General features: G+C 43.0%; 3 protein-coding genes and 1 long non-coding RNA gene across 8 annotated transcripts; 2 read left to right on the forward strand and 2 right to left on the reverse strand.

Moving 5' to 3' along the window:
* The first annotated feature begins 11,358 nt into the window (after positions 1-11,358).
* Positions 11,359-223,612, forward strand: TAF3 (TATA-box binding protein associated factor 3). Of its 2 annotated transcripts, none has more exons than XM_010389381.2 (7): positions 11,359-11,749; positions 17,207-17,449; positions 168,334-170,162; positions 182,170-182,252; positions 216,051-216,303; positions 220,761-220,867; positions 221,620-223,612. In XM_010389381.2, exons 1-7 carry the CDS (start codon positions 11,584-11,586, stop codon positions 221,732-221,734), a joined length of 2,796 nt encoding a protein of 931 aa, XP_010387683.1. In that variant the 5' UTR covers positions 11,359-11,583; the 3' UTR covers positions 221,735-223,612. The 2 variants fall into 2 exon arrangements, with proteins under 2 accessions (XP_010387683.1, XP_030797032.1); XM_030941172.1 differs by having other exon boundaries at positions 168,337-170,162.
* A 28,527-nt stretch (positions 223,613-252,139) lies between these two features.
* GATA3 (GATA binding protein 3) lies at positions 252,140-281,810 on the forward strand. Of its 4 annotated transcripts, none has more exons than XM_030940816.1 (6): positions 252,140-252,309; positions 262,100-262,709; positions 265,108-265,644; positions 270,816-270,961; positions 276,375-276,500; positions 280,651-281,810. In XM_030940816.1, the coding sequence occupies exons 2-6, from the start codon at positions 262,469-262,471 to the stop codon at positions 280,933-280,935; spliced, it is 1,335 nt and encodes a 444-aa protein (XP_030796676.1). In that variant the 5' UTR covers positions 252,140-252,309; positions 262,100-262,468; the 3' UTR covers positions 280,936-281,810. The 4 variants fall into 4 exon arrangements, with proteins under 4 accessions (XP_030796676.1, XP_030796675.1, XP_010387685.1 ...); XM_030940815.1 differs by lacking the exon at positions 252,140-252,309 and adding an exon at positions 260,422-260,596; XM_010389383.2 differs by lacking the exon at positions 252,140-252,309 and adding an exon at positions 261,482-261,706.
* Positions 253,899-258,738, reverse strand: LOC115900383. The gene is made up of 3 exons (XR_004060047.1): positions 258,079-258,738; positions 255,652-255,852; positions 253,899-255,428 (listed from the first exon to the last, which is right to left on the reverse strand). It is a non-coding gene; the product is annotated as an uncharacterized LOC115900383 (long non-coding RNA).
* LOC104682667 lies at positions 257,287-258,090 on the reverse strand. Its single transcript, XM_010389382.2, has one exon. It carries the CDS (start codon positions 258,069-258,071, stop codon positions 257,697-257,699), a length of 375 nt encoding a protein of 124 aa, XP_010387684.2. The 5' UTR covers positions 258,072-258,090; the 3' UTR covers positions 257,287-257,696.
* Positions 281,811-288,358: the final 6,548 nt, after the last annotated feature.

Raw genomic sequence — 288,358 nt, forward strand, 5'->3', positions numbered from 1 at the left:
AGACTAGCCTGGCCAACATGGTGAAACCCCGTTTCTACTAAAAACAAACAAATACAAAAATGGCACGCACCTGTAATCCCAGCGACTCAGGAGGCTGAGGCAGGAGAATCGCTTAAACCTGGGAGGCAGGGGTTGTAGTGAGCAGAAATCGCGCCACCGCACGGAATCTGAATACAAAATTCCAAGCGTATACTCTAAATAAAGTATTTAAAACATCTTTTCCAAACACTGAGAAAAGTACGATATTCACATTTAGATCACAATTAAGATTAGATGCCTGCGTTGATTCCACACTGGAAGTTTTGGCCATGCCAAAATTTCAGGCTTTTCTCTATTTGTTTAAAATCGAAAACTTAGGTTTTTTTTTTTTTTTTTAATTACAAAAGTAATATATAAATTCCAAAATACATAAAATTATAAACAATATAAAACCCATTCTTAAGCTCTTCTTGACTTTTAAAAACAAATGAATGCATGTATTTAGAATGGATTCTTTAAATATTTACAACTATATTCATAGTAATGAATAGAAAGATTTAGTGAACTGACCAGAGCTTCAAGGTCATTTTCTAACTCCCCTCAAAGTTTTCAGGAGCCACTTCTGAAGGGGTTGGTGGCAGAGGCTAGGAGAAAGAAACAGCTCACAACTGAGGAATCAGATGGAGGTGTAGTGTGAACCAGTACCAGATACCTTTTGGGGAACGTTAGCAATGAACCACATGCCTCTGGGGGCTTGTGTGTGTGTGTGTGTGTACACACGCCATTTCGCCCAGGCTTGTCTTGAACTCCTGGGCTCAAGTGATCCTCCTTAGCCCCGCAAAGTGCTGGAATTACAGGTGTGAGCCACCGTGCCCAGCCTGTTGTGTATTTTGCTTCTAAGCTTGGCTTGGCCCACCTCCAGTTTCCAGGACAGCAGAACACATCTGTGAGGGTGAACTGAGTGTTGTAGACACCATGGAAGAAGGAAAAGCAGGAATTTGAAATCAGTCAATATAAGAATAATCTGTGCCTGAACTGGAATACTAGCTCAGCCCTTACCAGCAGTGACCTTGGGCAAGTTACTTAATCTTTAAGTTTTATCATCTATAAGATGGAGATTAAAAGGTCGTTAGGATTAAATGAGCTAATATTTTAAAATACTGAGAATCTAACAGGGAATAAGTGCTATATTCTTGGTTAAATGTCTGCTGTATATAAAAGTAATTGTCAGCTCCATGTAGCATTTAGTGATGCTCTTCTGTGTACTGGCACTCTGACTCTCTGAAGATACAGTGATAACAAAACGCTTCCTTGCAGGAACTTACAGTCTAGAAGGAACACAAGCAAATGACAGAATGTGGTAAGTTACAACTGATGAGCCATAGGAGAGACACTGACTCAATTTGGGAACAGAGGAAGGGGAATGAGAAGGCCATCCAGCCTGGAGGAAGGGAGGTCTAAACAGTCCTGAAGGACCAGCGACCAACAGAAATTAAATTACTAGAGCTAACTGGTGGGGAGGGAAGGCATTTTAGGCCAAGGAAGCAGAAAAAGCAAAGTCCAAAATCTGTTCAAAAGCACATTCTGAAAACTGCGAATACAGAGAACGAGAAAGGCAAGATAAATCTGGAAATGTTGTGTGGTTTAGACATGTAGGAAGGAATCAGAGGAAGCTTGAAATTTTCCCCCAACTTCTGTCCTCTCCTTTTGCTAAGTAGCGTAACTGCAATTACAGTGATAAATGTCCACTGGTAAGGTTTATTACATAATTCAAACTGCTATCTTTTTTTTTTTTTTTTTTTTTTTTTTTTTTGAGATGGGGTCTGGCTCCATCGCCTAGGCTGGAGTGCAATGGCAGGATCTTGGCTCACTGCAACCTCCGCCTCCTGGGCTCAAGCCATCCTCCCACCTCGGCCTCCCAAGTAACTGGGACTACACCGTGCCTGGCTGATTTTTATATTTTTAGTAGGGACAGGATTTTGCCATGTTGCCCAGGCTGGTCTCGAGCTCCTGGCCTCAAGTGATCTGCCTGCCTCGGCCTTCTGAAGTGCTGGGATTACAGGCGGGGGCTACTGCTCCTGGCTATCCTATTTTCAGAAAACACGTACACGGTACCTAAAGGGCTAGGTCTGTTAATTTTAATATTCTAGGAGTGAGTTTCCATCATTACAACTGTTGTCTATAATGTGCCCTTTAGGAAACTTTCTGTGTGCTTTAATATGGAATAGTTGAAGCTTTCAGAAACTTTATTATCATTACTCAAAACTCTCTAAATGAAGCTTGAGAACTGTGCAGTCACTGAGCTCCTCCTGGTACCAACTGAAGGAAAAGTGCTGCTGTTGGCTGAAGCTGGGCTCACTGGTCCTCAACTGTAACCCTCGTCAGCCCTGACCGCTACGCCCCAGTACTCGCCTTTCCCACATTGTTCGTGGTTCTTTTCCTCGTCCCCCAAGACAGAATGATAAGGAGCAGGCCTCTTGGATGAGTCTGAGCTCTGATCTCTGGAAGAAATTTCGTTCTACAGATCTCGTGTCCCACTAAGCTCTGCAGTCTCACTGCTAAGGAAGCAGCTGCTCTCCATTTCTGCCGCTGCTGCTCTTGAACAGGTTCCTGATTCCTGGCCTCCACTGTTCACTTCTGATTACTCTCTTTAAATAGTGGCTTCATTGAGATATCATCCACATGCCATGAAATTCACCCTTCTAAACTCTACCACTCAATGGTTTTTCACATATTCACAGAGTTGTGCTCTAATCCACTCTATACTTCATTGTGAGATGAATTATTCAAAGGCATTATTGAAATATGACTAACCGCTAGGTACTATTTATTAGTGAATGAGATGAACACAGATCCTGCCCCCCCCCCCCGCCCCCTCAAAGTATACAGCAAAGAATAGAATGATTTTAGTTTTGGACAGCCCTCAAACGTTAATTACATTTGAGTTACATATTGGACGTCCAAGCAGACATTAATCATTAGATGCAGTTAGCTATGGTAGTATGGCACTCAGGAACAATCTGAGATAAAGTGTTTTATTAAGGAGTCATCTTTACATAGCTAATGATGAAACCACTGAGGTGAATCCTATGAAAAGAGAACAAACACTGTGAAAGCAGACAAAGGCTGCCAGGCATGGTGGCTCAGGCCTGTAATCCCAGCACTTTGGGAGGCTGAGGCGGGCAATCGCTTGAGCCCAGCAGTTTCAGACTAGCTTTGGCAACATAGCAAAACCTGTCTCTATAAAAAAGACAAAAATGAGCCAGGCATGGTGACGTGCCTGTAGTCTCAACTACTCAGGAGCCTGAGGTAGGAGGATTGCTTGAACCTGGGAGGTCGAGGCTGCAGTAAGCTATGACCGGGCATGATGGCGCGTGCCTGTAATCCCAGCTACTTGGGAGGCTGAGGCAGGAGTATCGCTTGAACCCGGGAGGCAAGAGGTTGCAGTAAGCTGAGATCATATCACTTCATTCCAGCTTGGGTGACAGAGAAAGACTCTATCTCTAAATAAATAAATAATAAAAGGAGGCAAAGACATTGCAGGATAAGTCAAAACTTTGATATTGAAGCCAGGTTTCTCACTTTGGGAGAGACAGGATATGCAAATAGGACATGGGAGGAGGAAAGGGATATGTAATTTTAGACTTGAATCAGAGGTATCTGCGTGTACTTTGCACTTCAAAAGTACACATATTGCTGGGTGCAGTGGCTCACACCTGTCATCTCAGCACTTTGGGAGGCCGAGGTGGGCGGATCACCTGAGGTTGGGAGTTAGAGACCAGCCTAGCCAACATGGTGAAATCACATCTCTATTAGAAATACAAAAGATTACCCAGGCGAGGTGGTGCACATCTGTAATCCCAGCTACTCTGTAGGCTGAGGCGGGAGAATTGCTTGAACCCGGGAGGCAGAGGTTGCGGTGAGCCGAGACTGGCCATCGCACTCCAGCCTGGGCGACAGAGCGAGACTCCATCTCAAAAAAAAGACACATATTTTTTAGTTCTTTCCACTACAAAGGCCCTGAAGCAATGATTTCCCTGTAGTAATGAAGATCAGCTAGCACACATCTTGGTTCTAAATAATATTCCTTTCTAAGAAGAACCAGGGCTGGGCGCGGTGGCTCACACCTGTAATCCCAGCACTTTGGGAGGCCGAGGCAGGTGGATCACCTGAGGTCGGGAGTTCAAGACCAGCCTGATCAACATGGAGAAACCCCGTCTCTACTAAAAATACAAAATTAGCCGGGGTGGTGGCGCATGCCTGTAATCCCAGCTACTTGGGAAGCTGAGGCAGGAGAATCGCTTGAACCTGGGAGGCGGAGGTTGCGGTGAGCCGAGATCGCGCCATTGCACTCCAGCCTGGGCAAAAAAAGAGCGAAACTCTGTCTCAAAAGAAAAGGAACCAGGACCCCTCAGAGAGATGGCTACTTCCAAGCTTAGAGCAAGGGAAGTACAAGGTGAGCCTGGAAAATCTACTGGCACCAAGTAGCAAGTCCTCCAAGAATGATGGTGACACAGTACAAGAATACAGTGGCCGGCTGGAAAGGGCTCCCACTGGCCAAATATGGGACAATTTAAGCAGCAAGAGAATCACGAAGGTAATGGATCATGACACACCAGCTAAAGAAAAGAATCCGTGCTGGACTCTGGCTCACGTCTTTTAATCCCAGCACTTTGGGAGGCCAAGGCAGGTGGATCATCTGAGATTGGGAGTTTGAGACCAGCCTGGCCAATATGGTGAAACCCCACCTCTACTAAAAAGACAAAAATTAGCCAGGCGTGGTGGTACAAGCCTATAATCCCAGCTACTTGGGAGGCTGAGGCAGGAGAATTGCTTGAACCCGAGAGGCAGAGGTTGTGGTGAGTCAAGAGCTCACCATTGTACTCCAGCCTGGGCAATAAGAGCAAAACTCTGTCTCAAAAAATAAATAAATAAAATTTAAAGCCATAAAAGGCATTTGGGGACGATGGGAAAATCTGAACATGCACTTTATCTTGTGGGATATTACTGTGTCAATCTTAATTTGCTGAGTGTGATCATGGTATTATGGGGAGGTGGGAGCTGTGATGCACCATCCAGGTCCCCCTTCAGAAGGACTTTCCACTGGGAATGGTGGAAGCACACAGCCCCCAGCTGCCAACCCTCGTTGGAATGGCCTCAGCTGGAGATCACCTTGCCCAAGGTCATGGCCCTCTCCAGAAGCACCCATATCCAGTGCCTGATCAGCATGAGAGTATAAAGACCCCTGCCTGGCTCAGGACCCTGAAAAGGGCCATTCCAGCCTTACAGCTCTCGGTGGGCTTGACTGAGGCCTTTGTGAGCTGCAGCCCAATGTCTCCCTATCCCAGTCCTGCTCTCTCCCCTTTCCCATCCCCCCTCCTCTCCCTTCCACCTTTCCTCCTCAACCTCTCCCCTAACACTTCCCCTCCCCAAGCCCCTCCCTTCTCAACACTACCCTTCCCTAGTCCTGCTTCCTGCCTGCCCTCCTCCTCTCCTCTCTGCCAGGTGATGACCCCAACAGCCCTCTTCTGAGGTTAATCTTCATCTCAGAGACAACCTCCTGGGGAGTCCAGCTTGGGACGTTTGGTGCCGAAGGGGTCTCAAGAGAGCAGATGCAAAGATGGGATTTTGGAGCTGGATTCCCCCACTGGCTGGCGGTGAGGACTTCAGCATGGGTGGTGGATGAAGCACAGAGGTACCACCTGACACAAGGTAGCAGCTCCTGAATGTGCAAGTCTTAAAACTTCCACCAGGGGTGAACAGGGTGGTACAACAGTGGAAGCAAGCTAGGACAACATATGAATATACCAGATATTTGAGAAATACGGAGCTCATGGGACCCCAAAGTCATAGAAACCAGGTGGCAATACTTAACTGTTTAGCAGTCAGAAGCCAAGTGAATGCAGTTATGCGTGAGAGCAATCAGAGGGGTGTGGGCTCACCTGGTGAGTTACGGGATGGTTCACAGACTAAGGGGTACCTGGGCAAAATGGATGGATGCCTACATGTGGGCTACTCAATCTGGACCATCAGAATAATTCAAGGATGGGCAGTCGGGGGGCTGAGGGCAGATACCCCTATAACCAGTCATGATTCCATGCCCAGTTCCTGGATCCAAGCCAGCTTTCAGACTGAAACCCTATTGACTGAAGAAGAGGCTGAGTCTTCAGGAAGAAGAATGCTGCAGCACCAAACAGTGAAGGTAATGATCCCCCGACTCCTTTTGCAAAAGAACCTACAGCCATTACTCAGGTGACTGTCCACTGCGGAAAGGTAAAACCAACACATTTTGAGGAAGCTGAGAATGAAACCAGGAGACGCAGAGTCATCGCGAGTCCCTTGTCAGAGTGGGAGCATCTGAGGCCAAGTGGCACCTGGAGTCTTGACCCAGGTTCAGCTCACACTTAGACCCACTCAGTGGCCAATTCCCTGGATCCTGAATGTGTCACTGGAACAGACATACGGGGATGTTGGCATAACCCCTATGCTGGTTCTTTGGCCCGTAGGTAAGAACTTTGGGCGTGGGAGGGCTGAGGAGATGACTCAGAAACTGCCCCTGCGGCTGGGGCGGGGTGGGCAGAAATCATGACCTAAAGGATGCTGAGGCAGTGGGTCACTACATTTTCATTTCATCTGACAGTCTGGCTCCTGCAAATATGAGATGCATCTTGAAGGGTGAGAGTGAACGGTTGTAAACTTAGCCGAGTAGTAACCCTGGTTGCAGTTGCTCTGCCAGATGTGGTGTCTTTGCTAGAACAGATAAACATTGTCTCAAGCATATGGCATGTGGTCATTGGCTGGTGAAAGTTGTCTTTTCCATCCCAAACAGAAAGGATCAGAAATAGTTTCTGTGCACTTGGAACAGACAACAGTATACATTTTGGTCTTGCCCTAGAGCTATGTTAATTCTCTCACCCTGTGTCATCATACACAGACGGTCCCCAACTTAACGATGGTTTAATTTATGATTTTCAACTTTGTGATGGTGCAAATGCAATATGCATTCAGTAGAAACCACACTTTGAATTTTGATCTTTTCTCAGGCTAGCAATATGTGGTACCATGCTCTCTCATGATGCTGGACAGAGGCTGTGAGCCACAATTCCTAGTCAGCCATGTGATAACGAGGGTAAACATTCATTGTGATAAGAAATATATATATATTCTGGGTATGGATTTGCCTTTCCTGCTTATCTTGTAGAGCCACTGGCTTCCCATATCACGCTACGTCAGCCTAAGGGGCGCATTTTACAATAAAGGAGATGTGGGAGTGGGCAGAAGGCTATGAAACCCACTGGTCATATCACACCCCACACCACTCAGAAGCTGTCAGCCTGGCAGAGCAATGGAACAGCCTTTTTTAGGCACAATGAAAGCACCAGCACACAGGCAATACCTTCTGAGGATGGGCCTGATCCCCTAGGCTGCTGTGCACTCTTTAAGCCAATGACCTTTTTTCTTTTGTAGACAGGGTCTCACTGTTGCCCAGGCTGGAGTGCAGTGGCTCGATCATAGCTCACCATAGCCTCAAACTCCTGGGCTCAAGTTATCTTCCGGCCTCTGCCTCCTGAGTAACTGGGGCTAATTTGTTTAAAAAAAAAAAAAAAAAACATATATATATACACACATAATAATAATAATAATTTTTTGTAGAGATGGGGGTTTCACTATGCTGCTAAGGCTTGTCTTGAACTCCTGGCCTCAAGCCATCTACTTGCCTTGGCCTCCCAAAGTATTGAGATTACAGGCATGAGCCACTGGGCCCCACCAAGTCAATGACTCTTCTGTGATGCTGGGTTTCCAATAAGTAGATGACACCGGGTGGAGACTGGGGTTTCTCCACTTACATCACTCCCAGGGACCCACCTGGGAAATTGTTCTTCCTGTCCTGCCACTCTGGGTTCTCCAGGTTTACAGATCCCATTTCCAAAAGGGGGAATGCTTTCACCAGAGGACCTAGCAGGAGTCCCACTGAAACATTAGCTACAGTTGCTGCCTGGGCTCTTCCACTGAGACTGCAGCTAAGAGAGGAGTCATCTTTAGGAGGGGGATGGGCTCCTATTACAGAGTGGGAGGCAAGGTGTAGTGTTTGGTTTCCAGATGGTCCGTTTGGGTGCCTCTTGCCCAATTGTGGGTATTCTCTTCCCCAATTTTGATGGTACAAGGACGAGTTCAGCAGCCACAGTATGAAAAGGGCCTGGAAACCAGGGGCTCAGACCTGCACAGGAGGGTCTGCATCATGCCACCAAGTAAGCACTGAGACCAGAAGTGAGAGAAATGTAGGCCTGAGGAGGAGAATACTGAGTATCAGCTGAGGCCTGGCTGCAGCAGTCGGGGCTCTAATTTGTCTCCTGACCTTCCTCTTTAACGTTTTCCCCAGGGAAAGGGCCCTGGAGGAGATGTTCCTCAAACCAAGATGTGTCTCTGAGGGTAAAAGAGATGAACTGTGGGCCGGGCGCGGTGGCTCACGCCTGTAATCCCAGCACTTTGGGAGGCCGAGGCGAGCGGATCACGAGGTCAGGAGATAGAGACCATCCTGGCTAACGTGGTGAAACCCCGTCTCTACTAAAAAAAAAAAATACAGGCCGGGCGCGGTGGCTCAAGCCTGTAATCCCAGCGCTTTGGGAGGCGGAGACGGGCGGATCACGAGGTCAGAAGATCGAGACCATCCTGGCTAACATGGTGAAACCCCGTCTCTACTAAAAAATACAAAAAACTAGCCGGGTGAGGTGGCGGGCGCCTGTAGTCCCAGCTACTCGGGAGGCTGAGGCAGGAGAATGGCGTGAACCCGGAAGGCGGAGCTTGCAGTGAGCTGAGATCCGGCCACTGCACTCCAGCCCGGGCGACAGAGCGAGACTCCGTCTGAAAAAAAAAAAAAAAAAAATACAAAAAATTAGCCAGCCGTGGTGGCAAGCGCCTGTAGTCCCAGCTACTCGGGAGGCTGAGACAGGAGAATGCAGTGAACCCGGGAGACTCCGTCTCAAAAAAAAAAAAAAAAAAAAAAAAAGATGAAGTGTGATGAATGCTGTAATGCACTGCTCAGAGCCCCTCAGGACTGAAGGACTTCAGCTGTCCTTGGAATTGAATGGACTGAGCTGCAGAGAGTTCCTTTGCCTGAGAGCACACACCCTTTCCCAGGTAGCCCTCATGCAGTGACCTGTTCGTATGGGAATATAAAGGTCCAGCCTTCTTTTTTTTTTTTTTTTTGAGACGGAGTTTTGCTCTGTCGCCCAGGATGAAGTGCAGTGGCGGGATCTCAGCTCACTGCAAGCTCCGCCTTCTTCTGCCTCAGCCTCCCAAGTAGCTGGGACCAAGGGCGCCCGCCACCACGCCCAGCTAATTTTTTGTATTTTTAGTAGGGACAGGGTTTCACCGTGTTAGCCAGGATGGTCTCGATCTCCTGACCTCGTGATTTGCCTGCCTCGGCCTCCCAAACTGCTGGAGTTACAGGCGTGAGCCACTGCGCCCGGCCAAAGTCCAGCCTTCTTGTTTGGATTCAGGGAAGCTCTGAAGGGCCACTCTAGCTTCTGCATACCATGGCATTGGCTTGGCTGAGGCTTTCCTTGCCAAGGCATTCACTGCACCCTGGCTTTCATTCCTTCCCCCAAGTCCCAGGAGGATTCCTCAATGAACTTTCTGCAAGCTCATCTCTATTTCAGAGTTGACTTCCCAGGGAACAAAGCCTGTGACATGTGATCTTCTATATAGTTATGTGGGGGAATGAATGTTCTTGTTTTGGGGTGATACATGTTGAGGTGTGGTGGGGTTAAGTGTCATGAAGTTTGCAGCTTATTTTCAAACTGCTGGAAAAAAATACCTGTGTGCACATATAAATACAAAAGATAGAGTAAATTGGCAATATGTTAACAATTGGTGAATCTAGATGAAGTGTATACTTGAGTGTATGATTTTGTTTCAACTTTTTCTGTAGGTTTGAAATGTTCCGAAATAAAACCCCCTCCCCTATACACAGAAAGGCAAATGAAGAGGAACAAACACCCAGGGTGGTGGTGGTAGCCGGGCAGACTTGTGAAATCCAAGGCCAAGAGAGTTTCAATGTTACAGAAGCATTCAACATTATCAAATAGCTACAAGATAATCAAGTAAGGCTAGGACTGAAAAATGTCTCACAAATTTAGCAACACAATGTTCCTGATAACTTGGGGACAGAGTGTCCACGGAGTAAATACAGGCACCTTGCCCTCTAGTACCTTGCTTCTCTGCAGATCGTCATTTAGCTGAAGAACCCAATTTCAGTTCTATTACTGAGTTTTCCAGACTTTCAAAAATGTGAATATCATGTTCAAAGTTCTGGAATAGTCCCTGTAGGAGGAATATAGAGCCACTCATAAACTCGGAATTTATTGAAGGAGCACATAAACTCTTATACTAAACAACTGTGATAGGTACAGAAGGGCATATTTAAGAAACCGCATAGTTCAGCCACTGCAGTTGGGCGACCTGCAGGCTGAATCTAGACTAACCGTGGGATGCGTTTGGCTTTTGAGATGTGTTCCCAGTTTTGTATTTAAAAATCAAGATATTTATCCCTAAATCCCGATTTCTGGCAATACTTGGCTGGAGCTGGAAGAAGGCTCTGGGGTAGGCAACCGTTCCCAAGACACTCGGCCTGCGACACCGGTTTAAGGCTCCGGTTTGGCCTCTGTAGGCAGCTGAGGTCCCCAACCCCCCACAGGTTACAGCCGCGATGCGCAAATCGCACACTACAGCCCACAGGCAGCTCACCTGGTTTGTAAAAAAAGAAAAGAAAAGAAAAGAAAAAAAAAAGTTTTATTGGAACCAGGGCTGGGATTAGAATGACATGAGTGAGTCAGGAGTTTATGGCATGGATTTGGATGTTTTCTCGATCTTGATGACTTGAGTTTTTTTGGGGCTCCCATTAATTTGGCACAGAGGCCTCCTCCTAGTCCCCGCCCTATTGCGAAGGGCTTTGAAGGGCATGCGGAACAGCTTGGACTTTATTTAATCTTTACAGTGGCAAGCAGCTCAATACACAGATTTTTAGCATAGGCAAGACCAGCGCTGGTCTGCGTTCCGCGAGCACCGTTAAGTTCCCACGCCCGGAACTTCTCTCTAGCACATAACCCTCTAATATGACTAACGTTATTAATGCTAACTCTCTAACCTGTCAATGTCGTATCCCAGACCCCTCGTTTGCCTCTACAACACTGGCGTTTTCGTCCCCGCTCTCCCCGAGCTGAGCACCCCAGCACCTGCCTCCCCGGGCGCCTCCTCCACCTGCGCGCCGCACGCCCGCTTCCGGCCGGCTTCCAGGCCTCAGAGGCGATCCCAAGGCTTCGCTCCGCTCCCAAGGGGCGGGGCTTTCTCATCGACGCGCTCAGCATTCGGCTCATGCTGCCTCGCTCCGGCGGCCGTCCAGCGGGAGGCGGAGCGAGTCCAAAATGGCGGCTCTCAGGCTGGCGCGTTCCGTGCTGCTGGGGCTTTGAGGTGGTCGCCGGGGGTCCGGGGGACCATTTCCCCGCCGCGGAAGCCCTAGAGGATGAATCGGGGGCCCTGCTAAGGTCTGGCGGCGGGGCTGGAGAGCAGTGGCAGCAAGGGCTGCGGTGGCGTCCACGCAGCGGGATGTGCGAGAGTTACTCCAGGTCGTTGTTGAGGGTCTCGGTGGCGCAGATCTGCCAGGCGCTGGGCTGGGACTCGGTGCAGCTCAGCGCCTGCCACCTCCTCACGGACGTGCTGCAGCGCTATCTGCAGCAACTGGGCCGGGGCTGCCATCGGTACTCTGAGCTCTGTGAGTACCGGGCTGGGTGCGGGAGGGCTGCCCCGGCAAGTCAAGGGTGACACCTCCGCTCTCCCTGTCCCTCCGCGTCCCCGGGGTGTGCATCCCGCACCCTGCCTCGAGATCTGCTGTCTCCTCGGCCTCCCACGTCCCTGGGCTTCCACTGCCCCTGCAAACTCTAGTCATCCTTCGGGTGCCTCTTCCTCATCCGCTAACTTCCCGCCACCAGCCCGGGAGCCGGGTCTTCGCTCCCAGCTCCACACCCTCCTACCGCTCCTCCGCCCTGAAATGTGCCTGGATCTCTCTCATTGTCTCCTGTTTGCTGCGGGTAGATCTCCCCCACCGTGCCCTACACCCTCTTTTACCTCGGTCCTTTTTCTCCCTTGCCCGCAAACTACTACAACTAGTTGTCACAGGCGCTCCGTCTACCGGCCGTTTCTTACAAGACTGGCCATTCCTGAGCTCCTAACTACATAGACTCGTTGACAGCTCTGCTCCGTTAGGGACATTGCCTCGTCTTTCTGTATCTGTTCGTTTCGTGGACGGCATCTCCATTTACTGTTTTCCCAAGGCTGACTTTGTCAGTTTCGCTGATGAGATGTACTTTCACTTACGTCTCGGTTACCAGTGAGATGTCAGTTGTTATCGAAGTAGGATAGAGGGACCGTGGGCAGTTGACAAGATTCTCCAGGTAATCTGGGCTACAGTACTTACGGGTTTTAAGTGAATGTCTGGTAATATCTATAACTAGTGGTATTTAATAATTTAATGGAAGAAATGGAATATTTTAATAGAAGCTCCACATTATCTTGTTGATGTGAAGCAATTGCATGTGTGTTTGTTGAGGAGAGGAAACTACCACTCATTTTAGTTTCAAGTCATGATGTTTAAGGTGATAAGCTGGAGAACTGAATGAAGTATCTCATAGGATATTTTGTTTTGTTAAAGTGGTTCCTATACTGAAAAATTGAGACTCACAGACACGCTGTATTTCCCAGGCCCCGAGTTTCGTTCCCTCTTTCACAGGGCTGCCAATCTAATCTGTCCATAACACAAATCTGATCCTGTCATTATTCTTAAAAATATTTTGACTGTACTTCGTTGGTTACAGGCTAAAAATCTAAACTCTTAGCAGTACACAGTTCCCTTTGTGAGCTAGCATTTTGCTTATCTTTTGCCAGCCTACCTAATCTGCGACCACGCTGAGCTACCTGCCTTTTCCAAAATGTTTTAAGCTATCCATTCTTACATACATGGTGTGTCTTACCTAGAGTGTCCTTTGCCCCTGGCCCACCGGTAGTACTACTTTTATTTTGAGATGCACTTATCACTTGCTCTAGGGAACTCATGTTATCTGCTTTCATAATTCTGTGCATATTTCTTTTATATTATTTGTCATCTTGTTTTGTAATCACCTGTGTATGTCTCTTTCCCCTCTCTAGGAGAAAAATTGATTATATTTGTATTCTGTAACCTATAGGGCCATTATGTAATAAGCACCTGAGAAATATTTGTTGAATAAATGAATGAACTGATAAACCACTACCCTAAAAGCCACTTACTGACTTTACATATTGAGTTCCAAAAATGTGTATGTTTTGAATGCTTGATTTCACTGATACTTCTATTATTCTTCTTCTTTTGAGACAGGGTCTCACTCTGTTGCCCAGTGTGGAGTGCAGTGGTGCGATCTTAGCTCTCTATAGCCTCGAACTTCAGGGCTCAAGTGATCCTCCTGCCTCAGCCTTCCAAGTAGCTGGGACTACAGGGATACGCCACCATGCCTAGCTAATTTTTTTATTTTTTTGTAGAGATGTGGTCTAGTTGTATTGCTCAGTCTGGTGTCAAACTCCTGGGCTCAGGTGATCCTCCTGCCTCAGCGTTTCAAAGTGCTGGGATTACAGGCGTGAGCCACCATGCCCAGCTCACTGATAAATCTGAATGTGGAACCACAAAGTAATATGCATGTGTTTTTATCTTGAAAGTGCATCACCAGCTGACTACTCTTTGGCTTTTGTTTCTTTTTCCTCTGGCCTGCTCTGCAGTGGTCCTTGAGTATACTGTTACTGATAGGATAGGATAGGCTAGGCTAGGCTAGGCATAGTCCAGATTATGTTTGCTACCATGTATCTTTAGCTATTCAAAATGTCTCCTGAATACTAGTTACCTTTCCTGCCTTTTATACAAAACAGAAGGGAGCTGGCACTCCATGTGACTAGGTATTCCAAAGTCACCCAGGGGTCATTGCAGCTCTTCAGTGTAAACCTTCTTCCTAATTACCTAATTTCCGTAGCCAGTTTCTTGGTTTCAGTGAGGATGAGATTGTCAGGTTCATTATTTCCCATCGTGATTTGATGACTTTTTTTTTAATGCTAATTTTGGTATACTTATTAGATATTTTTAGGTTCTTTTTTCTATACCAGTCTTATTCTAAAATCGAATTCTGTAACTCCAGGTTACCACTACAGAATCTTGTATTCCACTCCTTTAAATCCTTTCTGTTGTTTTAACAAACACTTATTGAGCACCACTTATGAACCAATCCCTGTACTAGGCATTGGAGACATAAAATTACTAAGATATAATCCCTGCCCATAAGGTGTGTTCAAGATTGCCAGAATGTCAGCAAAAACAAACTGATGGTGTTTGTTTCTTCTAAAATAAATGTTCTCAAGTTAAAGCAAGTATTAGAAGTTACCATTAATTCAAATAATGAACAAATAATGAACTTTAGAATTGCCTTAGGGTAACAATTTCTCCAAGCATTCAAGGGCAGATGTCTCTGTCTGTGTCACATTATATATTAAATATGTTGGCATGTGCTGAAAGCAGGTGCTAAATCTTTCAGACTAACTCTTCATCACTAGTACTATAATATTTTTTGTATGGTACAGGGAGTAAATGTAAAAGGAGTAAGAGGAGAGATGGTTGTAGGCTATGGATTCTGGGGTAGGATTACTTCACAGAAAAGATAAGATTTGAATTGAGCTATGAAGTATGGTTGTATAAAGGTATAGAGTATTCCAGGTTAGAGAATCACATAAACTAAGCTGTCCAGGTGAGATTAAGCATAATGAAAGTACCAGTAAGGTGTTCAGCTCCCTATGCAGCTAGTTCATTCCAAGGGTGTCTGAGGAAAATGTTCAACACAGTGAAATCAGGTTATGGAGGGACTTAAAAGCTAGACAAAAGAATAAAACATGTAGTAGAAAACATTGCATACTTCTAAGTAGGGGGACAGTATGATTAAAGTGGTATTTTAAGAAAATTGTACTGACAGTGATGTGCACAAGACATTGAAGTGGGCAGAACTTAAGACTATACTGAGACAGGGACAGTAAGAATAGAGAGAAAGGAAAAAAATCGTAAATCATCGTTAAGAAAAAAAAGGTGGCCGGGGAGGGGGAGGGGGACAGGGTTAGAAACAGTACCAGGTTTTGGTTTGAGGCTGCAAAGCATATGGAGGAATTTAAGATGATTGTATTTTTTAGACTGAGAGAATAATAATAGCTTTAATAGGAATAGAAGAGTTGAAATGCCTGTTTACGTTCAGTAAGAAGAAGAGTATTCATTTTATTTGTTTTCTCTTTTTTATACATCATTAGAAGTATACATTAGAAGTAACCCATGCTTATAGAAAAAAAAATCAAAGACTGCAGAAGTATGTAGAATTAAAAGTCAGTCTCCTGCTTCCACCACAGCCCTCCCCTCTACTGCAGCTTCCATCCCCTTGAACTGTTAACCATTGGCTGAATATCCTTCTAGACGTTTCTGTATGCATTACCACACATGCGTCCAATTCTAGCAAGATTTGGATTCTTTTGCATTTTACAGTGTGATTTAATTTCAGACATACTGAGTTTGAAGTGATCAAATTTCAAGATTTCAGGTAAAAAGTCAGGATTTCAGTTAAATCCTTTAGGCTATTGAAAATCGGAAACTGGAATTTTCATAGACATTTTTAAAGATGTAGAGACCTTAAGCTCTGCTAAGGATAGGCATAAGAAAAACTTGCTGTTGTAAAGAAAAAAACTCACTATATCTAACTTTTTATCTTTTTATCTCTGTTTTATGTGGTGTTTTCTAATTACATTTGAAAATTTATAGGTAAATTACCTTTATGGCTGGGCATGGTGGTAGTGCACTGGTAGTCCCAGCTACTCTGAAGGTTAAGGTGGGAGGACGGCTTGAGCCTGGGAAGTTAAGGTTGTAGTGAGCCATGATTGCCCTACTGCACTCCAGCCTGGGCAGCAGAGTGAGACCCTGTCTCAAAAAACAAACAAAAACCAAACTTTTATGATCTGAGCCTTCTTTGTAAATATTCTTAGATTTTAAAAATTCATTTAATGGTATAATTCATTCAGTAAGTATTTATTGAGTGCCAGCTATGTTCCAGCCACTGTTTAAGATTCCGCAGATGCATCAGGGAACAACAGAGGAAATGTAACAAACGTTGACTTTGTCAGCACAGCACACTACTTATTTGATGATTAAAAAAAAAAAAAGGCCAGGCACATTGGCTCATTCCTATTATCCCACCACTTTGCGAGGCAGAAGCAGGAGGATTGCTTGAGGCCAGGAGTTCAAAACCAGCCTGAGCAACAGCAAGAACTCATTTCTACAAAAAAAAAAAATAATAATAATAATAGCCAGGCATGGTGGCATGTGCTTATAGTCCCAGCTACTCAGGAGACTGAGAGGGGAAGATTGCTTGAGCCTAGGAGTTTGAGGCAGCAAGGAGCTATGATCATACTACTGCACTCCAGCCTGGGCAACAAGCAAGATGCCATCTCTTTTTTTTTTTTTTTCTGAGATGGAATCTTGCTCTGTTGCCCAGGCTAGAGTGTAGTGGCGTGATCTCAGCTCACTGCAACCTCTTCCTCCCAGGTTCGAACAGTTCTCCTGCCTCAGCCCCCCGAGTAGCTGGGATTACAGGCATGCACCACCATGCCCAGCTAATTTTTTTATTTTTAGTAGAGATGGTTTCATCATGTTGGCCAGGCTGGTCTCGAACTCCTGACCTTGTGATCTGCCCGCCTCAGCCTCTCAGTGCTGGGATTACAGGCGTGAGCCACCACACCCAGCCAAGATGCCATCTCAAAAAAAAAGACAAAACACTACTTTATTATTATTATTTTGGGGGCGTTTTCTGTGTGTCAGGCACTGTTCCAGGTGCTTTTGATCATCTGTAAACTACTTTGAAATTTGTTCTATAGTATATAAGCTGATCATGAGTGTGATTTTTCTGTGGTGGTCTGGCTAGTTGTCTGATCATATTTAAGCTTGACCTTAATAATCAGCTTAAACATGATTTTGTCATATTCTATTTAAAATATTAAATTCTTTCCAGTAACTAGGTTAAAATGTTTGATTCTGAGCTGCATATTTACTTACTGCCTTTTTTAATATTTAAAAATATATTCATGGGATTTCTTCAAATAATTTGATTTGCTTTTGACTTTGTTTCAGATGGCCGAACAGACCCAATTTTGGATGATGTTGGTGAAGCTTTCCAGCTGATGGGGGTTAGTCTACATGAATTAGAAGACTATATTCACAACATTGAACCTGTCACCTTCCCACACCAAATTCCATCATTTCCTGTTAGCAAGAACAATGTACTTCAGTTTCCTCAACCTGGAAGTAAAGATGCAGAGGAAAGAAAAGAATACATTCCTGATTACCTGCCACCCATTGTGTCTTCTCAAGAAGGTTTGTGAGTGTTTCTTCTTCATTTGTTAGGGACTATTTTAATGGATTTTTGATCCTCTTAGCTTTCCATGCTATGTCAACTTCATAAATTCTGGAAACACAATAGAAACATGTACTGTTATTTACAAATTATTCTAACCCCTAAACCAACAAACTTGCAACTGACATTACCAGGCCAAGCCATGGTGTAATCAAGGTTATGTCTGAAGCATTTATCTCCTTTGTAAAGTTCAAGTAGAGGAAAACGGTGAAGCCAAAGAGAAGCCTTTCAACAGCCCTCTTATATGAGAATGGGGTATTAAGTAAACTAGAAAACCTTTGAAACAAAAAGAAAAATTGGGGTAGCTCTTTCCTCCTCGCTTACTATTCAGGCCATGAGTTTGAATGCCATAGCTTTATACTGGAAACAGTGAGTGAATCGTGAATATTCACTGATATTGTGTAGACTTACTTCTGTTTTTTATGATGAGTAGAAATGTTTATTGTTTGATCATAATAGAACTTTTGATTATAAAATGATAGCTAATCAGATACAGTGGTCAGTCCCATTGCAGAGTTCCCTTTTTTCCTGTATAATTTTAGATGTTGATCATTAAGTTCACTAAGATTCTGAAGAGATATTTAAGTAATTTGTGGTCTCTAATACAAGTGCGCAGTATTTTTTCTTAGAAGACTTGGAAGGGGCTGGGCGCGGTGGCTCAAGCCTGTAATCCCAGCACTTTGGGAGGCCGAGACGGGCGGATCACGAGGTCAGGAGATGGAGACCATCCTGGCTAATACGGTGAAACCCTGTCTCTACTTAAAAATACAAAAAACTAGCCGGGCGACGAGGCGGGCGCCTGTAGTCCCAGCTACTGGGGAGGCTGAGGCAGGAGAATGGCATGAACCCGGGAGGCGGAGCTTGCAGTGACCTGAGATCCAGCCACTGTACTCCAGCCTGGGTGGCAGAGCAAGACTCCGTCTCAAAAAAAAAAAAAAAAAAAAAACTTGGAAAAGTTGCAATTAAGTTCTTTCATTTTGTAACAAATTCTAAAACCTGTATACTTCAGGACAGTGCAAATGATGCCAGCAATTACTTTTACTTACGATTTTCTATTGTAAAATATACATCACATAAATGGACCATTGTCACCATTTGTAGGTGTACAGTTCTGTGGCATTAAGTATACATTGTTATTCAACCATCATCCCCCTCCTTCTCCAGAACTTTTTTACCCTCCCAGATTGAAACACTGTTCCCATTAAACGTATCTCCCCATTCACCACCACTTCCAGCCCCTGCCAACCATTCCTTTTTTTGTGTGTCTATGAAATCTGTCTATTCTAGGTACCTTTTATAAGTGGAATTGTATAATATTTGTCTTTTTATGACTGTCTTATTTCCCTTAGTATGATGTCTTCAGGGTTCATTCATGTTGTAGCCTGTGTCAGGATTTCGTTGTGTGTGTGTGTGTTTTTAAGGCAGAATAATACGTTATGTATACGTTCCACATTTGTTTATCCATTCACTCACTGATGGACGTTTGGGTTGTTTCAACCTTTTGGCTCTTGTGATTAATGCTGCTATGAACATTGGTGTGCAAATATCTGTTCCAGTTCTTGCTTTCAAGTTTTTTTGGGGTCTGTACCCCGAAGTAGAATTGCTGGATCGTATAGTAATTGTCTACTTAATTTTTGAGGAAGCACCACACCGTTTTCCACAGTGGCTGCACCATCCTCACCTTCCTATCAGTGGTGCTCAAGGGTTCCAGTTTCTTGCAATTCATTTCTTATAATCGGTTCTACTTTAATAGCATTTTGAAGCGTTACCTACTTGTCTCAGTAACTATGTTTACATTTGGCATAAGTTGTTTTGCAGTCTGTGTGTCAGGGTTGCCGCATCTGAAAAACTGGACGGCGACTGGACCTAAGTGGTAGAGACTTGTTAATGCATTGCTGGCTCATCATTTAGGCGCTCTGGATCTTAGCTGCAGTGGGTTCTGTTGAATGATACTAACACACTGACAGCCCAGAACCAAAGCTAGGACTTTGATCATAATCTACACTTAACTGCTTGGTTCTTTTTGTCTTATTTTTATAGCATGCAAATATTCCATAATAAAATTCTCTTAAAGTGTTATGGTTATCATATTTAAATACCAGCAAGGAAATGTAGCTAAGATAGCAGATTTAGATTAGGTAGTGAAAAAGTATGAAAAACAATTTAGTGTGTTTTTTGTTTTGTTTTGTTTTGATACTGACTTTTGGCTGAAATTACTGTATTACCGTAAATTTTTGGGTTTCTTTTCTGGATTATTTGAAGCAGAAGAAGAATCTCATTTAGTTTTATGCAAACAATATAAATTATAAACATTTTAAAAGGAAAATAACATAAATCTTGAGAACACTACTTTTCATTTTTTATCTAACACGTGGATTAAGAAGGAAAAATATTGCTGGTTTGTAACATGCATATGGTTTATAAGGATGCAGTGAGTGGTAGGCAGTACAGTAGATGCTTGTCAAAACGTTGTCCTCTTCGTAAGAAAAGGATGTAAAATGCAATTCTTTGGTTGTCATTTAAAAATATGACCATACAAGACTATTTCATATCATTTAGAATCGGAAATATTTTTTTTTTCCTGGGTACAGCATGTTAGAAAGTTCCTGGTATTCTGATTAGTGGTGCAAAGTGAGGTATAGCGGTGAACCCCTTTGATAATGGTACTGTTCACCATGCTCTTTGTTTTCCTTTTACTTCCTTAAGGGCCACAGACAGGCTAGACTTTGGTCTTAAAATATTACTAGCAAGGTCCTGCCATGGGATTCCCTCTTATCAGCCACTCAACTTGGTTCGTGTCAAAAAAAGCCTGTGAATGTCTCCCTGCACAGCACCTGGAGCTGGCAAGTGTGTACTCATAGAAGGCCTGAAGTGGCAGCAGGCTGTGAGAGGCACAGCATGGACCTCACGGTGTCACTGAGACATGACTCAGCGAGTCACTGAGTTTCTAGTCTTCCCAAGTCACTTTACCTTTCTGAACTTTATATTCGTCATCTGTAAAATCAGTGTAATAACACCTACCACATTGGGGAAATGGGGAATCAAGTGATTTTTTTTTTTTTAACACATTTATATACAATTGGACAGTGTTTAACATATAAAATACGTAACAGTGGGCCAGGTGTGATGGCTTATGCACTTTGGGAGGCTGAAGCTTGAGCCCAGGCGTTTGATACCAGCCTGGGCAATGTCATGAGACCCTCATCTCTACTGAAAATAAAAATCTTAGCTGGGCATGGTGGTGCACACTTGTAGTCCCAGCTGTCGGGAGTCTGAGGTGGGAGGATCTCTTGAGCCCAGGGGTCAAGGCAGCAGTGAGTCACGATCACACCACAGCACTCCAGCCTGAGTGACAGCGAGAACCTGTCTCGAAAAAAATTAAACACATGACAGCGAATGTTAGTTCTCTTCCCTGTTTTCTTTTCTTGCTCTCAAAGAATTTACTTTTGCATTGAAATACAATATACGTTAGTGAAGTGATGCCATAAAGGGAATCAGTGTCAAGCCGCGTTCAGTGGCACACCCATAGTCCCGGCTACTTGGAAGGCTGAGGCAGGAGGATCGCTTGAGCCCAGGAGTTTGAGGCTGTAGTGTGCCGTGATTGAGCCTGTGAATGCCCATTGCACTTCAGCCTGGGCAACACAGCAGGACCCTGTCTCTGAAAAAAAGAGAAGAAAAAAAGTAGTGTTACCATCACATGCTGAGGAGCCGAGGAACAGACTTACTAGCTGGGCTGGATAGATACTTGACTGAGGAGCTCTGTGATTATCTGCAGTGTGAAGATGACAGAGGAGGAGATGATGTGGAAGGAGTTATTGCCTGCTGTATGAGATTATATGTTTAGAAGTGAGACCTCTTTGAAAATATTTGATACATGCATATTTTTGCTTGGACTGTTACAGTTCTGATGGCTGGTACCCAGTGTGTTTTATCCAAGAACATTCTCTCCCCAGTTTGCCATACATATTTTCAGATTCACACCAATACCATATTTTTTTGCTTCCTATTTTATTGTGCTGAGGAATGTCTGAAAATAGTACAGCGTACTATGCCAAAGTCATTGTTGGTTCTCACAATGTGGTCTCTAGATCAGTGGTCAATGAGGGTCTTCTGGGGCGGATATGTTGATTGGTTCAAAATATTTGCATAAGAGAGAAATATAGGCTGGGCACAGTGGCTCACACCTGTAATTCCAGCACTTTGGGAGGCCGAAGTTGGCGGATCACTTGAGGTCAGGAGTTCGAGACCAGCCTGGCCAACATGGTGAAACTCTGCCTCTACTGAAAATACAAAAATTAGCTGGGTGTGGTGGTGGATGCCTGTAGTCCCAGCTACTTGGGAGGCTGAAATGGGAGAATCACTTGAATCCGGGAGGCAGATGTTGCAGTGAGCTGAGATCGTGCCACTGCACTCCAGCCTGGGTGACAGAGTGAGACTCCATCTCAAAAAAAAAAAAACAAAAAAAACAAAAAGGAATATAAACCATGTACCCTGACTTATTGCAGGAAACTTACCAAGCTCAGCTTAAACTTGGTAAAGATACTGTGAGGTTGCCACTTTTAGAGTTTCTATTTTTTAAAAATTTAAAATAGACTATTTTTTAGAACAGTTTTGATTTACAGAAAAAATTGAGAAGTTAGTATGGAGAGTTCACTCACATCTGAACCATTTCTTCTGTTATTCACCTTTTACGTGACTGTGGTACGTGTATCACAATTAATGGACAATATTGACATGTTATTATTAAGTGACGCCCCACTGTATTGACATTTCCTTAGTTTTTACTGGATGTCCTTTTTCTGTTTCCAGATCCCATCCAGGGTATCATATTGTGTTTGGTTGTCACGTCTCCTTTGACTTTTCTTGGCTGTGACAGTTTTTCAGACTTCTTGTTTTGATGACCTTGACAGTTTTGAGGATTATTGGTTAGGTATATTGTAGGATGCCCCTCTAGTGGAATTTTTCTGATGTTTTCCTCATGATTAGACTGGGGTTATGAGATCTTAGGGAGAAAGACCACAGAGGCCAAGTGCCATTTTAATCACATCATATCACAAGTCTATCCTGTCAGCATAACTTATCACTGTTGATATTGATGGTGATCACGTGGCTGGGGTAATGTTTATCTGGTTTCTCCACAGTAAAGTTTTTCTTCTATCCCCTCTTCCCCTACTGTGCTCTTTGGAAAGAAGTCACTCCTCGTAGCCAGCACTTAAGGAATGGGAGTCATGCGTCCCGCTTGGAAGGTGGAATATCTGCATACGTTGTTAGGAACTCTTCTGCATGGGGATTTCTCTCTTTCCCCACTAAGATTTCTATTATTATGATGAAACCCTTTAAAAAGTAAACATTTTACATGTTTGAAAAAATTAACAAAAGTAATACAAACTTGCTGAAAAAATATATTGCCAAGTGAATTTGTTATGAAATGAAAGTGTCTCTTCACTTCCCTTCTTCCCCCTTCCCAAGAATAACCTAGTTCGGCAGATGGGGCTCCTCTGCTTCTTTCCGTGTGACCTTTTGCACTCCTTGGACTCAAGAATCTGTGTCCACTTCAATACCTGCCATTTCTTTCTCAAGCTCCTGCCATCCTTTTCTTGAAGCAGTTCTTGCTGTGAACACCAATTACTATCTAAATGGTTGATCTGAAGGAAATTTAAACCTTTTCTCCCAGTTCAAGAAACAGAACTTCACCAGCCGTCTCAGAATACCTTCTATGTGCCCAACCCCACCCTGGCCCCTTCCTCCTCCAAAAATAACCAACCACTGTCCTGACTTTATAGGAATTACTTCTTAGCTTTATGGTTTCATCAGCCAAATGCGTATCCCTAGACACATTAATGTTCTTCACACATGCACACCCTTTTTCACTTTGCAGGTCTTTTTTTTTTTTTTTTTTTTTTTTTGAGACGGAGTCTTGCTCTGTCATCCAGGCTGGAGCGCAGTGGCACGATCTCGGCTCACTGCAACCTCCGCCTCCCAGGGTCAAACGATTCTCCTGCCTCAGCCTCCCGAGGAGCTGGGATTACAGGTGCATGCCACCGTGGCTGGCTAATTTTTGTATTTTTTGATAGAGATGAGATTTCACTGTGTTGGCCAGGCTGGTCTCGAACTCCTGACCTCAAGTGATCCGCCAGCCTCGGCCTCCCAAAGTGCTGAGATTACAGGCATGAGCCACCCTGCCTAGTCATGTCATTTACCTTTTAGTTTGCGACTCTCCTTCCATTCCTTTCTTTGTCTTAGAGTTTATTTGTTAGAAATCTGGGTTGTTTGAGCTGCAGAGTGCCCCACAGTTGGATTTGCGCAGTGTGCATTCATAGTGCAGCTCAATGTGTTTCTCAAAATTGGCAGCAAGAACCCGAGGCTTGACCAGATTTAGGTTTGGCAAGATATCAGCTCATGATGTCCAGTTTTCACTTTTGTTGATGTTAGCAGTGCTGATGCTCAGTGCCTGGATCCATTAATTCATTAGGGGTTGCAAAGTAATGATAATACTAGCACTTTGTTTTTAGTTCATTCTTTAGTTGAAATAACTTTACAAGAAAATCCTTTTCCTCATCCGCTGTTTAGTAACTTAATGGCATAGTTTATGTAGGGAAAGCAGGGTTAATGCTTGATTTTTTTCATATGGTATACCCAGTTTTCATGAGAATAAATTGGTTCCTTGTCATCCTTAGAAAGTGACTAGTTTCGTTTAATACTCTATCATTATGAACTCACAGATTTAAACATACTTGACAGATTTCATTCATTACTTTTTTTTTCTTTTTTTGGAGACAGAGTCTCACTCTATCGCCCAGGCTGGAGTGCAGCGGCGCGACGTGCTCACTGCAGCCTCTGCCTCCTGGGTTCAAGCGATTCTCCTGCCTCAGCCTCCTGAGTCGCTGGGACTACAGGCGCCCGCCACCACGCCCAGCTAATTTTTCATTTTTAGTGGAGACAAGGTTGCACCATGTTGGCCAGGCTGGTCTTGATCTCCTGATCTTGTGATCCTCCTGCCTCGGCCTCCCAAAGTGCTGGGATTACAGGTGTGAGCTACCGTGCCTGGCCTCATTACAGTTTTTTACCTGTATTGTAGCTTCAATTGTTGCATCTTTGGCCAGTGGCAGCTTCTTCACCCTTGCTTCTGAGTGCTTTTGACATGACCCGAATTGGCTTTGGTGACGTCCTCCCACTCTGGTGTATCAAAATGTTCTCGACTCAGCATGTATAGTCATGTTCTGTGCTTGGTATAAGTTATCTGTCCAGGAAACCCTGGTTTCTTGGAAAGTAGTATTGCTTTTCTTTTTTTAATTTGAATTTTTTTAAATTATAAAATTTCAAGTTATATTTATGTATATTTGGGGGGTGCAAAGCGATATTATGTTTTATAAATACAATGTGGAATAATTAAGTCAAGCTAGTTAAAAATCTGTCACCTGAAATGCCTGGGGTTTTTTGTGGGGAGAACGTTTAAAACTTACTGTCTCAATGATTTTCAAATGTGTAATACATTATTATTTTTCTTTTTCACCATGCTGTGCAATATATCAAAAAAAGTGTTCCTCCTGTCTGATTGAGGCTTTGTACCCTTTGCCTCTCATCTCCGCATCCCCACATCCCCTGCCCCAGCCTCGTAACCACCACTCTACTCTCTCCTTCCTGGAATTTGGTTCTTTTCATCCACATATAAGTGAGAACATGTGGTATGTCTCCTTCTGTGCCTGGCTTACTCCACTTAGCAGAATTGTTTGAATTCCATCTATATTGTCACAAATGACAAAATTTCCTCTTTTTTTAAAGGCTGAATAATAATTTTTTAAATTTTTATGGATGCACAGTAAGTATAAATAAGGAGTAAATAAGATATTTTAATAAAAGCACGCAATATGTAATAATTACATCAGAGTAATTTGGGTATTTACCACCTGAAGCATTTATCATTTCTTATTTATTTATTTATTTATTTATGTATTTTTGAGACAGTCTCGCACTGTCACCCAGTGGGGTGCAGTGGTGTGATCTCGGCTCACTCAAGCTCCGTCTCCTGGGTTCAAGTTTAAGTATTCTTGTGCCTCATCCTCCCAGGTAGCTGTGATTACAGGCGTCCGCCACCATACCCAGCTAATTCTTGTGTTTTTAGTAGAGACGTGATTTCACCATGTTGGCCAGGCTGGTCTCAAACCCCTGGCCTCAAGTGATCTGCCCATCTCAACCTCCGAAAGTGCTGGGATTCCAGGCATGAGCCACTGCACCTGGTCCAGCATTTATCATTTCTTTGTACTACAAATATTCCAGTTATACTCTTTTCGTTATTTTTAAATGTACAGGGTGCAGTAGCTCACACTCGTAATCTTGACACTTTGGGAGTCCGAGGCAGGAAGATGACTTGAGGCCAAGAGTTCGAGATAAAATGTTCAATAAATTATTGTTGACTTTAGTCACCCTGTTGTGCTATTAAAGGCTGAATAGGATTTCATGGTGTATATATATTGCATTTTCTTTATCCACTCATCTGTTAATGGACACTTAGGTTATTTCTGTAACTTGGCTATTGGGAGCAGTGCTGCAGTGAACTTGGAAGAGCAGAATCTCTTCAACATCATCTTTTCCAAGTCGTTTGGGTAAATACTCAGGAGTGGGGTTGCTGGATTATATGGTAATTCTATTTTTAGTTGTTGGAGGAAACTCCACATAGTTTTCCATGACTACTAATCTAAATTCCCGCCAACAGTGTACAAGGGTTCCTTCCCCCTTTTCTCCACATCCCTGCTAGCGCTTGCTACCTTTCATCTTTCTTGTAGTAGCCACTCTAACAGGTGTGAGGTAATATCTCACTGTGGTTTTATTTCTCTAATGATTAGTGATGTTGGACATTTTTTCATATATTTGTTGGCAGTTTGTATGTCTTATTTTGAGGAATGTCTATTCATTTTTTATTGGAGTATTTCTTTCTATAGGGTTTTCTTTTTTGGGGACCCAGCATTACTGCTGATTTATTACAAGTCCTCAAGAGGTCTTTAGTTTTTCTTTTCAACATCCTGTTCTGTAGCTTCCATGCCTCTTTTTGTCCACAAGCGGAGGAGCCAGTCATTGGCACAGGCCATGCAGAGACTAGCAAAGGCTCTGAAATTCTTCTCAGTGATGACTTGAGCTTTCTCCTTCTCATAGACATTCTGGATGGCTATGACCGGTCCCGTCAGCTGAGTGGCCAATTGCAGTTCTTCAGCAGAACTGTCTCCCTTCCTGGGGGCCCAGGGCTTCCTGGGGAAGAGGGTGAGTTTGGAGCGGTGCCCCTTCAGCTGCTGCACAGTCCACGTGGAAGTGGGGCTTCAAGATCTTGCCATTCCCGCTGGGTACCATGGCTGCCTGCTGCCCTCTGGTGCAGGACAACAGCCAGACTGTTCTTTCTATAGAGTTACTTGGGTTCCTTATGTATTTTGTCTCCTTTTTTTTTTTTTTTTTTTTTTTTTGGTGGTTGTTGTGGCTGTTGTTGTTTTTGAGTTCCTTGTATGTTTTGGATGTGGGCCCCTTGTCAGACGTGTGGGTGCACGTGTTTTCTCCTAACCCGCAGGTCGCGCCTTCACTCTGATGTTGCCCTCACTGTGCCGAAGCTTTTTATTTTGGTGGAATCCCATTTGTTCAGTTTTGCTTTTGTCACCCTGTGCTTTTGGGGCCAAATGTAAAAAATAATTGGCCAGACCAATGTCTTATAGTTTTTCCCCTATGTTTTCTTTTAGCAGTTTCTTAGTTTCAAGTCTTACATTTAGGTCTTTATTCCATTTGGAGTTGATTTTTGTAAGTGGTATGAGATAAGGATCCAATTTCATTCTTCTGCATATGGATATCCAGTTGTCTCCACGCTGGGAAATAGCATTTCAAGTACACAGTCTTGGTGCTAAGGGATACTTATTATATATAACTCGGTTGTTCATTGTTTCTAGGCAATAAGGAAATAAATATTTATATACATGTAGATGTGTGTGAATAGATAGATAGGTGGATAGGGTTCCTCCTGAGTTCATGCAGATTTTCCAGTTCATATTTAGGACTACAAGGTTTTTATTTTTTATATTACATCCATAAATACTTTCATCCATACTGAGAATTCTGGTTCTCAGGAATAAAGAAGATGATAAAATTAGAATATTCCATAATTACTCATTTGCTTTATCCCAGATTACACATACAATATTGCTACTGATACTATCATTCATGATTACTGAAACAGGTAAAAAAAAAAATTTTTGCCCATTCTGCCCTAGGAAACCAATTTTCTGTAATTGTACCATATGTATCTTGTCAGATCATATAGCTACTGTCTTGAGTTCTGCTACCTAATTTCTGAGTTTTTTCTGATTTTGATTTATATTCTTTTATGTCTTTTAGATCATTTTCAGATAGAACATTATAGATTCATCTGTTTTTTTGAGTGTGCGTTTCTCTTGTACTTTCATTGTCTGGAGGGATGTTTTGCTATTTAGTCTTCTTTTCCTTATAGAAACTGTATGTGAGTTAGTTTTCTGAGCCTTTAGAAGATGGGTGTCCAATTTTTTGGCTTCCCTGGGCCACACTGGAAGAAAAAGGATTGTCTTTGGCCACACAGCAAATACACTAACAGCAACGATAGCTGATGAGTTAGAAAGAAAGTCGCAAAAAAAATCTCATAGAGTTTTAAGAAAGTTTACAACTTTGTGTTGGGCCGTGTTCAAAGCCGTCCTGGGCCACATATGGCCCGTGGGCCGTGAGTTGGACAAGCTTGCTTTAGAAGAAGATTCAGGGTAGCTCCTCTGACTTTGCAGTGCTCCCTCTTCTACGGTTTTTGTGGAATATTCCAAATATGGGAACTTCCTCACTGAGATTTTCTGTTTGTTTTCCTCCACCACTTTTACTTGGATGTTCTCTTTCCTTCATGTCGGTTTTCCTTTTTCTGGCCAACTGTGATTCCACTGCCAGCTGTGTCCTCTCGGCGAGGCTCTGTCCTGGCAGAGAGCAGCCAGGATCAGGTCTGAAAGCTCCTGGACTCGACTTCCAGCCCCATTGGATCTCACTCAGCCTGTTGTACTCCCTGTACTTGCAGTGGTCCCATCCTTCCCAGCCTCAGCCGCTCTTCTCGGCTTGGCCTGCCGGGCTTTCCAGCAGAGGCCTGGTAGCCCTTTTGGGGTTTTCCTGTTTCAGGTCAGTCTTCCCGTCGCTTCTCACTGTTTCCCCTGCATAGATGCCTCATACTCGGGTCTCATAGCTCTTGGTGGCATGTTCTTACGTGCTTGTATTTTGGTACTGATGGGTGTACTGTGTCATCTGGTTGTGTTACGTGTCCTATGATCATTTGGGAATTGGGGAAGATGCACAAACTACCTTGCCCCAGCTACCACTTTCTTCCCAGGATTCCCCTTATTGAAGCTTTTTGCTGCTTCCATCACTATTGGGCAATTCCTGAGGCTGCTTTTCTTCAGCACCATCATCTCTTAACTCTCCTTATACGATAAGCTCCGTCTTGGGGCCTTTCTTGGGCATATCTTCTCTTGCTCTCCTACCTCTAAAACATTGGTGCTTCCGACATTTTATCCTTCACCTACTATGTTTCTCACTTTACTTAGTTTCAGAGTTGACTTTCCTACTCTCACAGTTTGAGCCCCTATCTGTATGCTGATGCCTCCCCAAACTGCCCCCCACATCCACCTCTCAGACCCTGCAGCCGGTTGCAGTTGGCCATTTCCACGTTTTCTTTTTCTTTTTTTTTTTTTTTTTTTTGAGATGAGATTTCACTCTTGTTGCCCAGGCTGGAGTGCAATGGCGCAATCTTGGCTCACCGCAACCTCTGCCTCCTGGATTCAAGCGATTCTCCTGCCTCAGCCTCCTGAGTACCTGGGATTATAGGCATGAGCCACCATGTCCAGCTAATTTTGTATTTTTAGTAGAGATGGAATTTCTCAATGTTGGTCAAGCTGGTCTTGAACTCCTGACCTCAGGTGATCCGCCCGCCTCGGCCTCCCAAAGTGCTGGGATTACAGACGTGAGCCACTGTGCCCGGCCCATTTCCACATTTTCTTACCCTGAATACACCTGTGTTATCCATCTCAGTTGGTGGCACCATCTCTACTCAGTACCCAAACTGGAAACATGAGAATTAGCATTGACCTCTTCTCTCATTCTCCTTCATTCCTTATTTCTAATTCTGCTAATTTTCTTTCTTTCTTTTTTTTTTTTGAGACGGCGTTTCGCCCTTGTTGCCCAGGCTGGAGTGCAATGGCGCGATCTTGGCTCACCGCAACCTCCGCCTCCCAAGTTCAAGTGGTTCTTCTCCCTCAGCCTCCCTAGTAGCTGGGATTACAGGCATGCGCCACCATGCCTGGCTAATTTTGTATTTTTAGTAGAGATGGGGTTTCTCCATGTTGGTCAGGCTGGTCTCAAACTCGTGACCTCAGGTGATCCACCCGCCTTGGCCTCCCAAAGTGCTGGGATTACAGGCATGAGCCACCGTGCCCAGCATTTTCTTTCTTAAAAAATTTCCAAAATATTATTCCATCACTTCCTTTGTTTAAACCTTTATCTCTTGTCTGAACTGTCCTTATCCTCAAAACAAACTAAGACAAAAAATTAACACATCCCACGTTATAAAACACTTTATTGGCTCTCCAACTGCTTATAGTTACAGTGAGTGACTATTTTTCCTCAAAGAAAAACAAAAATATCTATGGAGAGGAGTTTTCTTTTTTGCATCAAAATAAAAAGAGCTTTGGTTGGGTGTGATGGCTCATGCCTGTAATCCCAGCACTTGGGAGGCCAAGGCAAGAGGATCGCTTGAGCCCAGGAGTTTGAGACCAGCTTGGGCAACATAGTGAGACCCTGTTTCTATAAAAAATTAAAAAATCTGGGCAGACGCGGTGGCTCACACCCATGATCCCAGCACTTTGGGAGGCCAAGGCGGGCAAATGGCTTTAAGTCAGGAGTTCAAGACCAGCCTGGCCAACATGGTGAAACCCTGTCTCTACTAAAAATACAAAATATAGCTGGACATGGTGGCATAGGCCTGTACTCCCAGCTACTCGGGAGGCTGAGGCAGAATTGCTTGAACTGGGGAGGTGGAGGTTGCAGTGAGCTGAGATTGTACCACTGTGCTCCAGTCTGGGCAAAAAAAAAAAAAAAAAAAAAAAAAAAGTCAGCTGGGTGTGGTGGCTCATGCCTGTAATTTCAGCACTTTGAGAGGTTGAGGCGGGTGGATCGCTTGAGGCCAGGAGTTCAAGACCAGCTTGGCCAACATGGCAAAACCTCGTCTCTACTAAAAATACAAAAATTATCTGGGCGTGGTGGTGCGTGCCTGTAATCTCATCTACTGGGGTGGCTGAGGCACAAGATTTGCTTGAACCTGGGAGGCAGAGGTTGCAGTGATCTGAGATTGCACCACTGCACTCCAGCCTGGGCCAAAGGGCAAGACTCTGTCTCAGAAAAAATAAAAAATAAAAAAATTAGCCAAGTGTGGTGGTGTAAGCTTATATAGTCCTAGTTACTCAGAGGCTGAGGGAGGAGGATTGATTGAGTCTGGGAGGTTGAGGCTGCAGTGAGCCACTGCACCGCAGCCTGGGTGACAGAGTGGGACCCTGTCTCAAAAAAATAAAAATAAAAAGGGAATAGCTGTAGTTATTCGAGAGAAAAGATGTTTATTCTTACAACTTAGATTACTTACTGATTTAATGGAGGAATGTTAATGAAGATATTTGCATGGCTTTCAGTTGCTAAAATAATGTTTGTATATGTAAAAGCAGCCATCAAATAATTTATCCTTGATATCACATAGTATATTCGTAAACATTATCTCATTTAATCTTGAAACAAGTCCTAAAGGCTAAAGGCAGATGCTGCTATCATTCCTATTTATGGAAGGAGAAATGGGAGTTTAAAAATCGTAGTTGAATTAACCTGCCTCGTGCTACACTGGGAATTGGGAGCAGAGCTGCATTAGGGTTTGACTCTGTTCAGTGCTGTGTGTATGGGTACCTGCCATGAGTCGGATCCTATACAAGGAACCGATGTTGAAGGTAGAGAGATGAGTGAGATATTCCTCTCTCCCCGTTTTGGCCTTCCTGCTGTTGTTTGGAAGTCTGCTTGGCCAGGACTTTCTTAAGCCTAAGATTACCTTTATCAAGCTAGTTTTCTTTCTTTTTTTTTTTTTTTTTGAGACAGAGTCTCACTCACTCTGTACTCTGTTGCCTAGGCCAGAGTGCAATGGTGTGATCTCGACTCACTGCAACGTCTGCCTCCTGGGTTTAAGTGATTCTTCTGCCTTAGCCTCCCGAGTAGCTGAAGTTACAGGTGTGCACCACCACACCTGGCTAATTTTTGTAATTTTTGTAGAGATAGGATTTCACCATGTTGGCCAGGCTGGTCTCAAACTCCTGACCTCAAGTGATCCACCCATCTAGGCCTCTCAAAGTTTTGGGATTATAGGTGTGAGCCACTGTGCCTAACCAAGCTGGTTTTCTTAATGGGCAGGCTTCTTGAATACCTTCTGGCCTCCTAACATCCAATGCTGCAAGCCTCCTCCACACCCAGCCTCCTGGTTAAGGATCTGACTGCCTCTCTCTTGGCCTTCTCAGATACCTTGGTGTTCATTACCTTGTCAGGCTGGAGTTCTAGGATCTGGAGGATGTTCCTTCTCTGTATCTAGGGAAGTTGTCTGGAGGCATTGCTTGTTTTTTTGTTTGTTTGTTTTTTGTTTTGTTTTTAAATCCAGCAGCATCTGAGCCAGAGGATTGCAGCTGAAATCATACCAAGGGCTGATGTCCGGATGTGCCTGTGGTGTTCTGCACACGTTTCGTAGCATAAACCTACAGGGCCCTATGTGATCAGACCCTGCCCACCTGACATGTTAGTTTCTTGCCCCTCATTGCTTCGTGCTTTACCTTCCAGAATCATTAAACTGATGAGGTTTCCCAAAAATAACCATGTACCTGTGTCAGCTCATGCTGGCATGGAGTTCTCCTCCATCGCCATGCCCACCCCAGCTTCTTTGAGCACCCATATAATACATATCTCTACCATCATACTTCATATATTTTGTTATAATTAGTGGTTTTGTTTGTCTCCGTAACTTATCCAGGTCTTGCTTTCTCTTTAAGTCCTACACTCATTCTCCATTTCCCCATTTTTTTGCAGAAAACCTATGGTCCTGCTACTCTATGAGAGTTAAATTCAAGAACGTGGAGAAACTTACTGACTCCTGTTCTTAGGGAAAGTTTTTCAGAATAATGGGGGAGCAGTCGCAAAAATTAGCTTGTCCGTAGTCACATGGCTGCGAAGTGATAGAGGTGACAGTGGGATCCCAGGTTTCATAGTCTCAGCCCCATTTCCTGTGTGTCATTCATGGCCCTGGCGTTGTTCTCAAGGGCACAGATAGAAGAACAAAGGCTTGTGTTGTGGCTCTTCGTTGGTTTCTTTTCCTTTCAAATTGGTTTCTTGAGTACAATTTTTTTTTAAATTGTGTTTTGTTAACATCTTATTCTTCTCTTTGGGTTACTTTTTCTGCTTATTCTTGTTATCCTTAGGAATGATTTTTTACTGACAGCATAAAGACTTTCTGCTTATTCTTGTTATCCTCAGGAATGATTTTTTACTGACAGCATAAAGATTGAAGTAGATTTTTTAGAAATCTGTGTGTCTTTTGCTTTGCATTCAGGCCAGCAAGATTTGGCGCCTCAGTGGAGGTGTGTACATGTCCGCAGTCAGCATAGAGAGGAAAAGTCCCAGCATACACAGATTGAGAGTGACTTTACAAATTTAGAGTGGACTTTACCAAAATTCTCTTCCTTGCAAAAAAGTTTTTCCCTTAATCGATCTGAATTTATAAAAACAAAAGCACATTTCCAATGTTATAGTAAGAGGTTTTTGGATAGGGGAGTATTTAAGGGATTGAAAAATTAAAAAAAAAAAGTTTTAATGTTTCTAAATTAATAAAGTAATTCTATGAAGTATCTTAGGAAAATGAGTGTTTTGATATTGACTATAAGCACCAAATTTGTTTACTTCTCTCTTCTAGGCATCCAGACCAAAAAAGAAAAGGTTTTTTTTTTTTTTTTTTTTTTGCTTCTAAATTTAGAATTTGCCAGAAATTTAACATTTCTTTATCTGCACTTATGATTTTTGGAAATTTTCCCACGTGTGTGAGGGGAAGGTGGGAATATCAAGGAGGAGCAGGCAATACATGCTTGTGGCTGGCTCAGTGTAAGACCCCAAAGTTAGTACTTTTCCTGTAAGTTAGGACTTACTTTGTCTTGCTTTCCTGAATTTGAATCTGAAATTGAACAGTGTACTCATTGCCTTTTATTTAACTGATGATTGCATACAGCTACATAGAACTTTCCTATTTCATGTTTTCTCTTCTTTTTTTTTTTTTTGAGATGGAGTTTCGCTCTTGTTGCCCAGGCTGGTGTGTAATGGCGCGATCTTGGCTCACTGCAACCTCTGCCTCCCAGGTTCAAGCTCTTCTCCTGCCTCAGCCTCCCAAGTAGCTGGGATTACAGGCACACGCTGCCTCGCCCGGCTAATTTTTGGTATTTTTTGGTAGAAACGGGTTTTCGCCATGTTGGCCAGGCTGGTCTTGAACTCCTGACCTCAGGTGATCTGCCCACCTCAGCCTCCCAAAGTGCTAGGATTACAGGCATGAGCCACCGTGCCTGGCCTAGAACTTTCCTATTTCAGATAAAATAATAGCAAGTTATTTGCTTCTTTTGCAGTGGTTATATACTGATGGTGTGGCATTGGTGCCAAAAGGAAATTCAAAATAATTGTTTCCTTCATTCATTCATCAAGGAGCTGTGGAGAGCCTGCTGTCTGCAGGCTCACTGCTTATTTCTGAAGAGAGAGTAAAGAAATAGAGGTCCTTCCCTGCTTTCCTAGAGCTTACAGTCTACTTGGGAAAAGAAGGGCTAGACTCATGTTTATATACTATTTAAAATTATAATTTTGGATACTTAAAGGAAAACAGAGTGCTCCAGTACTATAAACATCAGAGGTCTCTAACCTAGTGTGCTTACAGGAATAAGGGAATCAATGAATATTTTTTAGGTAGGGGGTTATGATGATTTCATTATAAATTTTGTTGGTATTGAGAAGGATGGATTAGAGAGGAGATGTCACTGGAAGAGTCCTGATAGAGCTTGTGGTGGTCACCCAAGGGACAGATGATAGGAAGTACCAAATTTGGGAGCTATTGGACGGTCAGGATTCAGTGATAGATAAATTGTAGAGGATGTGCTACACAGAGGAGCCTAGGTTTCAAGCTTGGGAGATTGGCTGGGTAGTCAGATATCTAAATATTCAGATCTTAAACAGACTGGCCAGATCTGGAGTGAGAATTTAGAATGGACCTTATAGTCTGCAGGCAATCTTCTAACAAAACTTTTAATTTTTTTAAAATAAGAATCAGGTAGAGCTCAGGATTGTAAAACATGACAGGAACCTGGTACCCAGGGCAGACTTGGTTGCTTACATTAAGGACAGCAGGTATACTTGCTTTAAATCAGGTGGATGGTGGGCTTTTACCAAATGACTGCCTATGTTGGCCAGGTACCATACCCCATGTGGGAGGCAGAGGTCCTCCTATCATTCACTGAGTTGTGTGAGTACCCTGTTTAAAGATGGCCCTGTTTGTCATTGTAGGATATTGAATTAACATTTTCTTTTCTTTTTTTTTTTTTTTTTGTGGAGGCAGTCTTCCTCTGTCACCCAGGCTGAAGTGCAGTGGCACAATCATAGTTCACTGCAACCTCTGCCTCCCAGGCTCAAGCAATCCTACCAACAGCTGGGATCACAGACATGCACCACCACACTCAACTAATTTTTAAATTTTTTGTAGAGATGAGGTTTCACTATGTTGCCCAGGCTAGTCTCAAACTAGCTCAACCAATCTTCCAGCCTTGACCTGCCAAAGTGCTGGGATTACAGATGTGTGCCACCACACCCAGGCTTGAATTAATACTCTTTGAGTTCCTAGAACAGAATTGCTGTAAAAGAAGAACTCAAATCAGTTTTGTTCTAAAAGATTAAACACTAACCTTAAATTTTTTAGATGAGGGCTTAAAGCTATATATATTTCATATATATATATATATATAAATATATAAATTTGTCCAGTGATATCTAATGGTCACTATTCTCATGTCATGTTTTTGACTACCAAAGGTTTAATAGCTTGGTAGGTCATTGAAGCGTGACAATTCAAAGCCATTTTTTAACTTTCTCCCCAATAAGGTATATCTGTTATTTCCTCTTCCAGGCCCTAATTCCATCATTTGTAAAATGAGAATAATGACCTCCATTGGATAATTATTATAATCAAATTAGATATAAATGTTTTATATATAAATGTTTTATATATTTTTACAGATCTTAGATATGATTTTCCGAGGGCAGGCCCACATTTACAGTCTGTTCCTGAAAACTCTCAGCACTGAGTATAATGGTTGTCATGCTATGTTTTCTGAAGAAATGCTTACAGTACAGTAAATATATGCATTTGTAATAATATCCACTAGAAGTCTTTCTAATCTGGGAATTCTGACGTGCTGTGCACCTGCTAGGGCGTAGTCTGTGTCTGTCTGGGGCTTTTACCTCATTCTGGTTAAGTGAGGCTCTGCTCTGCCTTTCCCATGGAACGGCGCAGAAGCTGCACAGGCCAGACCTTGCGAATATGTTCTTAAGACAGGATCTTGCCCTGTCACCCAGGCTGGAGTTCATGTAGCTCACTGCAGCCTCAAATTCGCAGGCTCAAGCAATCCTCCCACCTCAGTCTCCTTAATAGCTGGGACTACAGACTTATACCACCACGCCCAGCTAACTTTTTTTTTTTTTTTTTTTTGTAGAGATAGGCTCTTGCTGTGTTGCCTAGACTAGTCTTGAATTCCTGGGCTCAAGTGATCCTCCTCGCTCAGCCTCCTAAAGTGGTGGGATAACAGGCATGAGCCACAGTTCCCAGCCTACAGTCATCTTTTAAATGTCTGTATTTGTCTTCCATCATTTTTTGATCTGCTTTTAGTTGTAGTCATCTGCTTTTAAGTAACTTTTACTCTTTTTTGAACTCTTAGACATATTTAAGATGTTTTTAAAAATACTACTTAAATGTAGGTATTCGTATCTAGTTTTACCACAGGAAAAAAGTATAATAACATTTCTCTCTCCCTGTTGTGTGTCTCCCCTATGTCTTTCCCTCTTCTCTCTCTCTCTCTGTCTCTCTCTCTCGAGCACTGTGGTCAGTTCTTGGATAATTGTGTTGCTTAATTATTGATATTTTGTGCTTATGTCACATGTATGATTGACATGCATTAATTGATCATTTCTCTCACGTAATCAGACTTAGTTTAAATTTGTAATTCATTTTCACCATGTATTATGTAGTGAAAATATAATGGTTAAATACACTCTTCTGTTGTTAGTAATATTTTGTCATCTGTTTTACTCTTTGTGGACTTCACATTTTGCAGTGTAAATGAGAAAACGGACTCTTTTATATGGAAGTGATTACAGTTCAGTAGGTGGCACTCTTTCCGTTTCTGTTACTGTTTATGAATATCCAATTAAATGTCAAAGAATGTTCTAAAATCTTGAGAAAAAGCATACAACTTTAAGCCACTGATGGCTTGTTTTAGAAAGGATAGTAACAGTTTGTTCATAATTTAGCTTCTCTGGAACTTTGTGAGAACAGTTACACATGAATATACTTAATATTTATTTGCCTTGAGGAAATTTATCTATTTAAAACAGAATTTCTGTTAATAAAGGCTTTATGATATCCTATCTGGAACTTTAGATTTTCTATTCAGAAATTTAAATTACTGTCCATTATTACTCATTTTCCTTCCATGTTTTGATTTTTAAACATTATTGCTAGAGTCCCAGTACAACATACTTTAAAAACGTTAACACATTTCTCTCATTCTGACACAGCAGATTTCCTCCTCCTCCTCCTCCTCCTCCTCCTTCTTTCTTCTTCTTTCTTCTTTCTTCTTTCTTGTTCTTTCTTTTTTGAGATGGAGTCTTGCTCTGTCACCAGGCTGGAGTGCAATGGCGTGATCATGGCTCACTGCAACCTCTGCCTCCTGGGTTCAAGCGATTCCTCTGCCTCAGCCTCCTGAGTACCTGGGATTACAGATGTGTGCCACCACGCCCAGCTAATTTTTTTGTATTTTAGTGGAGTTGGGGTTTCACCATGTTGGCCAGGATGGTCTTGATCTCCTGAACTTGTGATCCTCCCGCCTCGGCCTTCCAAAGTGGTGGGATTACAGGCGTGAACCACCATACCCAGCCACCTTTTCTTCCTTTTAGTCTATGCCTCTCTTTTTCCATTATGAACATAACATTTACCTAGTTGGATCAGTTAACACAACCTAGTTTTGCTCTTTTTATTCAGCGTTATGTTCTGCTTTTTTTTTTTTAATGTATTATTTGTTATGTTTTCCTTGTTTCTGTGTCTTTTTTGTATTTCCTATTTTTAAAAGAATATGCCATTAGCTACTTAGCCAGTCTCTTTTATTGTTGGGCATTTTTAATATTTTAAAATATTGCAGAGTTGCATCAAATATCTTTGCACATGTTTTTCTTTTACATTATTTCTTTATGATAAATTCCCAGGGTAGAAGTTTTTAGGTCAAAGGTATAAACACATTTATGGTTTTTGACAGATATTACACATTGCTTTCCAGAAGAGTTGTATCAGTTTACAGTGCCGTAATGAATGTATGATTACACCGGTGTCCCAGCAGTCTCCCTGGAATAGCATTTCAAAGTGTATTGTTTTTTGACTAGCTTACATTCAGCAATTTGGGAGGTGTGTCATTTTGTTTTAAAATTTTTAGTTGAAATGTGGGAACTACCAAAAAATAATCCCACTGGAATATAACTGCTGTTATTTTTTGATGCCGCCCTCCAAGTCTTTGTGTGTGTGCGTGTGTGTGTGTGTGCACAGTTCCTGCTTTAGCATAGCTTCAGTGTAGTGTTGAATTTTATGTCCTTCATTTTTCATTTAATTAAGTCACTTGCTACATGCTAGTCATTAACTAATTTCTATTTTTGGGGCAGTGCTAGGGGTAGGGGTGAACCCAAACTGCATAAAATGCACTGCAATGATTTGGTTTGGGTGGTTCTGCTAGTCACCAAAGGGTATGTGGAAGCGAGAATGTGTTTGAGATAGGTGGTCATGTGGAAATATTTAAGTTTGTGGAATATTTTTATCTTAAATGCTTGCTGGGTGAATATCTGTGAAGATTATAGCAGTGTCTGATCAGATTTAGAGTGAAGGTGAGAGGTCTCATCTGAAATGAAGGTGAAGAGCCTTACTCCGTGTGGCTGTATAATCTCAGCATCATTTTCAGTTGGCTGTGTGAGAGGCCATTCCTTAGTGTTGAGCATCCTAGTTTTTTCTGATTTTTAACTTATATGAATACCATTGTTTTCCTGACATTCAGATTTTTTGTTCTAATTTTTATTTCTGTTTGTTTATTTTCAAATGCATTGAAGGCAGCAGATTACTTCTTATGGTTGAAAAAGTTTGACTTCTGAGTTTAAAAGGATGAAGCTTTTGTTGTTGTTGTTGTTGTTGTTTTGAGAAGATTGTCTTGTTCTGTTGCCCAGGCTGGAATGCAGTGGTGTGATCTCCTCACTGCAAGCTCCGCCTCCTGGGTTCACGCCGTTCTCCTGCCTCAGCCTGGCAAGTAGCTGGGACTACAGGCGCCTGCCACCATGCCCGGCTAATTTTTTGTGTTTTTGGTAGAGACAGAGTTTCACGATGTTGGCCAGGATGGTCTCAATCTCCTGACCTCGTGATCCACCCGCCTTGGCCTCCCAAAGGGCTGGGATTACTGGCGTGAGCCACCACGCCTGGCCAAAAGGATAAAGTTTTTAAAAATAGTTTTTGATAAAATTTCTTCAAAAAGTATTGTATTAATTTACAGTACTATTGGTAATATAGAATACTCATTATATTCTGTTCTTTCATTTAAAATAATGTTTCTAATTTGATAGTTGCTTTATTTGCATTTGTGATTTTTAGTTCTTCTGGTATCAACATTTAACGTAATTTGAGGAAACGTCTTCTTAACCCTTGGGGTACTGTTTGGGTCCATTGGCTCCAGTTTAGTTTTCAAGTTTTGTTTTTGAACAATTTTAACTATTACAGTTTTGAATGGTTTTGACTAGTTGAAAAGATTGGCATTTCATGATTTTTGTTCTTTCCTAGAGGCTAACAAAAAAACAAGGAGAAAACTGATCATTTAAAAAAAACTGAAAGAAACTCATTCTCTCTTGCTATCACCAAATGCCCACTGGACCTAAATCTAAGACATGGTGAGACTTCAGGGATCGTATTTCCTGCATCTTGAAACATTGTACTATTTTATAATTGTAGGAATTATTATTCATCATTATCATCAGTTATTTCCAAATATGCTTAAAAAGGCTAAAATAATAAGTGGAGGAATGATGAAATCACCTAAATAATAATGATACAATAGTGAAATAGATTATCATCCTTCATTTGCTTATTGTGTGAGACCCAGAACACTATATTTCAAGATTGTATTAAAAAGGACTGGAAACACCTTCTTTTTAGTCTGCTTTTAGCTTTCATTTGAATACAGTTGAAATTTAGAATTTTTCATTTCCCCCTTAAAATGGACAAGAAAAAAATTGACATGTTTCACAGTTATTAAACCAACCAAAATAAATACAAAGAGATAGCATTTCTGGCTGATGAGGATAATGATGGAGTTGGCCATATAAGTGAAATTTCAGACTCATTTTTCAGACTCATTTTTCAGACTCTCAAATTTCAGACTGTAAGTCTTCAGTTTACAACATCCTAGAGGAATTATAAGAAAATTCTTCTAGGACGACATCTGATATATTTCATATTTGTCAATATGAATTGACATATTTCTAAGAACAAACAAGAAATATGGTCTGTCATCTAGTCATGCGACAGAAAGGGCTTTATCATGCAATAATATTTTTGTGACAAGAACCTAGACAATCCTGTTCTGAAAGAACATATGATAGTTCAGAAATATTTTATGCTGTTAAACACCAAAATTTACCAGATACAAAAGGTTACATGTGTTTAAATTATTTTTTTTGAGACAGTCTTGCTCTGTCGTACAGGCTGGAGTGCAGTGGTACAGTCATAGCTCCCTGAAGCCCTGACTTCCTGGCCTCAAGTGATCCTCCGCCTCAGCCTTCTGGGTAGCTGGAACTACAGGCATGTGTTACCACATCCAGCTATTTTTTTTTTTTAGTTTTGTAGAGACAGAGTCTTGCTGTGTTGCCCTGGTTGGTCTCAAACTCCTGGGCTCAAGTGATCCTCCCGCCTTGGCCTCCCAAAGTGCTGGGATTACAGGTGTGAGCTACCATGCCTGGCATGTTTAGATTCTTGTTAAAACTTTTTTTTCTTAATTTTGAGACAGAGTCTTGCTCTGTCTCCCAGACTGGAGTGCACTGGCACAATCTGGGCCCACAGCAACCTCCACCTACTGGGTTCAAGTAATTCTCCTCAGCCTCCCGAGTAGCTGGGACTCCAGGCACCCATCACCACACCTGGCTAATTTTTGTGTTTTTAGTAGAGAGAGGGTTTCACCATGGTGTCCAGGCTGGTCTCAAACTTCTGATCTCAGGTGATCCACCCGTTTCGGCCTCCCAAAGTGCTAGGATTACAGGCGTGAGCCACCGTGCCCAGCCTATATTTCTAGTCAAACTGTTTTCACTATCTTTTTATTCATACTTCTATACATTCTTCATTAAATGGCTTAACAATATAAAGGCTCCATTGGAGCCAGATGTTAACTGGTACTGGCTGTTCTTCCTGATCTACTGAGGGTTAAAGTAAAAAATATTTCTCAGATTTAATGACATTATTACATTTTAACACTTCTCTTTAGTGTACAGTCCTAATTATGTCTGACATACACAATTGGGAATAGTTAGAAGGAAATCGTTCTGGACCAATCAGTAATGGAATGAAAACCTCAGAAAGTCCCAACGCCATGGTAAAGGAGAACTCCTTTTTCATTTCCTTTCATGTACGGTGTGTTCAGATTAACTTTAAAGGAGAATGACATGTAGGTCTTAAGATTTTGTTGCAATTGAGTATTACCTGTGTGTGGAGCCCATCTCAGCAGGCACCCAGTCATCAGCCAACAAACCCTTCCAGGTCCCTCGACATCTGCTAGATATCCTGTTGCAAATTAAATATGAAGCAGGGATGGACTTAGTTTTACATTTAAAGGATTTCTTAAAGTTCAGCCTCAAATGAAGTTGTTAGTGTTTTCATTTTTATTGAAGCTGGCTTTGTTGGAAAGGAAGGGGCAGTTAGAATTGTCCTCAGTGGTATTAAAGAAAAATGCTCTAAAAAAAATAAAGTTTATGCCTAAAATTTGGCATAAACTTTATGCTGATATGCCTTTACATATCTATATGCCACATTTCATCACTCTTCTTATAAATACTTCTCAGTTGTCAGGCCTGCCAAAGTGGTATGTAGCCTACTGTGTCAGTACAGCCTGTTAGTAAACATGTGTTTATAGTTTAATGTTTCCCGGTAGGGTGTTTTTGAGACTTTATTTTTTCAGCTTTGTCTTTCTGAATTGTAGTAACAAAAGGAAATAAAACATGGTGAGTTTATATCACACTTTGAGGGACAGGAGGCTAAATTCTAGAATTAATGAAACTTATGAACTGCAACAACACTTATACAACATTTCCTTAGGTACCAAGTGCTTTACACGTATTAACTCATTGAATCCTCATAATAATCCTGTGAAGGAAGTACTCTTATTATCTTTTTTTTTCTTACAGATGAGCGAAATAAGGTGTAGGGATAACTTTTAAGGTATGTTAGAAACTGGTAGATCTAGGATTTGAATTCAGGCAGTGAGACTCTAAAGAGCTTTTAAAAAAAAATTACTGAGCTATTTTTGTCTTTAGATTCTATTACTATAAGTGATATTCCCATTTGTAAGGCGTCATCCTAAAGGTTCAGTGATCCATAAGGAAGATTTGGGATACATTATGCCATTAGTGTCATCTTGTAGATCTTGCACTTATGGGATGACTTTGGGTTATTGCATGGGATGTGTGAATTTATGTTGCATAAGCATTGTATGTAGGCTGAATTTAAAAAAATTATATAATTGTGTTTTAAATGTTCATAATAGTTGTGACTTGGAAAATTAAACTTCATTTAGTATTGCTTAGTTCATAGCTTTCTGTTATTATGTATTGCCCCAATTAACATGTATTACAGTTGTAACAACTATTGGGGGGTTCATGTGAACCTTTTTTTTTTTTTTTGAGACAGTGTCTCTCACTCTGTCATTCAGGCTGGAGTGCAGTGGCATGATCTCGGCTCACTGCAACCCCTGCCTCCCAGGCTCAAGCGATCCTCCCACCTCAGCATCCCAAGTAGCAGGGACCACAGGTCTGCACCACCATGTCTGCCTAATTTTTGTATTTTTTGTAGATACCAGGTTTTCACCATGTTGCCCAGGCTGGTCTTGAAATCCTGAGCTCAAGCAATCTGCTCACCTTGGCCTCCCAAAGTACTGGGATTACAGGCGTGAGCCAGTATGCTGGGCCTCATGAAAACTTTTGATGTTAAAAAATAGGGAATATTATTTGTTAAAGAGATGGGCGGATCACAAGGTCAGGAGATCGAGACCATCCTGGCTAACACGGTGAAACCCCGTCTCTACTAAAAAAGAAAAACAAAAAACTAGCCGGGCGAGGTGGTGGGCGCCTGTAGTCCCAGCTACTCAGGAGGCTGAGGCAGGAGAATGGCGTAAACCCAGGAGGCGGAGCTTGCAGTGAGCTGAAATCCAGCCACTGCACTCCAGCCTGGGCTACAGAGCAAGACTCCGTCTCAAAAAAAAAAAAAATTGTTAGGATTCATTGAGTGACAAGTTACAGGCTTTGCCTAAAATATGGATCCCCCCATTTCCTGATAAATCCTCTCTATCTGGGCCAGGGTAAACTGCATAGCCAATAGCAACGAAACTCAGCATTATTTCCTATTCTTAGTGATGTGCCTGTGGATTAAATCTTTACTATGTTTTAATAAAGAAGCAAACTGGACAGTTACTACTGTTTTCGTTGATTTGCTTTCATGAATGAGAAAATGCTACATTCATTTTATTCTGCAATGGATAGGACAATTCATGATGTCCATTTGGGGAAGCCATATGTTGGAGGCAAAAGCTGTATCATGTGTAAATTTAAAATTAAAAACTAATACCATTTAAGGCTGGGAGCAGTGGCTCATGCCTGTAATCCCAGCACTTTGGGAGGCCGAGGCGGACAGACCACTTGAGGTCAGGAGTTTGAGACCAGCCTGGACAACATGGTGAAACCCTGTCTTTACTAAAAATACAAAAATTAGCTGGGCATAGTGGCACATGCATGTAATCCCAGCTACTTGGAAGACTGAGGCATAAGAATTGGTTGAAACCAGGAGGCAGAGGTTGCAGTGAGCTGAGATTGCACCACTGCACTCCAGCCTGGCAACAGAGCAAGACTCCATCTCAAAAAAGACAAAAAAAAAAAATACACACACACACTAATACTATTTAAAATATCAGCCTCACAATACATATTCTAATATTTAAGAGAGAAAAGTTTAGCTTTAAGATTTCAGGTTTGGCCGGGCGCGGTGGCTCAAGCCTGTAATCCCAGCACTTTGGGAGGCCGAGACGGGTGGATCACGAGGTCAGGAGATCGAGACCATCCTGGCTAACACGGTGAAACCCCGTCTCTACTAAAAAAAATACAAAAAAACTAGCCGGGCAAGGTAGCGGGCGCCTGTAGTCCCAGCTACTCCAGAGGCTGAGGCAGGAGAATGGTGTGAACCTGGGAGGCGGAGCTTGCAGTGAGCTGAGATCACGCCACTGCACTCCAGCCTGGGCGACAGAGCGAGACTCCGTCTCAAAAAAAAAAAAGATTTCAGGTTTATTTTCCAGTTGGCCTAAGCATCTAAGTTAGCTGTACTGTCATCTCTGTCTTTACGGTGCTTTGTACACGTTTGTGTTATGGTGCTTATTATAATTTTATTCAGCACATAGTTGTTCTCTGATTGTGTGTCCCAGTCACTATTATGAACACAGAAAATACATAAGTGAACAAAGCAGATTAAAAAGTCCCTGCTGTTGTGGAGCTTACACTTCTGTGGGTGGAACAGAAAGGAAATAATAAACATAATAAATAAGTAAATTCTATAGTATGTTTGGAAGAGGATGAGTACTATGAGAAAAAAAACAGAGCATTTTAAGGAGAAATAAAAATGCTGGAGTGTGGGAAAGGAAGTTGCAATCAAAAATGTGGTAGTCAGGGAAACTAGTGAGAAAGCAGCATTCTAGCAAAGACTTCAAAGAGGGGAGAGGGATAGCTCGGCAGGCCCTCTGGGGAATGAGCACTTCAAGCAGAGAGGATCTAGTGCAAGACCTACAAAGGGCACATGGCTGCAGTGTTTGGGCACAGTGTGGAGGTCGGCATGACTGGAGCAGGGGGTAGTTGGGGCAGAGTGTTAGGAGAGGAGGGATCAGGAGGTAGCACCAGAGATCATCACGGCAGGCCTTGTGGCAGGAGTTTGACTTTTGCTCTCAGTGGGAGGAATTGAAGCATTTTAATGTTAAAACAACATTTTTTATCATAGGAAAATTTCAAGCCTGTAAAAGTAAACAGACTACAACAGTTAACTTCCGTCATCACCCAGCTTCACCTGTATCTACTCATGGCCAGTCTTACTCATCTATACCCCTTTCCCTTCTCCCCTTTCATGTTGGCTTGACGAAAAGCCCTGATGACCTTATTTTATTTTACCCACAAATGTTTTAAGCATATAATTCTAAAAGATAACTATTTTTGGCATATCTACAATAGTATTATCACACCTGTAAAATTAATAATTATTTTTTCTTCCTTTTGTTTTCAAGACAGGGTCTCACTCTGGCACTCAGGCTGGACTGCAGTGGTGCAGTCCTGGCTCGCTGCAGCCTCAAACTCGCAGGCTTTAAGCAATCCTCCCACCTTCTGAGTAGCTGGGACTACAGGCGTGAGCCACCATGCCTGGCTTTTTTTTTTTTTTTTTAATTTTAGTAGAGATGAGGTCTCACCATGTTGCCCAGGTTGGTCTTGAACTCTCGGGCTCAAACAATCCTCCCACCTTGGCATCTCAAAGCACTGGGATTATAAGTCTGAGTCACCATGTCTGGCCTTTCCCCCACCGTCCCCCAGAGACGGGATCTCACTTTGTTGCCCAGGCTGGAGTGCAGTGGTGTGATCATAGCTTACTGCAGCCTCGAATTCCTGGGCTCAAGAGATCCTTTTGCCTCAGCATTCCAAAGTGCTGGGATTACAGATGCCTGGCACCTCGCCAGCCACTAATTCTTGAATGTCATCAAATAACCAGTCTTTTCACATTTTAAATTTTCTCTCAAATGTTATAAACGTTTGTTGGTTTATTATTTACTGTTTTTTGAATTAGGATCCAGATAACATCCACACATTGTAATTGGTTGATCTCTCTCCCTCTCTCATTCTTTCTCATTCTCTATCTCTTTCCCTTTTACATTTTCATATTTGTTGCAGAAACTGCATTGTTTGTCCTGTAGAGTTTTTTACAGTCTGAATTTTGCTTATGGCATCCTAAAGGTTTTGTTTCACGTGGTCCTGTTTATCCCATAAATTGGTATAGTCAGTTCTAAGAGCTTGATGAAATGTCATGTTCAATTGTTTTGGCAAGTCTCCTTCATAGTTGGGGATGTGTAACTCCATCAGAGTACATATAATATCATTTGTGAATGTGTGGCTGTGATTATAGCAAACATTGAACCATTAAGTCAATAGAAGTTGCAAATTCATAACAGTCTAATTCTATCCTTTTTCTTCACAAGCTGGAGTACTTCCATAAAGAGAAACTTCCCGTCATCTACTATTTGGTTTCCTGGTGGTAGAGTTTGTATATGAAAAGCTGGATAACTGCTTGATCTCTTTTCTTCATTTATCAGTTTTCAGTGAATTTGTTTCCTACCTTCCAATGGTCACTAACTAGTTGTGCATATGCTTTTTTAAGGTGTCATCATGATCTCATGGATTTAGACAGATTTGATAGATATTAGTTCATTTATTGTCCATTGATGTTCAGATGGTCCCATCTTTGGCATATGGGCCCAGTGGTGTGTTGGAGCTGGTTCATACCCATTTTTGAGAGTCAGTTGGCAAATATTGTTCAGTATTCAGGAAGTTTGTGGGCTGGTTGTTAAACACAGCCTTTATTAAAAACAAAATCATATAAACTTATAACTAAATAAATTTTATTAAAAGCAACGGTGCTCAAACTCCATCACTTTCTAGTTATCTTACTTTTGAGGTTAAGTTTATTGTATAGTTGGGTGAAAATACTACGTGACTGTGCCACTGAACACCTCCCAACTCCACATGCGGGACATTACATTGGCGGCTTGAAATTGGCCATTGTAGGAGTGTTTACCTCACAGCAGTCAGCAAATGCTACAGATCATGGCATGATTTATTGTCTTTTTTATTGTCTAGACATCAGGAGGTGGTGGTGAAAAATGTTAAAAATGTAGATTAAAGTTCAAAATGTATAGTATCTGTAGCTGTTCCATTGTAAGTAGTACCAAAAATGGTATAAAAATGAAATATTCTTCAACTGTTAGGTGATTCAGCAAAGAAGTTGCTCACATCATCAACAAGTGAAATTCTGACATACCCCTTCCTTGTTTTGCTTTACATTAAACTAGAGGTCGGCAAACTGCCTGGCCTGCAGCCTGATTCTGTAAATAAAGTTTTTTTGGAACACATATCTTTACATATTATTGGTGGCTGCTTTGGCACTATAATGGCGGAGATGAGATGCGACAGAGACTGTATATTCCAAAAGCCTAAAATAGTTACCATCTGGCCCTTTAGGTATAAGTGTGCTCTTCTGTAGTCTAAACCAACAGTCATGCCAAACTGCATTCATTCATCACTTGCAACCACAGGTTGGCCACTGATAGATAAGTTTTGGAAATATCAGTAAAAACATCTGTGAGAATCAATTGGCTGCATGGAATTTATAATAAAGAGTATTCTTTTTATTTGTAAATTATGTGCTGTGCATCCTTTATATCAATAAAACTTACAAGAAGCACACACAGTCATTCGCCCCACTCAGCCAGTTGTTAAACATTTACCAGCATCTCTCTCAATACACTTGCAGTCAGATCCAGTGACCAATTTCATTACTGAAATGATCCAACCCTTTAAATGAGGGAGTTGGAAATTGCATAAGAAGTAAGAACCGTCAGGTTTACAGGGATAATATATTCAAGGCTCATGAGAATTTAGTACTGCACAGGAATTCTGGTCAGCCAACACATATTCGCAAACATGCATAGAGTTTATATTTTAAGTTAGTTGTTGACTTCTAACAATAGCAGCCCCCAAACTGCCTACATAAGATAACTGGAAGGAAATATTTACCCCAAAACAATTTCTAGGTCCACACTGTTAGGTGAGGCACAGTAAGATGCACACATTGAAGTTCTATGTGATTTTTGGCTCTTAAGAAGTTAACGTACTAAAGAGACAAAACTAACATATACAAAACACTTTCATTACTGCAGTGAGTATAGTATGGATTCAGAATGGGGTAAGACTTCTGTGAGGTAACGCAACTGCAAGAAGCCTGTGGAGGAGGTAGGTCTTGACCTGAACCTGGACCTTGAAGGGTAAGATTTAAATTTCAGTGAAGAGAACTGAAAAGAGCCCTCTAATGGGGAGGGGAGCTTCACTAGGAAATCAGGAAGCCAGGGAAGAAAATGTGTGCATATGTCTGTGTGTATTCGAAGGGGGCTTCCTGGTTCATGAAGGACAGTAAGTATTCAGATCCATACATAGATCGTTAGTATATTACAGTAGCGTGGAAGCCATTTGGAAAATTTAGATTGTCATGTGAACTTTCGAACCACTGAGTGTTGTTGATGAACAGAATGAGACAGCAAAAGTTGTATTTGTAAAACACTTTTGACTGCTGGTTAAAGATGGAGAATTAAATCTGTGTATTCACCTAAGCTTCCTTACATCACCATGGTAAAATTACAGTGAAGGGGTTTTAAGTTGTTGTAGTTGTTACGTTTGTAAGTCTAAAAGAATGAATAGAATGGGATAAAGGGCAAGAGTAACACATTTTTTGAAAGTGGGAAGTCAAGGGTCAAATGGTAAAGAACTCAGCGGACCCAGTACAACTGAATCCAAAGTCAGCAATGAAGAAACCCAAGACCCATCCAGAGCCCCAGGCTTTGTGGCTCCAGGTACTTCTGGACGTGAGAGGGAGAAATGGTTGAAAATCTGTTTAAGAATCAAATGGATACATGGATTTCCTCCCTGGTTTGGTGCAGCTGAGCAACTGCCTCTACAAAAGACTGACTTCAAAGGGCCAAACAAAGGGACTGTGGGTTGAGGCCTGTGACGACACACCAGACCAGAAGGCAGGGATGGCATCCTGAAAACAAGGGGGAATTCATGGAATGTGAATACACCGGACGCCAAGATGTCCAGCCTTCTTGCATTTGAGATGCTGGTAGCCATTTCTTCATCCTTTGGGGAGGAGATTCGAGATTTCTCTAGACGTTCTGACCACACCAAGATAGAATACCTAAAGATATTGATGGTAGCATTTCCCAAAGAAATAGCTCAATCCGATTCCTCTACAGTGGAATCCCCACTTCCCAAGCCCTAAGTCCCAGTGACATACTCAGAACTCCCAGCCAGCTTTTTTAGTTCTCTTCTAAAGGATTACCAGACAGAGGAAGAAAACCTCTAATGTGAAAGAGAACAAAACCAACTAAAAAGCAACCTGGAGGAAGCAGTCATGCAAGAGGAATTAACTTGAAATCGTTCTTTACTAGTGTTCTAAGAGAGGACAAGAAAAGATAACCAGGAAACGAGAGCAGGGTGCTATGTTGAAGGAGGAAATGGGGCAAAAGAAGAAGGGGAAGCCACAGAAGAAGCATTCCCGGCCAAAATAGCTCTTGGAAATGGGAAATCATGTCAGCAGACTTTTTTTTTAAATGCAGTGGAGAACCAGAAGATAAAGGTAAGGAAATCCTAGGAAAAGCAGAATCAGAAAAGATTTTGGCTGCACGCAGTGGCTCACGCCAGCACTTTGGGAGGCGAAGGTGGGCGGATCACTTGAGGTCCGGAGTTCGAGACCAGCCTGGCCAACATGGTGAAACCCCGTCTCTACTAAAAATACAAAAATTAGCCAGGAGTGGTAGTGCGTGCATACCTGTAATCCCAGCTACTCGGGAAGCTGAGGCAGGAGAATCGCTTGAACCCAGTAGGTGGAAGTTGCAGTGAGCCAAGATCACGCCGTTGCACTCCAGCCTGGGCAGACAACACAGGAGTTCATCTCAAAATAAATAAATAAATAGATTTTAAAAGAGAAAAGATTTTTTTTTTAAATTATAGAACCAGTCCAGGAAGTCTAATATCTGAATAACGAAAGTTCAGAGCAGAAACCTCGGAACGGTGACCAGGTGACCAGCCGTGTAACACCGAGGACCAGTAAAGCCAGATTGTTGCCTTGAATTTATTTCCCTCTAAAAGGAACACGGGCTCCTTAGAAAAATGGCTGTTTCCAAATCTGGGGCAGAAAATCTGCAAAGTGAATTGGAACATTTTGTTACACCGAGTAGCAAGGAAGTTACCAAAGATTAGGGTTTTATCTGAAGGACTCCTAAGCCAGTTTAAAGAGCGTCCCACTCACTGGTGTTCTGGCAAATGTTTAACAACTGGTTCTAAGGAGAAAAAAACAAAACAAAACAAAACCGAAAGAATGCTTCAGAAGTTTATTTTACTAACATAAAAATGTGTAGTAAACCATTTACAAATACTAATGGGATAAACAATATCCTTTGTAGTAAATTCCATGTAGCCAACTGATACTCAGAGAATGCTTTTGTTAATTTTCCTAGCTCTCATGTCCATAAGCAAACCACTATTACAACTGACAGATGAATATAGTTCCAACTTGAACGTTGGTTGATATTTTCCTTTATGCTAATGAGGAAGACAAAAGTGAAACAACACGTATGAATGTCACAACTTCCCTCCTTGCTTAACGATATGAGTGACTTTTCTGCTGAATTGGATACTAGTTTCTGAATCCTGGAAGAATATTTCCTCAGCTGTTTGTGTTCTTCACAATGGAACAGCCACAGCTGACTTATAAATATAATCTACATTTTCAGCGTTTCTGAAACTTTGCCTTCCCTATCACAGGTACAGAGTTTTATCCCATTAACAAGTTAGAGCACTTTCTTCCCACTGCCCCCTTAGACAGTCTGCCCAGGAGAAAGTTCTCTGGAACTGGAGGAGAAGTTGGCGAGACGCCTGCAGAGTAGCCATGGGTACCCCCAGAGAGGAAGGGGGTTGGTGCCGTACAGTCTTTGGAGCGTGGAGGTGGACACTGGATAGCGTATCATTTGTGGATGTCACAGGACTCTACTCAGACTTGTTCTAATGTTTTAAAGGGCATTTTGATTTTATGTTGCTTGAATTCTTCATCCTATTTGTGAGTTATTTCGTGAAAGGATAATTGTATTTTGATTTGAGGGAAGTAATGACTTTTTTCTTTCACACGGGTATAAATATCTAAGAAAAGCTCTTAGCTTTCTCTCAGCTTTTTTTATGTGATTATTTACCTCAGTATCTTAAGTGATGTTTTTGTTAAGGTTAAGAAAGAGAAAGGTAGGGGAAATTAGAGAAGTTATGAAAGTACTGTTAGCTTTCTAAATTCATTGGGAAGGAACTCTCTTGATTTTCAGGTATGTCACACTCCAGGGTTCTTTTCAACATTTCAGATATATATATATTTTTTCTGCTAACCTTAGGGATTTCTCAGAAACTTTGCCAGTTGAATTATTTGGGGGAGGTAGGAGTAGGGAAGAGTGGAAATTGAGGATTTATGGAGTTGACAGCTTACAAAGAGGTTCGAATGGCCTCAGTAGCATATTAACATTTGGGCTCTGTTTTATTACATTTGGGCTCTGTTTTATTACAAGTAGGGACATGAAATCATATTGCTTTCTCTTATATCCCATAGTAAAAGAACTATAGGATATAGTTCAAAATATATAATCAAAATAACGACTGGCCTGGCTGTTAAGAGTCACTCTCTTTTCCCAAAGAATTTTTGTAATAGAATAGTAAGATCCTCCTCTTTATTCTAAAACCACTGGTCTGCAGGCCATCAAAGGAGTGAGTGATGTTACAAGCAATCGCCAGTAATATTGTATCATTTGGACTTGGCTTCTGGTTCTGTTCCTGAATTGTATGTTTAGTTTTTCTTCCTGGCGTTTGATCCTTTAGAACCTCCTAAACGATGGAATCGTTTATGTCAGCTAGGCTACAGTTATGATCATTAGCAGGGGTTGTTCTTGCATGTATACTTACCTAGTTTTTCACTAGTTCTGGTCCTTACTGATTAGGTACTTTCCGAACTGGGAGGCAGAAAAATCTCATTGATTGGCAAGTTCATATCTGTGTCATGTTGAACATTATCTCAGATTATTAACTAAATTCAGTCTTTTTGTTTGTTCTGCCTCTCAATACATCTACTGTTAATGAAAACTTACTATAGGATTGCAATGAGTTTAGTGTGTGTAACATGCTTAGAATCATGGCCAGGACGTATTCACTTGCTCAGCACATGTTAGCAGCTATGAATTACTTTAATGTCAATATTATCATCATCAGATTTCACTGGTACATTATAGGGTGTGTGTGTATGTGCGTGTGTGTTGTTTTTGCTTTTAAGTCATCCAGGATACTACTTTGCTTGTGGAAGAGTGAAATGAGAATGCTGGTGGAGCTGTGCTTTTGGCTCTGCTACTTATCTGAAACCAGTTCTCTTCAAAGTGGAGTGAAGTAGAAAACTGGGTATCCTCAGACAGGAAAGGAACGGAAAATAAACAGTCTCTTCCTCTACCTTGAAACATAATTAAAACAATTTGTGTTGCTATTCATATTATAAAGAAACAATTCGGCCGGGCGCGGTGGCTCAAGCCTGTAATCCCAGCACTTTGGGAGGCCGAGACGGGCGGATCACGAGGTCAGGAGGTCGAGACCATCCTGTCTAACACGGTGAAACCCCGTCTCTACTAAAAATACAAAAAACTAGCCGGGCGAGGTGGCGGGCGCCTGTAGTCCCAGCTACTCGGGAGGCTGAGGCAGGAGAATGGCGTAAACCCGGGAGGCGGAGCTTGCAGTGAGCTGAGATCCGGCCACTGCACTCCAGCCTGGGCGACAGAGCGAGACTCCGTCTCAAAACAAAAAAAAAAAAAAAAAAAAAAAGAAACAATTCTACCTTTCCCCTTTCTCTCTTTCTCTCTCTCCTCCTTCTTTTTTCTCCCCTCCCCTCCCCTCCCCTCCCCTCTCCTCCCCTCCCCTCCCCTCCCCTTCTCTTCTCTTCTCTTCTCTTCTCTTCTCTTCTCTTCTCTTCTCTTCTCTTCTCTTCTCTTCTCTTCCTGTTTTTGAGACGGAGTCTCACTCTGTCACCCAGGCTGCAGTGCAGTGGCATGATCTCGGCTCACTGCAACCGCCGCCTCCCAGGTTCAGGCAACTCACTTACCTCAGCCTCCCTGAGTAACTGGGATTACAGGCGCGTGCCACCATACCTGGCTGATTTTTGTATTTTTAGTGGAGATGAGGGTTCACCATGTTGGCCAGGCTGGTCTCAAACCTCTGACCTCAGCTGATCTGCCTGCCTCAGCCTCCCAAAGTGCTGGGATTACAGGCGTGCGCCACCACGCCAGGCCCTTTTCCCTTTCTTATGTCTTTCATTGACAATGCTGTCAGACCCAAAATAACCAAGCCCTTATAGCTCACTTGTTTCCAGAAATATGACATGGCAAAATAACAGTATAAGCAAAAAACTTAGTCTCTTGTAGTTGTAATAAAACTGACCCACAGTGCCTTCAGACAGCATTTGATTTCAAAGACCTGTTATCATCAGATTTCAAACAGATACAGCAGTTGACACTATTGCTATGGCCCTCGATTTCAACTCTGCGAGTGGGGCTTTGCGGGAGATGTCTTAGTATTGAAGTTTAGGAATGAACCAATTTTTTTTGAGCATCTACAGGGTATCATTCTGTATTTATCGCTTCATGTACATCAGCTACTTAATTTTCACAGCCACTCTGAGGCAGATACCGGTATCCTCACTTTAGGTGAAAACACTGAGGCACAGAGAACTTCCGCAAGTGTCTAAGGTCATATGTTTCCTACATGGGAGATCCGAGTTATAAAGCCAGGCTTGTGTGATGGCCCAGGTCCCTGATTTTACTGTTTCTTAATTAACCTTTCAGCAAAAGAGTATGAATGACAATTGAGGGTGCATAGAGGTTCTAAAAATTATCCTTTCTCTCCTGTTTAAGTTAGATGGCCAGAGACTTGGTGATGACACCAGAACCTTTTGCTGCAAGTGTGTGTGTGTGTGTATGCGTGTCTGTGTGTGAGTGTGCGTGCATGTCACTGAGTGTACGTGTGAGTGTGCGTGTGTGCATATGTACATGTGCATGCATCCTACATTACTGCTGGCTTCTTCAGTGTCTTCTGGGCTCTATTCATATGTCATCTCATCAAGGCTTTTCTAGAATACCTTATTGAAAAGTGTGATGGCCGGGCGCGGTGGCTCACTCCTGTAATCCCAGCACTTTGGGAGACCGAGGTGGGCAGATCACGAGGTCAGGAGATCGAGACCATCCTGGCTAACATGGTGAAACCCCATTTCTACTGAAAATACAAAAAATTAGCCAGGTGTGGTGGCGGGTGCCTGTAGTCACAGCTACTAGGGAGGCTGATCAGGCAAATGGCGTGAACCCAGGAGGTGGAGCTTGCTGTGAGCTGAGATCAGGCCACTGCACTCCAGCCTGGGTGACAGAGCGAGACTCCGTCTCAATAAATGAATGAATGAATAAATAAATAAATAAAATGCAAATGAAAAAAGAAGTGTGATGCCTCTTCTACATATACACATCCTGCCTTCAGATCCTGCCATGTGGATTCTGAGTTCCAGGAGGGCAGCAGGGATTTCTGAAATCATCTGACATGGGCCTTTTCTTCAGCCCATTCCAGATTGGGGGAGAATAATAGGGACCCATATTCCAACATCCCCATTTCCTGAAGTCAAGTCTGAGATAGGGTTGTCCACTGGGCACTGGCCTGGTTTCACCTCCTCCATTCCTACCCCCACGTCTTAGCTGTTGATAAAGAACCTTAGACACCCTCCATTTGCCCTTCATTTGAGAATGAAGCGAGGGAACAGGATACAGTTCATCTGCCCATTGTGTTGTATTCCACTTTTCCGCCAGGGCATTATGACTGCACTTTATTTTACTCATTTAGTTTGTTTTCTTCCTCTACTAGAATGTAATCCACGAGAAGAGATATTTTTGTCAATTTTATTCACTGTTTCATTCCTAGCACTTATAATGGTGTACAGTGCCTAGTAGGCACTTAGTAAATGTTGGGCAAATGGCTGTTTCCCAGATAACTTATTATTTATTTCATAATGATTATTACGCATCCTTGGTTTGTGCCTCCCAATCCATCTCATCCTAAATACGCCTACTAACGGCAGCTACATACATTGAAATTCACCTTTTGAAATTCTGGTTTGACCAGGAGTGGTGGCTCATGCCTGTAATCCCAGCAGTTTGGGAGGCCAAGGTGGGCAGATTGCTTGAGCTTAGGAGTTCAAGACTAGCCTGAGCAACATGGCCAAACCCTGTGTCTACAAAAAAATACAAAAGTTAGCTGGGTGTGATGGTGCGTGCCTATAGTCCCAGCTGCTTGGGAGGCTGAAGTGGGAGGATCGCTGAAGTCTGGGAGGCAGAGGTTGCAGTGAGCCAAGATCATGCCACTGCACTTCAGCCTGGGTAGATGAAAGAGCCAGACCCTGTCTGGAAAAAAAAAAAAAAGAAAATTTCAAGAAATGAATTTTTAAGTATTAAGCATTTGAAAATTAATTTTTATAAATGGTATGATAGGAGCATATGACCTATGATAGAATAAAGTTGTACCTTTGCCCCATCTTCATCACAGCCTCTTCTTTCCTCCAAAAGTAACCCCTACACTTTTGATGCACACATTATGTGTATTATTTTATGAATGTATTTGTACATTTTATGGAATTATTTCAAAATACTTCCCCTCATACACTACTTGGTTGCCCAGAGGTATAGTTCATATAGAAAAAAACAAAAAGGATAAATACTTGATTTCTTTTATCCATTGTTTTCAACTTAACAGAATGACTCATTGTCACCTACAAAAGGCACCAATTAAATTTTTATATCATTACAAACTTATTGATTTAAACATATTTAGTGGGTTTTAATCCATCTCAATTCTTGTCCCTGTTGGAGTCCAGTTGCCCAGTCTTTAGCTAGTAGGAGCCTTTTCTTTCTTTCTTTCTTTCTTTTTTTTTTTTTTTTTTTGAGACAGGGTCTCGCTCTGTCACCCAGACTGGAAGGCAGTGGTGTGATCTTGGCTCACTGCAACCTCTGCCTCCTGGGTTCAAGCAGTTCTCTGCTTCAGCCTCATAAGTAGCTGGGATGACTGCCATCCGCCACCATGCCCAGCTAATTTTTGTATTTTTAGTAGAGATGGGGTTTCACTATCTTGGCCAGGCTGATCTTGAACTCTTGACCTTGTGATCTGCGCACCTTTGCCTCCCAAAGTACTGGGATTACAGGCATGAGCCACCATGCCTGGCCAACAGGAGCCTTTTCATCTTTGCTTCTATTCCTTTTGACTTGATCCTAGTGATTGTTGATATAGGTTCCTTGTTATCTGATGGGACAAGTCAGGTTCATCTTGTATATGTCATGACTGAGATGTAAAATCAGGCATTTCTCAAGAAAGTCCATAAAATTTTATAGAATTCTGTACTGATTTTTTTTTCCTTTTAGCACTTTACAGATATTTTTCCACTGTCTCATAACCTCCATTGTTTCTGATAAGACGTCAGATGTCATTTGTCTATTGTTCCTTAGATCTCATGTGCTGTTTTTCTCTGGTTGCTTTCAGGCCTTCCTGTTTATGTTTGGCTTTTATCAGTTTAACTAGGATGTGCCTAGGTGTGGTTTTCTTTCTTTTTTTTTTTTTTTCTCAATGCTTGGAGGTTACTGAACTTCTTTAAGGTATATTTATATCTTTTGCCAAATTGGAAAGTTTTTAGCTGTTTATTTCTTTGAATATTTTTTCCCTATCCTGTCATCTCCTTCTGAGACTCCAATTAAACATGTGTTAGACCTTTTGATATTGTCCCATAGGGTCACTGATGTTCTGCTCATTTTGTTCAGTCTTTATTCTGTCCGTTCTTCCAATTTGATAATTTATGTTGATCTGTTTTCAGGGTCACTGAGCTTTCTGCTACACATGCTGTTAAGTTTGAATTTCAGATATAATATTTTTCAGTTGTAGAGTTACCATCTGATTTGTTTTTATAGTTCTATTTCTCTCCTGAGATTGCCAGTGAACATATTTTCCTTTATGTTCTTAAACATAGTAGTAATAGCTTCTTGGGCTCCTCTTACTGATGGTCTCAGTTGATTGCCTTTCTCTTCATTATGGATCAAAGTGTTCTGGCTTTTTCATATGTCTAATAATTTGGATTATGTTCTTGCATCGTAAATGTAGTTTGTGGAGAAGGTGGATTCTCCTGTTTTCCTGATGAGTGTTTGTTTTTTGTTTCAGCAGGAAGTTAACCTAGCTCGACTCCAACTCCAAACTGTTTTTCCTGTGCTGCGCAGCAGCAGAAATCTGTTTAGGTTTTGATTTGTGTGTGTATATATGTGTCTATTTTCTGGACTATTATCTTTATTTTTTTCTACCTTAATTGAGGCATAATTTATGTTCAGTAAATGCTACATGTTTAGAAAATTTGTAAGTTTTGACATATGTATATACTTGTGAAAGCGTTGTCACAGTCAAAATTATGAAAATATCCATCACCCTGTAAAGTTACCTCAAGCCCTTTGCAACCCCTCCTCCCCAGCTGAGTCGTCAGGCAACCACTGACCTATTTACTGTCACTGTAGATTAGTTTGCATTTTTCTAGAATTTTATATAAATGAAATCATGGTATGTACTGTTTTTTGATTTGGCCTTTTTTCACCAACATTATTATTTTGAGATTCATCCAAAATTTTGGATATTTTGCAAATATCCATAAGTTACTCCTTGTTATTGCTGAGTATTATTCCATTATGTGTATATGCCACAATTTGTTTACCCATTCATCTGTTAATTGACATTGGGATTGTTTACTGTTTTGGACTATTTCAAATAAAGTTGCTATGAACATTTATGCTTTCATTTATCTTGGATAAATACCCAGGAATGGAATGTCTGTGAACAATAAGCTATGCTTTATCTCTGACCTAGGAGTCTGATGTCTTCTGTGAAAATCCAGGAAACTGTGGCAGACTAACTTCTTGGAAGACAGCATTTCAGACCCTTTATAAGTTCTTGACACTGAGTCTTTTGCATTTCCATATAAAATTTCAAATCAATGTATCATCTACAAGAAAGACAGCAGAGATTTGTATTGGGACTGCATGGAATCCATAGACCAATTTGGAGAGAGTTGAGATCGTCACAATATTGAATTTTCTGATTAAAGAATATAAGGCTGGGCACGACAGGTCACAGCTGTAAATCCCAGCACTTTGGGAAGCTGAGGCAGGCAGGTCACCTAAGTTCAGGAGTTTGAGACCAGCCTGGCCAGCATGGAGAAACCCCATCTCTACTAAAAATTCAAAATTAGCTGGGTGCGGTGGTGCACACCTGTAATCCCAACTACTCAGGAGGCTAAGGCAGAAGAATTGCTTGAACCTGGGAGGCAGAGGTTGCAGTGAGCTGAGATCATCCCACTGCACTCCAGCCTGAAGACAAGAGCAAAACTCTGTCTAAAAAAAAAATAATAATATATATGGCACATCTCTCCATTTTTCAAAGATCTTTAATTTTTCTCAGTAATGTTTTATAGTTTTCAGTGCATCTCTTATACATAATTTATAAACTTTATCCATAAATATTTCATATTTTCAATGTTTTACATGGCATACATAGTTTTTTCTTTAATAATAGACTTAATATTTTTAAGAATAGTTTTAGATTCATAGCAAAATTGAGCAGAAAGTAGAGTTCCTAGATTCATCCTGCTCCTTCATACCCTTATCCTTCCCCACTGCCAATATCCTAAACCAGTGTGGTAGGCGCACTGATGAACCTGCCTTGACACATTATTATTACCCAGGGTCTGTAGTTTTCCTTAGGTTCAGTCTTGAACCTTGTACAATGGTGGTGTACATTCTGTGTGTTTTGACAAATGTGTAATGACAAATACAGAGAATGACAGTAGTTTCACTGCCTTAGAATTTTTCTGTGTTCTACCTATTCTTCCCTCCCTCACACCAACCTATGGCAACTACTGACCTTTTTACTGTCTCCATAGTTTTACTTTTTTCAGAAATTAATTGACAGATACCATCATTACATGTTATTACTGTGTACAACATGACATTTTGAAGAATATAGACATTGTGAAATGGTTAACTCTAACAAATGCATTAGGTCACATCGTTAACTCTTTATGGTAAGGGCACTTAACATCTACTCTCTACATTTTAAAAAAATACTACAGTATGTTATTCTTAACTGTAGTCACATTGCTGTACAACACATCTCTTGAAATGTGTTCCTCCTAACTGTAATGGTGTGTCCTTCATGTGCAGGTTTTTGTGTAGACTTGTGTTTTCATTTTTCTTGGATAAATGCCCAGGAGTAGAATGCTGGGGTTATACGGCTTGTTTGTCTTTTTATTATTCATCTGTGAGAGTTCCTTACCTACCCTGGTCATCAGTTTTTTATCATCTATGTGTTTTCCAAATATTTCTTCTCAGCCTGTGGTTTTTTCATTTTATTAACAGTATCTTTCAAGAAGTAGATGTTTTAGTTTTAATGAAATACAGTTTTATCTTTTTTTTCCTTTTTATGTTTTATACTCTTTGTGCCCTAAGAAATCCTTGCCTAGCCTACGATCACAAAGGTTTTTGTCCTGTGTTATCTTCTAGAAGTTTTATAGTTTTAGGTGTTGGGTGGCCGGGGGCGGGGGCGGGGAGAGTGAATGTCAAAGGATCCCTGCTCCATTTGTTGAATTCCATTGCTGTGGGAGGAGCTCCGTAGAAGTGCTGGTGGATTTGTGGATAGAGCGATGGCTTGAGGAGGGAGTCCTCATCAGTGCCATCTGATGGGAAGCTTCAGAGGGAAGTGAGTGAGTGGGGCTCAGGGTCAGGAGCTTCAGGAGTGGAGAGGCAGGGAATGGTAGATCAGAAAGTAGGGGAGCATGCTGCCTAGAAACCCGTGGTGCCTGCTGAGCCTTGTGAGGCCTCCCTGGAGGTGGGCAGTAGTAACAGGCCTGCTGTGTCACTGGCTTTAGCAGCCCCTGGCAGGGTGGATGCAGCCACATGGAAAGTAGCAACTAGGTTCATTGTTAGAGTTAGGCTTTCACAGGCAGGAGTGAAGGAGAAATAGAAAGATGCTTAGTACATGTGCTTCTCTTGAATGGACAGTACTTGCGCTGAGGTCAAAGCTAGAACACCAGCAGAGGACCCTGACAAGGGCTCTCCCGTCACCTCCCCTCTCCATTTCCTTCCTTTCTGCTCCTTCTAGCTGCTCCCTTTTATGTCTCTTGCATCTCGTCAGTGTTGATTTATGCAGAGGAAAGCAGCCATGACTGTACTTCATCCTTCCCGTCGTGTGTAACACAGACTGGAGCATGTGGTGCACTGTGTTTGGCACCTTGACTTTCGTTGTACCCAACAGCATATCCCGTAGCTCTTTACTGTTGGTAGGTAAGAATGTTTGAGAGTCATCTTAGGGGTGGATAAAGGAAATGCTTAATAGCAGTTTTTTTCTGGATCGTAATTTCTGAAACTCTCCTGTATTTTTAAAGTTCCTCCCGTGTGCATATGTTCCTTTTATCATTAGTAAACAGAGTGAAATTCCCTTCCTTCAGCATGGTTCACTCTGCGCCATCGCTGTTCTGGGCACTGGGAAGGGAGCAGTCAATAAATAGGTACGCTCTGCTTCCATGGCGCTCCCGTTCTCATGTGGGCTAATAGTCCATATAAGAAGATGGGAAATGAGACTGAGTGCGATGCACAAGGGAACGAACGTAGGGGCCTGTGATGATGACCGACCGTGGAATTTCAGGGCAGGCCTTCTCTGAGAAGGGATCACTTAAGCTGATAGCCCCGTGACGAGAGTCAGTCATCATGACCAGCGAAGGAGAGTGTGCTAGACAGAGAAGAGTGAGCGCAAAACCTCTGCAGTGAGAGTCAACTTGATATTTTCAAGCAACTGCAATAAGCCAACATGCCTAGAATCACTGAGGGAGAGCATGGCGTAAGATGAAGCAGAGGTCAGTGCTTATCTGGTAATCAGGGAGAAGAATGAGGATTTTGTTTTAAGTGCAATGGGAAATCATTGAAGAGTTTTAAGTTATTAGAAAGGAGAACTATAGAAAAAGCCACAGTTGTCAGGTGTTTTGAAAAAGACCCTAGAAAGCCCAGTGAGAGGTGAGTGTCAGGAAAACCCTGCAGTGTTAAACGCGTCAAGTTAAGTAAAGCTTAGGTTGAAAACGAAGGGAAGAGGTTTATTAATTTGTTTTTATGGTACACTCTAAAAAGTAATCTCCCTGAAATGGTAACTCCAAATTTAAAAGATAAGTTTTAGATCAATATGCAATTTAAATTCCAAACTGAGGAAAGCAGTTTTTAAAGATACGATTTCAGCGGGGGGTGGTGGCTCACACCTGTAATTCTAGCACTTTGGGAGGCCGAGACAGGCGGATCACCTGAGATCAGGAGTTTGAGACCAGCCTGGCCAACATCGCGAAACCCCATCTGTACTAAAAATACAAAAATTAGCCGGGCATGGTGGCATGCCCCTGTCATCCCAGCTACTTGGGAGGCTGAGGCAAGAGAATCGCTTGAACCCGGAAGGCAGAAGTTGCGGTGAGCTGAGATCACGCCACTGCACTCCAGCCTGGACAACAGAGTGAGACTCTGTCTCACAAAAAAAAAAAAAAAAAAAAAGAAAGAAAGAAAGATGTAATTTTTAAGTAGGCATTTAAAAATTATTTTGTATTTTAGAGGAAGAAATTAGTACTTAGTTACTTGTTTCTTACTAGAATTTTAATGCTAATGGTGAGATTTTAGGAAACCTAGTGTTTAAATTACAGCTCACAAATATTTCCTGACTCATTTAAAAATTATACCCTGGCTCTGAATTAGCCCATTTGTTTTTGTTTTACCTTTAGGAGATCCACAGTGTAGTTCTGAAGGATGTGTAGAATGTAAGGAACGTGCACTCTCATTCTGTCTGATGTCTCAATAGGAGGAGACAGGTACACACTCATCCTGTATGGTATTTCAATATTGTGGAGACAGGATGGCTACTGGCAGTTTTTGGTAGGGAGGATAGTTTGCACAGCTTTGAATAGGAAGCAAGATTAATGTATTTGTTAGCCAAAATGAACAGTTAGGTTTTTATTACAAAGTTGACCCTTGAACAGCATGGGAGTTGGGGGCACAGACCCCTGTGCAGAAATTCATGCGTAACTTTTGACTCCCCCAAAACTTAACTACTAATAGCTTACTGTTGACTGTAAGCCTTACCAATAACATAAACAGTCGGTTAACACATATTTCATATATTGTGTGTACTATGTGCTGTATTCTTACAATAAAGTAAGTTAGAGAGAATAAAATATTATTAAGAAAATCGGGCCGGGCGCGGTGGCTCACGCCTGTAATCCCAGCACTTTGGGAGGCCGAGACGGGCAGATCACGAGGTCAGGAGATCGAGACCATCCTGGCCAACACGGTGAAACCCCGTCTCTACTAAAAATACAAAAAATTAGCCGGGCGAGGTGGCGGGCGCCTGTAGTCCCAGCTACTTGGGAGGCTGAGGCAGGAGAATGGCGTGAACCCGGGAGGCGGAGCTTGCAGTGAGCTGAGATCCGGCCACTGCACTCCAGCCTGGGTGACAGAGCCAGACTCCGTCTCAAAAAAAAAGAAAATCATAAGGAAGAGAAAATATATTTACTATTCATTGAGTGGAAATGGATCACCATAAAGTTGTTGATCCTTATCATCTTCATGTTGAGTAGGCTGGTTGGGGGTTGGTCTTGCTGTCTCAGGGGTGGCAGAGGCGGGAGAAAATCCACAAATAAGAGGGCATGTGCAGTTCAAAGCCATGCTGTTCAAGGGTCAGCTATATTGTTTGACAAATGAGATGTTTTGAAATAAGAATAATAGAAAGTCGTCATCCAACAATAGTAATGACAACAAGAAGAACAAGAACAGCAGGCTCTGGTGACCATCAGGAGTGGAGGCAGTGCGACATAGTGTCTAAGCTCTGGTAATTCAGGAGTGGAGGCAGTGCGACATAGTGGCTAAGCTCTGGTAATTCAGGAGTGGAGGCAGTGCGACATAGTGGCCAAGCTCTGGTAATTCAGGAGTGGAGGCAGTGCGACATAGTGGCTAAGCTCTGGTGACCATCAGGAGTGGAGGCAGTGCGACATAGTGGCTAAGCTCTGGTAATTCAGGAGTGGAGGCAGTGCGACATAGTGGCTAAGCTCTGATGACCATCAGGAGTGGAGGCAGTGCGACATAGTGGCTAAGCTCTGGTAATTCAGGAGTGGAGGCAGTGCGACATAGTGGCTAAGCTCTGGTAATTCAGGAGTGGAGGCAGTGCGACATAGTGGCTAAGCTCTGGTGACCATCAGGAGTGGAGGCAGTGCGACATAGTGGCTAAGCTCTGGTAATTCAGGAGTGGAGGCAGTGCGACATAGTGGCTAAGCTCTGGTGACCATCAGGAGTGGAGGCAGTGCGACATAGTGGCTAAGCTCTGGTAATTCAGGAGTGGAGCAGTGCGACATAGTGGCTAAGCTCTGGTGACCATCAGGAGTGGAGGCAGTGCGACATAGTGGCTAAGCTCTGGTGACCATCAGGAGTGGAGGCAGTGCGACATAGTGGCTAAGCTCTGGTGACCATCAGGAGTGGAGGCAGTGCGACATACTGGCTAAGCTCTGGTGACCATCAGGAGTGGAGGCAGTGCGACATAGTGGCTAAGCTCTGGTAATTCAGGAGTGGAGGCAGTGCGACATAGTGGCTAAGCTCTGGTGACCATCAGGAGTGGAGGCAGTGCGACATAGTGGCTAAGCTCTGGTAATTCAGGAGTGGAGGCAGTGCGACATAGTGGCTAAGCTCTGGTAATTCAGGAGTGGAGGCAGTGCGACATAGTGGCTAAGCTCTGGTAATTCAGGAGTGGAGGCAGTGCGACATAGTGGCTAAGCTCTGGTGACCATCAGGAGTGGAGGCAGTGCGACATAGTGGCTAAGCTCTGGTAATTCAGGAGTGGAGGCAGTGCGACATAGTGGCTAAGCTCTGGTAATTCAGGAGTGGAGGCAGTGCGACATAGTGGCTAAGCTCTGGTGACCATCAGGAGTGGAGGCAGTGCGACATAGTGGCTAAGCTCTGGTAATTCAGGAGTGGAGGCAGTGCGACATAGTGGCTAAGCTCTGGTGACCATCAGGAGTGGAGGCAGTGCGACATAGTGGCTAAGCTCTGGTAATTCAGGAGTGGAGCAGTGCGACATAGTGGCTAAGCTCTGGTGACCATCAGGAGTGGAGGCAGTGCGACATAGTGGCTAAGCTCTGGTGACCATCAGGAGTGGAGGCAGTGCGACATAGTGGCTAAGCTCTGGTGACCATCAGGAGTGGAGGCAGTGCGACATAGTGGCTAAGCTCTGGTGACCATCAGGAGTGGAGGCAGTGCGACATAGTGGCTAAGCTCTGGTAATTCAGGAGTGGAGGCAGTGCGACATAGTGGCTAAGCTCTGGTGACCATCAGGAGTGGAGGCAGTGCGACATAGTGGCTAAGCTCTGGTAATTCAGGAGTGGAGGCAGTGCGACATAGTGGCTAAGCTCTGGTAATTCAGGAGTGGAGGCAGTGCGACATAGTGGCTAAGCTCTGGTAATTCAGGAGTGGAGGCAGTGCGACATAGTGGCTAAGCTCTGGTGACCATCAGGAGTGGAGGCAGTGCGACATAGTGGCTAAGCTCTGGTAATTCAGGAGTGGAGGCAGTGCGACATAGTGGCTAAGCTCTGGTGACCATCAGGAGTGGAGGCAGTGCGACATAGTGGCTAAGCTCTGGTAATTCAGGAGTGGAGGCAGTGCGACATAGTGGCTAAGCTCTGGTGACCATCAGGAGTGGAGGCAGTGCGACATAGTGGCTAAGCTCTGGTAATTCAGGAGTGGAGGCAGTGCGACATAGTGGCTAAGCTCTGGTGACCATCAGGAGTGGAGGCAGTGCGACATAGTGCCTAAGCTCTGGTAATTCAGGAGTGGAGGCAGTGCGACATAGTGGCTAAGCTCTGGTGACCATCAGGAGTGGAGGCAGTGCGACATAGTGGCTAAGCTCTGGTGACCATCAGGAGTGGAGGCAGTGCGACATAGTGGCTAAGCTCTGGTGACCATCAGGAGTGGAGGCAGTGCGACATAGTGGCTAAGCTCTGGTGACCATCAGGAGTGGAGGCAGTGCGACATAGTGGCTAAGCTCTGGTAATTCAGGAGTGGAGGCAGTGCGACATAGTGGCTAAGCTCTGGTGACCATCAGGAGTGGAGGCAGTGCGACATAGTGGCTAAGCTCTGGTAATTCAGGAGTGGAGGCAGTGCGACATAGTGGCTAAGCTCTGGTAATTCAGGAGTGGAGGCAGTGCGACATAGTGGCTAAGCTCTGGTAATTCAGGAGTGGAGGCAGTGCGACATAGTGGCTAAGCTCTGGTGACCATCAGGAGTGGAGGCAGTGCGACATAGTGGCTAAGCTCTGGTAATTCAGGAGTGGAGGCAGTGCGACATAGTGGCTAAGCTCTGGTGACCATCAGGAGTGGAGGCAGTGCGACATAGTGGCTAAGCTCTGGTAATTCAGGAGTGGAGGCAGTGCGACATAGTGGCTAAGCTCTGGTGACCATCAGGAGTGGAGGCAGTGCGACATAGTGGCTAAGCTCTGGTAATTCAGGAGTGGAGGCAGTGCGACATAGTGGCTAAGCTCTGGTAATTCAGGAGTGGAGGCAGTGCGACATAGTGGCTAAGCTCTGGTGACCATCAGGAATGGAGGCAGTGTGACATAGTGGCCAAGCTCTGGTAATTCAGGAATGGAGGCAGTGCGACATAGTGGCTAAGCTCTGGTAATTCAGGAGTGGAGGCAGTGCGACATAGCGGTCAAGCTCTGGTAATTCAGGAGTGGAGGCAGTGCGACATAGTGTCAAGCTCTGGTGACCATCAGGAATGGAGGCAGTGTGACATAGTGGCTAAGCTCTGGTAATTCAGGAGTGGAGGCAGTGCGACATAGTGGCTAAGCTCTGGTGACCATCAGGAGTGGAGGCAGTGCGACATAGTGGCTAAGCTCTGGTAATTCAGGAGTGGAGGCAGTGCGACATAGTGGCTAAGCTCTGGTGACCATCAGGAGTGGAGGCAGTGCGACATAGTGGCTAAGCTCTGGTGACCATCAGGAGTGGAGGCAGTGCGACATAGTGGCTAAGCTCTGGTGACCATCAGGAATGGAGGCAGTGTGACATAGTGGCTAAGCTCTGGTAATTCAGGAGTGGAGGCAGTGCGACATAGTGGCTAAGCTCTGGTGACCATCAGGAGTGGAGGCAGTGCGACATAGTGGCTAAGCTCTGGTATTCAGGAGTGGAGGCAGTGCGACATAGTGGCTAAGCTCTGGTGACCATCAGGAGTGGAGGCAGTGCGACATAGTGGCTAAGCTCTGGTAATTCAGGAGTGGAGGCAGTGCGACATAGTGGCTAAGCTCTGGTAATTCAGGAGTGGAGGCAGTGCGACATAGTGGCTAAGCTCTGGTGACCATCAGGAGTGGAGGCAGTGCGACATAGTGGCTAAGCTCTGGTAATTCAGGAGTGGAGGCAGTGCGACATAGTGGCTAAGCTCTGGTAATTCAGGAGTGGAGGCAGTGCGACATAGTGGCTAAGCTCTGGTAATTCAGGAGTGGAGGCAGTGCGACATAGTGGCTAAGCTCTGGTAATTCAGGAGTGGAGGCAGTGCGACATAGTGGCTAAGCTCTGGTAATTCAGGAGTGGAGGCAGTGCGACATAGTGGCTAAGCTCTGGTAATTCAGGAGTGGAGGCAGTGCGACATAGTGGCTAAGCTCTGGTAATTCAGGAGTGGAGGCAGTGCGACATAGTGGCTAAGCTCTGGTAATTCAGGAGTGGAGGCAGTGCGACATAGTGGCTAAGCTCTGGTAATTCAGGAGTGGAGGCAGTGCGACATAGCGGTCAAGCTCTGGTGACCATCAGGAATGGAGGCAGTGTGACATAGTGGTCAAGCTCTGGTGACAATCAGGAATGGAGGCAGTGTGACATAGTGTCAAGCTCTGGTGACCATCAGGAATGGAGGCAGTGCGACATAGCAGTCAAGCTCTAGTGACCATCAGGATTGGAGGCAGTGTGACATAGTGGTCAAGCTCTGGTGACCATCAGGAGTGGAGGCAGTGCGACATAGTGGCCAAACTCTGGTGACCAGCAGTGTGACATAGTGGCCAAACTCTAATGACCATTCAGGAGTAGAGGCAGTGCAACATAGTGGTCAAGCTCTAGTGACCAGGAGTGGAGGCAGTGTGACCTAGCAGTCAAGCTCTAGTGACCAGGAGTGGAGGCAGTGTGACATAGTGGTCAAGCTCTAGTGACCCATCAGGAGTGGAGGCAGTGTGACACAGCAGTCAAGCTCTAGTGACCATCAGGAGTGGAGGCAGTGTGACATAGTGGTCAAGCTCTGGTGACCATCAGGAGTGGAGGCAGTGTGACATAGTGGTCAAGCTCTGGTGACCATCAGGAGTGGAGGTAGTGTGACATAGTGGTCAAGCTCTGGTGACCATCAGGAGTGGAGGCAGTGTGTCATAGTGGCCAAGCTCTGGTGACCATCAGGAGTGGAGGCAGTGTGACATAGTGGTCAAGCTCTGGTGACCATCAGGAGTGGAGGCAGTGCGACATAGTGGCCAAACTCTGGTGACCAGCAGTGTGACATAGTGGCCAAACTCTAATGACCATTCAGGAGTAGAGGCAGTGCAACATAGTGGTCAAGCTCTAGTGACCAGGAGTGGAGGCAGTGTGACCTAGCAGTCAAGCTCTAGTGACCAGGAGTGGAGGCAGTGTGACATAGTGGTCAAGCTCTAGTGACCCATCAGGAGTGGAGGCAGTGTGACACAGCAGTCAAGCTCTAGTGACCATCAGGAGTGGAGGCAGTGTGACATAGCGGTCAAGCTCTGGTGACCATCAGGAGTGGAGGCAGTGTGACATAGTGGTCAAGCTCTGGTGACCATCAGGAGTGGAGGTAGTGTGACATAGTGGTCAAGCTCTGGTGACCATCAGGAGTGGAGGCAGTGTGTCATAGTGGCCAAGCTCTGGTGACCATCAGGAGTGGAGGCAGTGTGACATAGTGGTCAAGCTCTGGTGACCATCAGGAATGGAGGCAGTGTGACATAGTGGTCAAGCTCTGGTGACCATCAGGAATGGAGGCAGTGTGTCATAGTGGTCAACCTCTAGTGACCATTCAGGAGTGGACGCAGTGTGACATAGTGTCAAGCTCTGGTGACCATCAGGAGTGGAGGCAGTGCGACATAGTGGCTAAGCTCTGGTAATTCAGGAGTGGAGGCAGTGCGACATAGTGGCCAAGCTCTGGTAATTCAGGAGTGGAGGCAGTGCGACATAGTGGCTAAGCTCTGGTGTCCATCAGGAGTGGAGGCAGTGCGACATAGTGGCTAAGCTCTGGTAATTCAGGAGTGGAGGCAGTGCGACATAGTGGCCAAGCTCTGGTAATTCAGGAGTGGAGGCAGTGCGACATAGTGCCTAAGCTCTGGTAATTCAGGAGTGGAGGCAGTGCGACATAGTGGCTAAGCTCTGGTAATTCAGGAGTGGAGGCAGTGCGACATAGTGGCTAAGCTCTGGTAATTCAGGAGTGGAGGCAGTGCGACATAGTGGCTAAGCTCTGGTAATTCAGGAGTGGAGGCAGTGCGACATAGTGGCTAAGCTCTGGTAATTCAGGAGTGGAGGCAGTGCGACATAGTGGCTAAGCTCTGGTAATTCAGGAGTGGAGGCAGTGCGACATAGTGGCTAAGCTCTGGTAATTCAGGAGTGGAGGCAGTGCGACATAGTGGCTAAGCTCTGGTAATTCAGGAGTGGAGGCAGTGCGACATAGTGTCTAAGCTCTGGTAATTCAGGAGTGGAGGCAGTGCGACATAGTGGCTAAGCTCTGGTGACCATCAGGAGTGGAGGCAGTGCGACATAGTGGCTAAGCTCTGGTAATTCAGGAGTGGAGGCAGTGCGACATAGTGGCTAAGCTCTGGTAATTCAGGAGTGGAGGCAGTGCGACATAGTGGCTAAGCTCTGGTAATTCAGGAGTGGAGGCAGTGCGACATAGTGGCTAAGCTCTGGTGACCATCAGGAGTGGAGGCAGTGCGACATAGTGGCTAAGCTCTGGTGACCATCAGGAGTGGGGGCAGTGCGACATAGTGGCTAAGCTCTGGTGACCATCAGGAGTGGAGGCAGTGCGACATAGTGGCTAAGCTCTGGTAATTCAGGAGTGGAGGCAGTGCGACATAGTGGCTAAGCTCTGGTGACCGTCAGGAGTGGAGGCAGTGCGACATAGTGGCTATGCTCTGGTAATTCAGGAATGGAGGCAGTGTGACATAGTGGCTAAGCTCTGGTAATTCAGGAGTGGAGGCAGTGCGACATAGCGGTCAAGCTCTGGTAATTCAGGAGTGGAGGCAGTGCGACATAGTGTCAAGCTCTGGTGACCATCAGGAATGGAGGCAGTGCGACATAGTGGCTAAGCTCTGGTAATTCAGGAGTGGAGGCAGTGCGACATAGTGGCTAAGCTCTGGTGACCATCAGGAGTGGAGGCAGTGCGACATAGTGGCTAAGGTCTGGTAATTCAGGAGTGGAGGCAGTGCGACATAGTAGGTAAGCTCTGGTAATTCAGGAGTGGAGGCAGTGCGACATAGTGGCTAAGCTCTGGTGACCATCAGGAGTGGAGGCAGTGCGACATAGTGGCTAAGCTCTGGTAATTCAGGAGTGGAGGCAGTGCGACATAGTGGCTAAGCTCTGGTAATTCAGGAGTGGAGGCAGTGCGACATAGTGGCTAAGCTCTGGTGACCATCAGGAGTGGAGGCAGTGCGACATAGTGGCTAAGCTCTGGTGACCATCAGGAGTGGAGGCAGTGCGACATAGTGGCTAAGCTCTGGTAATTCAGGAGTGGAGGCAGTGCGACATAGTGGCTAAGCTCTGGTGACCATCAGGAATGGAGGCAGTGTGACATAGTGGCCAAGCTCTGGTAATTCAGGAATGGAGGCAGTGCGACATAGTGTCTAAGCTCTGGTAATTCAGGAATGGAGGCAGTGTGACATAGTGGCTAAGCTCTGGTAATTCAGGAGTGGAGGCAGTGCGACATAGCGGTCAAGCTCTGGTAATTCAGGAGTGGAGGCAGTGCGACATAGTGTCAAGCTCTGGTGACCATCAGGAATGGAGGCAGTGTGACATAGTGGCTAAGCTCTGGTAATTCAGGAGTGGAGGCAGTGCGACATAGTGGCTAAGCGCTGGTGACCATCAGGAGTGGAGGCAGTGCGACATAGTGGCTAAGCTCTGGTAATTCAGGAGTGGAGGCAGTGCGACATAGTGGCTAAGCGCTGGTGACCATCAGGAGTGGAGGCAGTGCGACATAGTGGCTAAGCTCTGGTAATTCAGGAGTGGAGGCAGTGCGACATAGTGGCTAAGCTCTGGTAATTCAGGAGTGGAGGCAGTGCGACATAGTGGCTAAGCGCTGGTGACCATCAGGAGTGGAGGCAGTGCGACATAGTGGCTAAGCTCTGGTAATTCAGGAGTGGAGGCAGTGCGACATAGTGGCTAAGCTCTGGTAATTCAGGAGTGGAGGCAGTGCGACATAGTGGCTAAGCTCTGGTAATTCAGGAGTGGAGGCAGTGCGACATAGTGGCTAAGCTCTGGTAATTCAGGAGTGGAGGCAGTGCGACATAGTGGCTAAGCTCTGGTAATTCAGGAGTGGAGGCAGTGCGACATAGTGGCTAAGCTCTGGTAATTCAGGAGTGGAGGCAGTGCGACATAGTGGCTAAGCTCTGGTAATTCAGGAGTGGAGGCAGTGCGACATAGTGGCTAAGCTCTGGTAATTCAGGAGTGGAGGCAGTGCGACATAGTGGCTAAGCTCTGGTAATTCAGGAGTGGAGGCAGTGCGACATAGTGGCTAAGCTCTGGTAATTCAGGAGTGGAGGCAGTGCGACATAGTGGCTAAGCTCTGGTAATTCAGGAGTGGAGGCAGTGCGACATAGTGGCTAAGCTCTGGTAATTCAGGAGTGGAGGCAGTGCGACATAGTGGCTAAGCTCTGGTAATTCAGGAGTGGAGGCAGTGCGACATAGTGGCTAAGCTCTGGTAATTCAGGAGTGGAGGCAGTGCGACATAGTGGCTAAGCTCTGGTAATTCAGGAGTGGAGGCAGTGCGACATAGTGGCTAAGCTCTGGTAATTCAGGAGTGGAGGCAGTGCGACATAGTGGCTAAGCTCTGGTAATTCAGGAGTGGAGGCAGTGCGACATAGTGGCTAAGCTCTGGTAATTCAGGAGTGGAGGCAGTGCGACATAGTGGCTAAGCTCTGGTAATTCAGGAGTGGAGGCAGTGCGACATAGTGGCTAAGCTCTGGTTATTCAGGAGTGGAGGCAGTGCGACATAGTGGCTAAGCTCTGGTAATTCAGGAGTGGAAGCAGTGCGACATAGCGGTCAAGCTCTGGTGACCATCAGGAATGGAGGCAGTGTGACATAGCGGTCAAGCTCTGGTGACAATCAGGAATGGAGGCAGTGTGACATAGTGTCAAGCTCTGGTGACCATCAGGAATGGAGGCAGTGCGACATAGCAGTCAAGCTCTAGTGACCATCAGGATTGGAGGCAGTGTGACATAGTTGTCAAGCTCTGGTGACCATCAGGAGTGGAGGCAGTGCGACATAGTGGCCAAACTCTGGTGACCAGCAGTGTGACATAGTGGCCAAACTCTAATGACCATTCAGGAGTAGAGGCAGTGCAACATAGTGGTCAAGCTCTAGTGACCAGGAGTGGCGGCAGTGTGACCTAGCAGTCAAGCTCTAGTGACCAGGAGTGGAGGCAGTGTGACATAGTGGTCAAGCTCTAGTGACCATCAGGAGTGGAGGCAGTGTGACACAGCAGTCAAGCTCTAGTGACCATCAGGAGTGGAGGCAGTGTGACATAGTGGTCAAGCTCTGGTGACCATCAGGAGTGGAGGCAGTGTGACATAGTGGTCAAGCTCTGGTGACCATCAGGAGTGGAGGCAGTGTGACATAGTGGTCAAGCTCTGGTGACCATCAGGAGTGGAGGCAGTGTGTCATAGTGGCCAAGCTCTGGTGACCATCAGGAGTGGAGGCAGTGTGACATAGTGGTCAAGCTCTGGTGACCATCAGGAATGGAGGCAGTGTGACATAGTGGTCAAGCTCTGGTGACCATCAGGAATGGAGGCAGTGTGTCATAGTGGTCAACCTCTAGTGACCATTCAGGAGTGGACGCAGTGTGACATAGTGTCAAGCTCTGGTGACCATCAGGAGTGGAGGCAGTGTGACAAAGTATCAATCTCTGGTGATTCAGGAGTGGAGGCAGTGTGACAAAGTATCAAGCCCTGGTGATTCAGGAGTGGAGGCAGTGTGACAAAGTATCAAGCTCTGGTGATTCAGGAGTGGAGGCAGTGTGACATAGTGGTCAAACTCTAGTGACCATCAGGAGTGGAGGTGGTGTGAAATAGTGGCTAATCCATTTGCCTTGTAGGCACACAATCTTGGATTCATATCCAGGAGCAGCCTGTTAGTAGCCGTGTTCTATTGGGTGGGAACATTCCAAATCTCGTTTCCTCTTATGGGAAATATAGATCATAAATATTACCCACATCACAGGGTAGTAGTGAAGATGAAGTGATCGTCTATATAAAGATCCTAGTGCCATGTCTTTTGGCACCTAAAAAGTGCCAAGTAAAGAAGAACAATAATACATTTAATATAATAATTATAATTTTGTTATCTGTTTTACTTATAAGGCAAGTATTCACATCACCATTTTTCAGATGAAAAACATACTTAGAGAACTCAATTTCCTAAGATCACAAAGCTAGGAAATGCAGTGGCAGGGTTTAAACTCACGAAGGTCTGACTCCAGAATTTATGATTTTAATCGTAACTCCGTGTTTTTTTCTAGCAAGGCCCTTCCAAGATTGGAAGTCAGATCATTGGATTTATAATTAATTCAGAGTGTAAAACAATACATCCTAGAACAGTTCCCTATTTTGCTTGTTAATCTAAAGATTTCACATTATATTTTACTTATTTTAAAAATGAAAACTTTATTCTAGAGGAAAGATAATAACTTTAGAAAAATTTTAAAATGTGGATAAAAAGTGTTTACAGAGAAGATAAAAGAAAGATGTCACATATAATCCCATGGAGAATAATCCTTCCTGATTTCTACCGTGTGTGTGTGTGTGTGTGTGTGTGTGTAGTGGAGGCAAGAGTGTAGAAACACACACAAACATTCACACACATAAATACATACATACATACATAGATGTTGATTTCTTTTTCCAGAATGAGATCACACCATATGTTCTGTGTTCTGATTTGGGTTTGCTCCCCGGCTTATTTCATTGCAAAGGTCTTTCCACGGTTGTTAACTTACCTCAGTGGGAGCACAGGGTTGCGTTACATGTGTGCCATCATGAATTTACCTAGTTCCCTGCTGTGACATTTAGATTGTTTAGAATTTTTCACTATTTTAACAGTGCTTTTATTAACATTCTTAATCACACACATCTATTTGCATTTTCTCATAATTTCCTTAAGAGAAATTTCTGGAAGAATTGCGGTGTTGATTGTCACCTTTTTAAGCTTTTGATACATATTTCAGTTGCCCTCCAGCTGTCCCAGCATGCACCCCTCCAGCAGCACAGACTGCCTTCTTCCCTATGCCTACATCTACAGTGCATAGTAGCCTTTTTTATCTTTGGCAGACTGGTGAAAAATAGTTATATCTTGCATGCCTTTGATTACCCATGAATATATTTATGTTTATAAACTGTACGTTTTCCATTATAAATTGCTCTTTAAAAATTCTTTGCCCATTTTATCATGCCTGACTCCTGGGTTTTGGTTGGCCCACAGAGGACTGGATTACCTTCGACCCCAAGTTTTGCACATTTAAATTTATTTTTAGGGATTTCAGGTGACCATCTTTAAAAAAAATTAGATAATGAGGGGAAATGAACAATGGCTTGTAATAGTATACACATATTAATATAGGTATCAGCATAAAACAAAACTTGCTTTAAGGACTCGCTCTGAAGACAGACGGGTCTTTCCCACTACATCACTGAATAGAGGTGTAACTTTGAACTCATTCTTATGAGTAGGAAATCGTAAAACTCTGACCCCAAGTCCATCATTCCTTCTTCTTTGAGCATGAAATTCTCATCAGTCATTGGTTGTACTTTGGAACTACTATATATTAGAAACCAATTCTCACTTTTCCGGGAGTATATCTTTTAAAAAACAAATTCAGATCCATCAGGATATGTTCTCTCCATTTTACTTATGGTTAATTCTCTGCTACTTTCCTAATTACTTTTGTTTCTTTTCTTCCAGTGGTCGGTAAGAATATAATTTATTTACATGGGTGTTGCCTGATTGAAGATACTTTCTGGAGGTTCATTATAAAATACATTTTGTAATGTGAACTTCATTTTTCTATTGATTTCCATTATAAAATTGGAAACTGTAACTGTTAGTGAAAAATGGGGGTCTGCTGTTGAAGAGTTAGGATGGTAACTTGTTTAACTTAATTCTGCAGACTCCTCACTTGAGTTTTGAGGCCTTAATGAGCGGCAGAACTCGACACACTTCTGAGTTCTCCTTCCTTCACTTCTTCTCTAAGTCCTTTCCTTGAGTGTCTTAACACCCATCCCTGCCCCCTCTTAACATTTTTCCCTGACAATTTTCTGCTGGGGCCATTTTGTTCTTGATCCCTTCTACCCTGCCACCCCTACTCCATGTTTAAGATGCTGAAAGAATGTATTCTAAGGCTTACCTTTCTTGAAGCTCAGAGTTTCTTGTAATATGAAAAAAATTGGTTTCCTATAAAGCTATTAAGTTCTTATATTGCTTTCAGAATTTTCATGACTTAGATTGTATGTATCTGTGATAAAAATTATTTTATATAAGGAAAGACAACAGAAAATTTTTAGTCTAGACATAACAAATAGTTTATTTTTGCTAGAGATTAAAAATAGTAATAGACTGTAGTCAGTTGTTTAATATACTTGTTCTTAAACTCTATTAGTTCACTTAAAAGTTTCCTATCATACAATATAAAATTCAAAGATTTTAAAGTACATGTAGCTGGAAGTCTTGTATTGTTATTTCTTGTAAATCAGACTTGCGTATGTGGTAGAATTTCCACTTCAAACAAAGGAAGTATTAGTAATGATAGTTATTTCATTATTGAGATCTGTGTGCTAAGCATACATTAATTGTTCCTAAAACCAAAGATATTCTTACAGAAATAGTTATCGGCTTAAAGAAATATTTACTGGTTATAATAAATTGAGAGTAAAATTTTGTCGGAATCTAAGTTGATGACAAATTAACTACTGCTTTTTTGTTTTGTTTTGTTTTGGAGACGGAGTTTCGCTCTTGTTGCCCAGGCTGGAGTGCAGTGGCATAATCTCTGCTCACCGCAACCTCCGCCTCCCGGGCTCAAGCGATTCTCCTGCCTCAGCCTCCCAAGTAGCTGGGATTATAGGCATGTGCCACCACGCCCGGCTAATTTTTGTATTTTTAGTAGAGACAGGGTTTCTTCATGTTGGTCAGGCTGGTCTTGAACTCCTGACCTCAGGTGATCTGCCCACTTCAGCCTCCCAAAACGCTGGGATTACAGGCATGAGCCACTGCTCCTGGCCAACTATTGCTATTTTGACATGACATTATATGCATGACAGCCTGAGAAGTAAAAATTCATCATGAATTAGATTTTAATTTCTTTTACTAAATATGTGAATTTTAGATTAAGAAATATTGATGAACTATCCAAATATTTCTAATATTTGTTCATCACTTAAAATAAACATGATTTGTCTTTTAGCCAGATGATATATAGTTGGAAACCACATTTCTGAAATCACAGTTATTTCAAAACTATAAATTTAATCGGGAAGCTTTTCACATGTCAAGTTAAATATTGATTTAGGTTTAAAGTGACACAAGTTGAATTTCATTATTTATATTAAAGAAAGTCAGCGAAATTTTCATAATTAAAGTTTGTTCTTCCTGGCTTTCTTTTCTACTTTTTTTAACCTGCAAAGTTTCCAATTTACCAGTAGAGGGCACTGTTGTAACATGGTAGAAGTGTTTGCTGCTTTCCCCCGCCCCCCCCCCCCCCCCCCCCCCCCCCCACTAGCTACCCGCCCCTCTGCCTTTGCAGTTTGGAAAGTGTTTTTAAAAGCAATGTTCTCTGTGTAATTAAAATCAGTTCCCTGTATAATTAGCAATGGAGCCTTATTCTTTGTGGCAGAGTTTGTGGATGGCGCTATTATTTAAGTCTGTGCTCGTCTATAGCCAATGCCAGAACTGTTACCTATTAAAATATAGGAAGTTATATTGCCGTTTATCAGCACTAAGCAATACTGTAGATGGAAATATATAAAATTACAGTATGTTTCATTTAGGTGCTCTGAGCAAATTACTCAATAGGGAACGTTTAAAATTCCTGGTTCTATCTTGAGAAATAGGAGAGCTAATGTGCCATAGTTACAATATCTGGCGTTCAGGTGCCCTGAATAATAATACAGGACAACTAATTCTTGCAGGGTTTTCAAAACTGTATCTGCATTAGTGTACTGCTTAAGAAAGCCACTGATCTACTTAGCAAATTCTCTATATAATTTCTTTTTCACGCTGCCTTAAAATCATACAATTTTGATATAGATAGCAAACTACTAAAATAGTATTAAAGAACAATTAAAGTTATTTCTTTCTTCTTTAAAAGACATATCCGTTATATAAAATGACACTAAATGTGCATTCATTGCCTGGCTGCCTTGGGAAATATTTGGGGGCAGGGTGTTTAGAGACAGTCCAAGCCTGAATTTTGAGTTGTCAGAAGTGTAATTCATGAAGTTATAATTTATCCGTAAATCCCAAAGTCTCCATAAGTAGTTTAAAAACAAACAGAAATCTTATTTCAAAACTAAATTTTAGATTATTTGCTATACAGTTTTTTGGAACTTAAAAAATTATAAGTAATAATTTAATATGTTTATAATTAATTCTGTGCTTTAATATTTATAAAAATATTTGAGAATCTGGAATCTTAATGGTTTATTTTTAATCTTTAATCGGTAGCCATATCAAATTAGAGAATTAGTATTTTCTTCAAGATTTTTTTTTTCTAACTATGAAATACTCTAGCTAAAAAGTTGGCTCTGTTGAAATTGTGTTTATCTCTAACAGACCTATTTTAAAAGGCAGAAAACGGCTTTCATTGGCTTACTTTGTATCCATAGACTTAGGAAAGCAGGTAATTTAATGTTTACTTAGTGATTTACTTTGACAATAAAAATGTAGGGTAAAATTTGAGAGATGAACAAGATGGTTGAGGAACCTGTCATGTAATTTAAGAAAAACATTTAGGAATATCTTTTATGCATTAGTCACTGTAGGTGCAATTTTAGAATATTTTAGTAGAACTGGAACAAAGTGTGGGATGAAAAATGTAAATGCACCTTAAGGACACTGTCATTTTTTTAATCTGAGTTTCTCTGGTGTTATGGATGTCCCCAAAGGAAGACATCCGAGTGCTCTCTCCCTCCTCCTATCAGGAGGGGGTATCTAATCTGAGGGGAGTCCCCCGCTCCTTTGTCTTTAGGGTGCATCATAAAGCAGATGGGACCAGGTGTTTTGAAGAATCAGCCAAATAACAGAAGGACATGACAGAAGCTGTCCTAGTTCCTTGATGAAAATGTGTAAGGTTGATTAGAGCAAAGAACTTAATGCTGTTTATAGATGGAAAACTGTTGCTTTCTCATTTCTTATTACCAAAGTGAGACTGAAACAAATGTTAATTCTGTTGGCACATTTGTATTGAGCACTTAGGTTCCCTGTATCATCTTGGTCATGATTACCGCTGTGTTTCCCCTCGAGAGGCCATCGCAGGTTTTAGTCTGGGCTGTTTGTATTCAGCAAGGTCAAGATAAGTTTTATCGTTACAGATAAGTCAAGTGGATTAGGATCAATAGGTAATAGTAGATGCACTGCAAATATTATTGCCAAGCTCTTAATGATTTTTTAAAGCTGTGAGTTTGTCATATAAAATATACCTCTTATTGTTTTATCTATCCGAATGGAGCTCAGGAGTCCCATTAATTTTGCAGACATTTTAAGAAAGAGTAAAGAAACTTAAGGGCAGATTAAAGCAACGTTTTTGGAAATCCTTAATTGCTCTGCATTTAAACTTGTACTGATGAAGTTTTAGAGGCTAATTATTTTTAAAGAAATGCAAAAGGACAGCTATTAGACAGCATTTATAAATTACAAATATAACTTGAGTTTACTTGTTAAGATAATCATTTTTTTGAAGTTATATATATATCTTACCCCTGGGCTTTCCTGCATAAATCAGATTTCTGCCTCCTCAGTTGGGGAGTAGTGGTGGAAAAAAAGATCTTTTATACTTACCAAGGGATGATGGTGAGTATTTCATTATTTTAGAATTTCTATTCTAGCCTAAATATATAAATAAGCTCTATATATTTAAAACCAAAAATATTCTAAATATTTTCATTGATTTTGTTTTCTTTTTTACTGAGAGGAATAGTTTTTATGGATTATAATTATGACTATATTAAAAATATGGACTCTAAAGGATATGTTTTGTCTTAGTTTTTTTTCAGTTAATTTTCTGTGGCCCAAAACATGACCATGACATTAGGTGAAATGTAGATTGAATTTATTTTCTTTTCTAGGTACAGATTACATGGGAAAGTTTTTTCATCGATCTCTTAGCTATATGTATCATGTAACTGTTCAAAACACATAAACTAAAGAAAGTATGTATTGAGCTTAGGTTTTTTTCCTTCTTCAGTACTGCCATTGAAAAAAATCCTTTCTAAACTTTTTGGACTTATAGTTTGGAATTTTGTGGTGCCTGCTTGCACTTATGCTTCTTGATTCTTCAAAATGTGCTGTTTTTCTTTTGATACTCAATTAGAGATAGCAGTTTGTAGGTTTTCCTTGTTTTAAGCGAAGCTTTCTTATCTTAGCTGATAATTGAAATAAGGAGACTGAAACCAGTCTTCATATTGATTTTATGTATTCTTTATCAGTCACTATTTATATGGTGGTAAATAATCACCATTGCTGTCATAATTGTTCCTCCTTGATATTTTTTTCTGTCTCCATACATTGTTTATTTAACGATTTAAATTGCAGGTAATATAAGCATGTGACATCCTTTCTGGAAATTGTAAACTTGTTTTTTGAAAGTCCTATAAATGATGTTCTTTGAGCCTTTGACTTATTAATCCTTATAATATTGGTCTAGTTTCCACCTACTTAGCCATTTCTCTTTCTGGCTGAAGAGTGATAATTTTTCCTCAACATTAGGTCAATTTATTTTATTGCTGGATTAGATTGATTGTGCTCTAAGGAAGAGAAAACCAAGAGGTACAGAGGGAAGTGTGGAAACCTCTACTGAAAACAGACGCTGTCCTTCCAGAGCCAGCGGCATGAAGGGGTTGCCGGCCTCCGGTTGAAAAGTAGCATGAAAGAGAAGTTGACTGCCCCTTTTCAAAAGTTATCTTTGTGTGGTGGTCCTAATGCAATATTAAGAAAATTAGAGCTTTAAAAACAGAACAATGGTCCTTTTAAAATATATCTAGTTTAGTGAATTTACCCGCCAAAGCCTCTGGTGTCTAATTACTCAAAAAAGAAAAGAAAAGAAAGAGGAGAAATCTTTACTAACAGAAAAATAAATTGCAAAAAGTGGCAAGTTTTTACTTTTTATGGAAAACATTTTAATTCTGTTTTAATCCAGAAGGCAATAAAAGAAGTAAATTTTAAGAGTATTCATTTTTTCCCTTGTACGACTAATTTTACTGAAAGAAAATAATTAAACTCCAAACAAGTGATAGTAATCTTATATTATTATTAAACTTTTATTTTATTTTTTCTTTTAAGTTTTTTTATTATACTATTAAACTTTTACATTTATATTTGTAAAAAGGGAGTTTGTTTTCCCCGATTTTGCTTATGGTTTGTCTTGTCTGTATAATAAAGGGAGATACTTAGTGACCAAAAGAACATATCTACACATAGATAAATTAGTTTTGTGCAGTGTTTTATATTTTTCTTTTCTTTGTTCCCAAATAGTTATAAAATCGACAATTCGAGTAAGAGAAAGACTGAATTATGATTTAGGGTTAATTTTCTGAAATATTGTGAAGCAGTTTTTAAATTTAACAAGATTAATTATTACCTGAAAGCAATACTTTAGCTTCACATTTAGAGGTCCTCGTATTTCAGACTGTGGGCCTGGTTTTCTTGAAAATTAATTAGGGACCCTTGTAAAGAGATATTTTCAATGAAATGGGCCATGAGCAGGTATTTTAAAGTACATATTGTTTTCTAAAAGTGTTCTTGTTGGTTTTATAAGAATCGAATATGGAAGAACAACTTATTTATTGTAGCAGGAGTTCCTGTAATGCTGTTATTGGAAATGAGTTTATTGTCCACCTAGGAGAAAGAGGAGAGGCAGTCTTACCTGTTCCTGTAGGTGAGCGCCGTATACAGAATCATGGGGGTCTCAGTTGTTCTGTAACATTTTGTGTGTTTATTCAGCTTACTTGAAAATACAGCTATATTGTCCTAAAAGGAAAGTTCTTTGGCCTAATTATCTTTATCTTTGGAACATAGCCAAAGTCATTATTTTCGGTGAAATTGTCATCTGTGCTTTACATTTTCTTCCATCTATTAAAACGATTTTCCTCTTCCCCCAGCAGATTGTTGAAACTTTGGGAAGTGCATGATTCTTCCTCCAGACTCTTTTCTTGTACTAGAAATAGGACAGTGCCAGGCCTATCACTTGTGCTTTGATTTGCTGCCTTTATCTTTAGCAAATCTAAATAAAACTGTCATCCTGATTTTCAAATCTCTCTTTGAACTTCCTTTTCTCAAATTGCCCGCTTTCCTATCTGCTCACTACTTTTTTTTTTTTCCCTAATGGAGATTCCAGACCTGAGGTTTACTTTTTATGCTGTTACTGTCCTTTCTTGGATTTTTAAAATACTTTTTACCTTATAACTTATCTGTTACTTCCTTTTGGTAACCACAAATTTGGGCGATAATTTTTTTTTTCTTTTTTATTATACCTTACGTTCTAGGGTACATGTGCACAACATGCAGGTTTGTTGCATATGTATACATGTGCCACGTTGGTGTGCTCTACCCATTAACTCGTCGTGTACATTGGGTGTATCTCCTAATGCTGTCCCTCCCCCTCCCCCCACCCACAACAGGCCCCGGTGCGTGGTGATCCCCTTCCTGTGTCCAAGTGATCTCATTGTTCAACTCCCACCTATGAGTGAGAACATGCGGTGTTTGGTTTTCTATTCTTGCGATAGTTTGCTGAGAATGATGGTTTCCAGCTGCATCTATGTCCCTACAAAGGACATGAACTCATTTAGGTGATAATTTCTTAGCATAAGTGAGAAAATTACCAGTCTCCATGAGTCTTTAGAAATAATTTATACTGATTTCCTAATTTTAAAAAAGCTACCTGAATTTGTAACTTTGGGCATCATCATTAAGGACTGAGGTGGCGAGAGTGGTGGTGTGGAAATCTAGGAGGTTTTTCTTCTTTCATATTTGAATGTATTTCACATAATAATTTATCAATATTTTAGAAACTGTGTGTAAAATAAGTAGATACATTTCTTAGCCTGGAATTGCCCGCAAATGTTTAATGAAAGTTGGAATTCCTTGCTCAGTTCTTTAAGACACAGAAAAAATTATTGTAAAAAGCACCTTGTTATTTAATTCCTAAATATTTGGGATATGAATGAGAATATAATGAGAATATGGCATTTATTGTTAGAATTTCCCAATATTGCTTTGATACAATGAATAATATAAATGCTTTCCCTTTATCGTTATCTCGTGGTAAGAGAATCTAAGAATTTTAGAGCTGAAGTGCCGTCTGAGATTACAACCCTACTATTTAAAAAATAAGACAACTGAGACCCACTGTGATGAAGTGACTTGGCCAAGATCTTAAAAGCTCATTAGTGACAGACATATAGAGTAAGGTTTCTTAATTCTTACTCCATTTTTTTAACCACATGCTCAATTCTGTGTCCCTTTCTCTCCTTCATGTACCTCTTATACACCGTGTGTGTTATTTCGAGAAGGGACTAGTTAGTTCCTGTACTATAATGGCAATTCAGATCTCAAATACATTGGAGCTAATGTTTCTGTCACCTTACCTGTCACAGTGTCCTGTAGACGTGTACTTTCCAACTTGGCGTTTATTCGGTCAACATTTTTTTTTAAGTATGTGCCACGTGCCTCTGGCATGCAAAATAATAGGGCACAGGTATTGTGCATCTGACCTTCCTGTGTTATTAATTCTAAAACACGATTTTTAAAACAATACATTTAATCATATGGATGTACCCAGGAGCAGATCCTGATTTTGTGAGGCCTAAGCTTGTACAATTTTGGGAGCCTTTTTAAAGAAAGTAATATAAAATAGCAAACACAAAAGCAGATTCAAAGGCCTAATAGCAGTAGACTGGGTAAATAGATTGTGAAATATTATATAGCAATGAATAAAAGACTCTCTAACTGCACACAGTGTGAAAAACATCTTTCCTGCATAGAATCGAGTGAAAGAATCCAGGCCCTCAGCACTTCTGCTCTTAGAAGACTGGCTGCGGTTGCCTTGGAGTACCGGCAGGGGAGGGAGGGGTGATGGGAAGAGTGAGGGCACAGGTGATGTTCTCTGTCTTGATCTGAGTGTGTTCAGCTTGTGGAAAGTCATCAGGCCACACATTTAGGGTATATTAACTTTGTGTGTGTTTATTAAATTTTAACAAGAGTATTTAAATCAGCTATATTGGGAGGGACTCCTGTAAGTGAGAAACCTGCAGTCCACTAGCTTATAGGAAATTCCCTGTCTAGATGCACTATAATTAATTCAACCAATTTAGGTATGTATGTATGTATGTGAGACAGAGTCTTTCTCTGTTGCTCAGGCTGGAGTGGAGCAGCATGATTGGGGCTCACTGCAGCCTCTGCCTCTGGATTCAAGCGATTCTCCTGTCACAGCCTCCTAAGTAGCTGGGACCACAGGCACGCACCACTATGCCCAGCTAACTTTTGTATTTTTAGTACAGACGGGTTTTGCCATGTTAGCCAGGCCACTCCCAAACTCCTGACCTCAAGCAATCCACTCACCTCAGCTTCCCAAAATGCTGGGATTACAGGTGTGCGTCACCGCACCTGGCAAATTCAACCAATTTAGTGTTACTACATGTTTAGGCTCTTTCCAATACAGATATCTTTCTGAAGCTAAGAGTTTAAAAATTTATAATTTTATGAACTGTTTAATATGTCCATGTTTAGAAGGTTTTTTTTGAAGTGTTATTTTAAAATAGTAGAATAATAAGACATTTATATGTTCTATTTGCCCTTTTTATTTTGAGAGATTATACCTTTGTCGTAAAATTACTTTCACCAATTATAATTAAACTGTATGGTAGATGATCAATTACAAACTTACCTATGAAAGTTTATTGGAACTGTACACTATTAATGAAACGTAACTATGGTTTCAGTTGGTAACATACTCATGCATAATTGATTATGTATTTTATCTCATAAGGTTTTGAGTCAACTATTTTTATTATATGTGAAATGAAATAATGATACCCATCCTCATCTTTGTACAAGATTAAAAGGAACAATGGTGAACTGTCTTATTTGGAAAATGACATGGTATTATTTTAGAAAACATTTAGAAATTTATTTTACTAATAAGCCCTAATATGGACTGCTGAAATACAAAGCATAAACACAGGCTCTTTTAGTAAGATAATTCAGACAGCATAGAAATGACAGGAGATAGTTTTTAGGATATTTAGTATTTCTTCTCTACCTAATAGGTAGAGGGTAACTCACTTTATTCATCTGATGGGCCGTAGTTATTTACCTTTCTGAATTTATGGGTGGCTTTTAAAATATTGTTTCAATTTTGGCCTTTTTTCTTAGTCTTATAGACTTGTATCATTAAAAATAATGATGCAATTAAATAAAATACATATTCGGATTTTTAGCATTCATTATTCAAATTCCAAGTATGTATTTTATTTCCTAGTTTGGGAGAAACAAAACCTAGTAAATAAAATAAAACCTGGCTGGGCACTGTGGCTCACAACTGTAATCCTGGCAACTCTGGGAGTCTGTGGCAGGAGGATCACTTGAGCCCAGAAGTTTGAGACCAACCTGGGCATCTGGCAGAAGCCTGCCTCTACAGAAAATAGAACAAATTAGCTGGCCTTGGTGGCACACACCTGTAGTCTCAGCTACTCAGGAGGCTGAGGTGGGAGAGTCACCTGGGCCTGGGAGTTCTAGGCTGCAATGAGTTATGATCAGTCAGTACTCTCCAGCCTGGGCGACAGAGGGAAACCTTGTCTTGGAAAAAAGAAAAATAAAACCCAAGTAATTTACTCCTTAGACTTTTTTGGGGAAATAACTTTGATTTAGCGGAGTGCCTTCATTTGACAGATTTTTGCACATCTGAAAACAAAAACTTTTTGAATTAATATGACCACTTGTTATGAAATTTAGTGTATTAGGTGGTGGTCTGGAGGTAATTGGTGGATGTGAGAAGTAAAACATATGCAGTTATCCTGACCAGCACCCTGAGCAAACAGTGTGCTACAGTATTGAAGAGAAGTGAGCAGTAGTTAAGTAACAGAAACCTGTATTGGAATTTTCTTAGACTACCCCACTCTCTCTGCCTGTGTGATAGGCATCATCCTGCTGACGTTGTTTCCTTTAAGGGCCATTTCTTATAAATGCGTTTATATTCCTAGAATAAGCGACTCTACACGGTACATGTTGTATCTTTCCATGCCTTTAAGTCTCTCATCTAGGTGGATTTTTTTTTAGTAGTTTCTGTTCTGACCACCAAGGTTATCAGAAACAACTCCTTACCTACTCATCACTAAGCCATTTGCGTTGTAATTTGGCAAAGCTTAGTTTTCACGATGAGTGTAACAGATGTATATTTAAACGATGTACTTGCTAATATTAGCATATCTAATTTTCTGCAAATCCAGCACATTTTGTGTTGAGAGGAACAAACAGAAATAAGAGAGAAATGATTCACATTACCAAAGGATTCTCCTAAAAAGTTAGCTCTTTAGCCCGAGCACGGTGGCTCACGCCTGTAATCACAGCACTTTGGGAGGCTGAAGCAGGGGGCTGGCTTGAGCTCAGGAATTGGAGACCAGACTGGGCACCATGGGGAAGCCCGGTCTCTACAGAAAATACAAAAATTAGCCAGGTATGGTGGTGCATATCTGTAGTCCCAAATATTTGGGAGGGAGACTGAGGCAGGAGGATCACTTGAGTCCAGGAGGTCAAGGCTGCAGTGAGCCATGAGTATAACACTGCACTCCAGCCTGGGCTACAGAACAAGACCCTGTCTCAAAAAACAAACAAACAAACAGACACACTCTTTTAATGTACTGTTTTCCCACCATGTGTTGCAATACTTTACTGTATCTTGAGACTCTTCAGTTATATTTCAATATTCTAAGTTCCTAACCCTCAAGATATGCCTTCAATGCCTCCAAGTCGGCAGTGTATGAAAACCTCACAATTCTCTTTAAAAGGAGAATAGCTTAACCAAGTAAAAGACATTTGTCTCTCTCTCTCACACACACACACATACAAACAGCAGGTTTAGTATAAAATTAGCAATGAAGCTTGAACGTAATAAGTTATTTGTATCAAATAGGTATATGTTTTACAAATAAAAAGAGCAAGACAGCTTCTATTTCTAGGGGCCCCTCGAAATATGATAGAGTAGCAATCATGCATTTAGATGTAATGAAAAAATGGACCTAGAGGAAGCGTGTTAGCATGCAGCCAGTAGAGTGATGTGTAGTAGAAAGAGCTGTGACAGAAGAGCCTTCCAGCTTGAGTTCTACTTCCAACTTTCAGTCTCATTTACTGTGTAACTTTAGAGAAGTTTCTTACCTTCTCTGTGCCCTAGTTGACTCATTAAAAAGAAAAGGATAACTGATTTTTGTGATTCTTGAGCAAAGATGATTTCACCAGCGACTTTGTATTATATGTTGGTGGACTTCTACACTGGCTGTTCTTGTAAATTCACCAGGGTGTCCTGGAATGAATAATATGAGGAAGTAGTAAGTACAGTTAAACAGGTGTTGACTGGGCACCGACAGTGAGTTCAAAACTAACCTGAGCAGAGTTGATTTGTCTGTGAGTTTTCAGGAACACAGCTATTTCCTATACTGATGCATTATAAATTGTACTGGATTACGGGAAAACAATTATAAATTTCAAGATGTTTTCTTATTCAAATTTTGGGAGGTTTTATCTAATCTGTGGCTTAGTGCAGAGATCATCTTATTGGAGACCGTCAAGCATCAAGCTTAGCATGTTAGATTTGGAAGTTTCGGTCAATCCAACACGTGTATTCCTCACATACAACGTGTGTATGCAAGACATACATGTACTTCACAGTCCTTGCCTCTGAGAACTCAGTCTCTTAGTAGGATCTTAGAGGTCATCCAATCCATCTACCTCATTTTATAACCGGGCAAATAATTGTTACAGGGATGAGAAAAGGAATTTTCAGAAGTAAGAAATGAGAGGGAGAAGTTTGGTCCTTAAAAAAAAAAAAAGAATGTGTTACAATTAAACCTAAAGGAGGTTGGAAAGCCTTTGAAAGGTTTTAGGGAAATAACGTTGTAACCACAGGAAAAGACACGTAGGTTCAATGAATGAAAATTACTCAGGGGTATATTTGGACTCAACATAAGGAAGAATTCTCCAATAGTCAGTGTCTAAAGGTGGAGTGCTCATATCAGAAGGCAGCGAGCAGTGAGATCACTCCTGCAATGAGCAAGCTTTGCAAAGTGATCACTTGATGAGGGTTTTGCAGAAAGTAGTACGCAACCACTGGGGTAATACACTTGGGCTTTATTTTTTCCTTTGTAATAATTTCAGACTTACAGAAAAGATACAAGACTAGCACAAAGAATTCCTAGATATTCTTTACCTAGGTTCCCCAAATGCTAACACTTTATCTCGTTTGCTTTTTCTGTGTTGTTTCTGTGTAGATACATCTTAGTTTTTGTTTCTGAACTGTTTGAAAGTAAGTTGCAGACATGATGCTCCTTTATCCTTAAATATTTCAGTGGGTACTTTCTAAAAATGAGTGGTTTCTCATATGTAACAGAACAGTTATCAAAATCAGGAAATTAACATTGATACAATACTGTCATCCAATCCACAAACTACATTGAGATGACATCAGTTGTCCCAGTAATACTCTCTGTAGCAAAAGGAAAGGACCATTTGTCTGGTTGTGTTCATTTAGGAGTCCCATGGTGCATTCAGTCAGCCTTTCTCTTTAGGTCTTCAATCTAGAACAGTTCCTCAGCCTGTCTTTGCCTTTCATGACCTCGCCACTTTGGAAGAGAACAAACTAGTTATTTTGTTAAATGTCCCTCCATTTGGGTTTGTCTGATATTTCCTCATCAAATTCAGGGTGATTATTTTCATCAGAAATACCATAGACGGTGGTGGTGTGTTCTTCTAATGCCTCATGTGATGAGCCCTGTGATACTGATTTGATGGTAATTTTATTTGGCTAACGTGGTGACTTCCAGGTTTCTCCACTGTCAAGTTATTACTTTCTCCTTTGTCACTGATAGCTATCTGGTGGAGAGATACTTTGAGACTATGTAAATACTCTGTTTTTCATCAAACTTTAACCTACTAGTTTATCATCCATTGATGATCTTTACTCGTATTAATTATTCCTAATAGTTGCTGGATGGTAAATTTCTAATTCCATTCTTCCTTCTACATTAATCAGTTGGCATTCTGCTCTGTGGAAGAGTTGCCCCTCCTTCCCACTTACTTATTCATGTATTGATATCCGCAGATACTTATTTTACTCAGTGTATTATACTCTTAGTCTGTTTTCTGTTGCTTAGAATACCTGAGTAATTTATAAAGGACGGAATTTATCTCTTATGGTTGTGGAAGTTGGGAAGTCCAAGGTAGAGGGGCTACATCTAGTGAGAGCCTTCTTGCTGGCGGGGAGAGGGGACTCTCCACAGAGTCACCAGGCAGCACAAGGCATCACATGGCAAGGGGCTGAGCGTGCTACATGCTTGCCCAGGCCCCTCCTCTTCTTAGAAAGCCACCATTCCCACTCCCATGATAACCCATTCATCCATGAGTGGATTAACCCAGTAACAGGGGCAGAGCCCTTGTGACCCAGTCACTTCTCAACTGCCCCGCCTCTTAAGACTGCCACACTGGGGGCTGGGTTTTGACATGAGTTTTGGAGGAGGCAAACATTCAAACCATAGCAGACTTCCTTACTGTTACTATTTATTTCGCTGCTTCCGTTGTCCCTGGTTTGCCCCCTGGGAGCTCCTCAAGCTTCCTCCTATATCCTTAGGCATGTTCTCATTGTTCTTTGGACACTCCCTTACTTTCTGGCCCAAGAAGATGATCCAGGCTCTTCTTGTACTTCCAGCTTCAGCCCTGGAAGCAGCCATTTCTCCAAAGAGCTCTGCCTCCTTCTTTTTTGAGATGGAGTTTCACTCTTGTTGCCCAGGCTGGAGTGCAGTGGTGCCATCTCAGCTCACTGCAACCTCCACCTCCCGGGTTCAGGCGATTCTCCTGTCTCGGCCTCCCGAGTAGCTAGAATTATAGGCGCCCGCCACCATGCCTGGCTACATTTTGTATTTTTTAGTAGAGATGGGGTTTCATCATATTGGCCAGGCTGGTCTCTAACTCCTGACCTCAGGTGATCCACCTGCCTCGGCCTCCCAGAGTGCTGGGATTACAGGCGTGCACCACTGCACCTGGCCTGCCTCCTTTTTTTGAAGAATAGAGTCTAGAATCCAGGGCACTAGGACTGGTCATTGCTATTACAATGTCATTGCTTTTAGTTCACCTTAGCAGAGCTGGGGTGCATTTATCCGTATCCATACATCTATGTCTGTTTCCATAATAATATCACCATATATATCAAAAGCATGATTTCATATTAATAATTCCAGTTCTGATTTAATATCATACAGCTCACTATCTGTGTAATTCTAGAATATACAGAAAGCAGTTTCAGAATTGCTAACCCATACCGATATATCTGGAGTTCAATTTTTGTTCACAGCTTTGTTTTGTTTTGTTTTTTAATCTGCAGTTTGAAAGTGTATAGTCAAAACTTTGTGTTCACAAGATACTTGGAAGGACTGGGGGTGGGGAATGGAGTATGGGGAGTAATTGCTTAGTGGATACAGCGTGTCTGTTTGGGTTGATGGAAAGTTCTGAAAATATTGGCGATGGTTGCACGACAGTGTGAAACTAAGCCACTGAATTGTATACTTAAAAATATTTTAAATAGCAAATTTTATGTTTTATAGATTTTAACACACACACACACACACACACACACACGAAGTGACTAATTCCTTCCCCTACCCCCAGGGTAGCGATGTTATTTATTTGAAATACAGTTAGATTCGTTTATTTCCATTTTATTTCTTTTTTAGGCTTTCCTCCCATGCTTGAGTTTTTTTCTTATGTAAAATATTAATATGGCTCTAAAAAAAGTCAGAATTATACAAAAAAGGTATATTCAGAGAAGTGTCGCTCCTGCATTTTATCTGCCCCATTTCCCTCCTCACCGAATCCTTTCGACTTGGCCCCATCCACTCCTGTAGGCAACGAGTCTCATTAGTTTCTGCTTTATCCTTCCTGTCTCTTTCAGATTTATTTTCTCCTTCACATCTATATTCAATTTTCCATGTTTCTGATTCAAATACTTCTTTTTGTTACTTTCCACACAGTCTTCCTTATCTCCCAAGTAATCAACCTTTCTTCCGTACGGGGATAAACACACACATGTTCTCTCCTGTTAGCTAATGCCTTAGTTTCACCACCATCTTTTCTCTAAATGGAGGCCCTTTGAGCTGACCGACTGCTCTTCGGGGGTGCTTGCCTTCATATTATTATTTTTGATGACCTGTTTTTAGGGTTTTAAGTTTGGAGAATCCTGTTTGGGCCACATCTTCATCTGTTGATACCTTTTTTTAAATTACATTTTTTGAGATAGAGCCTCAGTCTGTTCCTCAGGCTGATGTGTAGTGGCGTGATAATGGCTCACTACAGCCTCAACCTCCTGGGCTCAAGAGATCCTCCTGCATCAGCCTCCCAAGTAGCTGGAACTACAGGGGTTGACCACCATGTCTGGCTAATTGTTTTTTGTAGACATGGGGTTCTCACTGTGTTGCTTGGGCTGGTCTCAAATGCCTGGGTTCAAGCGATCCTCCTGCTTTGGCCTCCCAAAGTGCTGGGGTTACAGGTGTGAGACACCACACCCGGCCCTGTTGACATTTTGAGATGAGTCAGCCACGTTAGACATAACCAGCCACTCCCTAATGTTTACCAAGTGTTTCATTCCCCTCCGAAGGACTGGCATGACCTGGCCCTTCTCCAAACCCCCTTCTGCATGTTCTTCATTTTCTTTCTCTCACCTGTGTCCTTTATTGTAATTCTTCCATATTTGCCTTTATTTTTTAATCATTAATATGTAACCATTTTTTTCTTTACACAAAATATATAATAACCAAAGAAAAGTATGAATTTTGCATTTATAGACCTGGCTTAAAAATTCTAGCTTTGCCGTGTTGTGGCTATATGACATTGTTAAGTCCTATGATCTGGAGTTTCTTTATCAGTTAAATGAGGGTAATAATATCTCATAGGGTTAGTGTGAAAACTAAGTGAGATAACATATATACATCCTAGCACATAGCCGACATCCAATAAATAGTAAGTCCCTTCCCTTTTGCCCATCTTACTCCTAATATGCATTTTAACCCTCAACACTTATAACGTGACCTCTGCCTTCAAGAGAGATGTACTTTTGTGTTATTCAGGAAGCGAAACTTATGCTTACAAAATTAATAGAAAAAATATAGACTAATCATGCATTGGAAAAATTTTAAATATCATCTTTAAGAGTATCTTTAAATTTTATTTGAAATGTTGTCTTTTACATATAAGTGGTAAGAGCTAGTTAAGAGGGCTGGGCGTGGTGGCTCACGCCTGTAATCCCAGCGCTTTCGGAGGCCGAGGCGGGCGGATCACGAGGTCAGGAGCCTGAGACCATCCTGGCTAACATGATGAAACCCTGTCTCTACTAAAAATAAAAAAATTAGCCGGGTGTGGTGGCACGTACCTGTAATCCCAGCTGCTCGGGAGACAGGCAGAGAATTGCTTGAACCCGGGAGGCAGAGCTTGCAGTGAGCCAAGAGCGCGCCACTGCACCCCAGCCTGGGCGACAGAGCGAGACTCTGTATTAAAAAAAAAAAAAAAAAAGAGCAGGTTAAGGAAATGATTAGGAAAACTGAGTCTGAAGCAGTTTATGAACTGATGCTGTGGTTGAAGGGGTTGCTGTGTGCAATCGGTGACCTGTGAACCCAGCTTGAAATTTTGCTTAGGAAATTTTTGCTAGTGTGGAAAGAACTTTTTGTGATTGCAGAGAGTCAAGAAAGGCTTTATCCTTACCATCAAGAGACTCTGGATGTAGCTCTTCTCTCTTTTTCTCTGTTTCTTTTCTTTTTCTTTCCCCACTTCTGCCGCTTGCAAGGAAAGGAAGCCGGAGATGAGAGAGCAGAGTGGATGAAAATGCAACATAAGACTTTCCTAGTGATGAGTGCGAGCTGTTTAGGCGAGATGAATTGACTGTCTGGGACTGAAACAGATAAGAGCCTCTGGGAGGGTTTTGATGCTGAATCATCTGAAGTCTGAGAACAAACCTCAAGAAAAGGCTTCAATCCAAGCTAAACTCGGGGGTGATAAAGGAAAGTTAAGGATAGAGAGGAAGATCCCTGGTTATACCTTTTGGATTATTAAAATTCTTTATAATTTTAATTGGCCACATAAAAGAAGAACACCAAAACAAATTATAGAGTTGGAAAAGTGAAGCGTTGGAAGCTTATCTGAGCTCCAGGCCAGGGATTCCAGCTCCAGTCCACAGAGCAGCAATATCAGAATAAGTTGAGGAACTTTTTTAGTGGAACTTTCCAAGCCCTTGAATTCATATTTAAAGTGCCCCTGCCACCACCGCCTTTGTGGTGAATGTCACCCATCTGTCCAGCTTAGGTTCCCTTGCTCTGCAGCCAGCCATCAACTCTCATTCCCAGCTCTCTCTCTCCATTGGCTCGTTCTTCTCGCCTGCAGGCACACTCAGATCTCTCCCATATGAAACCTTTAAAGCTTTTCCTGAACGCTGTCTTCTTCTAGGCCAGGATCTACACCCCTTCTTTGTTTTACAACCAAGCCTCCTAGAACAGTGTCCAAGCACATTTTTTTGCTTCTTTACTCCTTAACCTTCTTAAGCTTTCCTCACTCTAACCTTTTCAACAATGGCTTCCAGAGCGGTGCACATGATATGATTCATTGAGACAGTGGAGGAAGCGTTGAACTTCTATTTATATTTATCTAAATGTATAAAAAAAGTTCCATGAGTATTTTGATGCATTAATTCATTTACTTTTAATACATTTAAACATTGACACCCCTTAATTAATAATAGGCTCAGGTCATATCACAGGCATGAGATCTTCTAAAGAAGATGGGGAGGTCTGCAGTGTGGAGGGTGGACAGGGCCCATTCACTCATTGGATTGCTTTCAGTCTACAGTGACGTGTAACAGTTTATCCACGCCCAAGTTAGGTGCATTGACAGGTTATGTCAGTGCCCTCACCAAATGCAAAAGGGTCTTTAAAAGATGCTAGCCTAAAAGCTTTTGGTCGAATATACTATACTAATTATAGTGCAAGACAGTTGACCAAGAAGACAGTGACAGAGCTTTCCCATCTATTCCTGGCCCCTGCTTGTCGTTAGCCACATTGTGCTCTTAAGATGACCATCTCATGTAACCTAATAAGAAGTTGGCCTGCCAGATTCAAGGCTCTAAGTAAAACTATTTGAAGTAGAGTTTTTCTTCTGTATTGTTGGTGTATGCACACTCCCTCTGGTGTATATTGTGTCTTGAGAGATTAGCCCATGATTGCCGCATACGCTATAATTTATAAGGATACATAGACAGGATGGTTGGGGCACTTTTTTTTTTCCTTTTTTTACACGTGGGATATTGGAGCTGCTTTTATGAACATCTCCAGTGACTTCTTAATTCCCAGTTCGAATCCACACTTTCAGAACTTTATTTACTTCATATCTTTGTGGACTTCAACATTACTGACTTCTCTGAAACTGTAGACTTGCTTGCCTTCCATGACAGTACTCTTCCTTCTTCTGCTCCAGCCTTTGCATTTTCCTCCTCTTAAATCTTAGTATTGCTGGGGTTTTGTCTTTGATTCTCTTCTCACTCTCCACATTTGGGGAATGATCTCAGCTGTACAGATAGCTTTGGTTACAATAAAAGCAACAGCAGCTAATAGTAAAACACGCTCCATGCTGGGCACTGTTGTAAACACTTCACATCTACTCATTTCATCTTCACAACAACCCTATAAGGCAAATACTATTCACATCTGTCTGTTACGGATGAGGAAGCAGAGGCAGAAAGAAGGTAAATAATTGGCCCTTGGTCACAGAGGTAGTAAATGGCAGAGACTGGATTCACAGCCACTCTGACTCCAGGAACCTTGATTTTAACCACTCTTGGGCAGGGCTAATATATGCCTCCTGTCCCTTCCTCAAGCCTTGGCCTCTTTTGTGAGGTCCAGACTCATATTCGGTGGCTTATGGGGCAAATTCCCCCTCTTAGTTATTCTTCCCAAGAAGGAATTAATTATTTCTTCCATTGGGCTGATCCTGTCCTGTATCCCTATCTTGTGAAATAGCCTCATCTTGTGTCTTGTTTCTTGTGGTAAAAGCCTGGGTGGCCTCTTAATTGTTTCTCTGTCACACTCATCTCATCAGCTGCCTTTAATTCCTGTCAGTTCTCCCTCGTAAATATTAAATCCAAATTATTTTCTAATGCCACAGGTCCTGTTTTGATGTGGATTTTTAATTTTCAGTTACACCCTCTTACAGTGTTGTTTTCCTCCCTCCTCTAGTTTATCTCCATCCTGCTGCCAGAGCAACAGTTCTGAAACAGAAATCTATTTGGTTACTGCTGTATTTATAATTCTTCCAGTTATTTTGCCTTTCAGTTAAAAAATCAAACTCTTGGCCATGGCACGTAAGACCTTTCATGAACCAGCTTCTGCCTAGTTTCACTCTCAGTCACTTCCCTGGGACTTTTCTCTTTTTCACCAGCCTAAACTGCAGCCAGCTGAAATTCACCATGGTATTTCACTGCCTGCCTTTCTTTTCTGTGCCTGGAAGGACTGTCTCTTCTTATCTGCCTGCTAAACTTCTGTATCCCTTTTAAGATTCAGTTCATTTCAGATTCTCCTTAGCCTCTCCCAGGTACCAAGCCTAGTTGGATGCTCCTAGCCTCCTGTTCATGCTTCTGGCATAGCCCTTTTTCATGCTAAGTTGCCTTGCCCACTGGGTAGTGAGCAGCTTGTGTTTGGAGTCTAGGTTCCATCATAGTAGAGTAGAAGCCTCCTACCCTTTTAGAGTTGGTTAATCGCAGAAAAGAAGTTGAAGTAGGCAATTTTTTTTTTTTTTTTTTTTTTTTTGAGACGGAGTCTTGCTCTGTCGCCCAGGCTGGAGTGCAGTGGCCGGATCTCAGCTCACTGCAAGCTCCGCCTCCCGGGTTCACGCCATTCTCCTGCCTCAGCCTCCCGAGTAGCTGGGACTACAGGCGCCCGCCACCTCGCCCGGCTAGCTTTTTGTATTTTTTAGTAGAGACGGGGTTTCACCGTGTTAGCCAGGATGGTCTCAAACTCCTGACCTCGTGATCCGCCCGTCTCGGCCTCCCAAAGTGCTGGGATTACAGGCTTGAGCCACCGCGCCCGGCCGGCAATTGTTGAAAGAAGAAAAGATTCATATTATGAAAACTTTAGCATTTTGTTTTAAGATATATAAATATGTGCATTCATCTGTCTTTTCAGTACAGTCAAGACTCTCTGAGTGTTGGTTGTCTGATTAGAATTTAACCTTGCCTTTCTTGCATAAAACACATTCTAGTATATCATCTGTGATCTCCAGTTTCAGTCTCTTTTAAGTGAAGTTAGAACTTTAAAAACTTACAAAGCAATCAGTGCAGAATTCTTCAAATTTTAACTTATAATCCTTTTAGTTTATTTTTAAGATACTTCCTCACACCTACATCATACAGGCATGTTTTTCCCCCCAGTGATTAGTCTATATCAGCTCTTTCCAAAGCTTTCAATTTAGGTTTCCTTACAAATAAGTCTCTTTTTACATTCATATTTCCTTGGTTAATATTTAATTAAGTAACACAATTACGGTAACAAGTCCAACTGGGAAAAACTAGTTTGAGAACAGCGTAGCTGACTTTTGCTAAGCATGTAGCTGAACTTGTGGATGCCAGTACACATGGAAGCGTTGAATCGGGGCCCCGCCCTTTGCTAGCTGCATGTCTGCGGCAGGCAGTGAGTGACAGCAGATGTGTTTTAGAGAAAAATGGAGAGGACATTTGTTAATCTAGTGATTCAGTTGAACAGAGGCTGCAGGTTTTTGATGTAGGTCATCTCCCATTGGTTGCTAGTATAATTAATATTTGTTAGCTGATTTTACAATTTTACCCATTTTGATATAAAGGAGTAATTTTCTGAGTCAGTTTCAACCTTTCGTCTTTTATTGATTTATTTGATTTTACCTTCAGTTACTTTCAGGAATGATTGAGGTGTTTATAGTAAAAGACACAGATACAAGTTAAATTTTGTACATATAACCACTTTTATAAAAAAACCTATAAATTATATCTTTTTTTAAAAATATGAGAAAGGTAGTTATTTTTAAATGATTATTTGTGTGCTAACTTGCACTATGGTTCAAACTAAGCAATAAATATGTTGAAAGGCATGGTTGCTATGGTATGCCACTTACAGAAGAGTTTATGAAAACAGTTTTTTCTAAAGATACCAGTAAGCTTTTAAAAAATGTTTTTTTCCCCTCTTTTCTGTCTTTACCTTCTTATGTTTTTGTTAGAAAGTTTTTTTCTTAAGATATTTGATTAAGGCAGCTAATTTAAGCATCTGTTTATCACTGCCTGGCTAGACTGAATGTAAAATTTCAATTGAATTACCTCCCAGGAGAGCTTTGAGCTCTTAGGGTAAAACACATCATTTTCTCTTCTCTCCTCTGGGATTGTCAGCAGAGAGAATTCATCTAAATAGTTTACATGCATTTTGAAAATGTTGTATCTATGGGACTTAGCTTTGTTGTTTGTGGAACATTGCCAATATAAATGGAGTATCTACTTTGCTTGTTAACTCAAGTACAATAGTGTTATATAGTATTACAATATGTATATAAATTATAACAGTGAACGACTTTTGCTGATAGTTAACTTATGACCAATTTTCATTAACAGATAGGAGATTTTCTTCTTTTAAAAATTTAATTTCAAAATCCAGATGTTTAATCGTTCATTTATTAAATATTTATTGAGTAATTAGTGTATTTACAACTTTATACATTACAACATTCAGATACATATTATGAATGCTTATTTTTCTTCTTTGCTTCTTTCTGGAAGAGTTTCGAATTTTCTGTGCTCTTTTGTCATTTCATAAGGGCTTGGCTAGGAAATAGATTATTGAACTAACTGAAAAGATCAATTAGCAATTTTAGATGTGCTGCCTGTCCGGCTAGAAAGTGTGCTCAGCATGGGTGAGCTGCTGAGGAGCTTTCAACTTCATGGAATGTATGTTCCTTTTATCAAGTACAGATTTCATAAGAAAGCACCGTAATGTACTTTTCTTTTTTCTACTTGGCTACAAAATTTTGTAAACATAGTCAAAAAGATGGAAAAACAACGGAAAACTTGCTGGGTTGCTCTAGTTTTCCCTCTGTTACAGTAAGACGTGACAATTTTTTAAAAAGCAGCATATAGCGTTTTATATCTTTCAATATTTTAACATAGCAAATCTTAAATTGGTAAAATAGAACACATTGTCAGATTATAAAATGGAAATATTTATTATCTCTGTCAATTCTGCTATACAGTTTGGGTTGGTTTTTGAAACACATTGTTTCTTAGAAAAATTCCAACAGTATTTTTGGTTGGTCAGCCAGTTGGTCAGTTGGTCTGTCTATCCATCTTTACTTTGAACTTTCCAAGAATCCAAAATAGAACCAGTGATTTATTTTGTATATACATATATATATTAAAGTGGCTATATGTACAAAATTTGACTTGTATCTGTGTCTTTTACTATAAACACTTCAGTCATTCCTGAAAGTAACTTTTATTTATTTATTTATTTATCTATTTATTTATTTATTTAGAGACGGAATTTTACTCTTGTTACCCAGGCTGGAGTGCAATGGCGTGATCTCAGCTCACTGCAACTTCCGCCTCCTGCGTTCAAGTGATTCTCCTGCCTTAGTCTCCTGAGTAGGTGAGATTACAGGCATGCACCACCACACCCAGCTAATTTTTGTATTTTTAGTAGAGATGGGGTTTCTCCATGTTGGTCAGGCTGGTCACCAACTCCTGACCTCAGTTGATCCGCCCCCCTTGGCCTCCCAAAGTGCTGGGATTATAGACGTGAGCCACCGTGCCCAACTTCAATATATTTTCTTAAAATTTATTTTATAAAAAGACTTTAAAATATAGTCTTTGAGTATTTGGGATGTATGTTGGGAAAATTGCAAATTACTCCTAGAACTTAATATCTTTAAAAGAATGATGTAAAGCCCTAGGTTCCTGAAAGAAAGCTTTGTTATTTAATAATGAGTTAGTAATAATGAATTAGTACAGGCCTAATAGAGAAACTTTTTAAAAAAATCTGTGGCTTTGGACTTGCTAAGTTTATCACTTAAAAGATATGTTGTTTTTAGGATCAGTTAAACAGAGAAGAAGTAAGGAGGAGCCATTCAATCAGAACCCCTTTAAGATAAGATTTCCTGGCCGGGTGCGGTGGCTAACACCTGTAATCCCAGCACTTTGGGAGGCCGAGGCGGGCGGATCATGAGGTCAGGAGATCGAGACCATCCTGGCGAACATGGTGAAACCCCGTCTCTACTAAAAATACAAAAAAATTAGCCGGGCGTGGTGGCGGGCGCCTGTAGTGCCAGCTTCTCAGGAGTCTGAGGCAGGGGAATGGCGTGAACCCGGGAGGCGGCGGAGCTTGCCGTGAGCCAAGATCGTGCCACTGCACTCCAGCCTGGGGAGCCAGAACGAGACTCCGTCTCAAAAAAAAAAAAAAAAAAAAGGTAAGATTTCCTCTTACTGTACTGAACGTTCATATTCTCAGGTGTGTTTCTCTCTGTGCTTTGCCTGTCTGTGACTTTTGTTGCTGTAGCTAGTTGCTCCACTTCGCATTTTGTCCCATCTTTTTCACTCCTGTAGCCAGATCTGTCCAAGTGTCTTCTGCCCTGACTCTTGCCAGTTCCTTCTCATCATCCCTTTGCTTCTAGTGTAGGCCTGGCCTTTCTGTGTGTCCACCGAGGTTCTCTCTTTCCCCTGCCCTTCCTTCTTCAGCTTTTCATCTCTGTTTTGCCCATATCAATGTTTTATCAGCTATTCTCTTACCTTTATTAGGATCCCTCTTATACAAATTGATCCTCATAATTACCACCTCCTTTAATATTTCTATATACCCATATTCATTTCATCATCCTTCTCAGAAGACCCCTTAAGAACCACAGAAAGAGGCAGAACCAATCTGTTTCTCTCTTCTCCCTTCTTAACTTAATGTTTTCACCAGCAGAGTAGGTACAAAACTCAAATTACTCCAACTGTAGTCTTCTACCCTGTATCATCAAAGGAATTGCACATTTTGTTTTATTAGTACTTAAATTATCCTTTTTCTTTTCCTCTTTATATCGTCTTGCAGTAAACTCTTAGTTGACAATTAGCCATTCTAATGGAAGCAGTGGTATGTAATCCAAAGTTAGAGTTCCTCTCTGTATTTGACTTTGGAATGTGGCACATTTTTTCCACTTCTCCTCCCCCTAACCAATACAAATTCTTCCATGACGGAGTTACTATCAGCAGGGACAGTCAGCCCTCAAGGAACACAGTTGGTCACAGAGGAAATGTGAAAAAAATTACCACCTAAGGTAGACAAGTATTATACAGAACATCAAAATCCATCAGATACTCGTTGCCTGCATTACATCTCAGCACCATCTGGTTTGGAATGGTTAGGTCGTTACAGTGGAGAGGTGGTATCCATATCTTCATCCTAGCAAGTGTAGTGTGGTGCGTCAGTGACCTGATTGATTCCTAGATGGTTACTGGACCTAGATGGTTGAACTGTTAAAAGTAGAACGATGATTTTTAATTGGTCATTGTTTGAAGTTGGAATTCATTTCCTGGGAACCTATTTTCTGTTCATTTTTTAGCCAATTAATATTTATTGAGCACTTACTATAAATGCCAAAATCATTATGAAAATTTTATGTATGTTTGTTAAATAAATAAAATCAAATATTTAACAAAACTAATGGAACTATTTTAGTATGCTTTCCCCTGGGCTGGAGTGTAGGCTAAGACTTTAGTTAAATACAGGATGGATGGTGTTTTGACTGAAGATGCCTCCATCTTTTGCTCTTCTGTTTTTTATTTGATGTGCTCAAGCTTCTACTTCTCTTTTTTGTTGTTGTGGTGGTGGTGGTGGTTTTTTGTTTTTTGAGACTCTGCCACCCATACTGGAGTGCAGTGGCATGGTCTTGACTCACCGCAACCTTTGCCTCCTGGGTTCAGACAATTCACCTGCCTCAGCCTCCTGAGTAGCTGGGATTACAAGTGCCCACCGTCACTCCTGGCTAATTTTTGTATTTTTAGTAGAGACAGAGTTTCACCATGTTTGCCAGGCTCCTGACCTCAGGTGATCTGCCAGCCTCAGCCTCCCAAAGTGCTGGGATTACAGTCTACCTGTCTTTGAAAGGTAAATCCTAAATGAGGGGCAGTTTCCTTAGTAACTTGATAACAGCTTTAGTGAGTCCTAACCCCCTGTTTTTATTGGCTCATTGGACATCTGCCTAGAACATCAGTGCCTTCTTTTTCAGTGATTTCAACTTTTCTGGAAAATTCTTTGCTGTATCTGTACAGCAATGGCTTCAGGTTCCCATTAAATTTATATTTTGTGACAATCATTTCTTTTCTGAAGCAAGCAGACAGTTCTTATCTCTTCCTTAGACATCCCACGGCTCTGTTCTTAAGTATTTTGAAGACAGACAATGCTTTCCTTGAAACCAATGCATCGCGCTTTCTTACTGACATCATGGTCCTGCCACGAACACCTTGGCCTGCCACATCTATGCTGCTGAGTTGTCAGTATGACTTTTGATCGTAAGTATAGGAGTCTTATTTATAATCACAAGGAAATGGGTAAAGGCAGAGGGCTGCAGGTTGAGTCTTGGGAAATTGGGGCGTGATTCTAATTGAAAAGGGCCTGGGCTTTGGAATGAGACTTTCCATTGCACACATGTTTTTTCCACCAATTGTGTGGCCTCTATCAACAGTTACAGAACTTTTGCTTTCTCATCTACAAAATGAGGATGACAGTATCTGCTTCTTAGGGGTGAAGTGAAGATGAAATGAGAACACGTGTGCAGTTTTTCTGGCATTCGGTAGGCATTCACTGATGTCAGGGTTGCTCTTTCTCCACCCCTGCGTCTACTTGTCATGTGACAGGAATCAGGTGCTTTCAGTGAACACCGAAGCTGACCATGCGGAGGTGGAAATCCCAAGTTGGGCCAGTGACTCCAAATAATATAAATAGTAAAATACATATGAGTAGCAGGAGTGGGAATGGAATAGGAGGATTCGGAGAAGAAGGAAAAGGAGTGGGTTACCGATGACAGTTGAAGTACCTGCATCTGAGCCTCAGTTTACCGAGCCCTGAATGGAATATTGGAACCTTGTTCTATTGTGTATGCTAGTAAGGTAAAAAAACAACTCTGTTTGAACCTTTCAGTTTTCTAATAAAATAATAACCCTTCTCTGTATTCTTTTTCTCAGATCTTTTACTCTTGTGACTCCGTGAATGGGGGGAAAACAGACCAAAGCCAATTCTTGCCAGAACTGTTTTCATTCTGGGGATGGTTGTAAGTTCTAATGCTGTCCTGTGCTACTACTCCCAGAGATTTGGAGGAGGTCCTACAACAAGGGAGAGGGACAGGAGGAGGCTTTTCAACTTTGTATTTGAGACCACCCCTTGTCACCAGCCGCTTCTTGCCACCCACTCAGCCAGCTGGGAATGCTTGCATCACAGGTTGCTAGTTGCCATAGCCCAACACAACATGCATGCCATGTTCTGCAACCTCTCATTTGACAATCTCATTTGGGGACAGATTTAGCTAAGTTGCAGTAAGTGAGACAGAGGTCTTTCATAAAGTAGATATTTTTTTTTTCCCTTCAGTATTGAGCTTTTAGGAAAAGAGGAGTATATGTAATAGCAAAATACTTGATTAATAAGTGTGTTAGTTTTCTACTACCACATGACAAATTACCACAAATTTAGCAGCTTAACACAACACTGAGTTATTACCAACAGTTTCTGTAGGACAGAAATTCATTGTGGTTCATCTGGATTCTCTCTTTAAGGTCCAACAAGACCAAAGTCAGATGTCAGCCCAGTTGAGCTTGGGGCCCTTTTCCAAACTTCTTTATTGGTAGATTTTTGTTCCTTGCATCCGTAGGACTGAGTTCTCTGTTCCTGGCCGGCTGTGAGCCAGCAGCTGTGCTCACCTTTCAGAGGCTGCCGACATTCTTGACCACATGGTCCCTCCATCCTCAAGCCAGCAGTGACTTGTCAAATCCTCATGCTTTGATTCCCCAACTTCTGCTACCAGCCAGGGAGAACTCTGCACTTGAAAGGTTCATGTGAAGAGATCAGGCCCACTTGGCAAGTCTCCCTTGTGCATCATCATCCTGGGAGCGACACCTCATTGTCTTCGCAGGGTCTACCCACACCCAAAGAGGACGGGATCACACACAAGCCAGGGTCGTGGCAGGGTCACTCTTAGCATTCTGGCTACCACAGCTCATTTGACTGAAGAAATAACTTTATGTGGATATTTACTTTCCAATAGAATTTTGAGCAGATTATTTCATTATCTTTTAGCATTGAATAATATGCTTGAGAAATTCTGATCCATTCTGAATCCCAATCCTACATGTACTGGCAGAGTTTTCTCTCTAGCAAATTTAAATTCTTCTCTTAATAGCCATATTTTAAAATTTCACTGATTTGCCTTCATGCGTGTTTTGTTTTTTTCATGGTACCACTAGGCAACTGATGGGCTCTTTTAATCTGATAATCCATACCCTTCAGTTCTTAGAAGTTTCCGTATTTTATTTTCGCATAACTTCCTTTCTCCTATTTCCTATTCTCTCTCTCTCTCTCTCTCTCTTTTTTTTTAGACTCTCACCCAGGTTGGAGTGCGGTGGTGCAAACACAGCTCACTACAATCTCAAACTCCTGAGCTCAAGTGAGCCTCCTGCCTCAGTTTCCCATGTAGCTGGGACCATAGGTGTGTGCCACCATGCCCGGCTAACTTTTTGATTTATTTGTAGAGGCAGGGTCTCACTTTGGTGCCCAAGCTGGTCTTCAACTGCAGGACCAAGCGATCCTTCCATCTCCAACCTCCCAAATGCTGGGATTACAGGCATGAGCCACCACACCCGGTCCCTATTTTCTCTTTTGGAATTCTTTTTGGTTGGATGTTGAATCTCTTGAATTTTTAATGTTCTTGTTTTTTTCTTGTTTTATTATGTCTTTACCTTTTATTCTTCTTTTCAAAAGCTTTTCTGGATTTTTTCTATCAACCCTTCTGTATCAGCTGGTATGCTTTCAACTCCAAGTAATAGAATACACAAGTACAAATGGCTTCAACAGTAATAATTCATTTTTTAAACATAAATAGGAATGAGGAATTTATGTTCCCAAAATTGACACGGGGACTCAATGGTGTCATCAAGAATCTAACTCTTAGGCTGGGCATGGTGGCTCATGCCTGTAATCCCAGCACTTTGGGAGGCCAAGGTGGGTGGATCATCTGAGGTCAGGAGTTCAAAACCAGCCTGGCCAACATAGTGATACCCTGTCTCTACAAAAGAGAGTTTTTTGTACAAAAATACAAAAATTAGCTGGGCATGATGGTGGGTGCCTGTAATCCCAGCTACTTGGGAGGCTGTAGCAGGAGAATTGCTGCTGGGAGGCAGAGATTGCAGTGAGCCAAGATCACTCCACTGCACTGCAGCTTGGGCAACAGAGCAAGACTGTGTCTCAAAAAAAAAAAAAAAAAAAAAAGAATCTAACTCTTCCATCTTTCTTCCTTGTTTTTCTTGTTTTTCTTGTTTTTCTTGGTGTGTGACAGCCTGTCTCTCCCTCTCAGTTGTAAGTTGTCTGCAGCTCTTCAGGCACTGGGTTCTTGTAAAACTACCGTGCCAAAGCAGAAAGAAAGAGGTAGACTCTCTTTAAGCTCTTCAGACAATGTTTTTTCCTTTCACTCTGAGAATATTGTGTTGTTTTTTGAAACTCTTTTATTAAATTGTCTTTGTTTTCTTTGAGTTTTTTTTCTCTTTTGGTGGAAATGATCTCAAATGTTGTGGATTGCTGGGTGTGGTTTCAGACTTGAGAGTGAGGCACTCAAAAACCAAGTGAAATTTTCACGCACGTCGTCAGGGATGGTGCGTGGTGCGTTGAACTTTAGGGTGACTGGGAATTGGCCTTTTCTTTAAAAACCATCAATGTCAGTTCCTGTAGGTTTTTTCATTTATTCTTGGTGAGATTCCCCCAATCTCCCTGGAAGGGAGGGATTCTTGTAATTGGCTGCTAGCATTTTTAAGAGAGCATTTAAGAGACTGGCCTAAGAAGGTTGATATTTTTGTTGTTCAGATTGAAGCTTTACTCAATTTTGCAATTTTCAGTCCTGGGCCTCACCTACCCCCTTGCCTGCACACAGTCTCCCTCAATCTGGAGCTGTTCTCATTCGGTCCCTCCATCCATCTGTTCCTGCCTCCTTCCCTTCCCCAGATGAAAAATCTCCTGTCTTCTGCCCAAGGGAAGAAGGAATCGCTGCCTGGCTACTTGAGGTTGCTATGGTCATGTGGGTGGCTGGCTTCCAGCACACACATTCAGTAAGTCCCATGTCCATCTTCCCAGGGACCTGGCACCTCTGATCCCCAGACTCCTCCATGATTCTGCCCTGAGGAGCAGTTTACTTACGCATTTGCATTTCTCTTTGCAGCGTGTCTTTCTCTACAGTTAAACCCACGCATTCACCTCTTCTCCATCTTCTAGAACATTGCTCTCTGTTTATATTACATATGCAGCTTTGTGCTTGGTACTGGGAGGCTAAGACAGTCTGTGTGCTCAGGAAGCTTCCATTCCCATTGATACTGAAGAACACAAAGGAAGAAATCAGAGGAAAAACTTAGATGTTCAACAGTAAGCACATTACTAAATAAAATGATTTATGTATATGATAGACTATTGAGTGCTCATTAAATCATGTTTTTGAAGATTACGTTAGGGATGTACTCTATAGTATGTTGTAAACATAGGCCGGGCGCGGTGGCTCAAGCCTGTAATCCCAGCACTTTGGGAGGCCGAGACGGGTGGATCACGAGGTCAGGAGATCGAGACTATCCTGGCTGACATGGTGAAACCCCGTCTCTACTAAAAATACAAAAAACTAGCCGGGCGAGGTGGCGGCGCCTGTAGTCCCAGCTACTCGGGAGGCTGAGGCAGGAGAATGGCGGGAACCCGGGAGGCGGAGCTTGTAGTGAGCCGAGATCCGGCCACTGCGCTCCAGCCTGGGCGATAGAGCGAGACTCCGTCTCAAAAAAAAAAAAAAAACATAAACTGTTTAGTATGATTTCCATTATGTAGGGAAATGAATATATATATGCACAGAAAAATACTAAGAAAATGTAAACTGCAGTATTAGTGACTTTTCTAGATCATAGGGTTATGGTGATTTTTTTTGTTTGTTTGTTTGTTTGTTTTTGAGACAGAGTCTCGCTCTGTCGCCCAGGCTGGAGTGCAGTGGTCCAATCTCGGCTCACTGCAAGCTCCGCCTCCCGGGTTCACGCCATTCTCCTGCCTCAGCCTCCCAAGTAGCTGGGACTACAGGCGCCCGCCACCGCACCCGGCTAATTTTTTTGTATTTTTAGTAGAGACGGGGTTTCACCGTGTTAGTCAGGATGGTCTCCCTGACCTCGTGATCCGCCCGTCTCAGCCTCCCAAAGTGCTGGGATTACAGGCGTGAGCCACTGCGCCCGGCCCCGGTTATGGTGATTTTTAAAGGGAAGTATCTTTTGAACTACAGCGAAGATTGCCTTTCCCCTTGTTTTCCTCGGTGGGCACATTAGCCAGTGTCCACTCATGTCCAAGTGCCTTCTTATTTGCCTCCCCATTACATGTCTATTAGAATATTTTGAAAAGATGTCCATCCTGTACAATGATGTAAAGCTTACACCAAATGTTATAAAATCCACTGACTGCTACAGCTTAGAATAGTTATACCAGGACTTTTGCCTTTTCCTAAGGCTTTGAATATCATAGTTTAGCCACTTCCTACCATTTTCTCTATTACTTCTTATTGCCAAAATAAGTCTTCTATTCTTTAAAACAGTCAAGAAATGAAAAAGAATACAAAGAGTGTTTTGTAGCAATTATTGAGAAATTATACTTTTAATAGAGGCATTTATTTCAAAATCATTCTTATAAAGAAACATACAATAATGTATTATTTCTTGGGTTTAGAATGATTTCGGTAGCTAGAAATTGGAGATAAAATGGGTGACCAGTTTGTACATAACTGCTTCTCCTTGGGATGGATGGCTGAGGAGAGCTCAGAGGCCCAGCTATCCAGCTACTATTGTGTGGTCCTGAAAGGAGCCAAGAAAACAAGCACACACAACGCTGGCATCGTTGAAAACTCCTGTGCCCCTGTAACGTGGGGTATGAAATCCAGTCTCAACTAGGAAAAGGTAGAAAGTTATGAAATGATTCAGATTCTTTTGATTACTATAGAAAAACTAATTTTATAAAAGTTTTTATTTCTAAAACACACTTAAATAGCAGTTTCCCCGATTTGGAGGGAGGTTGCGGAAGGAGGGTTTAGGGTAGGGTAGTGTTTAACTGTTTTACTGGACGTTTCGCTCTTTAGGTCTCGTATTGAGAAGGTAAAGATTTTGATTAGAAGCACATGGATTTTCTCCGACATTAGCAGATCATAAAACTTTTTAAAAATCATAGTAAATTTATCACAAAACAATTCACATTTAGGATACCATATTCATCTTTTAAATTATTTTTTAAATAGGTGCTTCTTGAAGTAGTGGTGTATGTAGATATTTATAATTTCTTCTGATGTGCTTATGGTGAATCTTTCCAGGGGTTCAATTTTTTTTTTAAACCTAGACCCATCATCCAAAAATTAGTTTTCTGGTTACACATTTGAAACTACTAAGATCCACTGCATTTGATTATAATTCATTTTTAAATGCCCCCATATTATAAACCTGTATATTTTATGGGGACTTATCTAGGTATTGGCTGTCAATGATTTTATTAAAGCTACTTGTAGTTAAGTTTAAATAACATAAAACTATAATGCATATCCTTTAGAGGAAGAAAATACTTTAAAAAGAAAACTTTAAAATACATAAATGCATTCTTGGAATGTTTCCAAACCTCCACATAGTCCATGCCGCAGAAGTAAGGGGTCTTTCTGAAATGAAGTTAATTACCCACAGGGTGCATGTTGGTCACTCTTTAAAATTCTTATAAAAACAAAGAAATTAATTATCCAGTATGAAAACAAGTTCTACTCTTTCTGGCAAACATTCAATTAACTTTTTAGTGCTTGCTATTTAATGTTGTTTTTGACCAACCAACCATTGAAAACTACTTTCCTTTGAAATTGGGCTTGAGTAGAAAACAATATTATGTGTGGCTGTTTAGATGGCCAGTTCCATTTGGCCATCAGTTTTTTTCCCATGATCTTTGAATTCAATGGCTTGTTATATTTTAGACTCACTGTGAGGTGTGCGTTGAGCACAGTTATTTTGTGTATTTAGTTTGGAATTAACATCTAAGATGTATTGGGAATACCCAGAAGACTTCTTAAATTAATATTTTGTATTAAGATGCTTCAGAAATACAACGGTATTAAAAACACTTTACAGCTGAATGACTAAGCCTGTGACAGTCACATTTAAGTAACTTTTTTTCAGAAAATAGATATTTTCATTGCCTTTCTTTCTGATATTTTGTAGATATCTCCTATGTTTTGGAAGGTATATTCCAAATTTGATAATCTTATCCTTTTGCAACGTTGGCTTTCTTCCCTTTAAACTGACAGATGTGTGCGTGCACATGGATGCTCCTCTAGACTTTATGTTCGGAACCACTGAGAGTCCTGGCAGACACTAACGCTGCACCCCACATTCATCAGCGTGCGTTTTCTTAGAACCAGGACATTTATTCTCCATAACCACAAATTAACATATTTAGGGACCTGAACATTGATGTGACATCACTGTCCAATATTCAGTGTGGACATATCCAATCCCAGCACTTTGGGAGGCCCTGGCAGGCGAATCACTTGAGGTTGGGAGTTTGAGACCTGCCTGACCAACATGGAGAAACCCTGTCTCTACTAAATATACAAAATTAGCCGGGCCTGGTGGCGCATGCCTGTAATCCCAGCCACTAGGGAGGCTGAGGCAGGAGAATCACTTGAACCCAGGAGGTAGAGGTTGCATTGAGCCAAGATTGCACCACTGCACTCCAGCCTGGGCAACAAGAGCAAAACTCCGTCTTAAAAAATAATAATAAAAAAAGAATCTTTTCTTACGGGATGTTATTAAGAGTCCAGGCCAATATGGATTGCGTGTGGATGTTTCCTCGTGATGAAACTCGGGGGAAGAAACATTTCTCCGGGTATTTCATAGGTGCTATTGTTTCCTTTTCGGTGTGTTACATCAGGAGGCGTATAATGTCAGGCTCTCTGGGTGCTGGGGGATGATTATGTAGTTCAGATGGTGTCTATCAGATGTTTGTCATGTAAAAGTCACTTTCTCCCTTTATAATTGATGAGTAATAGGCTGAGGGATACTGTGAGACTTTGTGGATGTTCTGATCTTCCATGTTCATTTAGCATTTATTGATGATTCTTGTCAGTTATTATACTTGTGGTTGTAGAATGTTGATTTTCTATGACTTCTGTATTGAAATTCTTCCGTTTAAGAAAAAAAGAATTGTCTCTCTTCCACTCCTGTACCCTTTTTTAGTGATTAGGCTAGACTCAGGTTTCTTTTTTTATTTAATGTTTAAAAATAATAAAGGTGTGGTAGTGCTCACCTATGGTCCCAGCTACTTGGGAACCCGAGGTGGGAGGATTGCTTCATCCCAGGGGTTTGAAACCAGCCTGGGCAACATAGTAGGACCCCATCTCTTAAAAGAAAGAAACAGCCTGGCATGGTGACACACCTGTGCTCCCAGCTACTCAGGGGGGTAAGGTGGGAGGATGGCCTGAGCCTAGGAAGTCGAGGCTACAGTGAGTGGTGATTGTGCCTCTCCACCTCAGCCTGGGCAACCGAGCAAGACTCTATCTCACAAAAATGTAACAGTCCATTTCTGTCATCATGTATGCTGCTGCTCAAATTGTCCCAAATTTGACAAACGGGAGGCCCTTCCAGGTGACTCCTATGTCCTTTGACAAATGTCCATCTCAGGTTTTGAGCATTTTCTTACTCTTCTGGCACAAGAAGCCCCAAGCTCACTGTGTACTTCCTTTCCTTGTCTCAGCCTTAGAAGCAGCTCATTCTCCAGAAAGCCCTGCTTCTTTTAGTGGGGAAATGGTATTTAGCAAAATTTATAATTTTTAATAAGGACAATGGTGTTTAACTGTATTGTAAGCCTGTGATTTAATATGTTTTTATCTTAGGAAATAATTTCTTGTCTATAAAACAAGGAAATGTTTTGATTAGTTCATCTTTGGAATTTCTTAGCTGATACAGAGTTTAGCATTGCAGCATATATAAAAAATTAGAATTATAGAAGCACAATTTACAGTTAAAGAAAAGATCAGAGTGTTGGTCTTCTCCTTTGAATTTAATCATCTTTTCCAGGCTGACATAAATATGTTTTATTTAGCTCATATTTAAGAAATATGTATTATTTAGCTAGGAAGTTCTGTGGGTATTGAAATGAGTAGGATATAGATCCTCCCCTTCAGGGGCTTACAGTCTCTTAGGGGACATAAGGGACATAAGACAAGTATTCAGAGATCTATAATGCGAGATAACCTACAGTAAGTGTCAAAATATTTTACCGTACTGTAGGTATTTGGAAAGCAGCAGATCTGGGTCAGGGTGTCTGAGAACTTTCACGGTGTGTCTGAGTTGGAGCAGAAAAAATGTTACCTGGAAACGAGGACCACAGAGGGAAGCAGTAGAAGTGCTAGAAATAAGACGAAACCAGTTTAGAGAGGCCTTGAACTTCAGACTGAGTTTGTTCTGAATTCCAGAGGCAATGAGAGCCTGTTCAGTTTCGCATAGTGAGGTTGGGACACGCTCTTCAGAAGCAGTGGCTAATCTCAAATAGAGACTAGCTTGGGTAGTTTGGTAGTAGCCCGCACAGTAGAGTTACAGAGGCCCTAAAACGTTGCTTCTCTGATGAGCCCTCCCTAACCAAAGAAGACTGGGCTCCTTCCTATTTATGCTTTGTAGCCCTAATACAACTGAAATGAAATGATCTTTGATGTATTTTTTTCTTTAAGGCCTGTCACCCCCATTTTACTGTTAATGCCATGAGAAAGACGTTGTCTGTCCTGTTCATCATTGCATATTCTACACCTAGTAGTCTAGTAGTGCCTGATACACAGCATTTATCTCATATTTGTTGAATAATTAAATGACTGAATCAGAAATAGTGAATGAGTGTGTAAATGAATGAGTGAAAGAATAGAGGAAGGAGTAAATAAAGGAGTGGACAGATGAGCTGCTACGAAGATAGTAGGGAAGGGGGAAGTTAGAATGAACAGGAGAGAAGGGCTCCAGCACACATTGCAACTGGCAGGTGGGTGGGCTGGAACTGCGTAGTGTGCACAGCGTTGGCTTTCACGATATTTAGTAGAAATTTGGAATAGTTACCGGCATTTGAAAGTTGGGGTTTTTTCCAGATTTTCTGGAAGAACTGGAAGATCTGGTGACATGGGGCCAACTATAAGTGGCTGAGCTCGTGGAAGCTGGCTGTGCTCCCATCAGGCTGCACACACGCACCCCAGTGCCCCGCACTTCCTCCCCCACCCGCCCCCCTCCACACTGAGCCCTCTGTGCCCTTCATCCTTTCCCGCATGCTGCCCTTTTCCCTCCACACTGAGCCCTCTGTGCCCCTCATCCTTTCCCGCATGCTGCCCTTTTCTTTTGCTAGAGGTGAGAGGAAAAGTGAAACGCTTCTTGTATCCGTGTCTCCTCAGGAAGTGGGAACCAAAGATAGACTGAAAGGGCTGCAAGTAGTAGGAGGGCATTTTCTTTGAGAATGTGAAGAACATTCTTAGTCTTTAATATGCAAATAAAGTGTCTCTATGGTAAGAATGCAACCCAAGGGGGGCTGTTTATGAAATATACCCTGTGTTAGAGTTTGAGACCCCTGAGGTAGACCACATAGAAACGGACAGGTAGAGATGAAGCGGTCAACAGAAGAGTGACACGTGCTGCCTTTAGTATAAATAGCAAAGTTCAGAGCAGCACCTGGTTCAGGGGAAGCCAATGATTTTGACGTTAGAGTTTTTCTTAACTTTAATTCAAATAAAGTAGTAGGTATTTTCCCTCTTTTAGACAAAACCTTTATTTTCATATGCAATGAAAATGTAAGTAATTCTTGCTATTCAACTTCATTCACTTTTTTAGTTTGGATAACAAGTTCAGATAGCTGGGCAGAGCTGTGTTACAGCCCATTTTTTGAGTGTTTTTAATGAAATTTACAAGTCGGGGTAAAAACATTGCAAGGCAATAATACTCCTTTAACAATTTAAGCAGGGCCAGGCACAGTGGCTCATACCTGTAATCCCAGCACCGTAGGAGGCTGAGGTGGGCAGATTACGAGGTCAGGAGTTCAAGACCAGCCTGGCCAACATAGTGAAACCCCATCTGTACTAAAAATGCAAAAAAAGTAGCCAGGCTTGGTGGTGGGCACCCGTAATCTCAGCTACTCGGGAGGCTGAGGCAGGAGAATCGCTTGAACCCGGGAGATGGAGGTTGCAGTGAGCCGAGATTGTGCCACTGCACTCCAGCCTGGGTGACGGTGACGGTGTGAGAATCCGTCCCAAAAAAAAAAAACTTAAGCAAAGATTCTGCTTTATATGTTTGTACTTTATCAAATATATGGTAAATGCACCAATTTTGGTAGAAAGTTATATTCCAAAGTTTGTTGGCAACTGCTAATGAGGCAAGAGGAAATGTGATAGAATGTAATAGAATGTGCTTTAGTGAATCGCGTCAGGATAATTCAGAGTGCTCGTGGATAACACCTGATCCCATGAAAGGAGTTTTCTTTTGTTGCTTGAGTATTTTAGAATATATTTGTGATATTTCATCTCTTGTCTAATTCCTCTTTCTCCTCCAACTCAACTTTCCTTTATTTTTCTTACTGAACTTATAGTTTCAGTGTCTTATCTTTAATTTCAATATTGGATGGGAACATTTCTCTCAAATGATGGGCGCCTCTTCCTAACCAAAGAGTAAAACAAACAAGATTTCTGATAATGCCCGCATTTAAACAGAGCAGGACTGGATTATTCAATATCCATTGCTTAGTGACAAAGCTATCAGAAACAGGTGGTAACTACAGCTACATGATTCTTATTCAAAGGAAAAACCTTCTGCTGCGCTGGGGAGGGGAACAATTTGCTGATTAAGATTACTGTTCTAAAGCTCTCTTCTCCTTTCAGAGGAGAAAAGCCAGAAAAATACAAAAAGATTTAGGGTGGCTGTTTTATGAAACCTTAGAGGTTTCTGCTAAGACACAATTAATTTGCTTTATGGACCTGAACAAATGTGACACTGACAAAGGCTCCTTATGCCTTTTTTTTCCCCCAAACAGGAAAATATTGAAATTTATTCCTACAAAAGTAATGAAGGAACCAAACGAATTAAACAAGAGCGCAAGCAGCACATAAGATTTAGTTTTGAAATTCTACAAATAGGCACCTTATGCCTTTATTTTGTAAAGGAGGATCAGTTGAGCCCAGGCTGGTCTCAAACTCCAGGGCTCAACTGATCCTCTTGCCTTGGCCTCCCAAGAAGCTGGGACTGCAGGTATGCAGCGCCATGCCCAGCGTACACCTTATTCTTCTGTTGGTCTCTTTTTGCCTCTTGACATTCCTAACCCAATAGCCTGATTCTTATCTAAGACTTCGCATGTGAAGTGTGGGCTTTCCCTGACCCCTTACTTTCTCCCATTCGTTTTGGGCTGAAATTTAGGTGACTGTCATTGCAGTGTTCGTAGGGCCACCTGGTTTAGCTTCCTATAGGATTGAATAACTTACAGCAATTTTTGTACAATGTCAAAGCCAGGTCTGGCACATACGGAGTAGCAGCAGCGCACCCTGAATCTCCCGGAGTTGAAAGCATGGCCACAGCCACACCCGCATCGGGGTGCAGTTGCATCGGAGCTTCGCAACACCCATAGAATCACAGCCCTTCCGCAGGGCTGTCACTGATGTGACTTAGATCATAGAATTGTGATGCCAGATGAGGTCTTTGAAACCCAGTGTTGCCCAGAGTGTGCTATTCATATCCCTGCAGGCAGATGAGATAATTTTAGGTGAAAAACCAATGGGCATTTGGATTTATTTTTTGTATTTAATTTATATTAGAAAAATACAATTAGCTCAAGGATCCAGTGACTTCATGGCTATTACTGCTTAGAACAAGGGTAAAGTGAGTGTTAAAAATAAGCCGATTTAAGAGAAATAAAGGGATAATAAAGAATTCAGATGTTATAGTGACATTGCAAAGAAATTATGAGGGTAATACAATAGCCGGAAGTTTGGGCACTACTGACTTGGTATGAAATGACTTAGATGGGTGATTCGTAGCAGAGCCTTTAATGCCTCATCCGTTGCCCTGCCCATTTTAATACATACATCTCCCAGGTAAGCTCTTTCTTTCAAGGGAGGATTCTGTGTCTTAAAGTATGAAAGCTGCTATTATAATAATGTGGAGACATGAAAGGTGTTTGGTGAGTGGGCCAATGATTAGATCTGTGTTTAGAAAGACTGCGCGGAGGGTGGGTTGAAGCTGGAAAAGCCGAGAGGGCAGGAGCTAGTGAAGTGGGCTCTGTGACGACCAGTGGGAGTGGACGGGGACTGAATCTGGAGCGGCAGCAGCAGGAATAGAAAGAAGAGGCTCGGTCTAGGAGACATGTAGAAGTTAGCAGTGGTGCAGATTTGCTCGGCAGCCTGTGGAATTCGCCCTGTGCCCATAGCTCTGGGTCATCTTCCATCAAGTCCTTTACTCCACATTTCCAACCTGCTTTCATTCCACTGCTCCCTGCCTTCTCCATTGCCACTTCCTCTTGCATGTACATAGACATGTACCTTTGTTCCAAAACCGGAGTCACAAACTCAGATGCCTTCCAGAACCAAGCATGCATGACATTGATTCAGAGGGCCTAGTGGTGGGGATCTTTGAACTGGAGGAGGCTTTTTCTACCTGAAGGCCACGGCTACTGCTTAGCTCAGCTGTCTCTTCCCATGCAGGAAAGCAAGCCCTGTGTTGTCAGCTTTTTCCATTTTAACATTAAAAATTGGAAAGTCACATAATTAATCAAAATCGCCTAAACTTTAAGCATTGACAACTTTAAATTCTAACAATGACAATTGCTATTTCATGGGAGTGGCTGTGAAGATTAAATGGGTTCGTAAATGAAAGACTGTAGACCTAACACCTTATAAATGTCATCTGGCATTACCCAACACCATCATGGTCACCATCCCCACCCTCATATCCACCTCCTCTTCTAAATCTGGGTTACCGAGAGCTTCTGAAGAAAAGTAGCACAGAGTTTTATCTGTATAAAGCATCCAGCTTACCCTGTGCCACCAGAGCCACAAAGCACATAATGAGGCAGAAGCTGATATCAAACATTTTTCAAGCCACAAAACCCTTTCTTCAACAAACGTTTACAGGGAAACCTGATATGTAAGAGAGATTAGTTTGGATCTGCTCTGTTTGAAGTGGTTATGAAGAGCTGCCTGTCCCCCAGAGCAGTGCTTCTCACTGCATCAGAAGCCTTTAGAGTCCTTGTCCAAGCACAGGTGCCTGGGTGCAGCCCCAGAGGTTCCAAGTCAGTGGCCATGGGATGGAGCCCAGAACTCGCATTTCTAGCAAGTTCCCAGGTGATGCTAAGGGCTGGGAGTCCACAGTGGAGAATTGTTGTGCTGGAGGTTAGCAGTTACAAAGGCCAGGAGGGAGACATGTCCCTTACCAGCCATCACTGGGCCTGTCACCTCTCCCTTGGAGGCCTGCCAGGGGCTGTTGCTGGAATGTGTTTGGTCTTCTAGACCAAGTGGGGGCCTCTGACCTGCAGCATCAGCCTCCGCTGGAGCTTGTCATAAATGCAGGTTCATAAACCTATTCAAGGCTTATTGGATCAGAGCCTCTGGGGCCCAGGCTCTGGGTTTCTGAGAAGTCTCTAGTTGATTCTTGTACATGCTGAAGTTTGAGAACTGTTGGTGTACATGTACCCTAGTCAGGAGGTAGAGCCCAGCTTAAGAAACGACCTATGGATAGAACCATATTCACCACCTTCAGCACTTGGCCTCCACCACTGTCTACCCCTCAGAACAGCACTTCTGCCAAATTAAAGACTTGATTCTACCAGAAGCTTCCTGAGCCTTCACTGTGCCATTGGATAAACTGGAGTCATTGGATAAACTGCCGCATCTGTCAACAACTTAATTTCAAAAAATGAGTCAAAGCAAAGAAGGCCAGAAGATGGAAGGCTGAGCCAAATATTTCGAAAGGGTGATGAATTAAAGTTAAGAAATATTATTTAAGGCCGGGCGCGGTGGCTCAAGCCTGTAATCCCAGCACTTTGGGAGGCCGAGACGGGCGGATCACGAGGTCAGGAGATCGAGACCATCCTGGCTAACACAGTGAAACCCCGTCTCTACTAAAAATACAAAAACTAGCCGGGCGAGGTGGCGGGCGCCTGTAGTCCCAGCTACTCCGGAGGCGGAGGCGGGAGAATGGCGCAAACCCGGGAGGCGGAGCTTGCAGTGAGCTGAGATCCGGCCACTGCACTCCAGTCCGGGCGACAGAGCGAGACTCCGCCTCAAAAAAAAAAAAAAAAAAAAAAAAGAAATATTATTTATGCTTGATAGCAATGAATCCAGGGCAAAAGGAAACTATAGTGCTTAACAGTCTAATGTATGCCAGATACTTTCTAGGCCCATTTGATTCTCATAGCAAAGTGGAGATTTACCACTTTATATCTTTATAAAGGTATCTTTATTTGCAGAATAGGAATCAACTAGTAATTGACAGAGCCAGGAGATAAATTGAAACCTTTATTCTTCCCACTCACTGGTAGGGATGGTTACAGAAGTCCCTTAGTATCTGTGGAGGACTGATTCCAGGACCCCTGCAGATACCCAGCTCCACGATTGCTCAGGTCCCTGATATGGTATAGTGGTTGCATATAACTTATGCCTATCCTCCTGTGTACTCGAAATCATCTCCAGGTTACTTATAATTAATATAACATAAATGCTATATGAATAGTTGTTATACATATTTTTGTAGTTTTTTATTGTTGTATTGTTACTTTTATTGTTTTTTTCCCCTCAAATATTTTATATTTGCAGTTGGTCGAGTCCAAGGACGCACAGCCTGTAGGTAGGGTACAGAGGCCAGCTGTTTCCCTGAACTCTTAGAGCCCTTCAGTCCTTCCTTATACTGAGCACTTAGTGTTTGTAAACACTGAAATTTTCCTACTTTTATTTAAGTATGAAGTGTCTAATAAAGATCTATAGTGTGACGTACTGCAAATAGAAAATATTGCTACAACATACAAACTTCTAAATATCAGGACTTTTGAAATTAATTCTACTTTATACGTTTTATTTTATTTTATTTATTATTATTATTTTTGAGACAGAATCTCGCTCCATTGCCCAGGCTGGAGTGCAGTGGCGCGATCTCGGCTCACTGCAACCTCCACCTCCTGGGTTCAAGTGATTCTCCTGCTTCAGCCTCCCGAGTAGCTGGGACTACAGGTGCCTGCCATCATGCCTGGCTAATTTTTGTATTTTTAGTAGAGGCAGGGTTTCACCATGTTGGCCAGGCTGGTCTTGAACTCCTGACCTCAAATGATCCATCCACTTTGGCCTCCCAAAGTGCTGGGATTACAGGTGTGAGCCACCGCACCCAACCTGCTTTATAAATTTTAATTATAAACTTTAATTCTGGGTATAAAGCGAAAATTGTTTTTTCAAGGATGTTAACCTGACTACTAACTAAAAGACAGGAATAATTCGGTAAGCTCTAAACTGAATTTATTTATTGTATGCTGAATCACAAACCAGACTAGAATTTTTAAAAAATATATCAATAAGTTCAAGCCAGAAATAATATATGCTCTCTTAAGTAGTGGAATAAGAACAAAATGCAAACAAATAGTATCTGACCGAGAATGATATTTTACCTGTGATGTAGAGCTCTGGACCTGCTTAACCTTAGCTTCTGAGTGTCTTTGTTATTTTGTTTGCCACATTCTTAGTACTAAATGAAGTGTATGTTTTGGGGTGCAGATGGTATTTTGACTTTAATTGTATGATTTTGAGGGAGAAGACTCACACCTGAAAGTGTAGTCTTACTATATAGATCTTTTAAAGAAGGTGCTTTAAGAGAAAAATATGTGTTAATTATCGATATGATCAAAACCCACTTCTTTAGAAAATAGAAATGGCAACAAGCAAACCTGAGGAAGGGACTGAATATTCAAATCCATGAGGCATTTTGATGATATTTAGTTAGTGAAATCTGGCCTAATCTGGGACAGTAATTATTGTCATTTAAGAAAACATATTTAGAGTTTTAAGAGAAAATACTTAAGTTACTGAAATTATTTGCATGGAAAAGCAAACACTTGCTTCTGAGTTTCACGGAAGATTGCAAGTCCTCTGCCACATGGCAGAGAAGCAGACCCAAAGGAAATAAAGTAATGCATTTTAAGAAATGGCTGGTGTGATAGTACATACCTCGTGTAGTATTATTCTACAAAAGTACTTAGGGAGTGTCATTAGCTTTGTTTGATAGATTTCAGTGGCTGGCAGCCGCAGGACGTTTACCAGAGGCTGCAAAGGAGGTGGGATGTGGGACACACTTTTCATTCATCCCAATGTACACTTCGTTTGTCTCATGTTATGTATTGTAAAATTCAGATTTTGTTGCCAACATTTTTAAATCGGAAAAATTTTACGTACCAAATAACCAGTGTTCCTGTTTTTCTTTAGAAATTTGAAGATTTGGGAACACTGAGCTTCCATTTTGGTCAATGGCCACAATGACCTGGGGCCAAGCCTTTTTTTCCTCTCTTCCTTTTTCAGGACTCCTTTCTGTAATGGGCCCAGCTTGCTTCACTCATTCACTTCATTTATCTGGTCCCTAAAGGCACTTGAGTTTAAAACCCCTACTTTAAATCGTGTCCAGGCTACCATGAGTCATACGCACTTTGGATCATCCAGAATTCTGAAATCATAAAGATTATTCATGATTTATTTATTGCTTTTATGTCATTGTATTTTGGGAGAGATTTTTTTATGTAGAATAGGAAATATATTATCCTCATTATTTCATCATCTAGGAAAGATGTCTTTGGATAATTGAAATGGAAAAATAAAAGAGCCAATAGTTACAATAAAATATGAAGTTGAAGCCTTCTATGTTAACTAAATACAAGTAGGAGAAAAAATTGTAAAATGATAGGTTAGTTTTTCTATTAAAAAAAAAAAAAAAAAAAGGCTGGGCGCGGTGGCTCAAGCCTGTAATCCCAGCACTTTGGGAGGCCGAGATGGGCGGATCATGAGGTCAGGAGATCAAGACCATCCTGGCTAACACGATGAAACCCCGTCTCTACTAAAAAATACAAAAAAAAAACAAACTAGCCGGGCGAGGTGGCGGGCGCCTGTAGTCCCAGCTACTTGGGGGGCTGAGGCAGGAGAACGGCGTATATCCAGGAGGCAGAGCTTGCAGTGAGCTGAGATCCGGCCACTGCACTCTAGCCTGGGCGACAGAGCGAGACTCCGTCTCAAAAAAAAAAACAAAAAAAAACAAATAGAGACAGGGTCCCATGATGTTGCCCAAGCTGGTCTCAAACTCCTGGGCTCAAGCGATCCTTCTCCCTTGGCCCCCCAAAGTGTTGGAATTACAAGCCTGAGCCACTGAGTCTGGCCAAAAATGATGGTTTTTGTGGGTAAGAAACAACACGGTATAGTGGAAAAGATAATTTAGGATACTTTTTTTTTTTTTTCTGGGAACAGCTGTGTGACTAACTAGTTTTACATTTCAGTAACCAGAAGATATTAGTTTTTTTTTTTTTTTTTTTTTTTTTTGAGACGGAGTCTCGCTCTGTCGCCCGGGCTGGAGTGCAGTGGCCGGATCTCAGCTCACTGCAAGCTCCGCCTCCCGGGTTCCCGCCATTCTCCTGCCTCAGCCTCCCGAGTAGCTGGGACTACAAGCGCCCGCCACCTCGCCCGGCTAGTTTTTTGTATTTTTTAGTAGAGACGGGGGTTTCACCGGGTTAGCCAGGGTGGTCTCGATCTCCTGACCTTGTGATCCGCCCATCTCGGCCTCCCAAAGTGCTGGGATTACAGGCTTGAGCCACCGCGCCCGGCCAGAAGATACTAGTTTTATATGTAAAAGTAAGACTGAAAAGCAAGACCTAACCCTTCTCGTTATAAAAAAAAAAAAAAACATGATTTTCTTAATTTCTGAAAATATATGGTAATTCTGAAGGTAGAAACCTTTAGAACTCTTTGGGAATTTGTAGGTTTACTGTTTAGAAACTTTTGCGGATATCAGAGTTAGTACAACAAATCATTTAATATTTCCCTACAAATCCGGATCCAGTTCAGTGGTTCATTTCCAGTGGCTTAATGCGTCAGCCCAAGTCCTCTGTGGCTGCAGAAACGCTGCTTGGCGAGGCACCAGCGCTTTTTTTTTCCTTCCCGAATTGGACCCCAGAATCCACTTCACCTGTTAGGGTTTTTGGTGGTGTCTGCTCGGGCTGCCATCACAAAATGCCCCAGACTGGGTGGCTGAAGCAACAGCAGTTTGTTTCTCCTAGTTCTGGAGAATGGAAGTCTGGGACCGAGCGGCCAGCAGGTTCGTTTCCCTGAGACCTCTTTCCTCGGCTTGCAGGTGGGCGCCTGTCTCTCAGGGGTCTTCATGGGCCCTTTCCTCTGTGCCACCCCCTGATGTCTTTCCACCCCCCTGATGTCTTTCCACCCCCCTGATGTCTCTCTTCTTCTTCCTGTATGGACACCAGTCCTATCAGATCAGGGCCCCACTATTCTGACCTCATGTAACCCTGAGGAGCTCCTTAAAGGCCCTGTCTCTACATCCAGACACACAGGGGGCTAGGGACTCAAGGTATGAAGTGGTGGGAGGACATGATTGAGTTCATAGCAGATGGCTGTGAAAGGAAACCAGGGTTTCTCTGAAATGCAGGGTGTGCCTGGGAAGCAGCCCAGGTCACACAGCAGCCACTCCAGCTCTCATTTGTCCGGGCTTGATCCAGGCAATACTTTGCAGTCTTTTTCTACCCCCTTCTCTCATAAATAATAAAAATGGAGAAGTTAGAAGCTTGATCCTGCTTTTAAAAGATTGCCAACCCATTTATTATGCCACAGTATTTTATGATTAATTTTTAAAATCCTTTTGGATGGGGGACTTACCACCCGATCTGGCAAATCTATCTGTATAAACTTGTGTTCTCCAGCTTGTTGGCATCCTTTATTCCCCAGTAGTCCTTGTCTAAGGCATGCACTGTGGTCGCTGTGCCAGGGACACTCTTCTGTCCTCTGCTCACATCAACCCATTGATGAATCTTGACATCACCGAAAGTGAGACAGCAGATATTTGTGCCTCTTTACTCATATAGTGAGAGGTATACTGCGTCACCGATAAATTGTTCTTGCCAAATACATTGAACCTGAGTGCAGTCAAGACTTCAGATCCAGCTACATGCTTATAGGAAACACAGCAGATAGAGATTAAGTGATACAGGAGGAGGGAAGCAACTTGGTCCAGAATGTGATATCCTGCCAAAGCAATGACCTGATTTCTTCAGCAAATCAGTGGCATGAAAAAAAGAGAACGGGGGGAACTATGGTTGTTCAAAAGCGACTTACGTGACATCAGCCAATTGCAGTGTGGTCCTCTTTTAGATTCAAAGATTCAAAGAAACTGACTTTAAACATCTCGGGAGTTTTTTTTGCAATTTTTGAGGAAATTTGTGTATAGACCGGGTGCTAAGATTGTTATTAATTTTGCTAGGTGTGGTGATGGCATTGTGGTTATACCTATTCTTAAAATATCTTTTCTATTAGAAATACGTATGGAATTACTTACTGGTGAAATAATCTGATGTCTGAGATTTGTGTAAACTGCGTCGGGGTGAGAGGAAAATGGTTGGTTTCTCATCCTTCAGGTCTTGGCTTATGTTACCCCCCTGGGGGAGATCTTTGAAGCAGATGTTTTCCCCGTCCTGTTAATTTCAGTCATTTCACTCTGTTGGTTTGTGTCACAGCACTTATCATCTGTTGGTAAGAGTATTTTGTTAATGTATTTATTGTCTTTCTTACCTCGGCCTATAGACTCCAGAAGGACGGGAGCCATCCCTCGTTTCCCACTTTATACTCAGAGCCTGGTACACTGCTGGCCTGTGCCAGGTTCTCAGTACATACATCTCAAAAGAGTGTATGAGAAGAAATTTTATTTCATGTGATGTTTTCATTTTGATGTTTCTGTATTTTGACTTTTACTGTAAATTGTTAATAAAATCTATTATAAATGTCTAGTTTCTTTGCATACCTTTTTCTGAGGGATGGGATAGTAAGTGCTTCCTAAGCTTTTACTCTTGAGAACTCAAATATGACCCATTTTAAATAGTAGCTGCTTAAGTGGTTGGCACTTGTCGTTAGTATTACAGGTAGAGTGAAAGCTGCATTGTTAAATCACTGACCCATTCGCCTTTTCCTTGTACATGATAAATACATCCGACCACATATGCCTGCCATACCTCATGCCCCGGAAAGCCTCCCTGCTCCCCAGCTTTTTTTTTTTTTTTTTTTTTTTTTTGAGGCAGAGTCTTGCTCTGTCGCCCAGGCTGGAGTGCAGTGGCATGATCTTGGTTCACTGCAAGCTCTGCCTCCTAGATTCACTCCATTCTCCTGCCTCAGCCTCCCGAGTAACTGGGACTACAGGCGCCCGCCACCACGCCCGGCTAATTTTTTGTATTTTTAGTAGAAACAGGGTTTCACCATATTAGCCAGGATGGTCTTGATCTCCTGACCTCGTGATCTGCCCACCTCGGCCTCCCAAAGTGCTGGGATTACAGGCGTGAGCCACCGCACCCGGCCACTCCCCAGCCTTTTATGAAGAACCTGCGCTATTTCCTTTGCTCTTCCTGTACTGCCGAAGGGCGAAGTCTCATTTACAGTATAGGTGAGGGCTTTTTAGGCTCCTAAAGAATCATGTCACCCTAGGTTTATAATACCATGTAGGCCAGGCGCAGTGGCTCATGCTTGTAATCCCAGCACCTTTGGGAGGTTGAGGTGGGAGGATCACTTGAGGTTTGAGGTCAGGAGTTTGTGACCAGCCTGGCCAACATGGTGAAATATCGTGTCTACTAAAAATACAAAAATTAGCCAGATGTGGTGGTGGGCACCTGTAATCCCAGCTACTTGGGAGGCTGAGGCAGGAGAATCACTTAAACCAGGGAGGCAGAGAGTACAGTGAACTGAGGTTGCAGCACTGTGCTCCAGCCTGGGTGACAGAGTAAGACTAAGAAAAAACAAAACAAAACTGTGTTCTTTTTAAATCCCCAGTCTTGTTAGGAGTCTAAGCAGTCTGTTGTATTTATTGTGTTAGAGGAGTGAATGGATTGTAACTGTTTCAGTGTAGCTCCACCTCTTCACCCAAAGTGTTTCGTTTGGATGCTACCCAGGAGTGACTTGTTCAGGTCCTTTAGAAGATAGAAACCTTGCTTTCAGTGAGCTAAACACTTTCCTTTGTTAATGGATTATTACATTATGTCTTTGTCTTAATCTCCTTCAGGTAATTAATGTATGTATTTCAGTTTTTGACCATGTTTTAAGTTGCATACATGCATAAAACTGTCGTATACAAAAGTAGAATGAATCATGTAATTAGCCTTATGCACCATCACCCTGCTGTAACTCATCAGTGTCACATGTAGATTTTAGTTAGCTATGAAGTAGGATAAATACGTCAGTTAATTTTAAGAATGCAAGAACTGAATTCATTCTAAAAATATGTCCGTGTATCTGCTAATATACCTACATGTCTCCCAATTTTATTGTACTTTATTTATAATAACTAACATCATGTTTTACACATAATTTTCTTTTTAATGAAATTTCAAGGCAGTTAAACTTGTGAAAGAGATGTTTTTAATAATAGATGAACTTTTTAAAATAAAGTGTGTGTGTGTGTATGTATGTATATATATGTGTGTGTATATATATATATATATATAAAATTTTGTAGCTCAAATCCCAGTTTAACTGCTTTAGCACAATTTGATATTTAAGGGAATCTTTTTAAAAATCATTTTTATTTTTATGTATAAATGTGGATGGTTATATATCTTGTTGCCTTAACCCAACCCAGGAGTATATGTAGGTTTCTTCTTTCAACAATGGTGCTTTTCATTTTATTTACTATCTGAGCCATATTATTTATCTTAATACATAAGAATTTTGAAGTAAGTTAATTGACAAAAAGAAATGTATTTGGGTTCATACTCAATATTTTCTGGAGAAATATAGACTGTCTGTTGTGTGCTGGAAAGAACATAGGCTTTGGACTGAGGGATCTTGGTTCAAAGCCTCACCACTGCTTACTAAGTTTATTCATTCAGCAAATATTCATGGAGAACCTCTCTATGCTCAACACGTACCAGTAAGTCCTTTGACATGGCAGATATTCCAGTGGATGAAACGAGGTTGCTTCTGTAGTGCCACCCACATTTTAGCTGGGGAGACAGACAATATAAAAGTCAACATTTCATAAAATTTCAGGCAGTGATAACTGCTGTGAGAAGAAGGAAGGAGGGCAAAGAGCGAGGATGGAGTGTCGGGAGAGGAGTTGCTGTTGGTGGAGCTGTCAGGATGGCATTTGAGCAAATCTAAGGGAGGGAGTCCACAGGGATAGCCCAGGTTGAAACATTTCAAGCGCGAGGAACAGCAAGTGCAGATGCTGTTACGCAGAAACCAGCTGTGCATGAGAGGGAGTGAGCTTTGTGGCAGGACTGAATCTAGAGAGCATGGTGGGGGGTAACTGTGGAACGGCCGATGGATTTGAGAGGGAGGCAGGGGCCAGTTCCTACGGGACCTTGTAGGCCATGATATGGAATGGACTTGGGATTTTTTCTAATCTAAAAGGAGTTTTGGTCAAGGATGCAGCATGGTCTAATTTCTCTTTTAACAAGTGCACTTGGCCTGCTTTCTGGAGAATAGGTCGAGTTCTGAGGCTGTCACCAGATGGGTTATGGGGGTTTCCCCCACCAAGGTGGCCGTGAAAGCCTAACAAGCATATGTGCTACTGGACTAGATATGGGGTGCAAGGAGAAGAGAGGAAATGAGGAAAGGTGGGAATGAAGAAGGAAATACTTTTCAAGTTATATAAGATGAAAACTGAAAATGGACCATTGGATTTGGCAAGAGAGAGGCCACTGTGGACCTTGACAAGAGCAATTTGAGTGCATGGTTGGGGTGAAAGGCTGACTGGAGAAGACCGAGGAGAGAAGGAGTGGAAGGTAGGAAGGAACAACAGGTACAGGCACTTTCAGTGTTTAGACATGACAAAGAGCAGACACAGGAAGGTAGCTGGGCCAGGGGGATTTGTTAGTTCTGTTTTGTTTTTAGGATTGAGATATTATGGCATGTTTGTATGCTCACGGATGGTTGGCATGGGGATAAGTGGAAGAACAGAGGCCTTGAGTACATTGGCTGACTTGGGAAGAGGTAGTTCTGGTTGTTTTTACTAATGAAAGGCGTAAAACAAGACACAGTTAAGGACTGGGAGTCAGGAAAGGAAAAGGAGCATGGCGAAGGTTTGAAGAGAGACGAGAAGGTATGAAATGGTCTTCACGAAGAGTGGGAGAGAGAATGATCCAGGCAAGAGGTGGGATTGCTGGACAGTGCTGTGGGCCCATTTGGAATGTATGTTTCTGTGTTTAAAGAGGGTCCAATGTAGCACCACATGTAGACTTAGAGTAAGGGAAAAGTAGGATTTGACCAGGATTGGGACTGGGCCAGGTGACTGTGATGGTGAGGAAGAGGCACATGGGAGGGAGAGACTGTGAGCTGGCTCAAGTTCAGTCTGTGGCACAGCCAGGAACAGGAGCTGGGAGCATGAGAGGAATGTGGGTCCTGGGGTGGAGTTGGGCCTGATTCTGTGCTTGTCCTCCTGTTGCTGATAGAGAAGCAGATGCCCCAGGGGGCAGGCCTCCAGTCATCAGTCGAGAAGGGGCAAGCTGGGACCTCCGACCCAGACACTCAGCCTGAAGCTTAGCGAGGTCTTGGATGTATTATATTCTGTAGACTGTATCTCTGCCATATCTCTATCTGTTGCCTGGGAACACTTGGGTAGAAATGGAGAGAACAGTAAACCAGGTACTAAAGTCTTCAAAAAAGGAAGGTACATAACCCTTTCATTCCAAGATGTTTGCTACAGGGAGGGATAGCAGGTGGAAGGAGGGAGGGAAAATAGTCTAGAAGCAAAATGAAGAACAAGGAGACACTCACCTCACCTCCAGATAGCTGCATGGTATACAGAAGAAGAAATTGCTACCAGTTGAAGGGGCTATGATGGAGGTAGACTCCTCAGAGGTTTAACAGGAAGGTGAAGGGAACAGTTAGAAAAGCCCCTGGATGCGTAGAGGAGATTTTGCTAATGACAGATTGTGCATTTCGGAGGGCACAAAATCTGAACAAAATGGGAGATTGAGTGAGACTAGGGGCTGGAAAACCATATAAGAATTAGAATCCAGTTGGATGTCCTAGGAGGCCTAGCTTCTGGCTAAGGTAATGGGGGATGTAAAATATGGCTATCGGTCTTGATTTTCTCCTGGGGGAAAGTGATACTCAGTTTTCTGTAGGCCCCATCTGGGGCTTGGTCTCTTAAGCAGTTTGTGATGGTGAAGTGGACAGTATTGAGCCTGGGGAGGGATCGTCCTACCAAGTCCTTGCTGAAATCTTGCAGGGTGTGCTGTCCTGCTGTGACTTAGGTCTGTTATACATGTGAACAAGTTCTGTGGTCCTCCCAACCTCCCATTCACCCGTAGAATGAATACTAGCCTTGCAGGTATTTAAATGATAATGTGCATACAGAGCACCAATGGGAACGGGGTTATAGTACAGTGGTCCCTCATATCCATGGAGCATTGGTTCCAGGACCCCCCACAGAGAATCCTCAAATGCTCAAGTCCCTTATATAAAATGGTATAGTATTTTCATATAACCTACATATATTCTCCCATATACTTGAAATCATCTCTAGATTATTTATAGCAGCTAATACAGTATAAATGCTATAGTCTTTATACTGTTTTTATTGCTATTATTTTTTATTTTTTTCAAATATTTTTGATCCACGGTAGGTTGAATCCATAGATGTGGAACCCACCGATAACAGAGGGCTGACTGTATGCTTAATGATATTTTTTTCCCTTGTATGTACATAGAAAAATATTGTATACATTTTTAGTCCCCCCTCATATTCTATAATGAATTTTTCATTTGTTGATGTTAGTGTCAAATAATTTAAAACTTAGACTGGGTGTGGTGGCTCATGCCAGTAATCCCAGTGTTTTAGGAGGGTCAGGCAGGAAAATCACGTGAGCACAGGAGTTCAAGACCAGCCTGGGCAACATAGGGAGACCCATTCTACAAAAAATAAAATAAAATAAAAATTAGCCGGGCATGTCGGCATGTGGCTGTATTCCCAGCTACTTGGGAGGCTGAAATGGGAGGATCTCTCTAGTGCAGGTGATTGAGGCTACAAGTGAGATGTGATCACACCACTGCACTCCAACCCGCATGACAAAATTTATTTATTTCTTGAGTAAATAAATAATTTTTTAATTAAAAAAATTTACACATACGTGTGTGTGTGTGTGTGTGTGTGTAAATGCTTGGTTCATTTGTTGGGTTTTCTCCCCTACCTGATGAACGCTATGGGTGCATTGTGTGATTTCAGTCTTGGTTCTTAAAGTTGAGCTTTTTATGCTTTACATTTTGTTCTGCAATTTAAATGATAAAAACATTTCTGGCCGTCTTATTCCAAATAAAGTCATATTGATTTTTGTGTAGCATATAATGAGATAGAAAATAATCTTCTGGTATCTATTCTGTATTATTCACAGAAACAGTTTCTAAAGAACAAATCTGAATTTGTACAATATAAATCCCTTATCTTGTTTACTTGATATAAACTGCCATTTTAAAAGTCAGAATTGAGATGAAAATCACGGTTAATTGTTGTCATTCTTTAAAATAATATGGCTAAATCTGAAAAGCTTTTTGAATTGTGGGTAAAACATTCTTGAAATAAAGCTTATCTTACCAAATATTTGAAGGAAATTTGGTAGCATTGAAATAGAGTTTTTGTCAATTTAGAAAGTTAATAATTTTTTTAACAGTGATTTATACTGTAGCCAAAAAGCTGTTGCTGGTTTCCCAAATCTTAAAGCTAACTGACCTTCCATTTGAACCCAGCTTTAATGTAAACATTTTCTTGAGGTGGTTAGGGGTTGGGCCAGCCAATCTGGAGGATATTAGTGGCTTTCTGTTTGAGGGAAGTTGGAATCCCCAGATAATTCTCAGGAGCTCTTTTCTAGGCCAGAAGCTGTCTCAGACATTATGTATTTCTCTTTTTAATTTTTTTAAATTCTTTCTTTACTGCAATGCCGTATTATAGATGTCTTAATTCTTCCTTGGCGCTGTTAATAATGTCTACTATCTGAAATCTAATTAATAAAATACATAATTAGCTTTACTTTGAAGTAGAGGGGAAGAGCAGTTTTATTTGGTAGTTTTTCTATCCTTTCCACTTCAGTTACTGAGAAATATAATGTAGTGTGTAGGCTACTGAGAGTGAGGTTATTACCCTACTGTCTTTAAAATTTCTCACTTTGTAGTCATCTGTTACTTAGCCAAAATATTTTTGTTCAAAGCTAAATTAAGTACTTTATCAACTTTCTTTGATACTTCCCCTCCCCTATTTAAACTTTCTGAGAAGTGTTTTTCAAACGTCAGGTCATGACCCATTAATGGTTGTTAAATCAGTTTAGTGAGTTGAAACCAGCATTTTAAAAAATTAAATAATACATAGCTCCTAGTAAGACAAGGTATTATTTCAACTTTTGTTGCACTTACACAGATATATTTGTGTGAATATATATGTGAGTGTGAAAAATGTAAAATACCATTTACTGTGGGTCACCACCGAAGTTTGAAAACGATTACTACAGAGAATTATTTCAGGAAAGTTTGTATAGTCCTTTTTGCAAGCATTTGCATTTTTAAATCTTGAGATTTCAGCCAAATGGCTGATATTATTGTTAGTTGAATTTTGTAGAAGAAAATTTGGAAGACTGAAGGTTTTTTTTTTTTTAAGAAACTACTTATTTTAAAAAGTGATTTTTCTTTTCTAATTCTGACATTGTCATATGATCAAAAGCTTAAATGCCAGAGCTAAGCACAAATCATATTTCTCTTATTTCAGGGAATGTGTATAAAGGTATAATTTTCCATCTCCAATAATCACAAGTTTTTGTCAGACTTGAATTGGAATAGATTATGTTCATATTTGTTTTATGTTACTTCCTTAACAGTGGTGGCCTGTTTACGTAATAAATTCAACTCTCAGTATTCAAACTCGAAGGAATTTTTTAAAGAAATATTTGCCTCTTGAATCTTGTCAGATTTCTCAAGCCTGATTATAATTGTGTACTTCTGTCTGCTTGGATTTGTTTTTGTTCATTGAGTAAGCAAACTAACACTGAACTAATGTTAATTGTGAAAAGGTTTTAGACTAGGTTTTATTTGGGTCCTAATGTGGTAGATTTCTTTATTGCTGTTTCATAGAATCAGAGGACCAGTTTGTGAGTTAGAAACTTGTGGGACTTTTCCATTGTGAATGTTGTACAGTCTTGATCTCATTCCTCAATTTCTCCAAGCCTCTCTTTTCTGTAAAACATAGATGATTATCGAGTGATATTCCAAATAGCAAACAGATACCTCAATATCTTTTTAAATCCTAAGACATTGCAAATTACAATGTGCTGAATAATAATGTAGGTTGTTTTTATGTTAAGTAAAACTATTTGAATAAAAGCGTAACACGTTGAGATGACTGCCTGGTGATTTAGACTTGATGGTAGACTCTGTTGTACCCTGTCCTCATTTAAATAATAGGTTTGTAAACAGATGGTTGGCAATCCCTTGGTCATAGTTTGTTACTAAGTTATTGGTGTTTCATTACTAAATGCCAGTTTTACATACCAGAACATATGAAAGGTGTTCCGTTTTCAAGTGATGTTACAATACAATGCTACTTCTTGAAATATTTAGAAATCACTTGGAGTTCACTTTTATCTCAGCTTTATCACTTTAGAGATAACAAAAGCAGTTAAAATGCATAATTGGAGCAGTGTCTTGATCTGTCATAAATGATAGGCTTATTAGAAAACTTGTATGTCCCAGATTCTATACTTAAGCCACTTAATGACATTAGTTTATCTTACTGTATTATAAATCATCTATATAGGACTTCTGTGCTGCCTGTCAAACGGTTGTCTCATGCTATCATTATTAAAAGTTTTTTCGTTCTGTATGAATAAACAGAAGTCATTAAATATAAGCAATTATATTTACATTCTACTGTGAATATGACAGAAATCTCCAATAGCAAAACCACACATGTTGAAGGCTAACATTCTATATCCTTGATTCCTGGTATGTGAACAGAAACAGAGCAGTGTCTCATTCAACTTGGTGTTTAAAATTTTTTTTTAAAAAAATAGAGTAGTGATAAGAACAGGGTGTCAGATGTAATTTAAAATTGCTTTGTTTCACATCTGAAATAATACAAATGTGTTTTATGTGTCTGTTTATTACCTTTTTGTTGTAGGTTTTGTGTGTGTTATGAAAACGGACTCGTGTACTTTGGAGTGGGGTGGAATATCTGTATTCTGTAATATTACATGAAAACTAATGCCAGCTTTTATTCTTCCAGTATGTGCCACATCTTTATGTTTAAAACATCTCAGAAAGAGCTTAATCACTTTTTTCTGGCTTTATTTTGTTTTGAAGTATTGCTGTATTTGCTGTATAGCAAAAAAAAAAAAAAAAAAAAAAAAAACCCCTCCCCCAACAGTTGCTTTGGTTTTCATCCTGTATTCAATAGAGTAGCCAATACATGATGGCAAAACTTTTTGAAAAAGAGTACCTCCCTGCTTTTAAATGCAAAAAAGAAATGGGCTCCCCAAGTTTTTGGATAACTATACAAATATTGCTGTAGTTGATCATCCATTGTATTAGAATAAATACGGAAAAAACTGAATTTTTGCACGATTGACTTTTTAATACGGAAACCAAGGCTAGATATCTTAAGAAATTTGTATAAAGCTAACATTTGGTATGAAGTTATAATGGAACTGTTCAATTTCATTTTGAAAATAAAGGAGTATTCTAAGGTATAAAGGATAATTTGTACTTGAATTTTTAAAAATGTGATAGAAACAGAAAATTTCAGACAGTTGAAGTCTATAGTTGACAGTATTTAGGCCATCGTTTGATTAAGGTAAGATTCTCTCTGCACACAACAATGCCATACCGAAGAATGCTTCCAAGGCCTTGACTATCAATGCGATTAAGTTTGAGTATGTCATTCTTAGTGTTTGTGGCAGACTGTTCTAAACGTGGTGCCAGGGTATTTGAGAAAGTGTGAGGGAGAAATGGAAAGCCAAAACTCCTTTTTTGGTAGAGCACACCGGGTTTGTTTTATTTTGTGCTAACCCGATGAGAAAGCATATTGGTACAAAAACATGGAAGAAAGCGGCGGTTCTCTGCTAGCATGTTTTGATTTTAGAAGGACGTCTGAGTAGTATGGGCTTTTTGTTCTGTACTGTAGCTGTTTTGACTTAGTAAATATCTGTGCTTGCTTTTTCATTTAGGAGTTTGAAATTCCCTGTGAGCTTTGCTTGTGAAGTCCGGGGATCTGCCCATCAAACAATAACAAACATAGAAGTCAAGTGTGTAGGTCATTTGCACATCTTTGTGTGGGCATGTCTACCATTTTCTCTTTTTTTTTTTTTTTTTTTTTTTTTGAGGCGGAGTCTGGCTCTGTCGCCCGGACTGGAGTGCAGTGGCCGGATCCCAGCTCACTGCAAGCTCCGCCTCCCGGGTTCACGCCATTCTCCTGCCTCAGCCTCCCGAGTAGCTGGGACTACAGGCGCCCGCCACCTCACCCGGCTAGGTTTTTGTATTTTTTTTTTTTTTTTTTTTTTAAGTAGAGACGGGGTTTCACCATGTTTGCCAGGATGGTCTCGATCTCCTGACCTCGTGATCCGCCCGTCTCAGCCTCCCAAAGTGCTGGGATTACAGGCTTGAGCCACCGCACCCGGCACCATTTTCTCTTTAACCTTCCCTCACACGGGACTCACTTCTTTTGGTGGAAGTTAAGCATGTGCTGTCTTGGTAGTGATTCTGTGAGAGAACAAATATCCTTTAAAAATCTATTCTTTTTTATTTTTAAATATATGTAACATTACAGAAAGATTGAAAAGTAGACAAGAAAAATGCTCATTATCTCACCACCCCAATAGAACACTATCTGTGCTTTTTTTTTTCTTGTGGTGAGAGAGGGACATGAATTTTGAAACTTAGAGAAAAATCCCTAGTTCTCTCGTTGTCACATTTGTTTCACTTTATCATATCACACAAATATGTTCATATCTCACTTAAAACATAAGTTGTTCAGAAAGTATAGATGGCTAAGGATTCTACTTTTGGGGTAACTATGTCAATTTAGTTTCCTGATACCTCATCTTACTACTGTTTCATGCTGTTAAAAGTGAGAAATACTTTAGATTTGTAAGGTTCAAACTATATAAATAATTTTTTAGTTCACTTTTACAAATGTATAGGGTACCAAATTTCAACCCTCAGGAGACCACAGAGGTATTAAGTAATACTGGCAACCTAACAAGTTTTCTGTGAACCTTGGGATAAAGGTCTATTTTTAAACTTCAAAAATGTGTACTTGACTAAAATTTTAGTTCTTTGCTGATCTTTTAAATAACTATGTTCATTACACATTTACTCATCAAATGGAACTAGAAAGCTTACATCGGTGTGGACATGTGTGTGAACCTTCTGGCAAGTCAGGCAAGGCTCTGCCATAATGACTCAGCCTTGACTTACCACCTTGGCTTTGCACTTACCTTGGCTTAGTTGTAGGCAACAAGTAAATGCATGTGAATACGTTTTGTTCTGATGACAATGGTATATGGAGGTGTTAACCTCTTTTGTAAACATGGAGTGCTTCTTGTCTGACTTTGATTATTTGTAACAAACTTACACGGTTGTCTTTGAAAACTAAAATTTCTGGCCAGGCACAGTGGCTCATGCCTGTAATCCCAGCACTTTGGGAGGCCGAGGCCGGTGGATCACTTGAGATCAGGAGTTGGAAACCAGACTGGCCAACATGGTAAAATCCTGTTGCTACTAAAAATACAAAAAATTAGCTAGGCGTGGTGGCGCGCCTGTATTCCCAGCTGCTTGGTTGACTGAGGCAGGAGAATCGCTTGAACCTGGGAGGCAGAGGTTGCATTGAGCCGAGATTGTGCCACTGCACTCCAGCCTGGGCAACAAAAGGAAACTTGGTCTCAAAAAAAAAAGAAAGAAAAGAAAAAGGAAGGAAAAGTAAGATTTTTTTACTATTTCAATACCTTGATTAGTTTAATTGAAGAATATGCTGCAATTATAATAATCTCTTAAGACTGGTAAGGCCAGGTGCAGTGGCTCATGCCTGTAATCCCAGCACTTTGGGAGGCCAGCGTGGGAGGATTGTCTGAGCCCAGGAGTTCAAGAGCAGCCTGGGCGACTGCCTTTTATAATTATGTAAAAAGTCTTGCTTTTAGAAAGGATTTTGTTGTTTATAAATATTGAAGATCTCTGATCTTTTTTAAAAAAAAAAAAGATTAACTTTTGATGTTACCGATCTGACTGAGAAAAGGTGAATTAATTTGTAGGTGTTCTTTGAATGACCTAAATAATCATACGATATCTTCCTCTCTTTACTTTCTCCCTCAATGGGTTATTGGTTCATCTTTTAATGTATCAAACTTTTTTTAATTAAGCCAAAGAAGAAGTGGATTGACCACTGCGATGTTGTACATTTTGTGAATGTTCAGTAAGTCCTGCCATACTTGATTTAGTAAAAGTTAAACTTCATTAATTCAGAATTTTGACGATTCATTTGGGCTAAAAATCCCTTTTCAAGCATCTGATCAGGAAGAAGTGTTCCCAGGTCCACAGTAGTGTAAACAGCATTGCAAAGTGCTTGTGTTTCACAGTTTAAAAGAACAAAGTGTTCTTGTAAGACTTTATGAGATTAGCTTTTCATATGTGAGCAGTTGTTGCCGCTTCTTACATGAGTTATTGTCTGTTTGTTATGGAAATTCAGCATTACATCTATAATAAGTTCTTTTAAAATCTGTATGATTACTCTGGTCAATTGAAAATTAAAACAAAAAAGGCCTTTTTTTTTTTTTTTTTTTTTTTTTGAGACGGAGTCTCGCTCTGTCGCCCAGGTTGGAGTGCAGTGGCCGGATCTCAGCTCACGGCAAGCTCCGCCTCCCGGGTTTACGCCATTCTCCTGCCTCAGCCTCCCGAGTAGCTGGGACTACAGGCGCCGCCACCTCGCCCGGCTAGTTTTTTTGTTTTTGTTTTTTTTTTTTTTTTGTATTTTTTAGTAGAGACGGGGTTTCACCGTGTTAGCCAGGATGGTCTCGATCTCCTGACCTCGTGATCCGCCCGTCTCGGCCTCCCAAAGTGCTGGGATTACAGGCTTGAGCCACCGCGCCCGGCCAACAAAATATGTCTTTAAAATTTATCCACTAATACAGTTACTTCAGTAATTCTTTTTTTCTTCCTTTTCAGAATCTGAATTTGAACCCATTATATCTAAAATAAACTTTTCAGTTCTCCCTCAAGTTTGAGATTAGTAAGCAATAGTTTTTAAACTTTGGTGCTATTTAATCATGGGTAAATTTACTTTGTTGTAACAACTTTTTTCAGCATTTTAGTACTAACAATGTCAGAGAGGATTAAGAGCTATTTTACTGTTTGGTTCTGCGTGCATATATATTATCAGTAGTGGTATTCTAGAGGTTGAGAATCCAAAGATGAAAGTGGCCCACCATGGAAAATATTACACATGAGGTGGGGGATAAACATAGAAAAAGGTAAGATCATGACAATGGAATAACTAGGTGACTTATCAAATGATAAAGAAACAAGCCCTGGTCATGCCCAAGTATTGTGGAGGGCCCTCGTTCAGAGAACACTTTCTGAGTTAATGTTATACCCTCATCTTTCATATCCATGAGTTTAAAATTAATTTCAAATGGTTTTGAGTCATTAAATTTGCAAAGGGGAGGATAATGAGCACAAATTATTTTGTCCATGGTGGACATGTAATTGTCATTCACATTCTTCTCTCCATTCTCCACTCACGTTGACCTTTTTCCACGTGTTTTTCTGACCATTTTCCAACATGTTAGTGGTTGGAAGTCACTCCGGTAGTCCTTTGCTAGTTGTCTAAATGTTTAAGAATTGTCACCTCTAAAGCCTAGGCTTGAAAATGTGGAAGAGAATTTCCCAACTCTGCCCCTCTTTTGTCCCCTCCGCTGTCCTCCCCAAATGTCCTTTCTTCCTCCTCCAGCAGTATCTCAGTTTCTCCGTACTTGGTTGTAGATAATGTGGAATCAAAATCTTTTCTGAGTTGCCCAACAACTAATCTACAAAAATGATTGCTCTATATTTTAATGTCAGATAATGCCCAGAAAAGAATCTTTTCAGACTCTACTTCATAAAAATCAGTTTTAACCCCTTCCTCCTTAAATTGTGATGTTTAATTGTGATGAAATAAATATAATAGATGTAATTGATAATATAGGTACCACCTGACCAGATGATTCATACAAGAAAGTATAAAAATTATGTTAATGAAATAAGAGTTATAGTCATGTTTTGCTTATGAAGAGGCATTGTTTCCTTTTCTTTCTTCTCAGTAACAAGGAAGTTGCAGAAATAACGGGATATGTTTAAAAGTGTCATCACCCTTGGAATCACAGGGTCAAGGTTTCCTTCTCGAAATCTGGACATTTTTGGCTCCCCGCCTTTTGTTTTGGAGTTCTGAATTTTTGATGAGGCATTATTTGTTTTACTGTCTCTAACATTTTATTTTAAAAAGGACTAGTCTTTAAAACTTGGCTGGAAAACAAAGGATTAAGAGCTCTTCCATTTGTGCCTATTTTAGATCTATAAGGTGGGAGTAACAACATGCATTTAGAGACCTTTGACCTTCCCCAATGAAAGGACCAGGAAGTAAATACTACTCTTACTGTTTTGTATTTTCCACTAAAATGTAAGTTCCATGTGGTCAGGCATTTTTGCCTGTTTGACTCACTGCTGCGTCCCAGTCCCTGGGACCTAGTACCACATAGGAAGTACTTCAGTATTTTTTGAGTGAGCTAATTGAAATTGTTACACTATAGCAGAATACCTTAATCCTGCATCTTTAGGTAACTGAGTGGGTCACATAAATGCATTTTTCGTGTAATTTTACCTTTTGTGTCAAAAAGTGCCATTTTAATGCATTTATGGAAATCTTCAAATTGTGTCGTAGGTTTTATGAATTTCCTAACTAGAGTATTTCAGACATATTTTGCCTGTTGACTCAAGGATGTCATTATGAATAATGATTACTATAATTCTTAGGTGGGCCAGTGAAGCTTGTAGGACTGCCCTTGTGTTAATAACCATGAACTGTTGTGTTGGTGATTTAGAAGAGATAAGGATGAATGTTGTAAATGTTCTTCTATTCCTTCTGGGGTTTTCTGTCATTCTACTCCCGATGATCTAGGTAATGGCCTAAGACTGGGGCCCTTTCTCTTATCAAGTAATGCAATGGACTTGTAGCTGTCATTTAGCAGCTTTTGTTTTCAGATTCAGAGAACTATATTCTGAAATACCGAGACTTCTTGAAGCCTGACCTCTGGAGAAGTAGGCATATTATAAAGTAAGTTACACCGTGTAGTTGAAAGCATGGTGCTTATGGCAAAATTTTCATCTCCACAGAAGAATTTTTTTTAAGTGTTCTGCATTTGCCCCTACTGTTAGAACTGGAGTCTTGAAGAGAATATTTATTCTTTTGTTGCAAAGCAAAATTTGCAGAAACTTGAATTTAATGTAATAGCTATATTTTAGGTTTGGTTTTTAAGGGAGGTTTTTGCCTTCCACACTGTCCTCCATCCATTCATAAGGATTTGATTTCTAAATATTAGAAAATGTTTTATACAGAGACAGGTCTTCAGCTATACTTTACTGTAGTTATACTATAACTAGAATTATGAAAATCTCTTCATTTGTGTTAATTGAGAGAAGTAATTTATTTTCTGTTTTTTTTTTTTTTTTTTTGTTAATAGTCTTCCAAAATATATTAATAGACTACTGTTATCAATTCAGTTATTTACAGTTAAGGAATGATTGTGTGAAGTAGGATACATACAAGGAAGTAGCACCTCTGGATGGTAGGATTATGGATGTTTTTGTTTGGTTGGTTGTTTTTTTTTTTTTTTTTTTTTTTTGGAGATAGGGTCTGGCTTTGTCACCTAGGCTGGAGTCCAGTGATGTGATCTTGGCTCACTGCAACCTCCATCTCCTGGCTTCAAGTGATCTTCCTGTCTCAGCCTCCAGGTTAGCTGAGTGCTGGGATTGCATGTGTGAGCCACCGTGCCTGGCCCTCTATATTTTTAATGTTTACATTGCTTATCTGTATTTTTTACTTTTAAAAAATAATAAGGCTATATTGTTTAATCAACATTTCTGATAAATAAAAGTAGGGAATACTCTTTCTTCTCATTTAAGAGCTAGGCTTTAATTTTTCAGTGGTTCTGAAGTAGTAAAATGAAAAAAAAAATGTCCAGGCATGATGAGAAAAGAGAACAGTAAGAGTGTGTCCAAGTAAGAAATTACATGTCTGTGTAAGTATTCAGGATACAGCCTAGGGCCAGGCGTGGTGGCTCACACCTATAATCTCAGCACTTTAGGAGGCCGAGGTGAAAGGATTGTTTGAGCCCAGGACTTCAAGACTAGCCTGGGCACCATAGGGAGACTGTGACCCTACCGAAAACAAAATAGCAAGGTGGGGTGGCACACACCTGTGGTCTCAGCTACTTAGGAGCCTAAGGCGGGAGGATCACTTGAGCCCAGAGAAGTCAAGACTGCAGTGAACCGTGATTGTGCCACTGCACTCCAGCCTGGCAACAGAGTGGTACCTTCTCAAAACAAACAAAAAGATACAGCCTAAGAGAAATCCTAAAAGGCTAGCAGTTACATAAGCAAGATACATACGTAGGTAAGAGGTGGGTGGGTAGAAAGGGAGGAAAAAGAGAAATGTATACTTACTTGAATTATATACAACAAATTCTTAATCATCCATGAATAGGTTATTAGTGAGTAATGCTAAATGTCAAACCATTTAGTATATAGACATGTCCAGCCCTATTTCTAGATTAGGGAGTACAAATTGATTTTTCTGCTCCTCTGACACAATCTTCTGGAACAAAAGGTAAATTTGTATGTTCACTGCCTTTCTACAGTCATAAGGAGTGTATTAAACTACAGTACAATTACCTCTTTTTGTTTAGTTAATGGGAACTTAATTCTATATAGTAGCTTATAGTAGCTTGGCAGTCAAATTTATTTTATGTTGGGCACTAAGAGAAAAGTACCTGAGTACAGTCCTCAGCATTTTTAAGCACTATTTGGTCAGAATAGGTCATGTATTCCCTAAGAAATAGAATCCAGCTGAGAAAATAATTTTCATTAATTTGTAGTCAACAGTTCTGTAGATATACTCGATACTGGTATCCATTTTTTTTTTTTCTGTTATCACTACAAAAGTAGCAGAGGATATTGGTATCCATAATATATATTTTTTATACTTTTGTATATAAAAACATAAGGGCTTATATTTTTGTAGTACATACAAGATGTTAATATCTCTGGAAGGAAAAGGATCTTTATAAGTCCCACAACGTTGTCTTTCCAGAATTGTTTCTACCAAATCTGTGCTGCATGCTATAAATAGAACAAGAACTTAATTTGACTTTCCAATACCAGTGAAGTCTGTTGCCATCTGATGCCAGTAAGAGCATCTGATACTATAATAATAGTAACACTGCCTGATGTTTTTAATTTTTGCTTTATTAAGATATTATACTTGATTAATCCACCTGTATGGTAGTCACAATGCATCGAGTGTTTAATATGTATGACATTATCTTATGTAATTCACCCCTCATAGTAACTCACAGTCAGTTTTGTTATTCTCTTCATTTTACTGATGATGAATGAAGTCACTATGAAGTCAGGTAACTTCTGTGTGCATCACTGCTGATCAACGGCAAACTTGGTCTTTGAACCCCAAGAAACTCTGTTCCTACCCACTATGCCATATTTATATTCCTGTTGACCCTGAAATTCATTACAACGGAGTTCTCTTACTATTTTCCCCTGCAATAGATTTTCCACGGATACTTGAAATTCTTGTTAATTGTGATGTTGCATCTCGGGGAATTTCAGCCCCTCATTTAAGTCTGGTAGACCACAGGGACAGGTTCTCAATATTCTACACTTCTGACATAATGAGACTGTAAAAATAAACAGACCACAGATTTTCATGAAGGTTTAAAAAGCAAGAAAATGGTAATTATACCTTGAAGAGTCTTAAATGGATTTCTTAGATAAAAAGCCCATGTTTTCAAATCTCATTGTATATTCTGCAGTTTTATTATGTAAATTAGTTCTGGGTAATCAATCAGGCAACAAGTATTAATACTGAGTGCTTATTTCATTCAATCCACAAACATTTCTGGGCAGTTAACTATACGTAAAGGACTAGATATACAAATGACTGACAGTTCCTACCTGCTCAGAGTATTGTTGTGTTGTCTTTGGCCTCATGGATAAGACAGAAACATAAATGAATTCATTACAATGTAATGTGACAGATGAAATAATAGAAATGTACTGGGTCTTGAGGAGTACAAAGTGCTAGAGATATGCAACCAGAATATATTTTCCTATAATTACTTTTATTCAAGAAAATTATTATACCACCCTATGTGGAGATGCAGAAATGCAGAGATCCTCTGTGGATTTATGTTTTAGTTACTTCTTGGAAAAACTGAGTCTTAGAAATTTAACTGGGAGCATATTCAATACTGGGAGTATAGTCACTGTTTTGTTTTTTTGTTTTTTTTTGAGATGGAGTCTCGCTTTGTCACCCAGGCTGGAGTGCAGTGGCACGATCTCGGCTCACTGTAAGCTCCGCCTCCCGGGTTCACGCCATTCTCCTGCCTCAGCCTCCCAGATAGCTGGGACTACAGGCGCCCGCCACCACGCCCAGCTAATTTGTATGTTTAGTAGAGACGGGGTTTCACTGTGTTAGCCAGGATGGTCTCGATCTCCTGACCTCGTGATCCACCCACCTCAGCCTCCCAAAGTTGCTGGGATTACAGGTGTGAGCCACTGCCTAGTCACTCTTTTTAAAAAGTAAAAGAAGGTGAACATGCTACCCTCTATCAGTCAGTGTGACAATTGATCTGCTTTCAAATAGTATAAGGAATAGATCTGTACACTAAAGAGTAGTGTCAGTTTTCACCTGGGCAGATAATTCTCTTTTTCCCGCTTCTTGGAAAACACAAAAAGCTCATGGAATACTGCGTGTACTGGCCAGCCTTGTACAGTCCACCACAGAGAGGGAATGGCATCTCAACTAGCGAGTATTCCAGCAGATAGCACACATGCTGGAAGTACTGATTCAGTGTTTTTTGCAGCAAACATCTGAAGGTCAACAGACAGACAGACTGAGAGAAAGAGAAAGAGGGTATGAGAGAGGGAGGAGAGAGATCCTTTATGAGTCTGGGGTCACGTTTTAAATGTGTAACCAGAATCACCAATCAAAGCAGAGCATTCCTGTATTCTCTAACTTGAAGGAGTCCCAGTGTAAAGATCAGCTGTGTTAACCCCATTCTTAGTCCAAAATACAAGTGTGTAGCTGATGTTGATTTATGTTCCACTTAATTTTTTTTTTTTTTTTTTTTTTTTTTTGTGGAGAGAGGTTCTTACTCTGTCATCCAGGCTAGAGTGCAGTGGCATATTCATGGCTCACTGCAGCCTCGACCTCTCAGGTTCAAGCAGTCCTCCCGCCTCAGCCCCTAGAGTAGCTGGGAATATGGATATGCACTACCACACCCAGCTAATTTTTAAATTTTTTGTATAGATGGGGGGTCTCAATATATTGACCAGGCTGGTCTTGAACTCCTGGGCTTGAGCAATCCTCCCCCCTCGGCCTCCCAAAGCGCTAGGATTACAGACGTGAACCTCTGTGCTGCCCAGCGTGTGTTCCACTTAATATTAAGTGAGCAAGACCAGAAGCAAACTCAACTCTGCCTAAATCCTTTTAGTTGGATATGATAGTCCACTGCCTTAAAGAAGGGGGGATAAGATAAAGCAAACCAAAAAAATACCTGGCTACTTTGAAATAAGTAGGTATTATATTCTCTTCAAGATTACCTTTATATTTCATGTTATTGAAACACTTGACATGTACATATAAATTCACTGTAGGAATGCAAACACGATGGCATTTTACTTTTTAAGATGTCAGCTCACTGAACATACCAGTGGTTACGTGAAATAAACGCCAGATCAGAGGCACATAGTGGAAAGAGTTTGATCACATCTTGCTCACTCTGCATCTCCCCAGAGCAGCAGCTTCCTGCATGGCACCCACCTGAGGAAGGGAAATACCCAGTGTGGAGCCAAAGGCTGCACGGCGAGCTCTGATGCAACCACTGGCGACACATCACTTGGCTATTGGACAGCAGATCTGTGACTGAAGGTGACTGTTTCCGTTGTGATAACATCTTCAAGGGAGTTTCTGTGCTGGGTTCCCTGTCTCTCCCTCTCCATCCTGTCTCTTTCCCTCCTCCCCAAATCCAGGTAGAAAGAAAAGTAGGACAGTATTCACAGTGGTAACGTGATAGTGAAAATGTCCTCAACATTTGCACACACACATAGACACATCAGTGCTGTCTTTCATAGGACTCTAGTGATGATTCTTTCTGCTGTAATCCTCAGTCCTCAAAGGGGCAGGGGCCAAAAGGGGCAGGGCCCACAAAGAAAAAGAATGTACAGTATCAACTGTGAAATTATGGAAAACATCTTAAGCCTATTCTTTGGCTATTATAATATTGGAGGAAAAAACATGTTTATGGATTCAAAGAGGCACATTTCCCCCCCCCCCCCCCCCCATTTTAGCATTTCTGAAATCCAGATGCATCTCACAGTCACTGCCTGGCAGCTGTCATGAGGTCGTCACCGCCTGCGCACTTGCACCGAAACCTGCAGAATGAGTGAGTGTCAGTGGCTTGTAGGAAAATCCCAGAGATGCTCATTGAGCACAAAATGCTGCCTTTCTAACACTCTCAATAGCATAGAGATTGCTACTGTGTGGCAAGGCATGGATTCTGACAACTCAGGGTTGAAAAATAATTCAGAAGAATTAGACACTGAAAGGAGAGAACTTTTAGACTGCCTTAACCAACTTACTTCATTTTTTAAAAATGTATGGATGGGCGATCTAGTAAGAAAATCTAAGGAAGTGTTCAGTTAGTGTAAAATAAAATTCCTAAGTGATAAAAATGCCTTCTCAAAATTTAATTGGCAGGAGTTTTTTCCTTAATGGCACGTAAAGTAAGTGTGTCTTGTAATTGATGGCATCTTAGATTCAATGAAATGCGGTAGTCATTCCTTCCTTATATAAAAATCTTCATGTCCTTCCATTCTTTTACTTTATTTTATTTTATTTTATTCTATTCTATTCTATTCTATTCTATTCTATTCTATTCTATTCTATTCTATTCTATTCTATTTTATTTTATTTTTTTGCGACAGAGTCTTGCTCTGTTGCCCAGGCTACAGTGGCACAATCTCAGCTCATTGCAACCTTTGCTTCCCGGGTTCAAGCGATTCTCTTGCCTCAGCCTCCCGAGTAGCTGAGATTACAGACACCCGTCACCATGCCCAGCTAATTTTTTTATTTTTAGTAGGGACAGAGTTTCACCATGTTGGCCAGGCTGGTCTTGAACTCCGGACCTCAAGTGATCCACCCGCCTTGTCCTCCCAAAGTGCTGGGATTACAGGCATGAGCCACTGTACCCTGCCTCCCTTCTTTTAATATTTAAAAGTACTGTGATTTAGAGCAGTGATCATTGCAGTTATAAACATCAAATGCTATCAGTTTACTAACTAATCCGTTCATTTCAAAAATATTCATTGAGCCCCTTCCATGTGGCAGGCGTGTTCTAGGAGCTGAAAAATACATCAGTGAATTAACCAAAGTCTGTACCATCATGAAGCTTTGTTCTGGGGGAAAAACACATAAAACAATAAATACTAATAAATACTAAGAAGAGGCTGGGCACGGTGGCTCACACCTGTAATCCCAGCACTTCTGGAGGCCAAGGACTAAAAATGCAAAAATCAGCTGTGTGTGGTGGTGCACGCCTGTCGTCCCAGCTACTCGGGAGGCTGAGACACAAGGATTGCTTGAACCTGGAAGGCGGAGGTTGCAATGAGCCAAGATTGTGCCACTGCACTCCAACCTGGGCAACAGCAAGACTCTGTCTCTGAATAAATAAATAAATACTAAGAAGAAAAATAAAGCTAAAGCTAAGTAGAAGGCCAGAGAATACTGGGGGTTCGTATTTTAGATAGGTTGTTCAGGGAAGGGGGCTCTGATAAGTGAGAATTAAATAGGGACTTAGGGAATCAGGGAGAGGCCCTGAAGGTCCACTGGGGAAGCACATTCCAAAGAGAGGAAGTGCAGATTCCAGGCCTTGAGAAGACTTCTCATTGATTCAGGAGAAAAGTGGGACTGGACCTGAATGAGGGAGAGGAAGATAAAAATGGCCTAGTACGGAGGGCGTTTATAGACCACGAAGAGGGCTTCAGGTAGGATTGGGAGATGGGAAGCCCTGCGCTGGAGGAGTAGAGCACTCTCGAGGCTTACTCGGGCTGCCAATTGTAGGGGCTCACGGAGGGAAGCGACAAGGCCCGATGGAGGCTATGGAGATAATCTAAGAGACACGGCGGTGTCCTGGACTAGTGTGGTTGTATCGTAAAACAGAGAGAGGGTGTGATTCTAACCACAGTATTCAAATAGCACGTGAACCCAGGGGACAATAAGGAAGACGGGCCCTGTAGACAGAGTGTTAGCTGTGTGTACGTTTCTTCGAAGACTCTGGGAATGAAACCCAAGCACAGTAACAATATTTTCCCAAAGTAAAACAAGCCTTGCTTCATTGAAATTTTTCATTTCTCTTTTTCTTTTTCTGTTTTGTAATTGACTAGGCATTGTGGGGTCTGTCAAAAGCTATAAAATGTCATCCCTGGGAGCTTCTAGTTGGGAAGATAAGACGAGGATTTCTCTTACGGTTTAAAGCGTTATACGATTAAGGATCAAATGTCAGCAAGTTCTTTTAGAGTTGAGAAAAAGCAGAGATTTCTGTGGATTGGCATATCAGAACAGGGTAGGACCTGAGCTGCATCTTTTTTTTTTTTTTTCTTAATAGATGTTATTTTTTAGAGCAGTTTTGGGTTCCCAATAAAATTGAGCAGAAAGTACTGAGGGTTCCCATTCACCCACTGCCTGCTCCCTCCACAGCCTCCCTCACTATCAACATCCCCCTCCAGAGTGGCACATTTATTATAATTGATGAAACTACATTGGCACATCATAGTCACCAGGGACCATAGTTTACATTAGGGGTCACTCTTGGAGTTGTACATTCCATGGGTTTGGACAAACGTATAAAGACATGTATCTACCGTCGCAGTATCACACAGACTAGTTGCACTGCTGTCAACATCCTCTTTGATGCTTCCCTTCATCCCTGCCTTCCTCTACCCCCTGGCATCCAGTGATTTTTTTTTTTTTAAGTGTATTCATAGTTTTACCTTCCCCAGAATGCCGTAATTGGAATATACAGTATGTGGCCTTTTCAGTTTGACTTCTTTCACTTAGCAGTATGCATTTAAGATTCCTCCATATCAGATCGAGACCATCCTAGCTAATACGGTGAAACCCCGTCTCTACTAAAGAATACAAAAAACTAGCCGGGCGACGAGGCGGGCGCCTGTAGTCCCAGCTACTTGGGAGGCGGAGGCAGGAGAATGGCGTGAACCTGGGAGGCGGAGCTTGCAGTGAGCTGAGATCCGGCCACCGCACTCCAGCCTGGGCGACAGAGCCAGACTCCGTCTCAAAAAAAAAAAAAAGATTCCTCCATATCTTTTCATGGCTTCATAGTTCATTTCTTTTTAGTGCTGAATACTATTCCATTGTCTGAATGTACCACAGTTTATTCATTCACCAAATGAGGGACCTCTTCGTTGTTTCCAAGTTTTGGCAGTTGAATAAAGCTGCTTTAAACATCTGTTGGCAGGTTTTTGTGGGGACATAAGTTTTCAATTCATTTGGGTAAAGGCCAAGGAGTGTGATTGCCGGATCCCATGGTAAGAATATGTTTAGTTTTGTAAGAAGCTGCGAAACTGTCTTCCTAATTGGCTGTATCATTTTGCATTTCCACCAGCAATGAATGAGAGTTCCTGTAGCTCTGCATTCTTGCCAGCATTTGGTGTTGTCAGTGTTTCGGCTTTTGGTCATTCTAATAGGTGTGTAGTGGGATCTTGTTGTTTTACTTTCCATTCTCCTAATAGCTTATAATGTGGACCATCTTCTCATCTTTGCATGTGCCTCTTTGCCATCTGTATATCTTCTTTGGTGAACTGTCTGTTCAGGTCTTTTGCCCATTTTTAAATTGAATGGTTCATTTTTTTGTTGTTGAGTTTTAAAAGTTTGTTTGTATATTTGGGTGACAGTCCTTTATCAGATATGCCTTTTAAATATATTTTTCTCACGGTCTGTGGCTTGTCTTCTCCTCACAGTTTTGCTCCATCCTGAAGGATGAGTAACAGGTAAGAGGGAATCACACACACAGGTCGCAGGGAATAGTAACAGTCACAGCACCAAACATTTCAGGAGCACTCACTATGGATCAGGCCCTGTGCTTAGCACTCTCACATGCTTTGACTTGTTTATTCTTAGCTAGGAAAGGGGTGCTTTTTTCATGCTGTTTTGTAGAAGTGTTGGCGAAGGAACAGTGAGGTTAAATAAGGTACGCAAGGTTGCATAATTTGCAAGGAATGGAGCCCACATTTAAGACCAGTCAGTGGAACATCCTGCTTGGAAAGTGGGGTTTATATTGAGGGCCGATTAGAGGGGATGGATTTTGCAATAACTGGTGGCTAGCTTGTTTAGTGCTTTAAATCCCAAATAAGATACCTGTATTTAGATGTGAAATATAAATGATTTTATTAATAAAACTTTTTTTCCAACAAAATAAAACTTAGAGTCCTATGATTTAAAACAATAAATATATATTTTTAGGTAGGTTAAATCATTTGTGGCATCCCTGCCTAAAGATTCATGGAGTTGGCCGGGCACAGTGGCTTACGCCTGTAATCCCAGCACTTTGGGAAGCCGAGGTGGGCGGATCACGAGGTCAGGAGATCGAGACCGTCCTGGCTAACAAGGTAAAACCCTCTCTCTATGAAAAAATACAAAAATTAGCTGGGTGTGGCGGTGGGCGCCTGTAGTCCCAGCTACTCAGGAGGCTGAGGCAGGAGAATGGCATGAACCTGGGAGGCGGAGCTTGCAGTGAGCTGAGGTCACACCACTGCACTCCAGCCTGGGTGACAGAGTGAGACTATGTCTCAAAAAAAAAAAAAAGACTCGTGGAGTTTAAAAATCCCTAACTTGAGGCAGTGAGGAGCCTTGAGAGTTTGATGTGGCAGGGGATGGGGAGGTGTGTGGGGATAAGAAGACAGTATTGGCAGGACATGGGCTCCACTGCGCAGGAGGACAGGGTGGAGGTGGACTGTTGATGGTTATCAGGCTGTTACATTTTAGTTCAGGGGCAATGTGACAGGAGGGCCTCGCCTAAGGTAGCAAATGGGAATATAAAGAAAATGGTGATTACAGGAGATTTTTTGAAGGGAAATGAATAATACTTGTTTAGTGACTAGTTATGGATGGTGAGTGGGAAGACTTGAAAACTCATGTCTCTAGTTGACTGAGAGAATTTGAATGGCCAGTCAGACAAAAAAAGAAAAGAAAAGAAAATGTGAGCCTCCTTTAATGGAGAAATAATGAGGCCAATTTATGACGTGTTGAATTTGAAATAATAGTGAAATAGTCAAGCCAAGATGCCTAGTAGGAAATCAAAGCAAATGAAACTGAGATAAGAGAGGAGGAAAGAAGTGAAGATAAAGATTTAGGAGTCAGCAACATTAACGTGATAGCTAAGCTCATGAGAAGGGGTGAAATGCCGAATGTTAAGTATTGAAAGAGACTGCGAGTTGATCAATAACTGAACGTCAGGAACAGTGGAGTTAAGTCCTGAGGGAGCGGAGATTTCTGTTTGTCATTGTGGATTGACCCATGAGTTCATTTGTGCTTCTTCCTAAACCCCACTGCAATGATAGGAAAGTACTAAAAAATGTACAAAGCCATAAGGATAAGAGAGCAAGGGAAGAGATGGAAAGTAGGAACTGACTTAGCAGAGTAGAGGAAGCTGAAACATACCAGCCTGCAGAGGAGAAGATTATGGGAAACAAGATGATTGCTCCCCAAGAGTTCAGAAACGGGGGTCATCAGGAACTCCAGAAGGCAGGGATGTAGAAGATATAAAGTCTGTTTGTGCATGTTTGTTTATTAGCAAAAACATTTGAATTTTTGGTAAACTCAATATTTTAGTTTATTAGCTAAACATTGAGTGCCAAGTATTGAGTTGGGCTCAATACTGAAATGCAGTTTAGGTGTAAGTCTCCACACTGAAAGGCGAGACTCTTCTTCCTTTTCTGCATCAGACTCCTAGTGTGCAGGAAATTGGAGGATTCTTCTCTGAAAAAACTGAGCTGTCCTGGGGAAAATACATACTGACAATAACATTTTAGAGCTAAATTATCTTACAGTGAAGCCCACCAGTTAGCAAAGCCTCAGACATTTTACATGTAGAGCTTCCAGCAACTCACGCTTAAACACCCAGTAACTACCAGACATGAAAGGTATCCCACATGAAAAGCAGAAGCTGAAACCTCAGAAATAGAGACAATGTAGAAAATAGAAGAAAACTACACACACACACACACACACACACACACACACACATACACACACACACACACCCCTTCCAAGAGACAAGAGCAGAAGATGTCAAAGAGGAACAAGCCATCAAAGAGCCAGAGCAAGTTAGAAATTAACAATATAATAACCAAAAAAAAAGTTCTATAGAGGGGTTTTTAAGATAAAGTCAAGGAAACCTGAATAGTTAGATAAAGAGAGGAACATTAGGAGAGGAAAAAAAGTGAGAAAACTACAGAATTAATTCATGAGGTCCTATAGCCAACTAAAAGGAATCCTAAGAAGAGAGAACAATGAAACTAAAGGAAATGAAATTATCAAAGAAATAACACAAGAAAAATTTTCAGAAGAAAAGCATATAAATCTCTATGTTACAGGAGTCTAAATGGTACCCATAACAATGACTGAATAAAAATGCATAACAAGGCACATTATTGCGAATTAGAGGAAACCAGAGTTTAGGAGGAAATTACACATACTTGCCAGTCACATACAAAGGACTGCAATTCATAATGGAGTCAGAATGAAGGAGCAGTGAAGGTTAGAAGATGTTAGTGCATACCATCAGAATTTTGTATGAAATAATATTAACCTTAAATTCTGTTTTCAACCAAGCTGTTAGGTCTGAGGGTAGAATAGGGACATTTTAGACACGTAGAATCTGAAAACATTTATTTCCGATACATCTCTTATCAGGAAACTACCAGATGATTCAGTCTAAATGTAATTAAATCTAATAGATATTTAAGTACCCACTATATTTTTAGCATGATGCCATGCATATAATAACTATGTGATGAATATTTATAGATTTAAATTAAAAGGTTCAGAAAACAAAAATGATTTAAGACACCCATGCCTTTGATAAGCTTGTAGTTTCCTAATCCTGGATAACTCAGATAAACAACTATATAAAAAACAGTGTGCAGTTCTCATAAAGTTAGAAACTGCTGTGGAGATTTGAGGAATGGATAGTGCAAATCAGATTGGGAGCAGTTCCACGAAGGGAATTATTATTTGAGACAGTTCTTGAAAGTAGATTGGATTTCGGTAAGCAGGTATGAGAAAAAAAGCATTCCAGTTCAGAAATAACATAGTGGCCAGGCACTGTGGCTTATGCCAGTAATCCCAGCACTTTGGGAGGCTGAGATGGGAGGATCATTTGAGCCCAGGAGTTTGGGAGCAGGCTGAGCAACAGAACAAGACCCTGTCTCTACAAAAAATTAAAAATAGAAAAATTAGCTGGGCTCAATGGTGCATGACTGTTCCAGCTACTTGGGAGACTGAGGTAGGAGGATCGCTTGGACCCAGGAGTTTGAGGCTGCAGTGACCTGTGATCACACCACTGCACTCCAGCCTGGAAGACAGAGCAAGACCCTATCTCAACAAAGAGAAAAAAGAAGAAAAGAAAAAGAAAACAATATAAAACACAAAAGTGGAAAGCTTATGACCTGTTGAAGTGATGCAGTCCTGTTGGAAGGAAGATAAGGGTGAAAGTTAAGCTGGCAACATATTATAGAGAGTCACAAATATGAAGCTGAAGGTAAGGCATGGGAGTCATTGAGAAGATTTCCACTGGGAGAGATGTCTTTTAGGAGGATTAATCCAGCAAGCTGAGTGACCATGTTTTGCCTGCTCGATCAAATTTGTTGACAGGTAGAATGTCTTTCCTCTCTAGTAGTTCTTTACTGTTTGGCATCGAATGGGCATACAGTAAATATGTGTTGAATTAAACTTTAAATGAATAATACAATTTCAAGAAAGAGGAAAAGTGTTCAGCAGTTGGTGCTAGATACAGGTCAGCAGGGTGGGGATTATTCGTAACTGGACATGAGGATGCTACAGGGGACCGGGGGAAAGCGTTTCCAGTGAATGGCTGGGGCAGGTCAGAGAGTGAAGAGTTTCAGAGTGAATGGGCCGTGAAGTAGAGTAATCAAGGTAAATGTGCTCTTTGGCACAATCTGACAAAGGAGAAAGAGCCTCTGCCCTCTGCTTCGCCACCGCCTCACTGTATCATCATCGTGGACATCCTTCCTGCTGCGCCGATGCCTTCAAGGCTGTGAAATCCTTTCCTTCTGACTGTGTCGGTTAGGTCTGGAAAATAATACGTTCTCATGGAGTCACTAAGTACAAGAACTTATTTACTTGAACTGGGTGGCAGTGTTGAGGAAAAGGGCAGGGTTGTGGTAGCTAGGTTTTTACACTCGTGGGTGTTTGGTCATAGAGAGCCTGGAGCATGTGTGTCAGCAACAGAGTGGAGAGACAGCCCTGTGTTGGATCTGGCTCTGGGCTCCTAGTTTCTTAAAGTCGGTAAACTTTTACTTGGAACTCTTTTTGTTTTTAATAGTTTGTTTTCAATTACTTCTTGTCATTTTCTCCCAAAGTGTCAAGATTGGTACAGCTTCAAGGAGTCAGGAATATTTGTTTTGAGGTCAGTTTTTTTGCTTCACAAGTGGGATTGTATCATGTGGCTCCACTTCAGTTATATTTCCAGAGGTGACAAGTTGACATTTTTATTAAGTTCTATAATGTTCTGTTAGTTATGTTCTTATAATTCTGATTTGGAAGACATCCCTCTGTGAGAGCCGGGGAAAAGGAGAGTCAGTCTAGCAGTCACCCGTGACGATGCATAAATTGCCTTTTGTCGATTTCAGTCGAGCTTCCCATGTAGAATGAATATATAAATATTACTTATCTGAAAAGATACTTAAGGTAAATATTTTATCAGATGTATTTTAACCCATCTACTTTAATTAAATTTCATTGGCTTATGTATAGAACTTACCTCCAGTAGTTCAGGGTTTTTTTTCAGCTGAAAATTATAATACATTTTTTTGCAGCCAAAACATTTCAAAATGTACTTGTATGTTTATATGACATTGCTTTATGTGATTAACAGTACTGTAACACAGTCTTGCTGATGTGCCTATAAAACCGTAAGCTTTGCTTTCTGAAACAAAATCTCCTGGGTTTTCCCCAAGAAAACTTGAGGGAATCCAAGCAAGTCCTAGGACATTGCTGACTGAGAAAATCCTGGGCTAGGTCCATTTCCAGCTCTCTTGTTAGAGGTTGCAAACACAGATCCTAAGAAGAGCTGGAGGATGTGGTGACAGTGAAGTCCAAAGACCCCATCTCAAGTGGGCAGCCTCAGCATGTGGGCACGGAGTTCTAGATCTTGTGATGTTTTAGTAAAGGCAGAAATGTAGTTAAAAAAAATTTTGGGCTCTTAACTCTTAGAAGTGAATTTAAAATATTTAGAACATTGTGCAGACCACATACACAGAAATCACATTTGCAGGTTGGATTGCGGCCGTAGGCTGTCTGTGCGGGTCTTCTGCTCTTAACGGGAATTTGACCCTCATTATAGCCCTGACTGTCTCGTTCAACCACAGTCATCTCTCCTGAGTTGCTGCAGTTGCTGCCCAGTTTCCTTCTGTGTCTGTGTTTGTTTACTCCTGAAAGTCTGTCCTGACTTAGCAGCTATTGTGATCTTGCTCAGATCAAAGGAGGCCGATCCTGTGGTTCCCTGTTGCTCTGTGAGACTCTTAAGAACTGCACTCGGCCTCCAGCACTGCCTTCGCCATTGCCTTGAATGAAACAAGCGCTCCATGTTGGGCTCACCTTGCTTGGATTCTTGGCTTCAGTCTTCTGATTCTGGCTCCTATGCATCACATTCTGCTTGCTCCTTAGCATTGCAAACTCCCACGTTTTAGATGATACGTTTGTTTCCTAGTTTGTAAGCTTTTCCTGGGGAAACATTTGGAGGGTGTTTTTTGTATTTGCCTTCTTAGCACCCTTGATACACCTTGACAGTAAGTGTATAAGATACACTTGCTGAATGGGAGCCCCTCTTTTGCCAGCCTTAAAACCATGGCTTCCAAACCGCACACCGTGCTTCATTGTCCTTGCCAGTTCTGTTCTAGCTGCCAGGAGTGTCTGAGAGCCACCAAACTTGCACACTGCTAGGCACAAGTTAAGATGGGCTTGAAGAATAAATACTTGTCATTTCCTCTGAGCTCAAGGCATACAGATGGTAGGTGCTCGCTACACATTAAATGCATAATTTGTGCCTGTTGGGTTTTTTATTTCTGTACCAACCAAATATAATTCTACGAGGGGAGAAAGGTAAGCAAAAATTAGTTGTGTGGGTTTTCAGCTTTTTATTAGGATGTATTCCAAAGCAATTACTAATGAATTTAGAATTACTGTCACTATCATTTCCATCTATTAGCACAGATAGTCAGGAACTGATATAACTGATTTGCTTCGTTTGGAGGATGAGCAATTTCTAAAAAATCATTACCCCTAGTAAACCGAGATTGAGTCCGCTCATTATAGTAGGGTTCTTTATACTTTGAAAAGGGGGTGGGTTTTCTTGTTCTTTCTGTGATTGATATGCATAAGAGGAAGAATGGAAAACCAGGAATCCATTCATGAAATGTACTTTTGAAATCATTCACTCATTTTTTAAAATGTTCATGCTTGTGTGTGTGTGCACGTGTGTGTGTGTGTGCACGTATGTGTGTGTGTGTGTGTGTGTGTGTTGTTGGGGGAGGGAAAAGGTAGATAGAAAAACTACCTTGTGTAGGCATGATTGTCAGTTTTATTTTTTGTCTACTTACTGCGTTGGATAAACATACTGGAATACTGCCAAAAATTCAGGTGGCTGAATGCTAATTTTGCTGAAATTAGATGGAACAGCTATCCCCTGCCAATTTTCTGTCTAAATTATGCAGAAATTTGACTCTTGTGAGACATAAATCTGGTCAAAAATAGAGTCCTAATTTTCTAGTTAGTCAGTAAGACCGTCAGCAGACTAATTATTCTTGTTTTAGCTTTTACTTTTTATTAAGAGAAAGAAATAAAAAATGAAACACAGTAAAAGTTACTGTGCGTTTTTTTCCATGTAACCCAAATGTAGATTTGCAATGTTAAAGGACATAGCAGGTCTAACTTTGTCTGAGATACAGCAGGAATGAGCCTCAGAAAACAATTAGTGCATCTTTCAAATGTACCATAGTTATTGAATAATTACTCAAATAATGGTCAGTAATGGAATACAAAGGGTTATCTCTTAGCTAATCCTCAAGTAATAGAATTGGTGTATCTCTGATTTTTCTCTTAGCCTTCCAGGGTTTAAAAGAATGAGACAAAAGTGATTATGGGAGCTAGAGGGAGCCACTGGAGGCCACAAGGAAAGAGAGGCCTTATCTTAAGCAATTAATCAAGAAACTCATATTTTGGGACAATTATTCAGAGTTAATTCTAAAATAGCTTTAGAGCCCCAGGTCTTGCGATATTTTTTTCCAGAATTTTGTCAAGGTCATTTAGAGCACTAGGATAATCTTACATTAGAATAAAGGTTTGATTAAAGGTGTGTGTATATATATATCTACCTAGAAATATAGGCAGCATGAAAACGTAGCATCGGACAACATAAGTGTAGTTGTAATTTTTTACTCTATTTTCATTTTTTATGATAGTAAACTGTTCAAAATAGGATAAGGCTTTGTCCCGGAGATGGGCAGCCTTTCCTGATGCACGTTCTGAAGTGCCCTGGCCTCTGGCACCCGTAGCGTTAGAGGACTGGATTGCAGTTTTTGGAGTTAGGTCAGTTTGTCTCACTTTCTGAAAGGTGAACAGAGGGATGCTGATCCTGTTTGCTTAGTGAGTTTTTGTTTGTGTGTCATTTCACAGAATAATTGATTTCCTATTGGGTATGGTTGTTTTAAATCTGACCGGTAATCTTATTTACTTATTACTGTGGCATTGTTTTCCCATTAGTGGATTAAAAAAACTGTTATTTTCCAGTTCTTTTGTTTGTTTAACTTACTAATTTATCTTGTTTATCTGCACGGGGAGCATCTTAAGACCTTTCCTCAGCTTTCTCTACCTGCCTTGCTTGGTCTTCCTTTCTTCTAGTCAAGTGGATTCCCTTTGGTCGCTGACACTCTGTAGATGCCCCAGGAAGGCCAGGCCTGCCCTCGCGCTGCAGCTCCTTACCGACTCCCGCCCCCACGCTAACTACCCACCCGGCCGCACCCTGGGCAAGGCTGTTCTGGCAGCAAGGCTCTGCCCTTGCTCCTGTGCCCCTGAAATGCTTGTTCATGACATCATCACAGCTAGTCTTCCTCCTGAATCAGCTCTTAGCTGAACCGTCTCTTCTCAGTGACTGTCCTGTCTAAAATCGCCTTTTTTCTCTCCACACACATTATCCCATTTTACTTGCTCCCTAGCACTTCACTGTGAGTTTTCCTTTTGTGTATATTGCTGCCTATCTGCCCTGCTAGTAAAATCTATGAATACAGAAACCTTGTCTTTTGTTTGTTAACCTCCGCATTGCCGCTGGACACAGATCTTAACAAATATTTGTTGAATGAATGGATGGATGAGATTGCCTTGACCTTGTGATGCACACCTGACCCTGACTGTCCTCCTGCCCTGGCCTCCTCCATGGAGCTAAAGCCACCCTCTCAGGTCATCCATAACCTTACTGCATCCTCTAAACAGCTGCTAGAGTCATCTTTCTCGAAACTAGATCCAACTATTTTAAAACTACCAGTGACTTCCCATACCCTTCAAATAAAATTCACACTCTTTCCCATGATCCATGAAGCCCTCTTGACCTACCCAACCCACCTCCTTTCCTCTTGCCTTCACTAGCTCCTTCCTATGCCTCATACACAAAAACTCATTACGCAGTTTGGCTGTCCACATGCTGTCCCTGTGCCTGGAGTACTTTCCCTGGCTTGTCTCTGACCAGCTGTTTTGGTTATTCCCATCTCAGTTTCATTAATCAGTATTCACGTAGTTGTTTCGTTCTATTTAAGAAGGTGGTGGGCCAGGCACTGTGGCTCATGCCTGTAATCCCAGCACATTGGGAAGCCGAGATGGGCAGATTATTTGAGCTCAGAAGTTTGAGACCAGCCTGGGCGACATGACCAAACCCCATCTCTATGAAAATACAAAAATTAACCAGGCGTGGTAGCACATGTCCTTGGTCCCAGCTACTTGGAATGCTGAGGTGGAAGGATCGCTTGGACCCAGGAGGTGGAGGCTGCAGTAAGCCATGATCGTGCCACTGCACTTCATCCTGGGTGACAGAGTGAGACCCTGTCTCAAAAAAAAAAAAAGAAAAAGAAAAAGAAAAAAGGTGGCATTCTACATCACCACCACCTTCCCAGTTGTTATTTTCTATTCCTTTATCCTGTTTATTTCAAAGCATGTATCACAGTGATAACAACACTTTTTTTGTATATTTGATGCTTTTCTAATATTGGACACAATGGAATACTTACCCTACTTGTTAAAACTTTTCTTTCTTAAAAAAATAATTATTTGTTTGTTTGTAGAGACGGGTTCTTGCTATGCTGCCCAGGCTGGTCTGGAACTCCTGGCCTTAAGAGATCCTCTCACCTCGGCCTCCCAAAGTGCTGGCTTAACAGGTGTGAGCCACCTCACCTGGCCACAATTTTTCTTTCTTATACTTGCTTATACTTTCTCTTCATTGTTGTTGTTTTAATCTTTTCTGATTTTCCTCCAACTTATTGGCTGTCCCATCTCCTCCTCTGGCCCCTCTTCTGCTGTTACTGAAATGTCGGCAGCCCTAGAATCCTGCCCTTGGTTCTCTGCTCTCCTGTGCATTCTGCAGGCCACCTTTCCTGCATGCATGCCCCTCCAGCCCCCACCGCAGGCCAGGTGGTGCAGTGGTTAAGAGCTTTCTCTCAGCAGCTGTGAAGGCCTCCTCTGGGTTAGGCGCTGTTTAGAATCTGAAACATTGCCAATTAGACTGTGAAGCAATTCTTTCTTATATAAAACACTTTTTTAAACTGCATAGAACAAACACTTCAAATTTCTTAAATGGTTTGTTGACTGAAACATAGAAGGGTTGTAGTGCCCGGTCATTCTACCAAGAGCAGCAGTCAAGTTCACCCATCAGCAGGCAGTGACTGCTACATCACCACCACCTGTCCAGTGAAGATAGGAAGATACTCCTGATTAGAAGAGATGGCCCAATTTCAGAGATGCACATTTTTGTTTTCACATTTTAATAAATTAGAGTCAATGATACGTGGTGAAATAGTTTCTCTCATTTTTCTAATAATAGCACTGCTGGCGAAAGTACATATTATTAGCCTGTAATGGTTGTTTAACAGCTGAAGGCAGATGTGCTTCCTGTATCAGTGAAGCTTTGTGGGGGAAACAGACAAGAAATGCATTAGCAGTCAAACGGTTACAAATTGCGACTCCTTATTTTGGGGATGTAGAATGACCAGAGAATACTTCTTTGAAAAGACAGTATTACTCTTGAGACTTAAAGGGAGATAGAGAAGTATACAGTGACTCAGGGAAGAGTGTTCCCATGGGAGGGGAGCAGACTATGTGGACATGAAGACCCTGCGAAGGGAAAGGCCTTGGTGCCTTCCAGAAATTTGGAGAATAATTGTGTGTCTTGAACAGAAAGTTCCTCACATGGCTAGTTCTTTGAATTAAACTCAAATGTGTCCTAATTTGGATTTGGAGAAACGTCTTACCAGATATAGTCATAGTGTTACAGTTCCTGAAGCATATTTATTCTTTTCATGAAATGCCTCTGAGGATGGAATCACTTTCTAGCAAAGTCTTTTAAGTCAGTAGTCCATCAAAGTACTGGACGCTGATGAGTGTATATCCATGTAGTTATATACAATTATCCTCATTATGCACAGATTCTGTTTCTCACGATCATTTGAAGACATGCAGAGCAGCAAAAATTCAGTTGTGTGCGTTGCATGTTCCCAGCTGAGGTCGAACAAGGCAGGGCTCTGCCTTCGGTGTCAGCTCTCGCACTATAAGGAAGTGTTGGTTTTCACCATCTCAGTAGTACTATGTTTTTCTCATTCTGTGCTTTTGTTGGGGATTTTGTGTTTAAAATGGCCCCTAAGCATAGTGCTGAAGTCCTGTCTAGTGGTCCCAATGCCAGAGGCTGTGATGTGCCTCATAGAGAAAACGCATGTGTTACATAAGCCTCTTCTAGGCATGAGTTACAGTGCTGTGCACTGGGAGTTCAATGTTAATGGATCATTAATGTCTTAGATAAGGTGTCTTTAAGCAGAAGCACATGTAAAACAGGGTATGCATTGATTAGCTGATGAAACTGTTGTGACCAGAGACTTATAGGAACCTAACCCTGTATTTCTCTTAGGAGCAGTGGTTCAGTATTTGTTAGTTCTGTGTTACCATAACTACCGCAAATAACAAGAAGTGACTGTATGTGTACATATGAATATATAGCTAACATGCCATTGTGTAACAAGCCGCCCCCAAACTTTAGCAGCTTAAAACAGCAACCGTTTACTAGCTTACAATTCCATGAGTTTGCATTTTGGGTTGGCTCAGCTGTGCGGCTCTTCTGCTGGACGAGGCTGGGCTCACCCATACATTTACTGTTGGCTGGTGTTCAATGGCTTTGCTCCTATGCCTGGGCCACACACGTCATCACCCCACAGGCTAACCTGGGCTCATTCCCGTGACAGTGGTTGCAGGTTTCCCAAGAGCAGCCAGGAGGGCAAGCCTTTAGGGTGCAGCTGCTTTCCATACCTCTGCTTCTGTCACATTTGCCCATTGGCCTAAGCAAGTCACACGGCCACCCAAAATCATCTCCACCTCTTGATGAGAACAGCTGTAGAAGCCCTGTGGAAGGGCATAGATGCAGGGAGGGTGAGAATGTCTGTTCATTTTTACAGTCTGACTCATACTTTTCATACTAAATCATTTACATACAAACTCATTTTTTACGTACTTTGTCTTACGGTTACTGAAAAGCCAAAGAGGTAGTACTTTCTGTTAACCCAAACGGGCATAAGAGGAAACTGAAGTTCAGAAGATTGAAGGAACCACATAGCCAATAATGGGCAGAGGCACATCATACATGTCTCTATGATTGTAGGGTTTTTATTCTGTCTCTACTGTTTTGCCTTCTGATAGATAAATGGCTAATTTGCCTAATTTGTCTTATTCCTGGGGTGGGGAAGGAATTGCAATGAGATTCGTTTCATCCCTACAGAGCAATACTATTGTCTGTCTTAGAAAAGAAACTGTATCCTATGCATAGTCTTACTATTTTAAGTTCAGGAAAATCATGATGATAGTGATTTGTGAATGTGTGGTGTTTGATTATAAATTCGATTGGCACAAAGGGCCTACATCCTGGATATGGACTCTTAATTGTAACAGAATTTATCCTGAAAGACTTAAAGGAAGATGATTAAAATATTAGAGATATTGACATTGTCTGAAGAGATCTACTTGTATTTATTTCTTGCAAAAAAAAAAAAAAAATCCACAATATTACCATAGCCAGGCCCTATTAGCTATTGTAATCATGGTTGAACCAAGAAGGGTGATTAACGATAGCAATTTATTGTATCTGAGGAGGAGAGAAAATAGGAGATGTTGTCGTTATCATAAATCATATCATAAATAACCAAAAAGAAGCACTCAGAATGGTTGTGTGGTGTCAGCAGCCAGCCTTTTCAGGCACGTTAGCCCAGGATGTAGCCATAGAAACCCCAAAGTCATATTGTTATCTTAGTCTTGCTGCAGTTATGTGATACAACAGTATTAACATATAGATTAGGCCATTTATAATACTAGGTGTCATTTCAGGTTGGCTTGCTTATATAGCATTTTAGTTTTTTATTGTACAGAATGTTAGTGAAATAGTGCTTTTTTACAGGTCAGTGTGTATCTAAGTATAACACATCATATTCACTCTACTATTAATTTCTTGTGTTATTGATTGGTTGTAATGTATGAATTGTCATTGCCTAATTGTCTTGTCTTTGCTAGTAATTTCATTTTTTAAGTAAACAGGTTTATTTTAAAAATACATACCCACTTACACATGTTGAGTTGTGTTTTAAGGGTCTAATTTCTGTTACATTATAGACAGGACAATTTTAAAATATTTTATAAGGAGATGTCAATGGAATTAAATATTTTTAGCCTCATTTAGTACTAGAAGATGTAATGATGAAGTGGATTATGATTGTTGTTGACACCATTCCCTTCTTTTCCTTCCCAGCATCCAGCGGCTGTATTCCTATTATTTCCTGACTGCCCCAACCATGCTGGGCTTGACCCTGACCTTCGTGGCAGTAATACCCTGTGTTCCACACTCACCTCATCCTCAGTATTCCATCACATTGTTTCACTTCGGTTCCATTTTCCCAGTCTTCTCACTTCAAAAAGTAGGACAGAGTTGTTCATTTGTTAGTTTCATGGTCTTAAGAATATTTTCACAGCAACATTTTAAAGATATTGCCTTTACCCAAACACATAAATCAAGTGGTAGAATTTCAAGAACTGTTGCCTGCTCAGTGAGATATTTAGGGGCAGGAGTAACTCTGTCCTGCCCTTTAGATCATGCCACACATGTTGTCAACTACACGTAGAGATGGCCCTAATAATAAAGATCTTCATCTCTTACAAGGAGGAGGTCAGATATCAGTACTCAATTTTACAGATGAGAAAACTTAGGTCTTGGGAGATGAAATGGGCTGTGCTGGGTTGAACTTGGCTCTGTGAACAGATCCCAGGTGTCATTTCAGTTCGGTTTCCTGCCCAACCAACATTTCCATTCCTGCCTTCATACCCCTTGATGTGGCTCCATGTGTACCTTGTGCAAATAAATTCCTGCCTACCACTTGAACTGATGGCCACAAAATGTGTTTGATTAAGGACAGCCAATCGTGTCTTATTTGTCTTTGTAGTCCTAGTTAACACAGAGCTCTCCATAGTGAGATTCAGAGTGCACACCATAGGCAAATGAATACATTAGTCCTAGTTAATACAGAGCTCTCCATAGTGAGACTCAAGAGTGCACTCCATAGGCGAATGAATGAATTAGTCCTAGTTAACACAGAGCTCTCCATAGTGAGATTCAGACTGCACTCCATAGGCGAATGAGTGGATTAGTCCTAGTTAACACAGAGCTCTCCATAGTGAGATTCAGACCGCACTCTGTAGTTGAGTGAATTAGTCCTAGTTAATACAGAGCTCTTCACAGTGAGATTCAGAGTGCACTCCATAGGCGAATGAGTGGATTAGTCCTAGTTAACACAGAGCTCTCCATAGTGAGATTCAGACTGCACTCCGTAGTTGAGTGAATTAGTCCTAGTTAATACAGAGCTCTCCACAGTGAGATTCAGAGTGCACTCCATAGGCGAATGAGTGGATTAGTCCTAGTTAACACAGAGCTCTCCATAGTGAGATTCAGAGTGTACTCCATAGGTGAATGAGTAAATTAGTTCTAGTTAACACAGAGCTCTCCATAGTGAGGTTCAGAGTGCACTCCATAGGTGAATGAATGAATTAGTTCTAGTTAACACAGAGCTCTCCATAGTGAGGTTCAGAGTGCACTCCATAGGTGAATGAATGAATTTTAGTGGCACTGAGTCACTTCAAGGAACTGGTTACAATAAATATACCTAAATTCGACAAATAGAAAGGTATTTTTTGAAAAAAGTGTGCTGTTTTGTTTTTTAACTTCTGTGCCCCACCTCTCCCACGCTGTCCAAGCATTCATTTAAATGATTCTTTCATTTGCTAGTAAAAGAGGAATCTATCATAAAAACAGTGACATGTATGGACTAATAGGAAAGTTTGTGCATCATTGTAGACATTAATTTCTACATCTACATACATTTTTCATTTACAGATCTGACACAAGATTGTGTGTACACTTTTAACCAATCATAAGAATTCTAGCTTTAAATACGTTTAATTTTTGATGAAATATATGCAGATAGCATTTTGTTGTTCCTTTGCTTAAAATTTAAGAATACAAGCATATTTTCTGCTTAGTTTGAGAATATGCCACTGAATTTTAAAGTTGCATGCATCTGTGTAGTTAGTCAGATAAAAAGCTTTTATGCCATGTGCAAACAATTTCCCTTTATTTCCTAATGTCTATGAACTTTTTAGATTATAGTGTTTCTTTAAAGGCATTTACTATTCTAGTTAAAAAGATGTTTTGTTCTAAGTCAATATTTATAGTAGCTTAGAATTAACCTCCCAAAAATCCTTTTGGTGTGTTCAGACCTTATTGCCTTGTTCTGTTTTTGTCTGAGAAGTTTAGAAAAGAAGCATGTTTTTCTCATTATTCCTCAGGAGAGTATAGGGAGTGTGGATTATTTATTTGTGTTATTAATGAAGGAAAATTGAAATGGAGTTTGTGGTGTCCTGCTCCCATCAACGTTTGTAAAGCTTTTGAAAGATAGGGATTAATATGGATACATTTTGTTGCTTTTATGTGATTAAAAAGATTTGACAGTTGTTCTGCAGTCACACTCTGATGCTTTTAGGGTAAAGGATCATGATGTCTACAACTTATTCTCAAATAGTTTCCCAAAATTATACTATAATTATGTAATTATATTAATATATGTAGTTATATAATACATATGTTAATTAGTGCATCTGGTTAAAGGGTATTTATGAATTCTTTGTGTATTCTTACAACTTTTCTATGTTTGAAATTATTTCAAATTTAAAAATTAAAAAATAGGCCGGGTGTGGTGGCTCACGCCTGTAATCCCAGCACTTTGGGGGGCCAAGGCGGGCAGATCACGAGGTCAGGAGGTCGAGACCAGCCTGTCAGCATAGTGAAACCCCGTCTCTACTAAAAATACAAAAGGTAGCCAGACATGGTGGCACGTGCCTGTAATCCCAGCTACTCAGGAGGCTGAGGCAGGAGAATTGCTTGACCCTGGGAGGTGGAGGTTGCATTGAGCTGGAATCCTGCCACTGCACTCCAGCCTGGGCAACAGAGTGAGACTTTGTCTCAAAAAATATAATAATAATAATAATAATTTTAAAATAATTTTACAGCAAATGTTGACTTGGAACCATTGATTGTTTAAACAAGAAGATACCTTAGAAAGCATCTCTGTCTCCCTATTTTTGTATACATTATGATCAGATACCCAGCTACCAATTAAATATCTATCTAAAAGTGAATCTCTAGATGTGGTGATGAATTTGTGCCGAGTCATTCATATTATTTCACATCGTTTCCCTTTTTGGTCTGGTGAAAAAAGTATACCAGACATGCAAAACATTTGGCAGAATGAAGAGTTCCTTCTTACTGTGGCCATTTTTTCTTGGAATTCTAGCATTCACATTTTAGTGACTATATGAAAAACATGAAAAACTAGGGTTGTTAAGAGAGGACATGAATTTTAGTTAGGATTTCTTTGAAAATAGGTATTACCACCCTGGTTTAGGTGTGATTCTTCATATCTTTAGTTGTTGTTTTGTTAGTGTCTTTTTTCTACTAGAACTATAGGGGTTATATCATAATTCATGGGATTCTTTGATGAATGACAGTTTAATCAATTATAACACATATCATAATTTTCAACACATTCGCACACATGGGAAAAGCAAATCAAAAGTCATGTCCCTATTAACTTTAACCAAACTTTAGCACAAGCAGAAAAGGTAACTCCGTTAACTTTAACCCAACTTTAGCAAAAGCAGAGAAGGTGACACCACTTTTGTGAACAATCCTTACTATGACTTTAGGGACATGAGCATTAATACCTATCCAGAACTACCTTTCCTTAATTAAATACCCACTGTCCTTCAAAGCCTCCCTGACGGCCCTCGATTGCTTTCATGGTGCGATGGAGAGATTAGGGCAGATGGCTGAGGTGATAGTCACATCATCCATAGATGCTAACTCTGGATGTGTGCTGCTGTTGGATGGTTTTACAGAGATTACGGGGAGGAGAGTTGTTTTTTGTTTTTTTAATCTTCTCAAAAGAGTTGTAAGGTTAACTTTACAAGACATCTCTATTATTGATGAGTATTATTATTTAGAAGTTTGAATATTTACCTTTAATTAGCAATTAATTTTCAGAATGCTCTCAAGATAAATGGTGCTAATGAACTCGTCTTGGTGATCAAGGAACTCTAGTGCACTAAGAAGTTGAAGAACTTGTTTAAAAACTTACAACTAACAATCAAATGTTTAAATTACTTTTTTCAATATTTGTTTCTCACGTATGTACAGGAGAGTCCTTTTCTTCCATTTCAGAACACTAAAATAACAGAAAATGAGTTATTAGTTCTCTGGAAATAAAAATCTTTGAAATACTTCATATATACACATGTTCTCTCTCTCGCTTTCTCTCTCCCTCTCGATGTTGGAACACAGCTATTACTATTATTATTATTATGTCTATATTTGTGTTAAAGTAGAAAGGGCCTGTGACCCAAATGTTTTCTTTACTATTTTTGCAATAACATATCAAGATTAGAGATCTTGTAATATTAAGCTTATGCTGACCAAATTTTGCAGTTTTATAATACACAGGCTTCCACAGATTAGTATAGGAAAATATTTTTAAGACATTTTTAGGATATTTCACAGATTATTAATAAATGATGGTCATTATACACATGCATACATTTATATTATATATTACATTATATTATACACATGCATGCATGTTGCCATTCGATTATTATCAAACTGAAGTTCACCTTTACCAGTGGTAAAGGCTAAACAGTTCAATGGCCATTACACATTTGTCTAATCCAAACACTTAAAACATAGAATTAAAATTATTCATGTAGTAAAAAGCCAGATACTCATTATGTGTAACCATCAACCAAGTCTGCATTTGAGCAGGCAGAAGCTAGATCAACTGTATTTATTTGTTTTAATTTTTAAAATTCTAATATTTTTATAATAAAATATATTCACTCAATGGAGAACTTTTATACCAGGAGAATGGATTAACTACCATTGGACATTTCTGCAGCAGTGAAAAGAAGTGAACTACAGCTACCTGCATCAACCTGGGGTAATCTTAGAAACATAATGTTGGGTAAAAATTAAAAAAAAAAAAAAAAAAAAGACCATTATAGTATCATAACATTTATATCAAGTTCAAAAACAAGCAAACTACATACAAATGTGGTAAAACTACAAAAGAAACAGATTGAAGATCAAGCTGGCAGTTCACTGGGGGCTGGGGTAGGAGTGGAGAAAGCAGGGGTGGATGGGAAAGGAGCCGCAGGACTGGGAGGGCCCTGCTCATGCTCTTTTGAAGTAGGCGATGGCCTCGCAGGTATTCACTGATTGTTATGCTTCACAACTTCCATGCGCCTTACTTATTCCTGCTGGTAGGTATCAGATCATTTCTAATTTTAAAAATTGTTTAAGTATCTTTACACTTTTTCTTTTTCTTATTAAAAGTTTCAGGCTTTTGGCTGGGCACGGTGGCTCACGCCTGTAATCCCAGCACTTTGGGAGGCCAGGGCGGGCGGATCACGAGGTCAGGAAATCGAGACCATCCTGACTAACACGGTGAAACCCCGTCTCTGCTAAAAATACACACACACAAAATTAGCCGGGCGTGGTGGCGGCGCCTGTAGTCCCAGCTTCTAGGGAGGCTGAGGCAGGAGAATGGCGTGAACCCAGGAGGCGGAGCTTGCAGTGAGCCGAGATCGCGCCACTGCACTCCAGCCTGGACGACAGAGCGAGACTCCGTCACAAAAAAAAAAAAAAAAAAAAAAAAAAAAGTTTCGGGCTTTTTCTTCTGACGAAGTCCTTCATTCATTTTAACTGATTTTGATGCTGCAATTGAAGCTTTCTCATAAAATCTTAAGTAAACAAGAAAGTGTAAATTAAACTAATAAAAATAAGAAACCTTTGTTGGCTCTAAAAAAAACTATTTTAAAACGTTTGTATTTTTGAGTATTCCTAAAACCAACACTTGAAGTGGTTTAGTTTTATAATTCATTTCTATTCCTTTAAATAACATAAAGGAATGAATACAAGTTTTTGCGGTATTAAGTAATATAAAGGAATGAATATAAATTTTTGTGGTAGGGACCTGAAAAACAAAAGTGAAAATAAACAATAAAAACAAAATAACAAAAACAGAATAAACCCCCTAACTTGTGGCGTCCTACTTTAAATCAAGCTTAATGTTAATTTTTTTTTACTCAAACACAACCGTCATTAATTTTTTGATACCCTTATGAGTTATTTGAGCTCTAAATTCAAAATAAACCAATATATTTTCTAAAGTAGTTGTATGAAACCATCCCATTTTTTCCTAGCCAAGCCTCACATTCTTCCTTCATTCAAAGGCCCATCTTGTAGCCATTTTGCCAGTTCTAATCTGATAGAATTGCACGTTAGTAAAATAATACAATATGTCTTCCTATACAGAAAAGTCCAAATTTTCAAGTTATTCTAACTATAAAACAGGCCTTACATCCAGAAGACTTGAAACTGCCTTACTAGTAGTCCTGGGTATCCCCTGTATTCCCTTTCTAGGGAATGCTTAGAGTACAGCAGCTTCCCTCTGGTCTCCCAGCGTCTCCCTAAGGCCTTCCCTGGGGGACACACATTGGTAGAACGGAGCTAGATCCAGATTAGTCCCCAGAGTTAGAAGAGCAAGGTGCACCATGACATACTCTAAAGACCCTTTATCCTGCCTAAGCCAAACCTTTATCGTTCTGCTTTGGCATCATTGGGATTTGTGAACCTCTGTGGAGTAGGAGGAGGTTCTTTGAAATTTAGAAATGTAATACTAATAAATGAATGTCCATTCACTTTCAGAATACCCTAAAGCTGTCTTCTTTCTGATTTTCTCATGTTTATCTGTTGGCAGTTGAGCAGATCTGAAGTCCGTCTTGTCATTCTGATAACGGAAGCGAGGGAGGGAAAAGTTTAGATGAGTTGAATGTGGTAGGTCTAGGACAGGGGTCAGCAAACCTTTTTTTTGTAAAGAGCTGAATGGTAAATATTCTAGGCTTTCTTTGTTGCATGTATAACTGGAACACAGTAGAGCCCAAAGGGAGTACATGGTTATTTCTAGTTGCTAAGAGAAGGCATTACAGAAGAGGTAATACTTGATGGGAGCCTTAGAAGTTGCCAACACGTTAGGAAGGAAAAGACGTTTCAGGCATGGGGAATTGCATGTGCAGAGGTACAGGAGTGTGATCACGTATTTGGGGCTTGCAGATAAGTTAGCGTGGCTGGAATGGGTAGAGCACGCAGGAGCTCACTGTGAATGGTGAGGTTACTTCCCTAGCTTGTTTGAGGGAGCACCTTGTCAGTCACACTGGAGAAATTGGATTTTTATATTTTATTTTTTCCTCTGATTTCACAGATGGAGAGGATTTTTGTATTTTAGAATAGTGATTTTCAAACATGTTTTAGCCTCACAACAAAAGCTTTTGTGGAAGCTCTGCATGTAAAATAAATAACCCGAGGCATAACTCTTCCGTGTAATAAAGAACAGCCGTCTCTATTGCGCAGTAGCCTCAGAAGGGGTTCTACAGACCCTCAATTTCCAAGGGATGCCTTTTACAAACTGCTTCTGAAGGAAGCAATGAAAGTTTTTTAAGATGAGGAACCAGACGCTCAGATTTGCGTGTTCAGAGGATCACCGTAGGACGACGTGAGAGATGGTTCTGAGAAAGCTGCACTGGAGCCAGAGACTAGGTAGAAGGTCCTTGCAGCCATACAGAGAAGAGGTGCTGAACACTGAAATTAACAAGACAGAAACAGGGGGAAAGCACATGAAAGCAAACAGAGTAGAAAACTTGTGCTGTCGATTCAGATCTGGCGGAGAAGACGGGAGAGAATCTAGAATGACCCCAGGTTCCTGACTTGGGACCCGGTGGATGATGCCATCATTATCGTGAATCGGTAGCATAACTGATAAGGTTGTGATTTTTTTTATGATTTTACTAAGTGCTTTCCTGTGCATCACCTCATGTGTTCTCTATCTGTGCACCCGTCATGCTTTTGCAGCATGGCTTCTGCTGTTGGCCTCATCCTCATTGACCTCTTAAGCATTTGGCTTTGTTCACTTGGCTTCTGCTTTAAAAATCTTGCTCCCTTGATCTCTTTGACATCTGACCCTCCATGTATTTCTTTAATCCTTCTTCCTCTTCTTTTTATGTATAGGTATTCCTCAAAATACGTGAACCTGTTTCCTCTTGTTTCTTCCTCGTTCATATCATCCATCATGGTGACTTTAGTTATCTCAACAACGTTCTTTCTCTCACACACTCTGCCCTGTTTTCTGATCATCTATATTATATTTCAGCTGCCGAGTAGCCATTGCAGACTAAATGTTCATCAAACTCTGTGTCTAGGGATTGAGCTAATAATCATTGTCCTTTTCTATTTCCTTATTTCCTGCTTCTGTTCATCACTACATTTATCACTCACCAAGGCTCAAAGCTTTTTCTTTCCCTTTTTTTTTTTCCTTTAAAAATAGGGTCTTGCTCTGTCGCCCAGGCTGGAGTGCAGTGGCGCAATCACAGCTCATTGCAGCCTCAACCTCCTGGGCTCAGGTGACCCTCGCACCTCCGTCTCCCAGGTAGCTGGGACTACAGGCACACACCACAATGCCCAGCTAATTTTTGTATTTTTTGATAAAGACGGGGTCTCACTATGTTGCCCAGGCTGGTTTCAAACTCCTGTGCTCAGGTAATCCTACTGCCTCGGCCTCCCAAGATGTTGGCATTACAGGCATGAGCCACCATGCCTGACCAGGCTCAAAGCTTTGAAATTGTGTTTGAGTCTTTGCTCAATTCATATACCCTAATCATTTATCAGATCCTATCCATTCTATCCTCAGAATATCCTTCACCTCTGCTGCTTCCTGATCATTTCCACTATTCTAGCTCTGACCCTTACTTCCTGTCACATCACTTCAGTAACCCATGATATTGCTCTCCTTCAGTACCCGCTACCTCCCACCCCCATCCATCATGCATGGTCCTGCCAGTGTGACTTTTCCCAACACATACCCCATGTGTTTTTCTCTGTTGTCTAAAAGCCTTCTAGGTCCAAACTACCAGTAGAATAAAGATTATGTTTCTTTTTCTGGAATTCAAAAGTCCTAGAATCTGGATGCAACTTTACTAAACCTGCTTCCTACTGCTCCCCACCTTGCACTCTACTTTCCAGACAAATCATTTTCTATTTCTCATACACTCCCTGTGTTTCATCTTCATCTCTTTGTCATCTGACCCTTTGTCCTGGACTTCACCACTTCCAGTCTCCAAGTATCCCAAACGCTGCATAATTAGTCAAGCCTCCCCCGCATGCTTGACCTCACCGAGATCTGTCCTACTGTAGCACTTTATCTGTCTGTGGCACTAACCACTTTCTGTGGGCTAGGCACATCCTTTATTGCTGCACTAAACTGTGAGCTCTTTTAGTTATGATTTATTTCTGATTTATTTCAGTGGCTCTTTTAGACTTTATCATTGTGCATTATATACATAGTTAATATGCGTTGGGAGAAAGAATCTGATCTTAGAACAACTCAGCCAAGTAGACAGGGCAAGTAACATCGGCTCCTTTTTGAAAGCTGAGGAAACAGGCTGAGAGAGGTTAAGAGAGTCCATAAGGCTGGTTGCTCTCTAGTGCCAGAACTCTAGTCGAAAAACCATTTGTCAAGTGCCAAACCAAGTGTATTTCATTGCACCATACTCCCTCTCCAAGTGGCTCACATCACGCAAGCAAAATAGAAGACATAAGTAGTATATGAATTTGTTATAAAAGTCCTAAAAATACCTTTCTGTCATTCCTGATAATAATAATCCATACTAAGTCCTATAATAATCCATCTCTTGATTTTTTAGATGGGTGTGTGGTTGTGCACATGTGCTTCTATGTGCATGAGAGGGAGATAGAGAAAGAAGGTGTTTACTGGTTAGGAAAAGAATTAATTCAGGAAACAACAGAAGGCCAACTGGAAACACTGAGCGATTTCCGGATCCTGAGGTTAGGACCAGACCATGTGAAAGGGCAATGATCTATTTGTACATTCGCTGTTATTGACTACCGCTCTTTTAGGAATGATGGCACACATGTTTGGAAGATCCTTGAAAACTAACTTACTTTTTAAACACTGTCAATAATTTCCTTTTTTTTTTTTTTCAGGAAATCATGTTTGAACACCGCATGTTCTCACTCATAAGTGGGAGTTGAACATTGAGAACACATGGACACAGGGAGGGGAACATCACACACCCGGGCCTGTTGGGGGGTCGGGGTCTAGGGGAGGGATAGCGTTAGGAGAAATACCTAATGTAAATGACGAGTTGATGGGTGCAGCAAATTAACAGGGCACATGTAGACCTATGTAACAAACCTGCAAGTTGTGCCCATGTACCCTAGAACTTAAAGTATAATGATAAAAAAGAAAGAAAAAAGAAATCATGTTTGGAGCGTTGTTTTTATTTCTTAGATTTTGTTACATTCCAATAATATTTCTTTTTTTCTTCCTTTTTCTTCCTTTACCAGAAGAAGAAGAAGAGCAGGTGCCCACTGATGGAGGCACATCAGCAGAAGCCATGCAAGTTCCTTTGGAAGAAGATGATGAATTGGAAGAGGAAGAACTTATTAATGATGAGAATTTCCTGGGTAAGAGACCACTGGATAGTCCTGAAGCTGAAGAACTGCCAGCCATGAAGCGGCCTCGGCTATTAAGCACTAAAGGGGACACGCTAGATGTTGTATTATTGGAAGCTCGAGAGCCACTCAGCTCAATAAATACTCAAAAGATCCCACCAATGCTTTCTCCAGTCCACGTACAGGACAGTACAGACTTGGCACCTCCCTCACCTGAGCCTCCAATGTTGGCTCCAGTTGCAAAATCCCAAATGCCAACTGCAAAACCATTAGAAACAAAGTCATTTACACCTAAAACAAAGACTAAAACTAGCTCTCCAGGACAGAAGACTAAATCACCTAAAACCACCCAGTCACCAGCAATGGTCGGAAGTCCTATTCGATCACCAAAAACTGTATCCAAAGAAAAGAAATCACCTGGACGTTCTAAGAGCCCCAAGAGTCCCAAGAGCCCCAAGGTCATGACTCTCATTCCCCAAACACCTGTGAGGCCTGAAACACCAAACAGGACGCCTTCAGCTACAGTCAGTGAAAAAATCAGTAAAGAGACTATCCAGGTAAAACAAATACAGACACCCCCTGATGCTGGGAAACTGAACAATGAGAATCAGCCAAAAAAGGCTGTGGTAGCAGATAAAACAATTGAGGCCTCTATCGATGCTGTGATTGCACGAGCCTGTGCTGAGCGAGAGCCAGATCCTTTCGAATTTTCTTCTGGATCAGAATCTGAAGGAGACATTTTTACCAGCCCTAAGAGAATTTCAGGCCCGGAGTGTACCACTCCCAAAGCTTCCACTTCCACGAACAGTTTCACAAAGTCAGGATCCACTCCTCTGCCTCTTTCCGGTGGAACTTCAAGTTCCGATAACTCATGGACAATGGATGCCTCTATTGATGAGGTTGTACGTAAAGCAAAACTGGGAACACCTTCGAATATGCCCCCCAACTTTCCTTATATCTCTTCTCCGTCAGTGTCTCCTCCCACTCCCGAACCTCTCCACAAGGTGTATGAGGAGAAAACCAAGCTGCCTTCCTCCGTGGAGGTAAAGAAGAAGTTGAAAAAGGAACTCAAGACTAAAATGAAAAAGAAAGAAAAGCAGAGAGATAGGGAGAGGGAAAAAGACAAGAACAAGGACAAAAGTAAGGAGAAGGATAAAGTGAAAGAGAAAGAGAAAGACAAGGAAGCTGGCAGGGAAACAAAGTATCCCTGGAAGGACTTTCTCAAAGAGGAAGAGGCAGATCCCTATAAATTTAAAATCAAAGAATTGGAAGATGTTGATCCCAAAGTGAAATTGAAAGATGGACTTGTGAGGAAGGAGAAAGAGAAGCATAAAGATAAGAAGAAAGATAGAGAGAAAGGCAAGAAAGATAAAGATAAGAGAGAGAAAGAAAAAGTGAAAGATAAAGGCAGAGAAGATAAGATGAAAGCCCCAGCACCCCCACTGGTGTTGCCCCCAAAAGAGTTGGCCCTGCCCTTGTTCAGCCCTGCCGCAGCCGCCAGGGTCCCAGCCATGCTGCCGTCTTTGTTACCAGTGCTTCCGGAAAAACTATTTGAGGAGAAAGAGAAGCCGAAGGAGAAAGAAAAGAAAAAGGACAAAAAGGAGAAGAAGAAAAAGAAGGAGAAAGAGAAGGAGAAGAAGGAGAAGGAGAAGGAAAGAGAGAAAGAGAAGAGAGAGCGAGAGAAGAGAGAAAAAGAGAAGGAGAAACACAAGCATGAAAAAGTAAGCAGTTTCTCATTTTTGGCCCTATCTGAACAGAGTCTTAGTGAGAAACACAGGTAAAGAAAGCTCAAATTGTATCTGTATTCTGGATGTAAATCACCCATCACTTAAGTGGAAATACGTTTGTAATGAGGTTACAAAATTTAATTTTAATTCTAAAACCCATAAACCTGTAATCAAGCCCTCGATACACTAGCAGATGTTAAAAATTCATAGCTTAAGAGGCATCTAATCACAGACTATAAACTCTCTATTAGCTATAGTGATCTCTGGCAATTTAAAAAAAGCAAATCTGGGTTCTTACATTGTGAATAATATTTATGTGAATTATCAAGTCTACTACATTATATTTTGTACCCAAATGTTGAGAAAGGCAGCATCCATATTTCTAAAAGCATGCAAAACCAAGGCACTATTTTAAGAGGACAGCAAGGCCCGTGGAAGGACCACTGCTTTGGTTTTCTTTTTGGTGAGCCATTTTGGCATGTGTTTAGGATTATGGCTGTCTACAGAACTTTCTGTAGCATCTTTTATTCCTTCCGTTTTCTGCTCTAATAAGATAAGGGCACATTTCTGAGTATCTAGGCTGGTCTGTCAGCCTGGTGAGTGGGCAGAAAGTAATCCCACATGGCAGAAATGTTTGACCATTTCAGTAAGTCAGACTTAATTTCATAGTGTACAGCCAGAGAAACTGATAGAAATCCTGCAGTTTTGTAGACACTGGGGCCTCAGTCCTCAGGCTGTGACCTCTGCTTACCTGCCTTTGCTTTTCAGTCCCTGGTTCCTTGGATTACAGCAGCCGGCTGGGTTATTTGAAAATTTCTCATAAACTTTCTGAAAAAGTATCTATTCATGGTGCTACCCCTAGAGTTCCTAATGATCCTTTCCCTGCCCTCTGAAAGTTATCCTCTTTGAGCTTGGCTACAAAATATCCAATAATTTTTTCATATGAGGAAATTTGATGTATTTGACCTGCAGCAGATGTATTACCAATAAATTTGTAATATTTTTAACTTCAAACTTACCTAGAAAAATTAGTGTAGTTGACAGCAGTAATGGCAACTCCCATTTTTCTGCCTACCTTGATTCTTTCTTCATTCTCTTTGGCTATTCTAATATATAAAGAAGTGAAATGGGAATTCTGATATCAATAACTGAACATTGACAAGTTAACAAGACACAGAAATCCATCTCTTATTTCCATTTAAAAAATCATTTTATTATTATGCAATTTCTATATAGTAGTTGTCAGGTTTTAAAGCAGATCCATACCCCTTGTTTTCTCCTCCTAACACATCTGTGACATGGGTCCAGCAGGTATTATTAGCAATATTTATGGAAGAGAAACTGAGCCTGAGAGAGTGACTTGTCCAAGATCAGGATGACACAGCTAGCAAGAGCTGGGTCAGTTACACTGCAGAGAGGCTTCACATGGTGAGGTGTTTGTTGTTAGAGATATTGCCTGACAGCAGTTAGTCATTTATCCCTCATGTAACTAGTAACTTGGCAGCTGAGTCCTCAGTAAATCAAACAGGGGACTGTTGCTTTCACCACCATCTTCACTTTGGAAAGTCAATGGAGTTGTTTCAACAGCCGTTATGAATTTGAGTGAAGCCATCAGATTAGGTTTGTAACAGCAGTTCCATGCCTTTCTACAGCATCTACCTGACTTTAGGGAAGAAAAGTCCCTCAGACCACCTTGGTGGAAGGCAAAGGCTCAGTCCCTTGAAGCACAGAGTTCACCTGAGAGAAAGATACACATTCTTGGATCAGTTTTGATGGGCTGTGGAGCAGGTACATGGCAAAAATAGAAATGTAGAAAATTCAGCTGTCTTATAAGACCTTTATAAATAATAAATAGTAATGTCTATAGAGTTAGACCTGAGTTCAGATCCTGACCTTTGTGAAATGGTTAAGTTATTTATATAAGGATTAAATGAGAACATACAGGGCATGCTTAGTACCATATCTGACGCATACATGTCAGTAGATGGAGAGGGTGTTCCATTCTGAATCAGACAATAAAATGTAGGAACCTGGAGATCGCTGCTCTGTTGGACCGTGTCAGCTAGCCTGTGTTAATACGGGCAGCTCAGCTCTTAGTAGGTTTTAAAAATTATTCTACTTCCATGGCATTCTTTGGAATATTAGCCCTTGATACAAATAGGAAAGGATAAAGGTTAGGACAACCCATGGAAATGGCACTGACAAGGAGGAGTAATTGGGATAGTGACATAAACGTTAAGACTTCCCTTTCTTCAACCCCATTTAAATCCTCCAAGCACCATGGCATATGAGTCAACAAAAATACACCTGAAATGCGGTTCCATATGGTCCAAGAATTTCCCAACAAAGCTACAGAAGTAAGGCACCAAAGGTAAACTGAAGTGAGACATATCTAAGCTGCCCCAAGAAAATGTCTTCAGCCAAAAGAATGAAGGCCACAATCTCGTTTTCCCTTCTCATCATCCTGACCAAGAGCAGCTCTCACAGACACTTGCCAGATCGGCAAGCAAGAGCATTTGTTTAAATTTTTTAATCTCCTCATTTATTTTACCTGTTTATAAACCCTTTACCAGCCGTATCCACATTTATCAATACCAAGAACCAATAAAGATGTGATTAATTAAACAGGGATTTGCATAGTAGGTAGAAGGAGCTTTGGGCTTTGGAATCCAGCAGACCTGGAATAAGATCCAGGACAAGTGTTTTAGCTTCTTTAATCCTTAAGTATTTCATCTTTAGAGATAATGATAAGAACACTAAAAACAGCAAAGCAGTCATAGTTAACACTGAGTAATTACTATGTGTTAAACACCATGCTAAGCACTTGAATTCCTTACCACAACCCTCTAAGACAGATGCTGTAATTATTGTCACTTTAAGATGAGAAACTAAGGCTTAGAGAGATTAATAGACTTGCCCAGAATCACACATCTGGTAAGTGATTGAACAGAAGCCAAAATTTCAATCCAGGCTGTCAGATGCTATAATTTATGGTCCTAACTACCACACTTTTCTGTGTTATGTTAAAATGGGATAAGTGAAATCATGTGGTTAGGAACTCACCATAAGAAGTTCAAATGGTTTTTCTATTGATGATGACAAATCCAGAGAGTGGTGAGTTATGCAAGCTTTTAGTTCCCCTTTGTGGGCAATCAGACACTAGTAAGGGTTGGGAGTCTAGACTGTCACTTATTTAAAATAGAACCACATTGACTTTTTGTAGAACATATGTTAATGGCCAGGTGCAGTGGCTCATGCTCCCAGTACTTTAGGAGGCCAAGGCAGGAGGATTGCTTGAGGCCAGGAATTTGAGACTAGCCTAGGAAACATAGTGAGACTCTCTCTCCAAAAGAAAAAAAAAAACAAACAGCAACAACAACAACAACTGTTTTTTAAATTAACTAGGCATGGTGGTGCACATCTGGAGTCCCAGCTGCTTGGGAGGCTGAGGTGGGAGGATAGTGCCACTGCCCTTCAGCTTGGGCAACAGAGTGAGATCCTGTCTTTTAAAAAAAAAAAAAAAAAAAAAAAAAAAAAAAAAAAAAAAAAGACGGCCAGGTGTGGTGGCTCACGCTTGTAATCCCAGCACTTTGGGAGGCTGAGGCGGGCGGATAATGAGGTCAGGAGATCAAGACCATCCTGGCTAACATGGTGAAACCCCATCTCTGCTAAAAATACAAAAAAAATTAGCCGGGCGTGGTGGCAGGCACCTGTAGTCCCAGCTACTCAGGAGGCTGAGGCAGGAGAATGACGTGAACATGGGAGACGGAGCTTGCCGTGAGCTGAGATGGTACCACTGCACTCCAGTCTGGGTGACAGAGCGAGACTCTGTCTCAAAAAAACAACAACAAAAAAAAACACGTTAAGAGCAATTATGTTATCCAATTGTAGTCACAGCCATAATAGTTGTAGCAGTGATAAATCTAACAGTACATTTCAGAACAGTTTAAAATTGTTATTAATACTGTCACATTTGGGATTAAGTAAAATTTTTAAAAATGTTTTATTAAAATTTTTGTGTGTGTGTCAGTGTATGTATTGCATGGATCTTTGGGGTTTAGATGAGTATACAGGATTACTTTAATTAAAAATTCCTCTTGTTCTTTTAAGTGATTTTTGGAAGGAGGATCATTTTGAAAAAATAAATGCATTTTTAAATTTATGTTAGTGGAACTCAGTGGTTATACCTATATTCTTAAATAGAAGGTAAGCCAAAATCTATCTGTCACATTGAGGAATCTGTTTTTACATTTGAATATGGTCTGGAAAGGCACAGTAGGGTTTCACCCCAAAAATGCTGACATCACCCACCACCTGTAGATAAGTAAGTCCAGTGCTGGCCGAGGGAGCGTGGCTTTGGCAGCCACACTGACTGGGGTGGAAATTCCAGCTCTGCCACTTACTCGTTATTCACCAACCTTTCAACCTCACAGACCCTCTGCTTCCTTCCTCCGTCTCCTTCCTCCCATTCAAAACTGGGAAGAGACAGCAGCATTCTAAAGTTTAACTTATCTCTGCTTAAAAACAGTAGATTCATACCTTCTCTAAGAATATTTTGGCTTCAAAGGCCTTCTTTCTGCCTTCTCTTAGAAAACACTAAATGAAGAGCGGTTTGTGTCATTTAATTAAGATGAGTAGATGACTATAACAGTTCTGAATTTTCATACAAATATCCAATAGTGTTGATGATCAACCCATGCATAATTGGGAGTTGTTGATAATGGAAAGCCCATAAATTCTAGAAAGGATTCTCAACATTTTTTATCCTGTTGATTGAGGAATTGTTTTATTTGAACTTTGGCTACTGAATAAACTAACTTGATAGTAAATGATATTAGCCTCTGCCACCTCTTGAGTGCCTACAGGTTCCAGGCCTAGCCAGAATTCAATGATTTAACTCTCCCAGCAGCTCTGAGGGTTTCGTATAGTGGTTCCTGTTTTACAGTTGAGAAAACTGCACAGAAAGGTCGAGTACTTGCTGCAGCCAGTGAGGGGAGGGCCCAGGCCTCTCTGCCCGAGGCCTGTGTTCTTTACTGCCCAGAACGGCCTTCTCGGGCCACTTACCTCAGTCTGCTTTGGTGACCTAAGTGACAGTTGCAAATGAGGGGGATAGGAATGGTTTGATGCTTGACAGTAAGGGGACGTCATTATTTTATAAAATGTTAGTTCCTGGAGATACCTTAGAGAGCACCTGTTTAACTGCCGTATTTTAAAGAGCAGGAAAGGGATCTTCTTACACTTTTATGACTTTAGCAATCAGAACAATTAAAAATTTTAATGTTTCTTTAATGTATCCCCAAATCCTGTAGGATTTGCCCCCAAAAATCTTTTATTAAATTTAAACAGTTTGTTCTTTAGAGAATGATAAATCATCTAATTGGTTTGTGCCTTTAATGAAAGGTTTTCATCCTTTTCCCCTTCTGTTTAAAGTAATATAGTCTCATTCCAAGTCTTTTCTAATCGGCTATTGTAATTAGTTAGTGAAATGAAGGGTTTTTTTGGTAAATAAAGAAACCCAATAAAGAGGAGGGAAATATTTCCTTCCTGTTTCTCGTAACTCTATGTTCCAAGAGGAAACGAGAAGCTTAACGTTTAAATGAGTATATTTAAATTTGTAGTTTACCCAAAGCCAGCTCCCAGCCTTTCTGACTCTACACTCTGAGCACGGTCAGGAAAGCTCGTGTTCTCTCTCAGCTGTCTACGTGGGATAGCACTTGTTATACTTAATCACAACTGCACATCTTCTGACTCTCTGTTTAGTATTTTAAATAGTTATCAGAGTTTACTTAAACTGTGTTTCTAAATGGAAATAATGTAAAGACCTTAATTGCTGAGAGGTACAAGATGCTTACAGCCATAGTTCAGCATCCAAATGTTAGGTTATTCAATTGAGCTTTCATCAGTACTATTTAGGAGGTTTTTTTTCTAACATAACAGCATAGATGGGAATCTGAACTAGCGCTTGCTAAATTTGCTGCTACCCTAGCTAGTATACATATATGGTGGGTTTTCTTTTTTAATGAAAGGAGTTTAACATTAAAAAAATAAAAAATAAAAAACCTTGGACAGATTATATTGACAAAGCTGCCCATTACCTTTGCAGAAAGTCCCTGTCAAAAGATAAACTTTAAAGCTGGAATGCATGAAAGAGTTCCCAGATAGAATTTAAATTTGAACTGATTCTTTACAGATAAGCTTTTTAAAAATCCACCTCTTTGCTTCAAGTCAGGATTTTAAAAATAAATTTCCCCCTTAAATCTCTTGAGCGATTTTCATTTTTTGCAAGGCCGCACTGCTGGTGTCCTGGAAAAATGGAGAGTTAGAGCTTTATCAGTTGGTGCCCTGAGGTATGTGGCAAAGAAGCTAAATCCTTGAAGATTAACAAAAAAAATGCAGCACATGGCAATAAGGGGCTTATATGACTACTAGTATTAGTTCAGGTGAAAGAAGTATTGCTTATACATAAAACTGGACAAATCCACTGACAATGTATTTTTAGTTAGCTACAAAGGAGTCTTATATTGCTGGACTTTACCTCTTTGGTGAATTGGGAAGCTTAGTAATCCACTGTAAATGCTCTTCTGCGTGCCCCAATTCTCAGCATTACTCCAAAGTGCTGTTCTTTTATTTTAACCCTTAAAAGCTCCTTGTGGCCGCAGATTTTGGCTTGATGCCTTTAAAAGATGGCATTAGTCATGCCATCTAAGTGAGTGAAGTCATCCTTTTGTTTGTTGTTTTGTGGGAAGTGCACATGAGAAATTATTTTGTGATTGTAGGAAATGCCTTTGTTTTTATTTTGGTAAGCACACAAAGTTAATGGAAACAAAAATCTGGAAAGAAATTTTAATTTAGAAATTGTATTTTCTGTATGTGTATTATTAGCATCCTCATTAATCTTTTTCTACAATCCCTTGAATTTTCTCAAGTTAAATCTAATTTAACTTGTTTTTAGGAATGAAATAAAAGTGTCTAAGTAGTTTTTAGATATATCCTGGTTTGCCTGGGACAATCCCAGTTATGTGGTATAATTAATAGCTCCCTCCTTTCCTGTCAGAGGCGTCTGTGTTTAGATGATACAACCACTGTAATTACAGATGAAACTTTGAGCCCAGATAGCAGGTTGTGAATCATTCATTAATTCAACCAGTTGACTGAATACCTGTTGCTTTCAGGGCACATTTTTACTGTTTTAAATCTAACTTGTAAGATGTGTTTCCACTTTTGTTTACTTGATTTTTACGTATTATTTAGTTTTTTTTAATAGTAGGTAATAAACAGACCATGTCTTGATTCCTTTGTCCTGCCAGGCCATTTAAGACAGCGTTGAAAACCCAGCTAGTTTAGTTGAGTGAAGGCGGGGCCAAGGTTAACGTCAGTTTCCGTATAAACTATTAGCCTCCCATAGAGAACAAAATGTACAGCTAACCCCAGCCATCTCACAGATGTGTGTCATTTATCATAAGAGAGATTGACAAATAAAGTGAGTAGCTCCATGTAAGCCATCAGCATTACCAGAAAGAGGACTCACAATATGTGCCAGAGAGTTAAGGAGCAGTATGGTGAACAGGGAATGAATTTGGTGTCAGGAGACCTGGATTTAGGCCATTTACTTACTAACTTTGTAACTCTGGGCAAAGCACTTCCCCTTTCTGAGCTCTTACATGGGAATAATAACACCATCCGCACCTACACTATAGAGTTGTGAAGATAGAGTTGGATAATGTAAAGAGGACACAGTTCACCAAGTACTATACAAGTGTAAGTTATTATTGAGTGTTATGGTAATAGACATGGGCCAAACACACAGCTGAATAATAGTAGAGCGGAATTTTTTTAAAGGTAAGTCAAACAGCTTTATTTTAAAATAGAGCTTAAGAAAAGGAATGCATACCTGCTAGTGTTGTCAGTTGAAGAATTAAGAAATATCACTTCTAATACCTCATCATTGATGACTACCTAACCCTAAAATGTTTAGAGTGGAAGAATGTAAGAACTTCATATAATTTTTCATTCTCTGAATCAAAAAGACTGCATTCCATCCCAGGTTTGCTATTTGTGTGACCTTAGAACAGAAAAGGAAAACCAAATGGAAAAGAAAGGAAAAATGGTTTCTCCATATATGATCAGTTTCATTTCAGTAAAATGAAACCCACTCTATCTACCCTCCATGTTTGTTTTTTAAAAACCTTAATGAGCACATCAGGAATATAACTAAGCACAATGCCTGGCAAATTATAGGTAGCTTATAAATATTTGTTTATTTTTGTTATGTTTGTTTATTTTTCCACAGATAACACAGAAAGATGAGGAAGCTTTAAATAGTTCATAAGATAAAGACTGGACCATTTGTTTTCAGATTTGTTTAGATATAAAACTCTTCCTTTAAAAAACATATTGGAGATGGCCAGGCATGATGGCTCACACCTGTTATCTCAGCACTTTGGGAGGCCGAGGCGGGCAGATCACGAGGTCAGGAGTTCCAGGCCATCCTGGCCAGCATGGTGAAACTCTGTCTCTAATACCAATACAAAAAGTAGCCAGGCATGGTGGCGTGCACCTATAATCCCAGTTAAAGGGAGGCTGAGGCAGGAGAATCACTTAAACCCAGGAGGTGGAGGTTGTGGTGAGCCGAGATCGTGCCACTGGACTCCAGCCTGGGTGACAGAGCGAGATTGCGTTTCACACACACACACACACACACACACACACACACACAGATGCGTGCACACGAGACTTGAACACTAGTTATGCATGGGCCTTGCTCCACCCGCCACCCATCCCCCTCATGACCCTTGACTTTGAACCATACTGTCTGCAGGACCAGGTGAATGAAGGAGACATCAGCCAAGAGTGAGGTTGGCTAGGGGGAAGGGGCGGTTTGTGGGGAAGTTGGTAAGTTAAGATTTCAGTGTGGTGAGATGAAATACTTATAGGATATTTAGTTGAAAATGTTTAATAGGCAACTTCATATTTTGGCCTTAGTGTCAATCAGTGCTAATCCAGACAGAAATTTTGAAGACATATTTTAAACTTACAGTTGAAACTGTGGGCAGGGATGAGATCACTAAAGAAACTGTAGCATGACAAAAGGAGAGGGCCAAGTAAAGTCAGGTGAAAGAAGAGGAGTTTGTAAAGGAGAAGGAAGGAGCATGAGAAAACCTATAATGGGAAAACATGCTGGGACATGAGGATGAGGACGTTGGCAAGGGTTGAGGACTAAAGAAGAAGTGAGAAAACAGACAATGAAGTGAAGATGGACATTTGTGAGAAATTGTTGTAAGGAACTGTCCCAAGCACTGGTTGGGAGCTAGAGGTTGAAGAGAAGTTAAGAAAATGTTTAAGTTGGAGTGGAGCACATTTAAAAATGAGATGAAGGCCAGGTGCGGTGGCTTATGCCTGTAATCCCAGCACTTTGGGAGGCCGAGGCAGGCGGATCATGAGGTCAGGAGATCGAGACCATCCTAGCCAACAAGGTGAAACCCCGTCTCTACTTAAAATACAAAAATTAGCCGAGTGTGGTGGCACTAATTACTTGGAAGGCTGAGGCAGGAGAATCGCTTGAACCCGGTAGTTGGAGGTTGCAGTGAGCCAAGATTGCCACTACACTCCAGCCTGGTGACAGAACGAGACTCCATCTCAAAAAAATAAAAATTAAAAAAAGTGAGATGAAAATAATTTGTGGAACAGAGAGACTGAAGATCTGTAAATAAGCAGATGATAGAGAAAACGTCTTTAGTGTAATTGTGGGCACAGAGAAGTTTGCAGGGAATTGAAGGAGCTCTCCTTCAATACTGGTGGCCCCACCAGTATTTCCTGTGGAGCTGGATGTGTAGAAGGGGAAAGGAGGTCATGGGAAGGGTCTTGAAAGTGGTAAAGACTGAAATCATCCCTTCATATTCATGCTTTACACTTATCTTAAGACTTACTAGTGTCAGATCCTGAGACAGGCACTAGAAAATAGCAGTAAGGAAAACACACATGGTCTCTGCCCTTAGCTGGGTTAGCTGGTAAACAGCTAGTATTGGAGGCATACATTAAGATGGAATTAAAAATTTTCTTTGGTATCACTCGGTGCTCTGGGGGATGGTTTTAGGGTGGTCCTGGATGTATGGTGGAATAACTAAAAGGCAAGACAGTTGGGGCAAGCTCAGTTGATAATTCAACAAATGTCTGCTGAGCATCTCCTGCATACCAGGCACCATGCAAGGGACTTGTCGAAGCCATAGATCTTGATGGGCTGAGGGATTTAAAAAACAACTCTACGAAGAGACAGGTAGATACATATGATAAAATAATAGATCTACATGTACTATATTAACTTTATGATATGTTGATCATTATTTTCTGTGTTTCCCTTTAGAACCACTATACTGTTCTATTATGATGTAATTCTTGATCTTAAAATACATAAATTAATGTTGCATCTAGTCAGTGACTAACAGTGAACCAGTGACATTAAACATCTGGCAGTGCTTGGGACAGTTCCTGACAACAAAGCACCATCCCACCAACAATACCAGTCCTACCACCCCACTGAAAAACGCTGAGACAGACAATAATTTGGAAATGCACAGCTTCTGTTTAGCTTAATTCAAAATGTTGACTGTATGATCTGCCAACATATAGTGTTGTGAAGAGACCCGTTAGCATCAGACTTAGTTTCTGTGTTCTCTTCTGGCGGACAGGTCAGGTATTTGTGAGGTCTTCACCTTATTCAGCAGCCATTGCCTTCTCCACAAATCCATTCCAAAAGAGAATATCTGTTTTCCCCCTCCTCTCCCCTCCCCTCCCCTCCCCTCCCCTCCCTTCCTCTCCCCTCCCCTCCCCTCCCCTCCCCTCCCTTCCTCTCCCCTCTCCTCCCCTCCCCTCCCCCCTTCCCCTCCCCTCCTTTTCCTTCCCCTCCCTTCCCCTCCCCTCCCCTCCCCTCCTTTTCCTTCCCTTCCCTTCCCCTCCCCCCTTCCCCTCCCCCCCCTTCCCCTCCCCTCCCTTCCCCTCCCCTCCTTTTCCTTCCCCTCCCTTCCATGCAGTCTTGCTCTGTCACCCAGGATGGAGTGCAGTGGCACAATCTTGACTCACTGCAACCTCTGCCTCCCGAGTTCAAGCGATTCTCCTGCCTCAGCCTCTCAAGTAGATGCGACTACAGGCACGTGCCACCATGCCTGGCTAAGTTTTTTTTTTTTTTTTTTTTGAGACAGAGTCTCACGCTGTCACCCAGGCTGGAGTATAGTAGTGCGATCTCAGCTCACTGCAAGCTCCGCCCTCACGCCATTCTCCTGCCTCAGCCTCCTGAGTAGCTGGGACTACAGGTGCCCGCCACCACGCCCGGCTAATTTTTTGTATTTTTAGTAGAGACGGGGTTTCACCATGTTGGCCAAACTGATCTCGAACTCCTGACTTTGTGATCCGCCTGCCTCGGCCTCCCAGAGTGCTGAGATTAGAGGCGTGAGCCACCACACCCGTCCTGTTTTTGTTTACAGCATTTCAGATAGTTTTACCTCTAGCCAAAAATTGAACAGTTGAATGGAACAATTACACTTAGTATTTCAGCTTTCTCATTTGATAATGCAAACTTAGGATGAGTTTAATGTTTGTCAAGTTTCATAAAGAGATGCTTTTATCTTATAGGGAAGACATCATTGTATTTTTTTCTATTTAAGTCTGGTGATTATTTAAATGCTGCACCAAAAATGATCTGGGTAACAATTTTTGTTTAAAATTTTTAACAATGTAATTAAGTCCAAAAGTTAACCCAAACAAATAGAAATAACTATCATATTTACATAACGTGATTAAAGTTTGTAGAATTTCTCAGGATGCCAGATAGCCTTCAGTTGTTGAGAAACAAAAACACAGAGTGGCCCGGATTGTCTTTCTAAGATTTTCGCCATATTTAAGGCTTCAACTTTGTTACTCAGTTTGTGGGAGTGGGGGAGTAGGAGAAGTGGTAGGAGGTACTTATGTTGAAAAACCATATTGAACTTTAACGTGCTAACTTCCACAGATAAAAGTGGAACCAGTCGCTCTGGCCCCGAGTCCGGTTATCCCCCGATTAACTCTCCGAGTCGGTGCTGGCCAAGACAAGATGTAAGTATAAACGTTTTGAGTCAGAGTGAAACAAATGAAACTTAACCTTCTCTACCCTTTCCTAATGGACTTAGAACTCCACAGGCTTCTACCAGGTATGAACATGTAGGGTCAAACTTTATTTTTAGAACTCTTTGTTTTCACATTTTTATTGGTTTCTTCCACAGAGTAAATGCTTTTCACTTTATTTGACCTAGAGGGTTGTTTTTTCCTTGTTCTTTTTCTCTTTGTTAAAAACTAGCACCTGACATCATTTCTACATAGTGTTTAAGGTCCCAGGTATCTGAAAAGTAAGAAACTCTGTACTGAATGGACTTACTGCCACATTACAGCCAGGTAGATGCAATGCTACACTTTCTCACGTACATAGTATCTATCACCATGACAAAGAACAAAGATTCTCTTTTTGCTCAGATGACGCATGGTTTTATTCTGTACCTGTAAAACAAAAGATACACCAAAGGCTTGGAGAGACAAAATGTAATAGTCACAACTGATGACTTAGTCCACTCTTTTTTTTTAAAGAAAGCACTAGAAATGTAAACCCCACATTTGCTGTTTATTTGTCTTAATTTTCATGAAATCATCATATCAACCCACTCGTCTTTACAGTTAATCTGTCGGATATTTTTCTTTTATTCATTTTTTGGGGAGGCATTAAGGCCTACAGTGCTCTTACCTGATCCTAATAAGGTAATGAAACATTGATTTTTTTTTTTTTTTTTTGGTAACTCATGTTGAAAATCATTCTCCTTGTTTTAAAAGCATATTATGCATCATTTAAATAAAATACACAAGATAAAAATTCTACAACCTTATTTTTCCCATTAAGCCTGAAAATGCAGTTTACATTGCAATCAAATACTGTGTTGAAAATAGGCTTAGAAGGCATTCCATTTACATTCAATTTTTAGCCATAAAAGTGAGAGTAGGAGCCATGAATTTATTTAGTAGAGGACAGAAAATTTGCTTTGTATTCTCAGTGGTTTATTTCATCTTAAAAGTTACATGTATTGATACTGTTGCTTCTATCAACTCCATGTATAGTGCAAAGAAAAAGTCCAGCATGATTCTGATGAATGTGAGCAGAGAGGCAACTTGGTTTTCCAGGGGAGTATATACCCCTCTGAAGATTTAAAGGAGAAAATCCAGTGGCTTCTGTTTTTCTCAGCTAAATTCTCTAGATAATTTCCACATTACTTTTTTTGGTTGTGCTGGTAGAGACCTAGGAAATGCAGCAAAAATCCTGTGGATTCAGTGCTTTTGAAACCAGCTGTCTGGTATACCAGTGCCCCTATGTTACCTACAGAAGAGTGAATGTCCTCATCTCTTAACCAGTAGGGCTCAGAGAAGACCCAACCAAAGTAACTCTTCCATCTCCATGCAAATTCTGCATATGGGCTCATTTCTCTAAGAGGAAGATGTTGTTATCCATCGTTCAACAAGTACTTTACTCCTGCAGTTTATATTTATTCCCATTTCTCAGTAACTCACCATTACTTAATCTTGACTCCCACAGAGAAATTTGGCTTGCTCATACCTTTTAGAGGAATAAGGTTTGTTAAAAGGCATTGAAAAGCCAGGTGTGGTGGGCCATGCCTATAGTCCCAGTTACTTGGGAGGCTGAGGCAGGAAGATACACTTGAGGCCAGGAGTTCAAGGCTACAGTGAGCTATGACTGTGCCCACTGCACTCCAGCCTGGGCAACAGAGCCACACCCTGTCTCTAAAAATAAAAAATAAAAGGCAGCCAGGAGCGGTGGCTCACGCCTGTAATCCCAGCACTTTGGGAGGCTGAGGCGAGTGGATCACAAGGTCAGGAGATCAAGACCATCCTGGCTAACACAGTGAAACACCCCTCTCTACTAAAAATACAAAAAATTAGCAGGGCATGGTGGCTGGCGCCTGTAGTCCCAGCTACTTGGGAGGCTGAGGCAGGAGAATGGCGTGAACCCAGGAGGCAGAGCTTGTAGTGAGCCGAGATGGCGCCACTGCACTCCGGCCTGGGCGACAGAACGAGATTCCTTCTCAAAAAAAAAAAAAAAAAAAAAAAAAAAAAAAAAAAGGCAACTGGGCGCGGTGGCTCACGCCTGTAATCCCAGCACTTTGGGAGGCTGAGGCAGGCAGATCACGAGGTCAGGAGATTGAGACCATCCTGGCTAACAGGGTGAAACCCCATCTCTACTAAAATATACAAAAAAATTAGCTGGGCACCTGTAGTCCCAGCTACTGGGGAGGCTGAGGCAGGAGAATGGTGTGAACCCGGGAGGTGGAGCTTGCAGTGAGCTGAGATCACACCACTGCACCTCAGCCTGGGTGACAGAGCGAGACTCTGTCTAAAAAACAATAAAATAAAAAGATATTGATAGTTATATTCAACTCACCTGCCCTTAAGCATCTTTCAGTCATTCTGTTGACTATTTATTCTATTTTCCTCAATAAATCACTCATACACCTGAGATATTGAAAGATGTGAGAAATAAATCCTATTTGGAACAAAATGTCTAGTATCAGGGAAATTATAATACCCAGGTATTCTAGACAAATCGCCCTTGAAAGCATATTATATATCATGTAAACTTTCAGATATGTGGTAATGACCCCCATGTTATATGAAGGATTAATCATTTGACCAAAGGCAGATGCAAGAAAATCCTTATAATGAAGAAAGAGATAAATGAAGTGAAATAGATTACATTTTAAATTAAAATAGAGCAAGAAAGAAGGAGGAATAAGTCTCATAGTAAAAGAATTTTATGTAAAATAAAACTTAACAGTAAAGTGCTTTTTGTGGGGCAGGAGTGGTTCTAAATCAGGGGTCAGCAAATTATGGCCCATGGGCCAGATCCAGGCCACTGCCTGTTTTCTGTGACCTGCAAGCTCAGAATGTGTTTTATATTTCTTAGTGGCTGAAAAAAATTAAAAGAAGAATGTATTATGACACATGAAAATTATATAACATTCAAATTTCAGTGATCCTCCATGGTTGTAGCATGATACATGGCTTAGTCCATGGTAATAATGGAGAAGGAGGCGACAGATTCCTGTCACTGTGCCTGTGGTTACCCAGTTTGCACACACCTTGGGGGGGAATAATACTCTTTTGAAGTGAAATTAATGAGCAGACGGGATTCAAAAGGGGGAGTTTGAATAGTCCAGGGGGGTATTTGTTGCTGAAGAACAGGCAGAATCATCTTTTGAAATTAGGAGAAATGAAAAAGCTTTACAGGGTTCAAATTATACCTTCTCGTTGGAAGATCTTTAAGACGATATTTAGTTTCTGAGTCTTAAATAAAGCAGTTATGTCTTCTGCCCTTGATCCAGAAAAGTACTTTGAGCTTGGATTGTTTCCTCTGTTCTCTATTATTGTTCCTTGAAGCAAGACAGGAATAACTTGTTTTTCCCTTGATTTAACATTCCTGGAAACTGTATTCTAAAGGAGTCTATGGTGAGTCCAGGACCTCCTCTGGATAGTGTTAAAATTCAAGATGACTTTCCAGGGACCTCACATTCCTTTAACAGGTCTTCCAGGAATGGTTGTCCAGAGTTCCTTATAGTCTATATTGAAGATAAAACCAAAACCTAACCCTGAAATTACAGTCTCAACACCTAGAGACAACATATTCAAGTGAATTGCTGAAATATCTGGTCCTGCCTAGCAGAAGCCTTGCCTTGATGCTAGGATAGCAAGTAAGTTTCAGCTGGCCTCAGAGCCACCGCCTGGAACTCTGTTGATGGGATCCTGAGGTCCCACTTGGACTTGGGGCTGGGAGCAGGGTGACAGCCACCGTGGAGGGCAGGGCAGGCAGCAAAGCAGGCACCAGGTTATTTGTCCTCCCCATCTTACTGTGTATTGAGTTTGGTCATTTTGAGCAAGTGTAGGTAGAGTTGGCTAACTTAACAGTGTTCATCCTTCTCCTCTTTTCTGTCAAGAAAACAGGAGCCAGGTAATGCGATGGATTTTAGGGACAGGGACTGTTTGGATGGAACTGTCAAGAAAGACTTGGCAGAATAGGACCTGCAACTCTTCCATAAAGCTCAAATTAGTCAAAGGAGCTTTGTGAAAAAAAGTGAAACATTGGTAAAGTATTGAGAAAAAAATACAAGTTTGCATAAAGATTTTGGGATGAATACAGGGTAGAGGAATAAGCATTCTTCCCCTCAAATTTCTCAAAGGTCTCTTGCTGCTGTCTTCTCCCCAGGACAGAAGAGGAAGCCTCTGCCCTCTTCCAGCTATTCATCCGCCCTTGCCCTCAGGCAGTGGGTCCCCCATGCCCAGGCCCGTGGGGAGCAGCTCCTCCTCCTCCTGCTCTCAGAGCACTCCTGCCTTTATCAGCAAGCACCAGAGAAGGGGTGACTGGCTGGGCCCCTCTAGACATCCCATCATGCATGGTCACATTTTCTCTAATTAATATCTCATAATATATTGGATCAGGTGATACAGGAACCATTTGAGATGCCTTTCAGAGGGCAATATTGTTATCAATAGTAATTCTAAATTCCCTTTGAGAGTTCACAGGAGGTATTCTGTTTAACAAATATAACTCCTTTTTCAAAATATACAAATTTTATCAAGATATTTTTCAGGAACCACTTTACCTCTGGCATTAGAGTTTTCTTTCTGCTGACATTTTGATTTCCGGTGGCAAGTGGATTGATTTCTTACAATTCAGTAACTTCATCATCAGTCCTCACCCTAACAAAAGTGCTGAGAATGTGATGCTTTGCTTCTCATGTCATTTAGTTTTTTTGTTGTTGTTGCATTTCACAGAGTTTAGCTTATGCCTTGTGGGGCTTTTTAATAGTTGTAATGTCTAAATTTTTTCTGTATACAATAAAAATTGTATATAGAAGCTTTAGCAGACAGCTAAAGCTATGTGATTTAGCTAAAGCTTTGCTTGTTAATCTTTAAAAATAATATGTATAAACACTTGTCTTTCAGTGATCTAAACTTTTCCAATTAATGCTTTTTGACAATAGTAGTAGAGAATAATCATGGGCAGTTACAAAAATAATCATTTAAAATATTTTTAAGGAAAATAAGCATTTTATATTTTAAAATATAGCCAGATTTAACCAAGTGACATTCAACAGAGTGAAACTTGTAGTGGTATTTTAGTGAAAAATTTTTTAGAGAAATAATAGCAAATGGTTTTTATCTCACCTTTTGAATTTTCCTTTCTATGCTTGAAGTGCTTTTTATTCATATATAACTTTTTTCCTAGTCTAAACAAATTTAGGGGAAAGTAAAGAGAGTATATATAGTACAGTCAGAAATAGAAATAGATCTTCTTCCCTAAGATCAACAGAAGAAAAAAGAAGCAAATGATTGTATGTCAAATATGATCATACCTTCCTAGCAGTAAGAGCAAAAAAATACATTTTTTAAATTAACTTATTTTTATTTATTTAATTATTATTATATATATATTTTTTAGACAAAGCCTCCCTCACTCTGTTGCCCAGGCCAGAGTGCAGTGGTTTGATCTCAGCTCGCTGCAACCTCCACCTCCTGGGTTCAAGTGATTCTCCTTCCTCAGCCTCCCGAGTAGCTGGGCTTACAGGCATGTGCCACCACGCCTGGCTAATTTTTTGTAGTTTTAGTAGAGATGGGGTTTCACCATGTTGCCCAGACTGGTCTCAAACTCCTAACCTCCAGTGATCCACCTGCCTCGGCCTCCCAAAGTGCTGGGATTACAGCTGTGAGCCGTCTTACTTGACTGAAATACTTTTTTTTTTTTTTTTTTTTTTTTTTTTTTTTTTTTTTTTTTTTGAGGCGGAGTCTCGCTCTGTCGCCCGGACTGGAGTGCAGTGGCCAGATCTCAGCTCACTGCAAGCTCCGCCTCCCGGGTTTACGCCATTCTCCTGCCTCAGCCTCCCGAGTAGCTGGGACCACAGGCGCCCACCACCTCGCCCGGCTAGTTTTTTTGTATTTTTAGTAGAGACGGGGTTTCACCATGTTAGCCAGGATGGTCTCGATCTCCTGACCTCGTGATCCGCCCGTCTCGGCCTCCCAAAGTGCTGGGATTACAGGCTTGAGCCACCGCGCCCGGCCTGAAATACTTTTTTTTTTAAAGGAAGGCGTCTCAGTTTCTCAGGAGAGAGTTTTTCAAGACAGTAAATTTAAAAATTAATTTCTATGTGGGAGCAGATGACAAGGACAGTGTCCTCCACAGCAGTTTTTATAGGTGACCCAAAGACATTTTTCATTGACTTTTGCACACTTCCAAGAGGGAAGCATGAAAGAACAGCTCAGTGCTGACAGCTCTTAAGCACCTCTTCATCTCTAGTGGAAACACTCCTATTTCCTTTTCTGTACTGTGTTAATCAAGACTCTTGGTGGCAAGTAACGGAAACCCAAATCAAACCAGCTTACAGGGAAAAACAGCAGGGGTGCGTGTGACTTCGGTGGGGCTGCCTGCAGGCTTGCCGAGTATCCTAGTGCTCTGCCCACCCTCCTCTTCTCATCTGGCCTCTGCGGTGTCAGAGGTGGTCCTGGCCACTCAGGCTGATATGGTTCTTGGTGCTCACAGTCCCTGGCAAAGCCCCGCTTCCCGGGCCTCCATTATCAGTCCCCATGAAAGACTTCACTTCACCAGCCCCTGTGATAGGGAAACTGCCCTGTCAGAAGGGAAAGTGGTAGGTTCCAGAAAGAAAGGAGGGCTCACACCAGAATAAGGGGCAAGAGGCAGGCAAAGGCAATGGATATGTATTATTTTAGGTAGGAAAAGGCTGTCAGTTTTGCATTTTTATAAAAGTGTGCTGGGGAGGCAGAGCAAAGAACCTAGTTGGTATACAAAAGGATACTTTAAATGTAAAGTTTAGGAACATTTCAGAACGTCATCCTGTCAGACTTGGAAGGCCTTTTGCTTTTCTATTTTTAATATTTCCTCCTAATAAAACTGTCTGCTTTTGATTTAAAAAAAAAAAAAAGATTAAAGAATATTGGTCGTTTTATTTTTCCCTGATTTACTTGCTACTGAAACGGAAACATTTCATAGGTATTTGCCTATGTTAAAAGCTAAGCATCATGAGCTGGATGTGGTGGCATGCACCTGTACTCCCACCTACTCAGGAGGCTGAGGCAGGAGGATTGCTTGAGCCCGGGAGCTCAAGATTACAGTGAGCTGTCATTGCATTGCTGCACTCCAGCCTGGGGGACAGTGAGACCCTGTCTCTAAACTAATAAATAAATAAATAAATTTTTAAAAAGCAAAATATCAGTGACAAAAAAAAGAATTTTAAGAATTACTGGGCCGGACGTGGTGGCTCACGCCTGTAATCCCAGCACTTTGGGAGGCTGAGGCGGGTGGATCACGAGGTCAGAAGATCAAGACCATCCTGGTTGACACGGTGAAACCCCGTCTCTACTTAAAATACAAAAAAAAAAAAAAAATTAGCCAGGCGTGGTGGCGGGCGCCTGTAGTCCCAGCTACTCGGGAGGCTGAGGCGGGAGAATGGCAGGAAGCCGGGAGGCAGAGCTTGCAGTGAGCTGAGATGGCACCACTGCACTCCAGCCTGGGCAACAGAACCAGACTCCATCTCAAAATAAATAAATAAATAAAGAATGATTGTGGTAAAGTTCACAAGTGACATTATTTAACATTTTTAAATGACTGTATTTAAAATTTTCAAATGACCTATTTTTAATGCTAGGGAAATATGCTAACATTATCAGTGAAATTTCTTAGGCGCTGAACAACTGCAACAAAAGTTGTGAGTTTTATACGTCATTCTTGATACCTTCCTGTACTTACAAATTCAGCAGTCCCAAACCCATAGATCTCAGTTATGATTCCAAGCCACATCCAAGAGGAAGCAGTTAAAATGTTCTTATTCAGGTCTTCATCCCTTTTCTGATTTTTCCAGAAAAGGAGTTTTTGACTTCCTTATATTACTCTTATTTTTACTGCCTAGAATAATGACACAGTCTCTAAATTTAATTTTTACCCCTGGCACAATACTCTTTATTCATTAACACCAAAGATGCAATGTGTTTACTAGAAAAAATAGTAAACTGTCAGAAAAACTGGCTTTAGGTTTTCAGAAATACTTTTACTACACAGTAAAACAAGTGGAGAGATTATAATCAAAGCATTTCCATCTTACTTGTAAACAATTACAGCAGTTCTTACATAGATGCCGCATTAGAAGACTCAGGAAAATTTACTGGATTCCATTCTAATGCAATTAGAGCTAATTTTGTTCTTTAAATGAATAAAAGGTCAGCTAGTAAATCTAGCTTATCTTGAGTCCAGACTTCAATAAATTGTTTTATTTAATTTGTTGTAAAAGATCTTATCCTTAATGGGTCCAGGTCTTATTAGTTCACTGAGGTTTTAAAATATTTATGACCACCTTTTTAGATATGATTTGAATGATAGTTGGAAACTTTCTCTCGACAGTGTTATCAAGGTCCACGATCACTAATTGAGTGAATATAGGAAGGTACTTAAGATTCATTATCTAGAAAAAGCTGATGTGGACTTCCAGAATGTAAATGTTCCTTAACCTGTGACAGGCCGAGATAATTTAGCTGTATCATGGAAACCTTTTGGATGCTATCTGATTATAATTTCTCCTAAAGATCAAACTACTCACACTTCTGGCATTTAAAAACAGAATATGTTCCTACAGATGGAAACACTTAGGCACTCTTATTACCAACAACATGGAACGTTTCAATCCTTTGCATTCTGTTATTTCCTGTTATGTTATGGGCCTATACTGTATTCAGATACTTACATAAAGATTGCAGCTGCATGGCGCAACATTTCCTCTCTTTTCCCACACCTGCCTGCATAGCTTATAGAGTGGATATTCACGTCACTGCAGGACTGCTGTCATTTAGAATATGCACAGTCTTTTTTCACATGGTAGCCACAAGTGTCAGCACGTGGAACTGCCTCGCCACTTTACCCCAGCTGATTCGACTTGTGTTTTGGGTTCCAAACCTCCTTGTACCCCGACGGCTTGTCATCCAGGCTCTCGGAAAGAGCCTGTGTCTGCGATCAGCCTCCTTAGCTGCTGCCTCCGTTCCCAGCTCTCCTGCCCCGACTGGAACTTCCTTCCCTCTGTTAGCTCCTCTCCTCTGTGTCTTCCTCTCCTTTTTTCTCATTTTTGTCCAGCCTTTTGTTCTCCCGTGCTAACTTCCCCACCTTCATCAAGCCTTCCCTCTGTATGAGAAAAAGGCTATGTAACATCTGCTTTTCATTCTGCTTCTCACAACTTACTCTTTAGTCGTACTTCCTTCCAATCATTCACTCCTAAACCTTCTATATTCTGGTTTCTGCCCTAGAAAAGTTTCTGCAGCTTCTTAAGACCATTAGATGCTTCCCAATTCCCAGTTCCAGAGAACACGCAACAGCTCTTATTGTACAAACCCCCTCTGCCATTTGGACGCTGTCCCCTAAGCCCTTTCAGAAACTTCCTGTTCCTTTGATTTTTGTGATACTGTGCTACACTCAGTCTCTCATTCTCTCTCTCTCTCTCTCTCTCTCTTTTTTTTTTTGTTGAGACGGAGTCTCGCTCTGTGGCCCAGGCTGGAGTGCAGTGGTGTGATCTCGGCTCACTGCAGCCTCCGCCTCCTGGGTTCAAGCAATTCTCCTGCCTTGGCCTCCTGAGTAGCTGGGACTATGGGCACCCGCCCCCACACCCGGCTAATTTTTGTATTTTTAGTAGAGACACGGTTTCGCCTTGTTGGCCAGGCTGGTCTCAAACTCCTGACCTCAGGTGATCCACCCACCTCAGCCTCCCAAAGTGCTGGGATTACAGGCATGAGCCCCCATTCCCAGCTTTTCATTCTCTCTTACCATTGATTCCTTTTGGTTTTCTTTTATGGACTTATTTTTTCACCCTTCTTTTCTTTTTGCTCTTGGTACATTAACTCTGTTTCTTCTACGTAAATGTTCTCATTTTCTCTTAGGTTTGTTATGCAATGATGCTTCCCATTTCTTTATTACCAGCTCATATTTCTCCCCCAAGAGTCAGACTAATCTGCCCAGTTACTGGAAAGTTCTGCCTGGGTGGTAACTGGGCGAACCAGCAGCACCTCAAAAATAGCATTTCCAAAATTGAACCCAGCATTATTTCCCCCGGCGTGGTTCTTCTCCTTCTGTTTCCTATATGTTGATGATGAGACCAGTGCCTCCATTTTCAAGGCATTTGGGGCATTAGGGTAACTTGAATGGAGGCAAAAACTATCTGAGTAATAGAATTGGGAGATTTTCTTTATGTCATAATGTCAGACTGGATGTCCTGAAAGCAAAGATAAATGTCTTCTTAGCTCCAAAAATTTCCCAAACTGAACAAAACCAAGGAAAGAGAAAGGCCTTGTCCTAGAAGTCTCCTTTGATATCCACTTGAACTCTCAGCATCTTGTAACTTCCGCTCAGCATCTTCAAGCTTGGCTCTCTCCTCCTTGTCTAGACACAAATGGTCAGGTCAGTAGCAGCCAATGAGAGAAAGAAGTCTGTATCCTTATTCACAGGGATCCATAACTCACCCCAAGCAAAGTTACCTTCAGCTAAGAAACAGGGGGAAAAGGGATATGTAGCTAGGATTTTAATAAATGAAGATTACGTAAGAAGATCTGAGAAGCAAAACACTTAAAATTCTGATCAGGACATAATAGGCTTTCAAAAAACAGACTAACTGCTTCAAAATATGTAACCTAGAAAGCAAACGTTTCCCCCACATCTCACCCTTCCCTTGAGTTAATCTCTGCTGACTGTCCCATGTGTATATCAGCAATTTTTATAAAAACAAATTAGGGGCTGGATGTGATGACTTACACCTACAATCCTAGCACTTTGGGAGGCCAAGGCGGGCAGATCACTTGAGCCCAGGAGTTCAAGACCAGCCTGGGCAACATGGCGAGATCTTGTCTCTACAAAAGATAGAAAAATTGGCCAGGTATGGTGGCATGTGCCTTTAGTCCCAAGTACTCAGTAGGCTGAGGCTTCACTCGAGCCTGGGAAATCGAGGCTACAGTGATTCATGATCATGCCACTGCACACCAGCTTGGGCAATAGGAGTGAGAACCTGTCTCAAAAACAAAAAAACTTAGAATTATCGTACACATACTGTTCAGCAGCTTATCCCCTCCCCTCTAATAGATCATGAACATTTTCCCATGTCTATATGACATGGTATTTCATTTTACTGTTGTATCATAATTTATCTTCAATTTTTGGACATTTAAGTTCCAGGTTTTGCTATAACAAATAAAGAAACAACATCCTCATATATAGATTTTTGTTTATTCAGTGTTACTAGGTCAAAGAATGTAAACATTTAAAATGTTTAAGAGATTGTTATGCCAAATTACCTTCTAAAAGGCTGTACCAGTTAAAATTCCCACCAGCAGTACATGAGAATGAAATGACCCTATATTTAAGAAGAATTAGTGCAATCCTATGGTTCTAAAGTTGAAGACGACTCTGGGCAACTAGTAGCAATTTTATATGAAAAGTTCGATCCATTCTTCTCCCTTGTGGGCCTGTGAGTTCCTTTTACAGAAATCCTTTCCTCTCTGGGGGAAGCTATTGGTTGAAGAATAGTTAACAGCTTTATTCAGGCTATTCCCAGGTCTCTTCTGAAATCTGTAGGTCCTTGGTGCTGGCTCCATCTCTGGTGAGCTTTTCTTCATTAAGTGCTTTATTCATGTAAACATAATACTGCAGAGAATTGCTTTCTCTGGGATAGTGTTTGTGCTTTGGAGTACATATATGAAATTCATCTGTGAAGGAACCTGGGAAATATTATGAATTTGCTCATAATATTTATAAGTAACTTATATTTGTAAGTAATGTTTATAAGTAACCAATTTTTAAAAACAGTTTTAAAGGCCAATATATTTGATGTTGTTACTGCTATTAAATCAAGGTTATCAGGGCTGAGTAGGGTGGCTCATGGCTATAATCCCAGCACTGTGGGGGGATCCCTTGAGGCCAGGAGTTTGAGACTAGTCTGGACACCATAGCGAGATCGTGTCTCTACAAAATATTAAAAAGATAGCTGGGGCTGGGCGCGGTGGCTCACGCTTATAATCCCAGCACTTTGGGAGGCCGAGGAAAGCAGATCAGTTGAGGTCAGGAGTTCGAGACCAGCCTGGCCAACATGGTAAAACCCCGTCTCTATTAAAAATGCAAAAATTAGCTGGGTGTGGTGGTACACACCTGTAATCTAATCCCAGCTACTCAGGAGGTTGAGGCAGGAGAATCACTGGAACCCAGGAGGCAGAGGTTGCAGTGAGCCAAGATCGTGCCACTGTACTTCAAACCTGGGCAACAGAGTGAGACCCTGTCTCAAAAAAAAAAAAAAAAAAAAAAAAAAAAGCCTAGTGTAATGGTGTGTACCTGTAGTCCCAGCCATTTGGAAGGCTAAGGCAGGAGGATCACTTGAGCCCAGGAGTTTGAGGCTGCAGTGAGCTGTGATCACCACTGCACTCCTGCCTGGGCAACCGAGTGACTCTGTCTCCCAAAAAAAAAAAAAAAAAAAAAATCAAGGTGATCAAGTAGGCATTTTCTTTGGTCTTTGGTTTTTGTTTGTTTCTTTGTTTATAGTACCCCTCTTTTTTGGAAATAAGTTTCTATTATAAATTCCTGTGAAAAATGGTACATTGCTTGTACTTTGCACTTAAAAGTTTATTTTTGTATAAATACCACAGTAAAAATGTTGTCTATTAAAAAAATGTGTGTCCTATTTGTTGCCTGTTTTTTAGTCATTGTATAGATTCTTTCCTGGTGTTTTATAAAATATGTTTTATCAGACTTAGCTTTGCCCCAAATGGTGGCAGGGCTGGTCTATTGTGAATTCAAGCACATGATCTATCAAGATTTCAACCCAGAGGAAATGGGCCCGGAAGTCCCAGAGCAAGCAAGCTCTCCGTGGGCCAACTAAGATCACGTGACCAGCCTCAGTCCCTGTACCCGTGGAGACACGGCGGCTCTGATTGGCCTGGCTCATGTGTGTCGCTTGGAACTAGAGGTAGGATAAAGCCCGCTCAGACCACATGGCCAGAAAGAAGGAAAAGAGAGAGGACTGAAGGCAGGGGCAGGGCAAATGGGTGCTGTGTAGAGATAGGCAAACCCAGCAGATGCCCCAAGCCTAGACCTCTGCTATGCCAAATGCTAGAAGCCATTGGGCTTATTTATATATATTTCATGGTGCTGAGAAATGTCTATTTGCATTATTTATTTGTGAATCGTTCCTTCCATAAATTGTGTTGCTGTTTTAAGTTTCCTATGAAATATGTTTTTAAGTATCAAGATATTACGTAGTCAAAGGTAATATTGTTTTCCCACACGGTGCTATATACATCATAGATACTAAAACTTTTGATAGAAATTACAAAATTTGTGTTACCTTTCTATATGGGCATATTTAAAAGCTAACATCCTAGTTTCTGTAGATTCCAATCTACCAATATTTCCCATGCTGAATCATAAGCTTCAGCATTTCTTTAACAATATCTCGGCGTTTGGTATAAAATCCTTTGACTTCAGATACAGAGAATATTTGTTAGTTAGGTAAAAATGAGATGGTGACTGGTACTAGTCCATTGTCCAAAGTTTGAAGCATAATGTTGCTGGTATATGTATGTCAACTCTGTCTGTGATATCATATACTTACCTGGTTTTATTTTTATAACTGTGTGCATCTTGAATACAATGTTTTTCTAAAGTTTATTATAATTAGAAGATCTTTAAAATTCCCTTCAGAATTATATTTTTCCCAACAGACCCAGTTAAAAGTAACTATATATATTTTTAAGGGATTGTTTTAGTTTCTGGTTCAGTTTAACTAGTAGAGCACTTCTGGCTAATGTTCCACATTAGCCTGGTTTTGAATATATCTCTAATGTGTGTTATAACCCAACTGAGAAATACTGCTTGACCTGTATATGGATATGGGTTCTGCTAAAACACTGAGGAACCTTGAGAGTTGCTAATGCCTCTGGGGTCATTTGTTCTGAACGGAATGAATAGCATGAGTAAATCACAATTGCAAGTGGTAAATAGCCACGTTCTAGTTTTTTTCTCACCAAACCATTCAAAGCCAAGTGAGCAAGGCAGAATGCCTGGCTACCCTTTTATTGTTTTCGTCATTTTGTTTATTTGGCTTATAATTTAATACAAGGAAATTTGTATCTGCCTTATATGGAGGCTGCCTTCAAAGTACATGGTCAGGGTAAATTTTGAATGACCTCCACATCTTTTTTCTCGCCTTGCTAGCGTGAACTGTTTTTCTGTATGGATACATACATCTGTAAATCAGTGCATGTGCTGTAATGTTATTACATAGTTTTAAAATACATTAAAAGGAGAAAAATGGCCCTTAAATAGGAAATGCATTTTAGATTGTCCAGCATTTGGCTGTTCTGCTTATTTTTGCTCCCTTTACATCTAAATTAAAACAATTAAAAGATTCCCCATCAGTTCAAAGGTCTCTGCAGGGCCCATATTGTTGACATGAGTGGGAGTGAAGAGGAAGAGGAGCACAAGAGGTACGTTAGAGAGTCCTGCTGTGAGCCCTTATCCCATAGCCCTCCTCACAGAAGACACCAACCTGACTCACTGCCCTGCCTGCTTGTCGTGTCCCTGCAGCTGAGGCTGAAAGCTTCTCTAACCCTTCTCCATGGTCCTAGATGTTAGAGGCAGAACCTCGAGGATTCAGAGGGCTAGAACCTAAAGCAGCTCTCAGACGCCTTCAACCCTTTTAAGACCTTCAAGGTTAGGAGCTGCAGTGACCTTTTCTTTTCTTTTTTTTCTCTTTTACAATGATCTTTAATGTGAATCTGAAGTCAGTGTAATAATTTCAATCGTCTCTTGCCTCAGAAAATTTTGGAAACTTTCTTATATACATACATATATGTGTGTGTGTGTATATAAATTAATATACACACATGTATACATGTATATATGTATACATGTGTGTATATATATAAATATGTATACATGTATATATAATAAGTGTGTGTGCTTATATTTTACAGTTACCATTGCACCATTTTTTTTCCCCAAATTGTTAAACTCCTCTTCATTCTCATTTTGGAAGATCATTTGTTTATTAAAAGAGATACAACATTAAACAGGCAATCGCAGAGGAGAATGACAGCACCGAGGTCAGGAGTGTGATATAGATTTATGCACACACACACACACATACATAAACATAGTCACTTCTTAGCCCACACAGATGAATATATGTATATGTATGTGTGTGTCTATATCACATGCTCTAAATAAGTATATATACACTGTATTTTTTCCATCCTATTTACAAAGTACAATAAGAATTCATATAAACCATGGTGATTTTGGTGAAGACCTAGCAGCTTTTTTGAATTTTAATATATTTTGAAGTGGTAATGTTGGATTTTCCAAGTATGACTTCAGTAATAACTGAATTTTATAACTCTCCAGTAAGATACAAATCTTAATCACAGTCTTGTTCATTTTTCAAGTTCACTGCATATCATCTTATTACCTTTAATATTTTCAAATAACTTAGGAGGTCATTTGATCCTAAAAAGAAAAAGTAAAGGTGTGTCTTTTATGGCTAACTTACAACTTTTAACATTTTCACGTGAAAGCATCTTTTACTAAATAATTACCCATCCTCTATAGACTGTAGGCTCAGGGACTACAGAAAGTAAAGTTTCATCCATGTTGAATGTTCAGTTTCATTTGGCTTTGCTTTTTCTTAGTAAAAGCACCCTCTTGTTTGCTGCAGAGCAGCAAAAGCCTTTCTGAAATCACAAAATCTTTTAGAAGTTCTGACTCCAGAAAATTTGGTTTTGAAAAGAACCCTCAAAGTATCCCAGACAACACTCTCAGGGTTTACATTTTTGAAAAGTTGATCTGCATGTAACACATACTGATTTTGATTATATACATAATGTAACCATGTCAAAGGTAGTAGCCTTGAAAATAGTGCATTTGGATCACATGTTAATTCTCTCAGGAGCATAAGTAAATATCACAGTAGACGGTAGGAAGTGTTAAAGGCTGGAAGAGATACATCTAAAATTATAAAGAAGTTCAAAGTGATTACTCCCAACTAGGAAGGGCTAAAGAGGTTTGGGGAAAGTAGAATTTAAGTAGAGCCCTTTAGGGTGAGTAAAATTTACAAATGGAGAAATGTGAAGAAGAAAAACAAAAGCAAAGATGTATGGAGTGATATAATGAATGCACATTTTCCCTTAAGAAATTTCCATAGTATTCTATTGACATAGTAGTTCATATGTGCCCTAGTTTTATGATTAATGATCCGAAATCATTCTGGATTGAATGCATATTACCAACTTTTAAAAAAAGTTTTTATTAATATTTTCAAACATAAAAGAGTAAAATAATACACTTTCATCTGCTGGCAACTTGGATAGATTTAACAGTTATCAAAATGTTGCCATACTTGATTCTTTTCTTCTTTTTCATCCTGACGCATTTCCAAACAAATTCAAAACTTAGTATCATTTCACCTCTATATTCTTCAGTATGCAACTCTAAAAATATGGTTATTTTCTCATATAATCAAAACGCTATTATACATAAAATATACAGACATTTTCCATGTTATCGTCTGATACCTAGTCCATATTCAGATATCTTTATTTGTCTCAAAAATATCTTCAACAGTTTAACCAGGATCCAAACCAGACTTATATCTCATAAGGACTTTTAATCTAAACCTGTTATTTCTAATCCGCACTCCTGCGCCCCTCCTCCTCTTTTGCTGGGGAAGGGAATGGGTTCTTACTCTGTTGCCCAGGCTGGAATGCAGTGGTACAGTCGTAACTCACTGCAGCCTTGAACTTCTGGGCTCAAGCCATCCTCCCACCTCAGCCTCTCGAGTAGCTGCAATTACAGGCACACACCACCACACCCAGCTAATTTTTTTTATTTTTTGTAGAGATGGGGTCTTGCTATGTTGCCCAGGATGGTCTCAAACTCCTGGGTTCAAGCAGTCCTTCTGCCTCAGCCTCCCAAAGTGCTGAGATTATAGGCATGAGCCACCATGCCCAGCCCCTTCCTTTTTGCCATGCAATTGATTTGTTGAAGAAACCAGATTTTTTGTTCAGCAGAATATCTCACTTTCTGGATTTGTCTGTTTACTTCCCTGTAATGTCATTTCAATTATTGTTCTATCCCTGTAACTGGCATTTAATCCTAAGTACTTGATTAAAGTTCAATCTTTTTTTCTTAAAGGATATTTTGCTGCTATATACTTATTACTTCAGATCAGTAGGCATGGAATATCTGATTGTCACATTCTTAGTGATACTGAATCATTTCATTGGGAAATTATTTTTTAATCCAGTCATTCCTTTCACATGTATTAGCTGAAATTCATCCTTAAAGGTGAAGTTAAAACTTCAGTTTTAGATAATACTTCTGGAAAAAGAGGAATATTTACTTTCTTATGAAAAATATTTTTAAATAAATTTAATAAAAATATTCTGACAGTGTTGTACATTTGCATTTGGTATATGAACTTTTAGAACTGCTTAAAAATATGTGAATTTTAAAGTAATGCATGATCATATTTAATTGTAGGACTTTTTATTTTCCTGTATAGGGCTGTAATCAGTGATCCAGGTATATCAGTTGATATAGTTACCTCCAGTGATGAGCATAGGGTTTGGAAAGGGTTCTCTCTCTCTCTCTGTCTCTTTTTCTCCCCCATCCCTCCCCCTCTCTGTTTTTCTCTCTCCCCCCAGCCCTCCTTCTCTCTCCCATTTCCCCTCTTTCTTTGTCCCCCTTCTTTCTCTTTCTCTTTTGTTTTCATGTTCGTGTTGTACCATCTTGACCAACGTGAATTCCTTCATGTTGCCTACTGGATTTTGACACAATCCCATTTGTGTTTGATAGCTTTCTTACTTTCTGGTAAAAAACACTCCAGGTTTATCTTATGTATTTCCTGTGTATTCTTGTATATTTCCACAGATCTGGAATTAGCAATTTCTCCAAGGAACATTGGTTCCTTTTGATGATGAATGGTGTTTAGGAACCATAATCTGTCAATAGAGATGCCCACTGCTACTGGGATGTCATTATTCTAGGCCTTTACAAGGGACAGAAATAGGAAATAGATGGGTTTGAAAAGAAAATAAAAAACAGCTATGAGTTTATACTGTTTCTAGTTCAGATTTAACATTACTGCTATGTATTTATTTATTGTCATTTAAAAAATAGAGATGAGGTCTTGCTATGTTGCCCAGGCTGGTCTCAAGCTCCTGGGCTCAAGCGATTCTCCCACCTCAGCCTCCCAAAGTGCTGGGATTACAGACGTGAGCCACTGCGCCCAGTCGCATCTTTTCTTTCACATTAGAAATCCTGAGTCTTGGCTGGGCATGGTGGCTCACGCCTGTAATCCCAGCACTTCGGGAGGCCGAGGCAGACAGATCTCAAGGTCAGGAGATCGAGACCATCCTGGCCAACATGGTGAAACCCTGTCTCTACTAAAAATACAAAAAAAAATAGCTGGGTGTGGTGGCACGTGCCTGTAATCGCAGCTACTCCAGAGGCTGAGGCATGAGAATCGCTTGAACCCAGAAGGTGGAGGTTGCAGTGAACCAAGATAGTGACCCTACACTCCAACCTGGCAACAGAGCAAGACTCTGTCTCAAAGAAAAAAAAGAAAAGAAAAGAAATCCTGAGTCTTAAGAGCATTATTATAATTATTTATTTGTGTTATTCAACAAGAGTTATATAAAATAGCCTAAAAGTAATAGTACCACTATCACTACTACTACCAAGATTATTAAATGAAGTTAAAGACTACGGTTTTTTCCAGCATTTGCTCTTGAAATACATTTCACCATGGATACGCTTACAGAGTGCTGTCCTAAAGTCACTTGAAATGATTTTTGTTTCTGCATGGTTCTCTCATCAGCTTGATATACATTGAGGTTCATTCGTTTCATCTAGTTTTGATTCATAAGGAATTTTTCTAAAACTTAACTTTCTGAATATGTGGACCATTTACCTAACTCCGAAGTGAAAGCTGTATAACAGAATATATTCAGAGAAGTCTTGTTTTCATGCCTTTTTTCTCTATGCCCTTTACACCCCTTATCCTATAGGTTGCCATTTTGGTTTCTTTTGTATTATTATCTTTCTAGTGTATCTCATTGCAGATATGAGGAAATGTGGATTATATATTGCTTACCTGAATATTAATGTCCTTTTAGAGATTTTTACAGATTCGGAACATTTGACTAAAGAAGTGTCATCATTTAAGAATCTCCCTTGGAAATGGAGATTCTCTAATGGCTATATTTTCCTCTAATTACTTCATGCAATTTGTTTCATTTTTCAAATAGGTCATGCCTGCATTAGAAGATAAAATGGTTGCTACTTGATATGTACTTGGGTTATGACAAGATAAAATAACCGTTTTATGAGGTGATGTAAATATTCAAGAGGCAAGCCACGAGCTTCAGGAATTAAATCCATTTATAGTTGTGTTATAATGATATGAATGCTAAAATTTGAGCGGTGAGGATCAAGAAGAATAAGGTACAATGGTTGACTTGAAGAATCAACATAAAACTGATTCTCATCATTGCCATTGGGTATTTGGTGTTTTTTGATCCAATCTGAAATATGGAAATGACTGTGTTACAGTTTGGTATCTTAAGGACTGGTACTCTAAATATAATTTCTTCCAACTTCTGAATATTTATTTACATACCTAAGTTAGAAAAATCGAATACCTGGTGTGTTAGTTTTCTATTTCCACATAATAATTGACCCCGAAACTTAGTGATTTGAAGGAATAAACATTGATTACTTCCTGGTTTCTTGTGGTTGGGGATTTGGGTGGTTCTGGCTCAGGTCTGTCTTCAGGCTGGTGACTGGGACCACAGGCATCCAGAGGCTTCTTCTGTGAGGGCAGAGAAGCCACTTCAAGCTCATGCACAGCTTTTGGCAGGAGGCCTCAGGGACCTCTTCATAAGGCAGCTTCAGCATCCTCCCCACAGAGTACCTGACTGTCTCCATAGAAGCCACAGCCTGTTTTGTGACCTAGCCTTGGAGGTGACATGTGGTTGTTTTCACCATGTGCCGCCAGCCATCCAACTCAGCCTGTCCAGTCTGCGAGGGAACTGTGCCAGTGTGTGATTGCCAGGAGGCCAGCCACCACACTTGGGCTTAGTATTTCTGGGGCTTTTCATAAAAATCCGAAAGCAAAAATATGAAGATTATGTGTATGTGTGTATCACTGATCCAGATATGAGGTTTTATAGTAATATGATTGATTGTGAAATTTCAGTGATTTTTTTTTTTGTATTTGTTGTTAGGAGGGGTTAGGTTTTTTTGGGTATCTGTATTCTTTTTTTGAGACAAGGTCTCGCTCTGGGATTTATTTGAGACAGGGTCTCAGCCAGACTGGAGTACAATAGTGCAATCTCAGCTCTCTGCAACCTATACCTCCTGGGCTCAAGCGATCCTCCCTTCTCAGTCTCCTAAGTAGCTGGGACCATAGGCATGCACCAGCACACTCTGCTAATTTTTTTTTTTTTTTTTTTTTTTTTTGTATTTTTGTAGAGACGAAGTTTCCCTATGTTGCCCAGGCTGGTGTCAGACTCCTGAGCTCACACAGTCTGCCTGCCTCAGCCTCCCAAAGTGCTGGGATTATAGGAGTGAGCCTCTGGGCCCAGCCGAGAAGGGGGTTAGTTTAAAATACAGCGTGGGAATCTCTTTCTCAAAGTGGTTGGTATTTCTGAGATTGATCAAAAACTGAAACCTGAAGAAAAGTAAGTTTTGGTGTAAACAGTATGTTTTTTCATTGAGGTGATTTTCCTCCCAAATGTTGACCTTCCTGTTCAAAAGTTTCTGTAAAATTCATGGAAGTGGTTGCAATCGTTTTTACCTGTGGCATCATTTTGTTACCATTTAAGAATGGCCCTTCACTTTCAGAAGTAAATAAGTAAGCCATTGTAAGGAAACTTAGGAACTTTGTGTGCAGTTTAGTAGCCAGCTATTCAGACTTTGATAATTTGGATTACTGGTTTCATCGTGTTTGCACACAATAACTGAATAATGAGGATCATTAAATTTCTTGTGCAGACATATCCAACTTGTGTTTGCCGCTAACCCTGGAGGCTCTGTGCAGCTGGGGAGGTGAGGACGGGCTCTTTATTGACTTGACAAGCTGTGAGTTTGCATTACAGGCCAAGCAGCTCATGACCCATTCTATTTATGTCACTGGTTTGTGGTGGGGAAACAGGTAAAGAAATCCTGCTGAAAATCCCTCCTTCTGCACGTTTTTATGAATAACGCCACTGTTTATAGCAGTGAGGGCACTGTGATCAAATCCTCCAAAAGCTGTAATGCTAGCAGCATGGAGCCATTGTGGGACCAGCTGTGGGCGGTATTGGTTTCTCTGTGAGACATTGCTTATTCAACAGAAAGCTCTGGACGAGAACTTACTATGCAATTAAACAGGAGAGAAAAAGTGATACTTCAGGGAGAAAAATATAGAGAAGCAAAGCACCATCTAGAAGTATGAAACAAATAATGGTTGGCAATAAAGGCCAACAGGAATTCCAAATTATTTTTACAATGATCAATTTAGGTTAAGTGATGATAGTTCATCTCGCAAGTGATGAAAAATTATATCATGTTATACTGTTAAATATTTTTCTGTTTTGTTTAAAATTAAAGAAATAATAAAAGGATTGTTTTTAAAACTATATTTCGGTCATCACAAAAATAACCTTGGCTTAAGTCAAACTTTCAAACTCTGGTGAATTTTCTCTTGAATTTCAAAAGAGTTGGGAAAAATGGGTTACTTTAGTGCCTATATACCAGTCTAACCCCTGGAAAACAAAGAGTTAGGATAAAAGTTTGTCTTGTCAACACTGAGTAGCCACTTTAATATTTTTTCTTTTACTAAGAAAATTTGAGTGAGAACTCTCTCTCTATATATATATTTTTTAATTTAAAAGGGGTAATGTAATTGAACTGGGAATGTTAGGCATTTTTTGAAGGATTATCTTATCATTACAAAGTTATTTTTAGCAAAATGCCATTTCTCTAAATTGAAAAAAATGAGAACATATGCACAAGCAGACATTTCTGAGATTTTAAGTATTAACCCATAAAATCGGTCAACAATCTATTTCTATCTGTTGGCCACACTGCTAATTTTAAGCCATTCTAATGGGCACCATTATCAGGCCTTATAGGTAAGGGAGAGATCTAGGAAACGTAGGGAGAGGTGGGGCGTGTAATGGTTCACGCCTGTAATCCCAGCAGTTTGGGAGGCTGAATCACCTGACGTCAGGAATTTGAGACCAACCTGGCCAACATGGTGAAACCCTGTCTCTACTAAAAATACAAAAATTAGCCGGGTGTGGTGGTGCACACCTGTAATCCCAGCTACTCGGGAGGCTGAGGCAGGAGAATTGCTTGACCCCAGGAGGTGGAGATTGCAGTGAGCCGGGATCGTGCCACTGCACTCCAGCCTGGGCAGCAGAGTGAGACTCTGTCTCAAAAAAAAAAAAAAAAAAACAAGAAGAAGAGAAGAAAAAGAAATGTAGGGAGAAAATTAAAGGACATTGGAAAAGAGTCAAGTAAGGCAAATAATACTCATTATGTGTTTGGTATAGCTGAAAACAATGTAAAACCATTTCCAGAAAACAGAACGAAGCCTTCATAATCTATCTGATTATACCTGGTGTTAGGAATGACTAGGTGGCTGAGGTACTGGAATCTGTGTTGACAAATAAAAGTCTCAGTGGTCCTGTGGCTCATTAAGCAGATGGAAGGAAGGTAGGCAGGGAGGAAAGAACAGAAGAAATGGGCTTGTATTTTAAAATATTTTAAACAGGCAAAAAGAATTCTTTTACAGAAGAGTTCTCACTGCAGTAGTAGGTATTGTGCTTATTAAAGCTAATTAATATTTCTTGAGCTGCTGCGTTAAATACTGCAAGTAATCCAAAGACAAGATACAAACCTTACTGTTAGGAAATTGCCTAATGTGGATGACAGAGACAAATCTGCACATCATTGGGACACCAAGCAACCATGGGCAATGTATTTCTTTGAAAAGACAAGACCCGAAACTACATACCAACCTTAATATCTAAAGGCTGTTAGAAAAAAATTTTTTTTTGAGATGGAGGCTCACTTTGTCGCCCAGGCTGGAGTGCAACGGTGTGATCTTGGCTCCCTGCAACCTCCGCCTCCCAGGTTCAAGCGATTCTCCTGCCCCAGTCTCTCAAGTAGCTGGGATTACAAGCGGGCACCACCATGCCCAGCTAATTTTTGTATTTTTAGGAGAACTGGGGTTTCACCATGTTGGCTAGGCTGGTCTCCAACTTGCCAGCCTCCTGCCTCGGCCTGCCAAAGTGCTGGGATTACAGGCGTGAGCCACTGTGCCCAGCCCAGATTTATTACTTTATGTACGAAAACACCATCGTTGTAGGAGATTTTCTCTTCCCCCTCCTTTGACCCTGGCCTTGTTGGTCTGGTATGGATGATACACTCAACTTAGACGCACCCAGTTGTGCAGCTCCTTGATCTCGCTCAGAGCTTTGAATTTCACAAATTCATAGTAGGATTAGACTATGGTCAGCATTTGTCTGGAAGGCTTTTTAACCAAGCTATCATTTTTTCCCCAGTAAATTAATAAAGTATAACATACACACAGAAAAGTGAATTAATTTTAAGTGTATAACTCAAGCCATCCTTTAATAATTCCTAGCAACAGTTTAGATTTATACATTGTAACAGGTGTTTTCATCTTTTTTGTTGTTGGTTTTTGTTTGTTTGTTTGTTGTTTTTTGAGACGGAGTCTCGCTCTGTTGCCCAGGCTGGAGGCAGTGGCACAGTCTCAGCTCACTGTAACCTCCACCTCCTGGATTCAAGCGATTCTTCAGCCTCAGCCTCCCTAGTAGCTGGGATTACAGGCATATGCCACCATGCCCAGCCAATTTTTGTATTTTTAGTAGAGCCGGGGTTTCACTGTGTTGGCCAGGCAGGTCTCGAACTCCTGACCTCAGGTGATCCCCTCGGCCTCCCAAAGTGCTGGGATTACAGGTGTCAGCCACTGCACCCAGACTTTTTCGTTATTTTTATTATACAAGTTATGTTTGTTAATTATAGATAAATCAAAAGGGGAAAAAAGGCATCCACCCAGCACAGTGGCTTAATGCCTGTAATCTCAACACTTTGGGAGGCTGAGATGGGAGGATCACTTGAGTCCAGGAGTTCCAGACCAGCCTGGGCAACATGGCAAAACCCCGTCTCTACGCACAAAAAAATATGTGCACAAAAAATTAGGCATGGTGGCACGCACCTGTAGTCCCAGCTACTCTGGAGGCTGAGGTGGGAGGATCAGATAAGCCTGGGAGGCAGAGGTTGCAGTGAGCCAAGATCGCACCACAACACTTTAGCCTGGGCAGCAGAGTGAGACCCTGTCTCAAAAAAATAAATAAATAAAATAAATGAAACATCTATAATTTTCATATAGAGGCAATTGCTGGACATTTTAGTGTATATTCTTTCAAACTTTTTCTAAGTATACACTCATACTTTCTTGTTTGCTTTTTTTATTTTCTTAGAAAAAATCCATTTTAACCTATCCTTTTCTTGGATAAACGTATCATTTGTGTGTGTGCACACATGTGTATCACTGCTTCAAATAACAACATGGCATTTTGTTCATCATCATCTATGTAACCAACCTCCTATTCTGGGGGTATTTTAAATTGCAGTTATTCTAGTGTTTATTTTTTTATTTTATTTTTTGCAGTCATAGACAGTGCTACAAATCATATTCTTTACCCCATACCTTTACACAGCTGTCTAATATTACCTCAGGATACATTTCTAGAAGCGGAATTGCTGGTAAAGAGCTTGCACATTTTTAAGGTTTCCATAATCATTCCGAATACTGAACCAACCGTCTCTCCCTTTCCCCCATACTGAGAGTACCAGGTGTTGTCAATCTTTTTCATCTTTACCAAGGAAGCATTTTATGGTCAGGTTTATATCTTTGATTACTATGAAAATAGAACATTGTTTCTTGTCGATTGGCTGGTTTTGGTTTTTTTTTTTTTTTTTTTTTTTTTTTTTTTTTTTTTTTTTTTTTTTTTTAGACAGAGTCTCACTCTGTCGCCCAGGCTGGAGTGCAGTGGCCGGATCTCAGCTCACTGCAAGCTCCGCCTCCCGGGTTCACGCTATTCTCCTGCCTCAGCCTCCCGAGTAGCTGCGACTACAGGCGCCCGTCACCTCGCCCGGCTAGTTTTTTGTATTTTTTAGTAGAGATGGGGTTTCACAGTGTTAGCCAGGATGGTCTCGATCTTCTGACCTCGTGATCTGCCCGTCTCGGCCTCCCAAAGTGCTGGGATTACAGGCTTGAGCCACCGCGCCCGGCCGTGGTTTTGGTTTTTTTATTCTATGTTCTACTTGCTGTTTCCTTTGCTTGTGTTTGAATAAGAACATTAATTCTTTTTTATTCAGAACAACTCTTTGTATAAGAAGGAGTGAATGCTTTATTGTTGCAAGTAGTTTGCTTCATTTTGTCTTTTGCCTTTTAACTTTCCTGAGGTTATTTTATGCCATATAAAATTGTTGTGCAGTTAGATCAGCATTTCCCTTTATGGTTTCAACTTTTGGTGAGATGCTTAGAAATTTTGTCCTACCCCAAGACTAAAAACATCTATATTTACTTACTTTTTTGGGAATTTTTATGCTTTTGTTTTCTTTTGCCTGATTTTTAAGACATTTAGAATTTATGGTTTGTGATACAGCTCCAATTCTGAGGATTTTTTTTAATTAACTCTACCATCCAACAAGTCATAATTGAGCTAATTCTCAATCGCACATGCATAATTATCGCATAGTACACCACATGAACGTCTAAAAATTATTGTGGACAATAGCTTCCGTCTTTACCTCCAACATTTCCCGCTCTCATAGCCAGCAAATAGCGAAGTTAAAACAAAGTGATAATCTTTGCAAGCAGTTTTCTAAGACCCCGTCCATCGATCCTGTGAATGGGTATTATCAGATAGAAGATGTTTCCCTTGAATAACCCTCTCTTGTTAAATTTTCAGGCATATTTTTGCCTGCAGTCATATTTATTGATCACAACTCTCTTTTCTTCTTCCTGTCATCCTCTGTCCTCTCTCTCTTTTTCCTGCCCCCGAACTTAACTCCATTAACAAACAACTGAAAATGCCAGGGTTGTCCTCATGCTTCCTGACCCAAAATTGTAATTCTTTCACTTGCTCTGTTTCTTATCTTTTCTTTTTTTCTGTTTTCATTGATACCCCATATTTCTCTCACCTGTGCTTTATCCCTTCCCACATCATAAAGCATATTACTCTGCTACTTTTTTGGGGGAGCTATAATTTTGAATGTGTAGAAAAATACACTAAAAGTATCATGTCATCTGGACAATTACTACTTTCTGGATCAGCCTTTGTTTCTTAGTTTGGATTCTAACATATTTTATTTTAATAACCGTCATGTTAAACACTGGGGACATAGAAATTAAAAAGGCTTTTTGTTCGTTTGAGGAACTACTGATATAGCAAGGGGTAACAAATCTGTGTACAAAGTATTCAAATTGTTTTTTAGCCTTATGAAATTGGGTCACTTTCTTTCAGTGTTCAGTATATTTTAGAAAAGAATGAATATTCTGCATTGATTGAAGACAGATTTTTTTTAAAATTTCCATTGGGTCAATTTCATTATTCATTTTCAAACCTACATCTTTGCTGGTTTTTTGACTGCTTATTCTGTCAGTTACACAGGGAGATAAATATGCTTACATCACTGGCTATGATTGTGGATTCGTCTGTTTCTTGCTATTCTGTCAGTTTTTGCTTTATATGTTTTGTAGATGTGTTATTAGGTACATACAAATTTTAAACTGTTATAGCTTCCTGGCAGATTGGAACCTTTTGTCATCAAGAAATAGCCTTTATTATCACTGATAGTTCTTGCCTTAAAGTCTTTTTTGTGTGGTATTACTTTTCTTTGTATTTGTATACATCTTTTTATAGCCTCTCACTTTCAGCCCTTCTATTGCTAGATGTGCCTCTGGGCATTAGAATATATTGGGTTTCACTGTTTATACAGCCTGACAACTGAATCACTTAGACCATTTATATGATATAATCATTGATGTTTTGAGTTTGAAATTTACCTTATTATTTTGTGCTACTTCTTTACTGTTCAGTGTTTTTTTTTTTCTCTCTCTCTTTTCTTTTATCAGACCAAGGTTTTTTTTTATCATTCCTTTTTTCCTCATACTATATACTTCGTTTGTAATTTTTGCATGGTTACCCTAGAAATTACCATACTTTATTCACTACCTTTACGCTACATTTTGTATAATAGAGGGATATTAAAATACCTTAGCTCTGTTTACCCATTACTGGCTTACATATTATTATGTTGTGTAATGAATTATGTAAACATTTGGAAGATCTGCCTAAGTCAGTGAACCAGTATTTTCCAAATGACCAATGTATGACATTATAAAATTATGCATGGGTAACTTTTGTATTCAGAGTGCTAAACAGAGCAATAAATTTTAATGTAACAGAATATGAATGTCTATTGATATGATTTCAGATTACACATTGTAACTAACTTATAAGAAACTATCATTTGTTGCATTTAATGCAGCATTAAGGAGAAACTTATACCATTATCCAAAAAATATTTTAAAATACTCCTCCCTTCTCTAGTTACATATGCCTACATTAAAGAGGTTTGCAAAAAATTTAAAACATTGCCAGTCTTGGCCAGGCACAGTGGCATGCACCTGTAATCCCAGCTACTCGGTAGGCTGAGGCAGGAGGATTGCTTGAGCCCAGGAGTTCAAGACCAGCCCGGGCAACAGAGCAAGATGCCATTATCAAAGAAAAAACAACCAAAACATTGCCAGTCATTATCAAGTTTTTTGTCTTGGAAAATATAGTTATTTTCATTTTAAAAAATGTTATCTGATAACATATAATGGGTTCATTGTTGTTACTTTTAAATGAATTACTAAATATTTTTAAACTTTTCAGTTTTATTTTTATTTTTATTTTATTTTATTTATTTTTTTGAGACAGATTCTTGCTCTGTCACCCAGGCTGGAGTGCATGGTGTAATCTTGGCCCACTGCAACCTCCGCCTCCCAGGTTTGAGCAATTCTCCCGCCTCCTCCTCTGGAGTAGCTGGGACTACAGGCCTGCGCCACTAAACCCACTAATTTTTGTATTTTTAATGGAAATGGGGTTTCACCTTGTTGATTGTGATGAATCACTCCTGGCCTCAGGCGATCCACCCACCTCGGCCTCCCAAAGTGCTGGGGTTACAGGTAGGAGCCACTGTGCCTGCTCCAGTTTTATTTTTAATATGGTAAATATTGACAGATATAGTGTACATTAAGTTCTTAATAATTTTTAGGAATTTAAAGGAGCCCTAGGACCAAAAATTTGAGAATTGTTGCTTTAGAATTTTTTTTTTTAAGTGTCTGCTGGTGGCAAATTCTTAGCTTTTGCCTGCTTGTAAATGTCTTTGTTTCATCTTTATTCCTTAAAGATGTTTTCAAAGACACAGTGTATTTTTCTTTAGCACATTGAAGATGTTACTCCACTGTCTTCTAGGTTTCATCATTGCTAATTAAGAAGTCAGCAGTCACCTGTTTCTTCTTTGAGAGGAATTGTTCTTTTTTCCCTCTGGCTGCCTTTCAGATGTTTCCTCTCTGTCTGTGATATTTTATAGCTTCACTTTGATGTGCCTAGATATAGATTTGTTTTTATTTATCTTGCCTGGGGTTTGTTGGGCTTCTGTGGATTGGTATCTTTCATCAGTTCTGTAAAAGTCTCAGGTACTCCTTGTTAACATTTGTCTCTGCTCCATTTTTCTTCTAGAATTATGATCAAACATGCACTAATTAGACCTTTTATTGTATTCTCTTTGCTTCTCAGGCTATGCTCCGAAAATTTACTTTGTCCTAATACTCAGTTTATAGTTCTGTCTTGTTTCCAATCTGTTGTTAAATCACTCCATTGAATTTTAAATCTCAGTTACTGTACTTTTTAATTTGTAGAAAGTCTGTTTGGTTCTTTTCAAATCCACTGGATCTGTGACTTCCTACCACCTGTATTTCCAGCCTTTGCCTTTTATTATTTTTAATGTTGTAAGCAAAGTTGTTTTATAGTTGATAATTCTTGTATCTGTGGTCTTTGTCCCCTTCATACTAGCTGTTATGTCTTAACAGTTTTCCCTGATCCCACCTTACTTCCTCATAGGTTTGATTATCTTTCATTATGTGCCACTTTTTTTTTTAAGATAATTATCTATATTAATATGAGACCTGGATTTTAAGATACTTCCCCTCAGGATTGTGCTGTGTGCCTGGGCACATTGCAAGTCCAAATTACTTTAAATGTAAAGTATCCTAGAACACCAGAGGTGAAAATTCATGACATTCTCATTCATCTTTACCTTACGGGTATAGCTGATTGGGAATCCTTAGTGTCAGGAAGGAGTTCTATTAGACCTTCCACCTTGGGCAGATCCTGGGCTTCGACATTGGTCCTGTTCATCATAACCAAAGATCAGACTTGCCTAATGCGTAAATGCCCTCGGGGTAAAGCATCTGTGTTCTGCTTACCTCTCAGGGCTCCTGCTTTTTCCTTTAGCTTTGGTTCCATCACTTGTGTGCTAAACCATTATGGGAAACTGCCTCCAGAAATAGCGTTTTAAAATTTTAGTCTAGCCATAAAAATAGAGAATGCTTACTCTTTCGATATAAATGCCATAGCAATAACTTTGAACTCCTATATTACATGCCTTTTATGTAAGGCAAACCTCAGTACACATTGAGAGACAGTGTCATATACTTATTAAGATCACAGGCTCTGCCAGGTGCAGTGGCTCACGCCTGTAATCCCAGCACTTTTGGAGGCCGAGGTGGGCAGATCACGAGGTCAGGAGATCAAGACCATCCTAGCTACACGGTGAAACCCCGTCTCTACTAAAAATACAAAAAAATTAGCCAGGTGTGGTGGCGGGCGCCTGTAGTCCCAGCTACTCAGGAGGCTGAGGCAGGAGAATGGCGTGAACGTGGGAGGCGGAGCTTGCAGTGAGCTGAGATTATGCCACTGCACTCCAGCCTGGGCGACAGAGCGAGACTCTGTCTCAAAAAAAAAAAAAAAAAAAAAAAAAAGATCACAGGCTCTAAATTCAGACTGCCTTGTTTAAATCCTGGCCCTGCCATGTAGCAGTACCCTGTGTTAATTTATGCAAGATACTTAATCTCTCTGTGCCTTGGTTTCTTCATTTAAAAAAGCAGAATAATAGCTTGCCTTATGTGGTCATTATGAAAAACAAATGAGGCCGGGCACCATGGCTCATGCCTGTAATGTCAGCACTTTGGGAGGCTAAGGCAGGCAGATCACCTGAGGTTGGGAGTTCGAGACCAGCCTGGCCAACATGGAGAAACCCCGTCTCTACTAAAAAAACAAACAAAAAAAAATACACACATACACAAAAATTAGCCCGGCGTGGTGGCACGTGCCTGTAATCCCAGCTACTCAGGAGGCTGAGGCAGGAGAATCACTTGAACCCGGGAGGTAGAGGTTGCAGTGAGCCAAGATTGCGCCATTACACTCCAGCCTGGGCAACAAGAGCAAAACTCCATCTAAAAAAAAAAAAAAAAAAAAAAAAAACGAGATAAGGCAAGGCAAGTAAAACATTTAGCATAGCGCCTGGCCCACAATTGGCTTTCACGTGCTTAGGACAGTCAGACCGATAGTAAGTGCTCAATAAATAGTCACTAGTTGTTATGTTCAGCATTTATTAAGTGTCTGCTGTACCAACAAGTGTGTGTTAAATTCTCTTGATCTTTGGCTGTATCCAGGTTAGGAAGATGATCACCCTTGCAGGAAGCAAATGGAGAACAATTAGCAGTAATGAAGTTATTTGCTGAAATAATGGTGAAGTTTTTGAAGTAACTTAATGCTTTATAAATCTATGATCAGAATAGCACAGAGTCAGTGCCTTTTGGTGAAAGTGGTTTCTAAACTAGGACTATGAGGAAGTGGAACCATGCAGGCTGGCAGCAATGAGGCTGGAGGCTTTTGTGAGCAACAGCCGTGAACATGACACGGGGCTGACACTTCCCATCTGGATGCTGTTTTTGAAGTGTTTCTCCATATTGAGGTTCTCACTACAACCCTCTGAGGCCACTGCATTTCTTTTCACTTTGTTGATGAGAAATACAAGGCCTAAAGAATTGTGTGGAATAGTAGAAAGAGACAGGCTGGGACAGTCCGCAGGCTGGCGATTCCTGGTGAGGTGAGGATGGCCGTATTGCATGGCCCAGAAACTTGATTGATAACTAGAGTGTGACATTGTGTTTATAAAAGTTAAAAGACAGCAAACACGGCCGGGCGCGGTGGCTCAAGCCTGTAATTCCAGCACTTTGGGAGGCCGAGACGGGTGGATCATGAGGTCAGGAGATTGAGACCATCCTGGTCTACACGGTGAAACCCCGTCTCTACTAAAAAATACAAAAAACTAGCCGGGCGAGATGGCGGGCGCCTGTAGTCCCAGCTACTCGGGAGGCTGAGGCAGGAGAATGGTGTAAACCCGGGAGGCGGAGCTTGCAGTGAGCCGAGATCCCGCCACTGCACTCCAGCCTGGGCGGCAGAGCGAGACTCCGTCTCAAAAAAAAAAAAAAAAAAAAAAAAAAAGACAGCAAACACTAATGCGGTATGTGTTGTTTATGGACACCTACAAAGGCAGGAGAGGTACAGAGAAAAAAAAAATAAAGTACCAAGAACAATAAACAAAATCCTACCTGTTTTAGGGCAGTGGTTGCTCTGGGGCAGGGAAGGAAGTTCATCTGAAATAAATATGGCAAAGCTAACATATTTTATCTCTGATTATTACCTAGACATCTGTTATATTTTCTCTGTGTGTAAAATGATATATATATATATTTATAATGTATATATGATACTTTTTTTTTTAAATAAAGAAGCTTAAAAAAATGCAAACTTTGGAATCAAGTAGACCTTGGTTGAAAAGCTGCCACCCATTTACTCAAATTCCTTTCTCTCGTTGATCTTCAGTTTCCTCATCTACAAAATGGAGTAATCATTACTTCTTTTTTTTTTTTTTTTTTTTGAGGCAGAGTCTCGCTCTGTCGCCCGGACTGGAGTGCAGTGGCCGGATCTCAGCTCACTGCAAGCTCCGCCTCCCGGGTTTACGCCATTCTCCTGCCTCAGCCTCCCGAGTGGCTGGGACTACAGGTGCCCGCCACCTCGCCCGGCTAGTTTTTTTGTATTTTTTTTTTTTTTTTTTTTTGGTAGAGACGGGGTTTCACCGTGTTAGCCAGGATGGTCTCGATCTCCTGACCTCGTGATCCGCCCGTCTCGGCCTCCCAAAGTGCTGGGATTACAGGCTTGAGCCACCGCGCCCGGCCGTAATCATTACTTCTTTGATGTTCTCATGAGGACTGGATGAGATGATATTTGTAAAGTGCCTAGTATAACCTCTAACTTCTTATAGGTAGGTCCTCAATAAATCGCGCTTTTTATAATAAATGAATAATCCAAGGCCACAGGTCTAGTCTCTGGCGGCTGTAGAATTTGAACGCAGATGCCCTGACCCCAAGTCCAGAGCTGCTTCCACTGAGTTGTATGAAGAGGATGCTGTTAGTGGAGGAGCAGGGTCACAGTACCACAGCTCTAGCGACCCGCAGCAGCGTCACCAGGACAGAAGCTGCCACTGAATTACCTCCTCCCTACCTCTGCAGCCCCTCTGGGAGCAATCTTTCGTTTTGTACTTTGTTTTGTTTTGTTTTGTTTTTGAGACGAAGTCATACTCTGTAGCCCAGGCTAGAGTGCAGTGGCGAGATCTCGGCTCACTGCAACCTCTGCCTCCTGGGTTCAAGCGATTCTCCTGCCTCAGCCTCCCGAGTAGCTGGAATTACAGGTGCGCGACACTGCACCTGGCTAATTTTTTGTGTTTTTTAGTAGAGACGATGTTTCACCATGTTGGCCAGGCTGGTCTTGAACTCTCGACCTCAGGAATCCACCCACCTCGGCCTCCCAAAGTACTAGAATTACAAGCGTGAGCCACCTCACCCAGCCTGAACAGTCAGTCTGTAAAACCTGGCAATCAAAGCCAAATCCAGAAGTGAGAAAGTCTTCACAGTTTTATTGACAATGGCATTGAGAGTATTAAGGAGAAACATTGGAATTGAGAAGAGAAATAGAAACTTTTTTTTTTTTAAGCTGCTCTGTTCAGCAGCTTAGGCCAGGTTAGGTTTATGGTAATTAACAACCCAAAAATCTCAAGGGCTTCCAACAGCAATTGTGTCTTTCTTGCCCATCTCCGGTGTGGGACACAGGCTGCTCCAGGTCCTCTCCAGCTGGAGCCCGAGTGGAAGGAGCGGCCCCTGTCTGGGCCCCTGGAGGACTGAGGAGAGGTGGGGGTGGGGAGCTCCCCTGTGAAGCTGTCAGAGCTTCTGCCTCAGCACAGGAACAGGCAATTGAAGTCATATTGCCTGTGCATGTGTATTGGTTACTAGAAATTTCTAGATATCTGGCCATTGAGGGGAAGTTTGGGAAAATGGAAAATTCGTCTGAGTAAGTGGAGAGGCCACTTGATGTAGGGCCTCAAACTCAGTTCTTGAGCCGCTTCTGGACGTTGAAATATTTCGCTACTGGAAGAAAAGCTATTTTGCAATCATGTTTTTAAGCACGAGTTTGGTTCGATGATGATCCTGTTTTGACTTTTACCTTTCCCTCTTTTGTTGACAGTGTTATCAGCAAAGTGGTCCCTGCGCCCGAGGCCAAGCCGGCGCCCTCGCAGAACAGGCCGAAGACCCCGCCGCCGGCCCCCGCGCCCACCCCCGGCCCCATGCTCGTGAGCCCTGCGCCCGTGCCGCTGCCGCTGCTCGCCCAGGCCGCCGCGGGCCCTGCCCTGCTGCCCTCCCCGGGTCCTGCCGCCTCCGGGGCCAGTGCCAAAGCTCCTGTGCGCAGCGTGGTGACTGAGACGGTCAGCACCTACGTGGTGCGTACCTGCCGCCCGAGCGGTTAGCCTGGAGACGTTTTCAGTTCAAGACAAGTGTGTGCTCTGAATCACTGTCGAATTTCAGAGGCATTTCTCTTTCAAATTTTATTATTTATTTAATTATTTTTGAGACAGGGTCTCCCTACGTACAGTGGCCCAATCATAGCTCACTGCAACCTCAAACTCCTGGGCTCAAGCGATCCTCCTGCCGTAGCTTCTCAAAGTGGTGGGGTTACAGGCCTGAGCCACTGCCCCTAGCCGGCACATTTCTTTTTCTTTTTCTTCCTCTTTCTTTTTTTTTTTTTCTTTTTTTTGAGACGGAGTTTCACTCTTATTGCCCAACCTGGAATGCAGTGGTGAGATCTCGGCCCGCTGCAGCCTCCACCTCCCAGGTTCAAGTGATTCTCCTGCCTCAGCCTCCTGAGTAGCTGGGATTACAGGCGCCTGCCACCACGGGTGGCCAAGTTTTTGTATTTGTAGTAGAAACAGGGTTTCACCAGGTTAGCCAGGCTGGTCTTGAACTCCTGACCTCAGTTGATCTGCCCGCCTTGGCCTCCCAAAGTGCTGGGATTACAGGCATGAGCCACGCGCCTGGCCTTTTTTTCTTTTTTTTTTTTTTTTTGAAAGGGGATTTCACTCTGTCACCCACGCTGGTGTGCAGTGGTACGATCTCGGCTCACTGCAGTCCCTGCCTCCCAGGCTCAAGTGATCCTCCCACCTCTTGAGTAACTGGGGATCTCAGGCACTCGCCACCACTGCCGATTAATTTGTTATATTTTTTGGTAGAGATAGGGTTTCACAATGTTGCCCAGGCTGGTCTCGAGCTCCTGAGCTCCAGTGATCCACCCATTTCGGCCTCCCAGAGTGCGGAGATTACAAGCATGAACCACCATGCCCAGCCAAGATGCATTTCTTCGTTGCCATTTTTCACTGCATTTTCAAGCTTTTGGCTGAAAAGTTACATTGCAGTGTTCACATAGTCAGCTTCCATAAATAACATCAAAGCATTGTGTTTATATTGTTTTGGATATGACTATATACATATAGACAGTAATATCAATCTGTAAATGTAGAGATGCACAGTGGTGCTGAAATCTCACATTGAATTTCTTGATCAAGCAATTCAGTTATTCACTTGAGTATAATTTATATAATGTACACTGATATTATGAGCCAGGTGGTGTTTCTGAATAATAGCACTAGTTATATTTTATTGGCTATGATCCAGAATATGGCAGGGCTTGCATATTAAATGGAAATGAACTTTCAGACCACCAAACTCCTGAGTATCCAAGCATGACTTCAAATTGTAAAACCAGCTGGACGCGGTGGCTCACGCCTGTAATCCCAGCCCTTTGGGAGGCTGAGGCTGGTGGATCACTTGAGGTCAGGAGTTCGAGACCAGCCTGGCCAACATGTTGAAACCCCATCTCTACTAAAAATACAAAAAAATTAGCTGGGCATGGTGGCTCATGCCTGTAATCCCACCTACTCAGGAGGCTGAGGCACGAGAATTGCTTGAACCCAAGAGGCAGAGCTTGCAGTGAGCCAAGATCGTGCCACTGCCCTCTAGCCTGGGCGACAAGAGCAAAACTCTGTCTCAAGAAAAAAAAAATAGTAAATCCCACCATGTCGAATGAGTCCACGTTGTTCTGGGACTGTTTTTAGTTGCTTTCCTGTTACTTAATAGTATTAGGTCTTATTCAAACCCTGAATACAGTCTGGCAGTAAAGTATTTATACAGATTATGTTCTTTGGACACGATAGAATTAAACACACAAACACACAAGAAAATATTTAAGGTGTATGGAGCCATTGCCATTGCTGTGACTACCAAATCCACAGACTGTGATGTGTTAGCCTAATGGGGGCCCTGACCTTGTGTAACTAGGTAGGTAGTAATATGATTAGAAAGTGGCAGGGTAGGACTCATGGTATTTGTCATTATAAACTGTACAATATTACATTTCTTTTTTTTCTGTTTTTTTTTTTTTTTTTTCTTTTGAGTAGTCTCCCTCTTCTTGTCCATATTGGAATGCAGTGGCATCACTCACTGTAGCCTCGACCTCCTGGGCCCCAATGGTTCCCTCACCTCAGCCTCCCAAGTAGCTGGGACCACAGGCGTCTGCCACCACACCTGGCTGTTTCCTGACTGTTTTTTGTTTTTGTGTATGTGGAGATGATGTCTCCCTATGTTGCCTAGGCTGCTCTCAAACTCCTGGGCTCAAGCAATCCTCCCACCTTGGCCTCCCAAAGTGCTGAGATTACAGGTGTGAGCCACCATGCCTGGCCTATTATTAAATTTCCTTAAAGGAGTTTTGGAAGGAACTTCTAAAACTGTGATCATCCAGTTGGTCCGTCCAGGGACCAATCATTGTAGGTGTTTAATTGAGGCAACATTACCCCCAAATGGGTTGATCAGGAAAGATTTTGTACTTAACCTCCTCGACCTTTGTGTCTTCATCTGTAATTAAGAAGTTTGTGTTAAACTTGGTGATCTCTGTGGCGTGTTCCAGCTCTGAAAGTTCTGGTTTTCCAGTAGATCTTTGAACTAACTCACCTCCTGGAGATGAATCCAGTTGGAATAGACAGTGTAGAAGGAAAGCTTTCTGGCTGTGCATGGTGTCTCATGCCTATAATCCCAGCATTCTGGGAGGCTGAGGCAGGCGTATCGCATGAGCCCAGGAGTTGAGACCAGACTGGGTGACATAGTGAAACCCCATCTCTGCAGAAAATACAAAAATTAGCCGGGTGTGTTGACATGTGCCTATAGTGTCAACTACTCCTGAGGCCGAGCTGGGAGGATCACCTCAGCCTAGCGAGGTCAAGGCTACAGTGAGCCGTGATCACACCACTGCACCCCAGCCTGGGCGACAAAGTGAAACCCTGTCTTTTAAAATAAAAATGACAATTTTTAAAAAGCCTTCTACCTCATGAAGAGACGCTTTGTGGGCAGAGGACAAAATGTGTGATTTAGATGACATATGAAGGCAAGAGAGCAAAAAGGCAGATTTTGTCACTGCCTAATGGTGTGATGTTGGAAACGCCACTTAAATTCTCTTAGCTCCGGTTTCCCCATTCACAAGCTACCCAGAGGTTGCTTTACAATGATTAAATGAAATGAGAGGTTTAGAGGAATGTAGTAAGCTGTGACGTATTTGGTGTTAGTTACTGTGGATGCTGTGGCAAAGCTCTTGTGCAGCACATAGAGTCATTGCCTTCTGACTGCAAGCAAGGTCAGCCAGCAGCAGGACTGGCCACACGTGGGAGCTTCAGGGCATAGGATGTTCCACCAGCCTTGGCCACGAGGCAGCGGGTACGGGTGACTGCTGGATCTCACCCCTTGTTACTTTTTCTCCTGAAATTACAGAGGGTCAGAGATGTAGTCGCCCACAGATTTCTCTGGGAAGTTTTCCTGTCAATGTAGCTTGCCTTTGTAGAGTTGCCTTAACTCTATATACAGTGAAACGTATATTCACCCCCAATGCACCTGTCACACACAAAGAAAGCCTTTTTAAAAGCACATCTAGTCAGTGTGGTATTTGAAAGTCTAGGAAGAACTATCCCTTATAAAATAAACCGGATGCAATAATATGCTCTGTTATTGTCAACACTTTTGAAATTACCTTTTTCTTATTGCTGGTGTTTAATGCCCATCAGTGAATTACTTCTTCCAGGTTGGCTCTGTTCATGAGGAGTTTGAGGAAGTGGTTAATAGGATGTTCCCTCTTGAGGACTGCTAAGTTAAATAAAGTCAACTCCAGAGTACACAACATTTGTAGCAAAATAATGTTGAACCTTATAGCTCTTTGGTCTCCCTATCCCCTTATTTCATTTGCCCTTTAGTTGATTGTACTTTACTAAAAATGTCATAAAGGGAGTGGAAAGTTACTTAGTAACAACTCTTTTATATCCTTGATCTTATCAGCTCGTTCAGGAGAAGGGCTTGGCTAATAAGTAATAAGATGGTGCATGCACATTTGGCTGTCTATATTAATTCCATGCCTATGAATGTGATTGAGAAAAACCACATAGAAAGTGGAGGTCTGTAGCTTTCAAAAAATCAGTTGTTACCACCCTTGTAGAGACCCAAATCATTAGGAATGTATGTAGTTATAGTTTTGTTTTGTTTTTTTTGTTTTTTTTATGAAAGGGGTTACAGGTCATATTGTTCACAGAGATGATTATAAAATGCTTGTTTTTTATGACTTACAAAAGAAAGCTTAGAATACTCATTAGAAATGTCTTATCATTGAACACTTGGCGTTTTTCTGTTTCACCATTCTAAAACAGTGATGACGCTGATTGTGGCATTAATGAAGTGCTGATCTACTATATGTTTTAGTTTAATGTGCCTGTTGATTAGGTTAACAGTATAAAGTAATCATTCTGATCTGACCTCTTTTGGTTTTTTCCCATTCCCTCCATTTTTGCCACTTCCACTTTGCAAACATCAGATCCGAGATGAGTGGGGCAATCAGATCTGGATCTGCCCTGGGTGTAACAAGCCTGATGATGGGAGTCCCATGATTGGCTGTGACGACTGCGATGACTGGTACCACTGGTGAGTGCCCAGGGCGCCCTGCCGGCCACGTGCGTCAGGCAGCATCAGCTGCTCCTGAGACGAAGTGTCCACTGAGTAGATTCCTGCCTTTGGACTGACCCAGGGCTGTCCTAGGGACAGTACATGGAGTCAAATCACAGAAATGCAATTAACTGCAAAACCCAAGAGTCTTTAGACTATTGTTATTCACCCTAAATTCTGAACATTCTGCTTAGCTTATCTATCCTTCTTATTAAAAATAATAATACCAGAAGGAGACCCGGGGGCTTCCCTGACCTTCCTTTCCGGTTCCCTAGAAGCTGTAGCACTGGCCAGGACCACGAAGAGGCAGCCCCTTTGTAGGGATGGTACAAACTGCAGGACTAAAGGCTGCTTAACTGTTTTTTAAACCTCTTCAGCGGTTCCTAAAAACTGAAAAGCTCAACCAAAATGTATGCAGATAATCTTCTCGTGTTATCTTTAAAATGTCAGATACATTGTTCAGTTATGATATACGGTATCTGTGAGATAAAGACAAAGCCGTGGCTCAGAAGCCTCCTTTCCTGGCTGAAAGGAGGAATGAACTAATGAATCTCTGCAGAGGGGCCTGTAAAGGGCGCGTCTGTAATATCCTAGTCTGCATGCCCAACAGTGGTGCTGCTTGACTTTGATTTCGGGTAAACATGTCATAGACTTTAAAAAGTACTTTAAAACAGAAGGGAGAAGAATCGACTGTATAGAAGTTGCTTATCTGAGCTTGCTTTCATGTGTAGGCCCTGTGTTGGAATCATGACTGCACCCCCAGAAGAGATGCAGTGGTTCTGCCCCAAGTGTGCCAACAAGAAGAAGGACAAAAAGCACAAGAAGAGGAAGCATCGAGCGCATTGACGGCTCCCGAGGGGCTGGACCAAGCGGGGTCAGCCCAGGCTTCCTCCCTGGCGCCCCTGGAAGGGAGCTGGTGCAATTCTGCCATCACATCCACCCCAGATGCCTGTGGATAAAGAACCCAGGAGGACTGAGGCTGGAACACACCGCGCACCTGCATCGTTCACTCCCCAGCCGCGTTGGCCTGTGGCTCCGCGGCAGTGCGACAGAAGGAAACTCGAGCAGAGGCGTGGCCTGGGGGCTGCCCCTCCTCCACTTCTCTAATACCAGTGACAAGTATTATTAATAAAGAGCGTACATCTTCCCTTTTGATTTCCTTTATTCTCTCCAGGGCCTTTTCATTGAGGTATTAGATGAGAAGATAATGTACAAACTGCCTCAACTGTAATTTAAGGATGATAGAGTCTGTATACAGTTTTCAGCCCCTTTCCCTCTATAGTAAGATAATCAGAATAACATAAAAGAAAACTCCAGTTGGAGTACCGGTAAATATTTTTGTGATAAGAATATATGAAGCTTCCCTCCTTCCCCCGTTTTTAGTACTAACATGTAAAATGTTCAGGCTTTTGTGAAATACCTTATATTTTTTAAGAAAAAGGTTTCTATCATGTCCTGTTTGCTTTTGTGCAAATTATTTTTGTTTAATGTATTTTATATCTTCGTTGCATTCTAATTTTGCCCTTCTTTAAACTGCTGGAGTCTCTTCTCACTGCTTGTACATTTCATCAACTTGTATAAAAACTCTTCAGACTAAAAGATTGCCCCTAATGTAAATAATAAATATTTATGAAGTAGTTATTTTTTAAATTTTTATCGTGTTTAATTCTGGCTTTCTCTGAAATCCACTATGATTTCAGCCAAGTCTGTAATGACGCTGGACAGAAACAAAGAAGGCTAAAGAAAAAGCCATCGTTCAAAGAAATTTCCCTTGAGCTCAACCTGTGCAGTGCCCGAAAATATCGTGGGGGAAAGGGCCCAAGCAGTTGGAAGGAAAACAAGGCAATTTAAATTTAGAGTTTATGATTTGAAGTTGTTTCATTTGTTGTCTATTTTGTTTTTGTAAATTTCTTTGACAGACTTTTACTAAAAGGACATGTAGTTTCCATGAAAGTAAAAAAAAAAAAAAAAAAAACCCACATATACTGTAGCATTTTGTCTTTATATTGTTTTATTTCTACAAATCTGTTCATTAATATTGTGCTTTAAGGCTGAAATGAAGTATATTATGAATTTTTTTAAGAAAACTCATCAAATTTCAGGGTATCACAAAACTTTATTATATTATTATTCTGCCCACTATTTATTATATGTTATAGATGTCTGAGAGGTAAACCAAATATTTTATTTTTAATGTTAAAAAAAAACATCAAATTTAACTTTATTAGCATATTTTAGCAACTTTGGAATAAATATGGACTTTTACTTGATTTTGAAATAATCCCAGTGTAGGCCCATGTACTGGATCTCTTGGATGCTAGAATATGGGCTTTGAACCTAATACAAATATATTACTAGAAAATGTGATTTTTTAAAATGCCAAGTAAATTGATATTAGTGTATGGATTAGTCATATTTTAAAACATTATGTGGTTAGAGAAATGCAGTTTTCTGCCATGAATGTTAAGTTGCAAATCAGTGGAAATGGAGTCGACCTCTTCAGAGTGCAGGGTATCATTGCCCTCCTTGTTCAAGAGGCCAGAATTTTTCTATCCCTGCAAAGAAACAAAGCATCTATGTTGAGATATGTGTTTTTTTGTTTTATTAATTTGAGATCATTCTATACTTTATACAATATTTTCACATGCACAAAAATGCGCGTTAGTGGTTTTTGGAGAGGGGTGAGGGGTGGGGGAAGTGCAAAATAAAGATTATTGGCTATTTCATAGTTTGCTTTTCCATTTTCTTTATTTAGGATTTAGTTCCTTGAGGCATGGTCCATGATCTGAAGTTGCCACGTTTAAGTGAGCAGGTCATGCTACTGAAACCAGAATGGAGGTGCTTGTATATAACTTTCCCCCGATCTTCCTGTCTGAGAGACTTCAGCCCATGCTACATTCAAGGAATTTCAATCAGTTTGTTGTCCCCTTGCTATTTCATGGTTGCTTTCCTAAATCCAGTTCATGATTTTATAAATGGTCTTTGCAATAATAAAACCAAAGAATCATTTTCAGGGGGCTGGAGAGCTCGAGGGATTAGTAATGGAATACAGAGCCTTTCACCTCTAGGCCAGTGAGTCGGATCCAGTCCAGGTCACTAGAGACCAAAAGTTGTCACCATCTTATGACTGTTCAGTGGCCTGTGTGAAATGAACTGGTGGTCTCAGCCTCTACTGGGTGGCTGGCTGTGACACCAACCAAAGGAAGTTCAAGAAACTGCAAAAAGAAATGTGGATTAGAAAATAAAACGTCTATGTTACAAAGAAAAAGTTAGAAAGTTGGGTGTAGTCATTCTCCAGAAAGTAATACTGAAGGAAAAAGAGCAACTTAAATATACCACAGACAAATGGAGATTAATTTACCTTCTTGAATGAAGTCAAGCAAAACCGGAAAAGAAAAGCCTGCATTGGGTGAGAGGGAAGAGGGTTAAGTGGGGTGGATGATTTGATCGGGAGAAAAAGTTTAGGGGCCCAAACTTTAGGAAAAAATGGGTTTTGACTTTTGAGGGAGAAGGAGATCGCAAAAGGCAGCAGCAATTTGAGGAACTACTGTAGCAGAATTAGATACAAAGGAATGAAGAGTATTTCCCTTTAGAGAGTTTGCAGTTTTCCAGTTGGAAGCAAAATCCTGACTGGTTTTAATTTAGCCCAGCACTATCACTTGAATAGCATCAATACTTTATAAAGACAAGTAATGGTGGGGGGAGGGGGGTCGGGGAGATTGTCCTGACTAGTGATTTTATTGAGGGAGATGGTATTTGAGAAACAGACCCTCACCTCATGAAACCGAGACACCCTTCTGGTGTGATAATCTGCCGTCAGAGCCAGATGGAACTGGCAGAGCTTAATTTCTGTGGCTGACAAGGTGTTTCTCTTCCAAAGGTGTCTACAGTGAGGCACAGTGAGGATCTTTATCCCCTGACTGATTTGTGGTTCCAAACGTCCTGGAGAAAACCAGAGGCTATCAGAGTATTCTGACTTTGTTGGGCTTTTTTCAGAGATAAAATATAGTGCATTACTCTCCTGTATCACCTAAACCGCCTTTGTTCTCCTTTCAATGGGATGATTAAACAAAGACCTACTAACCAAATTGAAGTATAAAATGAACACTGAGATATGGAAACCCTGCCACTAAGAATGCTAATGAAGAAAGTTCACGAAAGCCATGCTGGCTAAGTTTTCAATACAAATAGTTTTATGGCCAATCTCTTTAGATCATAGCAGCTTTCTTTAGAAGTGTAAGTCTAAAAGTAGATGAGTTACCTTGACCAAAGAATGAAACAGATAATGTCCTGAATAATGTCTCTTTCCACAATGGTATCAGTCATTCTGTTAGGAAACTATTTCTTTGAGAATCTTGCGTTCATTGTAGCCTAAAAAGTATAAAGTAACTATTAATCTATGTGTGCAGGCCAGTAGATGACATCGAAATGAGATATTAGGTGGACAGCTTGTTCACTTAGTCTACATATGAGTTACTAAAATGGCCACTGGTTATTTTTTTCATTCTGGGCAACTCAGTTTTAAATTTAGTTCGAAGGACATTGTTACATGGTTTCATTACGTCCACATTTGCTAGGTACATTTTATGGAAATGGCAATGATGTATCAGAACCAAGCTCATTTCCAGTTGTCTGGTTTCTCATCTGTTCTAGCCCTTTCTCTGTCTCCATGATTTTGGAATCATTCCCAAAGTATACTATGTATTAAAGTGTATTGCATCAAATTCTAAGTGTATTCCATATTACTCTTTTCCCATTTTTCCATACATAATCTTTCCATCTTAGGCTGCAACTATTTTTTAATGTTACTAGAGCTTCATGCTTTTAAATTTTACATTCATAACAAAACAAGAACTTAGCAAATGTTTGCATTAACTATCCTAGGAACTAGCAGAGTAGACATGATATTAGAAAATACATGTAGATAGATGCATACACCACAAAGTTCAAATGTGTTGGACTTTCAGAACAGAAGTTCATTTTAGGTACCTAGCCCTAAGCAATCATTTCCTACCATATCCTTAGAACCTAGTCAGTATTTTCACCTTTTGAAGTTCCGTGGGTTTGTTGTTTTTTTTTTTTTTTTTTTTTTTTTTTTTTTTTGGTTTGGTCTTGTTTTTGATTAATGAAACGTTCAGAATAGGACTATCTTAAAAAAAAAAAAAAAAAAAAAAAAAAAACCACAAACCTGAAGAATGTCATTGTTATTATCCTTAATGAGTTAACTATTGCCAAGTTAAATGGTTTGAAGAAAATGTTTGTGCTGATCTAGTTAACTCATTTAGAGCATCAGAAGTACTTACCAGAGGAAGTTCAAATCATCCAAAAATATTATCAGGTTATATTCTGATTATTTCTTATTACACTGTTTGGGATGTTGATGAAACTTTTTTCTGCTAGCTTTTAGAAAGTGAGAATTTGTTTGTTTATTTATTTATTTATTTATTTATGAGACAGGGTCTTACTCTGTCACCCAGGCTTGAATGCAGTGGTGTAATCACAGCTCACTGTGGCCTGGACCTCCTGAGCAGCTGGGACCAAAGGCATGTGCCACACATCTTGTTAATTTTTATTTTTTTGTAGAGACAGGGTTGCCCAGATTCATGTCGAACTCCTAGGCTCATGTGGTCCTCCTGCCTCTACCCAAAGTACTGGAATTATAGGCATGAGCCACTGCACCAAACCAAAAAGGGATTTTTTTTTTTTTTTTTTTTTTTTTTTTTTTGAGACAAGGTCTCCCTCTGTTACCCAGCCTGGAGGTCAGTGATGCGATCTTGGCTCACTGCAACCTCCACCTTCTGGGTTCAAGTGATTCTCCTGCCTCAGCCTCCCCAGTAGCTGGGACTACAGGCACCTGCCACCACACCGGCTAATTTTTTGTAGTTTAGTAGAGATGAGGTTTCACCATGTTGCCCAGGGTGGTCTTGAACTCTTGAGTTCAGGCAATCCGCCCGCCTCAGCCTCCCAAAGTGCTGGGATTACAGGCGTGTGCCACCGCACCCAGCCAAAAAGTGAATTCTTTAGAGCTGATTTCTTGATAGCCAATTCTTCATCTTCCCTTCATTTTATTTATTTTGACATTGTTATTTACAGCATTCACAAAAACAAATATTAGGCCCAGGATGTCCCACATTCAACCATATTCATATATTTCTCTAAAAAATGTTCATCAGTCATCGCTCTGAGCAAGACACATCGTGCACTGTGGGGACAGAGCGGTGGGGGAGACAGCGTGCCCGGGGCTGCAGAGCGCCGTGCCCGGAGCTGCAGAGAGCCGTGCCCGGGCTGCAGAGCGCCATCACAGGCTACGTGCCCAAAGATAGGACACACCTCAGAAGCGGGTGCAAACCAGAAGTGCATTGAAAGGTGTTTGTTTTTCACTTCAGTTTGACCAATGTTCAGCTGTAGGTCAACGAGACTAAGGAGATAGCACAAAATGTAAAGCAACATTAAACATAAGGATACATAGGATTCTGGCTGGGTGCGGTGACTCACACCTGTAATCCCAGCACTTTGGGAAGCTGAGGCTGGTGGATCACCTGAGGTCAGGAGTTCAAGAGCAGCCTGACCAACATGGTGAACCCCTATCTCTACTAAAAATACAAAAATTAGCCAGGCATGGTGGTGGGTGCCTGTAGTCCCAGCTACATGGGAGACTGAGGCAGGAGAATCGCTTGAACCCAGGAGGCAGAAGTTGCAGTGAGCTGAGATTGTGCCACTGCACTCCAGCCTGGGCAACAAGAACGAAATTCCATCTCAAGAATAAAAAGAACACCTAGAATTCCCTGTATAGAAAGTTTTTAAAGAGACTGAACCACACTCTCTTATTTAGGGATGCATGCAATGATGGGAAAGCAAGAGTCCCTAATAAAAATGGGTGTGGCGGCTGCCTCTGGGAAGAAGGAGTTTTGATGCAGAAGGAGTGAGCAAGCTCAGGGCAGCTTCCCGGGGACAGGGAACACCTTGCCCCTTGACCTGGGCAGTGTTATACAAGATTTTCTTTATATCTCTTAAAACTGTGTATATAAGTTTTAGCCATGTATCTGCTTGCTATTTTACAATTAAAATAATCTAGCCAGGTGTGGTGGCTCATGCCTGTAATCTCAACACTTTGGGATTTGGGAGGGATTACCTGAGCTCAGGAGTTTGAGATCAGCCTGGGCAACATAACAAGACCCCAGCTCTACAAAAAAAATCGTAAAAATAAAAACCAGCTGGGCAAGGTGGCACGTGCCTATGGTCCCAGCTCACCTGGAGGCTGAGGTGGGAGGATGACTTGAGCCCAGAAGGGTAAAGCTACAGTGAGCCACGATCATACTACTGCATTCCAGCCTGGGTGACAGAGCGAGACCCTATCTCTAAATAAATATATAAATAAATGTGGCCAGGCATGGTGGCTCACGCCTGTAATCCCAACACTTTGGGAGGCCAAGGCAGGTGGATCATGAGGTCAGGAGATGAAGACCATCCTGGCCAACATGGTGAAACCCCATCTTTACTAAAAATACAAAAAATTAGCCGATGTGGTGGCACCTACCTGTAGTCCTAGCTACTTGGGAGGCTGAGGCAGGGGAATCGCTTGAACCCGGGAGGCAGAGATTGCAGTGAGCCAAAATTATGCCACTGCACTCCAGCCTGGGTGACAGAGTGAGACTCCATCTCGACGAAAAAAAAAAAAAAAAAAAAGCTTTGATCGTATAAATACCTTTTTCTTTCTTTTTTTTTTTTATTTGAGATGGAGTCTCGCTCTGTTCCCCAGACTGGGGTGCAGTGGTGCGAGCTTGGCTCACTGCATCCTCCACTTCCTGGGTTCAAATGATTCTGCCTCAGCCTCCTGAATAGCTGGGATTATAGGCCCAGCTAATTTTTTTTTTTTTTTAGTAGAGATGGGGCTTTACCATGTTGGCCAGGCTGATCTCGAACTCCTGACCTCAAATGATCGGCCTGCCTTGGCCTCCCAAAGTGCTGGGACTACAGTCATGAGCCACCGTGCCCAGCCATATAAAAAGCATTTCACACGTGGTAAAGCTCAATAAATGGTATTAATAGCTACAGTATCTATTGTGGCTTTTTTCCCCATGTTTTCATGAATTCTGGGTTTTCCATGAGTCTCTAATTCTAGATTTCAACATTTCGTACAAATAAGTGATCTTAATATTACAATCAAGGATTGGGAAGCTGGACAAGACATTCACTCACGAGGCAGTTTGTATGAACAAATGACTGATTTGATACAGAAGATGGCCAGAAGGAAGAGGCTTTCTCCCAGTGCACTTCTGAGTGGGCAGCCAGTTGGATGTGACACATGTCAGTGTGGTACCGAGGTGGAGAGCAGAGGGATAGACACGACACAGCCCCACTCCTAGGAAAGGTGGCCAATAGCAGGACTCATGACCAATGTGAACAGGCAGCAGGTTGATGTGGAATGGATTTGGCTATGGTGTTTTGGAAGCACTGCACCCAACAATCTCTGAGGACTAAACGGAATAATCAGTCATGGAGAAAAGGCCAGGGGTAGGCCTCCACTACATTCTGCAGGTCCATGCTTGCATTTCCATTCTCAAACAACCCAGGCAGTAAATGCATCAAATAAAGTAAGAACCCAACTTACGCTTAAAATGAGGAGAGATTCTCAAAGCACTCTCGATGTAGCCCAGGTGTAGGGATGCGTTCACTTACAGAGTAGAGGAGATATCACTGCCCTCCTTCTCCCTGACAGATATTTAGGGATCTGTTCAGTATACAAATTTTTGCTTTTTTTTTTTTTTTTTTTTTTTTAGATGGAGTCTCGCTCTGTCGCCAGGCTGGAGTGCAGTGGCGTGATCTTGGCTCACTGCAAGCTCCGCCTCCCGGGTTCAAGCGATTCCCCTGCCTCAGCCGCCCAGGTAGCTGGGACTACTGGCGTGCACCACCATGCTTGGCTAGTTTGGGGTTTCACTGTGTTAGCCAGGCTGGTCTCGATCTCCTGACCTCATGATCCGCCCTCCTCGGCCTCCCAAAGTGCTGGGATTACAGGCGTGAGCTACTGTGTCTAGCCCAAATCTTTGTGTTTGAATCGTGTGCTAAATGCAGCGGCTCAGGCTGGTCAGCAGCTTTCTGTGATTATGGAAGTGCTCTACAATTTCTACACTTTTAGCAGCCACTGCTACAGGTGATGATTTGAGCCTTTGAAATATGGCTACTGCCACTAACAGACTGATTTTCAATTTTTAAAATTTTATTATTTATCCTTTTTTTTTTTTTAATTTTTATTTTGAGACAAGGTCTCAGCCCGTTGCCCATGCTGGAGTACAGTGGTATGATCATGACTCACCACAGCCTCAACCTCCTGGATTCAAGAAATCCTCTCACTTCAGCCTCCCAAGTAGCTGAGACTACAGGTGTACACCACCACATCCAGCTGATTTTCTTTTTCTTTTCTTTTCTTTTTTTTTTTTTTTTTTTGTAGAGACAGGGTTTCTCTATGTTGCCCAGACTGATCTTAAACTCCTGAGCTCAAGCAAACCACCCACCTTGGTCTCCAAAAGTGCTGGGATTACAGACATGAGCCACCGCACCTGGTCTAACTTTCATTTTGACAGTCACTGGTGGCTAGGAGCTACCATACTGCACAGTGCACTACCAGAGCAGTCACAGAAGTAGATACACCTTGCTCCTTCGTTGACATCCTAATCTTTCCCATGGCCAGGAAGGAGGCTGGTCCAGGAAGCACTCACATCCCAGCCACACTTCCTCACCAGCTGCATGGCCTCACTCTCCCAATGGCCTCAGCACTTACATTTCGAAACCAAGAGGTCACATGAGATCTCCATGCTCTTGTAGCTGTAACATTCTGTGTTTTGAGATTTGAAAACTTATAAATAAATCAGTTCTGTGTCAGAGCTAGTGAACTCCAATGCCTGTTACAACTGGAATCAAGAGATGACGGGATAAGCGTGTGATGTGAATGGAACCACAGAATCAACTTACCCTCAAGGTTTTTAAAATGTGAATTTGGTTGAATTAAAGAATAGGGTTAAAGTCAAAAGCGAAATAAGGGCCGGGTGCAGTGGCTGACGCCTACAATCCCAGGACTTGGCGAGGCCAAGGTGGGAGGATCACTTGAGCCCAAGAGTTCAAGACCAGCCTGGGCAACATGGCAAGACCCTGTCTCTATAAAAAAACAAAAAAACAAAAAAATTACCCAGCATGGTGGTGCACACCTGTAGTCCCAGGTGGAGAGGTTGAGGCAGGAGAGGCACTTGAGCCCAGGAGTTTGGGGCTGCAGTGAGCCATGATCATACCACTGCACTCCAGCCTGGGGCCACAGAACAAGACCGTCTTAAAAAAGAAAGAAAGAGGGGGGCCAGTGCGGTGGGGGGAGAGAGAGGGAGGGAGAGAGAGAGAGAGAGAGAGAGAAGAAAATGAGGTTCCAAAAAGGGGGCACATACGCCATCCTTCCCAGGTTGGTTACCTCTTGCAAGAGCAGAAGGTAAAACCAGGAGCAGGAGAAGGAAACATCTCCAGCTGTAGAAATGGCTGTCTTGCGGGTGGAAGTGGAATGACCAAGAGCTGCTGGGGGAGTGAGGGCGTTTACCAAAATTCCTCCACCCCGGCCTGTCTCTTTAATTACAAAAGGCTGGGCAGAACAGGACAGAGGCGTTTCTATTGGCTTATTGTTAATAAAATGAAAGAAGAGAAATGGACAGATAGTGTGACATTTTCAACTTACTAACAACTTTTCATTAAGTGTGTATTTTGTGTATCCAGGAGCCTGCACTTACATACAAAATATCAGTTGTCAGTGATTTGTATCCAATGGTAGTGAAAATTCTCTATTGCCTTGATTTAATCATTAATGTGAACATAGATTGACCTGTTCCTATATGTGCACTGAAGCCACGGGCCTCTCAGCTGCTTCCATGCTGTTTCTAGCATTTAGGAGGCAATTTAGCTCTTTTTCAACATCTGCTCCACTTCTTGAATGGCTATTTTCCCAAATGTTTTCATGTGCAAATCATTGTCAATAAACTTTGTTTCAAATCACTAAAAACAATATAGAAGGTCTGCCTTTGGATTACAAAACAGCAAAACCTGCTTGAGAGCTTCAAATTACCAGACTACACGAACAAAGCGAGCCCCGTGTTTCAGTGTATGGTCACAGACAATATAGTAATTTAATGCAGTAGGAATTCTGGCTGAATTCAGAAGATGGTATTTATGCCGTAAGGGGTTATTCACCCTCTTTCCCAAGTAACAGCGATGTCTGACACGTGCCCACTCTGTCTCGCAGAAGCATACCTAAGTTTGTGTATATGGATTCATATGAAAGATGTTTATGTAAAAATGCAGAATGTAATCACTCAATATAGCTGACATCCCTTCATATTCTATACATTTATGGGAAATTTTTGCAGTTGTGTAGTTTCCAGATACAGAAGTCACATGACATGGCTATAATTTTTTTTTTTTTTTTTTTTTTTTTGGAGCCAGAGTCTCTGGCTCTGTCACCCAGGTTGGAGTGCAATGGCACTATCTCACCTCACTGTAACCTCCACCCCCCAGGTTCAAGCAATTTTCCTGCCTCAGCCTCCTGAGTAGCTGGGATTATAGATGCATGCCCCAAGGCCTGGCTAATTTTTATATTTTTAGTAGAGACATGGTTTCACCATGTTGGCCAGGCTGGTCTCGAACTCCTGACCTCAGGTGATCCCACCCACCTCAGCCTCCCAAAGTGCTGGGATTACAGATGTGAGCCACCATGCCCGGCCAACGTCTATAATTTACAGTATGAGTAATGCGCTCAGAAACAAGGGTGTGGTTGATAAGAGTGTGCTCATAATTTTCATTAAGTTCTTCACGTGTTTCGTTAGTGCTCAAACATCAGAGGAAAAATTAAAGTCTTGGAGCAAAACTCAAAAAAGACCCAGGTGAGTCCCTCCCCTCTTCCCTTCAGTCACTGCTCTGGTGTGGGGACAGCCCATGTCGCTAAAGCAAACACACCTTTACACAGTTTTCTGCTTGTCTCCACTGGCGTTGTCTGATTTTTTTTTTTTTTTTTTTTTTTCCCCGCAAGAAAAGCTGACCTTTCGTATCAAGAGGAGTGATGTCAAAATTAGGCAAACGGTGTGTGAAGGCGAGTGGAAACAGTTTTATGGAAAGAAACAGCACAAGGCTTCCAAAAGCATGCCAGAACTTCAGCAATTTTTAGACTCGGGCGAGGACGACAGCTCTTTGAGCCAAAAACACAAAACCAAAACCAAAAATCAAACGCCCAAAATAAGCCATTAATCGTGTCCTACCGCAGCCGACCCACGAACCAGGGAGAGAAAACAGAGAGTGCTAAGACAGGAAGGCACTTTAGAAATACCGCCCAATCCTGGCCATGAAAGTCAACATTCCCAATTCCCCGACCCTCTCACACCTAATCTGATGGAACCACCCAAGGGCTCTACACAAGGTAAGTGGAGCCGGCTCCCCTCGGCAGTCTAGCGCGGCCTTTTAAATGGACTTCTATTAAAAAGCCGAGTTGAGGTATCTCTTGGGATCAGTGTGGCGTTTAGTTGCTGCCAGGCCCCAGTAGTTCCAGCCACCCCTGCAGCAAACCCCCACTGTCATGGGAAGCTCCACGTGGTCACCAAGGTCCGCCCTCATCTCTGTTTTCAAGGTCTTTCCTGAAAGTTGGCCACAGAGATAAGCTGGTTTCCATGCTATTATTGCATAGGAAGAAGAAAGGACTGAGCCCAGCCCCTTTGGGAGGTGAACTTGCGGTTCCAGTGAGTCTAGGAAGTCAAACCTGATGCTTTTAGGACGAAGCTGCCCCACAGAAGAACGACTCAAACTGGAGTTTTCTCTGAGAACCAAAAAGGGAACTGAATAACAATAGCTCTTTCTTATTTGTGGCACTTTTTAATTAATTAATTTATTTTTTTGAGACAAAGTCTCTCTCTGTCACTCATACTGGAGTGCAGGAGTGTGATCTCGGCTCACTGCAGCCTCCACCTTCCGGCTTCAAGCGATTCTCCTGCCTCAGCCTCCTGAGTAGCTGGGATTACAGGTGCGTGCTACCACACCCTGCTAATTTTAGACACATTTAAACACACACACACACACACACACACACACACACACACACACCCTTTTCCTAGTACTTTAGAACATATTTAACCTGTGGCTTTGGGAGTAGACATTTTTCAACATTAAGAATGAATTTATTGGCCGGGTGCGGTAATCCCAGCACTTTGGGAGGCCGAGGTGGGTGGATTACAAGGTCAGGAGTTCGAGACCAGCCTGGCCAACATGGTGAAACCCTGTCTCTACTAAAAATACAAAAATTAGCTGGGCGTGGTGGCAGGAGCCTGTAATTCCAGCTACTTGGAAGGCTGAGGCAGGAGAATCGCTTGAACCTGGGAGGTGGAGGTTGCAGTGAGCCAAGATTGTGCCATTGCTCTCCAGCCTGGGTAACAAGAGTGAAACTCTGTTTCAAAAAAAAAAAAAAGAATGAATGTATTTTAATATTCTTTTTATTAACTCAAACATCATTTCACCCAGGACCTCCATTTACTGGTGGCAAATCTGGTTAACTTCAGAGGCCCAGTAATCACTTCTTCCATCAAAATTGATTAGTCTGCAGGTTCAGGAAGATTATAAGGTCGGGTCAAACCCCTCCCTCCTCCCGAGTGTTTTAGCAAAGATAAAATTCAAATGATGTTTTTACTAAAAATGATTGCCTTCTTTTAAAAGATGGTATTAAAGATAACAGTGTCATAATACTTTTTTCGACAGCACAAAAGTTTGCTCTCTTTGTAACTGGATTCGTGAAACAGCTGGCTCCGCTGTGCTTTGAGACTCATTTTGGGGAGGTTCTGGGCATAGCAGGCCTCTTACTCTGTCACTCTAGCTCATTAAAGGAATGACATGCCTCAGTAGACATCATTTTCAAACAGCAACAACAAAATAAACAAACGACTTACCTCCTCAGCTTTTTTTTTTTTTGACAGAGTCTCGCTCTGTTGCCCAGGCTGGAGTGCAGTGGTGCAACCTTGGCTCCTTGCAAACTCTGCCTCTTGGGTTCAAGCAATTCTCCTGCCTCAGCCTCCTGAGTAACTGGGATTACAGACGCGTACCACCATACCCAGCTAATTTTTGTATTTTTAGTAGAAATGAGGTCTCACTATGTTGGCCAGGCTGTTTTTGAACTCCTGACCTCAAGTGATCTGCCCACCTCAGCCTCCCAGAGTGCTGGGGTTACAGGTGTGAGCCATCGTGCCCCGTCTCTCCTCTGCTTTTAAAAATCAATCTTTAATCAGCAATCGGGGCCAGGCATGGTGGCTCATGCCTGTAATCCCAGCACTTTGGGAGGCTGAAGAGGGTGGATCACTTGAGGTCGGAGTTCAAGACCAGCCTGACCAATATGGTGAAATCCTGTCTTTACTAAAAATACAAAAATTGGGCCGGGCGCGGTGGCTCATGCCTGTAATCCTAGCACTTTGGGAGGCTGAGACCGGCGGATCACAAAGTCAGGTGTTCAAGACCAGCCTGGCCAGCATGGTGAAACCCTGTCTTTACTAAAAATACAAAAATTAGTCGGGCGTGGTGGGGCCTACCTGTAATCCCAGCTACTCGGGAGGCTGAGGCAGGAGAATCCCCTGAACCCAGGAGATGGAGGTTGCAGTGAGCCAAGATCATGCCACTGCACTCCAACCTGGGTGACAAAGCAACACTCTCAAAAAAAAAAAAAAAAAAAAAAAAAATCAGCAATCCGTTTGGGGTAAGACTTCACTTCCCACACATTGCAAGGACAAGCACCTCTGGCTCTCATATGCCTCACAAATGTTAAAAAGCATATTTTTATATTTGTACCTATTTCTAGTTGCTAGAAAAACATTTGCATCAATTTCTCAAGGCTCTGCCAATCCTCTGAAGACTTGCTTATAAAATGCCATTCTTAAACTGGCTCAGGTTCCACGTGATGGGAACGTAGCATACCCTGAAAAAGCATCAAGAGCCAGTCTGGTTCAGAGGTTTAGTTGATGGTTTAAAATTATTAAGAGAGGCCGGGCGCGGTGGCTCAAGCCTGTAATCCCAGCACTCTGGGAGGCCGAGACGGGCGGATCACGAGGTCAGGAGATCGAGACCATCCTGGTCTACACGGTGAAACCCCGTCTCTACTAAAAACTACAAAAAAAAAACTAGCCGGGCGAGGTGGCGGCGCCTGTAGTCCCAGCTACTCGGGAGGCTGAGGCAGGAGAATGGCGGGAACCCAGGAGGCGGAGCTTGCAGTGAGCTGAGATCCGGCCACTGCACTCCAGCCTGGGCGACAGAGCGAGACTCCGTCTCCAAAAGAATAAAAAAATAAAAAAATAAAATTATTAAGAGAGGCTGGATACGGTGGCTCACACCTGTAATCCCAGCACTTTGGGAGGCCAGGGCAGGAGGATCCCTTGAACCCATGAGTTCAAGACCAGCCTAAGCAATGTAGAAAGATTGTCTCTACAAAAAAATTAAAAAGTAGCCAGGCATGGTGGTGAATGCCTTTAGTCCCCGCTGTTCAGGAGGCTGAGGTGGGAGGATGGCTTGAGCCCAGGAGGTCGAGGCTGCAGTGAGCAGTGATCGCACCACTACATTCCAGCCTGGGTGACACAAAGAAATCATGTTTCAAAAAATAATAAAAGTAAAAGTATTAACAGAAAAGCAGATGTTGGTGAACAAGGACATACATAGTCACACTCAGAAAATACTTCTTCCTCATTCAGAAAAGCTAAAAACGTAGGCTCCCTTTCTAGCCCTTTAAATAAAGTTCACCATTCCAGGAGTATTTATCATGGTTAGTGGCTGCCATCAGTCATGAAAAGTTAACAAAGACCTATTGGGTTTATCTATAGGCAGCTAAACAAACATATCTTGCTCTTCTGTTATCTTCTTGTTAACAAAGCCCTATCAGGACGTTCTAAACATCAGCGTTTACTGCACAGTGGCCCTTTATCTAGGATGATATATAGAGAGCTCATCAATTAGCTGGAAGGTTTGTAGATACCTGCCATATACTCATGAGAGCACGCTGCCCTCTTTTCTCTCTCCCATCACGGACAGGTGCCTGGTGGTCTGGTTTCCCAGGTGGCGTCTCTGCCCACCTTCTGGGCTTTGCTTTGTCCCCCTTGCCATAGGGAAACTGTCAGGGTACATTTGGTCCAGGCAAGGCTGTGACTTTGAAACAAAGTCAATGAGCAGGACTGTTCTTCTCATCACACATACACAACCCCATAGGACCACGCGGTCTTCTTGAGAAAACCCAGAGAAACACAGCCTTGGTGTCATGGAGCATTCTGCGGAAACAATGTTACCACGCAAGATTTCACAACATTTGAAACACCAAGATAAACACTGGGTGTGTGGATGAGGGAAGGGCAGACGCTAGTTCCCAGAATGACATCGAGAATGTATAAGTTCTTTTTCAGAAACAGCGTCTTGTGCTGTTGCCCAGGCTGGAGTGCAATGGCACAATCACAGTTCACTGCAGCCTCAGACTTCTGGACTCAAGGAATCCTCCCACCTCAGCCTCCCTAGCAGGTAGTTGCTAGTACTACAGGCACGTGCCATGTACCTGGCTAATTTTTAAATTTTTCATAGAGATGGGATCTTGCTGTGTTGCCCAGGCTGGTCTCAAACTCCTGGGCTCAAGCAGTCCTCCCTCCTCGGCCTCCCAAAGCACTGGGATTACAGGTGTGAGCCACTGCACCTGGCCTACAATCTCTACCTCCTTAACTCATTCTGAGCATGCTGCTCTTCTGCATAAAGCCCATTCCTGGGTCCCCACAGCCCACAGGATAAAGGCACTTTGCTGGACTTATGAAGTAAATCACTGTGGCATGGATCTGCCTCCCTCACTTGTCCCCTACTCAGGACACACCACATTCTTAGGGTCTGCCACACTCTCCCTTCCTCTGCCCTGTGCCACTGCCCCTTTCTTTTCCCTCCTGGAACCCTCTTTGTCCCTGCTGTGCTCTGTAAGCTCCTTGGCCTCCTCTGTAGGCCAGACCACTCTTGCCCCTTTGGTAGAACATTTGAGGGCACCTCCTGTCACTCTCGCTCTGGGCTCACACATCATTGGGCCAGACTTCTCACGTATTTATTGATCTATTTGTCTTTCTTGCCACTCTACCTGGGGGGCATCTTGAGGACAGAGAAAGTTGCCTACTTGGTAGTCTCAGAGCTTGGCAGGGGGCCTATTCAACACCATGATGAAGGAAGGAAAGGATCATGAATGAATAGATATCAGCACTCTTGAATCTACTCACACGCCTAGGTGTACACTGAGATCTGCTGGAAGGAAAGAAGGAAATCCAAGGAGTGGTGTTGAGAGCTGGGGCTGTGAACAGAGAGACTGTGTGACTTGTAGAAAAAAAAAAAATGCGGGGGCAGGGGTGTGGGGCGAGATCCACCTGTCTTAGAGGATGTTTCTCGTATTGGATGAGATGATGCTTGTAACCTACTTAGTTTGTGATGAATGCAGTTACTGTCATTCTATAATAATATGATTGGTCAAGCACGGTAGCTCACGCCTGTAATCCCAGCACTTTGGGAAGCCGAGGCAGGTGAATCACCTGAGGTCAAGAGTTTGAGACCAGCCTGGCTAGCATGGCAAAACCCTGTCTCTACTAAAAATACAAAAATTAGCCAGGCATGGTGGTGAGGCTGAGGCAGGAGAATCGCTTGAACCCAAGAGGCAGAGGTTGCAGTGAGCTGAGCTTGTGCCATTGCACCCAGTCTGGATGACAGAGTGAGACTCCATCTCAAAAAAAAAAAAAAAAAAAAAAAAAATATATATATATATATATATATATATATATATATATATATATATATATATATATATTATGCCGTTTGGTGCAAGAGCCTAAGCTTCCAGTAATTTGGGTGGTCTTTTCTTGTAAGACAGGATTTCCATCAGTTTGGTTTCCCCTGAGATGATGACTCAGTTTGGTGAAGGATCCTGGCACAGTGGCTCACACGGTAATCCCAGCACTTTGCTATTTTCTTTGGTACACATGGGAGGAGAGAGAGAGCTGAAATCTTCTCATTTAGCTGAAAGCCAGACATGTTTTCTATCATGAGTCTATTAACAGAGGAGAGACCTGCATTGAAGGCATTCGTCTCGGGCCAGGAGTGGTGGGTCATGCCTGTAATCCCAGCACTTCCGTAAGCTGAGGCCAGGAGTTCAACATGAGCCTGGGCAACATAGCAAGACCCCATCGCTACAAAAAATGTTAAAAATAAAAAATATTAGCTGGGTCATGGTGGCATATACCTGTAAGTCCCAACTACTCAAGAAGCTGAGATGGGAGAATTGCTTGAGCCCAGGAGGTTGAGGCTGCAGTGAGCCATGATTGCGTCACTGGATTCCAGCCTGAGTAACAGAGCAAGACCCTGTCTCAAACATATCAAAACAAGACACACTAACAAAAAACCCCACAAAATCCAGATTGATCAGATCTAAAGCTGACAGGAAAGACTCCAGGTGACCAGAGTCCTAATATTTCTATTTTGGCCCGGGCGCAGTGGCTCACACCTGTAATCCCAGCACTTTGAGAGGCAGAGGTGGGTGGACCACCTGAGGTCAGGAGTTTGAGACCAGCCTGACCAATATGATGAAACCCTGTCTCTACTAAAAATACAAAAATTAGCCGGGCGTGGTGGCATGAGCTTGTAATCCCAGCTACTTAGGAGGCTGAGACAGGACATTTGCTTGAGCCAGGAAAGTGGAGGTTGTGGTGAACCAAGATTGTACCATTTTACTCCAGCCTGGGTGATAAGAGTGAAACTCCATTTCAAAAAACATAAATAAATAAAATAAAATAAATTATAGTTTTTACCTCCATTCACCTATAAACTTAAATTCCATTGGAAAGCACAGTGGGGACACTCCAACACCCTCCTAGATCTGTGGACTCTCTCCAGAGCCCACACTCACCCAGTCCCAGGTATCCAGACCCTCTGACTTAGGCTTTGTCAACAGCAGTGAGGAACTTGGCATTGCTTTGACCCTCCGAACCCCAGCAGCCAACTCTTTCTGCTTCCTCCTGGCCCCACATCCAGCTCCCAACCCACACTCCAAGGGCTTGGGGGCTTCTTTTAAAAAAGCTGGGTCAGACACCAACACACCCCACTAGTCCCTGCGCGGACCAGTGCAGCCAGCACCACCCATCTGCCCTCTCCGCCTGGCCCTGCCTGGTCTGGAGGCTCTAGACACCGGCACCCCAAGGCGATGCGTTGTTTTCTGGTTTATTTTCATGGGAACGGTTGTAGATGTGGGAAGGAGAGCAGCCTGCTGACTCCCAGGGCAAGGCTCGCCTCCTCCCTTTTCCTCCCAACTCCCTGGCTCTAGGCCACTGCCTCTGGGGTGGGACGCCGCGAAGGAGGCCCTGGGGATCTACACCCAGCTCTTCTGAGTTCCCAGGTGGCAGGCGACTACGTTTCTATGGAGGAACTCAGGGTTCCCAAACTCTTAAGGTAGGACCAGGATGGGATCGCTCTGTGCATGTGGCATCCCTTCGGCCTGCGGGGTCACCACAGCCCAGATGACGGACTGTCCCGGGCTTGGGGAGGAGGCTGATCCCTGGAGCGCTCAGGAGTCCTTCCACCTGCCACCTAGGAGCCCAGTTCGCATCTCTACCGCGCCGCACGTCTAGGCCAGCCCAGCTCCAGTCCCAGCCAGTGTCTGCGGAGCCCCAGCCAGCTCTGCGGCTTGGTCCTGGCTCGCGGGTGGCACGCAGACAAGCGACCGGGGTGGTCCGGAGAGGTCGTGCCCCTAGCTGCGAGACGACGAGACAGCAGGGCGCTCCGGGGGCTGCAGCGGCGTCGAAGGCCGTCCCTGGGGGCGGGGGGCTGGCACAAAGGGAAACCTCCCGGGTCAAGTTCACAGAGGCAGGAGGGGCCTGGGCTTCACCCCAGAGCCCCAGGAGGCCCCCTGCTCCCATAAAAAAAAGACGGGGGCGGCGGAGGGTGTGGAAGGGAAGAAATTGAAAAGGGAGTGCGGGCGACTGAGGAAAGCTGGAGGGGAAAAAGGGGCCTTGGCCACCAGTGGCCTGTGTTCATAACTGCCCTTTGGTTTTGGTGGCCTTGCAGGCCGGGAATCGAGTCTGCCATGTTCGCTTTCAGACTGGCCTCTTGGCAAGCTCTTGGTTGACTGTCCCCAGATGTTCCGGGGACCCACCCCCTTGTCACACACACACACCCTCCCGCCCCAACCCTCCGCAAAGAAGCCGAGGACCACATCCATCCGCTTCCCAGGAACCCGCCCCCACCAGCAGGCCCTGTTTCCTGGACAAACTGGGGGGAAGAAACCTAAGAACCACGCGCTCCCGGCAGGTGGCTTTCTGCGGAGCCAGGGCTGCCAGCGCGGCCGGGCGGCGCCTGGGGACCCGGCCTGGCGTCCGCGGGCGCCCGAGGAAGGCTTGGCGTCGGCGGGGGCTGGGGGGAGCGGCAGATCCGAAGCAGGGGACGGTGAAAGCAGCGTTGCGGGAGGGTTGGTGGTGGGGGGCCTCTGAGGAAGTGGGACAAAAGGCTTTATTTCAGAAGGTACGCCAGGAAAGGGGCGTGGGTCACCAAGTCCCGCGCAACAGAGGTGGCGCGGCCTGGAAGCCAGGGTCCCTTCTGCCTACAGACGTGGCCACCGCTTCTTCTCATCCCGAAGGTCCCAGCCATCCCGAGGTGGTCAGAGACGACCCCGACGGGCGGATCCGGCAGTGGAGAGACCGGAGGCCCTTGCGCCTGCTGTGTCGCTGTGTCAATGACCGTGACACTCAGGGTGATCCTTACCAACATAGAAGAGGACAACGATACCTCCCGCCCCCCAACCCCCGCCCCCGTACAAGTGCAAACTAGTTTCTGTGTTGGGGGAAAAAAGCGAATAAAAGTTTAATAAACGTGTGCTGTGTTGTGGATGACTTTGTGACGACCTCTGTTGCAAATGGCCTATGCATGCGGAATAATGGTCTCCTTGCAGAGAGGGAAATAGCTTAGTGCTATCATCGTTGCCTCGGTAACCATCAGAGTCCCCATCTAGCAAGAGAGAAATGAGTTATGAAAAGGCTTGAGTGAAGAAGGGATTAACACATGATCCCAGGGACAGTGTGTCAATCAAAATCAACTGAGAAATTACACTGCTCTATTTGAGAATTTCTCCGGAACCCGCATGGTAGTGGAGTTGGGTGCGTATTTTTTTTCCTCTCTCTCTTTTTTTAATTTGAGAAAGAAGGGGAAAGTATCATCGTGATTATTCTTCATGACTATCATTGAGAATTACACTGAGGGAGGGAAGGGATCACAAAAAGGAGGGGTATTTAAGGAGACAGGTGCCCCCACCCCAGCCCAGCACGTCTGGGCACCTCGCTCTTGCGCCCCTCTCCGTCCCTCCCTGCGGTACCTCTTGCCTCCCGGGGGGACCTCTGTTCCGCAGCCCGAGTACGCCCCGGCATCCAACTGCGGGGCACGCGCCCGTTGCTCGGCCCCAAAGAGACCCGGAGCTGCGCCCCGGGGGAGCGGAAGGTGCGGGGAGAGGGGGTGAGGAAGGACAGTGAGCGGCCGGTCCTTGGCAGCAAACCCTGTAGGCTGTCCCCTGCCTTGGTTGTCTTGATGTTCCGCTCAGCGCTGGGGAAATAAATCGAACCTGGTGCACACCCCTCCCCCAGGTTGTAACACAACCTCCCCGGTCAAACACACACACGCCCAAGCACGCAAACCTTGCACACGTGACATGGGGGTCTCAGCAATAAAGAAAAACAAGACCTTACGGCGCGAAGAAGCGGGCTTTGGTTAATCGATTTCAAACACGCCTGCCGTGCGGCTCAGTGACCCCCTCCGCGCAGAGGCTGAGTCCGCTTGGACTTCCGCTCTGGCGCTTGAGTCAGGAATTTTGACATAAACCTCAATCTGCTTCCCCCCCACCTACCCCAAGAGAGGGTGTACCCCTTTTCCAGCCCCCCCCCCAAAAAAAGAGAGAGATGATTCTCTTTTGGAAATACCTGAGAAGCACAAGACTCTGGAAGGGACGCATAAGGACCTGGGTCTGCTGGAATAGGAGAACGGGGGCCTCCCCGGGGGGTGGCCCCGGGATAATCACTGGGTCCCAGCTGCTGAGCACTGGGGTTCGGCTGGAGGTGGGGAAGCTCAGTGGCTCTCTCTACCCTGGTTTCTGGCCAGCCCCAAGGGCCAGGCTGGGGGTGGCACCAGGTGCCCAGGTTGACAGGGGTCGGGATAGCAGAATCCGCACTCCCTGTTTCCTGCCAAAGCCCACAGCCTGCTCTTTTTCCCAACAGGAAGAGACCTCGCCATTTTCTTGTCAATTCCCTCCATTAGCGGATGGGGAAACTGAGGCCTGGAGATGACGAAATTAGTAACCACCCATTGACAGGGAGGAGGTTAGAGCCCAATTTTCTAAACTTTGGTGTCTAAACTTCGGTTTGGAAAATTGGCCCTATTTAAAAGACAGCAAAAGTTTTAAGGAAACTTTTCTCAAACTGAGAGCCTTAAGTTTCCCTGGGGAGGGGCCAGGGCTGGAGAAGGGGGCTGGCTTGTGGCGCAGGCCAGCTTAGTCTGGGCCCTCTTCTCTGGGTATCCAGCGCTCCCCTCTGCCACTTCATTCATTCATTCATTTATTCCTTCACCCTCCCTCCGCCGCCTCCCCTTCCCCGCGGAGTCACACAGGTTTCCAGTCCTGAGGCCCCAGTGGTTAACTCAATCGCCCTGACCCCGGCGCTATTTGATATTTGCCTCCTTGACACTCATTTAGGAGCTCGCAGCGGTAACGCAGACATTGGACAAGTCCAGCCTGAAACCGAAGCCTCTTGAAAGGGGGGAGACGGGGAGAACCTGATAGCTGGAAACTCGTTTTCTCCAAAGGCTTTCGGGACATTTTAGCCCGGCTCCGGGTCCGCGGAGCGCCAGGGCGCCGCCAGTGCGGGTGTAAACGTTAAATGTTAGCTATTTGTTCCAATGATTGGCATGAAAATCGACTCTTTCTTGTCTTCTTTTTTTCCTCCTTCTCCCTCTTTCCTTTCCTTTCTCCCTCTCCCCCTCCGCATTCCCACAAATACTAATCCAGCCAGTGGCTCCTCCAATGCTCCTTCCCCTCCTACCAGGCGCCACCCAAGTCCGAAAAACTCCCGATCTGAAGAAAAATAAGAAAACAACAATGACAATCCGGCTGGAGCCGGGGCCGCGGGGAGGGGGCAGTGGGGGGAACCTCTCCTGGTTTTGCTCCGCTCCTGGAGGCGACACCATTCATCTGCCACCGACTCACTGCCTCCTCTTCTTCAGTTTCTTGTATCATTTTTATTTTTCTCTTCCCTTACTTTTTTTTTTTTTTTGGCGGCGGGGGGCGGGGGGTGCGGGGGGGGTTGGTTATTGCTTTTAACTGGGCTGGAGAGAATGAAAGTGTCCGTAGCATATTAGGAATTCAGGAGTGCAGGGCTCTCTATTAACGAGAGACAAACAGATGAGCAGATAAGGTAGTCACCTGGTTTCAAAAGTTCCAGTTTCTGCTTAAAGGGAGCAAAGGACAGAGACGTCTCACTCAGAGCGTGGCGGTTATGCTTCTCCAGAAAGGGAGGCAGGCCCCGCAGTTGAGGCTGGCCACAAACCCCACTTCCCACACCCTCATCCGTCCACTGTCCAGTCCCTACTCCCAATCGCCCCTAACCCCACTCCCCTAGTCTCTAAGTAATAACATGTTTGTCCCAGGCTCTCCCATTCCAAGAGGCTGGTCCAGCCTCTCCCATCCCCACTCCACCCTCCTTTTCCATTTATCTTATTTGTCCTGTCACTCCCCATAGCTTCTTCCAATGTAATCTTTCCAAACTCTGATTAGTAGAACCTTCATTCTCTTCACTCACGCTTTTCCCCCAAGTCCCCTCTCTCCGTTTCTCTCTCCTTCTTAAAAGATTTTTGGAGCAGGGAAGATAAGATATGCAATCCTCTATCGGGAATCCTGTGATATTAAAGATCAAACGCAGCATCAATGGAAGACCAAATGCAGGGGGAAACAAAAGGGGGAGGCTGGGAGATGCTCATCAGCTAATTACAGCTGCAAATATTATGCAAATTTATCTTGGCACAGAAATGGAGAAAGCGAGTTTAAGTGCGGAGATAATGCCGGAAAATTGAATGTTCATCTGGGCATGGGAAACGGCCCAGTAGGCTCCACTGGTCTGTTTCATCTAGGGAAGCACCGTTTTTATGCTCCTATCAGATCATCCGCACTTCACTGGTTGGGGCTGAGAAATTAATATTACTTATAATTGATACTTGAAATTCTTGGAGTGATGTGTCATAAAGAGAGGGAAGAGAGGAAGGGAGGAAAAGGGAGGGGGAAAGGAGAAAAGAAGAGAGAGGAAGAAGAGGGAAGTCACACATTATTGAATACAGAATTGGAATATGAAGTCTGAAGTCCACTGTGCTGAGGCCAGAACGAACTGGAAGATAAAGGAGAAAATATCCCAGGAGATCAGGAGATCTGGGATATTTTCTGGGTCTCCCTCTACCACCACCTAAAACCTGAAATATCTTTATGATCAAGATTCAAGCCTTTAAAAAAAAAAAAAGAAAGAAAGAAAGAAAAGAAATTGATAATTATTTGGCTGCCTACTTAACTTGAGAGTGTAGGACAGGGTCAGGAGTTGAGACTTGAACTCAACTCACGAGTTACTTAAATGAGAACCCTGGGTTACCCCAGGGGAGGAAAACTGCGTGGCTGACGGGTGTGACCACTCCAGGTTGCTCTTTTGGATCCAAGCAGAGGGAGGGCAGGGTGCTTTGCTCTATGGAACCTCACCCCTGCCTCTGCCCCAATCAGACCCATTTCCTCCATCTTTACTGGCCCATGTCAACCTTCTTCAAACTACTCAAGAACTATCTGGGAAATTAGACTCCCAGGAAATAAACTCCAGATCCTCACACTTCAGGAATAAATATTCTTAAGTATGGGGGAGAAGAGAGACAATGGGAACTACAGTGAACAGAAAATAATTCTTAAAAAAAAAAAAAAAAAGTCCTCCTCCCATCTCCCAGTACAAAATCTGCTGCAACTAAGGGAAATGGGGAGAATTTCAGACGAGCATTATTCGGTGCAAGCCATCCAATTACCAGGAAATTATGATCTGACGTCAAGAGGAACAATTGGAGAACGAATATGTATGAATCTCCTCTCAGTGGTTTGCATATTTGCAACGATTGTTTAATCCAAGCAACCAGAAAGTAATCAACAGGCACAAAAAGCTTAAAGAGCAAATTACCAATGACTCCTGCCCCTTCCACTTCCTGAAGCCGGGAGATTCTGGTGCTGTCAGTGGTTGGGAGGACACTCCCCCTACAGCCTTGGATTCTGAAATCCATCCTGCAAGAAGCAGCCAGTAAAGCCTGTTGCGTTGAGGTGGCTTTTGTTCCTTTGGCATTAGGGTAAAAGACAAAAGAAACAAAAATGCCAATGATTGGTCCCAATTAACCTTTAAATGAGATATGTACCCTCTTCTCTCTAACTCTAAAATGGAGGGAAGTTGATGAGGGTAGGTGTGGGGTGGGGTCTAGGAGCACCCTCTCACCCTTGAGATCTAATTAGAGGAAACCTATGTATTCTGCTTGTGTTAATAGACAAAGCCAGGACAGCTGTAGATCGATCGATCTATCTATCTATCTATCTATCTATCTATCTATCTATCTATCTATCACACACACGCGCGCACACACACACATGCATATTCTTATAAAAACGAGCAATAAACATGGAGAGGAACCAGGAATTGATTTTTTTTTTTTTTCTTGTTTACTTGGAATGGGGCTGGAGTGGGCAGCAGTTAGGGTGGGGTTGTTGGGGGGGGCGAGCTCTGGTGAGGAGAGAGAAAGTCTCAGAAAAATTAACATTATTGGTATCTTTCTATATAGAGATGCAAATGGCATTTTATCTTAACTTGGCCCTGTGCTTTAGTCAGTGTTTATGATTAATTATCTCCTTTTTCATAAAAATAAATCATGTTAAAAATTAGGATCTCCACACTGGGGAGAAACTAAGCACTGGTTTCAGGTCGATCTTGTTAATTTCAGCCTGAAATTGACACACTAATTAAAGAGCAGCATGGTAAAGCACAAGCAGGCAAGATTATACCCAGCTCTTTTTTTTTTTTTTTTTTATCAGATCTACCTTATATTTTCCCAATTAAAAACTGCAAAAAGCAGTTTCATTGCCCCAGGATAAAAAATAAGGGCCCCCTTTTCACAACATGGGCCATCACTTTCTACCATCAGATTCATTGTGATGTATTAGATGCAATAAATTATCCCATGTAACAAAACATTGGGAGCTGAAAGGCAGATAATCTGGAAAGCAGAGATAAGGATTCATTATTCCAAATCATTATGAATCCAACGTTGCCTCTGACTTCTTTCTTAATCAGCTCCTCTGATCCTGGATATGTGAGCAGCACAGATAAGGAAAGAGTCGTTTATAATTCTCCACCTCGTCTAATATTTTAAAATAAAGTCAGAGGCAAGAAAACGCCATAAAACACTGGTGAGCAGGCAAGCGCCGAATGAAAAATCACTTCCATGTTATTATATCCACAGTAAGATTTAATTAAAATTCTCCACGTCCACGTGCTTTATTTTCAGATAGGATTTTTTCCCATCACGTAATAATTGATAGGAATTTGCAAACGGGGCTATTTATTTAGGGCGCCTGGGTGGAAAAGGTCTGATTTTTTTATTATTTTTTTTTAAATTTCCAGTCACTGCTTTTGAAACTTTCATTTGCGACGTCCATAGTTCCAGACCACCTAGCCCCCCATCTACCCCCGCCGCCGCCCCACCCGCCCCACCCGCCCCACCCGGGCTGCAGTTCTTGGTCCCGGAAATGTAGTGGTAGTCACGGTTCTGAAAGTTGAGTTTAACAAAAATGTTCTTTTATAAGAAGAAGCAGAAAACTGGATTGTTCCCATGTGATACCTCCTTTATGCCCTCTCAATTCCCACCCCACGCATATTTATAATAAAATAAATCTCAGTGAGTGGAATTGGAAGATTAGAACTTTCAAACCCGGTGATGTGTGCTGTCGTGTGGCAGAGTGCACTTTAAAGAACTAAACCAATCTGAGTATTTGTAGGAAGGTAGAACAACTGAAAAGGGAGGGTGACTCTGAATACTGATGGGCAGAAAGAAAAATACGTGTTTTAGGGAAAAGAAACAAGATGTTGGAAACGTGGATGAATAAATATGTTGGTTCTGCAGCTCTACACAGAGCTACTCTATGTGGCCACACGTTCTTAGGAAGATTGGAGATTCTGCCACTGATTACCTCTTCCTACGGAATCTCCTTTTTCTTTATCCAACAGGTAAACTTCATATCTACGTGGCCATCGTGGAGATCTGAACACGCTGTTTCTATTATCTATCAGTCATTTACTGATTCATCTTCTACTTCCACATGTCCGGTGACTTCCCTTTATATTTAAAATCCAATCAAATGCCTTAGCTTCTAGAAATGTGGTCTGATAAAACTTGCAGGATGTACCACAGGATTGAAAGTGGCTGGCGCCGATGCCAATTAGGATGAGGTGTTTGCCTTCAGGAAGAGTCCCAAAGCCAAGCTCTGTCTCCAGGACCAGGGTTCTGGTCCATCTCGCTAGCTGGTTCAGCTCTGAATCTCCCTCTGAGAAGCAAGAACGCCTGCGCAGGGACAAAAGGCTCAAAGACTGGTGGTAGGTGCTTCAGCGAGGGTAAATGGAGCCAGGGAGGCCTGAAGCAGGGTGCAGGATCATGGGGTGTGAGGAAGAGGTGACCAGCAATGGATGTTCGTGTCTGTGTGTGGCTGTGAGTGGATCCGTGCCTGGGCTGGGACTCTAGGCATGCACCCCACTCAAAAACTTGTTGGTGAAAAGGTTCCCTCCAGAAAGTCCTAAAACCTGGGAGCAAAGCCACCCCTGTCCCCTCAGGCATGTTAGGTTAGGGTGGGCTCTGAGCAACTGGCCTCCACTGCTCCCTAGTGTGTAAGCTATAGACAGTTGTCCCTGTATACATAAAGCCATTTACTCTCTCTTCTCTTCTCGTCCTCTGTCACCCCCAAGTATATTTACACACACAGAAACCAGAGCCACGAATCAGTGAGCCAGAGTGGTAGCTTTTAAAATTCAGGAAGCGACTTGGGGCTTCATTAAAGCAGTATCTTTGCCGTGTGCCTGGCCAAATGTCCACTCGTCAGAAATAAATCTTCAGCCCTACTGCCCAGGAAGTCCGACCAAGCTACTGACCAGGGAGGATTTCTCTCCCTTGGCTTCCTTCTCAGAATAAATTCTCTCCTTCCTCCCCCACTTCCTCCCCACCCTCAAACCTGTCCCAGCTCTCCTGGAATACCTCACCCTAATCAGCAGGATTTCCACCCCAAGTCCATCAAGACAGCAAGAAAGTCCAGCTGGCAGCATTTCCCCCTGTCTGACCATTAAATTGGAAAACAGCTGTATTTTTATTAAGCCCTTTGGATTTTCTTTTTAAAGCCTGAGTCTCTTTGGCAGCTAAATTTCCTTCCATCAAGGCATCTTCCCTTAAAGGTAGAATTGGGGTGATGGGGAGATGTGTGTAGGCCAGCAGATTTCACAACTCCTCACCAAGGAGTCACTTCAGACCCGAGAAAAGCAAGTGCCCGCGTCAGCAGAAAAGGAACGGGGAGCGAGGCCGCCAGATCGACGGGAAACAGGCGGAGAGAGGGTCGCCGGCGATCAGGGCCCGGGTGGCCCGGGGGACGGAGGAGAGACAGGAGAGCCCGCCTTGGGTCTCAGAGGGTGCTGTTGCGGGTTCCAGGCTCTAAGGGAAAAGGGCTTTCCCCTGGGAGGCGAGCCAAAGGCGGGAAGGGAGGAGGGGCAGGAGAATGAGGACGAGAAGCCGGAGAGGGGAGCTTGGAGGAAGACGCATATGTCGCCTCCGGCCTAGTGGACGGCGAGTTGAGGTACAGTTAATGCCCGGGTCAAGGAGACAACTGTCGCCGCCTTGGTGACCGATGCCCCCTCCCTGGGCCCCCGACCTAGTCCCCACGGGGGAGCAGCGCGCAAGAAGGGAGGAGGCGGTGTTGGGACCCTCCGGGGATCGGGAATGCCAGCGACGCTTCTTTTCCCAGCAGCAGGGATCTTCCCGGGACAGGCCAGGCAGCCCCCAGCCCCTCGACCCCGTTCGTCAGGGCAACAGGTTGGGTGCAAGCTGTCAAGAGATGGCCTTCTCCCTGCGTCCTCGAAACGCGCCAAGAACGTGGCTCTGCCACTTGGTGGCGGAAGGCGGGAGGGACAGGGCAGGAAGGGGAGGAGGGGCTGCATTCGTGACGACGGGGGGCGGAGGGGGAAGGACTTCGGGACTCCCCAGAGGGCAGACAGACCTGGCCAGCTTGGCAAATCGTAAGTCCCACTCCCTGGACCCTTGGCCTAAACCTCCCCCAGGGGCCTGCAGCGGAGACGCACGCGGGTTGGCTGACGGGCTGGGGTGCGCCTGGGTGGAGGCTGGTTTGGGGTTCTGACGGCTGGAGGCAGGCCACGGAACCAGAGGAGAGGGCAGGAGGCCCCACCGCGCAGAGCTGCGGCACGGCTCCTAGCGTGGGGCCTCCAGCCTGGGCATCGCGCTCAGCCGCTCTGAACCCCATGTCCACGCAGCTTCGCCCTCACCCCACCTCCACCTCTGTCCACACCGCAGTTCTCCCGACTCTAGGGACCAAGTGCCTCGGCCTCCCCACCACGAAATGGCCACCCCCCAAACCCTTTGCCCCATGAAAATAGCAACTCCTTTCTATCCAACCGGTTGGAGCACAAGAAACTTCTTGACTTCCTGGCCCAGCCACAGACAAATTTTGTTTTATTTCTCCCCAAAGATTTATTTATTTTTAAAGTCAGTCTCCATATTCTTATTGTATAAATATTGTGAAGGGAAAAGTCTACCTGTCAAAACAAATGGACTCTGGCCTTTCTACCCCAATGTTTATGGAGTTTCATTTTACTCTTGCCGAAATTTATTCATGACAGATTCTCTCTCCGTGGATTATTTTGATCTCCTCACCAGCAGGGGTAGGGATGGTACTGGAGAGAGGTGGTTTTGCAGGGAGGGTTGGAGTTTACATGGCCCTACGGGTGGCCCAACGGGATCATTTTCTTTCTGACATTTTATCTCCAGCGCGACCTCTGATTCCTGCTTTCTTATCTCACTCTCCTAGACGTAGATTTGTCCTAGAAGTTTTCTTAAAAAGAATTGAGGCAGGGCACGGTGGCTCACGCCTGTAATCCCAGCACTTTGAGAAGCAGAGGCGGGCGGATCATGAGGTCAGGAGTTCGAGACCAGCCTGGCCAATATGGTGAAATCCCGTCTCTACTAAAAATACAGAAAATTAGCCGGTGTGGTGGCGGGAGCCTGTAGTCCCATCTACTCGGGAGGCTGAGGCAAGAGAATCGCTTGAACCCGGGAGGCAGAGGTTGCAGTGAGCTAAGATGGCACCACTGCACTCCAGCCTGAGTGACAGAGTGAGACTCCGACTCAAAAAAACAAAACAAAACAAAACAAAAACCACAAAAAACTGAGACCCCTAGAGAATCCCCCCAGCCTCTAGTATGTGTGCCCAAGGATACTGCATCTCCAAATATTCTTATGTCTACTCCAAGGAGGGTCAAGGGGTAGCAGCCAGTCACCCAGCATCCTGCACCTCCTAACTTTTACAGGGCAACTAGGGCTCAGGAGAGATGAAGGTAGAATGGGGGCGTTTTGGAGGCGTCAGCATAGACAGAAACAGGAGAAGTAGTCGGAAGGGAGAGGGAGAGCCCTGGAGGGCAGAGACCCTAGCTCCTTCGCCCTGCTAATGGATGCCACTGGCTGGACCAAGACAAGCTCCCCCTGGATCCCCACTGCTCCCAAAAGTGGAAGGAAAATGCCATGCATGGGTTTATGCCTATGGTAATGACCTAGTCCGCACTTCTGATGATATGTATAGTGTTAATTCCAACCCTACCAGAAGACAGCGGGCTGTGCAGGCGCCAGGTGCCGGTCACATTTCAGGCCGCCTTTCCCCACCCCCCCAGCTCTGTCAGTTTCACACAACCCTGACGTGCGGTTTGCCTGTTTGCAAAAGGGGGTGAAATTCATTCCCTCGCTCTTTCTCCTTCCCTCCCTCTCCCTCTTCGCAACCCGGAAGAGCTCCGCTCTCTACAGTGAGCAGGAGAAGGCGGAGGGGAGGGGGCTCCCAGGAAGAACGCACATCGCCCAGGTTTTACCTCTCGCTGGAAGCCCGCCTGAGATGCGGTGAGCAGTTCCAGCGGCCAGGACGGCAGCGGCAGCCACAGTGGCGAAGTCTGCCTGTCATTTCTTCCTTCAGATCTCCGGGCGAGTCAGGAAAAAAAAAATAAAAAACAGCTGGCCCTCGGGAGCGAGCTGCCCAGGTCAGTGAATATCACTCTCTTCCCTCTCTAACTCCGCACTCCCTCTCCCCGCTCCACGTGGAGAGAATTAGGAGGAGGCCTCCTCTCCAAAGGGCAGACTGCCTCTGAAAGAAACTCAACTAGAACCCAGTTCTCATTGTTCTTTTTGGTCCCTGGAAATCTCTGGGTTTCTGTGGTGACCTTGGGCGGGCACGGTGTGTGAGTGTGTGGATGTCCTCGTTTGCGGGAAAGAGCTGGTAGAAGTGGGGATGTGAAGAAAAACCCAGAGGAAGAATGAGAGCCCGTGGGAATGCTTGGAAAGGGCCGGAGACACGTTTCCCACTGCAAGAAGGGCAGAGGATTGGGGAAGACAACTCCTGTGCCCAGGAGCCTTCTCCTAAAGGTGGCTTCAGTGTCAATTTCATGTTTATTTTCCTCTGTTTTAAAGCGTGTGTTGAGGCTCATTGTCTCTGCATACAATTAAATAAACAGCTGTGCGCTGTAAGATCAGGTTGGAACCCAGATGTGTCAGCATCTGGCATAGCCCCGGGAAGCTAGGGGTTGGGAGGCTTCTTTGCTTCCAGGAGCACCCTGAGGTGGGTGAGAAAACCGCAGCCTCCCAGAAGTTGCCCAGGGACATCCGAAGTGGAAGGGGCAGAGAGGAAAAGATTTGGACTTAACTTCTCAGACATCAGACCAACAGACCTCTCCAAAAAGTCACTCAAAGGCAGTTGTCCCCTGAAGACAGATAATGTTAAAATGTCAAGGAAGTGAAGTGAGTCTGGGCAGGACAGCTGCTATTATACATGCCTTTTCTTTCTCTGGGATACCGACAGGGTGCCTGAGGAAAGTGACATGGGTGATTCTCTGGCAAGGGCAGGGAGGAAAGGGAGTCCAGTGGCGCAGCATCTCCCTCGGCTTGGTTCCCATATTTCCTGGTCCTTCTCTCCTCCCTGTTGTCCATGCTCACCAGGATGCTGGGGTCGCAGATGGGACATTAAGAACTTTAAAGGGATACGTGATGGAGCAGCATTTCCGAAGTCTCCTCTGCTTACTGGCTGCTGCAGGGAAGGTAGTGGTAGTGACCATGGGTGGGCTGGGGACTAGCCAGTCATGTTGAGTCCATCCAGGCATCTGTAAATGAGATGCTTGGGGGCCCACATAGCTGGTAGTTTGTGTGTGTGTGTGTGTGTGTGTGTGTGTGTGTGTGTGTGTGTGTGTGTGTGTGGCTTACCATGACCTATTTGTGCCATTCAAAAGAATGGAATTGTTTTCTACCCATTTGAACCCAGTCGGGGTGTGGTGTCAGTTCGGACCAAGACCCCATTGGGTGTCTGGTCGCATGGGGGGTCTGATTATGGAGTCTCTCGGTGGGATCAAGCAGGAGTCTCTGCTTGCAGCTTCCAGCCAGCTGCCTCCTAAAGCCCGAAGTCCCTGGCCCAAGAAGCCGCAGGGCTTAGAAAATGCGGAGTGGCTGCAATCCACCGGCCCATCCTCCACTCTGCACAAGAGGTCTCTGCCAGCCCCAGCACTGGGGCTGTTCTGTCCTTACCAAAAGCAAGGAGACCTGGCAAGCTGCATTTTTCTTTATTTGACATTTGCAACCTGCCTTCTTGCAAAAGATAAATGAGGTGGGGACAGTCAGGGGTGCAGAGAAGGGATGGGAGTGGGAACTCCTGAGCATTCTTCGGTGGGGGTTTTCTGTTAGGGTTTCCAGCTGCCCCGGGACACAGAGTGCCTGGGGAACCGGTAGGTACTGGGAGCCACGTGGCTGAGAGCCCCTCTTCTGGAGGTTAAAGCAGTTTGTGTCCTGGAACCATAGGAGATGGCGGGGAATTAGGGATCCTGATAAGGTGTGTGGGGCAGATCCCAAAACCACTTCTGTCCTCTAGCATTCAGTTATATTTAACCATTTCTAGGCTGTACTGAAGTAATGTCTCATTCTTGGTGCCTGGGCTATTTTACACATAAATGTGCATTCTTCTCCTGGTATGTCTTTGTGTGCAGACCAAATCTTTCCCATCACCTCTTTTTTCCTTAATGGTTGGAATAACCAGAGAGGCTTTGCAGCCTCCAAGGGAGCAAACTGAGGAATCTCCTTTTTGCTTTGGCTGCTGGGCTGACCGGAGCTGGGGTGCAGAGGTGGGTGCGGCAGCGAGCAAGAAGCAGCTGCCTGAGGCGTCCCGGCTGATGTCCGCCGGGTGTCGGTCGCTGCTGGACTGCTGGCGCTAGTGAAGAACAGGCACATGCGTCTGGTTGCTGTTTTGTTTTATATAACAAATTGCTTGGGGTCCGCGAGGTGGAAGGCAGCCTACAGCTGAGCTGCCGGGAGGGAGAGGCTGTGGGTAGGGGGCAGCCCGGGACCAAAGGAGGCCGGGAGAACGGTGCGCACGCCAAACCTCCTCCTTTGCATCTCTGAGCCAGGCACAAACATGGATTTTTTACCAGGGGTTCTCTAGCACGTCCAAAGGAAGACACGAACGGCTGGTGCTTTTAAAAGTGCGCCTCTACTGTCTCCAGGATCTGAACGGAGTCCCCCTCCCCTCTTTTCCTACCCCTGCTGTGAACACTCCGCCTGCCAGATCGTCCCGCTACAATCACACTCCAGTTCCTTGGCTAATATAAAGGAGTCAAAACACAATAGTCCCCAGATAAAGCCCTCCTTCTCCTCCAAAAAGGCCAAACTGAAGCAGACGGAGGAGACTCGGTTGAGGCCAGCGCTGGGGGCTGGGGCTGTAGTTGGCCAGGGTCCTCAGGAGCTGGGTAGCTGTGAGGAAGTGGGTGTCCAGGCAGGGGGAGTGGAGCAGGTGACTCCACTGGCCGTCCTGAGCACCGCGTGCACCCCACCTCACCCGGCAATGCTAAGGCCTGGTGGGCCAAGCCTTGAAATGGGTGAATTTCTGCCAGGCTGAAGCCTTTCCTAGGTGCAGGGGCTGGAGTCCTGGGTGCTACAGCGGTGAGGCTGAGGGGTGCCTTGGGAGGGAGGAGAGGCCGAGTCTAGAAGTAGCAAGCTCCTAAGAGTCACTGATGCCGCTGAGGGCAGGGTAAGCGGTCCTGGCTTACCCCTGGAGACCCAGGGCCGCCGGCTGGGCTGCCTACATCCCTTCTTTTTCTCCGGCGGCATCCACCTGTTCCCCCACCTGCCAAGGCCAGGAGGGAGGGAGAGAGCTGAAAAGGGCACTTTTCCTCCAGGGTGACTCCAATTCCTTTCCACTCACCCTCAAGGCGAGTTCTTTCTCTCCCACCCAACCCAGGGCTCCCCCCAACTGCCTCCCGCCTCACGTGTGCATTGTTAAACCCGAAAGCAGAAATCCCCTGCCTTCTCCCTTCCCGTCTCCCCCTTTCCGCTGCACCCCTACCTACCCAATTTTTATCTCGCTACTATCAGGGGTTTTCTCAACCGGGGAAAAGGTGGTAGTGGCTGTGGGAGGCTCAGGATCCCTCGAAGTGGAGGCCGGGGCCGGGCTAGGGGCGGAGTGCGGGGGCGGGGGTAATCTCCCAGCGCATCTCCTCTTTTTTGACTCTCCCCACCACTCGCGGCTCCTCCTGGCCTGGGCGGGTTTCCTTCCGAGTTTTAAACGGTGGTAGATGAATAAGCAAAACAAACAAACAGGAAAAAAAAAAAAAAAAAAAAAAAAAAAGAAAGAAAGAAAGAAAGAAAAAAGAAATGAAGGAAAAGAAAAAAGGGCAAATCAAATCACATACCACCCCCAAAACGATGGCTCATTTCACAGGGAAGGTAGACTCCCGGCCCGGGGCGCGTGGGCGTGGGAGCCGCGGGGAGAGTTGCCCCTTGGACGCACCCGACTCCGTCATCTTCCCTTTGCCAGTGAGTTTTAGGTCCCTCTTTCTCTGCTTTCCCCCAAGTTCCCTGCTCGCTGGGTTTTGTTTGAGAAGAGCCAGCCTTGCTGGGCCGGGATCCTCAACCAGCATTGCCCACTGCCCGGCTGCTTTCTCCTCCCGTTTAGATCTTGCTCCGCGCTCTCCGCATTTCAGCTCGCCAGGGAAAGAAAAAGGGGGCCCGAGTGGCAGATGCAGAGATAATATGTATTTAACCCGAGCGGTCCGGGGCGCCGTGCCGCAGCGAGCTCCCCGCGGTGTGGCCCGCGCAGCCGGGGCCAGCGGTGGCGCCTGGAGCCGTGTCCCCGGCATAACCCTCCCGCCCGGCAGCCAGCGAGCTGTTTATACAGCTTTACCTGTGCTATGGTCCTATCCAGTAAAAACCCTCGCTCGGCCAGGGTAACCTAATCCAGGGGCCGAGGCAGAGGAGGGGGCAGTGAGACTGGCTGGGTTGGAGAGGGAGGTGTGCGCGCGCCACTACCCGGGATCTCTCCTTTGCCCCTCCTCCCACCATAGGGAAGGAAATTTGGACATGGTTCGGGTGACCGAAATGGGGACCCGGGGCTAAGGAGGAAGGAGGCCAGTTTTCACGACCCCGTCCTCCGGCTTCTCTCCTTTGAACAGGCGCTGGGGACCTGCGCGGCGGCCACAGCCGGACGCTCGCAGCGAAAGGCGCGGCGGGCCCGGGGGCGCCCGGCGTGGGTTAGCGAGGCCGAGGACAAGTTTCCCGCCCTGGCCTGGCTCAGGTCGCCCTCGCCCCGCTTTCATCTTGCCCCAGTCGCCCTTTCCAATTCCCACACTGAAGGCAAAGCGAGCAAGGAAAGGAGCCGGCGCCTCCCCAAGCGGACCCTCCCTTCCGCGCAGCCTCGGCCACTCTTCCAGAGCGCCCCGGCGCGGACTGCGGCCGGCGCAGGGAATCGAATTAAACGCCTCTGGGCGGTTATTGTCTTTGGCTAATTGCTCGAACAATGGCCTCTATTAAAATGGAGACACCCAATTAAAGGCCCCGCCGGGCCGTGCTCTGCTCCCGGCAAAGCTCTGTCCCCCGGCCTTCGGCGTGTAGACCGCCAGGCCGCGGACCTGGCTGGTGCTGGGCGCTGGCGCCGGCCTCGACACCTTTGGCCTCCACTTCCTCCCCAGACTCACAGCGACAGCGGCCGCTTCACACCGTTTTTATTGACCGATCGCAGCCCAGCAAGATTGATCGAGCTGGAATGGGAAGGGACTTCTCCTCCCCCAGGCCCGGCTCGTCAGGGCCTCGGGCCGTGCTGCAGTTTCTGGCCTTTGGTGTCGCTCCCCGCCCCCCAGCCTCGCAGATTCCCGGTTTCTTTTCTGTCTTTAACTGCGAGGCCGGGTCCGCCCAGGCCGGCGCCGGGGCTCAGGGGGGAGGGACTCGGCGGCGCGGCTCGGCTCCGCTTCTTTCTCCTGCCTGCAAATATTTGCTGCCTTGCTGGAAATCCGACGATTTCGCGCGCGCTGTGCTTGCAAAGTCTTTAAGTAAACACCCTCAAATGACCGCCCCGGGCGGCCAGAGGCACGCTCTCTCCCCCTGCGCGGGATTAGTAACTTTAGGACTTCGACCCCGGGGCTCCACTTTGCCGGTTACCCAGGTCGGGCAGCGCGCGGGCGCCCGGAGCCGGTTCTCCCGGCACCTCGGCCCCGCGGAGCTCGCCTGGAAGCATCGGTTGCCTGGCTCGGGTGGGTGGCGCGAGCATCTCCGCAGCCTGGGTCCGTAGCCCTAGGGCTGAGCCCCGGAAAGCCGCGACTCCTCTCTGCGCCATGGCCTCTGCTTTCTGTACCCGACTGGGTTTCCCCACTTCCACCGGGACAGGGTCTCTTCGCCCCTGGGAGGGCGGGTGGGAGGGACTTGCACGTGGGCATGTTTTGGGGGTGTGTGTGGGTCCCAGCTTAACCCCTACCGAGCGTAGAAACTCCGGCTCCATTTCTCACCTTTTCCCCAAGAGGACACACATACCCGGCTCAACTTGACGCCTAAAGGCAGCCGCTTCCAGGCCTGGGGTTTCAGATAGGCCAAGCCGGCTGCCACCGCCCCGCACGCCGCCCCGGGCCCCGGCTCCTCTCCAGGTGGTGGCCGCGCCGTCGCCTGCTCGGTTGCGGGATGCTTGCTCCCAGGGTCCTAGGCGTCCAGGTTGATCGCCAGCCCCTTACCCTGGTGAGAGAGGCCTTGTGCCCTACAGAAGCCCTGGGCCCTGCAGCGGCGGCGGCGGCGGCATCCTTCGGGTCGCCTCCTCGCTTTCCTCCACCCGAGCTCCTCTGGCTGCTCCTTGGGAGGAAGGGGACTCGCTAGACCAGGCCGAGGCCCAGGACCCTGGGGAGGGGTCGCGTCAGGTCTGCGGGAAGGCGCTCAGGCTCCTCCGCAGGAGGCCAGGATCGGCTTTGTGGCTGTGGCACAGGGAGAATCAGGACCACCTTATCCCCCTTCTCCCCGACCAGGAGCCCCCTTCCCCTCCCCCGCCCGCCAAGGGAGGAGGAAGCCCGGCCTGCTCTTGCTGGCGAGGCGGGTCATGCCGGCGCCTGGCCTGGCCCGGACCCCCGCAGCCCGGCTCTCCGCCTCAGGCCACGCGCCGCAGCCTCTCCAACCTCGCTCCCTTCCCCCTTCCTTCCCCGTGGGTCCCGGGGCCGACCTCGGCCCTCCCTCCTGGGTATCCCCCTCCCATCCTTTTCCCTCCCCCGCTGCCCTATGCTCCGGGCTCCGGGGCTGGGCCCGTGACGTCAAACCCAGTGTGGCGTCGGCGAGACTGGCCGGCGCGGGCCATCAAAAGAGCAACGTCCTCTCTCCCAATTACCCACTGTCAGTCCGGGAACAGGGGCGGACCGGCTGGGAATTAAATGTTAAATACCCCCTACCGGCTGGCTCCATTACCCGGGGCATCCAGCCCCAGGCCCCCCACCCCTCTCTGCCAGCCTCAAACCACCCAGACCAAGAAGGGCCTTCGGAGATTTTTTATTTTTCTAAAGGTGGGGGTTGCTGTTCTCCATCCCCGGCCACTCCGACTTGGTGCTGGCAACTGAATTTAAACGAATAATCCCCATTTCCCCATCCAAAATTAGCGGAGAGGCGCCCCCGCACCGGAAGGCCTCCTCACCAGTCTTTTCTTTTTGGCTTTAAAATAATTCTTAGCCTCAGAAGTTAGCATTTTCAAGACCTGGCATCCGCAGCGTTTCTGTCGCGGGGACTTCTCTCTTCGACTCTGAGGTCTCCGCGCGCAGGACCCAGGGCTGCTCTTGGTTTTACGCGTGGCTGTAAGCTGGGCTCACGCTGCGTGGCGCATCCAGCCCCCGATTGACGGGCGGAGAAACATTTTTCATTTTTTCTTTCAGCTTCTATCCTTCATCTTAATCCCGGGCTTCTTAGCAAAAAATGCGTGTGCGTTCGTTTCCCCTTGTTTATGGAGAGGTTTCCGGTGAATGTTAGACAGCAACTAAATAATTAAAAGGTTTAGAGAGCGCTGTGAGCAGGAGAAGATGCGGGCAGCTTGGCTGGCCCAGGAGAGACGAGTGGTCAGGAACGAAAGGAAAATCGATGCCTCTTAACTGGGCCGCCTAATAACGGGAGACCAAGTGGGCTCAGGCGAAACGTGGGGGGAGAGCTTTCTTTAAGAAAAATGAGGGTTCTTTCTGTCCTATATATGGAAATTCAGCCCTGATTTCAAACAAACATCAGATTTAAGAAGGTGAGGACTCCAAAGAAGATCCAAACGCAAGACCAGGAAGAGCTACGTTTCCACTACTTCTTCCAATACATTTCACTAATCTTTCTACAGGGATAGTGTTTTAAAACACGACAACCCTCACACACCAAGTTGAAGCTGAATGTTGATGTTCCTTCACCGCATGAAAGGAATCCTTCAGAACTTACTTTCAGGGCCGGCTTCTTCTATCTCGAATTTTTGCATTTGTAGGGAATTTTATGGAGTAGAGGAGCGAAGAGGGAACAATGTCTCCAAATAAAACCCCAAATTAAGCTCTCAGCTCCATCGGTGGGATAGCCTGCGGGGGAACCCACTCCCTCTCCTCGCAGCATTGCCCTGGGGGCGAGCAGAGAGTGGATTTGGAGTCTTCTTTTCCCGCCTGACTCCTGCTCGCCCGAGAAGCATTTTCGGGCCTGCGGCTGCAGCCACCCGGGCGCCACTAGGGGATGCAGTGGCTCAAAGGACCGAGCAGGCCGTGCAGGTTGGAGCCCGCGGGGCGGGCCAATCGCGGCTAGTTCGCAGCCTCGCCCGCTGATTGGCCCCTCGCGGTCCCGCCCCTTCTCGCCCCGCCCTCCTCTCTGGGGCGCCTTGCAGCCGTGTGCCCTCCGCGCCGGGGTGCCCATTGCGCAGAGCGTGGCCTGGAGACCCGCGAGCCGGGGAAGGTCGCCGTGGAGTTCCGACCGGAGGCCGGGGTTGGGGTCGGTGCAGACTGAGGGCTGGTTTCCTCGACTGGGGGAGAAACGCCGGGAGCCGGAGTAAGTAGGACTCCGGGAGGGGCGAAAGGAAAAGTTGGGTCCCTGGAGTGAAGACCGAATTCTTTCTGTCCGTCTACACTGAGCGTACTCGGGGAATGAGTTAGAGCCAGTCTCTTCCTCCCCTCCCCTCCCCCCTTCTAATCCCTCACTGTTGCCACTCAAGTCAAAAGCACACATTGATTACAAATATTAGGTCTGGAAAGGGCAGCTGCAACAGCTGAAGCGTGTTCACTGTGGGGGCTCGAGAGCGCAGAAGGCTCGGGAAAGAGGTGACAGTGACAACAAAATTGACACGGACGCTCCAGTCAAAGGCATCTCTCCTTTACCCGATGCCTCACCCTCTTAGGAAGTCGACCGGAGAGGCAAATCGCAAAGCACCTTGACACCAAACATTTTGTTTTACTGATCAATTTAACGCGCACGTCTCCCCACATCGATGCGCTCTCCCAAACAGCCTGCATTGGATCCTAATGACGATCCATGCGTGCCTATTGTTTAAAAGTCTGAAAAAGAAAAGTCTGCCCATCGAAATGAACTTCATGAATGGGGCAGGCTGGCTGCACTCGGACAGAATCGTCCACCCGACCCGAATGAATCGGCAGGAGCCGAGGCCACATTTAAAGGGCCAGAGCGCGCGTTCCCTCCCGTCCGCCCCTAAGCCCCGCGGGCCTCGCCCACCCTGCCCGCCGCCCCTCCGCCCGCGGCCGCCCTCTGCGGCGCCCCTTTCCGGTCAGTGGAGGGGCGGGAGGAGGGGCGGGGGTGCGCGGGGCGGGGGGAGAAGTCCTGGAGCCGGTTTGGGTTGCAGTTTCCTTGTGCCGGGGATCCTGTCCCCTACTCGCCAGCGCCAGGCTCCTCCCCCCTCGGCGCGGATGACACTAGAACCTCCTTAAGTTGCGTCGCGCCACAGCTGTCTGCGAACACTGAGCTGCCTGGCGCCGTCTTGATACTTTCAGAAAGAATGCATTCCCTGTAAAAAAAAAAAAATACTGAGAGAGGGAGAGAGAGAGAGAAGTGAGAGAGACGGAGGGAGAGCGAGACAGAGCGAGCTACGCAATCTGACCGAGCAGGTCGTACGCCGCCGCCTCCTCCTCTCTGCTCTTTGCTACCCAGGTTGGTACTGGTGACTTTTTTTTTTTACCTTTTATTTTTTGCCCCCAACCACTTGGGAGGACGTAAAGCAATTTTAAAAACCCAACTCTCCTCTTTTGGAGGTTTTCTAGGGGCTGAGGGGATGGTCCCGGGACCGGTGTCCCCGAGGGAGGGACTTGTCCTCCAAGTTGCAACAGTCAGCCCTGGGACTTGTCCTCCAAGTTGCTCAGCCAGCCCCGGCTCCCGCGAGTCGGGCTGCAGGGACGTCCCTGAGAGTTCTGCGGGCTCCCTGGCCGTTTCCCCGCGCGCCTGTGCGGGTCTCGGGTGCGCTGGGCGGGCGGGCGGCGCGAAGGGAGGTGGTGCCACTCCAGCAACTCAGGGGCTCATCCAGGTCTCCCCTTCTCTCCCTTGCAGGTGACCCGAGGAGGGACTCCGCCTCGGAGCAGCTGAGGACCCCGGTGCAGAGGAGCCTGGCTCGCAGAATTCCAGAGTCGTCGCCCCTTTTTACAACCTGGTCCCCTTTTATCCTGCCGTACCCAGTTTTTGGATTTTTGTCTTCCCCGTCTTCTCTTTGCTAAAAGACCCCTCCAAGATTATTTTTTTAAAATCCTCTCCTTTGCTCACCTTTGCTTCCCAGCCTTCCCATCCCCCCACCGAAAGCAAATCATTCAACGACCCCCGACCCTCCGACGGCAGGAGCCCCCCGACCTCCCAGGCCGACCGCCCTCCCTCCCCGCGCGCGGGTTCCGGGCCCGGCGAGAGGGCGCGAGAGCAGCCGAGGCCATGGAGGTGACGGCAGACCAGCCGCGCTGGGTAAGCCACCACCACCCCGCCGTGCTCAACGGGCAGCACCCGGACACGCACCACCCGGGCCTCGGCCACTCCTACATGGACCCGGCGCAGTACCCGCTGCCGGAGGAGGTGGATGTGCTTTTTAACATCGACGGTCAAGGCAACCACGTCCCGCCCTACTACGGAAACTCGGTCAGGGCCACGGTGCAGAGGTACCCTCCGACCCACCATGGTGAGTGCGCCCGGGGTGCCGGGGCTCTTGTCGGCTGCTTCAGTCGTCCCAGCTCGGGGAGGTCGGGAAGGACCTGAGGGCGGGGAGAGGTCAATCGAAAGCCCCCATCTGCCGTTCCTGGTTCTTTTACAAAAAAAATTGGGGCCCGGAAATGGGCAAGGGAGGCCTCTGGCTCGTCGCGAGAGTGTGTTTTCAAACAGTCGCAGCAGGCGCCTCTCCCGGCTGGTGGCCCTGGGGCCTGGCGCTCACCTGGCGGGCGCCAGGCCGCAGCCCTTCGTCCCTGCGCGGCTGCAGGTTTTGGGGGGGGCGTCTCGGGATGTCCCCAGGCGTGGGGTGCCCTGGCTCTGCCTCCGCGGGTCTGGGCTCTCTGGGCCCGGTAGCCGGCGCCGGCCAAGCCCGGCTGTAACCCGGCTCTTCCAAAAAACCTGGCGTTCCCTGTTACCCGCTAGCTCTTTCTAGGGGGGCGGCCTCTGCCAGCGTCCGTCAATTCGCACATTTTCAGAAAGGCCCCAGAGACTTATTTATTCACACCCTTCTCCTTGACCTTTTCCCAAAGCTAGTGCCTTTGGTTTTTAGACAGGTCTCCTACCTCTTGGCTTCAGGAATGGAATTCTGATGCTGAAGGGATTTGGAGGGGAGACCCCTGTCTTAAGTTTGAGGGATCTGACGTTTCCCAGATTCCCGGCTGCACAGAATTTTCCTGCGTCTTTGCTTTCAAGTTGACTCCTTGCCTGCAACTCGTGCCTTATACTCTGTCTCTGGGTACTGCCCTCCACTAGCCTCCCACCTAAGATGTAGGATACGCCTCCGTTTAAATAGAGGCAATTCCAGAACCACCTCTTTCTCCCTTTCACCTGGAGAAGTTTAGGAGAGTTTTGAAATGTAAAAAAAGAAGACCGGGCCTGTGCAGTTTGAGGAAAAAAGATCGCATACTTTCCAGCTCTAAGTTTGTTCCTAAAGAAGAAACAGGGGCAAAACATTGGTCAGAAAAAGTGTGAGGCTTTCTGAGTCCAGCCAGACCGAATTCTGCCCTGATCCCCCTACTTAGAGCCTGCCTTGGCACCGATGACATAGCCCCTCCGGCAGCAGGCATCCTCTACCCTGCTGTCGCCAGGTTTTAAACAATCGTTTCTGCAGATGGGGCGCTCTCTGCCCACCTTCTGTGCAGATCAACAGTTAAGTGGAAATGCGGTAGAGGCAGACTTAATATTATTTACTATACTACTTCCTGCATAATATGAATCTTGACCCTTGGTGTTCAGAGAACCCTCTTTCCCTCTCCACTCCCCTCCCCTTCCTCTCTCTTAAGTTTAGTTTCAGTATTGTTCTTAATGGTTGAATCGAATGTCAAATGCTGAGGCAGGTACCGGATTTAAAGATCAAGAAGTGTGTGGATTTGCACTTGCTTTTTAAATGAACCCCTCGGAGTGTATGAGTTACAGCTACTTTATTGTGCGTTTAAATGAAGGCTAAACAGACTCTGTGTCTGAGTCATCTTTGATTTAAAATATATACATCAACTGGAATTTTGTGTCTTTGGGGCTCAGGTGAAAATTCACCTATGGCACTGGTGGGATCATAGCTTTATTGAGGGCGCGTGGGGCTTATGTTATCTCCTTCTCCTTTAGGATTTGGGAGGGTGAGAAAAGTGGAGAAAACAGCCATCCCAGGGTCCAGCCTTGGGAACTTTCTCCAACAGCCCCAGCAATGAAAATGTCCCTGCAAATCCCATTTCAGGCCTTTTGCAGGCAGCCTGGCTGATTCTGAGCAAGCACTGGGTTAGGTTTCCGGGAACTAACCCTGAAAGTCTCCTGACTTCTGTCCCAAGGCCTCTCCTTCCTGCATTCAGTGCTGGGAGCTGGGCCTGACTCCAGGGTCGTTTTCTGGTGTGGAGCAGTTGTGTGGCCGGGCTCCATCCTTCAGGCCTCCTCACTCACAGCCGTCTCTCTTATCAGGCTGACTGGGATTAAGTCCGAGTCAGGGAACTCAGGGCCATTGAAGGAAACCCATAAATCAAATCAGGTTCTAGAGAGAGACTTTGGGGAATGTGATTTAGGGGGTGTATCTGGAGAGGCCAAATAAGCAGAGGGGCCCTTCTCCACTCTGCAGCAACCTCTCGGGTGTCAGCCACAGGCCCTTCATTCTGCTGGATTTGATGGGACATCCCTGTGGGAGAGAGGGGTGAAGGATTCTGTCCCCAGCCTGACCCCCAGGTGTGCCAGGCAGGTACTCCTGGGACCACTGGGATGAGAGAATGGGCCTGAGCCCTTGTCTGTGCTTGGACTTTTGCTGAAAGGGAGGCTAGTGCGAGGGAGAGAGTCCCCAGGTGTCCCTGACGGCCTTGCAGGGTCACACTCACCCTCCTTCTCTCTCCTGCCCTTTCCCCGCTGCCCCACAGGGAGCCAGGTGTGCCGCCCGCCTCTGCTTCATGGATCCCTGCCCTGGCTGGACGGCGGCAAAGCCCTGGGCAGCCACCACGCCGCCTCCCCCTGGAACCTCAGCCCCTTCTCCAAGACGTCCATCCACCACGGCTCCCCGGGGCCCCTCTCCGTCTATCCCCCGGCCTCGTCCTCCTCCCTGTCGGGGGGCCACGCCAGCCCGCACCTCTTCACCTTCCCGCCCACCCCACCTAAGGACGTCTCCCCGGACCCGTCGCTGTCCACCCCGGGCTCCGCCGGCTCGGCCCGGCAGGACGAGAAAGAGTGCCTCAAGTACCAGGTGCCGCTGCCCGACAGCATGAAGCTGGAGTCGTCCCACTCCCGTGGCAGCATGACCGCCCTGGGGGGGGCCTCCTCGTCGGCCCACCACCCCATCACCACCTACCCGCCCTACGTGCCCGAGTACAGCTCCGGACTCTTCCCCCCCAGCAGTCTGCTGGGCGGCTCCCCCACCGGCTTCGGATGCAAGTCCAGGCCCAAGGCCCGGTCCAGCACAGGTAGGCGCCAGCTCTCCCCCGGAGCCTTTTCTCCTCCCTCCTCCCCTTTTCCTCAATCCAGGACCGCACCCAGAGGGACCCCTCCGGGGAGCCGGTGTGTCCCAAAGCCTGCTGAGATGCCATTTCTTCCCATTCCTCCTGCCGGGAAGGCACTGCATGTCCTCCCATCCTAACTCACGCCTGGCTTCGGAAGCAGAGGGGAAGTGGGATCTGATTTAAAACCCCCCAATGAGCTGGGAAAGGAAAAAGACAAACAAAAACAAAGTCATGCCCTCTTCTGCCTGTCGCAGGACTTCTGGATTCGGTTGGTAACTTTTAGTCAGTTTCCAAGACCAAATGGAAGGCCGAGGGAATAAATCTTGAGTGTTTCATGCTAAAACGAAACCTCCTCAAGCCTAAACAAACACAGGTCCCTCTATGACCCCTTTGGCCTCTGTCATTCTGACTGTTCCTCTCGCTCAGCTCAAAGGGGACCATGCCGTGAGGACAGTCCTTTATTAGACATGTAGATACAAAGTGTGTGTGCAAGAGCCTGGCCAAAGCTGCACACATATTCTCTGCGTGGAAAAGGGGGCTCTCAGCTGAACTGAGAGAAAGCGGTGGCTTTGCACTGGGGAAGCCGAGTTGAATGAAAATCAAATATTGCCTGGCCCAGTTAGTTACCTGCAGCGTCTCCTAGAGCTCTTAGTGCAGGCAGGGGCAGGAAGCCGTATTAGGACATACTGCTTGGCTGAGCTGCAGCCAGAGGAGGTAGAAAGGAACGGAAAAGTGCTCCAGGTGTGTATCTCAGTTTCCTGTGCTCTGTTCCTTTCCAAAATGCAAGCGCTGCCTAGCAGCACGCTGCATTTTTATTCAATTGGTGTCATTACTTGCATGAAAGAAACCCCCCCACAAAATACTTTGGCTTTAAAAATAAATCAATCCATCACCAATTCCATTTCTAACCAAAGTAATTGAGTCAAAAGAGAGCTAGGGATTCTCTGAGATCGATTTAACTGTATTTTTAGACAGGGTTTGGTGAAGATTTTGATGTCTCCTTAGGCGTGTCCATTTCAGGGTGGGCATCTCTTCCCTGATCGACTCCAGGTATCTTGCCTCTGCTCTCTCTCTGTATAGATCCTATATAGAAAGCAATCGTGAAAATCACTTGTCTTTTAGGGATGAGATGAGCAGCCTTGAAACCGAGCTCCCAAAGCTCCGGTTTGAAAAACTTCAGAGGGAGTACTCTGGGAGCCCAGTGACCATGAGATCAGTTTTCAGAGTTTTTTTCCAGGGTGACATTCACTCCGACTGCCTGAGCAGGACTCTCTCTATTTAGTTGATATGTTTTAGCTAATCCAATTATTTTCAGACTGCTGCACGCGACAGTTGCATTGTTTATCCCGAGCCAGGAACTTTAATAGAGTCCGGATGCGGTTAGGCTGACAGAAGAACTCAGACCTGCATGTTCAGTACATGAAAGTAGGCAGGAGGGAGAGGGAGGCAGGCTAGCTGGTGGAGTCAAAAAGAAAGCAAGAGGCCGGGAGAGCTGGAGGCACAAAGTGGCCGCAGTGCCTGGCAGGGGCTGGGCTTGGGGGTGGAGGGAAGGATTGGGGAGAAGTGGGGTGCAGCTTGACTCAGAAACACAGGCTGGGGCGCTAAATCTAAAGAGAGCAGACCTGTGCATTTTGAGGTCATGATGGGATTTATTTTCTTTTTCTTCTTCTTCTTCTTTATTTTTTTTTTTTAAAGTTCTCTTTTCTGGTAAGGCTATGAGGTTGGGGAGAGCTCGTGGTATCTGAGGCCGGGGTAGTGGTTTGTGCGGGTGGGGGAGGGGACAGAGTGACTTTTCCAAGATACTCTGGTTTCTTTACCCTCATTTCCGTGTTTGATTTCTCCCCCTCTTGTGCACACTTTCTGCCTTAAGTCACATTTCTTTCTGTAAGACTCTGAACATGGAGGGGAGAAAAAGAGGGCCGTGGTTTCCCTAAGCCAGAGCTAGGAATACTGATACACCGATTTTGGTTTTTTGGCAAGGGGGAGAGGAGGCCATTGCAATTTGGCCTCTATACTTCCTCCTTCTTAATTCCTTTCTCACAGTCATGAAAACCAAGACCAGCACACCTGGCAGGGGCGGTGAGCGGGCTGGGACTTTCGGGAGTGTGGAGGGGAAGTTTTGAGAAGCCCCTCCTTGTGCAGGGGGTGGAGGTGGTGGGAATTCTTGAGGAGGGGATTCTCTTGGTTTTAGTGGTTGCTCTCTCTCTATTTTTTTCCCCCTTTAACCTCTTCTTTGCAAATGCATTTGCTGAAGGAGGACACAGAGAAGAGAGAGTTTTTGGGGTTGTCGCTGGAAACGGTTGAAGTTGTGGTTAGGGCACCTATTGCTGTCTTAACGCCTAGGCTTTCGGGGCTGGGACGAAGCTTTTGCAAACAAAAGACAGAGTCTTTGTATCCAGGGCCGCTTCTTAGCTCCCCTGCCACCTTTCCAGTTGGGCATCTCCCTCCACTGTCCTCTGATCAAGCTCCTGCCCTGCTCCCTACCCCCTCCCACAGCCTGGTTTCAGGGTTTCAGGCCAAGGCAGAGTAAGAGGCGTTTGCCAGCAGCTGTTGAATGTCAAGAGGCCTCGCAGCTCTGTGGTTCTTGTCACCTAAGAGAGAGGTGTCTGCCTGAGCAGCTCACAACAGGCAGGGGTGAGGAGTGGGGAGGAAAGAAGGCAGGAGAGAGTCAGGGCCTCCATTAGGAAAATTGGCTGTTTGCTGAAGTCACAGACCAGAGGCAGCAAGGAAAAAAGAAGAAAAGCCCGTAGAGGCAATGGCAAACTTGCTGAGTGAATCAAGACAGAAAATTGCCCTAGTGTGCAGATCCTTGTTGAAGAGGTAACCGTTGCTAGCTTTCAAGGTGTTTCTGAAAAGGAAGCTATCACCCTCCCCAGCGCCCTGCAAATGAAAGGAAATCAGACTGATCACGTCAGACTGGGAGGTCCCCCAGCGCCAGGGTGCCCAGGAGCCGGGTGGCAACCACACTCCCTGCCTGCCTCCAACCACAGTGGCCTCTCCTCACACTGCCCTCTGCCCAGTGCCCAAGCAGGGGAGGAGCCTGAAGGGGTCCCCTGTCTGGGCAGAGTGGGTAGTGGGCCTGCAGTCCTAGCTGGGACAGGGCCAGTGCTGCTCTAGAAGGAGCTAACCCAGCGGCCACCGGGGACGCTAAAAGGCAGGCCTGTGGCCTCCTGGCTTGGGCTGTAGCCGGCTGCTCGCCCACTCACCCTTCACTCTTTCCTTCCAGCCTCCCCCACATCCAGTCTGCCACATCCCTCAGGCTTTTGACCCCAACTGAAAGGTGTCTGGGTGTGATTCAGGCCTGAGTCTTTTTCAAGAACTGAGAAGAGCCGTTGGGTGCTTAGGAAGGCGCCTTTGGCATGCACTGCGGCATGTCTGTGTTTAATCTCAGGGGTTCTGGGGCACAGCGAAGGCACTCTGGGGACCCTAGGTTAAGAACCTTTTGGAATGTGGAGCCAAAAAAAAAAAAAAAAAAAAAAAAAAAACCTCTCTTACGTCCTCAATTTTTTTTTTTTTGAAAAAGCAAAGTAGACAAAAATTAGTGGGCACCATCCCTGACTCTCATGGAAAAGGGTGCAAGACCTTCTTCCATTTGCAAAACTCTTTAACTTTCCTAAAGAACTTATCCCTGGAGAGGATCACAGGCCCCCAAGTGTGAACCCCCCCTAGATCCCTCCTACTTGGTCTGGGGCTTTCCAAAGGCCCAATCGGTCCCATATCTGCCAAGGCAGATTTTTCCTCCTTTTAGGGGAATCAAAATTCTAAGGACCTTATTGCGTTCTCTGTTTCCACCCCAGTGGTCCAGGCAGGTTGGAGGTCATTAATTACTCTCTTAAAACAGTCTTCAGGGCTCATTTTTCTTCCTTACCCACCCTCCAGGGTCCTCCTCTGGGCCTCCCCTCTCTGGGGGACCAACTGGAGTTGAGCCTCCTGTTCCTGCAGGGAAGGGGAGTCCTGGCTTTCTCCGGGCACCAAGAGACGGGGCACTAGAGACCCAGGTGTCCCTGGGCCCCCCAGAAGCAAGGAAATTCTCCTAGAAAGCATCTTTCTCTTCCTCCTGCAGAAGTTGAAATCAGTTAGCAAACTCCCCCATGTCTTGAAATGGTAATTTAAGGGATTCTTCCAAGGAGTTTTCCGGGTGGGTCTGGGTCACTTTCCAGCCGGGGCTGAGGGAGTGAATATGCCGCTCAAACTCCCTACCGGCCTGGCCGGTTTTTCGTTTATTTTGTTTGTTTGTGTTTTTGGAAAAAGAGAAACTGCAGGCAGGCCTTGGTTAATGAGCAGCCACCCCTCTTCGTTAACTTACCTGTTCTCCTGATCTTCTTCTGATCGGCTTCACTCTGTCCTCCCAAACCTTCCCTTTTCCTTTTTCCCTCCCTCCCCCTCTTCCGGGTTCCCCGCCTAAAGTTTGCATCTCGCCCCTGCACACCCTGGCTGGGGTCATACGTTAACTTCAGTCTCTGTAACAGTGACTGGAAAGCTATGGAAACCCCTGCTGCGTCCTAATCGCTTCCTCTCCAGCCGGGGACATTTACAGTTTGATTGGAAGTAAAATCTAAAACCCTAGCTACTGAAATCAATCAGCCGATTGATCAATCTATACATCTATCTATTATCTGTTCACCTATCTAGCCATTGATTAATCCTTCCTTTCCCCCATCCTAATCTTCATTATTTAATCAATCTCTATAGACAGACCCATGATGATAATGGGTCACCTTTGTCTTCCTTTTTTTCCTTTGAGGGAAATGAATGGAATGTTTGGCTTTTGCCACCATCCAGGGCTCAGGATTTTCTCAGGGAAGTATTTGAGCTGGAATCTGCGTTCCTTCTCAGTCCTGCCCGGTCTTCTCCATCAGGTCGGGCAAGCCAAGAACAGGGTTCTGTTGCAACGATGCATCTACCCCTTCTGCGGGCGCCTCTATGTGTGTCGGGGGAGCGGTCACTCGGGGACAGCATTCCCCAGCTCTACTTTGGAGCGTCTTGGAAAGAGGTGGGGGTGGACACGCTCCCCAAAAGAGGAAGGAGAAGGAAAAAAGTTCTCCATTTTACTTTTCTTCCCCCAGTTCCAAATGCTGTCAGCCTTCCCGCGTGTTTTCCTTCCCTAAGTGGCTTATCTGTGCTTTTGTTTCCAGAAGGCAGGGAGTGTGTGAACTGCGGAGCAACCTCGACCCCACTGTGGCGGCGAGATGGCACGGGGCATTACCTGTGCAATGCCTGTGGGCTCTACCACAAAATGAACGGACAGAACCGGCCCCTCATTAAGCCCAAGCGAAGGCTGGTAAGTCCTCGGGAAGGGATGGATTCCACGCTGACCATTCCCGGTTTCTCATTTCCTCTCTTCCGGAAGGACAGCTTTCTGCAGGAAATTGATTGACAGGATAGCCTCCAATCATGTCAGCTGGCTTGGGATAGTTTTTTTTTTTTTTTTTCAAATTTGGTACACAGAACAACTCTTTTTCCCCATCCGTGTTTCTTAAGTCACTTGTGAACATTTTAAGGAGACTGAATTCTTGGTTATCAAATCTGCAGTGTATTCCTGAATAGAATAATGGTATGAACAGGACCAGCGCAGCTGGTTTAAATGTATTGGTGAGCACTGTTTGACAGATAGAGACATTTAGTATGAGGATGGAATGTTCCAGAAACCATCCAGAATGGGTTCCTGAAGTTGTGGTGTGTGGCTTCCCAGGAAGGATCACAGACTCGGTGCAGTGGATGGACTTGTTATGCTAATGCTTCGAAATGGTTGGAGCTGATTAAATGAATTTCAGAGGCTTCACCAGCAACCAGTGAGCCTAATGCCACTTTCCTCCCTTCTTGGTCTCAGCATTCGAGAACTTTCCACAGGCAATTCCTGGGGGCAACGTCGTGTGAGTCCTCTCATACCTGGCATTTGGTCTTATTTTCTCTTTGAACTACTACCAGTAGGGTGATAGTTTTTTCCCTCCTCTCTCATTATTCTTTAAAACACTTTTGAAGCATGAGGGATCCTTGAGAAAACCTGGCTCTGTCAAGCATTTATAAGGAAGACTCACAAGGGACATTCATTTGCAAGCTCCTTTTTGGAAGTTTGAATAGTGAATATACACGACAGACAAATAACAACTCTAGCCACAGCTAAGAGATCAAAATGTGAATGTGGTGCTGACATTCACCAAGTAGATATGGGAGGAGGGGATTTCCCCATGCAGATTAATGGATACATTAGCATCCATCAATTTCTAAGGGAGGAAAAAGAACACCTTTGTATGCTTTTTAAAGAATTATTTGCCCTCCCCATCAGATTGTAGTGCAACTCAACACGTTTCACATCCTCTTTTGAAGAAGGAAAAACTTTCTTTCTTTTTTTTTTTTTTTAGATAGAGTCTCATTCTGTCACCCAGGCTGGAGTGCAGTGGCACAATCTCAGCTCACTGTGACCTCCACCTCCCAGGTTCAAGCAATTCTCCTGTCTCAGCCTCCCGAGTAGCTGGAACTACGGGCACCCACCCCCACACCTGGCAAATTTTTGTATTTTTTCAATAGAGACAGGGTTTCGCCTTGTTGGCCAGGCTGGTCTCAAACTCCTGACCGCAGGTGATCTACCCACCTCACCCTCCCAGAGTGCTGGGATTACAGGCATGAGCCACCGCTCCCAGCCGAAGAAGGAAAACTTTCTAGGGATGGAAATGTCCACATGACTTTAATCTTTGACAATCCTGGATATCGAGGCTTTATTCTTTCTGACCTTTGCCCCCTTCTCCAACTTTCTCAACCTTCCCCCAGCTGTCCTCCTGCAGTTTGGTTTTTTTTTTTTTTTTCCTTTCTCTCATGTGCAAAGCTGACTTCCTAGGAAAAAGCTGCCGGATATCTGAGCACTGGAGATAACTCATAAACAACAACTCAGCTTCCCCAACCTAAACACCAAGATGTTTGAACGTATCAGAACAAGAAGTGTTTGAGAAAAAAAAAAGGCTAGAGGTGTTAGTGCAGAATGAATATGATCACACCACAAAAGAATGTTTTGAATCACTCAAAAACCTGGCCCTAGTAAAAAAAAAAAAAGAGAGAGAGAGAGAGAGGAAAAAAAAAAACCAACAAAAACCTTCTTGTTAAAATGTGTCTTGGTACCATTATAGTTTTTTTTTTTTTAAATAAAAGTAAAGAAGGCAAAAGAGAAGGATTAAAAGTCTAAGGTATGGGCTGATTGGTGAGCAAAAGTTTATTTGACATTTTCTTGGGTTTTCTTCTTGTGTCTGGTCAGATTGCAGAGGAGGATCGTACTTCCATTTTATACAATTTTGTCTCCACTCACCTTTCATAGGAAAGCTCTAGAACTCTGAGTAATAATTGCTTTGAATTTTAGAGTTCAATGACTGTCACATTTTCATCTGTCTTTTCTTTCTTAATCATCTGTCTTGGGCGGTTTGATGTTTTTAGTTCTACAGAATTCATAAGCTACAGGGAGATAGAACACAGGACACATTCAGATTTCTCTTCCTTTCTCCTTCCTTCCTTCCTTCCTTCCTTCCTTCCTTCCTTTCTTTCTTTCTTTCTTTCTTTCTTTCTTTCTTTCTTTCTTTCTTTCTTTCTTTCTTTCTTCTTTCTTTCTTTCTTTCCTTCCTTCCTTCCTTCCTTCCTTCCTTCCTTCCTTCCTTCCTTCCTTCCTTCCTTCCTTCTTTCTTTCTCTCTTTCTGTCTTTTTTCAGCCCTGAGATATATTTGACTTCTGAACATCTAGAACCCGTTGTTTTCTTCTTTCCTGTATTCCCTGACCCTTTATTCCAGTTCCAGATTGCTATTTTTGTTGAAAACATTTGCAGATTCACTGAAGACCACTCAGCCCATACATAGCTAGCTCTTCTGTGAGATGCATATTTAACCCTGAATAAACTAATGAAGGAAACAGGAGAGAGAACTGAAAGGAAGATTCATAGATTCTTTTCCCCCTGGCATTGCCAGGATTTTCATCCATCTCACCACTAGCGAGAGGCTGAGCTGCTTGCCTTAATATATTCTACCTCCTGCTAGTGACCCAAACAGTATAGCTTTGAGAGACCCTAAGTTCCCATAAAGTTTGTAGTACGGGAAGCATCTTCCTTTGCTTTTATTTAGGTTGCTGTCAATAGACTGCAAAAGATTACACGCTACACCTTGTCATCTGGAGCTCTGATTTTACCAGTTGGCATTATACGCTTGTACTGGGTACATTCAGAATTGCTGGGCTAGGAAACCCAGATGCCTGAGTGATATTAATCTGCTATAACTGAGTAGCTCTTCTAAAGAAAAAAAAAACACTATAGGAAGATAATAATCACATATAATTTAATTGTCAAAATCATTAAGCACTGGTTTTATGTTGTACTTTCTCCCAAAGAGTATACAAATGAAACAGTTGTTTCAGCCTTAAATTATCACGTTTCATAAAGGCAGTCTGGCAGAGGCATATGGGGTTAGAATCGACACTCATGGACAACGTGAATTACGTTCACGATGGACAGCAAAAGACTCCCATCTTCTCCATTGTGATAGATCAGGGCAGTTTTTAGTTTCCAGTTCCTTAGAATACAGAAAAGAAAGAATTTGTTTAAAAAGGTCATAATATACTCTGTTATTTACATCCCACAGGAGCATATCTGTGGAACAATTTAGCAACTTTGAAAGAAAAAGGGTCACTCAGGTTAATTCAAAATTGCCACTGGGTTCTGCATATTTGGTGGTTTTGGGTGTTGACTTCAACTTTTTGCTTGATAAAATATTGATATAAAATTGTACTAGGATCCCAGGCCAGGTACAGTGGCTCACGCCTGTAATCCCAGCACTTTGGGAGGCCGAGGCAGGCGGATCACGAGGTCAGGAGATTGAGACCATCCTGGCTAACATGGTGAAACCCCGTCTCTACTAAAAATACAAAAACTTAGCCGGGCGAGGTGATGGGCGCCTGCTGTCCCAGCTACTCAGGAGGCTGAGGCAGAAGAATGGCGTGAACCCGGGAGGCGGAGCTTGCAGTGAGCCAAGATCATGCCACTGCCCTCCACCCTGGGCGACAGAGCGAGACTCTGTCTCAAAACAAAGCAAAACAAAATGGAAAACAAAAAACAAAACTGTACCAGGATCCCTATAGTTCTTGTTCTGTGTTCTTATAACCATACCAGAATTTTCTTCATCACAGACAGAGACTAAACTCTTTCTTCTCTTACCTTTCCTTTGATAATATTTTTGATCCAGGAACGGGGATAATTTTGCAGTTAAAATTTTTTTTCCGTGATAGAAGGTGAGGAAGAGAGAGAGGTTAATATTAGAAGTGACCCAACTCCATTTTCTTCCAACGGTTTTTTTCATTTTTTTTTTAAAAGCATGAACAGAGAGTAGTCACTTGATCAATTTAAATATGTCAAAAAATGAAAGAAAAATCTCTCTTTTAAAGGAAATTAGGGCAGTAACACAACCAAGGAATTAAAATTCAAGTTGAGGCTGACCTTTGACCTGCAACTATGCTACTCCGTGAACAGCACATAGGAAATGCCTGATTTCACGAAGGTGAACTGGTATCAGAGGAGACAAGGGATTCTGGATCCTTGAACTCTGGTTCCTGATGAGTGGCAACATTCCTTCGTCTTTTGAGTTTGTTTGATTGGTGAATCAAATTTAGGTGACAGCCACCTAAAGAGAGTGAGGGTGGCTGTTTCGTGAATGGGAAGTGACCAAACTTGAAAGCACAGGCTGTGGTGGCTCACGCCTGTAATCCCAGCACTTTGGGAGGCCCAGGCAGGCGGATCACTTGAGGTCAGGAGTTCAAGACCAGCCTGGCCAACATAGTAAAACCCTGTCTCTACTAAAAATAGAAAAATTAGCTGGGCGTGGTGGCAGGTGCCTATAAATCGCAGCTTCTAGGGAGGCTAAGGCAGGAGAATTGCTTCAACTCGTGACGCAGAGGTTGCAGTGAGCTGAGATCACACCACTGCACTCCAGCCTGGGTGACAGAGTGAGACTCTGTCTCGAAAAGAGAAAAAAAGAAAGTGCAGGCTGTATAAATTTAGGAGGTCTTGTCAACTTAGGATGTCCTACTCAGCGCTTCCTCAGGTGTGTCACCCATGTGTGCATGCCACACACTTGCACAGACATTCTTTGCAGAATTTGCTGTTGTGTTAGCAGGCTGTTCTCTTGATAACTCAGCATTTCTTTATTTGGGATCCAGAGTGTTTTTGGTGCTTGGCTTTGTGCTTCCTTCGCTGATGACCGGAGCCTATTTGAGGATGGATATTCTTGGGAGTTGAGTTGGAGTTTGAAAACGACCTCTTGTGGCCCTGGACTTGGTGAAAAAGGCAACTGAAAGCCCAGTTCCAAAATTGGCTGGCTAATTCAAAATTGCCACCCATAAAAATTAACCCTCTGGTGTACTTTGTGGGAGGAGGGTAGGAGGCTAAGACTGCCAGGGAGGAGGCCCTGGCTTCCTGCTCCTACCGGAGAGTGGTGGGTGAAATTCTGGCCACGTTACTGCAATCCTGACATGCTCCAGTGTAGTGGCGACATTTTTCTTCTCGAGGCAGCTTTTGGGGATCTGTATGACTTTCATGTGGGCCACTTGCTAGTTTTGATTTCAATGATAATTTCTTCCTTCCTTTTGTTTTTTTTTTAAGCCCGTCTTCATAGTGATGACAACACATTTAACATTTGTTTTGATTTTACCCTCTCCTCTCTCCCCACTCTCAGTCTGCAGCCAGGAGAGCAGGGACGTCCTGTGCGAACTGTCAGACCACCACAACCACACTCTGGAGGAGGAACGCCAATGGCGACCCTGTCTGCAATGCCTGTGGGCTCTACTACAAGCTGCACAATGTAAGTAGACTGGGACCAGCAAGAACAGGGCTCCCTTCCTGATGGTGACCGGCAAACAGTGTCACCACCGCCCTCTCCATGTCAATCGCCCACCGCGGGGGCAGATCACAGGCTCCAAATAATCGATGCAATAGGACCTAGCTTGGAAAACTACTTTGTCTAGCATAGCCTTGCTGAGGCCGAGGGGGTTTACAGCCTGGCAGCCACACAACCCCCTTGGTGTGCATTGGACACTCCACGTACCATGCAGCAATCTGATGTGCTGGCTGGGCCTGTCTGGTTTATAACGAAAAAAAACCCAAAATCTTCCTTTTGGAAAACAAAAACAGCCACCGGTCCTATGTTGTTGTTTCCTTACATTTTAAACTCTTTGCAGAAAGAGAGAGTGAAAGAGAAAGGTAAATAGAATTGTAATGAGTGGCAGGGACTCTGGAAACCAAGAGGATCCATTCGGTTACTGAGAGGTAAAAAGCCTTGGCTAAATCTGTGCTATGAATCTGAAATGGATTCTCCGTATAAAAGACACGGAAAAAATGTCTGAGAGATTTCGTCTGATGTCTTTGTCCGAACCAACTTTTACGTGCAGAGAGCTAGCTCCTGAGGAAGGTGGCTCACCTGGGAGAAGTTACCATACCAGGGAAAAGAAGCTGTCATTTTCTCCTTTTATGTCATGTTAGCAGAATGGTAATTGCCAGTCACCTGAGTTTAGCTGTGTCATTTCTAATCTTTCCATTTGGGGTCCTCTCATTTCATAATATATCTTAATCTTAAAAAATTTTTTTTCAGGTTTTTTTTTTTTCCTTTTTCCTGAAACCGTTCTGGCTCACAGGCCATGATCCTAGTGAGGCTTCAAGTTTACGTTAATTCCAAAGACAAAAATGGTCATTTTGGTCTCTCTCTGTCTTGTTCTCTCTCTCCTTCCTTTTTAGCTCTTTCTGATTCTCCTAAATTCTCTTGGCCAACCTGACTTTGGCAAAGTCTGGGGCTGAACGGGGAGGAGACAGGGACGTTTGCTTGCGGCGGTTCTGGCAATGAACTCATCTTACTCAGGAATACCTGGGAATTGGGGAGGAAGCTTTTCTGGTTGGATTTTTTGAGTCATAGAGAACTTCTTAGGGTGACCCCAGCACCCTGCTTCTTTTTCACTTCTTGGGAACAAGTTGTTGTGATTCCGAGGAGCTCTATACACTCATTTCCCTGCCTGTGCCATCTCTCTCGCTGTGGTCCCGGTTCAGTGAATGAAACTAGAGTCTTACTACGATCCCTTATTCCCCCTTAGGTCCTGGGACTGTGGTTCATATACATTTATCAGCAATTAAATCCAAGTTCTGTTTTCACTTTGGGGAATTTACTTGCTGACTGCAGTAGAGATAGAGATTCATGATTACAATCTGGAAGACTTGGGCTTATAAGCTATGAGGCTATTAGCATTAGGGTTTATTAGCTATCCAGTCATCAGCACTGCCTATGAAGTTATTTCTGGGCTGTAATTTATGGATTTCAAAGAACTTTCCTGTTACTTGATTACATTTGAGCCTGAGATAGTCCCATGATATAGACAGGGCAGAAATTATTTTTATTTCGGTTTTACTTGAAGGAATTATGACTCAGAAAAGCAAGTCGCTTGCACAAGGTAACATGGCTGAGAAAGTAGAAGAGTCGGGGGGCCCATTTCAGAGTCAGGAGGCTTTCCTGGGAGGTTGGCAGTGTCAGAACTAAGAGGAGAACCAGGGGAAAGGGAATGATGTCTTTTTTTAGAGTACAACAAAATTGTAACGAATCGTGTGTGTATGTATATTTCATCCCTATAGCCGTGAAAGTATAGGAATTACAGGAGATTAACTAGTTATATGCTTTTTTGAATAGTTAGCTGGGATGAGATATGATCTCACTTGTGTCTGATCATATACATATATATATGTAATATATTTCTGAAGAATATGAATTTCTCAAATCAAAGAAAAGCTGACAGATCCTCTGCATGCCTCACTTCTACCTCCTCAGTCTTCATGAGCTTGGTCTTCATGACTGGGCTCGGGTGAGTGGGAGACAGAAACTTCCTCATCCTCAAGAGTGGTTTTTCTGTCTTCTCTGGTTTACCAGGAATTCGTAAAAGGAGGCGATTGATGTGTATTGAACAGTAAGAGATAACAATCTATTAACGTTGTCATCGCGTTGCGTTTTGCTCTGCCCTTCCAGACATCTCTACATGGACGCCATAAGCTCCTTCTTCTTATCTAGGTGTTGAGATAACTGCCTACCTCGGTATCAGCATCTCTCAGTGGTGTTGTGACTGGTTATCTGGGGTTGTGTGGCTACTGGTGTAACTAGATATTATATTTAGATACCCGGCTATGTATAGCTAGATGTCAGCATCCAGAGCTGTGTATCTGGACATCATCTTGGTGAAGATTTGATGTGGGAGTAGATTCCTGTCATCTCTGTAGGCTGCATCTTTATCTTGATGAAAACTTGGAAGAAGGAACCCGGAGCTGTTCCTCTGGCAGTGACCTTTCTGGGCTCTCCTGCCGTCGGTCACATTGCCTTCCTAGGTGTGGGGGAAATAAGGTCTCAGCTCCAGTGTGGGGCTTTGTCTCCTTCTCCAGGTGACCTCTCCCAGCTCAGCTTCGGGAAGCTGGGTGTTGGCTGCTCTCAGCACGTTGACCATTTGAATTCTTCCTTTCTCAGGTGTGATTTTCTGGCTTTGGGAATAGATAGGTAAAACCCAGAGCCAAGGATTCTCCACCCTTGAGAACTGTGGTGGAAGGCGATGCTTTCAGCCCGGGAAGTCAGGAACGGCCCGACACTGACATTCACTCCTTGAGTCTGTTTGCCACCCTCCCCTGGGAACGTGGCCAGATGTGGAGTTTGCTCTTCCGGGCAGATGTCTGCTGTCGGGGTTAATCTGCCTCGGCCTCCCTGTGGGGAGTAGCTTCTGTTTACTTTGTAAAGTTTCCTTTCTTGATTCTGGGCCCCCAAAGCAAGTGTATTTTTAAAAGGCAAATGAGGTTTATCAAGAAGAGGGAAATGGTAGCTGTCTTCAAGATTGAAGTCTCTTGATCTTCAGAGTAGGGTCTGGTCTCTGTCTCTTTACTCTAGCACATTCTTGGTCTTTCCTTATTAACATGAGTGCCCTTTTGTGCTCTACACCCCATAGGTGGTTATTAAATACTAGTTGATTTGTTGGTTGGCTGTTTGTCTGGTTAGAAGTGGAGAGTCAGAGTTAGGTGAAAATAGCACTTGCAACCACTACAGCTGCTGCTGGAGTGATAAAGGCAAGAGATCACCTTTTGGCCAGGCACGGTGGCTCACGCCTGTAATCCTAGCATTTGGGAGGCGGAGCTGGGTGGATCACAATGTCAGGAGTTCGAGACCAGCCTGCCCAATATGGTGAAACCCCGTCTCTACTAAATATACAAAAATTAGCCAGACATGGTGGCGGGTGCCTCGAGTCCCAGCTACTCAGGAGGCTGAGGCAGGAGAATGGCGTGAACCCAGGAGACAGAGGTTTCAGTGAGCCGAGATCGCACCACTGCACTCCAGCCTAGACAACAGTGAGACTTTGTCTCAAAAAAAAAAAAAAGAAAAAAAAAAAAGATCACCTTTAAGAAAGGCATGGTTTCGTGAAGTACAACCCTGCTACATATAAATTCTAGGGGCAGATTTTATGACCTCTCAAAGGCCAGGTAGAAAAGAGGCAACCACAAGTTATTCAGTAGAGCGGTACAGTCCTCATTTCTTCAAGGCAGACGGCCTTAACCACCTAGAGGCTGATGACCTGGGGAGTGCTGTTCAAGTGCAGATTTGTCAGAGTAGACAAAATGGTATTTCCCTCTTGAAGATTCTTCACTACCTCGATTCTTATAGTCTAAGAAAGTTCTAAAGAAATAAGACAAGTGAACTCCATTTTCGTTACCAGAGAAATACAATCGTATTAGATGGGTCTCTAATCTGGTAACTGTATGTATTTGAGTTCTTCCGTCCCTGGGAAAGAGACAGGAGAAAGTGGGAGAGAGGAAGGGGCCAGCTGAAATGGAAATGGATCCCTGACCGGGGCGGCCGGTGGAACCCTTGTTGGTGTGGGAGAGCCTGTGCATTTAAGAGGCAGCCAAAAAGTAAAAAAAAAAAAAAAAAATTGATCTTTGTTTAGATTAACAGACCCCTGACCATGAAGAAGGAAGGCATCCAGACCAGAAACCGAAAAATGTCTAGCAAATCCAAAAAGTGCAAAAAAGTGCATGACTCACTGGAGGACTTCCCCAAGAACAGCTCGTTTAACCCGGCCGCCCTCTCCAGACACATGTCCTCCCTGAGCCACATCTCGCCCTTCAGCCACTCCAGCCACATGCTGACCACGCCCACGCCGATGCACCCGCCATCCAGCCTGTCCTTTGGACCGCATCACCCCTCCAGCATGGTCACTGCCATGGGTTAGAGCCCTGCTTGAGGCTCGCAGGGCCCCCAGCGAGAGTCCCTGCAGCCCCCTTCGACGTGCATTTTTGCAGGAGCAGCATCATGAAGCCTAAACGCGATGGATATATGTTTTTGAAGGCAGAAAGCAAAATTATGTTTGCCACTTTGCAAAGGAGCTCACTGTGGTGTCTGTGTTCCAACCACTGAATCTGGACCCCATCTGTGAATAAGCCATTCTGACTCATATCCCCTATTTAACAGGGTCTCTAGTGCTGTGAAAAAAAAAATGCTGAACATTGCATATAACTTATATTGTAAGAAATACTGTACAATGACTTTATTGCATCTGGGTAGCTGTAAGGCATGAAGGATGCCAAGAAGTTTAAGGAATATGGGAGAAATAGAGTGTGGAAATTAAGAAGAAACTAGGTCTGATATTCAAAAGGACAAACTGCCAGTTTTGTTTCCTTTCACTGGCCACAGTTGTTTGATGCATTAAAAGAAAAAAAAAAAAAAGAAAAAAGAAAAAAGAAAAAAAAAAGAAAAAAGTTGTAGGCGAATCATTCGTTCAAAGCTGTTGGCCTCTGCAAAGGAAATACCATTTCCGGGCAATCCGTGTTACCGTTCACCAGTTGCCATTGAGGGTTTCAGAGAGCCTTTTACTAGGCCTACATGCTTTGTGAACAAGTCCCTGTAATTGTTGTTTGTATGTATAATTCAAAGCACCAAAATAAGAAAAGATGTAGATTTATTTCATCATATTATACAGACCGAATTGTTGTATAAATTTATTTACTGCTAGTCTTAAGAACTGCTTTCTTTCCTTTGTTGTTTCAATATTTTCCTTCTCTCTCGATTTTTGGTTGAATAAACTAGATTACATTGAGTTGGCCTAAGGTGGTTGTGCTCGGAGGGTTTCTTGTTTCTTTTCTTTTTGTTTTTGGATGATATTTATTAAATAGCTTCTAAGAGTCCGGCGTCATCTGTCTTGTCCCTATTCCTGCAGCCTGTGCTGAGGGTAGCAGTGTATGAGCTATCAACGTGCATGTCAGCGACCCCGGCCCGACAGGCCATGTCCTGCAAGCAGCCCGACTGCCTCTTTGCCCTGTCGTGTTCTGTGTTAGTGATCACTGCCTTTAATACAGTCTGTTGGAATAATATTATAAGCATAATAATAAAGTTAAAATATTTTAAAACTACAAAATGACATCGTATCCACGTGGTGGCCAAGCTCTTCTAGAATAATCTGGTAGCTCTAGCTCATTTCAGAGAAAGGAGTTAATAGAGACAACAACAAGACATGTTAAGTTATTCACTAGGAGCCGATGCTAACCCCAGAGAGTCAACATCTCTTTTGGGGAAAACTGGGAGTATTTGGAGTTCTACATGTGGCCTGGAGGAATTTATCCTGGGGCTGGGGTGACATCTGGGGTCCGCTAGTGAGCGGCAGTGTGTCTTCCTGCTCTCCTCCTGCCCATGGAAGGAGGACTGGGAAGATTGTATGCTGAGATTCCCAGACGCAAACTGCAGCTGACGGGTTCCTCGAGGTTCTCTTTGAGATGGAAACGAGCCGGCTGCTCTTACCTTCATTTCTGTTTTGCTTTTCTACTGTTGAGTGAATGACACCACAGTGAAGGGATTATTGGAATGTTTTCGAAACCCTAAATAACCACTTTGTAACTTCTGCTGTATAGTTTTCTTTTCCTGTGGAGGGAGTGTGTAACTATAGCACACATTTCAAAGAAATCTGTTAATTGTCTCTGCGCTATCGTGGCAAATATTTTAAACCTAAAGCTAAATGTTGAAGTAAAGGTGTAGAGCATCACTGAGATGCAAACGGAGCTCTCTCTGGCTCCTTATTAATGACCTGCAACTCGAATGTTGTTTCCAATTACTTTTGAAACACCGAAGGAAAGAATCACTGCTGGCCGTGGTAAACTTGGGAGGTTTTGTCACATAGTTCCAGTGTCTTCAGGTTTGCCACCGCTTTGCTTCATGAGCAGATTTGAGTTAATGCCCTTTCACCTTAAGAACAGGGAGTTCAAATTCTTGACATTCTTAGGGCTGGACAAGGGGCGGGGGACACGTGGAAAACTCCCAAACTCAGTATCTCAGCTACGGTTTGTTTTAGGTACATTTCATCCCATTCCTTCTTCAAAGAAATGTCATTTCATCGTTGTGGGCATGGATTGAACCTTCTAAGATGTTTCTAGCAGATGATGCAACAGCCGTAAAATATAAATATATATATATAATAACAGTGATTCAGATCCTTTTTTTTTTGTTTTCTTTTTCGAGACGGAGTCTGGTTCTGTCGCCCAGGCTGGAGTGCAGGGGCGCAATCTCGGCTCACTGCAACCTCCGCCTCCCAGGTTCAAGCGATTCTCCTGCCTCAGCCTCCCGAGTAGCTGGGACTACAGGTGCCCGCCACCATGCCCAGCTAATTTTTGTATTTTTAGTAGACATGGGGTTTCACCATGTTGGCCAGGATGGTCTCGACTTCCTGACCTCAAATGATCCACCCATCTCAGCCTCCCAAAGTGCTGGGATTACAGGCATGAGCCACTGCACCCGGCCCATTCAATTTCTTCTTTGGAATATTATCATATATTTTAATGGCCAGAATGGTTTGGTTCTTTTTTCTTTTTTCAAAACCATAAGACACAGTAGAACAGCAATACTAAAGAGGGTTTAATCTAGAAAAGTAGAACAAGATTGCAGATCTAAAATATTGCTAAATTTTTTTTTTGAGTAAATTGTATTCCTAATTTCCAATTTGTTTGACCTCACTTTTGAAGTTGTTGTATTAGCACATCTATGGGAGAATATTTGAGAAATATATGGGTTTTTTTTTTTAAAGATCTGAGGATTTGGGTTAGTTCTTTAAAACATTTAAAAATCCAACAAAATAGAAAAAAATTACATAGGAATCGAAAAGTTTTGCTATTTATAAATGCCTCTATAGTGCTTCTGGATTAAGCACTTTTTTCATTTATTCAACAAATACCCAAGTGTCTAAGTTGACCTTTTTTTTTTTTTTTAATTTTTTAAAAGGCAGATCAGGAAACAGAGAAATCAAGATTCCAGTGATGTCATTCTTACTTTGTGACATTTACATTGTTGTTCGTCTTTAAAATGAACTGCGTGAACTGTGGTGTGCTTCTCACTGGGCCTCTGGGTTAGTCCCTAAGCAGACAGGTTGTGATGGAACTAGGGTTACCCAGAGCTCACCTTCTGAGATCAGCGTCTGCTTTCTAAACCTCTTTTTCTTTATTTTTTGAGACGGAGTCTCGCTTTGTCGCCCAGGCTAGAGTGCAATGGTGAGATCTCGGCTCACTGCAACCTCCACCTCCCGGGTTCAAGTGATTCTCCTGCCTCAGCCTCCTGAGTAGCTGGGATTACAGGCACGCGCCACTGCGCCCAGCTAATTTTTGTATTTTTAGTAGAGATGGGGTTTCTCCATGTTGGCCAGGCTGGTCTTGAACTCCTGACCTCAGGGGATCCACCCATCTTGGCCTCCCAAAGTGTTGGGATTACAGGCATGAGCCACCTCACCCGGACCTTGCTTTCTAAAGCTTTCTAAGGTCTTAAAGTTGTTTTTAAAGCGTACTCCTCATCACAAGACTTCATTTTGGTATTTCACAAGTTCCAAAGTGTGTGAAGGGTGCAGATTCTTTCCAGATATTGCATACGTGACTCGAGTTTAGTGAAACACCTGTTCCCAAATTCAAACCCACAAACTCCAACGCAATCCATTGCCTGCCTTGGATGTTTTCCTCCTCATGGTAAATTGTCCTGTTTACATTTTGAAGATGTAGAGGTATTATTACTCCATTTTCTCTTGTTCCATTCCCCTGTCCACATCCTCAACCCCAAATCTACCCCTAGAGCCATTTTTGTGATCCTGCATGGGCAGAGGACATTGGTGAGCCCTCTGCAACTTCCAAGCTAAGGAGAGATTAAAAGACCAAAAGAAAACATTTGGACAATGGCATAGAATCTTATCCATAGAACAAAATGCTAGCCATTATCTAAATCAGCAGAGCAACACACCAACACCTTTTGCCCTTCAAAATGAAGCAAACTTCTGGAAAACATCTTCATTTTTCTTTGTACCCTCCAGCTCAAGCAGATTTGACATCATCAGCTCTGTCTTGTCCATACGCTTTGCAAAGAGAACAGGAAGGGGAAAACCCTGAAATTCTGAGACACTCATTGATCATTTGAGCGTATTTTGACTATTGTCCTAGGAGTCTGGAAACTAGGGCTTCGTTCTTGGCTGTGCTGACAGTTAACAGGATGATGTGGGGCTCTCTGTTTGATTTCTCTGGGAGCTTTGTAACTCTGTAATTAGTGAGATACTCTCTAAGACTCATTGGAGTTTTGTTTTTTGTTTTTTGTTTTTTTTTTGAGAACTTTTCTGAGGAAAGGATTCTTCACACCCCCAGCCATATTTTTTTTAATTTTTTTTTTTTGAGATGGAGTCTCACTCTGTTGCCCAGGCTGGAGTGCAGTGGCACAATCTTGGCTCTCTGCAACCTCTGCCTCCTGGGTTCAAGCAATTCTCGTGCCTCAGTCTCTGGAATAGCTGGGATTACAGGCGCCCGCCACCATGCCCGGCTAATATTTGTGTCTTTAATAGAGATGGAGTTTCACCGTATTGGCCAGGCTAGTCTCAAACTCTTGGCCTCAAGTCATCCGCTCATCTCGACCTCCCAAAGTGCCTATGATTACAGGCATAAGCCACCATGCCTGGCCCATAATTTTGACCAGGGTATTTGGAAAGCCTGAAGGGAGAATAGCCCATTAAAGATTCCAGGTGGGGGCTGGGCTCAGTGGCTCATGCCTGTAATCCTAACACTTTGGGAGGCCGAGACAGGCACATCACCTGAGGTCAGGGGTTCAAGACAAGCCTTGCCAACATGGTGAAACGCTATCTCTACTAAAAATACAAAAATTAGCCAGGTGTCGTGGTGCATGCCTGTAATTCCAGCTACTCGGGAGGCTGAGGCAGTAGAATCACCTGAACCCAGGAGGTGGACATTGCAGTGAGCGAGATCCTGCCACTGCACTCCAGCCTGGGTGACAGAGCGAGACTCAGCCTCAAATAAATAAATAAATATAAACAAAAAAGATTCCAGATGGGTTGGGGGAGTTCCACTTCTATCTGCCCTTAGTGCTATCTCGTGAACTGCAAATTAACTTGTATTTCATGACTGTCAACCCGGGATACGAGTCAGCGCCTCAGTCTTAGGAGTCTGTTCTGCTCTTTCTGAAATGTGTCCAGGCCCCTCTCGAACTGAATACACAGGGCTTGCTTGTCCTGCTGATTTTGGCAGCCTGGTTCATATTTCTCTCATCCATTGTGTAAAGAAATTCTGCCTGAATTGCTTACAGGCTATTCTAGGGCTATAGCCAGAGTCCAGTCTTTTTTTTTTTTTTTCCTTGTCCTGCCTGTCTCTCTTTCTCTTTGGAGAAGGGGATCAACGGAGGAAGTGGATCAGTGCTCAGAAAAGTGGTTCCTTTTAGGATGCTCTGTTTGGACCCTGGTGTCCCCGAGTCACTTCCTGACACGCCCTTGAGCTCTGGTGCAGGGGACGCTGGTCCATTAGCTACATTGTCTGTGGTGCATTTTTACAATCCCCTGTCATGTCTGTGTGCAGTTCGGCAGGCTGCACATTGGAGCAGGGATTTAGAGAGTGGGCCCTCTCCCCTCGCCCTTCCCTACCCCCACAGGTCTCAAGCTAAACAAAAGCCATGCTGTATAAAGCCACTCATCTCATCCCTGACTGTAGTGGCAGGGCCGGGTCCCCAGCAAGAGCCTGAAAGATGTGTAAACACCTGGAGGAGGCTTTGTGCTTGGGCCTTGCGTTGTGTAACTAAGGGATGTTGTGTGGGGAATTGAGGCTCCCAGGACCAGGTCCTCATTCAGAGAACAGGTCTAAAGAGGACCCTGCTTCAGAGACGCGGGTTGCACAATGCCCAGACTACTGCGTGCTCTGCAAGGAAACCAGCCAATCCGGTTTTGTTTTTGTTTTGAGGGGGTTGGGGGTGGGCTGCCTGTGGGCATAAGAAACTTCCAGAAAATTAAAGTTTTGTTGTCTTTCCTTTTTTAAAAAAATTATAAAATTAGTTAATAATTTATTGACCAAACTTGTAAAGTACCAAACTGTTTTTTAGAAGAAGCAGAAGAGCCAGGTGTGGTGGCTCTCACCTGTAATCCCAGCACTTTGGGAGGCCAAGGCAGGAGGATCACTTGAGGTCAGGAGTTCAAGACCAACCTGGCTAAACATATGAAAATTAGCCGGGCGTGGTGGTGCACGCCTGTAGTCCCAGCTACTCGGGAGGCTGAGGCACAAGAATTGCTTGAACTCAGGAGGGGGAGGTTGCAGTGAGCTGAAATTGCGCCACTGCACTCCACCCTGGGCGACAGAGCGAGAGTCTGTCTCTAAATAAATAAATAAATAAATAAATAAATAAATAAAAGCAGAAGCTGCAGAGTTTTCCTCCTTGCTGTTGAATTGACCACGTGCAGTGCAGTCTTAGGAAGGGTTTGTCCTGAATGCTGTCTTGAACCTGATGGTCTCTGGGGGTGGGGTTGGGGGAAGCTTGCGTATAGCATTTGTTTTTTTGAGGGTCATTAAAAGTTCATCTCATGAACTGGAAGGGGTCATTAAGTAAAAGCCACCTTGTAAACTGTGGCCACCCTTCTCTTCTTACTGTTGGGGAGTCTCTGTTCCTCTTTATTGGGTCTACTAGGCTACAGCCATGCCAAGGATAGCACAGGGACTGCTTGAGCAGGCACAACAAGTGGCCCACACTGCCCCACAACCTCCCGCAGCTTCCGGGACAGCCTCTACCCATGGGCACAGCCAGCTCTGAGCAGACACTGCCTGACTTTCCCTCCATCGCCAACCTGATGATCCCGAGTCACGAGCTCTGTGACTCTCCTCCACTCCAGGAAGACCGTTCCCATGCCAGGCACACGAGCTGGCCTGTCTTTGATAAATTCGATACCCAAGTGTGTGAAACCACCCTGTTCTTCACTTTGAACATCTTCGGGCTCCTTTGTGCCAGAGTGACCTGAAGTGCCTTGACACAAGATGGGCCTCCGGTGGCAAATTCTCAATTTCCCAGATTGGAGTCACTCTTCTGAAAACCAGACCTCTGAACTCCGGACAACTGCACAGACCCATGGGGCCATCCTAGAAAGACAAGGGAATGGATTTGTTCAGTGCAACCGCTGGGACTCACTCAGCCTAGACGATGAGAGTAATCCACCTGAGAAAATGGGCTGGGAGGCTGGCCTCACACAGTGCACAGAGGCTAACAAACCAAGCTTGTAACACATCAAACCCTTGGCAAATGACAGTGGGTGTTTCCATTGAGCACATGCTCCGTGTTGAACTCTTTGGAGAGATTTTCTCCCTTGACTCAGAAAAGCT

Source organism: Rhinopithecus roxellana, chromosome 11, assembly GCF_007565055.1.
Source record: "Rhinopithecus roxellana isolate Shanxi Qingling chromosome 11, ASM756505v1, whole genome shotgun sequence".
NCBI classification, from domain to species: Eukaryota; Metazoa; Chordata; class Mammalia; order Primates; family Cercopithecidae; genus Rhinopithecus; species Rhinopithecus roxellana.

What these genes read in the sequence shown, in the direction of transcription:
- TAF3 (XM_010389381.2), top strand. Translation starts at nt 11,584, where the DNA reads ATGTGCGAGAGTTACTCCAGGTCGTTGTTGAGGGTCTCGGTGGCGCAG. An exon ending in CATTGTGTCTTCTCAAGAAG is followed by an intron (nt 17,450 to 168,333) that starts GTTTGTGAGTGT and finishes TTCCTTTACCAG; the next exon opens with AAGAAGAAGAAGAGCAGGTG. An exon ending in AGACGGTCAGCACCTACGTG is followed by an intron (nt 216,304 to 220,760) that starts GTGCGTACCTGC and finishes TGCAAACATCAG; the next exon opens with ATCCGAGATGAGTGGGGCAA.
- GATA3 (XM_030940816.1), top strand. Translation starts at nt 262,469, where the DNA reads ATGGAGGTGACGGCAGACCAGCCGCGCTGGGTAAGCCACCACCACCCC. An exon ending in TTAAGCCCAAGCGAAGGCTG is followed by an intron (nt 270,962 to 276,374) that starts GTAAGTCCTCGG and finishes CCCCACTCTCAG; the next exon opens with TCTGCAGCCAGGAGAGCAGG. An exon ending in TCTACTACAAGCTGCACAAT is followed by an intron (nt 276,501 to 280,650) that starts GTAAGTAGACTG and finishes ATCTTTGTTTAG; the next exon opens with ATTAACAGACCCCTGACCAT.
- LOC104682667 (XM_010389382.2), bottom strand. Translation starts at nt 258,071, where the DNA reads ATGGAGCCGGAGTTTCTACGCTCGGTAGGGGTTAAGCTGGGACCCACA.